The sequence below is a fragment of the Enoplosus armatus genome, chromosome 5, assembly GCF_043641665.1.
Source record: "Enoplosus armatus isolate fEnoArm2 chromosome 5, fEnoArm2.hap1, whole genome shotgun sequence".
Lineage (NCBI taxonomy): Eukaryota > Metazoa > Chordata > Actinopteri > Centrarchiformes > Enoplosidae > Enoplosus > Enoplosus armatus.
In genome coordinates this window covers 2,560,089-2,830,138 of record NC_092184.1, presented here as the reverse complement: position 1 = coordinate 2,830,138, position 270,050 = coordinate 2,560,089, and the positions used below count along the sequence as shown (strand labels likewise).

Below are 270,050 nucleotides of genomic sequence, written 5' to 3'. Positions count from 1 at the left end.
TCAGGAGTGTTTGACTACTGACAGTGTTCTGGAATCTGTCTGGATTGATAACAACACTGAAATACATACGATAAAAGTCTTTCCGACATCATATTGAAAAACAGTCTCATAAAAACACGGTATAGGAGATTAAACAGCTCCCCGTGTAGGAATCGTGCCCGTTCATTCCACGAGTTGATGTCTCTTTTAATTCATATTGGTAGGTAAAGCAGGAGACCGAAGCCCCTCAGCAAACAAACACGTTATCTTTGCCTGAAGGTCATAGAAAGACTGACGCGGCGGGACTAAAAGCACATCAGGCCTCGGAAGGGTAAGGCAGGGCAGATCAAGCCTCTCACCGCGATAAAGATTGCTTTTCAGTTTCAGAAATATTTCTCATGCCAGTGGAAGCTTTGAAGGCAGCGACAGAGAAAAGATGGCCAATGATCAATGATGCCATTATTGTGGACGCTCTGGTTTCAGTCACAGTGAACGGTCAGCAGAGACCAGCACTCAGCATCTCCGGCAGAGTTCAAAAGTGCATGTTAACTGATATGAGCTGACACAGAGGAAACCGAGAGCAAATATTAGTGTTTGAATGATGTGAAAGCTGATACTAATACTTTTGTAATAAACTTGCAGAAATTCAGCATTTTTCCTCCCAATTAATTCTGTCACGGTATCATTTTGATAATTGTGGGACACTACATGTTCATTTCACCCTCAAATTGTTGCATTTACAACCACTTTTATATATAAAATGATTCAAAACACTATAGAGGAAGAGAAATTGTGCAATTAGACAAAAAAAAGGAACTTGCAGCTGTGGTCAAGCAGGAACCTCAATCATATCACATGACTAGATATATGATATTTATTTAAATATTTAAACATATATTGATCTGTCCTAACCAAATATCTGGACAGTCAATGGACAGTTGACACCTTTAAGCCACTAAATAAGATGTTCAGTGTCATACAGTGTTGATTGCCATCATCGAGCGGTTTGATCTGATGATATGGTTTGGCCAACACTCATATTTCCCACAAGACTCATTTACAGCGGAGCAGTAACAATGCACAGCGTGGAAACGAGTGCTGGCTGCAGTCATTTGAGATGTGGGCAACACAGCAGACCATTAAACCACCGCAGAATCGGAGATTCTCCTCATTCAAGGTGGTATAACTCATCCATTGACTATAGTACTGGGCTATAGAGGTAGATAAAGGCAAATATAGCAACTGCCACAATGCACTCCCTGGAGACTTTTACTCAAGGGTCTGCTGGAGTGTGAGAACGGATGGGAGTCATGAGAAAATGGGAGGAAATGTGTGGTGTCCAACAATGCCCATCTCCTCTGGGAGGAGGTGCAAAGGTCAAGGTGTTGAGGTAAGAAATCACTCATACAACAGAAACTAGTGAACAGCACTAGCTACGTAGTTTGTAGTTGTGCCCTAAACTAAACGTGAGCGCACTGTACAATGGATACAAATGAAAAGCTAAAAAGAAAATAGCTAGAAAAAAACGTTTGCTTCGTTAAAAGGAAAAAGCTAGCCTAGACTTTTAAACACCACATTAGTTTTCCGTTTTACCCGCAGTTAAGTGATACGATTTATACATATTAAATCTCTATATAGTGCAGAGAAAAAGTATGAGCCGGAAACGGCACGTTGCACCTCAAATATGAATTTATGTGCAACCTTCAATCAAATCCAAATTGTCTTTTTTACACATTGTATATCTTAGTTTTCAAGTCAGTATCCAGTACCTCCCATATTGGCTACTTGTGTTTATTCAAAGTTACAGCTATACACAAACATGGTAACCCAACTTCGAGGGCAGGATGTTTGAGTCCATCATATCTCTTTTTCTCTCCAGATTCCTTTTGGCAGAGATATCTCAACGCAGAGCTTCTCGACACTTCTCTACATGTAAGACAAATGTGTCTTTTCTTTTCTTTTTTTCTCAGTAACTGTGTGACTAAATGACGTTCGCTGCAGCCAGAGTGAATTATTCCATTCCTGCACATTTTGCTCTGCTCATCAAAGATAAAAGCCTTAAAATCCATCAGAGGTCTCCTCAGATTCTGATTTATTTTTAAATCAGTTGCACTGCAGTTCGCACGGCCCAGGGCACGAGGGCTCTGCGGCGGGTGATTAAAACTGCCCAGAACATCATTGGTACCCATCTACCGAGCATCATATAGACTAAGACTAGACTAGACTATACTGAGAGACAATTCCCACTGGTGCCGGTGGTATCCGGTGCTGTACCACCTCACTCCAGAGAAACTGGACCACAGCCAACAACAGAGTTACAGGAAAAGCCAGGAGACCATCAAAATCACAGCAATAACAACAGATAAGACGAATGAAAGATATGCGTGGAGTCTGATGTTGGTGTATGACAGATTCGTTCTGCTTTGGCTACTCAGGGTCTTAAAATCCTTTCAGTCATCAAGTTGAAAGTTCTCCGAGTTCTTTGATCAACATCCCAATAGAATTAACATTATGTGAGCTGACGAAATTCACTTCTGAGTGCTGAAATGTGAAACATTCTGTGCTTTTACTTGCAAGTATCACCAATTTCAGCAGCTTTAGCACAGATCATATTCCCACTGATATTTTTCCCACTGGAGAAAGATTAAGTAATCTTGGCTAAATGTTATTTAACACCGAAGTGGCATCAGCGAGTTTTTCAGTGGCAAAGTAACTTTAAACCACTTTAAACTTTGGGCCTCATATCGTCCCAATGATTTCTCATGCCTTTTTGTTTTTGTGAAAGAAGCTTTTCTTTGCCCACTTGATGGGGGTTGTTCTTATCGCTAGAGCTGGACGTGACTTGACTCAGTTGCTTCTTCCTGTCTCTCATGTAAACAGGAATCGTTTAAGCTTAATCTTTTGCCAATTTACTTGTAGCATAGATTGTTTTGCTTTATATGACCCATAAGAGATGCAGAAAACATTAAAGAAATGAAATGTAACAGTCCAAGGCCAACCAACAAGCATGATTCTCCCTGATATGAGACATAAAGGCGTTGATGTGCAGTGATGGAACACTCAGATCCTTTACTCAAGTAAAAGTACCAGTACCACAATGTAAAAAAAATACTCTGCTAAATGTAGTTAAAATACAATGTGAGGCTAGTTTAAACCACTTTGTATACAGTTTGGTAGTTTAGTCTGTTACCATGTGTCGAAAAACAGCCAGATTGGATGTTTTTTGTGTATCAAGATATATGACGAACTAAATGAAAGACCAACATGCGGTGTTATAAAAGTGTTGGTCCTCCAGAAAAAATTAGAAGCCCTGTCATTCATTTGATAGAGACCACTCCGTTGACGCAGCGGGGTGCCCACTCAGAAGACAAAGTTTAACCTGCCTCAAATTTCGCAGCAACGCAGTTCAATGCCATATTTCTACCTGGAGGTTTACCTGGAGATCCCAGTGATGGTAAAAAAAAAAAAAATGATTATAAACTTTCTTGAGTCGACGTGATGAGCCTTCGAACTCGCAACACGCAATGTGTTTTCCTGTTTGGCCTTCCACCAGGACTGCGAGGCTGCAATCAACAGGCAGATCAACCTGGAGCTGCATGCCTCCTACGACTACCTGTCTATGGCATACTGCTTTGACCGGGATGACCAGGCATTGCACAACTTTGCCAAGTTCTTCCGTAGTCAGTCACATGAGGAGCGTGAGCATGCTGAGAAGCTAATGAAACTGCAAAACCAGAGGGGGGGGGGAGGATCTTCCTACAAGACTTATATCTTTCTGTCACAGTAACATGATGGTGCAGCACCAGGGTGCCAGGTTTAGCGCGGGGCAGCAGTTTCTTTGATATTGGAGGGTTTTGATGACAGCAGCTCTGAAGCTTTGAAGAAGTACCCGATGACGAAGAATTTGTTGTGTACCATATATGAATCAGATCATTTAGAAGCAGAACTGGAGCGTGTGAGTGATGAAGCTAGCTCAGACAACATGAGCTCTGAATGGGACAACATCAAGATACCATCCAAGTAGCGGTCCCAAGTAGAGAAGTTAGGACTGATCAGGGAACCTTATATAGTTCTCACAGCACTTTCCTGGAGAAGCTTGTCCTTCAGCTCTTGGCCTTGGCTGCAGAAAAGGAAAGAGATGCCACGACTTCCAAAAGATGATGGATGCTGTAAAAGAAACAGATCTATCTATCTATATCCACATCTGCAATGACCACAAGCATGTGACTGTGATTATTGATTACAAATTTGGGTTTGGTAGGTGCCTGTCTGTATCTACTTCCTGTAATAGCAAACAGATGCCATATTCCCATTACGGTTTCACTTCTTGAATTGTGAAAGTTCCTGACATACTTTGCTGGCCTTTTCTTTTGAACACTGAGGGGCAAAGTCCTAAGATTTGACTAATTTGACATGAATCAAACGGAGACCATGTAAACGAAGAAAGAAAGACCATGTATACTCTGTTTGACCAAAGCTGCATGTCTAAAGTTGTGCTTCTTTCCTTCAGAGCCCCTGAGGCTTTTCTGTCCCAATTAGCAGCAGTGCATCTGTGCTGATTAGTCAACAGCTTTTCAACCCCTGCCAGCAAAGGAAGCCAAAAAATGAGAGAAGGAGCTCTTGGCCTAGATACCCAACTATTCAAAGTCTAACAAGGTGAAGTGGCATGCATAACATACAAAGACAAAAGCAGTCTGTGTCGCCCAAGCTGTTTGCCTTCCAAGGGACCATGGAGGAAGACAAAGACGTTCAATCGGCACTATTTCCACTCTCATTCAGCCGGGAGACAAAAAACGACTGAATGTAGTACCAGGTGGGATTTGCTCTGGGACCATTACATGCTGGTATGATTTCCAGTATGAAAGACGACCAATAAATAGCACTCATGTAGAAGAACTCACTTTGCTCAAGCTTTGCCCATAAAACTGCAGAAAACAGCGATAGTTCAGTTCAGTTTTGGGGAAATACGCTAGCTTTTTTTCTGCGAGTGAGATGAGGCCGACGCCAATCTCATGTAAGTATGGAGCAAGGGTCATCAGGAGGTGATTAGCCTAGCTTAGCATGAAGGGGGAAAAAAAACAGGGTGAACAGCTAGTCTGCTGTTAAAGAATATGGCTAACAACACCTTTAAAGCTGTCTTCTTAATCCCTTGCACGAACAGAAATGTGCAATTCTAGGCAGAGTAATGTGTTGGAGCTATTTCTTTTAAACGGACTTCACTTATATAGCACTTTTCCACCTTAACGGTTCCCAAAGTGCTTTACAGATCAGGTCTTATTCACACCGACGGCGACTGAGCTGACGTGCAAGGTGCTGGCCTCCATCGGGAGCACCTTAGGGTTCAGTGTCTTGCCCGACAGTGCTAACCACTGCTCCGCCATGTCACTTTTATATCCGTCCGCCCAGCACTTCTGTGCAGCATCTTTGACCATAGTGCAGTTTGCCTGGTCGCATGATGGTGCCAAACCTGGGAAACTCAAAAACAAAAAAACAGCACTTTTACTGAATAACATTTGATATCTTTTAAGTTAAACCGTCAAACAGGAATCGAAACGCTTACGCTTGTTTCTTGGCCGGGCTCGATTTTTTTAAACTTTTAAAATATATATACAGTATATTTGGGTAAGGTTAAAACAACTGATATGCAGCAAGCAGTACTCACTGTTATTAGTTATTTCCATTTGCTCCAGTGCAAAGTTATCCCTGACAAACCAGTCACCCAATACAAATCTCATTTGGGGCTAATACTGTAACCTCTAATTGGCATGTGTTGTGAAGAAAATAATGTTTCTCTCTATGGGACCAGTTCTTGTGCGCACGCACACACACACACACACACACACACACACACACACACACACACACACACAGACCGTGAATTAGCAGGCTGTCTTGGCGGGTTAAGTGCGAGGCTTGTGAGTCTGGTCAGGTTTTATCCCACAGTAAGCTGATGGTCAGGGCTCTGTCTGTTGTTTGGGCAGATGGTGGAGTGGGGTGAAGGGGGTGGGGTGGCAACCGGAGTGTGAGACCACAGTAAAAGACATGGATGAGTGATGAATTATGACCCAGTTATTAAATCCATACATCTCATGCAGTATGTCACAGCAAAGTAATACAGTTGACAGAATTATCAGAAACACTGGCCACAAGTTTATGAATAAATGTGTGTTGGAATAAAGGGGAGAAAGTCCAGGGCACTCAACAATACTACTATCATTGTAATAAAATAACCATATTTTTTTAAAGCTAACTTTTCTTCTCCAAAAAGCAGGTTTACATGACCTTTTGAGAATCCCAAATGTTTTTTTTCTCCTCCTGATTGAAATGCCAAACAGATTCATCTTTATATTCAATTCATAGAGATAGATAAAGTGTCACAACGGTGAGAACAAAATACAAATACTTAATACTTATCAAAGTTATATGGATACAGTAATGGGAAACCTGAAGTTATTACATTCTATGTGTACGAAACAGTCCAGTATGGTCACAGCAGATAGTTTTGCAGCAGTTTACATTCAACCTTCTCGGCCAGTTCGAGAAGCCGTGCGCCCTTCATGTAGCAGAGCCAAAAGTGAGGTTTGAGATGTCGGGGCGGTGGACGGGCGTGTCGTGCATTTGCATGCCATCTCAGACCAACAATTATTGCTTGTCTTTTTTTTTTTTTTAACCATAACTTCGGTCTTATCATCTTATCCAAGTTTTTGTGGCCTATCCTTAACTGTCAATGCCAGACACCTGCTGTGACATCGCTAATTAAAATGAAAGAATAAAAAAGTTTTAAAATAAGAATCGTCTACCTCTTGAGCAAAAAGAACAGAACAAAAACAGACAAGAAATAGAGGCTGAACCACCGCAAAGCACTGTAAATCAAAACATTGCGACATAATTAGTTTATCATTCACTTTATTACAGATCACAGACCAGCAATCGTTCACCAAACAAACACGATGGCCAAGTTTAATATTTTTTGTTTTAGCCTGAAGGCTTTGTCTATCTTGTCTTTTTTAGCAATCAATCTTTATCATACATGAATAATTTGTGCCGTAATTGATTGAAAGTAAATTTTAAAAGTAAATCCACATTACAAGGGGAAGAGCCAGCAAGTCCTCATAACTAAATACTAAGAACGACTCATGTGGCTGTTCCAAAAATGGACCTTTTGCCACAGTAGGAAAAACACAGGTGGAGATGATAAAGTGAATGCTCCAGTTTCACGATCCTGGTATTGTGCACGCTTTTACTGCAATGCCAAGTTAAATGTACTGCTGTGAAAAAGTGCTGATCTGCCACCTCTATGGTTTAGGTTTGGTTAAGTTTAAGTGTTAACGCCCGTTTTTTTTTTCATGGCCACACTCAAAGGCAGGACAAGAACCACCTAATGTCAAACTACATACACGCTGTCTCTCTGATCTCCCGGATAAGGGCAAACCCTTTGGCACAATCGCCCCTCAAAGGTATTAATGGTTTTATGCTTGGGTTGTACACACAAGTAGCGATGGAAGAAGTTATGTGTTACATATGCTCACTGTTATACATTCTGACAACATTTCTGTTGTAAGCAAATAAAGGTCTTATCTGTCGTTGAATCAGAAATACTTGATTGATCCCCGGGGGGAAATTACACAAGTTACAGGTGCTCCCATTCAAAAGTAGAAATGTAGCATTCATTTAGTATGTACAATTAAAGAATACATACATTTACATTTACATATATGTACATATATGACCAAGCTGAGCCATGTTGCTACCATTCAAGCCGTGTATGGATGTGGTGTCAAAAGAGGGCGAGAGCCAGTGTCTCACAAATGAAGGGTCTGCGTGTCATCACTGGATAGTCAAATATAGACCATTCATTTCCTGGAATGGACGCCCTCACACAATTGCCGTGCACGGACTAGGGTCAGTTTCAGTCTCTTTATAGAGTTCAAGTAAGTCCACAGACAGAGCAGCCGAGGCGCTATTTGATCCTGTGCTAAACAGCATGTCAGTCGGCTTCTCTCTTGCGTTGCTTGTTAAGCTGATGTTGTAAGAAGGGCTTCTAGCCTCCTCTCACCAGTACTGGCCATCACGGTAGAAAGCACCCTAATGCGTCTTCTCATTAGCCTGTCAGCCCATGGTAGCGATACTCCTCTCACGGGCAATGACTGTGATAAGAGCGCAATTTCCTCTAATGTGTCTGTCACACATTAACCCTACATCACACAGGAGCTCTTCGTACTCCATCTTGGGCATCAAGCCTCTGTGCACTTCCAGAAAGCTTTTAAACTTCTGAAGCTGCTGGCAGTACAACAAGCATTAGGGTTTGCCCAACCCTTTGCAGATGTAGAGTATGTCCTTGTGCTACTTTAGCCAGTTTACAGCAGTTCTTTTGGGGATTGTGGTGTGGTATAAAGCTGCCTGGCTTTCAAGCTCTACCAAGTCTAAAAAGGCAACACTGTTAGAATATCAATTATAACGCGCAGTAAAATATACCACTAGTGCAGACTTTCTGTTCAGCACAATGGATTCAGCGATGGGAAGACTGAAGTTAAACTGGTGAGTTTCTAAGTCCACTTTGGTCACAGTGTTTGATTCTTGGCCAGTTCAAGAGGCCGTGTGCCCTTCATGTAGCAGGGTGAAAAGGGAGGTTTTGAGATGTTGGATGGGCGTGTCGCACATCCGACTTTCCGTCTCAGACCAACGATTATTTCTGTCTTTTTGTAACCATAACCTTGGTCTGACCATCTTATCCAAGTTTTAGTTTAGTTTTAGAGAACTCCACCGATTTAGCATTGCACTCCCGTAACATAGTAAAAAAAAAAAAAAATTATACAGCACATTCTGCAACATTACCCACAAAACCACTCAACCACCGACAGCTCAGGCAAGGAGATTCAGGTGTGTTATGCTGTAATGTAGTCTCGAGCCTCTGGTCTCATGCAGACACGAGGAGCGGGCTACAGACGTCTGGTATGAGCTCACTTCTTTCTAACTCCGCACGCCCAGATTTGTTACATTTTCAAACTTGCTGTCTTCAGACCCAACAGACTTCACGCGGCTCCCTCTGGAGCCACGAAAAGCTTTATGCAACTTTTTTTTCACATAATGCAGCAGTACTCCCAAACACCTGGAGGCACACTTTGATGTGTAAAACCGGTTTCCTTTAACCAAAATAGAAATATGCTGTAGTTTCCACGCAAGTATATTGTAAGAACAAAACACTTAAAAATGATGGCATTGAACATTCAAAATTGTCATCGCTGAACAATGCTTGGACTAGCTAAAGGATTTGGAAGTTGACGTATAGGTTTTGGAAGTCTGGATACTTGATTTGGAAGGTAAAAGACTTCCAAAATCAACATGTGGGGCTGCATTGTTGAATTTGGAACTTCCAAACTTTATAACGTGATCTCCAAGTACAATAGGTTCCCTTCCAAATCCTGCATCTACCTTCCAAATGTAAACATTGTGTCTCCAGTTCCATTGCCTAAGGTTGAACATTTGTGACTTCCAAAAGCGTTATGTAGCTTTGGCACATCTAGTTTTGGAACTTCCAAATGTAATAATTTCACTCCCAGATATAATACATTACAGACTAGATCGGAATATTGTTTTTAGAAGTACTATGTGGACACGTGTCTGCTGAAGTCTGGAGGTTTCCAGCAACTCTAAAGATAACCAGATACGAGGGTGTAGGTGTGATTTGGACACAGATTTGGCAGGGGGGGTCTGGGGGTCCTCCCCCAGAAAATGTGGGGATTTTTTGTTGCATTTCCTGGAATTCTACACGATATATTATGACTATATTTGTCTAGCTTTGGTCTTGCACATGGGATAAGTACATCAGAGGGATGTGCTCAATGAGATTACATTACAGTGCACAGGTCAGTCTGTACTGACAACCACTAAGTGATGCACCTTAACTCAAAAAGAAAAAAGGCCCTAACCCTGTTCATGCAATTAGAATGAGCCACGGGAGAAATTTAAAGCATTGAAGACAATGCTCAAATCAGAGCACCTGCTCCAGCCCTTGAGCTCATCCGGTGGGAACATGACCCTTTGTTAATCCTTTGCAGGTCCGATTTGTTTTAAACGCGGATGCAATTAATATCAAATTAGTGGTTTTAGATCATCAGAAAATCCCCAACGTCCCTACCGCTGAAGCTGCACATTGCTTTTGAGGCGTTCTGTTGACATAACTTTCTGTCTTGGTCAAGAACTTACAAGCAATATCCCGGGTCTGTCAATGGTTTGTTTTCAAAGGTATCGAGAAATGTCATATTTTGCCATTTAGTTTGAACAGCTTGTTGCTAAGGGAAGTTACGTTAATATTCTTTGAATCGGAAAATGGCCGTAGCTGTATTATAAGTATTCCAAGGATTCAAAAATGAATATGGAAGGATGAGGTTTGGGAAAATGTCTATTTCTGGGGGAATACATGGGTTTGTAATAGTACTCATCTTGTTGTGAATGTGAATGATTTGACCTAAAGTTGCCATTGGCTAAGCAGGGAGGGCTCCAGGAAGCAGGAAATTATGTTGTGATTGATGGAGATTTTTAATTCATTATCGAAGTAAAACTGAACTGTGTGATATCCTACTGTAATAATGCACACGCTGATATACGAGGGACGGCTCATCACTGCTGAGCCGATATTTACTGCTTCTCCCAGGTCACACACTTGAGTAGCACCAGCGTGAGCCTTATGGCAGAGGAGGGGGCGCGGAGGAAGGTTTTGCCTGATTAATGTCTCGCACAGAAACAATGCAAATAAAGAGGAGTAGGAGGGTGAAATGACATCAGCGAGTGCACACGATTTTAAAATATGATCTATAATGGACAGTAACTGGGCAAACACCGGACTGATGCTTCCTGTAAATGTGACTAGAGCAGCAACACGTTCACCTTCTTAAACTCTGACATTTACCTTGACAAAAGGTACCTTTTCATATCAATTATGGATCAAAGTGTGTAATGTGAGAGGTGTCGCTCATATTAACAAACCCACAGAGGATTTTTTTTTTTTTTTCCCCTCTTAATTCTACTCTTACTGCTCTTTACAGCAGGCAGCTGTTTCCAGTGAAAAAAACGCTCTGATAATTACACCGTACACCACCTGCCCAGCACCAAACAGCAGGCAGACAAGCCAAAGGACCAACAACACAGAGTATGCAATGGACAAACACTGAATAGAAGTGGGACGTCTCTTCGTCTCTTTGAACAGGTGCAATTGATGCGCGGCGGAGAGCTACGAACACCTCTGTCTCAAAGAGAAAATGTTCTGCGTAGACACACTTTTAAATAACATAATACAGTGTAATCGTTTTCTATTGATTGTTGAATCACACGATGTGTCCTTTATAAATAGAGCTTACCGCTGTCATACATGCTGATGAAGGCTTCAAGCGTGTCAGCAGACTGGACAGAAAGACAGCTCGATCAAAAAAAAAAAAAAAAAAATTAATAATAAACAATAAATGAACCAGGTCATTGGAACGTGTCATCCAACCACGTCTAAAGGCAGAAGTGACTATAGCTGTTTGGAATGGGGTAAAAGCTCTGCCTTAATAGAGAACAAAAGGGCTTGGTGGGTGGATCATGAATCACTCGCTGCACGAAGTGGCTGTGATTGATTCAGAAGTTGCAAAAATGCAGCACTCAGCCGCACCGGCGAAACAAAAAACATGCTTGTACTCAGCCCCAGCCTCTATTCTGTTGTCGCCAGGCCCAGGTGCGAGCTACATTACATTGCAGTTACATCAGGGGAGCAGCATTTAAAAGCTCACAGTGCATTCTGACTTAAACAATTGGCCATTGTGGATACAGATGTCCAGCTACCCCGCTCAGTGATCAGCCGCGTTTTGTATAGAAAGCGTCGGCATAATAGGTACATTATGGAACAGCTCACAATATCAGGAAGTTTGCGCTCACATCCTCGAACCGTGACTATGGCGGACCACCAACAAAGCAATCTCTCGGAGCCAGCACACACACACACACACACACACACACAGGCCAGTCATCGATCCGCTGTCACTTCAGAGTAATGCTGGAAGCCAGCAGGCCATATTTATGTTTACTTCTTTTGCCTGTCATTTATGACGCGCCCGCATGATTACTTATGTGTTGTTTTAAAATGCTACAGTAACGGCTAATGGCCGACGGGAGTGATGAAGCATGTTGGTGAATCGAGCCACTTCTGCACTCCATTAAACATCGCTCATCTTTTTTCCGTGTCTTGGGCCTTCCACGGAGAGGTGAGTTAATGGCCGTAATGGCCAGGGTGGAGTCTGCCGCGCCAGAATGTATGTTGCTGCTTGTTGACCCAGGCGGCAAACTCTTACAGCATTTTTTTACATTATGCAAAATGGGTGGACAGCAACTTTCCTAGAATCCTTTTGCTGCAAATAAGCTAGCAACGGGGCGAGCTGGACCTAATGCATTTATAGTTTAATTGGCCCTGACACTTTATTGTATTTCCTTCCCACTTTGCTAATGCCCTGGGGAGATCCGGTCCCGTCTGGTGCCTCATTGGCGAAACTTGAGCTCAATCAAGACGATAGACTACTCCAATAAGGACCTCCTGATTGTGCCGTGTCAGAGATTCTGCCTCCAAGTCGACTTTCTGAGTGGGGCGATGGCTTCAGAAAGTCGAACGTGTCGTCCAGACGTGCTCATTAAGTTTGACGGGGCCACCGCTAATCACGTCTTCGGGTTGAAGCTGCAGTAACTGATAGCCAGGCCGACGGAAGATAGAGCTGAGGGAGTGCTGCTTTACTGCTGCTGGGACATTATCTTCAGTAGACCTTTGATATTGCATGTCCAGACTTGCTAGACTGCTCTCTGCATAAATACCTGCAGACGACTGGATATCGCTTAAAAGCTTAACAAAAAAACAGTATAATTCAGACGCCAAATGTATCATTTATATAAATATAATAATTTTGGCCCCAAAAGAAGAAGAATTAAATGATTAAAACTTCCATTTAAGCAGTGCCCCCACAGGGTTGCATGACGAGTACTCTCTTTGATTTTGAATTTGTTTTCCAGTCCAGAAAAGTGACCCAGGATCATTATTGAACCACAAACGGTGCTTGCAATTGGGCTCTAAATATGTTTCTTTGGACCCTCTGCAGTCTGCTGGTTAGATTGAATAGGTTTAAACTAACTTAAGTATGTTCAGCCGATATTCTGTGATCTAATTCCAATAGTGCTAACCCCAGACCAACCTTCTGTTTCTATTTTGATGCTTTAAGAGTAGCTTGTGCAAAGCAACACGCCTGTTTATTCCAGCTTGTTATGGGCATTACTGTGCACTTGACACTGAAACGGGGACCTGTTCCCATTTAAATCTGCACAGATTTTGATGCTAAGCTTGCCAATTCCTTTTATTCTTATATTCTTATTTAACTGTTGCTCAGAAGTATCTTTGTCTCTTTCTGCCCTTGAACCATTGTATGGCATTTTGTTCTCCATCCACAAAACATTCCTTTTTTTGCAAACCCTTCATCCAAAATAACATATATTTGTAAAGAGCATTCAAAATGATGGAGCAGTCCTCCCAGCTATCTGCCTGTACTGAATCAAGCTTCTGTGGCAGGCGATCCCAAACTTGTACTGACCTCACGCTCCATGACATCCAAAGTGACTTCAGAATTCTTTACATATTTCAGTCAGAGTCAGAGCTGTCTTTTAATGTCTTTTCCGTGTCCTGGCATCCATCCAAAATCAGACTTGTATAATATTGTAATCAGTAAGCCGTGGTCCCGTCGTTAGGTGCCTTCCCTTTGGCTGACGTCCCTCCTGCGACCGCATGATATGTTGAAGCTAAGGGTTAATGCCATATTCTGTGAGAATGCATTCAAGGTTGAATTCATGACCCCAGGAACAGTGCTGACATGGGTAGGCGATTTAGATGTAGTGGCCACAATCGGTGTCGCACTATATAGGCCACGTGAAGTACACTGGCCCAACGAGACTTTCTCCCGTACGCAATCATTACAAAAGGAGCAGCTGTTAAACGGTGAACACATTTTCCTGAGCACCACAAAGAGCCCAAAGCGACCTCAAAATCAGACTTTCAGCTATTAGGCCCAATGAAATTTGACAAGACTTGAAGAGCTTTATCTGTAAATTACTTTTTGTGACATTCACGCACGCAGGGAGCCAGCAGGAAGTCAGTAATGCATATGTTCTATGGGCCAAAAAAAGAAAGGCAGGCGCCTGAGAAACACTGCATCTAGTTCTCCTAATACGTCGATGGTCATATGAGGTTCCGTCTGAGACTATTTTCCTCGGGCCTCAGGACACGCTTAGTTGTTCAGATGATGTTAATGTCATTACTGTAAATTCTCATCGCTAAATAAAGGCCTGGTATAAAACCATTGATACTATACTATAATACTATCATCATTCACATAATAGTTTCAGCATAATGCACATTTCCACTGCAACAATTCCACGAACACAGATTCATGCCATGCTCACCACTCTGCTGCTCCAAATTTCTTTTTTAACTATTATTTGATTATTAATGATTTTTTTTTTTTTTATCCAATCAAAGTTAAACTACCATCGGTGAGCACTTTTCCAGATTTTTCACACATAAAAAGAGAAGGAAAGGCTGGAAGACTTGAAACACACCTCTTCAGGAAATATCGTTTCACTGATGTAAGCTTAACAGCAATAAAAACAAAAACCCTCCACAGTAGAAAGAGGCTGGAAATAAAACTATGTCTGATCATCAAAGTGGTGTAAAAGCAGGTAAATTGGAGGAAGTCATGAGTTTGCACTAACAAGGGAACAGGGGGGGAATTAGGAATAATAATAATCACTCTCTAATATCAGCCTGTTCCAAATAAAGACCTGGTTCTATCTGCCACTGAGGTCAATAAAAACCACCATTGAGAATCTTTGTCACTAATGAAAATGTGCTGCCAAATGTTGTCACCATGTCATTCTCAATGAACCTTCCCCCTTAACCTCCATCCCAACCCCCAGAGCCCCAGTCCCCCCACAAACCAGCAGGATGTGGTTCCGACACAGCTCAATTATTCGCCCGTTCAACTATGACAAACCCCATACAGGACTCAACAGAGCGTGCTGGCTCATCTGGTTTTGCACTTCGTCTTAAGGCACAAACATGCTTTAAAATTAACTTTGGGGAAGCTGAAACGAGAACCAAAATACTACAAGTAGCTGGTGAAGAGTGAGTCAGATACTTACTGGCAATCTACCAGTCCATGCCAAATGTGAATTTTTTCGGTTTCCCTGCCCGACAGCAAAGCATACAAGGCTGGTGAACAAGAGGGGGCATGTTGAAATATTATGCAACGCTGTTGTGCAAACTCGTGCAAACACAGGAGCGTACCTCACTAAACTTTGCAATAAATAGTATGTGTTTCGGTGCTGAGAGCACACCGTGCCTCTGGCTGACTCTTCTGCCCACGACACACTGGAGTTTCTGTACTAATGCAGACGTTCTCAGAGCACCCGCCTGCATCCACAGGTCGCTAAGATATCTGTATTTAACCGCAGGTACTGTCAGAGCGTCAGGAGATAGGAATGAAAGAACGCGATGAGCGGTGAGGGGAGACGTTTTAGCTCTCCACTCATCTGCACTTCGACTGAACTCCTGTTGAGAAAGAGAAAGGCCGAGGGATTACAAACCATGCAGAGGCTTTGTTAACTGTCATAACTGTTCCTCGACAGGAAACAAGCGAGGCGAAAAGGCAGACAGAGAGCTGGCAAAATATGACAACGGCATGATTCAGAGCGGCGAGAGTGCAGCACAGGCCAGTGGACTCTCCACCGGCTGCAGACTCACCAACGTCTAGAGTACAGTAAACAAAGAAATTAATAAAGTGTGTAATGCTGCTGCGTGAGTCACTGCCTGTGGGTGTGCAGTGATAGTAGATGACACACGGCTTGAGGTACAAAAATAACCCCCGTACCGCCACGTATATATATTCAGACAAGCAGGGAATATTCAGGGCAGTGTTCTACTACTCTGCCTTGTGAACCTGCTCCACAATCCCAGTCAATGCAACTCTGCCCACTGAGCTACTAGCTGAGGCCAGTTGGCTTCATGCATAACATCTCTATAGGATGCTATACACGTATCAGTTTGCAGCGGGCGAAATTGGTGTGAAATTCACGGGTTTCTGACGGGAAGCTTTGAGCGTGGATTTGAGCGGCTGCTATTTTCCTGCAGCCAGAAATCCCAAAATTCAAAAAGTGGGAAGAACATCTTTTCAATCAAACAAATGTGCCCCAAATATGCATATCTTTAAAGATGTAATATTTTCTTAATGCGACCACCAGGACACATATCAGGGAAACTAATGTCAACTATCAAGATTATTGATTTGAACTTTAATCCATTCGCCACTGACCTTCTAAACGTCTAATCACGCAATAGCAGAGGAAGAAGCGGACGACGTGTCTCTGAAGTTCCAGAAATATAATATGAGTGTAATTTAGAAATAACTGTGCATTGGTTATTCTTCAGAACAAAACAACCACAGTAGTCCCACAATTGGTCTTGTATATAAATTTTATATATAATCTTAGGAATAATTATAAATGGTATGATGATGTTTTGCCGTAGATATAGAATTATATAGAAATATAAACTAGTACTTTATTGCCTCTCTGGTTGTTTCATTATCCTCAAAAAAAAAAAGGCACATGAATGAAAACTAGCCAGGTGGTTATGATGTCAATTTGAGGACAGTACATATGGCATGCACCTGAATGTGTTTGGAGTTTATTACAGGGTGACCGGGCGCCCCAGCCTGTGGCAGAACACAGTGTCCTGATTGATCTCTGCAATGTTCTGCATACGTCCTGGGTTTCACCTGTCAATCCTCCGAAAACGCAAATGTTCTTAAACGTAGCCCACACAGTCCAACCCACACACGAAACAACCGCTGGCCTCTCATAACAGAATTATGAGCTTGTAAACATGTCACTCTTACCTTGTTTTGCGCTGGTGCCCATGACAACGAGGCAGCCTGCCTACCGACAGCACTTCTCCCTGTCAGCTGGCAACCAGTGTAACATCAGTCATGCCTTAAAGGATCATTGTTTTAATGAAGAACTCCATCAAATGTACATTTTCCACTCTGTAACTGTTTAGCCACATTGTGCTTATCCATTTCGGGGAAAGATTTCTTCACCCAAAATATAATAATGGCTGGACATTGCTCAGCAAACTTGGAATTCTGGGGTATCCTTAAGATTGTGGTTACGATGCTAGTGGGCCCCGGGGGGAAAACGTAGCTGCTAGGCCCCTATTAACCTGTACTTCCACTCTAAACACACACCTGATACATAACAGAAGGTCAAAAACAAGATTTTGAAACGAGGACCCCTCTTTAAAAAGGGGCAGTTTTCTCCCGTCATGGGCTAGATTTTCTGAAGCCTGAAAACAGAAGTTTAGTTTCCTCTCAGACCTCTTGATTTACAATATACTGAAAGCTTATTGGGTATTTTTTGCCCAGTGACGCCAAAATAAATGAATACTGCCTACCCCAGCTTTAAGGTTAGAAAACAAGACCAAGAGTCTACAGCCATGCTAGCATACCACAGTGGTACTTTGAGCTAATGCTAATGTTTTAGTTATTTGCAAGTTAGCCCTCAACACAAAGTACAACTGAGGCTGGTCTGAATGTCATTAATAGGTCAAAATAACAATAATAATCAATAAGTGTGACATTCAAATTTTGATGATGATGATGATGACACTACTTGAAAAGTCAGGGGATCACCAAAGGTTTTATAATTCATTGACTAATGTCTGTGTCAAATTTCATGGCAACCCATCCAATAGTTGTAGACATATTTCACTCTGAATCAAAAATGTCAACCTGCTGGTGGCGCTAGAGGTAAAGTCAGGGATCACCAAAATCAGCAGGATTCGTCCTCTGGGGACCATGAATGTTTGTACCAAACTGCCAATCTGTCCTATTGTTTTCAAGGTCTCTTAGTCTGGACCAAAGTGGTGGACAGATCACAGGACAGGCCATTAGCATGGCTAGTACAGTTTGACCCACTTTGAGGTTATCTTATCAGGTCAGTTTTTATTGTGCTTTAGCCTGGAGCTTTCAGGGCCCCGGGAGTGCTGGGTCCCTGGGGATGTTGGCTGCTTTGCCTGGTTGATAATCCAGCCTTGAGTACATGTCTTTTAGTGGTAGTCTTGTAGTGGTAGATGTAAGAGGTGGGGGAGGTAAACTGACCATCAGGTGAACAATCCTAATATAAACCTGACAAGTTCATTCTTGTTTCGTTTCTGCTGTTTCCAAGGTCAAGAATGAACTTTGAAACTAGAAAAAAAAAACATTATAAACTAACATACTGATACTGATTTTTCATTATAATTTGTGGGACACAAATTTATATGAGCCAACAGAGGTTGTAAACTGTAGTCTGAAAATAAAAAAACACATGAAGGCAGAGTAGAGGTGGCTTTTGCTATCCTTGATTATGATGCTTTATAGAATGGAGCTGGCTGAGTTCTTCATACCCGAGTATTGTAAATACTTCTTAGTAGATATGAAATGACAGATGTATTTACAATGGTACCGTCTGACATCAGAGCAGCTAATGGAAACGTGGAAAATTCCTGCTCCAGGAAATCACGGACGTTATGCTGTTTGTCCAACAGCCTTAATCTCAGCAGATCGATGCGCTAATGAGTACAGATGACTAGCAGAGGTACCATCCGTTTACATAGCACGTAATGACTTCCAGCCATGACGGATGGTAAACAATGGTGAACCTCCAAAGCCATCAATATTCCAGGGCTGAAATACACACATGGCGCATTTTAATATGGGGATCATGTGAACTGACATTGGGCAACGTCACAGTCCTGGCTGTATTGTTTTATTGGCAGGTAATCTTGCATAAAAAAAGCAACTATGTGGTTTGAGGAACATTTTCTAACTTACCTCTACTCGTATCTAGCCATGCAGACAGTTTTGGTTTTATATGCTCAGATTTTAATACCCCGACTGCTGAGATGCCCCTGCTCCAGTACAATGAAGGTGAATGACATTTTGTTTCTGATGCTTAAAGTATCAAACAATGACATTTGAAAAACACAATGATGTTCCTCGCCAGAAGCGATGTCCCAGTTATTCAAATGCCACTTTTTGATGCTTCGAGCGCCACAAACAGAACATTGTATAGCAGTTGGTTTGGCAGGAAAATAATCGCAAAACCTTGAGTTTGATGCTCATGCCGTTCTTCATTATGTCCCATTCAAAAGGAATTTGAGACAAAACAGTTCTATATAGTCCCATGTCTTCGCTAAAGAAACAGACCTTCAGTAGAAAGTGATTCTGTCTCACATCTAAGTCAATCCAACATAGCGCTCTGAATAGAGCAGGGGTGCGGAGAGCATGACAGTACTGCACAAATAACACCAGATGTCATTTGATTGCCTGGCACTCTGATAATACCTTCACCTCCCAATAAATCGATCGCTAAATACGTCACGAGGACTTGCTTCACGACACAGCAGGCTGCGGCCGAAGTCACATTTACATCAGAGTCAAGGTGTTTGTTTTCGACAGCAGCATCTCGTCCAGAACACTAATCCATAAGGATTACTTCAAATTGTTTTTCCGTAGTTAGCCTAGCTTAGCATAAAGACATCAACAATATTGATGCTCTAATCTCTATCGTGGAAAGAAAGGGGAAAAAGTGAATTCCCCAAAAAATGCTGAACTTTTCCTGTCAGCCATCAGCAATCATGTTTCATGCTTCATACAAGACCAGAAATGGTCACGTCTGGTACCTTTATCCCTGTAAATATGCTCTTTCTGTGGTATGTCTAAGAGCTGTTGAAAATACTACAGACAGATTATGAGATGACAATGATCTTATTCATCTTCCTTAGTTGTTGTTTTTTTTTATTTGTTTACAATACAGATGTTAAGATCAGAATTAGGAAAAGGGTGAGCCTAATGCTCAATTGATTTTCAAAGCTTATATATATTTGTTTTTGTGTGTTTTTGCAAAAACGTGCCTGTACTTTCCCACTTAGCTTTATATCATCCATCTTGGTCACTATAAAGGTCATGTTTATGATTTTCTTTTTTTAGTATCTTCACTTGGCAACCTGTGAGCAAGCCTGTGGGACTTAAAGCTGGGATCATGCTTCTGTGAAGATACACAGCAACGTCTTTGCGCAGATAAGGATGTTCTGGGTAACTGTAGGTCACAGAGGCTTGCAGAGGGGCTAACATGCACACCTCCCAAAAACTTTGTACGGCCCAGTGCACCAAACAAGCCAAACGGTTGGAAGGTGGGTTTGAAATGAACACGTTAACATTTTACCAAAAATGTGTTGGTAAGTTTAAAAGAAAAAAGCCATTCGAGTGACTCCTGACAAACATTTGTGCACGTTTGCTTACATACTCTAAGAAATTAATGATTTTTTTGTTGTATACATTTTAGACAAATCAACAAGACCAACATTTGAGTTGATCATTCAAAGCCAAATATCATCCAAGAGTGATTCACTTGATATTCACACCAATGCACTCGGATCAGTAGCAATGGTAAAGAAATGCTGTATGTACGTGCTTCTGTGCTGGTAAGAGGCAATAATAGCCACATACATAATGTATCTCTGGCAGGCTTTTCTATGAAATCTGCACATAAATAAGAGCGGTCCAGACACCGGAACCACCAGAGCAGGTCCTGAGCCACATGTGCTGCTGTGAACAAGCCTCTTCGGGGGGGGGGGGGGGGGGGGGTGAAGACCCATGGGTGAGATGAAAGAGGCAGCACACATACACACACTCAACAGATGCTGCTATACACACACTGAAATGCAAGTTTACATTATCATAGAATGAAAATCGCTCCGTTGTTCGTGTTCCAAATCAATGTATTCATTTTAACTGGAAAACTAAAGCACATGGTGAACCACAAGGAGGGAAAAACGCAACAAACAGAGTCAGATGACAGCAAAGCTTTCCAATATTATGACTGAGGCAAACGTGATATCCTGGCCGGTGCTAGCATGAGACAAAACAGCTGCTCGATGATTTACAGAGTAGGGCTTCCGAGGGAAAAACTCACATGCAAAACAAAAAGAGGAGAGAAAAAAAAAAGATGTTGTTGTGACAAGTTTTGTCAACAACGTGGGCTTCAGCTTGGATGAGATTTTCCAGAAATGGGGAAATGGTTTGATAAGGTCTGAACTCAAAACATCGGCAGGCAGAGAGCGGGGGAACGTTCCAAGAGAAATTGAGACGGATAAATAAAGCACACATTACAATCACACCTTGACCCACTTAGAATTTAAAAAAAAAAAAAAAAAACCACACTATTATCATTCATTCCTGTTGGATCTTAGTCTTCACTGTCCTCAGCAGGGGGAGGGATTCCCACTCAGGGCTGAAGCCAGGACCGACTGTGGGATTGTCCACATCTACAGTAGATAGTCATCATGTCTGGACAAGCATCAGTGGGAGGCAGATAACAGAGAAACAGAGAAGAGGTCACTGTTTAAACTCAGCGTGGGGGTTGCACACACACACACACACACACACACCGACCGTGACACAGATTTCAGACTTCAGATAGACATTTAAAGCCACTACATATAAAATGTTTATGTGATCATATCATCTTCCGAGTGATTTTGGCGCTTTTGTTGGAAAAAGGAATTCATTGCTGTGAGATACTACTAGATACTACTGCTTTTATGGTTCCTTTAACTCCTTTTTGCTCAGAAAAAGAGGGTAACAGCGTCTTCTGTACAAAAAAAAAAATGTAAGTGGCAGAGAGCCACACAAAGAGTGAAAAGTATTACCGGGCAGATAGAACTTTATCTTCGGTCAACTAAAGATTTCTGGAACTAACGTCAGCATTTTAACATGAGCGAGGTGTGAAAAGACTGAAATCAAAGGAACAAAAGGATCCACGTTCGTCAGCTGATGTGCTATTAAAGATTAGCTTGAAGTTATCGTACCGTTATGTTTTTATCCTACGAGGGAAGAATTTTAAAAATACTAGAAAATGTTGTTTGTTTTTTTTATATTTGATGCATAGGTTATGAAGGCCTACTCATACAAAAACAGCTCCATAGCACTACTAGAGGTCAAAACTCCTCAGGGAACCTTTAAGTACAACTATCTGTGGGTAAATTAACCTCCTAAGACCTGGCATCCACATGCGTGGACATCACATTTTGGGTTATACCATAATACTTAATTCTGCTTATATGGAAATTCAAAAATTGTCCCCGTATGCGGAACCACATCATGTCAAAAGATGATGCTCAGTTTTTATACTTATCAGGTCCCAATAAGCCCAAATAGCAAAGAGAAATTAAGATAGAGCTTGGGTCTTAGGAGGTTAAGACTTTAGACAAACTTTGCAACATGCAAGCTGCCATTTGTAACATGAAACCATTTCCCCTTTTTACGCCGTCGGACAAGTTTCACTTATCAAAAGAAACCCCATATTTGCGACCCACGCATGAATGTATATTTTTATTTTTATTTTTTTTATTTGTGGGACTTTCTTAAAACGGGCCCCAGTGTAACATCTTTCTGACATTCGACAAAAAAAAAAAAAAAAAAAAGCAGGACAAAGACATCTCTCTATGAAAGTGTCTCTGCGTTAAACGTGTTGAAACATGCTAATCCATCCGTCTCCTTCCTTCTGAGGAGTTCCTCCCTCGGCACCTGTGTTGGCACACTTCCACAATTAGCAACGGCAAGCGGCTTCGTGGAAGATCGTCGCAATCGATTCTGAGAAAGGCTTCTGAGGGAAGCAGTTTTTGCAACCTCGTTTCTTACGCCATCGCTCTTGTTGATTACCATAGAAGAAATGCTTGCTTTCGGTATGTGCGCATGGTTTTTTTTACTTCCACGTATAATTTCATCCGAGAACCCCCTGATGTGGAGCTCATCAGGCTGAGACTGAGGCATGAACCTGAAACCTGGAAACAGCATCTTCGAATACATATTTCTTAACAAAGTTGATAAACTACATCTAAACCTAACCTCAACCTTCAGCCATGCGAGATCAGTGTGCGTTTTATCTATGCCTTCTCTCATTGAACAGCTGAGAGCTAATCGCGCTACAGTATTCTGCACTTTCTTGGTAGCACCTGACCAAATTAGTGAGTTGTAAATCAGGATAATTTCAAAAAAACTTATGTAAAGCAATCTATAATAAACTTACAATAACTTTTGCAGCCTTCCAGGCCTTTAAAGCTTAGAAATATGACAAATACGTAATGAAATGCCTGAACACACCACCTGCTTTGAATTAGCAGGAAGTATGGATTTAGGACACAGTTTGCATTTGGCCCAAGCTTGCTGCACGAGTCGTCTCCTGCAAGTTTCAGATGCTCGTGGAGATTGTAGTAAATGAAGGCAGGCTCGGTAACCTTAACACCAGGAAGTGAAGCAGTTAATGATTGCACGGCGAGGCAAACCTCCCGTCACTGCTCCGTGTCACAAAAGTAAATGACAGAACGCAAATGGAACTACTTTGGGCCGAGGCCGAAGGGAGAACCAGCGCGTTGAGACGTTAAACTCTGTTTTATTCATTTGCCATTACACATAAAGCTGGTTCCTTCACTGTCCCACACTAAAGCTCAAGTGGGTCTTCGCAGGCTGATCCAGGTTCAGTTCACCTCGGGTAGTGGCACTCCACCCCAATGGCGGCACTCTGGCTCCTTATGATGTCACTTCTGCCGGACACTTTGGGGTCGTAGACCAGTGTGAAGGCATAAATGAAGGAATTCTCTGTCATCTAAAGGAAAAGAGAACTACGGTTTAAAACTCTGGATGGACGTTACTCGAGTAAAAACATCAATGCGTTATATGAATAAACCCTCATACCACTAGTGTGCTGCCACAGCCGTGCAGCTCATATTCAAAGATCAGCACATGAGACAAGTCGTCGACCTCAGTGGCTGAGCAGCCACCGAGTGTGATTTCCTCTGGTTTTATCAGCTTGCCGAGGCCCAGCAGGTCCTGACTCGCTTCCACCTGGATCCAACTTTCCCCACATCTCACGGCAACACGGTCGGCCGCCGGGCGCCTCGGTTCAAAGTCGACAGGAGGCTCGTTCACCGGGTCCACTGGATCTTTTGGAAACTTCCAGGAGAGGGATTTGACCTCTGGCCACTTCTGCATCGCCTGGAGCCTGCCAGCTCGTGGGGCAGACTCCCTGGAGGGCCACCTCTCCGGCCCCGCCGCCGGCTCGGCCTCCGCCTCTGCACGCGTCTGCTCCTCGACCCCCCCCCAGTAAGTCGGCACTGTCATGCTGAGGAATCGAGCGTCGCTAAGCTTGACGCACGCAAGCGCCACGCCGAACACAATAAGCTGCCTGGACCCCATCATTGCCAGCAGGCAATCTTCTGTGCAGCTTTCTTAAGCACGACCAGCGAGGCAGACAAAGGAAGTGACTCCGCCCTCGGCCTCATTAGCGGAATCGCTTTCCACACATGTGGATCTCGCAGGTGCACACCCCACGCTGATGGGTCACCCTGTGACCTGTACAGTAGCTGCAGGAAACCCGACGCTCCAGTATTCATCCACAGGTGCTGAGGCTGGATGTCTAGAGAGCCAACTGAGTGGCATTCATTCATGCAAAGAATGATCTATTTAGTTAAAAACTCACAATCTCAGCTGGGGGTTGTTTTTTTTTTCCCATTTGTCTGTAACGATGATAGATACACCAAGTACGGAGGAAAATGCTGTACTTTTATTCCACAACCTTCATCTGACAGCTATAGTTACTGGCCACTTCACGGATTAAAGATTTTACTTACAAAACCTGAGATGATCTCATAAAACAGGGCTGTTTATCGATATGTCAATCATTTTCTTAACTAACCGATTAATTAATAGGAAACAGTTATGATTGATGTAATTCAATTTCGTTGCCCAGTTTTCTTGAAACGAATGGTTTCAGCTCAGCATTTGCTTTTAACGAGAGTATTTTTTACATTCTTTTATTGCTATCTGAGTGTGTTTTCCACTGCAGAATAAATCCAAGAAAAGTGTAACGTATAAAGGAGTCCACGCCTTTCCGACGAATAAGTTATCCCATTGAACTAATTCAACATCAACCTTAAAGGTACGGCTGAAAATGCATTTTATTTGCTTTACACACTGCAGTCTGTTGCCGCAGTTTCAACCAGGACGCAGCCACAAAACGCGCGCAATGCGGAGAGAGAACGCAGCTGGAAACCCAAATGTCAGACCGAAAGAACAGCTTCACTCCAGTAAAGCGTGATGACAATAATGCCAACCAATTCGGTCGCAATGTGTTTCAACAGTATTTAGTACTTTTGGTGTGAGCAGAAATCAGGGCTTTTCTGTGACTCTGTGATATGGGGTCGAGAGTGGTAAGAAATGGTACAATAACCAGTGAACTTAAGTTAGATAAGCCAACTTTAATCCTCATTATAATGATGTCCACTGATGCGTGTTGGTTCAGTGTGGATCTTGGACGTCCTCCATGCTGCTGCTGCTGTGTCTCTGCTCGCACTGTACGGAGCATAAGGCGGCTCTCTTGTTTTCTGCATTCATCTCTGCAAATGGCACTTTTGCGTAGGACGCCCGAAATAACACAGCATCTCATGTTCAGGATGTGGGGGGGGGGGTGGGTTACCATAGCAACAGTACCTAAGTAATGAAAAATGCCTGTCACTCACAGATTGCAGGATGCTGCGATTTACTGGAGGGCGAAATGTGTTACGTGAAGGTGGAAAGAGTCATTGTTTTCATACATACATCATATTGTTTTTTCACACCTAGAGTGAGTTTGTCGTTGGAGGATTGTGAACAATGCATTAAAAGTCCCCATTCAAGTCAATACATTAAGGTCAGTGGGTTTTTATACGATTGCAAAGTCATCCAAAAATCCAGTGGACACAGCAACCGCACACGTTTTCTTCTTTCTCAGTGAATATCGGCCAACTTTTTTTTTGAGGTCGACAGTCCATCAGGGGGAGGCGGCCAGAGACACGGCCCGAATCTGCCATTGCATCTGCCTAACCGCTGCATTGTGTAGCCTACATTTTACACCGCCGCCCCGGGGGGTTTGCCCGTCCCTGAATGAGCCGTTGAGCCTATTGATGAACGGAGGGCATCGGGGTCACTGGGGAAACAAGAAAGTAGAGAGCAGAAGCCATTCCATACTAAATCAGGCCCTCTCCATTTTCAACCCTATTTCATGGTAAAAAAATAAATAAATAAAAATAAAATAAACCCATTTAAAGAATGTTCAGAATGAATGATAGAGCTTGTGAGTAACTGTACATTCTGCTTTGACCAAGAAGTTGACTTCCAAACCAGCTGATGGTTGACCTGAATGTACACACACACACACACACACACACACACACACATTCCCATTATAAATGCATGCAAACATATGTTCACCTTCACACTTCATACTTGAATCAATGTCTATATTTTCACACTTTCATCTTCAAAGGCCTTCCCTTCCCAATCAAAACGATGCATTATTCACGAGATGTTGGCAGAATATGGGAAGCACTGCACCTCACATGCGGTACCTTAAAGCTGAACGCTTTGCAGGATCAAATGTGAGAGAGGGGGGAGAGAAGACAGCCACGGCACGGAGGACAAACGAGGGCAAATCTCTGCAAAAGTAAACTCTTCCAGTCCAGCAGCGACAAAGCCCTGAAAACTACAACGCAGCCTTCAGAAGGGGCCTCCTGCCGCGCATGAGTCATCTGCAAATGGAACATATCACAACAGGAGGTCAGAAAAGTTGGAGACCTGTCAAACCTGCTATTGCAGACATCAGAATAAATTCAACCAGACCACACGTTCGGATGTCTGTCGCAGCATTACACTGCAAACGTGGCAATCCAAGAAAAGCAATCCAGCCTCCTGGTGGAGCTCTTTGACATCAGTTGTGTTGCGTTCCTTCATTCCTAAATTGAGGTGATTTAAAAAGGTTTTTTTGCTCATCAAGTCTCTTGTATTTAGCTTGAAGGTCGGCTCGTGTTTTGTCGGCGGCCTGATTTTGATGTCAGTTCCAAGAAATCATGTCATGGCTTCGAGGGGGGTGGCAGTTCCGGGCGATCGGTCGGTCCGCCAGCCGCTTTGGTCCAGACTTAAATATCTCACTATGGGACGGATTACTATGAACTTTGGTTCAGACAGCCATTGTTCCCGTGAGGATGAATTGTAATAACTTTTGGTGATCCTCTGACTTTTCCATCTAGCGTCGCCGGAATTCCAATCAGCCTCGGCTGCTCTTCGTTTTAGCGCTGTTAGCGAATGTTAGCGTGCTGAACATGATAGTGAACATGGTAAGCTGTTAGCATTTAGCACAAAGCACTGCTAATTACGATTGTTTTTCCCTTGATAGGAACAAATTTCTCTGGTGAAAAATACTCTTTATACTTTACTTTATTTTTTTGCAGTGTGTGCAATGGACTTTGAATATGATATGTATTTGAATATATATGTACTGTTTTTGCTATTGTTGCTGTTATGTACCACAACTCATGGGAGCTGACAGATTGTCCTTTTGTGTGAACCTTTAGTAAACCAGGATCAGTAAACCAGGATATGTCGATATGTCGATATGTAGAAAAGGTAGATTACGTGGCTGTGCATCCTGGAAAAAAAAAAAAAAAAGAGTCTTGCACGGCTGTTGACCAGGGGTAACCCTTCAGGGCCACTGCAGTGTCTTTGTCAAATGGATATTTCAAGCAGAACACTCACAGTCTGAAGATGCTTCCAGGAACATGAGAGTGACCGCAGAGGCCAGACCTCAACACAGCAGAGAGAGAGAGAGGCGAACAAGAGGCGGTGACGGTGAGGAGCATTCAGACCCTTTACTGAAGTCAAAAATTACCAGCGCAAAATCTACTGAAAGTATCAAAGTAAAAGTACTCGCTCTGCAGTAAAATGTCCCCACTGACATCATTATTAGATGTGATGATATGATTGCTGATGCATCAGTACATAAGCAGCCTTTAATCGTCCAATGGTTCCTAACCTATAGTGTCGGCCCACTCCAAAGGGTCTCAAGCTCAATCCGAGGGTGCCAATGATTATTGGGAGAGAAAGGAAGCTAAATATCATATATATATATACTCATTTATACTTTGGAATTCTCTCTAATCATTGCTTTTTTTGTGTGTGAAAATCAGGCATCAGAAAGGTCAAATTAAATAATTTACCTTTTGGGGCCTTGAACACAGTGTAGAGAGGAAATGCCTCTTTGGTTGAACTGATAAGAGATCTGAAACGTACAACTAGACACTCAAGTCACTAGTAACTGCAAAGTAGTGGAGTAAAAAGTACAATATTTCCCTCCAAAGTGTACAGTAGGAGTAGAAGTACAAAGTAGCATAAAATGGAGCGTATTAAAGTAAAGTACAAGTACCTCAAAATGCGTACTGTAGTACAGTACTTAAGTCAATGTCCTTGGTGACATCGGACCGCTGAAGAGGTTGACAGAATGAGTGTGTGGCTGAAAAATGTACCCCACGAGTCTGCGTGAGGACCAAAAATCTCTCTGCAGCATTTTCAGCGCCCTGCTGAACCAACGGCTCCAACACCTCAGGCTGTTCCAAAAGCACTGAAATGTGGCGCAGCACTGATGGTCTGCTGCTCAGGCTATTTGTCGGCAATTGAATCAAACCTACTATATCAACCCCCTACTGATTCGTTACAGTCATTTCGTAGCGCCAGGCAGTACAAATCTTTACCGATTGGACCTTTAAAGTCATCCCCTAAACTATTGCAGATGTAGAAACTTGCAGTCCATTGTTTTCCTGCGGACCGGCGCCTCTGACTGATTTAATGTCCAGGCCAAGTCAACAATCTGACTCCACTGTAGTTATGCAACAGTTATTTAGGCCTCGGGGACTTCGGTACAACAGAAGTGAGCCTGTTAGAGCTGAAGCAGGGTGCTGAGATGGCAGCTGTTTCCTTTATGCTGGTTTACAAGCTGAAGGCCTGGATATCCACGGGCCAGTTTAAGTGATAAAGCTGTCAGTTTAGAGCTTAGCGGAGCATCTCAGGGGAACAGGGAGGGCCTGACGCTAATGGGGTGCTCGTTTTAACAGGGCTTGAATGTGCTTTGCCCAAATTACGACGGGCTAACTGGAGCACATTAGGTTTGTCATGATGTGTTACGGCTGTCACTCGGGATGCTGTGGTCTGTATAGTCGGCGGTTGAGAATTTGCCTTTTTACCATCACAAATGCATCAAAATGCTTTTCCGGAGCAAGCTCGACACGGTGTAAGTCAGTATTGATGAGAACGCTTTCATAGATCTCGCTTTATGTTTGTGGAACATGAAGTCACCACGTTGGCTCCGTTCCTCACCTTGATCTCCGTGGAGTTGGTCCCCCAAACACTCTTAGATTTTAGATTTATTTCGAAACATGTTGACTTTCTCTCATTTGAGGCAGCTTTTGGATGCTACTTGGCGATGATTGATTTTTGTTTTGTACGTGATTTGACCCGTTTTGAAGTCAACCAAGTCTTTACATTTCAGCTCCTTTAATAAAGAGTGGGTTTGATGGCTCTCTTTAAGTGGTTTTGTTTTTTTTTTAGCTCTCTGCTGCCATCTAGCAGCCACACACGGGACTGCTGTTGTTGTTTATTGGGATCCCCATTAGTTGTCCAAGTATGTATGATTCCATTATACTGTAACTGTGGAGGAGGAACTACTTGGACAGAAACACACCTGCCCAGATGTATTGCTGTTACTGTGTCTCACATACTTCATCATAAACTGTCCATTTAGGGACAGTTGCACTTGCAGCATTCATTTATTTTATAGAAACTGCAGCTTTAATGTTAAGTATTGCTTGAAGAAGAAGAAAAATAGAAGAAATACAATTGCATGATGATAATATATCAACAAATCTTTTATTCTGGAACAATACAAGCAAAATACATACACGTTTTATCTGTGGATTACTGTAAGTGTCTTTTTTTTTTTTTTTACTCATCGCTGAAGGACGACATCTGATACAAAATGGACACACAGCAAAAAAAAAAAGTTAGATCAAAGGGTTATCCTATTCTTTATCTTTGAAATATCTGAATACAAAACAGGATTCAAAGTGTGTCCAGATGGGTTCTTAACGTGGAAATGGTTGCAGCAGGCACTGTTTCTTCTTTGGACAGATTTCACAAAGGGACGTCGCTGTGTCTCTAGTTATAAAAGCCTCTCCAGTACCAGCAGGTGCAGTTGAGGCCTGCAGCTATGAGCAGGATGACCAGCAGGGTGATGAACAGGCCGAGGCCGATGATGGTGGCAACGACGGCCCAGATGAACGTCCTCTTGGACATGTCGATCAGGGGTGACTTGAGGGCCATCCGCACCCGGCGCGCCCGCCGGCGGTCCTGAGGAGGGTACCTGGCCAGGTTGACGCTCTCCATGCCCAGAGAGCGGACCAGGCACGCCCTCTGGTGGCTCAGTTGGTCAAAGGTGTGTTTACCGTGGTAGCGGCCCATACCACTCTGACCTGGAGAGGTCCCAAACAAGTCTGAAGTCAATTCTTTTCCAATTAAAAAACGTTTTGAAATGTTCAACCAGTGTGTGGCGCTTCATACTAAAGGACAGCATAGCATAAGATCTGAAACCACTTTTTTTAATATCTAAAGCTGGTCCAGTTTCCTCTGAACTACAGTCCTTATCAATGCTTTCTACGCTGGACCGCTGGACACACAGAGACATATTATCACCAACACTGCAGTTACCCTCAGCTCAACAGAGCTTTATAGTGTCTTTTAGCTTGTTGTTTTGGTTTGACGGAGCACAACTACTGTTTTGTGTCGTTTCCAGCAGCAGGCAGCTGTTTCCAGTGAAAAACTAGCCGCCCAGCACCAAACAGCAGACAGGCGCAGTGCAGCATTTAGCAGGTAAACAGCCAGATCTTTCCCTCAGGACTCGGTGGAGACCAAAAACAGAGCGAATATTAAGACTTATATTTGTCAGGCCGAAACAAACGTAGCTCCAAATGAATGCTAACGTTGCTCTGTGTCTGCTGAATCTGTGAATAAACCACCACTTGCCAACACATGTGCCAAAACAACTTGATGATCATATGCTAATGTTGTGTTTCTACACTTCCACTACATCAAAAGTTTTTCGATGTTTTTTCTGCACCCTAGTGGCCAGAAATCCATTAATGCAGCTTTAAGTGTTAAATTTCGAACCAGTTTCCATCGACTACTGTCATGGGAATAGTTAGTTAACTGAAATGGTTGCAAGATTACTTAATCTGAACAGAGCCTGTAACTCCGGTGCATCGTGGCATTTTGTTGTCATTTACTTTCATTGATTTATTTTTTTCCTCTGTCCATGGATCAATCTCGTCCACAGCCAATATCGTTTACAATTTCATCATCTTTGTCATCTTTTCCTTTCAGCCAAGCCTTCAATTTTATTATCGATTAATCTGTCAATTCTTTTCTTGATTTATTGATTAATTATAAGGCTATAAATATTTGAAAACAGCGAACAGCGTCCATCATAAGTTCCCAGAGCACAAGCTGGTATTATCCAACAGCATCATCTCCACCATTCAGGTTCTCTTGTGAACAAATTCTCAAATGTGTCCTTTAATGTCACCTTGTTTGAGTGCTAAAGGGAAAAGGCCCTAAGGCCAGCCTAACGGGCGGACCCAGCCATGCCGTGCCCCCATGATGAAGTGAACACACAGACAATGATGCACTGAGTCAGTCTTACCAACACCACCAAACGGGAGGGAGCTGAGCGTGTAGTGCATCATGACGTCGTTGACCGTCACTCCTCCACTTGAGGTCTCCTCAATCATCCTTTTCACCGCCTTCGAGAGACCCGAGGAGCAGAAACGAGAAAGGTAAAGGAGAGTTTTCCCAACACCGAAACACGTTTTAAATCTCCCCGCTAACCCGCCGTTTCCTCTCACCTTCTTGTCGGAGCAGAAGATGTAGAGGGCCAGGGGTTTCTCTCTCTCGTTGACGAAGCGGATGGCATCATCCATGTCACTCACGGCCACTATGGGCAGCAGGGGGCCGAAGATCTCCTCCTGCATCAGCCTGGAGTGAGGGGGCACGTCCTTCAGCACTGTTGGGGCTGCATGAGCAACATCAATGTTCATGAAACAGAAATGTAGATTTCAAGACGATACTTTAACTCTCACAGCCTCACCGCGTCTTCCTACCAATGTAGCGCTGCGAGGCGTCATTCTGTCCTCCCACCACAGGAGTGTAGCCCTCCATCAGACCCATGACTCTGTTGAAATGACGCTGGTTGATGATTCGGCCGTAGTCTGGTGAACATTTGGGATCAGCGCCGTAGAATTCCTGGGACGGATCAAAAAGGTCTCAGTAAAACCTCCGGGCTGTGCCGTTTCATTTACACTGAGGTGTGCCGCTCGGGCAGGTTTAAAGGACGGTACCAGCAGAGTCTGACGGATGCATTCCACCACTCGGCCCTGGATGCAGGGTTCACACAGGATGTAGTCTGGGGCGATGCACGTCTGACCGCAGTTGACAAACTTTCCCCACGTGATGCGACTGAGCACAGGTATGGAAGATCAAATTCACAGTGTTGGTCACGCTCATTTTACACGAATGTACAGTGGTTTGTATGACCTATCCTCTCGCACCACAAATGTGAACACATTTCCAACCACCATTAATCTTTTACCTTCCAAGCAGCCACTTGTTTCCTTCACATTTTACTACACTTTAAAAAGGATGACTTGCACAGATTTGAATCTTGCTTGAGATACAGTAAACCATCCCAGTGCTTTTTAGAACTGGGCACCAACATCTTGTTTTGGTCACCGAAGAATTATTGCAGATAAAATTCAGAAAACACAAACATGAATTTGGTAAAGAGGGCTGTGTGACTTAGCTTGTTTGTTTGTTTGTTTTTTGTGCAAAAAATACGGTGTTAAAACAGCTTTCTTACTAATACTAGATGTAGTCCGACAAAAATAATGGCAACAGATTCTTCGGCAGGCTTCAAGTCTCAGGTATTTTTGTCTTAGCACATTGGTATAATATAAGGTAGGAAATCAAGTCAAGTATAAGCCTTTTGACTAAAATATGCAAAAAAAACCATCAGCATGGGCCTTTAAGAGCTGCGAACCACTGATACCAAAATCCCCAATGGCTCATTCACTTCAGTATTCCATAATAACACTTCATCAGTATCACTGCTGTTCGGTTATTTTGGACTCCATGGCAACACTTCACATACACTGCGTTCAGTGGTAGTAGGTTTCATGCTAACACTTGCAGCATACACTAACAGTAAACACGACCGCAGGCATAGTAGCTGTGTTGAAGCTGCCGCCTCTTTGCCCTCTTTGGTTAAAGTGCTAAACCTCCACGGGCTCAGTCATGTACACGGTGCTGTACAGACCATGAGGCCACATTGCTGAAACCACAAGGTACGTTGCCCTGTATTCAGCTCCGTGTCTGACCCCTGATCGGTGACGCGGGATAATTTGACGGGTGGTGCGTTACCGGCAGGCAATTCTGATGTCACAGCTCTTGTCGATGTAGCAGGGGCTCTTCCCTCCCAGCTCCAGGGTCACCGGGGTGAGGTGGCGAGCCGCCGCCTCCATCACCAGTTTACCCACCGCGCTGCCCCCTGTGTAGAAGACGTGATCGAACCTGAGCCTCAGCAGCTCCTGGGTCTCTGACACCCCACCTGTCACGACTGGGTACAGATCCTGGAAATGAACAGCAAAGTTGTGCTGTATCATACTCTGTTATCAGAAAAATATACGTTAAAGTCAACTACTCTGGGTAACTAATCAAGCTATAAAGCAGTCCCTGCTGATGGAGGGAGTCCCCGGATATATCCGTGATGTACTGTACTTGTGTTGGTACAAGGCTTTGGCGTTACAGCAGCTTGGAACATTATTCCATCAACAATAGCAGCCGGTGTTCAGACCTTGTCCAGATAGCGAGGCAGCAGAGCCCGGAGGAGGAGGGACGAGTACTCGCTGAGCTCGGACGGCTTCACCACAGCTGCGTTGCCTGCGGGGAGAGAACACAGGTTCCTGTGAACGGAATGAGATCACTGGGTGACGGAGAGCGGGCGAGTGGGAGGCCGGGAATGCAGGGCTGAGTCGTTCTCTCAAACCTGTGCTGCAAAATGCAAGTTTGACTGACGTGCATATCAAACTGATATCTTTATAAGCAGGACATGACTGTTCTCTCAATATCTGACAATTATCCCTTCAATAAGGTGTTCATGTATTATATTATTTATCCAAAAAAAAGGGGTGAAAACTCTCATCGTCTCTTAATCTACGGACATACCCGTTAATATAAAGCGAGAATCGCTTCAATTGCTTAATACAGTGCCTGAATTTTCCCTGGCTTTGTAAACATGGCGGACGTCAGGCCTGTTAACATTAGATATAGGCCCAACTTAATAATAACGATAATTAACACCATGATGCAAAATTGATAAGGTAAAAGAATCATTTTTCTTTGTCTTACACCTTAACGTTACTCACGCATTTCACCTTAACCAAAAAAAAACAAAGGTTTTAACAAAGGAGTTAAAGAGATTCTATACTGTTAGACATTAATTAACCACTATTTATTCCATTTTGACGACAAAAGTCAAACTACATTTCAAAAACCTAATAATCCGTTCACCCAGACCACCCTGACGTAAATGCTTTTATAAGCATTTGCTATTTCTCTTGAAGTCTTCTGTTTGATAGCAGGAGACTATCTGGAATAGGCCTGCAGACGTCAAAAAAAACCTCTTGAACCCTGATTTTCCTCATAAACGTTCACGTTTTTGTATTGCAGAATTATTCACTAGTGCAGCTTTAAAGTTTGGAGAAAAAAAACCCCACACTGCTTAAATGGAGAAATGTTATTTGGACTCTACCATTTACTACCCCATGCCCCCAAATATGTGAAATGTGATACTATATTAGTGAAATGGTATTATTATAATATTATAATTGGTTGGTACAACTCTTTCCACCATTATAACAAAAAAAAAGCACAAAGAATTTAAGATGGTCTATTATTATATCTATTATATAGCAATTTCCAAATCAATGGAAAGCATAACAAGAGGCTGAAACTGAATTGTAATATAGGCCAAATTAACTGTTTGTTATGATGCAGTACATAACCCTCCCCCTTTTCTGACCTCCCCCCCTAATAATTGGTGTACAGTCCGTTGGTTGTGTTGCACAGGTTTACGTGTGACAACCACACCTTCACCATTTTTTATTAGTACATGGACTTTGATGACCTCACATAAATCTAATCAGCAATGACCGGGAACAGGTGTGGACGTGCAGGGCCTTCAGAATCCGTTCCTGTGGGTTCTGGCATTGTCACCAAAAAAAAAAAGACAGAAATTGAATTTGGAGAACTGTGCACAGTGGCGATGGAGGTCCACTTGACTACATCTGCTGGAGACGGGGAGGTCACCTACCAGCAGCGATGGCTCCAACCAGGGGCAGGAGGGTGAGGGCCCAAGGGTAGTTCCAGGCCCCGATGATGAGCACCACTCCCAGGGGCTCCGGCTGGACGTACACCTCATCTGATATGGTGAGGAGGTTCTTCTCAACCGGCCGCGGAGCCGCCCACTCTGCCAGTTTCTCCGTCGCCAGCTTGATCTCATTCTCGATGCCTATCAGCTCCAGGAGCGGCGTGTCGTACTGGCTCTGCGGGACACCCAGAACACTCAGCGCGTTTGCACATGCGCGACACGTTTCCATGCAGCGGCGTGCTGTGCCTCCACTCACCCTGTTGATGTCCTGTTTGAGAGCGGTGGAGATCTCGGTCTCTTTCTCCGTGATCATCCTCTGCAGGGCGTGAAGTTGCTGCAGCCTGAACTCCACGGGCCGAGTCCTGCCGCTCAGGAAGGCCTCCCTGGCCCGCTGCGCCGCCTGCCTCTCCATACAGACGGCTGGGGGACACAGAAGAGCCTGCGTGGACCTGTGGACACACACATGTAAGGACTTCTCTGTTCGGAACACGCAACGGTAGCCGCAAGCAGGAGTCGAGCCGTGCTCTTTTCAGATTTAAAGAGGAGCTGTCAAAATGTCCTGGTCTACTTTCTGCACAATCCAGCAGGGCTGGGCCAAAACCTGTTTTGGGGACAAGAACTTGACTTGGCCCGCATGAACTATAAGGGAACACAACAGCAAGTCAACCTGGTCGCTTAACAGTCTCTCGTTCAGTCATCATTATTAGTGATGCCTAATGATAACAACAACAACAACAACAACAACACATGCACATGCAAAACAAAACAACTGAAAGAGGAGCAGAAGTCACCGGATCCAGGTCTGCTCAGTGAAGGCATCTGCGAGGGAAGGTGGGCGACCGACACAGGGACAGGCACGGAGGAAACTCAACTCCTTCGCCTCGTTCTATTCTGCGCTCCCGTCGCGGGGACTGCGTGAGTGAAAAGTGTGGGCTTACCTGGGATCAGCTCAAACGCGCATCCAGCGGACTCTCCGTGAAATATTAGTCCAGTATTCCGCGGTTCAGATGTCCGACACGCTGCGGGGCGGGCTGACTGACTGACTGACTGACTGGGCGAGTCTCACTGTACACTGACACTGTTCATCGGTCAGGCTGCTCCGGGATCAGCTTACCCACTGTAAAAAGCCCCCCCCCACCCCCCCCCCCACACACACACACACACACACACACACACACACACACACACACACACACACACACATTTTCTTTCCCCTCATGGAGGTCAATGTGCCGTAATAACAGCACATGAGTCACAGCAGCCACGTCATAAATGACAGCGACCTTGGGATCTTGTTAATAATATGCCATTGTTGAGATATTCATCTTTTTCCAAACTCATAAATCACAACAAAGTCAACAATTTTCTTGGGGGGGGGGGGGGGGGGTTGATGTTTAATTGCAGAAAGTATGGATCACAATCAAATGTTATCAAGAACTGGCACAAACAAGAGCAGACATATGTTATTCACTGTGATGGATCACCATGCTTGAAGGCAGTCTTGTGAGTGCACTGATTTCCGTTGTGTGGTGAAATGAGTCGCTGCGTCACTGCCAGCCGCCAGTTCCACTGGCAGTGATGGGATGATGGAATCTACATGTTAAAATCTCCATTCCCCAGGTTCAACTAAAACATGACTAATAAGACTACATTGCTATAAAATTGATGTAAAACAATAAAAGTCAGTAGTGAAAGGTCCTTTTTTTTTTTTCCAAAGGACGTGAGTGAGTCAAAATATGTCTGCATGAATGAGAAATTATATGGACCGGTACTTGAGTCCACGTGGCTGTCCCGGGATCACCTGCAGGGGTTGGACTTCTGCCCCTCAGCCCGATCGCAGGAACCTCTGCGAGAAACATGACGAGAGGGTAAAGAGGCCGGTCCAAACTGTTGCAAGCACAGCGATAACAGATAGCTTAACTGTTCGCAGAAGCACAGCGAGTGTGGATGTCAACAAAGGTGGTGGGATGGACCACAACAAAGGGGGCCATTTAGCAGAGGCGAGCGAAGCATGCTGGGTAATTAAAAGGAGGGCAGATGAGGGGGCATTATGTGGTTAGATTTCCTGGACAACACCACACATTGTCTGCCAGAGACAAAGCCATTGTTGTATGAGGGTACAGGCCTGTAGGATTGTGGGTATGTGGTGGTGGTGGGGGGGGGGGGTCATATCTGGTTATCTTGGGAAAAATTTGTCAGTATTTAAAAGGCTGTAAACACTCGTCACACAAATACCCCACTGTTAAAACATCTCTCTTCAAAAGCAAAACACTTTTTCCCATTGCTTCATGAAGCACAACTGTTGTGTAAAACATAAATGCTTCCCGCTATTAAGGTGAATATAAACCTGTCAGTCGTTCTCCCTCCCGCCCCCTCCTGCCAGCACTGATTACTACTGCACAGAGACAGTTTGAACCTCAGGTGAGACAATGGGACAGCAGAAGTGTGAGAATGATTAACAATGAACGGAGCACTTACAGGCTAACAACATCCTGTTCTGGAAGACAAGTCATTAGTGACATCTAACGGCTGTTGGGCAACACGCGTGGCCCATGTGGCATCTAGCAGCGGGCTACGTCAGATCACCTGTCATGGCGTAAAGACGCCGAGCACACGTGCAGATAGCGTACGTTTTATGTGCTCGGGCGGAGAAAACCTGGTCCTAAAAGGTGAACGAGAAGAGCTTAAAAGTACAAGTCTGGTAATATTCTATGGTTTTCTTATTGTCAACAAATCCCATGAAAAGAGCAAAACCAACAGTGAATTGATCTACTAACAAGTATTGGGAGCGTGGATATCCATAGAGCTCCATTGATGTCCAAAAACTATTAAAAACACATCATCTTACTACTTGTCTGGAAATACACGAGTACGGTCTAGACCTGCTCTATTTGTAAAGTGTCATGAGATGACTTTTCTAGTGAAAGGCAACAGAAGTGTTACGTTACTGCCGTCGTCATTCGTCTCTGGCACTTGGGTTGATTACTAAACTCATGGCGTGAGAGAGATTTTTTAGCTTTTTCTTGGGACACCTGTGTGACCGGCTTGTTGTTCCAAAAAAATGACAATTAGTCTGCAGGCAAGCATTGACTTTCAACAAACACAGAGAATAAAGTGTCCAGTAATTAACGAAGAATTTACTTGGGATTAAATGCAGAGCTTCTTTCTAGGTAGCTCTTCTGGAAAACTATTTAGAAACCGAACGCAACTAACTGACCTCACATAAATGTCCCAGAACTTCGTCTCTAATCTCCCAATAATTAGTAACAAATTGGATACTTCTTCCCAAGAAAACATCACTGACATCAAAACGATAGCTTTTATTCCTATTAGGACCGGGTTGGTATATTGTAGTTCCTTTACCTGCACCATGAATGCTGCCAAGCCGGCCAACATGACCAGCAGTGACATGCGCTGCAGCCTGCACACGTTGACCTGCTTGAGCAGAAAGAACCGAGCCCAGCCCAGCTTTTTGGCGGTGTGGGGTGGGTACCGCATGCTGTTGACTCCCTCCATCTTCAGCTGCTTGATCAGACAGCTGCGCAGGTGGCTGAGCTGGTCAAAGCTGTGCCGGCCGTGGTAACAGCCCATACCGCTGTTCCCTGAGAGAAGAGAGGCGGGAGGATGAGTCGGCTTTACTCCTCCATATGGAAACAGATGCAGGTCAGCTCGACTGTTATACACTCACCAACTCCTCCAAAGGGCAGAGCGCTAACAGTGAAGTGCACCAGACAGTCATTAGCCAGCAGAGCTCCACTGGACGTCTCAGCGATCACCCTTTTGATCAGCTGTTTACCAGGCGGGGAGAGGCGGTCAAACAGAGCATCAAACGACATCGTAGCACTTTCCAATATTTCAACGCTAACTTGAATAACCGGAGACAAGCACGTCTGTTGGTGATGCGTTTACCTTGTTGTCGTGGGAGAAGACGTATACAACCAGGGGCTTCTCTCTCTCATTGATAAACTGGATGGCCTCGTCTACACCGCTCACCGCGATGATGGGCAGCAGAGGCCCAAAGATCTCCTCCTTCATCACTTTGGCTTCCCTCGTCACATCCTTCAACACAGTGGGGGCTGCAAGGAAAACGAGTTAGAGGACGAGTACAGGCCAAGATGTATTTACGTCGCATTACGCGCAGTGGAGAAACAACATACAGGTAGTGTAGTGTTATATGGTTGCCTGTTGTAAGTGTCCTGGCAAGAAATAGACTATTTGTGTATTCTATAAATGTTATGGATACAGCTAATTGACACTTCTCATGTGTGATGAGAGAGGAGAGGGGGTTTGGCAGGAGGGATAATGAGGTTGTTTTCACCTGCGCCTTCACCCATCAGTTTAGGTTACGAGATTCAACAACTTAAAGGATAACATATTGAATGCTTTCTTCGTCACAAGAGATAAAACCCCCCAAAATCCTGTTTCATTATTATTAGTATTACAAGATTCTGCAGACATTTAGATTTTTTTTCTGGCCGCACAACAGGGTAACCACTGGAGTATTCCTTTAAGCTTTATTGTCGCTGAGCACAGGAACTTTCGACACCATATGGGCGACCACCAACAAAATATGAAGAAAAGCCATCAGCTGAGCTAACCACCACCACCACAGGTCAGTTCAGTTTACACAACTTTAGATGATTGCAGCCCGGCGTACAGCACAAATGCTTTTTAGCGACCAGCTGCTCAAACACGCCACGTACCTATGTAGCACTGGGACTCATCACTGTCTCCACCAACAGCAACTGTGCTCCCCTCCATGAGAGCCATGACCCTCTTAAAGTGCCGCTGGTTAACAATGCGTCCGTAGTCCTCAAAGGTTTTTGGATTATCTGTGTAAAACTCCTGCAAGGGGTGGAAGAAAGGACAAATGACGGTGTTCAGGTGGCTTGGAATGTCACAATGAAAGACAACATATTGATCGCTAGAGGGAAAGCACGGAAACATTTCTCTCCTAAGGCCTGCTTTTCCTTCATGCTGTAGTGAACAATATGTATTCAGCTATGGTGCAACTGTTCAAATATGGGAAGTACACAATACAAAATAACACATTATTGTTTTATTTCGTGTAAGTAAGCAGTAATATTGTGCTCTTGATACTTTACCGCTGCGGAAAAAGTATTGGGGGAAAGAAAACTATACAAACATCACATGCAACGCCTCTATAGCACACAGCTGCTGTTCTCAAACATGTTCAAATTGTCATGTTTTACATTTTCAAATCAAGATTATTCCTAGTAAGTTACTCCTTAGTGAGGTCTTGATCTCCTGAAATTCCTCCAATGACCTCTCAGATTCCCATTTTATGGAAATCTTCATTTCAAACCAACCTTGATGCTCTTCTTGATCTCTTCTACTACTCGGCCCTGGATGGAGGGCTCACACAGGATGTAGTCTGGAGCGATGCACGTCTGGCCACAGTTGACAAACTTTCCCCATGTGATGCGACTGTGTTGTGAGAGAAAAAGAATGCCAAAACCCTCCAACCTTGAAGATACACTTTTATGTTGTAAAATCGCACACGTTTTAAAACTCAAACTGTGTTGGATTTGAGAACAATGGAGTTCATGCAAGTGATGGCAGCATTTTTTTCGCGCAACATTTCATAGTTCAGACTGACCGGCATGCGACGGTGATGTCACAGCTCTTGTCGATGTAGCAGGGGCTCTTCCCTCCCAGCTCCAGGGTCACCGGGGTGAGGTGGCGAGCCGCCGCCTCCATCACCAGTTTGCCCACTGTGCTGCTTCCTGTGTAGAAAATGTGGTCAAACCTCTGCCTCAGCAGCTCCTGGGTCTCCGACACTCCCCCTGTCACCACGGGGTACAGATCCTAGGGAGAGTGTATGCAGTCATTAATACTCCCAAAGTACAAGTACAAAGAGTTTACGTATCATATCGAACAAAGCAGGAAGCTCACTTTGTCTAGAAACTGAGGGAGAAGCTCCTCCATGACCTTGGCAGAGTGAGGGCTGACCTCAGATGGCTTTATTACTGCTGCATTGCCTGAGAGGGGAAAGAGAGACACACAGTGGCAGGATGGTGGTGACAATCCTTAACCACTTACGCGGTGAAGAAGAAAAAAAGAACTTGCCGATGAAAGGAAAAAATCCAAAACAAAATACTCCTGAACCTGTTATATATATATATGAATCCACCTAAATCTGACTTAGCTGAGCACGAATGATTTCCAACATTAGCCAGAATATTTTGAGAGTGAGACTGTGTCAAAGGGATGTTAGTGTCCATAACAAACCGATTTCTCCTATAAATATTTAGGCATCTATGAGGACGCTGCTTTATCTTGCGGGCGCACACGTAAATGATATCTGTAGCAAAGTGCAACAGCGCATTCACTTTCTTAAGAGACTGATTTTTAAAAATATTTGGAACAAACACACAGTTCCTGTTGTTATTTGTTAAATTCATAATTTATTAGACAGCGAATTTGGCTGCCTGTTTTATAACATCCACACAATATATGCACTGAATGAACTAAGACATGAAGTCGGAGCTCTCATTTAATTCCCATTTGCTCACATGCTGTATGTAAAGTGTTTCGCTGGTGTGATGATCATTGTGACTGTACAAGATGTTATTTCTTTAACCTCTTTTCCCTCACACTGCAAAATGTAATTGACCGATCTGACATCAGTCAACTCGTCACTCGTTAACAACTTAAAACTGAGTAATTCACAGTGTTTGAGCACAGGATGTACATTGACGTGATGCTGCAGCCTTTATGTTACTCTGACAGCATTCAATTCAGGCTTGCACCGTCTTGGAAGTGCTAGGGAAATGTTACAGGTCCAACCCAAAAGCTGGATTTATACTTGGGCCGTTACGACGTAGCAAAAGAGCCTACACATGAAGCCTCTGTAGCGACGCCACATGCACCTCTAATATCACCAATACTATCTGCAGATGCATATGGGTGTGTATGGGTGTATTTGGTACCAGCAGCGATAGCTCCGACCAGCGGCTGGAGGGTGACAGCCCAGGGGTAGTTCCAGGCCCCGATGATGAGCACCACTCCCAGAGGCTCCGGCTGCACGTAAACCTCATCCGATATGGTGAGGAGGTTCTTCTCTACCGGCCGCGGAGCCGCCCACTCAGCCAGTTTCTCTATAGCCAGCTTGATCTCCCCCTCCAGTCCCAGTGTCTCAAACAGCTCGGTCCCATGTTCACTCTGCAAGCACAGGGAGGGACAAAATCCAGTGATCGTCCCAACTCTGTTTGTTAATTCATGTTTACTGACCTGCTCAGCAGAAACACATGAATCACCATCACTGTAAATGTGCCGCATTTAGCCTCAAAGTCTAAACCCCACCCATCAGACATTAGAACAATTCTCCAAACGAGGAAGCAGGAAAATAACACCAAGTCCAAAGATGAGTTCCGTGTTCTGATTAATAACATCTTACTTTGATGATTTCGGTGGTGGTCATAACAGTAATTAGCAGTATGTTTCAGTTCCGTGCAGCTCTGTGCTCTATATATTTGCATTTTAATCCTATTTTGTCTTAAAAAAAAAAAAAAAATCAAAATACTCAATAGTCTTTGGTGTAAGAATGTTTGTACAATCAACTTGGGTACATGTATTTACTAATTAGAAAAATCCCCAACTAAAACTGCAGACCAGCATCACAGAATATTTGGCTGTGTTCTGTGTCCATGTGTTTTCTAATCCCATTGTTCACTGTGTTCTGACCTGTTCCCTCCCTGACTGTAAATAACTTTTCCCAATCAGCTTCAAACTCTCTTTGGCTGCTGTTCCAGATAGACTAGAGAGTAATCTAGGGCAGCCTTATACATTCCTGTCCAAGTGGCCTGCTAGTACAGTCCCCAGACCGTCCAGGGATTATGTATCCGGCTTCCTGACCCTCACCCTCGCACACAAAATCCCAACATTTTCCTGGATTCCCAGAAGAATCCTGGAAGCCTGCAAAGTTCTGACTGAACCCAACCTTGCCGAGGTCCCTTTTGACAGCATCTGCAATGTCCCCCCGTCTCTCCGAGATGAAGCGGAGCAGGCTCTTCAGCTGGTGGATCCTGTACTCCAGGGGTTTGGTTTTACCTGTCTGGAAGGATTTCCTGGCCCGTTGTGCAACCAGCTGTTCTCGGGACATCTTAAAAGGGAAAATGAACAAACCATATAAGCGCCTAATGTAACCCTTTGAACCCCTCTCTCGCTTTTTTTTTTTGGTTGATTTAACGGAACCCTAAAGTCAACTATAGTTAGGCTGGCGGCTGTAAGCTAATTCTACCACAAGTTGGCCATTTTACGAGTGCTGTAACGTTAGCTGCTGCTATAGCTAACGTTATGTCACGGATTAAAGAGCACGCTAATGTATTTATGACATTAACCACATATTGTTCAGATAATTCATCCTGCCACTAACTGTACTGTAGAGGAAATAACGATAATACTCGCTTTTGTCGACTGCAGCAAGTGGGCTTGTTTACACCAGCGTCACTATAACGCACTCCAATAACACCCAGGTTGGCTTAGCTTGGTTGCTAACGGCAGTAACAGCATAGAAAACTGTTGTCAAACAGCTAGCTATAGCAAATATACGGACAAATATAAGATATTAATAGCTATGTACACGATACCTGAAGACCGGCTATAGGGAATTAAAGTTTTACCTTTCAGAGCCACTCGCCGGTAACCAGGTTTAGTATTAATTGTTGACGCTAGTAGCTAATTGGTTATAAAGTAATAACGTCATGCGGCTAGCGACAGCCAAACGGCGTCAGGGATTGGTTTGTACGCGTGTCAATCAAGGAAATAACCAATCAACTATAGAACACAACCAGCAGAGCCCCTCCCTCCGTGAAACAACATCAACAGATGTGGCCGCAGCCTCCCGCTGAAGGGCGCAGTGGTCTGTTGTCCCAATCTTAATAACCACCAAGAGTTTAAGTGTTTATAAATGCACTCTGATAATGCTGAGAGCACACAAGTTTGATATCTAGCTGTCAGCCATTAGAACAGGATGTATAGGATGATGAAATATGCACTCATAAGTTAAAAAAAAATAATTACATTTATTATGTAAGTATGTATTGTATGTATTATGTATGCTTAATTATTTCAAGCACCTCTTTTATCAGGCACATTTTCTCTCTGTACATAAACTGTGTAAAATGGAGGAATTGACACTCACTCATGACTGGGAATGGTCAGCTGTCTGTTTTTTTTTCTATTTGTTGTGGTCATATTCAGCAGACTCATCTTCCAGAAAATCAGACGCTTGGAGAACAGATATGAAGAAGGCTATACATTAGGATCTTACTTGTTTATGGAGCCCAATATAGAATTTTTGGAAAGTCACACTTTCAAATTATTTAGAGTTTTTTTTTTTTTATTTGTTTGTGTTTTGGTCCGTCAAGCTTTAATTTTCTATCTAATGAATATGAAGCAGTTTCAAATAAGTATGTTCAATGTAGCACAATAAAACTGTACCTAACATTAATATTCAACATACTGTTGAATATATAATAATATATAACAATAAGTCATATATATATCCAGTTCGTCCAAAATCTCAACACCAGGGAAATCCACACATAACCAAGTTTGAAAAAATAAAACACAGCAAGACATCTTTATTTTTTTCCTCTTTTTAATAACAAAGACTGTATTTGTGTTCCATAAAGAACAAAGAGAGACACCCCTTAGTGAGAGACACGAGTATAACATTAACATTTCTCTTTGAAAAGAAAAAAATAAAATCGGTGCTTGGAAAGTGTTGCATTTTCAGGGGGCGTGACTGATGGCGGGGTTCTTCAAAATGCATTCGGGTCGAGCTGGAGAGGCGCAAAACAACAGGGTACATACATTCAAGATTCTAGAGGTTCTACGGGGGTAAAATGCAGACTTGGTACCCATGCTTTATCTAGAAACAGTCCATCTTCAGTTACAGTCCATGGACAAAATGGTACAGAGCAAAGATTTCAGGTGGGTTTCCATTAGCTTCATTTGTCCCTCTTCACTCTGTGTGCAGTAAAAGGCTTCGCGTGGTTCAGAGTGCTCATGACAAAGACGAGGGAAACTGAAACCCAGATATGTCTAGGGAAAAACAACAGTACATCAGAGAAACAGGCCCAGAGACCGCTGGGTGCCTGTGAATGCATTTATACACATTTTGTTTTTACACAGAAAAAGAATGTATTCACACCTGTACAGAGGAGTAGGCCTACGTCTGCTTTCACAAGAAGAAGGCACCTCCTTTTTCCATCATTAACTGTACACTACTGGCCTTAATGCACACCTGGCAAGTGCACGTGTGTGTATATTATATATATATATACACACACACACACACACACACACACACTAACACACACACACACACACACACTCATACGTACATACAGTACATACACTGTTGGGAGCACAGCAGACGACTTGAGGGGAGGCAGAGGGACTGAGTGGACGCTAGGCAGTGCAGATTGTGACGCATCAAGCATCACAACATTTTGGAAAGTGAGTACGACATCTGACAACATCGCGCTCATTTCAGAATATTTCCCACTGGACAAATAATGTGTGTCTTGATCTTGACGATGAACAGTCCTGGTAGAAAGAGTTCTCTGCAAAGATTTTGGAGCTGCCACGAGTTATATTTTATTCTTTTGGCACACCCCTGTTGTGCCAAAAATAGGTTTCCTTATCAAACCCTTGGCAGACAAGAATAAAATGTATCAAAGTCATCTATGTACATATAAAGATTTGTGCTATTTGACTGACAGGCAGGGCATCTGATGACATCATCAACACCCCCAAAACTCAAACTGTGATCTCTCACGCACGCACACGCACACACACACACACACACGCTACCCTCCCAAAAAGAGGGGAAAGGAATCATCACATGCACCACATACAAATATTTACAAGTTTGCAAACATCAAGTTTTGTTAAAAAATTAGCTACAGATACTGACAAAATAAAAAGCTGTAGTATTTTAGTAAAATGAAACTTATTGTTTAAGGTAACTTAATATGACCATTCAGTTTCACAACTAACTCCACCAGGGTTTAAAAAGGGGCGCCTGACTGGTTGTTCAACACTGCAGTGTCGACAGGAGGAGGGTCTCTGCAGGGGATCTCAAGTTCCGCTTTTCTTTTCAATGTCTGAGCCTGCACACAGAGCAGGTGTGAAAACCCTTCCCCCGCCTTCAGAACTTGTACAGATGCTCGTCTCCTCCTCTCAATCCACAATAAAGTGCTTGAGCTAACAACACAAGAAAAATAAAAAACAAAGCAACTACAAATCTACAGGTTCCTTTGCTCACGTGGCTGCCTAGTTTCGGTAACAGGAGTATGCGTTTTATGTAAAAGTCTGCATTGTTTGTGAGTTGGATCTGTTACAGTGATCGGCCGTAAGCCTTTTCCTAATTTCTTCCATTTTCCTTCCACTCCAATACTTGAGGTTTTCAAGACAGGCAGGAGACTCAAACACCTATGTTCTTCTGAACCAATAAATAAGAACGACAACAACTTAAACACAGAGTAAATAACCACTGATATCACATAGTAAGCAGGATTTTAAAAAGACAAACTGCTTCATGGGGACCTTGAGTCTCTTGAAGCCAACAACACCGTCTCATAGTCCCGTCCACCCTCTTTTTCTTCCGGTAAAAAACAAATGATATCCTTAAAGACGGACATCAGTTTTTTTTTTTAATATGTATCGATCTGATGGTTTTCCACCATTATAGCATAAGAAACAAAAATGCACTCGATAGTGCATGCATTGTGTCCACATCCGGTTTCAGCCTTTTGTCTCTGGATCCGTAGTCCTCTTTGGTTGTAAGTTTGTGCATCAGTCGCTTGTCACAGCTCAGTCCGTGATGCAGCCAGTAAAACTAACTGATGATAAATACAGGTGAAACCTATCGAATGAAAAGTGCTTGAACTGCTACAGGAGGGAACAGCGGCTTTGTGAGGATGGCAGCCAACAGTCTTAGGGCATGGTCCCTCTGTGTGTGTGTGTGTGTGTGTGTGTGTGTGTTTATGTGAGGACTGCTACTCGTACAATGTGACAGTGCAGTAGCAGAGGGCTGAGATCCTGCGGTCCACACTGGCTTTGTCTGAGGGGAAAATACACAAAACAAGAACATATTTAATAAAAGTCATTAAAGCAAACACTTATTGTTATTGAATAAACTACAGGTCTAATAGATCCAATGGGCCTCATGCCTTGTTTTGGTTTGCTCGTACGAGTGTTCCAAGTCAGATTCAGCAAACTCTCTTAACTGCAGTTATTGTAAAATCGCTTTCAGCCTGACGAATGCCACCCGTTCATGAGGTTTGATCATTAGCTGAGACCACGCCACCCCCAAAATTGCTATAAACCTGTTCTGCTCTCTTTGTGGACAAGTTTCATTCACAAAAATGTTACCTAAGAGTACAAGGACGACTTTCACACCACAGAGCTTCAAATCCTGCTGTCAGAAATCAGCAGTTAGCAGTGTCAGTAGTGGTGTTTTTAAAAAATAAAAAGGTAAATAAACCTTTTTTGTTTCATTTCTTGCATGAGGCCCATTGTGTAGGACTGTGTGTGTATGTGTGTGTGTGTGTGTGTGTTTGTACTCACACTTGACCACGTTCTCAATGTCAGTGGGGTCCTGTAGGATCTTGGACAGGCCGTCCAGCAGCATGGCAGCCTTGCTGTAGCGGTAGGCTATGTCTTCTGTCTGCTTGAACATCTCATCCAGAGCTGCTGACTGAACCTGACACACACACACACACACACACACACACACACACACACACACACACACACACACACACACACACACACACACACGCAGACACGCAGACACGCAGACACACGCAGACACACGCAGACACACAGTGTCACTAGGCTGACCAGCATAGGTCGTGGCGGCACGTTTATCAAACACGTCATTTGAAAAACTTGGTGGAAATAAGGAGAATCATAAAAAAAAAAAAAAGCCCTAGAAGATGGATTAGATGTGTATCTGAGACTCACCATCTCCACAGCATGATTGTAGATGAGCTTCTCCGCGGTGACGCTGTTGATCTCGTCGACAAAGCGCTGCTTATCAGAGAAGAAGTGGTTGAGTTTGTCAGTCAGCCGCCGGCAGAGGGAGATGCAGCTTTTGTAACGCTCGTTCAGGCTCTTCACCACTGAGAGAGGACGGGGAGAGGGATTAGTATTTTTTGCGCAACAAGTTACATGTTTCTCTCACTATTTAGTTAATAGACACAGGTAAGTTTTTACAACTACTACTACTACTACTTTCCCCCTGTTTGTCCCCCTGTTTCCAGTTTAATGCGCTGGTCACAGTTTAAGTCAAGTAATGGGAGATGGCGTCCGAGATGTCCTTACCCTGTTTGACTGCAGTGGAAGGATTGAGCTTGGCTGATTTAATCTGAGCCTTGGCCAGGTGGAGGGAGGAAGCCAGGAGCTGAGCTGCCTTCATGTAGAGCACCAACTGCTCCACCTGCCTGTAGGGGGCAGCACAACCATAGTATATGAGAGGGATGGATAAATCTTCAGCACTGCAGCAACACCTCCAACACCAAAGAGCCTCCTCAGAGTTTGTCATAAAGTCAGACTTACCCCCACTCTTTGCTGAGCTGGCTGATCTGGTCCACAACCACACTATCCTGGGGAGGGTAGAGGGAGGCGGCCGACACGCCGAGCTCCGTCCCTCCAGCGCGGACTGCCGCCATCTCCAGGACGCAGTCGGTGAATGAAAGCATCATCCGTAGGTGCATCAGGGTGTCGGTATGCTCGCGCTGTACCAGGAATGACAAAGATGAAATGTAAAACACAAAGGCAGATTAAAAGTGTATAAAAGGGATTCATGAAGTTGTCCAATTGATCAATTTTCCTGTTAAGTGACGAGAAACAGACACCAAACAGGAGACCCCTCACCTCCATGAGAGTCTCCTCAGGCAGCTCAGGGGCTTCAAATGTGATGAACCCCTCCAAGCTGGGAGGGGAGGTCCCATAGGGGACGTAACGCAGGCTGCTAGGTGCCCCATCTGCCCCGGGGACAATCTGCCCGCACCCAAATCCTCCTGGGGGAGAGGAGCCCATGGCCATGCCTGGAGGAGATCCGACGTAGACCCGGCCGCTGGTGGAGCACAGGGAGCCGGCCGAACTGTTGGAGCCCACTGAGATGAGGACGGGGAGGGGGAGAGCGGAGGATCATGAGATAAATACCACTGGCAAATACCTTCTTAACAACACCTCACAGCCTTCCTGCTTCTCACTGTTAATAGCTCAGTTCAGGTGAAGGGTGCTCACCTGAGGTGGTGCGTGGTCGTGTGCCCAGATGGCTGCAGGTAGGAGGAGTGCTGCTGTTGGGCGGTGAACCCACAGTGAAAAGGACAGTGCGGGGACTCGCTGAGCCACCCTGAGCCAGCCCACTGGGACCTGCAGGGGCTTTGGGAAGAGGAAATAGGGCTGGTTTTTTTTAAAGTTTAAATAAAGTTGCAGTTTAAATTAGGCTTCATGCTATAAAAATAAGCCAGTACACTGTATGAAATAATAGTATCACACTGACATTATGTTCATACTTTTTTATATGGAAGAATACAGACAATAAATGACTATATGACTGAAGTAAGGGAACCTCCAGCAGTGTACCCGTACCTGTGTCCATGGGTCGCTCTGTGTTCAAGCTGTCTGTGCTGCCCTGATAGGCCTGTCCACCGAGAGTGATTCTGATTGGCTGCTCAGACAGGCGACCCGTACTAACAGACCTGCAGGGAAAAGATGGATAACATCAGCACAATGTGAAGCAGCAGACAAAGTGACGTCGCACGGTAGAGGGGAAGACAGACACAGGGACTTGACATATCAATTTCACAATTCTTACAATGTCTAAATTACATTTGACTGGCTGGAAAGTGCCCTTTCCTCTAAAAACCGCCTGACATGAGTGAGATATCAAGGGTCTATTCAGAAGCGTTCAATGTTAGACCCAGAAAGGTGTTTTGCCTGCACCTGAAAAAAATGTAGCCAGTGTGAAACTGAAGTGCTCCACTGGACTACTTATCAATTGTATAGTAAATACTGTATGGTATCATGCCCATGATGTGACCTGATGGCCATCAACAGACATCGAGTCATCAGTCTAACATTAGTCAGGGTGGAGGCTGAGATGGGTGCTGAAGGAAAGTTATGGAGACTGTAGTTCTGGGCAAGAGAAGGAAGCGGACAGAGGAGGTGTTTCGTTCAGCGAGTCCTACCTGCCAAAAGTCCTGCTGGCCTCAGGGGCAGCTGGGCGTCCGATGAGGTATGGGCTGCAGTGGTGGGCACAAATGTCCCGGGCATCTGCCAACGTCTTGGTGGGCACGGGGCTGTCCGCCAGAGCCATCAAGTTACAGGACGCCTGCGTTTTAGGGATCTTAAACGGTGCCGAAATGGTCTGTATGGAAAAAAATGCATCAGGGAAACGTTAACAGCTGATATTTTGGCTGATTTGGTATTGATCGTCAATTCCTGCACTTACCTTAGTCGGGGAGCCAATGATGGTGGGCAGCGGGGACTTCTGCAGCCAGTCGGACGTGCGGGGGGAGGAACCCAGGAGCTTGGTGGGAGAGGAGCCGAGGTTGGCCGGTCGGCCGAGCTGAGGGGAATGACTGCAGGATGAGGAAGAGGAAGGCTGAACAGGATCTGATAACTGCTTGTGGAGTTTCTGCCTGGTCTGGTAGACATCAGTCAGGGTGGGGGCGCTCTGGAGCCGAGCCCCCAGGAGCTGAGAGGATGGGACAGGGGAACCTAGAGAAGGTAGACAGTTCAAGTTAATGCCCCGTATAGTATAATAAGCAACCCATATGCTACTGATTGAGAATGGTGGACAATTTATCTTTGTGCATTCTCTCTGGCAGATCAGTGGAGACACAACATGTCTTATTTGTCTCTCAGCTGTAGGCAGCCTTCAGCTCCAAACTTTGCTCTGCACAGGAGCAACAAAACAGCAGCGGGCAGTGATGCTCCTAGTGACACTTTTATGAGCTTTGCTTTATTGCACGTTTCTGCCCAACCAGCGAAAGCAAAATAGTCCTGAGACTTTACACAGAGACTCTGTCTTGGTCATAAAATCTGCTTGTTTGTGTGACTTTCCAAATAGGGGAAAAAGTTCTGTTGTCTGTCGGGCTGAACACAGTACACTGTAGCTTCCCTCTTTTAAATTGTTTTTTTAAAAAAAAGGTCACCATGACAGCAAACCTCTTGACACTGAACAGTGCAGAAGTTGCACGACGTCTGCAGTGTTAATATCGCAGCGGCGTCAGAGACTTTTAAAAAAAGACCTTGACTCACATGGTGACTCATGCACTTTGTCAGTAATAAAGTTGTGACACACAGGAGAGAATCAAAACAACACATTTTAAATGCCAATGCATATAATATTATACTGTGCAGCATTTTCTCACTGGCTTATTGGTAAAGGGTTATATTCAATTGTGTGCTGTCAGTGTTCAATGAAATTTCTTCAGCAAACTGCAATCCATTGCTAAATTCCACTCCATTTTTCTTTAGTGTTAACCGATTACCATTTGCTGTTTCAACAACCCACATTTCCCCCAGGACCATTAAAGTTGAATCTTATCTAAGTGAACGAGCTGGCGCAGTTAGATGTGGGTTAATCCAGTGACCAAGTCATGTAGAAGGCGGCTGAAGGGTTGCCGGTGAACTGACCTCCTGAGGAGCTGCGGCTGCGGGGCTCGTGGTTCTGCATGTGACAGCAGCAGTGGCCCAGCTGCTCAGGGATGGTGCCCACTGTAAACAACAAACGCTGTTATTTTCATTGCGAGCGTCTGGACGAGTCCAATTCATGTCTGGAAGGTGTTAGTAAATCGCTGATGTGCTCGAAGACATGTCTGGACGTGTCCTTACCAAGAGGCGAGGGGGAGTAGGGCCGGGAGCTGCCGGTGGAGAGACGCCTGCCTACTGTCTGAGGGACGTCTGCAGAGCTGGGGGACCCCGAGCCCACCTTGGGAAACCCCATAGGACTAGTGTTGGAGCGTCTCACTGTGCCAGACCTAGAAAACACAAACACACATCGCAAAAAACATAAAGCATGTACATAGACTATCACAAGTCCAGGTACAAGTCGTTTCAGAGCTACGAGAAAAATGCCCTGTCTTATTCAATATTGAACTTGTCCAAAGAGTAAAGTGATAAATAAATTACACAAACACCGCTCTTGGCTTAATCAAGGACTCAGTTATTCAACGACTCTCTCCCAAGTGACTTCTGTCTTCTCCCTTTGGCTCTATTCAGCCAGTTTTGCCAGCAAATACTTGTTTGGCTGCTGGGACAACCCATTACGGCTGCAAGTGCTGTACAAAACCTCAACACACTTTTGAGTGACACAGAAAAGAAGCATGTGCGGGAGCAGATTGCTCATCTCAAATCTAGCACACCAAAACATTTGGTACAATTGCAGAGAGTTGCAAAGGAGAGGACCTCATGTAATTACTGAGTTACTACATCAACATGCTAAATGCATTTCCTCCCTCATAAGCTCAAGACAATTCACCCTACTTCCCTCTTCTGATTTCCAGCCTATCTCTGCATCTGGCGTTATTTGTAAAACAAGAGGACAACTAAGTTCCATACAGCATATGAAGAAGTTCTATCTGCCACATTCGTGCTCCCTAAAGATAGAATAACAATATTAACACATGAAGATGGACTTCTGACAGGTGAAAGGGACAGTGTGTCAGAGCTCTAATCCCCCCTGAACAGACTTGACAAGACCGGACGGCTGGCGAGTGGGACAGCTGAACAAAGCACAGCAAGGGGCGGGTGGTGAAAGGGACAGTACCTGTCCTCCCGAGTCTGACTCCCACGGGTGCACAGAGAGGTCATCGAACAAGCTGCTACTCCAGAAACATTAAGCAAATCCTAATCTTCGGCGCTACAATCACCACAGCAGGAATTTAATGGCAAATGACAAAGCGAGCAAATCAGCAGGTGAACACAAGCCCACACAGAAGCCAACACAATGAAACTTTCAAATAATAAACATTAGCAATACAATACAGCAGATTAAAGCCTACAGTGCCTCTCCTGTTCTCCTTTTCAGGCAGCAGACTGTAAATAGGAACAACAGAGCTAATCTTCCTGTGAAACAAGGTGCCACCCTTCTTTCTTCCTCTGCCCTCCCATCTGCTTTGTCTTCACATAAAACCGCCAACAAACCCTCCCAGCAACAGGTTGGGAGGCCACAAAGTCAAGCAAGCACTTCGCTGATGTAACTTCAGTGAAACTTTACGGCTGATGAAATAACAGCCTGGGTTTTCATTACCTAGCCTGAAAATTCACTGCCAAAGTGCTGAGTAAAACATTAGTCACAGGTTGATGTCAACAAACAGGTGCCACTTCCAGGTGTTTCATTATCACCAATCACTAATCACTAAAAAAGGTGGAAATAATGCAGAGTTAAGGCAGAACCATCCACCACCAAGGGCACTTCATTCACCCTCAGACCCGGGAGAGGCAGCTCTTACCTGGGGGAGCTGTACAGCGTGGTGGTCGGGCTGCTGGAGAGGTTCTGCTTGATGCGCTGGTAGTTGCGGATCTGGGTGGGAACGGGGATGGGGGTGGTCTCGGCCCGTGGGGACACCATGGGGGTCTGTCCCGGGGTGGGCTGCGGCTGCCTGGAGGGGAAGAACGGTGAGACGAGGGCGGTTAGCCAGTCTGCTCGAGCCTGCTGCTGCTGCCTCCATATCTGCAGGACATCTTCAGGGGTGTCAACACCCATAATAACTTAAATCTCTGCTTATGTAACGAGTAGAACATAAAACAGGACGACTAAAATGTAGGGACTTTGTTTACTTCAGTGTGGAGGCTGGTTGAAGAACTTAAGTTTAGCCTGGCTGATCATGAGGGCAGAGTCAGTGGGTGAAAAAAAAAAGGGGGGGGGGGCCAGGCTTCCATGTAAACACAGAGGCAGCACCAATCAGCTTAAAGCTCATTCTGCTGGGGGCAGGGCTAGAGGCAGGGCCAGCCAATGGCACGTGTGAGGCTGGTCCCTGTATGTTCAGCAGACACAGCAGAGGAAGTGCAAAGGGGCACAGCTCATTTGCATTCTTTTGTTATTCCAGAGGAGACAAAATGTTCTAGAACATAAAGCCGTGGCCGAATCACCCACAGGGGGCATTTGCTTACATATGGAATGCAAAAAAAAAAAGAGGAGGAGTGGAGGAAATGGCCGTTAGAGCGCAGCACCAGTTGGTAACCAGTATTATGTAATGATGTGAAGCCTGGGAGGGTCTACAAAGGAGAGGAGAGGACACGTGAGGCAGAGACTAGCCCAGACAAAGAACCAGAGAGCAGTCGCTTTGTTGGATTCCTGCAATTCTGAGACATAAACCTGACCACGTGCTGTCCTTCTCCCCACAGTTAACACCAAGAAGACATATGATACAGTAACCCATGATGCAGGCTTTCTATTTTTCTCCAGGTTGCTAAAAGCTTTATTGATCCCAGCTGAGGCTTAATATGGAGAGGAATGTTGTACGCTGTTGTGCCCTTGTTAAAAAAAAAAAAGAAAGAGAGAAAGAGAATTTGTAGGTCAGTGAACAGCTGCTTTTTAAAAAGAGCCACGGGTGGAAAGAAGGAGAGTGACTGGATATGACAGTCAGTTGCTTCTCCACTGACCTGGTTTTTTTTACCTGGCAGACCAGGAGAGGGGGATGGTATCAAACAACTCCAGCCTCTCTCTTTTATATAATTTGTCTGTTTCTCCTCATTCATCCCCTCCTCTCCTGTTTGCTTACATTGCCTCTCTTTTCCTTCTACTGATCTCTTGCTTTCTTCACAATGATCATCTCTCATATCTCTGCAGACACCCTGCTCTTCTCCCCCAGGCCTCTGTTCCTCTCCCTCCCTCCCTCCATCCTCTTCCGCGACTCCAATCAATTTAGGACACACAGGGTGCAGAGGATAAACAGGGCTGTGATTTAGAAGCTCTTTGAGAGTGTTACTAAATCGTAAGGGGCAACTCCTGTAATGAAGAAAAAATTGGTTCCCCCTGTGTCAGTGGTTAACTCATTTATGTAAGCAGCGAAGAGTTAGTGCTATGGAGAAAGCCGTTAAAAGGACAGCAGAGGAAGGGAATAAAGCTGGCAGCATGAACGGTTAGGGGAGGATGAGGCAGAACAGCAACAAAGACAAAACAGAGTGAAAAGGGAACAGAGAGGGAAGAGGACAGTTTTGCTTGAGGCCGTTCACACATGCAAACAGGAAAGGGAGATAGAAGAAGCAGTGTCTGGCTGCAAGTTATTAACAAAGGGAGGGGGAGACAGAACAAGGACAAAGAGTGACAGACAGCAGCATGATTTCTGAAGGTTTCACACTTAAATGTTACCCTAAACTTCAATTAGGACCTATATACAGTATTGTCCACAATTTAGAAACAAAGCTATCCAGGCTACAGGGACTGCATTTATGAGTGAGGGTTCTGAAACTTAACACTGCAGAGAAATAACTGCTAGACATGAGGTCGAACAGTGTATTAACTATGTCGAGTAGTAGTAGGAGATTCTACGAACCGGATTTAAACCTGAAGAGAAAGAGGCCAGTTTATATTAAATGCTGCCATATTAAAACAGCGTGGTTGCCGTATGTGTGAGCATGTTTATGATCTCTTAATACACAGCTGAGGCACAGTAATAACAGTGACAGTTTGTTATTGCAGGCGAGCTTTGGCGAGTGTGTGACTCTATTCTTATCCCACAGCCCTCGGTGGGTCAGGTGCTTTATTTAGCACAGCACCACCTTGTTGTTTGGCTCAGCGTCTGATTCATAACTCGCTAATCATACCGATTTGGAGGCCGGGCAGAAGAACTCACTCATGACAAACGGACAGTGAGAGAGTGTGTGTGTGAGTGTGTGTGTGTGAGTGTGTGTGTGTGTGTGTGTGTGTGTGTGAAATCTGGTGTGAAGCTGAGAGGAGGGTATTTTGCTGGTGGACAGAGAGCCAGAAATAGTGACATGAAGAAACAAAGGAAGCCTCGCCAGCATTAAAAACACATGAAGAATAGACGACCTTACACACATACACGTGAACTCGAGGCAGTCTGTGAAATGCAATCTGACTCACAGCATCATGTCACACTTCCATTGCATAGTCAGCCTATTTTTTTCCCACTCTTGACTCTTGTCAACACCCAGTTCATATTCCATGAACTGCGTCTGATCAGTAGTGACGCTGGGCTACATTTTCTACAGTATCTGCAGCATTCACAGAGGCTTTACAGACACTTTAAATGCCCTTTGTAATTTTATATATGACCAAAATCAACAAGCAAAGCTGGCAACAACAGCTTTTTCTTTTTAGACTTCAGGAAGTCACTGCTCCAGGACATGAAATAGTCTGGCACATAACCTCTCATAAAACCCACAATCTTTCATTTTTACACTTTGTTTTTTGTTTGGATCAAACAAACGAGATATGATGTGGTAATTAAGTGAGCTTTAGAGGTGCTGGTAGGCAGACTTTGTTACATTTGGATAAAACCAGGCCAGCTGCTTCTCCATTTCCAGTCTTTATGCTATGCTGTCACAAAATGTCCAACCATACCTCTAATTCCATCTGCATTTTTTTGTGTATGCATTAATGCCCCCCACAGCTTTATTGCTCAGTGAATCGGAGTTCCTATAGAGCGTTCATTTCTCTTTCTAGAAATATACTTCTTTGTTTATAGCTTTTAGCATGCATTCATTAGGAGTCACGCTGATTGTCAAGAACAGTCTGTGACATGACATGTGTTTTTAAAACATTTGTATTTCTGTACAATATTGCTGCGCAGTGTTCAGTGGAGGCTTTCGGTTTCAGCTCTCTTCAAAAGACTCATCCAGGGATTTACAAAAAAAAAAAGAAAAGAATTTGGCATCAAAGTCTCTTTTAGATAGCATCGTACTCACCCTCCACACATGAGGAACTCGCTGGACGGCCGACGACCCACTCCCATTGGCTGGTCATCTGAGGAGGAGAAAGAGGAAAGGAAAAGAATGATGAAGGTGCAACAGGCTTTACTGATGTATAAATCAGCAGTAATCAGGTTATTAAAGGCCACTCAAAATGGCAGCTGACACTCCCAATGCTCTGCACTCTCTTCATTGTTGGAAGACAAGCAGTTGTGTGTGTGTGTGTGTGTGTGTGTGTGTGTGTGTGTGTGTGTTGCAGCAGGTGCAGAGCAGGAGGCTTAAGTTCACCAGGCAAGAGGGTTAAGTGTGCGTGCCTTCTGTTTGTGGGCTGTTGTCTACAATTACAGCATGAAATGGTTAGCAGCTGTCTAAGTTACTGGTTGTGGATTTGGTGACATGTGAGCATGTGAGCGTGTGTGTGTGTGTGTGAATGAATATGTGCCGTAGGTATCATTGGCAGGTAGTGAATGTGAATTCACTATATGTGTATTGTAGCCATGGTGTGAATTTCAGTATATCTGCATGCTTGCACAGAACAGATGTCCATGTGTTTTATTCTGTGTCCACAGGTCCCGCATGATTTATACTGTATGAACAGTGAGGTACATGAAAATGCAAAATGTGTGCCTTGGCCCGTGATTATCTATATATTACAATATGAGGATTAATTGGACAATTACGCCCCCCTGTTTTTGCTATCCCTCTGCATGTTTACTCTTTTTATCGAAACTAAAACTCTGAAAAGGATAACTTCTTTAGATTCTTCGTGTATGTACAGTATGTAATAAGCGAAAGCCATGTCTAGAGCTGGGCGATATAAACAACATAAACACTAACTGTGTTAGAAAAGCTCCTCGATAAGAAAATTTGAAACTTCAATGTACTGTCAATAAGTTACATTACTTGGCAAACAACCACGGAATCACTGAAACGAAACTATAAACAATCATAACGAAGTCATGTAAGAACGGACAGCCCACTTAAATAGGCACAGAGGGATTGAGTTGAGCTGAACACACCACATGCTATTGTTTTGATACCACAAGTTGATTAGTTCTATGGGACGTAAGAGCTGCATTCTCCAGAAAAGAAGTGAAGGAAGCCCCAGAGCTCATCTCCCTCCCCAAATAACGAGGTGAGTTACACCCGAGTGAATTGACAGGAGATACAGCTGCAGGTATGTGTCTGCACAGTACGTGTGTTGGCACTTACAGCTGTCAGTAGAGATGTGAGGCACCAGGACAAAGTCGTCAGTGTCACAGGACGAGTTCTTACTGCTGGTGCTTCCTGCAGACTCTTTGGACAGCTGCAGGAAGTTGGGCGGACCGAGCGGAGGGGATGACAGACCATCTTCTGCCAGGGTCTGCATGTCCGGGAGAGACTGTGTGTGTGTGTTCATAGACAGAGAGGGAGAGAGAGAGAGAGGGGGAGAGAGGGGGAGAGAGGAGAAAAAGAGGATTAAGCTGTAGTGTGCCTCCTGAATGATACAATTAAGGCTTCCAGGCAGGGCAGTGCTGACTGTCAAACTAATGTAATCACATTGTTACAGAGAACACTGACATCCTGGGAAATTGACTTGCCCTGAATTCCCACTGCTGCTGTGAGAAGAGATTGCTTTAACTAGCAGTGGACTTATTTGTAGCAGCAACAGCAGCACTTAAACTAGCAGTATGAAAGTTCCATTTGTTTTCCCTTTTTGGACAACATGTTTAACTTTTCAGGCACGCAAGCAGGTACAATCGGAGCACAGCAGGGAGGCACGGTTAATATTTCATTACCTTTTGCTACAGTGTAATCCCCTCTGAATGACGATTTATAAAGTAATATCAAACTCACAGGAGGGGAGTTGTAGCGGATGCATGGGGAGCTGCCACAGGAACTGTCAGTCACTGTGTTGGAGACGCTGGGGACCGGCACCGGACACGCTGATGGGAAATAAATACACGATTAATCACGTTTTCAAGTTGCATTATGTTGAAGTGTAGCACAGCAAGTTATCTTGCTTGGGAATGTGACCTTTGCACTTACATTTTTTAATGGCGGATGACGGTTCCAGGAAAGGATGGCTGAAAAATGCGTCTGCAGAGTGAGGGGTTTGAGACAGAGACAGAACAGATCAGTGAAGGTTTTAACAGACATCAGGACAGATCTCAAAGTATGTACAACCAAACCTGAACAATGCATTTACCATTTCATGCTTAAAGACATTACTATTACGTCACCACTCACCAAAGTCCATCCTGTCTTTCTGATTCCTCTGCAGAAGCCCAAGCAAAAGGTCGCTGAGTGGTGGTGATGTCTCCCTTGGGATGCTGGGTAACGACAGAATGGCAACATTAACACAACTTGACAACTTAAAAGCAAATCTTACAGCTTCATTGCATGTCACATCGTGCGAGATGGATCCAATAAAGTCTTGGTCGCAATCGGTGACAGACTGTACGACATCAGTTTTGAGACGTGTCAGATGATGCGATGAATACCTGTTGAACTGTAGCACTACGGTGTAAATAGAAACAGTCTACAGCCATGCTAGCGGCTCTGAGAGGCTACACCGAGCTAAATGCTAACTTCATGCTTGCATGCTCATGATGACTAACACACCGTGTTAGTTGAGCATGCTAATAGTTGATCATTAGCAGTAAACACAAGTACAGCTGAGGCATGTCATTAGTTTTAGTTTTACAGGTACTTGGTCATAAACCACAGCACTGGACAAATTAAAATTTTGATCTGATGATGGTGGTAGGTGAGAAGTCAGCGAATCGCCAAGTTAACACAGTTCATCCTGAGGGGAACATGACTCTGTGTGCCAAATTACATGACAATTCATCCAAACGTTCTTGAAATATTTCACTACAAATCAAAAACGTCCACTTGCTGGTGGCACTAGAAGTAAGACAGGGGATCAGTAAGAGACACACATCTGTGGACCACAAATGTGACATGTTTCAGTCTGGACCAAAGTGGTGGCTCGAATGACCAAAATTGCCATCCTAAGAGCCATGCCACTACCATGGCCAAAAACATGCAGAGACATGTCATCAACTGGCATCCTCCATCAGCACTGGGTTCAAAGATTTTACTAAAATGTTTCTCACAACTGTCACCTTTCACACACTGTAAATGGAGCCTTAAAACAAAAGACGAGGGGTTTTGTGGCTTACATAGGTTGTAGACTCTTGTTCTTCTCATAGAACATCCTAAGGTCTTGGGGACTGTTGGCCTGAGAATATTAATAAAGAAATTAGATGCACAGACACACACATCTACAAACACATGTGTAACCAGCTTGTTGTGCACAGTATTGACCTGGAACGGTGGCTTGCCGACCAGACACTGGTAGATGACTGTCCCTATGCTCCAGAGGTCGGCCTTGGCATCGTAGTTCTGGGACATGATGACCTCCGGGGCCTGAGGGAGTAAAGGCCACAAGTAGAGATCCACAGCGCGGACAGTTATGCAACATACTGCTGAGAAAGCTTATTTCAAAATGACTGAGCTCAGCTGCAATTCTCGACACACACACAAAACATATGCAGTAAAACACACTGACCATGTACATGGGTGACCCACATAGTGTGGCTGCCATCATATTGCTCTGGAGGTACCGTGCAAAGCCAAAGTCAGCTGCAGGACAGAAGCACGAAACAAACCAGTCAATACACATGTGTTATTATTACTAATAACATGAACCACTATTGTTAGACTGGGAACGGTAACACATGCATAAAATACTCTTGCACTCAAAGACCGTGATGGAAAACACCATCACTGTAGTCAGAAATGCACTGATTGCAATAATCCAGTTCCCAAAGTAAGATATTTGACTGTGGACAGCACAGTAGATAGTCAAGGTTACGTACACAGAAAACGTTTGGCAAATAAAATGATCTCTTCCATGCCCATATACATTGATAAGTCTACGGTATATTATAATCATGACAAAAAAATAAATAATGTGCAAGCATGTCATTAAAAAAAAAAAGTTTCGACATGAATAATAACAATAAAAGGACTTTTTCCAATTCTGTCACCTATTTTGATGCGGATGCCACTGATGTTGGACTTCTTACGACCCACATACGACAGCAGGATGTTCTGGGGTTTCAGGTCGCGGTGGATGATTCCTTTACTGTTGAGGATGCGCATGGCAGCAGCAATCTGCTGGAGGAAAACTCTCAGTGTGTCTTCTCTCAGCGTCCCCTTTGCTAAAGAAGAGATAAAGAAATGACAATAACCGAGGATTGAAAATCAAAATGGTGCCGTTTGTCAGTGCATGTTATTGATGCTGAAGCAACAACAGCTGAGAGCTCATAAATGGTTTCCCCCAGGGATGAGAGACGTGCCCTCTTAAAAGGTATTCTGCGGAGTTTTTGACCTGCAGTTGCACCATGGAGCTGGTTTTTATTAGTGGGTCCCGGTTTTGTTTGTCTCGCGCATGCACACCAGGACGCACATGGACGCGTCATGCGCATTAACAATCCAGCCAATGGTTTCACGCTATTCCAGTGATCGTCAGGTGGCAGTAATGCTCAAAAGGCAAAGAAGAAGTGTGCAAGCTAGTTAACGTGGATGTAAGCAGTGTAACATTTGAAGGAAGGATTGGCTTTGCAAATGTTTTCTGAGGAAGGAAATGTACTTGACACGTGTGTTAGACCTCAAGGATACACGCAATACGTTTTGGTGAGCAACACTGAATGTAAACATAACTTTTGTTTGCTTTCAAGGGAACTCCCCAGGGCACGTTTGAGCAAATGTGCTCATTAAGATGCTCCAATCGTTTTCCTGGACAACTGTCTTAAGGCTGGCCTATTGATCTCATTCAGGTGCTTCCTGCTTCCCTAATGAAGCACACTAATGACTAGTTTCCTGGGTCTGCGCTCACGTGATGCAGAGTCAAGATTTAAAGTACATTTTTTTTTAAAAAACGTGCATTGACTCAACACTTCATCATTTTGCACTGCAGCTGCTCCTTACATCATAAATACAGAAAGCAACCACAACTCCACAAAGAGTGCTTATCAGCCTCACTTGATTAAAGCTAATAATTAGCATATTATAGTAATAATCCTGAAGTAAATAGTGTAAATTGAGGCAGTTAAGGTCTATTCCCTGGTGGTAGTGAAATAAGTCTAATCCGATGTGAGACTAAGAGGATTCCTCTCTCATTCTCTTTCTCCCTCTCTCTATTTCTATCAAGCCATTCTGAATGCAGTGTACAGTAGGCATAGATCAAACCAGTAAGCATATCAACATCAATCTAGGATTTGGGGGTTAGCTGCTCTCTGCCCACCACAGTGGACCAACTTCCAACCTGGAAAGGTTGTGTAAGTAGTAGAATCATTCACTAATGAGATCCTCTTACATAACGTGAGATCGCCGTTACCTACGCAGTGTTCACAGCCTTGAAGTGAACACAGAAGCCCTCCACTGATGGGAACACGGTTCTAAGAACTAATGAGATCAAGATGGGCAGCCAGTTGGGTACAGGTGAGTCTCCAGAGCACTGCAACACTCACAGTAGAGCACTAAACCACCATGAACCCCCTGTGAGGTTTCATTTCACAACCGCCAGCGTTACTCAAGCAGAGTATGCAAAAGTACATTGATACTCTTATCAATGTACTTTTGCATAATGTCCCTGCTGTTCCAGTCACACAATCAGTGTTTTTATGGAACAGAGGTGTAAACACCTGTGGTTATCTAACAGAAACATTGGCAAACTGCCATTCATTTGGAGGGATTTTGAGATCCCAGAAGTCGACCTGGTTTTAACTCCGCGAAACTATTCACACCAACTGTAATAACACGTTACGAGTGTTCAGTGAGTTTTTCCACTCTCTATGGACACTCAACATCTACGTCAAATGTGGTGAGTTCACCACTCTGAGGCTCAAATGCTGTGAGAGGGTATTGGGAAAGATACCATGAAGCAGTCAGGAAAACTCTTCAGTTTAGTATCCAAAGGAGGGGACACAATTTTTATTAAATCCTAGGATTGAGCCAATTGGGAATACCTTTCACTCCCAGGATTACAAGGGATATGGATTTAATAACTCCGCCTGTTATCTACACTGCAAACACATACACATGGAACTTAAAGTACTTGAAGTAATGGGGGCCATCACTAGGAGTGAGTATGTCCTTTGTTGTTGTTGTTGTTGTTGTTGTCGTCTCACTGGTGTTAACATGCTGCGTCTCAGACTTTGTTGAAATCTACCATCTGGGGGGTTCCGAACCACGACAAACCAAACATCACTGTCCATTATATATCTTTTCATCTTAAGCCAACTTGTTGCTCTACGACCAGAAATGCTGACCTTTGTTATAAACTATCACAATGGCATAAACACTGTGCTGACTGGCTCTGAACAAGAGAAGGAACCCTTTGTTCAAAGCAGTAGTGGTTCCCACACACACACACACACACACACACATCCCCCACATAGAAAACATGAAGATATACAAACACTCACTCATAGACCCCTCACACACACACGATACAGACTTACATTATTCCACAAACTAGCCATCACACATATATAATAAATGCACAATCACATGCACACATTCCCACACCCACACTCCTAATAGCTGCAGTCACATGGCTTTTCCTCCTCTGCGGCGTTAGTAACTTTGTTTTGATGAACAATAATCTGTGTATCTGTGTGTGTGTGTGTGTGTGTGTGTGTGTGTGTTGCAGACAGATTAGTGTGATGCTTACCTTGCAGATAGTCGGCAAGATCACCTCCGTTACAGTACTGTGTGCGGGGAGACAAACAATCTCTATCAGCAACAATTAATTCGGGTTCAACATTGTCAAGCTGAGAAGCACATTTCTGGTATTACGCGCGCGTTCGTGTATGTGTGCACGAGTGTTTGGTCAAATCCGAGCCCAGATAATGGCAGGCTCGTCAATTAATCGGCTGGATGACTGTAGCGTTATCTGTGCTGACAGCCTCTGCGGGAGTGCAGTCAGTTCTCACGAGGGACAACAAGAACAGACAGATGAAGGTGGCGTGGTAGGTTAAACTGAACTGAGGGGTTACGTAAAGACAAGCAAGACTGAATAAAGGTCAAGTTCACTTCTACGACGTAGAAATCCTCAGTGTAACCCTGCTCACCCTGGTCCCAGCTTCTGAGGTGAACTTCATATACAGAGTGGTGACACATTAAAAGGAAAACGCAACATAAATCCTGTGTTAGTAAGGTGTTTTTCCACCATGAGCTTCAGTGACATGATGTCATTCGATGTTTTGATGATGGTGGTGGAGAGAGTGCCGTCTAATGCACACTCCACAGTCACCTATAGGAGTTCAATTAGGCTGAAATCTGGTGACTGCCACAGCTTATTTACATCGTTGTCAAACTCAACAAACCATTCGGTGAGCCCAGTGAGTACTACAGCATCTGCAATCTACTCAGGTTTTTCCTTTAATTTGCCACCCGTCTGTATATTCGTAACCTTTCTGCTAGTGATAGTGACACACTGCAAAGCTGTGAAAGAGCAGCCTGACACAACACACAGTTGCTAGACACCTCTAGGAGCCAGATAATTAACATCAAATGATTCTAGTCTCTACACAAACAACCCTAAAAACCACAAAACATGAACCTCCTCCCTTTGTCAATCAAACAAGCAAAACAATCCCTGTTGCTTAACTACCTGACTGTAGCCTCTTGTGATAAAGCGGCATTTAATTCTGGCTTTTGCTGATCTACGTCCAACCTCTGTGTATTAAGGCAGTGGTTGACTTAGCTTCACACTTGAATGGTAACATAATTTAAACACGGAATTTAACGGAGACCAATTCAAAGTATGCTTGAAGCTGTATGTTGGCAGAATGCTGCACTACACGTTCCAAGACAAACATCTTCCTCCCCTTCAAACATTGTTCCAACAAATTAATTGGGTTTTTTTTTACTATCCAGACGGAGTGTTCAAAGGGCACAGAATTATTTTCATTTAGATTACACCTGGCTCAGTGCACTCATCTCTTTCATCTGATACTTCCACCGATGTTTGAGTAAGACAAGCTTTTTCCTGCTAAGCAAAACATGAGGCATCAGCATTGATTTAGCCAGACTGAGAGTGCAGCGAGGGCATGACCCTCGCAATATTACTTTAACCATTTGATTGAAATTCTTTATCGAACACAGCCAACACAATGAGAGAAAGGTGTGAAGTAGATACCCTCAAATTAATGTAACCTAGTCATATGGCAGTTCATCCAAACACACCGGATTCCAAAGGATTATTAATGGAGCATACTGTAGAGCTGTCTAAACATAGACGTAGAGGGATTTAAGCAAAGGCTTTCGGGGAACAGGATTCCTAGAAAACCGAGGGGTGTATTTTCAGTGAGTAACTTGAGGTGCAGTCACGGTTTGTTTTCTACCCTGCAGCCAGCTGAGAGTGTTGCGAAACCAGCGGAGAAAGTTGGGGACGATGCCAAGGGTGAGGTTGAGAGGAAATTTATACATAATGTGAAAGAAAACAAAAGAGGGAAAGACAAGAGAGATGACTGACTGAAGAACACACGCTGGGGTAAACCATTACTCTGTAAGAATGCTTTTTAGTACTTTTTTTTTGTGGTAATGAGTACCTTCATAATAATGAAACTAATGACCTTTTAGAGTAAGCAACAAAGTAACCCTAACCCAACACGAGTGACGGCACATGAAAGGGGGGATATGAGTTCACACAGTCACGTTCCTATACTTACTTCCATGACAAGGAAAACAAAGTTGGGTGTTTCCTGGAAGAGAAGAGACACAGAGTCAGTTACAGAAGCCATTTATCCTGAAGCAGCTGTCAGCTCGACCACACAGCCATTAGGAAATGGCCACTGGAAAAATCGGCAACATCGACAATTGCAATTTTTGGCGTCCATGCTATTTCTGAGCGTTTATTTTTGTCTCATGAAATCGCTACTTGATGTTTAGGACAAAGCTGATAGTCATTAATCCCAGTCAACAGAAAACATTGCACAGACATCGAACACACTGGCAAAAGAAGAGGTGGTTTAATGCTGAAGGGATCATCGCCAAGGAGGAGTTTAAATGAGTGACTGTTACCAGCACATTAGCTTTGCAGGAAAAGTTCTTTGTTACATGTACACGTCGTTACAGTAGAAAATAGCTACTTTGATTTGGTAGCAAACTACCCAACTTTAATGTCCCTTTTAGCCAATTAGCTCCAGGTACTAATGCGTGACTAAACTCAAACATTGTACATTGCTCAAAACAGATGCTAGGTAATGCAGAGTAGTTAATATGTTTTGTTTGCTGAGTAATCTTGTGGCTTGGTAGGAATGGGAATGAATGGGAGCCAGATGAGATTGACATCAAGTTCAGCACCCATTAGCATTTCTAGCTAGCAGAACACAACAATAAAAGACAATCCAGTATTTTCCACAGCCTTAAAACCTATTCCACGTATAAACAAGTACTAGGTGAGCGTGGTCTGACCATCAGCTACAGCACTGTGCCACCACGCAAGTCGACTGACGTGTGACCCCAGGCTAATGTGCTTGTTTGTTTGGTTGTAAGTAGCTCAGTCTTTTCCAATCCTGCACAGTGTTTTCTCCAACTGGGGCAGGTGGTAGAGGGGGATGGGCCACCAGTATCCCTTCTGACTGTATGTGTGCGAGAATATGTGTGTGTGTTAGGGGGGCTAGGGGGGGATTACATAATGAGGGTGTATTCTGCAGCGCAATCTGGAGAAGAGAGGGGGATGAGAGTAAAGCGTCAGGGGAGCAGAGTCACCATGGAGCCAGAGGAGCGGGGGTAACTGATACGTCACAGTCCCATCACAAAACACACAAGACACACACACACAGACGTAGATGCTAGTGATGACTGTACATTGCCACTGAAGAACATTCTTACACAATCACACTGCCCAACGTCAGAGAAAACTGATATCAACAAATAGAGACGGGGTGCTTCTAAGAAAAGCTGCTTCCTGGAGAAACATTTATTTTATTCAGTGTGTGTTTTGGCACTTTGTGTGTTGTCGTCGCTGCCTGCTGCAGTTGCCTCAGTTTGGTTTGTTGCCTAATTGCTAAGAAGTGAGATGAATTTCAAGTGGCAGGTGGTGACAGCAGCACATAGGGCAGCCTTTGTTTGCTTGGGCTTAGAGGAAGTAGCAGCTCACAGCTATGAAAGCAGCAACAGCTCCACATGTTTACATGAACAAATGTTTTCTCGAAGGTACTGGTACACATCGGCTGCAAAAATCGGATGGACTTTGGACATTCATTCCAAGCCAGATGAGGGCTGGGCTCCAAGTCATTCTGTTCCAGCACAAAATATTCCCAAACAACAACTATGATATAAATAGCCCCTCTGTCATCATAACCTTGTCACACTCATGTAACGTTTAGAAGCTGTTTCGCAAGCAACCAAAACTGCAGGCTGTGCGGACAGATGGAAGGATCTTATTATCCTCTGATATGAAAAGTGACAACACAATACACAGGCACAGAAAAGTAGGTGGCACGCACACAAACGCAAAAATACTCCGGACTGCCAAGAGTCAGTGTGAGCCAAATCAACACTGTGTCTGGGTTGTCGTTCAGTTATTGCGTCACACTCCAACTCCAGGAGTGCAAGGTTATGTAACAACATGGGGGATGGGATATAGCCAAACTGGAGGTGGGGAATAGAGTGTGTGTGTGTGTACTGGCGAAGGGGGGGGGGGGGGGGGGGGTTAAGGATTTTTAGAGAGCCGGCATGCTTTTGTCACGCAAGCGACAAGCGTAATCCAGGGGACTTCCAGGGGACAGGGATACTGGTGACTTCTGATTAAACTGGTGTCATTCGGGAGTAAAGTCTAAGCTTTGACATAACAGCAGCACACAATGACAGATGTGTCAGTGACAGCAGCAAGAAAACACAAATCATTTGCTGAGGACAAAAGGTGAGGATTGCTTGTTGATTTTCAGTGTGGCCGAATCTTGGGTAAAGAGGGGGGGGGGGGGGGGGGCTGTTTATTATTATTTTTGCTATGATGATATGGCCACATAGAGTGCGCTCACGCACAAAACACTGTGCTGATTAATGTCATGCATGAAAAGGAATAGGACATCCCATAAAAGAACAGTTGGCTGCCAGAAGTCAGCCCATGTAATGGGACACAGCAATAATGCACCGTCACATTAAACACCAAGACAGTGAAATACAGACATTTCAAAGTCATACCTTGATCCGTATTCAAATGTATTCTAATGTTCCAAGAGTTAAATTGTGGTCCTCGAGATCATTTGCTATGCAAGAGAGACAGAGTACTGACGATCATGTGAGTGTGTCTGCACATGCTTATGTGCTGAAAAAACGTGCAACATCCTAAGCACATGTTCCATGTAGATGACTGGGTGTGTGTGTGCCAGTGCCTCAGTGAGCAGTAACAGTTTTTGTCCCAGCCAGTTAAAAGCTCTGTAAAGGAATGTGGCCAGGGAGGTTCATACTGCAGGTTTTCTAGGAAAACCCACTGAGCTCCAAAAATCCCCCCTGAACAGTATCCAACATGTACTGCCCTTCTTTTTCTTTTCAGCCAGTTATGTCAGTCCTGCCTCAATACCTTGTGTAATTAGAAAACACACACACACACACACACACAAGGCTGGGGGCCCCTCTCCAGGCTAGAACACAATGTACCTTAGTAGCAACATCAGCTTTTGTGAAGATTGGTTCACAGACCGAAACGCTTCATAAACAAACCTCCACCCCCTCTTCCTCTGTTTACCTTTATACCAACTTTCATCTGCACCAACCTCTTTATGTTTCTTTTAGAGTCAAAAGAGTCTCAGTTGGGAGACCACTCCAGTTTTCTGAGGATGACCATAAAACCAGATAAAAATGAACCTTCATGCGCATCAAAATATATTTTTTGGATTACGTTACCTACCTACACTATGACAAGTAGGCAAATTTCATCTACTTACTAGCTTTTTACAAAGCTTTCAACTGCATCTCACAGTCTTCCTCAGCAAATTGAGTTTGCTTAGTTGTCAGAGTTGACTCCATGAAAACTGAGCACACCCCATCCACTGAGAAATCCATATGATGCAGCTGAAGTGCTACTTGAGTTAAGATTTCTTTGTTAAAAAACTGTAAATACCAAATAAACCAAATAGTGAATATAACTACGTATGCAAAGTTACATTATAATCAACAGCATGTGCTGTGGGCTACTCATAATGATTTAAAGGCAAATGTTGCAGCATTTGGCAGTTGGGGTGGGTCACATTCTACCCACTTTTGATGGGTAATGATTTTTAAATGTAAAAAATCAAAACAAACATCTCCAGCTATCTCTGTTGCCAGCAAAGCTGTACAGTGCAGCATGAGTGAGAGAGAGGAGAGAGAGAGAGCCACAGGGCCCTGACATGGGACACCTTATAATTAGACCCGTCTACCTCACACTGCTGCAGCTTGCTTAACATTAACAGCTCCATGAAGGAGGACAGGGAGCCGCTCAGCTGTGTGCTTAAGACTGTCATTAAAAGGGCTCCTCCAAACTACAGCGGGAATAAGGACCTGCAATCTGTCATGGGTGCACACATACTCCCACAACCAGCCCTGCAGTCTTTTGTCAATGCACAGCTATTCTGAGAGGCAGGCAGGTAGCTGGTACTTCTTTACCCACTGAACCAGCTGGTGATTCACGCACAAGCAGACCGAGGTTTACTGCATTCACTAAAGCTGGCCATAATGTGTACATAAAGGTTTTATAAAGCAACATTTAAGACATTATGAAACCCTTCTACGGTCATATCAACCGATGAAATAACCGATTTAATGATTTCTTTTTCCATTTAACTCAGCTAAATATCACTGATTGTAAAGTTATTGATCCTACATCCACTGAAAATCTGCAGGGCTAAGAAGTCCTGAGAAAGGAGTGCGATTGTTTTCTTTTGTGCATTCAGACACAAAGAACACACGAAGTGCTGAGGTAGTACGGCAGGGTGTTAACGCATTATGCCACAATGTGATGTCGAGTGAATAAACACCTCCATTGTGAAACTAAATCAAATATACAAAAGGGACATAAGCAGTCCCACTCAGTGTTTATTCAGTGTTCAGACCAACCCAATGCAGTCAAGTCTATATGATGCTGGTATATACGAGTAGCAGCAGCAGTGGGAATAGAGGTCAGCTGTGGTCTGAGCTTGAGTGGGTTTAGAGTCAAGATTATAATTTAGGATTGGGTTTAAAGTTAAGCAATACAATAAACTAGAGCTGAAAAATGTAACTGTTGTCCCCTGGAACAGATGCTGAGAAGCATTACAGCACCTAAATCTGCTTAATATGACTTAAATATCTTTGTTATATTTTCAAATTGGCTTTGAAAATATATCAGTTTCATATACGTTTTTATTGTAATAATCCCACTGTGAAAATTCAGTGCTTGTTTGGGTTGAACTTCTCCTCATCCTGCATATTGCCATCTGTCAAATGCTTGCTTGGCATCCTGTTACAACTGATACTACAGCCACGCGAGTCTGTGTGAGCACAGTGCTGCTTTGAGGCAAACGCTAACATGAGCATGCCAACATGCTCACAATGACAATGCCAACATGCTGATGCTTAGAGGGTATAATGTTTACCATGTTCACCATCATAGTTTAGCGTGTTAGCATGCTAAATAGCATGCTAGCACAAAACACAGAGTACAGCTAAGGCTCATGGGAATGTCATTAACTTTGCAGGTATTTGGTCAAAAGGCAAAGGTAAGGAAAAGCAAGACACTGAACAAATTGACTTTTTATCAAACGCCATGATCGGGTCAAAAAGTCAGAGGATCACCAAAGTCATTCCATTACATCCTGTGGAGAACATAATTATCTGCACCAAATGTCATGCCAATCTGTCCACTAGTCCATGAGCTAGTTCACTCAAAACCACAAATGTAAAACCACATGGTGGAGCGAGAGGAAAGGTCAGGAGAACAGCAAGGTCAGTAGGATTCTTCCTCTGGGAACCATGAATGTCTGTACAACATTTCATGGCAATCCATCCAAATAGCTGTTGAGATATTTCAGCCTAGAACAAAGAGGTGCAACGACCTACCGCCAGACCAACAGACATTGCTACTATGCTAGTGTAGCTAACAATTAGTCTGATCCCAGCATTGGGATCTCCAATTTAATCTTAAAATCAGACTCAACTGCACACAGTCTTGGAATTAGCTGTGGTCAAGGCAAAGGAAATGAAATTCAAGCTGTGTGTGTCAGTACCGGCAGCCCTGAACCATATGGGAACCACTGCGTTAGCAGCATCATGCTTATCAAAAGGTCAAACGCTCTCACCATCGGCACCCTTTATGAGGCTCCTACTGCCTCAAAGATTTGCCCTTTCCCAGAAGCCATCAACTATCAGCAGGCCTATCAGTATATACCATCCGTAGTGTATACAACAGACAGGTCAGAGGGCTGAGTTTATGGGTAATTTTTATCAGATTTTAAATAGGTAACCCATATTCTGTAGGCAAAAACATCTGCAGACTTCTGGTAAATCTGGGTCATTTCAGCTAGTTTTGCAGGTGTCAGGTGTGCTACTCTTTTAAGCTTAAGCTGTTTCAAACACATCTTAACATACGTACCTTTTTCAACACAGATTCTCACTGTTTGTATCAATTGTTTAACTCTGAGTGTTTCATGCCTGTCCAAATGTTGCTAAGACAGACATAAACAGCTGATGAGGCTGGGAAGAAGAAGTGATGATAAATGGCAAGAAAACAGAAACGGTGAGCTGAATATACAAAATAAACAAGAAACGGTCATGACGGAAAAGAGGCAAAGAAAAGTGACAGCTGTCATTTGGTCTTGGTTACCACAGGGCTGCAACACACCAGACTCTATTGATGGTCACCAAGAGAGGAAATGCACACCATTACACTGGCTGCCAGACAAATACTGCAGGGGGTGAAAGAAAGAAAAGCCAGCTGGTAAGAAAAAGAGACAGTGAAACACTGTGCTTAAAGCTTTGCTACGCCAGCCCAGTGAATGTTCCAGGCAACAGAGGCAGAGGTGACAGACAGCAGACATACAGAAGCAAGAAACAAAGACAGGAAGTGCATGAAGAGACCAACTCAAACCACACAATTGACACAGTGGGCTTTTAAAGGACTGAGAATGCACCAAAACAAACACAGCAGCAGTATCTCCGTCTGGTGCCAGGACGTCAGTGATACTTCGCTTAAGGTTGGGTGACAGGCAACATACAGTATTTAAGCCTGCTATTGATTTCTACATTTCTTTTTGGGTAGTTTGTCCACTGATATAAAGTCCTTTATTTTGGTAGAGTAAATATTGTCTTCCTAAAGCATTCAAAGCATCATGCCTGAGGCAAATAATCAACGATTACCCTAATAAGTAACACCATAGTCAAATATAATACAAATATATAATACCCTGATTATAAAGACTTTTATCTGTCTTACAATCAGCCAATAGTCAGGTGTCAGAAGAGGATCAATACCACTGTCTTGTTTGTCTTTTCAACATGAAGTTACTTCCGAGCTTAGCTGAAAGACTGGAAACAGGGGGAAACACCAAGCCTGGCTTTGTCCAAAGGTAAAGGAACAGTAAGTCTCTACTGGTTGCACATAACTCCCCATTTTATACTTTCTGGGGGGGGCTTCTTGTACAGATCAAACAAACGAGACATAACTTGTTAATTAGTGAGCTGGCAGCTGGATTTTGTTATCTTTAAAAACAGAGACCCTGTTTTCAGTCTTCATGCTAAGCGAAGCTAACCAGCTGCTGGCTGTAGCTTCAGTTTGAACGGAGAGATATGACAGTGGTATCAATCTAACTCTCAGCAAGACAGTTAATTTCCCAAAAGGCCGACCCAAAGAAGTCACCTTCCAGTAGTACGACTCCATACATTTTCATTATGACTAGCACCATCTATATGCTTTCTGCTACTACCTCTACAAACGCACATGTCTATTATTCGAGTCACTCTTACTTTCTTATAAAGCTGTGTGTTTGCTAAAGAAATAATTACAGACAAACATGTTCTTTAAGGTTACGCCTTTTCTTTTTTTCAAGGAACAAAAACTGTTGATTTAGTTGAATCTAAAAAACCAAGAGCCAGTTCTTAAAATCATAATTATGCTGTATGTTTCTCATCACTGATGGGACCACCTATTCCACTGTATCCTGCCTGCTGAGTTATGACTGGGCTCCTCAGCCATCTGCCTCTGGAAGAGGTTATTACATCAGCAGCACTGATGGAGGGATGAGGAGATGGGTGGAGGAGTGGAGGGGTGGATGGACTGATCAGCAGGGTCCCTGTGGGAGGCTTACGCAAACACAGGAAGCACCACTACTATGTGGGAAGTGCTTCATGATCACTTCAACTGCTTCTGCCTCACACCCCATTTCTCCCCTTGTATCTTGTAGAATTACACTCAAATGTAAAGGCATCTTAATTTTTTATTCTAACACTTCATTTCTACTCTATTTGCTCGTTAGGACTTAAGTGACAGAAAATATTAACAGAAGTGTGAAGAGGGGAGACGTGTTAGAAGCCTCAGAACTCTCGACAGAGCCACGGCTATCTTTTAACGAGTGTGAGAAACGTAATTAAAAAGTCCATATAAATCCAATAATTGACTGTTGATTGCAGCTATTTAGAGTCCCTATTCTTTGAATAGTTTTATTTGAGGAAAAAAAGCACAAATACAAACGTCTGTCCCATCTCTGTATGCAGAAAAGTATAAACATCACTAATGCAAACCAGGACCAGTGATAAATGCTACAGATAAGTACATTTAAAGTGCAATTATCTGCCTCTAGCCAGGAGTATGTTTTTTTATCCACCGGGGTCTGAAGGCGGATGTGCCAGGAATATGTGATATGGGACTCTGATAGATGCCAAGCTCCCAGCCAGGGGACAAAGGGGATTTGAGTTGTGTTTGTGCTCATTTAACATGTGAACGTGGGCCCCTAAGATGGGCATCAACCAGCGTACTGTATATGTGACAGTGTACTCACAGTAAGGCCTTTCAGATTTAACACAATACACTCTTTCCCACTGAGTCACACTTAATAGTTTGGCCAAAAGCATTAAACGTGCTTTGTTTGGGTGGTGTAGTCTTGTAAAGCCTATTCTTAGACCGGCATGGACTTGCAGTTTCACATCCAGCTACTCTGCGCTCCCAATGTGCATAGGAACCAACCAGCTTTGATGGGTGCCTGTTTTGAGGAGCCATGCCTCAAGGTGATGGACAGATCGATTGAACCCACAGTGTGGGCCATTAGTCACATGAGCACTGTGTTATGTACTGTAAAGCCTCAATACCAGAGTTCATGGCTTATATGCAATACTGTATAATGCGATGGCCCTTTTCTCAGAAATGAAAGCCTGTTTATCTACTGGGAATGATCCGCCTCAGACTGAACGACTTTAACTGTTCTGTAGATGCCTGCAGATGAACACAAACAGATACTTGTCTACCAGTCATGCCCTTAGTTGTGCATTTCAATTTCATTGCAGCAAACCTGTTTGATCCACCAGGGATGTGCTAATGACAAATATCTTAGCTCTCAGTCCGCCCTTTGCTGGGATAACATTACACTAGCTATCGTTATCATTTCACAGACTGAGAGGACAGGCTGCTGCTCAGCCCTGAATGTCCAGAGATCCTCAAGCAAGTGATTATTGTTTTTAAAAGAGCCAAAAGACGCCAAAAGTTGACCAACTTTTTAAATATCAAAAACAGTACAATGTGGTGTTTCTATATCGTTTGCCGTGCACCGGTTGTAACGCATGTTTACCATGCTTGTACATCTTATGACTAATGTACAAATGCCTACTAACATCCCTTGATTTTAGGGGATGCACCAGGGCGCAGGGAGGTTGTATTGACGGGACCTTTTGTGGTTTAAGGAGGTCAACACTCGTGTATCCTGGCTCAAACGCTGCATTGTCAGGTTCGTACGAGAAGCTGTGCTCAGACTGACTTTGTAGAGGCTATACAGCTCAACCCTGACAATTGGACGGATGGGATTGAACCACTGCAATAGGATGACTCTGAATCAGCCAGCTGTGTCGAGGGAGACTTTACTGCCTTACTCAGCAGTGAATTAGAGGATTTACTGCTCGCCTATATTAGCCACAACAGCAACATTGATCCACTTGACAACCTCAAGAGATTTGTGGATGTAGATTCATTTGACTAGATTCAAGTTTTTCTTACACTCGCTACGTAGATACTGGAACAGACAAGGCCTCAGACATACCTGCTACTAGAACCACAGAGGAAACAGCACTCAATGGAAGATAAATACTGAAATACTACTGTATACTAAGAGTCACAGATTATCTAATTCTCCATTAAGCTTGTATCAATTTCATGAAGAAAAGATTAAAAAAAAAGAAAAAAAAGGAAACAAACTTACCTGGACATCATAAAGTGCCACAATGTTTTCATGCTGCAGCTCCTGAGTACAGAAACAGAACAGAAACAGACAGCAGCTAATGGAGTCACTTTCGCACAGATATCTGCCCTTTCTGTCAAAGGTGCAGAGTCACACAAGGACAATGTCAGATCGTTCTTTAAGTACACTGAGGAGATAAGTGAGAGGCAATTAAGCAGCATGCTTACCTTCAGGATTTTGATTTCTTTGCCAAGGAGGATCTGGGACTTGGACAGGTTCTTCTTATTAATGCTCTTGATGGCCACCTCCCAATCTGTCTTCTGTGGAACACAAGAGAGCAAGATGGAGAGGGAGAATAAATAAATTAAAAAGCATTTAAACACCAACTTAATCCCAATGTTCCTGTAAAATGTCCCCTTAACTAGCATCAAAGATACGTTTGTCCCACTATTTGATGGTGTGACACATATTCACTTTGTACATGGAATCTTCTGGAAGCACTCTTTTCAAGAGATTCAGTTTGGCATGCAACTTGTTTTGATTCAGTACGCCTTATGAACCAAATCAATACAGTATTATTACTCCAATACAGTCTAATTACAGTCTTTGGTACAGTCGGCCATCTTCTCAAGACATGGAGGCTTGTGATCAATGTAGGAGACAGTCTAATAATCTAAATTTGGGATTTGGCTCCTTTCCCCTGAAGTTTAATGTTTAATTTAATAAAAGAAATATATAAATAAATATTTAGCAGAGGTGGTCTTTGTTTTAGATGTGACAGCCCACCTCCACGATCCAACACTGGGATATAGGGCTGCAATTAATGATTATTTTCAATCAATCTGATTATTTTGTTGATGAAATAAATACATCTTTTTTCTACAAAATGACGCTTGGTTTGTCCCAAAGGTTTATTGTTATGCAAGACATTAACTATTAAAATAATTGCTGATAAATGATCTTTCAATTGTCTAATCAATGTTTGTTTCAGTTTTAGTAGGAAACCGTGAAGTTAGAAAACCACTGTAGTCAGCGAAAACTAAATCACACCATGATTGTACGCGGTCCCCTTAGTCAGCACATATCTAGTGGCTGTATTGCATTCTGGCCTATTAAGGAAAATTTGAGAAGGAAATTTGTTATCTCTGCTCCGCACACTATGGATTTCTCCCTGGCTATTGGACAAAATGAGTGACATTAAAACGGGACAGTAAAGTATATATTAATAAACGTTTTCTGCGGTCATAGTGTGATGGTGATAGTGATAATTCAGTATTTTCTTTTAGTGAACTTCCTGATGAGACAATGTTATCATATCATCTTATCATTTTACTAAATTCTGATGCCTGAGTGAATGTCTCCAAACTGAAGGTTTTGCTATACAAATCTGTTTAGCTGTAAGGCTAATTCTACATGTGATTTTGCATATAACTGCCTGCCATGATATGTATGATATATTTCCAAACTGGAAAAATATATTTTTAATTGAATTTCATTTATATAGCGCCAAATCACAACAAAAGTTATGTCATGACACTTTACATATAGAGCAGGTCTAGACTGTACTCTTTATAATATTATTAACAGAGACCCAACAGTTCCCCACCATGAGCAATATGATATACATATCAATATCATGAGTTTAACCATATTACCCAGCCCTACTGCAGTGGTACTTGAACTTTTTTTAAAACAATGTGACATTTAAACACACAATATACTGTATGTGAGTGCATGCGTGTGTGTGTGTGTGTGTGTGTGTGTGTGTGTGTGTGTGTGTGTGTGTGTGTTTCTTAAAGCCCACTGGCCTAAATTACATTGTCAGCATCACTGTCTGAGCGCTGGCTGGAAAGACAGAGGAAATTTTAGACGTCCCATTAACACCAGGTTCACTTGGGTTTCTGACAGCTAGGCCAGCCTATTGCGCTGAATGACATGCTGAATGACGAGGCACTCAGATGACAGCTAGAATGGGAGCCTACTTACACTAAAAGCTAAGGGAGAAGGAGAGGGACCTATTTTTTCCCTGGGCTGAGATAATGTTTCCAGATGAGCTCCTGGAGCAGGTATAAAAAGACTTTTGGAGATCACATGAGCTCATAGGCTCTCAGGACATGTGCTGCACACGCAAACACCCAACTGGGGACACCGAAATAAACCCAGGAGAGACTGCTTCTATGCCCTTGAGAAAACACACACGGACAGTATGGACAAACAGGAAGCTGGGGAAGGAATTCTATGAATAAAAAGGCACGCTTTCCAAAGGAATCTAGGTTAAAAGGAGATGTTCTTGTTCTGTACTCCGAGACTGCATGTGAGTGACATGAGTCTGTGTGTGTGTGTAATACACTGCCAACTGAGCTGCATCCATCCCCAGCTCAGTGACAGCCTGACCAGCCAAGTGTGACTGAGCTGCCGACACTAGAGCCATTAAAAAAAAAAGAAAAAAGAAAAGAAAAAGTGACCCCACTGGCCCATCATGCTGGAGGGTGAGGAGCAGGGGTGGGGGAGAGACGTTCTATCAAACTAAACTAATGGCTCGCCAGTGCGCCACATAATGGAGAGTTAAGCAATGCAGAGTAAGCAGTTATCCGCTGCTCAGAGTTATGATGCAAAGACAGAAGCACGCTTTCATTTTCCAGAATAATGCATGATCTCATTTATGAATCACAGCCGATTATAGAGGCGTGAGCAACAAAGAGATTAGCGTCAGCAACACTGCAACCAGACGCTGGCTAAAAGGTGTTGTGGTAGACAGTTGAAGAGAGAGACGGACAGCAGAAGACTACGACACAGAAGGAGTGTCATCATACTTTACGTCTTATGTTGATCTTTAGCCTATATGATCCTCAACAATGTTAAAATATGTAGTTTAGGGCAGAGAGCATGTGAAAGGATGGCTTTAGCTGACTGACATTTATCACACAGAGATGACACATCTGGCAAATGGAGCTGAACTTGTAATGTAATAATCTGTGTGTGGCATTACCAAAACAGATGTGAATGTATCCCAAGCTATTCTTCCATACACCAGTTGATATTTACATCTGATTTGTCTTCCCACACTTTCATTAAAACCTTTGAGGAGGGCAGGTTGAGACTTGGATTTAAGGCATATGACAAATATAAGAGATTTATTTGTCCCAACATAACACACACACACACATTCATCAAGTTCATCTGGTGTAATCAACTTTATCATCATTCTCAGAAAAAAAATCTGATATGCTGGGACAGAGACACTTGAAGAGAGAACATTAAGTTTGTTATCCTTTCCTCTCTTTTATGGAAAGAAACCATACTTTGTAACCCTAACCCTAACAAACTCAACAGTGCTAATACCTTTACTTAGCGCCTCATATTTAGTGGTGGTTGCACTCAACGTGGTTGGAGGGGAGAGTTTAACGTGTCTAATATCGACATGCTTCACAATCACAACAGCTGCTTTTCTCTGTTTTACATCATCGTAAACTGAACATCTTGTAATTGTAGTTGAACTACCTAACAAAGTCGAGAACACAATTGCTAACGCACTTAGCCGATTGCCCTGCCCTTTCTCTGATGAGCCTTAGCATCATTTCTCGATATTACAGTGTAACAGGAGCCATGTGTAACATCCAATGCAACCCATCACGTCTGTTACATGCAGGTGGCTCTAACCTTCCTGTTCCTCTGAGGTGGAAACAATCCTATAAATAGGCTAAATGGCACGCAGATGATAGGACTTAAACAGTAAATACACTGATCACATGCCAGAGCCGTTTTAAGACATCAGGGAGGCATGTGAGCAGTGGACGGATGTGCTCACACATGCACAGCTTCACAGTGGTGACCGGGTGATTGTTCGCAGGGCTACATGCAGTTCAGTTTCCAGGCTGTGGGCTAGTTATCGATTTAAAGTAAGGGATAGAAGCTGCTCTGCCCAGGCTACAGCAGGGAGTGTGGGGACGCTCTAATGTGGCTTTCATTCAGGAATTCAGCACCATCTGTTTCACACCAGTAGCAATGGGGGCAACATGATGTCATCTCCTGCATCTCTGTCACACACACACACACACACACAAACAAACCCACCATTCCTGCGTCCTTCTGTGATAGAAAACCACACCCCAGTCAAATGTAATGAGTTACATTTCGAGTGTTACCTTAATAATCGAATAGGTTTCGGTGCTTCAGCATGAATGAACCTTGTGCAGCTCTTACATAAGGGAGGCTTGTATCCTTAAAAAGGCAGAGGAAAAACACTGCACCCCATCCTCCCTCCTCCTGCCTCAGCACGTCAGCAAGTCATTCACTGCTGCCTGACTCATCTGTTTCATGAATGGACCAAATGGCATAAATACACTTATCCAACTAACATCAGGCTGATGAAATAACACTGAAATCACCTGCCACAGCATGACTGCACAGTACGTCAGACGGGATCTAGACACTAAGTCATGAAAGCGGTGCAGTATTACCACGCCAAAAAAAAAAAAGAAGGTGACATCCCACAAATCCTGCTGCAGAACTGCATTCTGCAATGCCACTGACTGACCCAGATTCTCAAATGAAGCTGCCGACTTGCCCCCTTTTTTTTTTTTTCCCTGCAAAAGAAGAGGGGAAGAAAACACTGCAGGCAAGCTATTTTATTTACCTTCCTGTGTCTTCCTTTGAACACCACAGCAAAGGCTCCATGTCCCACCAGGTCTTTTCTGCTGTACTCAAAATCTCCCACAGTCTCCATTGTGATGGGCTGATGGTCCAGCTGATGCTGGGCACTGGTGGACAACCTTGAATTTTGCTCTCCCACTCACAAAATAATCCTGGAGAAAATGATCCACTCAGTCCTGGTGATGGTGCTTCTTGCGCTGCGGATTTATTTCATGACAAGTCTCTGCTCTGATGTGCCTTATTGCATAAATAAGGGATGCAGTCAGGACATGGTGCACTTACATGCCCCGTAAGTAGGTTGGGATGTTTGTAATATCACACAGAGCAGACGGCTTAGAGCATGGCTAGCAACAATCCTGAGCTAAACTGTATCAGTGCCAGCTGTCAGTCTTTTGACCCAGTTGGATAGCCGCAATCCAGCTTTGCATTACTCCCCAAGGAGGCTGATAACACACTGCGTGTCCCCAGTCGCCTAACCTGCTCGGAGGGACAGTCTACATGATGCCAACCCTGCTGGACATGACCATGCAAAGATTGAAAGCGGCTGCAGGCAGCAAGCTATCTGTTAGCCTGACAGTGACATAACCCTGTGGCTACACCTAGCGTCATAGCTGCTGCCCATAGCAGGTCTCCGCAAACACGATAGCAATAATACGTAAATAACGTTACCTTGTTTGGTGACACTGACTAATTTCCCCTGCTTCTATCTAAAACATACACGTTGTAGCGACCTATAAAGCTAGCCGACATCGGCGAGCTAGTCCACAGTCAATGTTAGCATACAAATCTGAAGGATGCAACACAAATGTCAACACGGGACTGTTGTTTATCTGAAGGCGTCAGTCAGTCCTTGTTCTCGGTTTTCTTCGGCAAGACGTCCGAGTCCACAGGACACACTCCTCTCCTCCCGGAAAAACACTGCCGTTTCCCCCGGTGAACATGAATTTTTATCCGTGTGACACAGAAGGAACACTTCGTTGTCTCCTCCGTCGCCAAGTCTGACAGAACAGCTAACGTCTGCACGGGCAGAAGCTGTCGCCGTTCATTTAAATTGACTTCCACGTTACGCAACGGTGCGTTAACACGCTAACATGAACTGTACAGCTTTTAATCACTGTGCAGCGCTGTCACGTCACAACAGACGGCAGGTCCTCTCCTCCTGCCGTTGCCTTAAACAATACTGGAAGCCACTGTCGTGTTTCTGCTTTATAGGCTATCCTTCCGCGGACGCCAGCTTTAGGCAGTTCCTTCCGCTGAGAGGGTTAGTCCGTCTACTGAGGCTTTGAGGCTTGAAAATAGTCGGGGGTTTTTTTTATAGTATGCGCACTAACCTGACTATTTAGAGCGCATTAACAACATTATTTTTCATTTATGTGCATTTTTTGGAATTCATTCAAATTCATTTGAAGTGTGTGTGCAAAAGTGTCTTAATTAATAGGCTCCCCAGGAGTTGATGAGAGGTAAATGAGTGACATGGGTTACATATTACATGAAAGCATCTGAGAACATCTGAGTTGTATAATGTAATCATATTTACTACTGTATTATAACTTTTTTAAATATACGTTTTGCAGATATATATATATCAGTTTAAGCACACCCAGGCTGTGGTTCAATGGTGACAACATATTTTGTGAACCAGGGAAAATTCACTTTCCTGACAAAAGAGAACATGTATCATAAAAAAGAAACATGTTGTATGGGGGAAACAGGAAAGCATGCTATTGCTTACCTTAGCCTACAGTGTGCACCCTCTGGTGGTTGAAAAACATAACTACTAGTACACTTCAGTCTTCAAGCCCCCCTGACATTTTTAACAAAACCTGACCTGTGGTCCACATGACTAGCTACATAAATAAACAGGTCTGTAGACTAAGGACACCGAGGTCAGGTTAGTCTTTCTGTCTATGACTTATGGGCTTTAGGAAACATGGGGAGTTGCATTCTTCAATTAAAACCTATTATGGTTTGTATTTTACAGGCTGATTCCAGTATGTTCAGATATATACTTTGACTGACTGCTTTCAAGCCAAACAAAGAATAAGGGCTTGGTATCGATGTGGTCGTCCATAAAATATCTAACTTTGGGGAACATATCATATCAAACTAGTTGGAGAGCTTTCCTGATTCATTCATCAGGACACATCTGATCAAAGAATCAGTAAACAATACTGAGCATTAAGCACTAATCTGACAAAGCACTCAATAGCAACTTCTGATACTTGACACTCACAGACTGTATTGAGGTTTGATACCCAGTACATGAAGGGCTCAGTATGTCTCCTGCAGAATTCTTCTCCTGTACTCTTGTTCCAAAGTCTCCGAGGAACAAAGGTGAACGAGGCACTGCCTACAGGACCCACAGACTCTGGGGTGACCTAACAGAGGAGATAAAAGTTTACTGAGTTTAAGTCAAGAAGTCATGTTCACGAGCAGCTAGCTCTTTTGTACTCGTTTTTATTCTTTTTCATTTTATCATCTGATCTTCTTTTTATTACCCCCTCTCATAAGCCAGTGCTTTTGTAATTGTTTAAACCAGCAGTCTATGCAACGGACTTACGGCACACTATATCTCAGTCGTGAAAAATTGATACCGGAGTTTTATTATTTTGTGAGCACACGTTGAGACGAGACATTAGCCTGCGGATAACAGGCAGGAGACTAGATGAACTGATGAACTGGGGCTGTTGAGCTTTTACTGAAATGTAGCACATGTCAGTCTTAGCGTTAGTCAATTTATTCCACAACCTTTGTATCGGATTGTATTATATTGTGTGCAGGTGTACCAATAACTGCACCTCAGTGTATTGTACTGTATATGGAGGACAAACAACAGTGTTAAATGCAATAATAATGTGCGACAAATCAGAGTGTGAAGGCAGTTCAGGAACCCACAGCGTGTTGCAGTGGTGTGTGTAATTAATCCATCTCACTGCAGGCATTTTTTTTTTGTTGCAGCATTTGTGATAGATATCTAAGATTGGTGGCAGTGTGGGGAACCAGTGTTGTGCTGGGTGTACGTAAAAAGGGGTCCTCCACCCATTTCAAGAAAGTCTGTTATGAACTGTGGGCATAACACTTTGAAAGACATGGATGTTTGCCAGGCAGGGAGGGTCTAATTCACAAAGTTATTGCGTTATTGAAATGCAGGATCCAGTGCTCTTGGGGCATGACAATGACTCAACTTTTTAAAAGTGGAACAGTAAATTGCGGGAGTACATTTTTAATTACGCACTGCTTTCCAGTGCAGTGCAGTTTCTATACCGTTGTTATGTACAGTAGTCTGTGTGGGCACCTCCTACACCCCCTGGTGACAGCTTAACCGATATCAAACCTTCTTAGAAAGTGTAGACAACGCGCCTGCTGTGACTTCTTTTACTAAAGATGTGTTAATAGACAGTTTCAGGTCCTCGGTAATGTGTGTGTGTGTGTGTGTTCAGGAACTTGAAGCAGCTACACCGCTAATATTCACGGAGGGCGCACTGTTTTCTGAAGACAACAGTGGGGTTCTTTTTTTTTTGTGTCGCTGACATTCAGGAACAAGCTGATCTCAGAACACTTAGCCACAAGTTGTTCCCCCTCCTCCCTTTCGAGGTGACTCATCTCGGTAAGAGATCACTCACAGACTTTATAATGGTGTCTGTGCTGTGCTGTGCTTAGTTATATTGTCATGTTGAACAGAATGTACTGTTCAGTCCCACATGCAATTCACTTCAGAGACTTGTGGTAGGCCTACAATATGTTACCCGACCATCACAAACAATAACACTATAGCACTACGTATTTTCTCGTATCAGGATTGTGCCTTTTCATTCCACGTTTGTTCTCTTATTTCTATTTGTTGCTTATTTGTTGGTTTCCTTTGCTTGTTGCGTGGATTGTTCCATGCACTTCTGTATTTCCCAAATTTGTAATGCTAACCTTCTTTTCCTTTCTTTTCCTTTCTAAAAACAAACAGTCACAAAACAGCACTCACAGCTTTGAAAATGAAGTTCTGATGTAATTTTGTGCAACGTAAGCTGCGTAGAAACAAGGTAAACAATTCTAACCCCGGTTCGAGTCCATCTAGGGATGCATGTCATTTGCCCCCTCGCTCTCCTCATTTGCTGTCCCTACTGTGTTCTATCAAATAAAGTCTAAAAATAAATATATATATATATATATATATATATAAAATAAATATAAATAAATGTCACTTTAGTACTGATAAAAACACAAGACATGTTCAACAAACATGTTTACTTTTAAAGAGTAACATTAAAAGTGCTCATTCTTCCTTGTTCAACGATAGTAATTTCCCTGTAATAATAGTGTTATGCAGCGTGACTCACACAGCCTCTCACGGATGTGTATATCACATACAAATGGTACAATCAGAAATGTAGATGTCCCCAAAATCAGAGTAAATTAGATAGCTGTGGTCTGGTTATGGAGTCAGTTCTTCTTCTTGGCTTTGGCTGAGGTGTGTCCGGACTTGGAGGTGGAGTTGTATGTGGAGGACAGCAGCATGGTGAGGAGCAGAAGCACAGGCACCAGCAGGTACGGGGCATATATGGAGACCAGCAGCCAGCGCTCCTGCGGGGTCTGCGGACCAGGGTGGGGTTTCACGGGGAACTGATAGAAGAGGACGTGAGCCAGGATCGGGACCAGCGTGGTGGCCACATGTGTGGAATACACGATGGCAGGAGTCCTGATCCACTTACAACCACCTGAAATAACGAGAAACACACACTGAGTGACCAAAAGATGCACCAAGCTGCTGGAAGGAGTTCAGAATTTGTGTTATCCAGACAATGTTTCTTGAAAGGGATGTTAATTTTTCCAATGCTGTGTGGGAAGGACATCTCAACCAATACAGTCAAAACTGTCTGCATTACTAAGTGAAAACATACATAATAAAATCACACATTTAATTAGATTTCCCCACAATTGAATTGGCATTTCGTTCACCTCTTCCCACAACCGTACTCGTTTTCTTCTGTTAAAATAGCAAAAATCCAACAGGGGTCAGGTTTGAGCTAACTTCTACCCGGGATAACCCGTGCGCCGTCCAGTCTCTCCACCGCATAGAGACGACACGCCGAACACCATTAGTGAAACTGTCTGTTTAACGCGGACTGGTTTAACGGCGAAAGTAGGCTTAAAAAAAAAAAAATATGACATTTTAAGAGCTAATCTTTCAACAAGTCTCCGTTATTTCAGTAGTCTGGGTGAATGCAGCCTGTGCCGAATTCAACAATGGGTCGCACTAAACGAGAAAAAAAGGCACGGTCTGCGCCGACTGACCTTTTAGGAAAGCGTAGGCTGCAATGGGAAAGAAGGGAGTTTGAAGCAGTGCCTCGCAGAAAATGAAAGACTTGAACCACTCCGGAGGATCCAGCACCATGGGGTCTTTGAACTCCTCCGCATACCACCCCAGGAGATCTTTCAGCTGGTGGAAAGGAGAGAGAGAAAGAGAGAGAAAGAGTGCGAGTCGTCTTATTACCACAAAACGGCTGGTTGTAAACTCTGTAACTTGTTGCTGCAACTTTCTGCTTCCTCCTGGTAGCCCGCTGACACTTACCGGCTGAGGGTACACACGTCCGGGTAGCAGAGCCTGCAAGTCAATGAATAATGTGATGGGAATGTGAGAGGCGAAATAGAAGAAGAAGAAGACTTCCAACACACGGACAGCCATCATCCCTCTTACGTACGTTCAGTGCAAATGACGAGATTTGGAAACGGGAACCGAGTTCGCAGCAGTAGCGTGTCGTAGAAACGCGTGTTCCCAGGATGGATCCCATTGGCTCACATGGGGGAGATGGGGGGGCGTTCCTGAACGCACCATTCATCCCACACGGGAGAAGGCGTCGGACACGCTGCTTTAGGTGCTCCTCGAAAGTGTCGGAAATGCTCATACACACAGTTTTGCACGTAAATATTATGTCATGGGGGAAAAAAAATTTTTTTGGTGATATTTATTTAGTTAGTTATCCTGTTTTCTTCTCACTATTATCTGTGTATGCACTTGTTATACATGTTTAAATCATCTTCAACTGTCATTTCTGTTATGCTGATAAAACGTTGCTAAAAAAAGAAAAGAAAACATCTATAATGTGCTGCCAGTGTGTTCTATATGTTCTTGGTTTATTCAAGTTTTAAGGGGGGAAAAAAAGGAAATTATATAATTTGAAGATCGATACTAAAGTGTGACAAAAACCTTGAATGTGACTATGAAAGTAGGTAATGAAAAAATAGTAATAATAAATAAGACAACACAAGAGATTTATTTTAGAAAGTTCACATGTATAGAATATGTTCTACAGAAGTCCAGTGGAAAAGCAGATAATGTATACAGCACGTAAAATTAATGTTTTATCATAATGGGATGGATAAAAAAGAAAAAGAAAAAGAAAACCAAAGTTACGGTAGAAACATAGAACATGACACATTTTTCACAGTGCCAAACGAGAACATCCCTTTTACCATCCAAGTGACATCACACAACTTCCCAGATGTTTTTATTTTTGCTCTCCGTTGGGTTGGTCATGTTTCATCATCTCACAGTTGCAATATTTCAGACAGCACTTGAAAGGCTGCCCCCAAGCAGATAAACGCAGCCCGAAAAGTTGTGTATTGTTTTAAATGCAGCACAAACTGTGCAGAAAACTGCCTGATCTGATGCCTTGGTGACATTTACTTAGATGCGATTTTCTTCCAAGGTGACGCTGGACGCTCACAGACATTTAGCCTAATGATATTCGGCCTCATCTTTCACCAAAAGCTGCGGACTCTCAACATCCACATAATCCTGCAACAAAAGAGGCCAAAGGAAAAAAGCGTATAAATAACCCAAAGGACGTTTCCATAAAAACCTTCACTTGCGACTCTACTGTTTGTCCAGCTGCAGTAACAAAACTGTCACGTAACATCTAAGCAGTTCATTTGCACTCTCTGTTCCAAATGCTTGTTATCTGGTGGGTCTTTCCTTATAGAAATCCATTCAGACACAGGAAGTGATGGGTCTGACATTTAGTTGTTTGTAGGTACATTTGAATGGCCAAATAAATAACACACACACAAAAAAACGTGTCCTGCCTACAGAAGCTCATCCGCACTGTTAAATAGACATAAGTCATCTCATTAGAAACATCCCAGCGGCGAGTGTTTAAGACGGACAGACGTAGGAAAATGCTCTAAATCTTTCCTGGAATATCTGAAAATAAGGCGTATCGCATAATATGACTTTAATCCTGCAGCCTAATTTCAGACACGTACGGCCGAGAGTTTTGGCACCATTAAGGTCTCACGATGTTGGCTTTGTTCATTTTTACAAATGATAAAGGAAAGGACCTAAACCTTTTCTAAAAAAATGGTGTAGCCAGCTGTTCCTTACCGCATCGTTCTCAATGATGTTCTCCAGCACGCGGACAACGTCTGTGAATGAGGGTCTCAGAGTGTACGGCTCCTGCCAACAGTCTTGCATGATATGAAGTCTATGGGGTTTAGACATCGAAGAGGTTGATCGTGTGATACTTACCACTGAAAATGTTACAATAAGAATTTCACAGTGCTGATATAACACTACGACTGGGGTCGAAACTTACTCAGAATCAGACACCGGATTTAAGACTGAGGGATTTGGGTCGACACTGTTTTAATCGACATCTGATGCGGGCCAGTCATGAGATCCACCTCTGATATCTCCCAGACTTAACCTTTAGCTGAACCAGCACTCGCAGTTATGTTCAATTTTACAATACTGAATACTACAGAATAAATATGGTGCTCAAAAAAACTGATCAGTTAAACAAGGAGGTGTAGATTAGCAGATAATGCTTTTAGTGTACATAAACCGCACAAGAGCAGCCAAAAAAAACGCTTGTCAAATGTAGCTTTCGAAGAGTAAACGAGACAAAAATGCTATGTATAATTGTCAGTTTTCACTTACATCTCTGGTCTGCAGCCTTCGGGGTTTGTGTTCTTATGACCAATACAGATGTGGTACACCACTGCCTCTGATGCCTCCAGGTTCGGGTATGGCAGTGTGCCTGAAAATGAAATATTTGTTCAAGACAGATGCCACATATGAGAAATATTCCTGGGTGGCACAAACCTTTTGTATCCATCAAAGCAGTTATGATTTGCTACTCGAGGTCTTCAGTTGCCGGCTGTGTTAAAATGTACTATGGTGTTTTTTTGTCATCCATGTATGTCATCACCATACTGTGGCCATCATCACGATCACCAGCATCACACCAATATGCTGTATTATTTTATTTGCCCAGCTTCTCGTTTCCCCCGGGAACTAATGACATTTTATTTTAGGGAGGCAGGTTTTCATTGAATCATTTTGTGCCACATGTCATATCTGTTATTGCCTGAGCCACAAACTTACCAAATGTCTGCATCTCCCACAGCACGATGCCAAATGCCCACACGTCTCCCTTGAAGCTGTAATAGTTGTTCTTGAAGTACTCAGGTGGGTACCAGCGCAGCGGCACACGCTGCTGCATGCAGTGATGGAAAATATGACTTTATACTCAGAAATGAGAAGTATGAAAACTGATAACCAGCTCATTAAACTGAAACTCACACCACAGGCCGACAGACATAACACCAAACACTGCTGGTCTTTCTCTAAATCAAGGTCACAGCTCTCTGAAACTGGCGTTTCCTGTTGCAGAGGATGCAGATAAACCCCCCTCAATGCGCACACACACACACACACACACACACACACACACACAGAGACACACACAAACAAATAGAGAATATAGATCGAATATACTATTAACAATATAGTAGTAGAAGAGCTAATAGCAGCCTTGGTAACAGTTAATATGGGTTCAAACCAGGTTCACAAAGGTGAAATTTAGATTCTGTGGTCAGAGGGGAAAATTGACGTGTTACCCGCAGGTTAAAGACATTTTCAGTTAGCTGCGTGTAGACTCGCACTGCCTGACTGCAGCACACGGGCTTACAGACAGGCATGCCACATTTCATGACACCGGCACTTGATAGAAAACACTTCGTAAGTGTCACAAGTTCACTCACACAGTTGTACACATTAAATGTTACGCATGTGTTACGAGTTCATATGGTAAAGGCACAAGATGTGATCACAATGGCACGGAATGTGTGAAAATTACAGCCCCGTCATCTTCAGTGCATACTGATAAAGATAAAATGGTGATCTATGTTAAAGTGACACATATACATCCGCACATTTCGAAATGAAAACTATGAAAACTCAAGTTAACTTCACATTTTGTGATCTGTTAAAGTCAAATGTTCTGGTGGTGTCATGCTTAGTTATTGGGGTTGTAGGACAACTTGACAACTTGAACTTGACGACTTGTAGGTGTGTGTGTGTGTGTGTGTGTGTGTGTGTGTGTGCTGATAGTCTTACCCGTGGGTTTCTCCAGCGGCTGCTGCGGCGGCTCGTCATGCGCGTTAAGTCCCGGGCAAGGCCGAACTCCGCCACTTTCACCTCCCAGGGAAACTTATTGACCATGATGTTCCTCAGGGCCAAGTCACAGTGCACAATCTGCAGGGGAGACCACACCGACACTGCTTAACACCCACCGTGTGTGTGTGTGTGTGTGTGTGTGTGTGTGTGTGTGTGGATATGTGTTCGGTCAGTGCCGATGAATGGTAACATATTAAATAATGATGTTTGTTACCATTTTGGAGCGCAGGTGCTGCATGGCCAGAGCGATGTGGTAGGAGGCGATGGTGAGGAGGCTCTGCAGCTCAGGGTCTGCACTCAGGTGGACTCTGTTGGTCTGCAGGAAGGTCCTCAGAGTGCCGTAGTTCACATACTCCATGATAAGGATGTAAGGCTCTGGTGGCGAATCAGAACAGACAGAGAGAGAGAGAGAGAGAGAGAGAGAGGATGGGGAACAAATCCAAGGTTTCATCCACCTTCTTCCATTATCGCTGTGTAACAGGACAGCGGCTTCAAGACCGAATGTTGCTCACCCTCAGTGGTGTTCCAGTCCAGCAACTGGAGGACGTTCTTGTGGTGCACCAGTTTCCTCATGATGGAAACCTCCGTGTCCACATGCTTGGGACGGACACCTCGAGGTAAACAAGAGAGAGAAAAGGGAAAAAAAATCATCTGAATCGAGGGACGACTCAAAAGTTAAACAACTCCAATTCATCTCTTCTGAAATGTGCTTCCAGCCGAGTGGCATGTGAGTAATTTACAAAGAAAAACTTGGATATCTTGGATACTGGAACTACTTTCTACCGAGTCCTTATGAAAGGTCACTGTTTCTGGAAAGAGATGTTGCTGTTGAATTTGTTAGATATCAATTCGTAATGCTGTGGGCACCTCGTAGCCTCATTACATAAAACACCTAAAGGTCGAGCGACAAAAACATCTTCATTTATTATTTGGGCGCGCTGGCCTTCACTGGTATCAGATGAAATACAACACTGAGAGTCACCTCTGAGGTCCCATTTAGTTTCAAAGGACATGTTGTTGTATGCTCACATTTGAAAACCACAGCGGTTGGCGGAGTGGAGGAGAGGAAGGAGAGGTGGGCAGAGCGTTTTCATCTGTCATATTTTCCTTCACACATTCTTAACCGCAGCATCAACCTGCTCCACTCTCTTAATTCGTCGTGCTGCAAGCTGTAAACAAACGTTAAAAAAACGCCTTGCGTGTAGTTTGCCTGTCATTGTTAGCCCTTTTCATCAGATTATATCAATGCAACCCGGCAGCAGTCTCAGTTAATGCAGCTTAAACCTGCAATAACTGTTCTTCTGTTTTTTGTTTTTTTTTGGCCACTAGGGGCAGCAGAGACAAGCTTTGACACACAACACTGACACATTAGCACGTCTTAAAGGTCCCGTATTGCAGGAAGTGAGATGTCCATGTCTTGTTTGATTATAAAGCAGGTCTAGGTGCTGTATAAATACTGTGAAAGGACCAACATGCGGAATGAAACACAGCCCCGTATTCAGAAACTGTGCCTTTTAAACGAGCCGTCTAACAATGAGCTGAAAAATGCTAAAACGCTCCTTAGAGCTGTCGCGACACGCAGCACCTTTCACACGATTCATTGTTGATATAATAATAATAATAGCTTGCATTTATATAGCGCCTTTAATATAAGAATACGACTTATGGGAGCTATAAGAGAACCTTTGCCAAAACTGAACTTGAGTTTAAACTTGAGTTAAAACTGAACTTGAGTTTAAACTTGAGTTTAAACTAGGTACTTCCTGTGCAAAATGTGTGCGATTGCTGCATAGCACCCATCTACAAATGTTACGAAACATTTTGGTAGCGTTCAAACTGTAGAAGGAGATGCAACACTTTTTCAGGAATACCTCATTAGATATGTAAATGAATACAAACTGTACCCTTTTTGAGTTACAGGTGAGCTGTTGCAGCTACATTTTACACAGCTTGGTTGACCAATTCTTCTTCAAACTAGAATCCTATGTAGCCTTTATCTAACCTAATCTGCCTCTCACACAGCGTGTTAGCATGATTCGTGCAATGCTTGCCATTAATCTGTTCGCACCTCTCGCACCATTTACTTGGGTTAGTTTACCGATGGCCAGATAAACTGTGGTTTCCTGCCTCTGCGACTTGACTTTTACCTCAAAAACCGATTGATTATTTCTGCCTTCAGGCCAGCTCCGCCTCAGAGACGTGCACCAGAGCAGAATGTACCTTCCTTGCTGATCTTGCAGGTGAACATGTTGTGGCCTTTACACGTCCCCCTGGTCATCCTGGCCTGGTAGAAGACGCCCTCCTTCCCTGCTTTGATCAGCTGCAGCAGGTTCAGGTCTGACTTGGTAAAACGAGGACCCTGGGACAAATGCCGTGAGAGGTGACTGATCAGCATCAAAGCGGAGCAGAACAGCGACGGGTGGGGGTGAAGGGGACTGAGAGGGCATACAAACCAACACCATCCGGGTCAAAACCACGAGCTCATTTTTTGTCCGCCAGTCTAATTGTGGCTAACACTGTTCATACACACTGGTGAGATGACACAGATAAGGGGGGTCACGTGTACGTTTCCCGTTCAGTTTAGCCTATCTTGCAAATGAGATTTCCTCTGCTGTACGCGTGTCTTCAAAATCAAGCACCCCTTAAATAGGTCAAATATCTGACAGCGTGAAATATATGTGTCTGCGTCATGCGTCAGCGGTACCTGCTGCAGGCCTTTCCACAGCCTCCTGGAGGAGGACCTGACTGTGCTGCTCTGCTGCAGGGGGGTTTGGGGAGGAGGCTCCTCGTCCTCCTCCTCGTCCTCCTCCCTCACCGCCGGGACCGGCCTCACGGGCATGATGGGGGCCTCCAGCAGAGGAACAGCGCCCAGCAGCAGCTTGCTCCCCTGCAGCTCTCGAACGGTCTTGACCAAAGAACGATATCTGCGAGGAAAAAGCAGTGAACGCTGTAAAACGCACAGCAATGCACGGGGTCTGGGTCGGGGGGGGGGGGATACAAAAGAAAAGTCTGGCCTCAAGCCCAAACACATCAGGCAGTAGGTCAGCCTGTGGTGGCTTTCTGCATAAATTCACAGTGTAGGCCGACATTTTGACACGGCAGGAAACCATAGGTGTAACTAAAAACATTAATAATGGCTGCATTCCATTTGTATGTGTTTGCTCTGGGCATGGCTTATTAAGACCCTCAGTTTTCCTACGAACTGAACCAGGTAATAGGATATCTAGGAGCACTAATTCAAAGGCAGCTGCGCTTGTTGATTTAGCCTTGAACATGTTCCACTGCGTGTTTTCAGCTGATGAACCACACATTTTTTTTCACAGAAACCCTGTCCAGTGCAATTTGAACTCAAAACAAGTGACGCCGGGGACGGATCGTCCAGGAGGTTCACCCTCTCTCTTACTTTCTGAGACACACGACCCCGAGCAGCGCGAAGGCCACAATGGTGAAGGAGAGAGCCCCTATGAGGACGTAGGCAAGTGGGTCCCGGGGCCGCCCTGAAAGAGCCAACAGGACAAAAGGAGTCAGCCCCGACACGCTCTCGCAATGTGTCGGTGAACGCGGCGGGGCGGAAAGCCTTACCCGTGAAGCCCGAGGGCTCACCCGGGCACCCGCTTCCCCTGGTGGAATTGGCAGACATGTGTGTCGTCCGCTCAACAAGGACGATTCTGGTCAGAGAGCACCGCCTCAGTCTGGAAGGTGATATCGTAGCATCTGAAATAACATCAGTGATGTTAGAAAGGCTGAGCAGGAAGAGTTTAATCCCAAATCAAACATACGGGACTTTCTTTTAAATGATCATTTTTATTATTATTATTATTAATTTACATGAGGGGGGGAAAAAAACACAAAGTTTTAGAAGTTTGGCGTGAGAACAGAACTACGGCTGTTTCACCCCGTCAAACCTGAAGCCCAAAACAATAAGAACACACAGGAAGAGACCCGTCAAGCTCATGAACACACATTAAATGCTCTACTACAATGTAAGACAGCCGTACCTGTGTTTTCCAGCGGACACCGGTTTGATTAAGTCCATCCTTGAAAGCCCGCGCTGATCAGAAACCAGCTGGAGCAGTTAAGTTGAAGCCATCTGTGTGGCTCCGCGCTGTGTTCATTCTGCGCGGAGCTACCGAAGAAATGCTATGAGCCTTGAAGAACACAGCCATATGTTGTGTAAACGTCGACCCTGTGTGCGTTGCCACCAGCAGGAGCTCTCGCGGGGTGTCAACCACAACATAAGCAGAGGAAATGAGCAGTAGCAGCAGGTGGTTTGAGCTGCACGACACACTGTATCACACTAAACTGTGGTCATGTCAGCTCTCTGAGACACCCAAACTTCAATGGGCAGTGTTTGGGGACAAAATGTTTTAGAAATGACTGATCACTGGTCAGATTCTGTGGGATTTGAAGGTGTTGGGTGAAACAGAAATGTAAAATAAGGCACGTGGGGAACCCAGTTTAGGTGGTGCCGTTGGATCCAAAAACCAAAAACAACAAAGTATTGTTGAATGTGTTGAATTTCTATGAGACATTTTGAAGAGAAAAGTGTAAATGGATGTTTGTGGATGGAAGTATTCAGATCCTTTATTATTATTTTTTTTTTTTGTAAAATTAGCAGTAAACAATGTAGAAATTAAGCATTAAGTAAAAGTTAAGTGTCATCAGCAAAAAACCTTACTCACTTACAAAATATATGCACTTTTTTTACAGCTGTCAGTGTTAAACTTCTACATTTCATAACTGGATTATTATTAGTGATGCATCATAACATGTAGGAAGCATTTTAATGTTGCAGCTGGTCGAGGTGGAGCTAATTCCACCTGCTTCACATGGTTCTAATGTACTGTGCGACAGTCAATCCGTCAAATGTGTATCAAGTCAAAGCTTAATCTGTGACGGGACAGCTGTCGCATAAAATAAAGCAGAAAAAAAGTACAATATTTGTATAAATTGGTATAAAATGGAAATACTCAAGTAAAGTATAAGTACCTCAAGTCCCTAACGAACACTAAGTGGTGAACCAGCCACAGTCGGTCTCTAAGGCCCAATACTTGCTGCTTGAGGGCCTAAAATGTATCAACGCGTCAGTCAGGATTACATAAGAGGTGAAGAGGAAAAAGCCCCCTCACATGGTGCACAGGGGGGAAATATCTTTATCAGCAGCTGTGTCTACTTAGGGGAAATTGCTGCAGAGACCCTGCCTGTGGTTACCTTACTCATCTGCAGACCTACTTACTGCAGCAGCACCACGAGTAAAACTAGTTTTAACAAGACCCAGAGCGCCTCAGCAGTGCTTTGAGCTTTGGCAACATGCTCATGATGACACGCTGATGTTTGAGCAGGTATGATGGCTAGCATTTTGTTCGCTATCTTAGCTTAGCATGTTAGCATGCTAACATTTGACGGGAAGGCCGTTGGTTGCGCACGTACCTGGGGATAAAGCAACTTAACACCTTGAGGTCGCTGAGCCTTTAAAAGGAAAACAGTTACTCAGTCTGATACATGTCTCATCTTGCATCAACTACACCAAAGGTTTAGCACTTAAAAGAGAAGGCTGAGATGGTGGAGAGATGGCAAAGGTTGTCGACAGGAGTAATAATGAGAAGTACTATGCTGTAATGGCTGCGCCGTACACTCGCATGAATGGGATTTCATCTGAATTCACGGAAGTGAATTAACGCAAATTCCAATTTCCAACAGATCTGAAAAGTGCAGGCGCTTTCGGCACAAAATGTGTGCCGATCAGTGTGCGAGTAAATAGCGACAATCATAGCAGCTATTGGGAAAAAAAGCATTCAAATTTAGTAACAATTACCATCACACTACTGCAACTTCGAATTTAATGTCGTTCCAACACTAAGGTAATGGCTATGCTGTACACCTGTGTGACTATGATTACTAGTCAGCTGATAGTGAAGCTCCAGGTATGGTACAAACTGAGACTTTGACCTATTTAGTCTGGACCAAAGTGGTGAAGTCGACAGATTACACACACCATTCCCAGAGCGGCTAAACGCTAAATCTGCAGGACACAAGTCAAATAAAAACCCCTTTCAGCCTGGTGTCGTCGTTTCCTCGGCAGAATTTAATTTGTTGCTTGGGTATCTTTGTTACAGATCAACGGTATCACTCCATATACAACTACAAGTACAGTATTTTGTACAGTTCATATTCAAATACATAGTTTTCATTGGCTTATTTACAAAACACATTTTGTTTTTTTTTTATGTACATCTTTTCATGTCAGTGCAATGTCACTTTCTTCCAACGAACACGTTACAAAAACAGTCCTTTAAATTAACAACTCTGGTTCAGATCCGACAGACATGAACTTAAATAAAAAGAGGCTACAGACACTGACAGACAGCTCAGTAGTAGATTGCACTGCCTGCCGACGCTCCAAACTATTCTTCTGAGGGGGGGGGGGGGGGGGGGGGGGTTGGGGCTGAGTGGGCGGGGCTTCTGAAGAGGGGGAGGGGCGTAATATATTATCCCTGTGGTTCACAGGATCGGTGTTTGCCCAACTTCAGCGTTCAGTCCAGTTATTTTGGGCAGAAAACCTTTGCTCCTGGATTATGAAAAATTGTGCTGAAATTAACCCCAAATTGAAGTTTGTGTGTTTTTGCTACAGGTGCGGTAAGCTTAGCATCACACAAGTAGCCGTTTGAGGGAACATTCACAGCCAATAAAAAAAAAAAGTAAAAAAAAAAAAGTTGACAGCTATTGCACCTTTAAATAAAGCAAACATTACAAACTGGGTTCTCAAGAGACAAATACTCAGGAAAATGTTCCCTTTGAGCCAAGTGATGACATTTGAAACACGGACGCAAACTGGGCCTCGTCTACAGCTCGGCGCAAAGGCAAGGAGGGTGGAGGAAAGAAGAAGCTGAGCAAGCAAACATAAATAGCTAAATAGCACTCATCTGTACATTTCCATTTGTTCAACAAACGTACTCTGCAAAAGAAAATAAAGTTTCATTCAGTGACAGATATCTCTCCAAATACATCCATAATGACACCTTTTCCTCATAAATACAGCAGCTAAAAAAAAAAAAGAGATTCATCTCCTGTTACCCCAGAAGACTAAGTGGGGAACTGTTGGGAGCTGTTGAGCGTCTGCTGTCTTCACAGTGATTAGACGGAGCCCCACACATGCTGCTACACACCAGACACAAAGCTCCGCCGCTGGACTCCACACAGCCGAACACGGGTTTGTTCATTTCAACTTCAACCGTCCCGCCAAGGAGCCAAACCGTCAACACAATTCAGGATTTACACAGAATGACACGATACTCTAAATGTCGGGGGAGGGGGGGGGGGGGGGGGGGGGGGGGGGGGGCAGTGATGTACGGTCCAGACGCTGTAGCGCTCAACAGGTTCAACAGGCTTTGGTTATTGTCGAAGCATAAATGAACGGTGGACTTAAACCATCTGATATCAGTGGGTCTGTTAATGGGGACAGAGGTTTTGGTAACGCTGTGTAGCACATGTCTGACTTTTGCAGCATTTGTTGATTTGCAGATGAACATCCTTAAAAACAAACAGGAAATTACATATTAAAAATATGATGCATTATCAATTTCATATCGGAACCTTTACCCTCCGCACACCTTGGTATGTACGCTTGCCCGTTGCCAAATTACGCTAGCAATGAACTAGCATTGATTACTTGGATGTGTACCAATTGAACACCGTCTCCATTTCCCCTGTGGTTAGTACCAAATGACATAATTCGTCCTAGAAACCTTTCAGTGACTTTACAGTCGCATATAACTTCCGGGTCTATGGGAACCGTCAGGCCCAGATTAGCCCACCAGGGGGACCCGGGGCCGAAATGGGCTGCGGGCCTCTACACAATGGGTACGGCGTTTCAATTATATTTTACAAGTTCATTGATGGTAAATTAATTAAACATGCATTTATTCAGGAATATGCACCATACAAGTATAATATCAAGTGAATTACTAAAAGCGCTAAAACTAGATTTTGACACAGGGCCCCCTAATAAGACAGGACCTTAAGATTTGGTTTAAATTAAGGCTTTAACGGTGCATATTACCAAACAAATAAAGAATGAAATCAAATGAGTGTCCGGGACCCCGAGGGGATCCGCCCAGCGGCCTTCGAAGAGTGACTTAACACCCCCTGAAAAGCTGTTCTCAGCCAACTGTCAATGGTTTCACTTCTCACCCTGCAGCAGTGATGTACTGGTGTACTCCAGGACACCGTGATGTCACTGTTGGGTGTGGTTACAGGTGCAACTAAGCACACAAAACAAAGGCTTGAAAGTGTCAGCCAGAGAGGGCAGTAAACCAGCGTCACAGGAAAGCTGCAGTGGTGGATTACTCTTTAAATAATATAACGTCAGAATGACAGGTAAAATCATTTTGGAACTACAACAAAGTGATCCCCAACGTTTCCAGCGTTTTCTTATTGGGGAGCGCACGGACATTAGCATTAGAGATGAGTTGAGAATCGCAGGTTGCGAGTGAATTGCGAGCGCTGTGAAGGTAAGCCTCACCCCTCTGGGTGTAGCTTTGAGATAAATACCCATTCCTGACCTGAAGTGGCTCCTGAAAGCCTGCCTTAAGGAAAAAAACAAACAAAAAAAATCACAACAATAAAATGAATCTTTTTTTTTAAAAAACAACGCATTTGCAGAATGCAAAAAAAACAAAAAGAAAAAAACGTATGAAACATATACTGTATATTATTCTTTAAGCGTCTCTCTTTTGAAATCATGGCACCAGTCCTAAACAAAGCCAGAGTCACGCTGAAGCTTTGGGAGTTTCAGAGAGAAGTAATGGGTACACACAGGTCAACATCGCACAAATCACTGATATTTGGCAGCGGTGGGATGAAACACAGTTTTGGCAAAAATGCCTAATTTCGTATCCACACCAGGACCTGTGTGTGTGGGGTGGGGGGAGATTTTTTTTTTTTTTGGGGTTCCTGAAATGTGTGTGCCATGACTACACTGGAAGGAAGCATTTTATTCATTATTATCATTAATACTGTCACAGAGTTTTAGGGTACAGTTGGCCGACAGACTGCGTGAAGCGATGAGGTAGCATATGACTCGTGTTTTCCCTAGTGACACTATCGCTAATAAAACCTTTAGAGAACCTTGTTCACAGTATCCTATATACTAGATACCGAACATCACGTTGATGTTCAAATATGACACAAATGCAGGTTCTTTAACTCCCGGGCTCCGTTTACACTTGGCATTTAAAAACTCTTTATCTGTATCCAATTATTGGCCTCGCATTTACACCTGGAATTCATTCTGTGGTCTCGTTATTTTTCCTTTTTTCGGGTGAGACCAATCCAGGCTCGGGTCACATGACTCATAACAGGTGTAAATGTTTTTTGTTTTTTTGTTTTGTTTTTTTTTCCATTCTGACATCACAAGTGATAAATGCACGATAACAAAGTAACATCACTTCATGACTTGGCCATACTGGCATACATTCAGAGATGTGTTAGTATGCAAGTATATATTACATGTATGTTACGGTGAGGGTTGGTCACATGAAGGGGAGGAGGAGGAGGAGGAGGGCGGGGTTTTTGTTTTGTCGGGCTCAGCAAAGTGCACCAGTTTAGTGCTTTCACCAGGGCTTCACTGTTGTCTTGGCAAAACTTTGCACTAATCCATGTTTGCGATCAAGTGTAGAAAGTGCGGCGACGCATCCCCTAAAGATAGAGACCACAGTCCGACTCTCGGAGTCAGCAGCAGATTGTGAGGATTCTTCAGAATGATCTGAGCGTCTGGGGCTTCCTGCTCAAGAGCGGCAGGAGGGAGCGGAGAGCAGGTGTAGCGCTGGCTGATGGAAGACGAGGCGCCATCACTGGAGGACACAGTATTTCTTGTAGTCGGACTCAAAGTCTTCGTCCATGCTACTGGTGTCGGCCATCTTCTTGCCATCGATCTTTGGCAGGAACTGGGAGTAGTCGACTCCCTGCTGCTCGTAGAAGAGGATGTAAGCCGAGTCGGTGTCGATCTCCTCAGAGTGCACTTCCTGGAGGAAAAGCAACAGTGGTGTGATGGTTAATGTGTTGTTGCAAAAGGTGATTCAACTCCGTACAGCATTACAAGCTGATTTAAGATGTGCGGTGGCATCCGTCCACCACCAGATGCCGCCAAAGTCAAGAATTTCTAAACACTGTACATAATGGCTTTTATTTCAAATCTTTATTCCTATTTTTGAATTTTGGCAGTGGGCCTTTGACTAATGCAGCGTAGAGTGACAAGTTATTTATTTATAGCATAACACCGTTAAGATGTTTACTACATAATTAGTTGGCGGTGAAGGTAACACCATTTTGCTCCCGTATTTTTTTTTGGTTTTGGAAAGGCAATAAAAAGTCAACTCATCACATAGTATCGGTCCTATTAGAGCCCTATGCACTCCATCAAAGCCTGTTGAAAAAGCTTATCGGGCCCTGTCATGCCTAGTTACGGTTGCTAAGGTATGATTTTGACCTTGATGATCAGTGTTAGGGGGTAGGGTTCAGCAAACAGTCAGTTACTGAGTGATAGTGATAGTGATACTATCTGTTTGGCCAGGTATCTATGGCAACAATCTAAACACAGTGATGAAAGGTATGCTGTAAATGTGGAAATGGAATATGTATCCGTGTGTCTCACCTTACAGCTGCTGTCGTTGTAACAGTACCATTTCTCATTGGGGTTTTTGGCATATGTCACATAGTGGCCCCCTCCCATGATTCCTGAATGGCACTGAGGAGATGAAGCAGGAAAATATTTTAGGCTCGTTTCAAAGCAGAAAAGAGCCCGATAAAACTACTTGTGGGCGTGTGGTACTTACTGATATTGCATAGAGGTTGTAGATGGCGTCCAGACACATGTTGTCTCTGTGCTGTAGCAGCAAGTTGTCAGGGTCCATGCTCATCTCTGTGCTGCAGTCTGAGCTCAGCCCGTTGCTGTCACCGTTCACCAGGACCACATCACAGTGGCTGCTGGACGCCTCAGTACCGCACGACGACTCGGACGCGATCGCCTCTCCTGATCCAGAAAGGCCCGAGGCCACGGCCCCCGCTGTGCTCCCCTCGGTGTCTCCCTGCGGCGCACCGTCCCGGGTCTCGGCCTCAGGATTAGCAGCTCCATCCAGGTTCTCCTTGCTGTTGGAGAGGCGGTGTCTGCTGCCCAGCTGGGGCAGGCGTAGCCGGGCCGGCCTGCGGCCTCCGCTGCCGGTCTTTGGGCTGCCGGAGGGGCTGCTGGTCCGGCTGAGAGAAGGCGCTGACTTCCTGCTAGAGGCAGGGGAGGCTGTTGGGAAACCACAGGGTTAAATACACTTCCCCCCTGCAGCTGGGCCGCTCTGTCAGTGCAACAACTAAACATCAGGCTCAGATCAACATGTGGTACCTTTGGGGAGGTTACAGAAGCCAGCGGGGGCAGAGATGGAGGACAGGTTGTCTTCTCCGACCCTCAGCAGATCCTCGCTCTCACTGCGGGAGTGGAGGCAGTGCTGCTCCAGGTCTCTGGGAGCCAGGAAGGCGCTGGGGTCAAAATTCTCCCGCGGGAACTTGACAATCTTCTGGGACTTGATCCAGCGGCCGTTCACAAACTGGAAGCGCTTCAGGTGGACAATCTAAAGAAGAGGACACGCATCGCACATACTGTGTAGTAAATACTACTGACAACCTGTGAGGCCAGAGCTCAGGTCTGACACAGACTTAGAAGAGTGCCACTGACCAGAATGGGCGGCAGCCTCCAGAGGTCCAGCTTCTTGGTGGCCAGCCGATGCGTCTTGCACTTGGAGCAATAGTAGAGCTCGTCCTCGCCCAGCTCCTCCTCGCTGGTGAAGGCCTTCAGACAGCTGTCCAAGCTGATGGGCTCAGCCTGGGCCCGACGGGACTGCTCCACACTGCAGTGCTCCTCCACAATCTGCAGGGAGGCCACGATGGTGAGGACACTGAGCAGGGTGAGGATGCACTCACACTATTCCGCCTTTGGTGAAGCCAAGGGATTTGTGAAGTACGAGTTTGATTGAGAGGGGACCACCTAAAACTGTCTGAATCAGCAGGCTATGCTGATGGATTTTTCTGCTAATTGTCTGACAGATGCAGCTCCCTGGATCCGGAAGCCTTTATTGGATCTCACTCTGTAGCTGATTGAACTGAGCGTTAAGCAGCTCACTTAGACCCACAGCATTTTCTGTTTAGCAGATTTACTTCTCTCACTTGGCTTTTACCTCAGAACTTACACTATCATACAAGGACAAAGTGACAAAGTCCTAAACTTGAAAGTCTGGAAAAGACAATCAGCTTAATTGTCAGTGGGACAGCGATCCGCAGTGGAAGGCCCACTTTTACTTCTTACACATTGACAGAAAATATCTAATTATTAGGCTCAAATATTTTCCAAGAGGTTCTTTTTTTTGTCTACAATTACCATCCATCGTACAGGGGACATTCAACTAAATACTGTAAACCCTCAAAGGGCAGTAAGTGTCGGAGACGTCACAACGAGGCAAAGAAAAACTGTGACTGAAGCAAGATATCGTTTTAAGGATGTACCCACTGCCTTTTCACTTGGCTGTGTGTGTGTGTGTGTGTGTGTGTGTGTGTGTGTGTGTGTGTGTGTTTTACCCTCTCCTGGGAGGTCTGGTAGCGGAGGTGCAGGGCGGTGGGGTCCCAGTCCACAGCTATATAAGCATTTCCTACAGAGGCTCTGTCCTCTGTACACTCTATTGTACAGCCTCGACAGAACCTGAAGACAGACAGACACACACACACACACACACACACACACACACACACAGTTGCAGATGTAGTACATACAGAGGTACAGGCAACTTAAAAATGTGGAACCCATAAATTATTAACATTCCTAGTTAAAAAAAACCCCCAAAAACAAATCTAGACAATGTCTCATCACCACCAGATACATGATATATATATATATATATATATATATGTGTGTGTGTGTGTGTGTGTGTGTGTGTATGCTCTTGTGTCTTACCTGTACCAAGGACACCAGGCACATGAGTTGCCGTCCTTACCCACAACCCGTAAAGTGAACGGGTACTGGTAGCCCATGCTGTCGTCGCTGCAGTTTAAAAGAAGCAGGAAATGATGAATGGAACCCGGAGTAATTACACGAAAACGAAGTAGCTGAAACGGATCGGCTCAGGCCATTCCCAATCATCTTCACTTTATTATGTGACGCTAAGCGCGGAAGGTGGAAGAAGTACTCAGGTCTTGTACTTCAATAAGTAGAAAGACCATAGTGTAGAAATACTCTACAAGTGAAAGTGATGCATTCAAATTCATACTTTAAGTAGAAGTACAAAAGTATTGGCGTCAAAATATACTTTAAGTACCACAAGCAGAATGGTCTATTTCAAAATAATGTATGTATGATATTATTATTACTATTTCAACGACTTTTGAACTACTACTTTTGTGAATTTTCCCCCGGGGATCAATAAAGTTATCTTAATCTTAATCTATAATGTTACATCATAATTTATTTGTTGTTAGTCTGAATCTGCAAAGTAACTAGTAACTAGTTCTTAGTTGCGTTCCACCACTAAGTGATTGAATCTATTGTCTCTCTGTCAACTGTTCAATAAAGCAAAATGGAAAAAGAAGTCTGACATTTTGGGAAATGTGTGTTTCAACGTCAGATGTTAAGATCTATGTCAATTTCCTCCTCGTAAGTTCAGCACAAAGACACTAGCATAGCATAACAGGAAGCAGGGGGAAACTGCTCCTTTACATGTAGCTCTGTCAGAAGCGGGAAAAAAAAAAAAAAAATGTTAGGAGAAGACCTACCAGTCCTGGGCGTGGTTGCTGGCTTCCTGTGGGGGCAGCGGGCTGGCCAGTCGGGACACTTGGATCCAGACGGCATCGTACAGGTCCTTTCGACTGGTGTGGACAGTGCAGGGAACTATGAGCGGCATGCCAAACAGACTGGGCCGGTTCTTCTGAGATGACAGGAAGTACAGCTCCGTGCGCATCTACAGGGGGGGGCAGCAACGTGACAGTTAGAGCTCACATGACAAATCAAACAGTACTTTTAACAGCATTCATCAATTCAATTTTGCACATATTGCACTGCACAGCGCAGCACGCCGCATTTGAGTCCTCACCATCTTTCTGTGCATGGCGATGATGTATCCAATGAAGGGGCTCTCCTGCACCGGTGTGATGTGTCCGTTGGCGACCCCGTTGGCCAGGGGACTCTCTGGGCTGCAGGGCACCACGGTGCTGGGCCCACCGTTGGGGATGAGGACGGGCTTATTGCCCAGGTTCCCATTAGCAGCTGAGCCGTTGGCTACCGGGGGGATGTCTGGTGGTGAAGGGAAGGAGCGAGGAAACAGGATGACTGTGTGATTCAGACTGATCCATGATGGTGAGAGTGCAAACACAAAGTGTGAGCGAACAACGGGCTCACCTGTCAGCGTGGGTGAGCTCAGTGACGTGGGTGAACCCGGCACCGGGACCTCGAATGCACACAGGAAGCCGTTAACAGACAGACGGACCTTCTGGTTGTCCTGAGGAAAGTTCTGAACACAAAGTATTCATATTTAATATTTATTTCAGATTTGACATTTAGCAACAACAAACACGAGTGAGCAGTGAATGCGCGTACCAGTGTTCCAGACAACCAATCACAATCCCTATTGTTCTCCTTTTGTTTTGGTTATAAATTTCAATTGGTTTTGTTCTTTCAAAAGTGCGTTTGTTGCAGTGTTTGTGAAATTACAGGTCGCTAAACTTTCTGCCTTCGTCCCAATACAAAGTAGATACATGGGAGTGCCGTTGCTGCTGGAGCGAAGAACATTTGTTTTTGTTTTTTGTTGCCATTTGAGTTCCGTAGAGCGCCTACAATGCTGTCGCCTCTTGCCCTCTGCGTTAACAGGCTGCACTGTGATCAGTGGAACCGTCTCAGTTACCTTGATGTTGGAAGTGTGGACCTCAGCCAGGAGGATCTGCTCAGGCTTCAGACCGCACAGTTCGCTCAGCTGCTTCTTCAGCCCCGTGTACTTCTCATCCATATTCAACCTCAGGCCGTAGCGCACAGGCGTGGAGCCGTCCAGTTTAATGACTACAAACACACCACGGCATTACGCACGATTCAGCTTTTGTTGTTTTAAGAAACAAACAAACGAGGGAATTCATTTTCAGCCGCCTCACCAGTGATCTCCAGATGCATGGAGCTGTCCATGGGCAGCGGCAGAGACAGGAAGTTGAAAGGGTCGAAGCGGGCGCTGATGTGTCCGCAGGTCTTGCACTTCACCTGGGACTTGAGCTGACCGTGGAACAGATCAACCACGATGGAGCGGTTCCTACGCAGGTGGTTCTCCCACGCCTTTTGGAGGGGTGGAGGGGCGTGGACAGAAAAACACACACACACACACACAGTGGTGAGATCACACACCACTAATCCTGCAAAGCCCTCCCCTCAGGACATGCAGAAAGCAAACAGAACATCAATACAGCAACATTAGCAAGTTGAAGGAGAGCTTAGCTGACGGACTGACTGGTATTGACCGCTCTCTTCTCCTCATGCTATGACTCGGGTGTGACAGCTCATTAACCCTCCAACGAGGGGAGGGCTCACTTCTCTGCTGATACTGTACCATAAAGGGTTCAGAGAGGCCCGATGCTCAAGTCCCCCCCCCCCCCCCTTTGGCTTTTACACTATTTCATTCTCTGACTTGCAAACTGAATTGACATTGCTTGCTATTATATCAAAGTCTAATGGACAGCCTGTTCATTTTGAAGTGAAATGATGTCACAGGATTTAAGCGACATTTGAATCTAAATGTGATGGCGGTCGTGGGCTTATCTCATAGACTGTATATAAATATGGACGACATAACAGCTCCCTGAAAGTGAAGCCAAAATGTTGCGGCCGCCTCCTGGTGGCTGGCTGCAGAATAGGTCATAAACCCCACCCCTTCCATGTTAGCAGATGGGACATGGGCCAACCTAAAAAAAAAAGATCAAACTACACGCCAAATACATTTTTCCCAAAGATGGTCTGTCATATGCTGAAGTATTTTTTCTGATAAGTTTGTTTTTAATTAGTTATTTGATGCTACAAAAAGGGTGACTGACAGCTGAGATTGACTGTGGAGTGCTCGCGTTTGGGTCGGCAGGTGTATGGGCGGGACCTCCCACCAGCACAAGATGGCATATCCGGAATATTCTGGCTTCACATTTGTACAGTGGGAGGAAGTGGAGACGCATCGTCCATCTTTATACACAGTCTATGGGTTGCCAGCAGCTGTCAATCTAATCAGATCAAACCACACCCACACTTTCCTGATAAGGCAGATTACAGATTTTTTTGTATGTTAAACTTACTTCATAAATAATAACCAGGGTGTTCTTTTTTCAAACTTCTTTATTTAGTCATAAATATTTAAACCTGCAATAACTGATTTCTTTGGGCAACTTGGGGGCAGCAGAAACAAGGTGTGAACACAGTAAGGTCAAGTCAAGATATGGCATATGAGTGGCAGTAAAATGATGTTGTTGTATGTCATTGTTAATGTTACATTTTGCCAAATTGGCACCATTAAAAGTATGCCGAATAAGCTATTAGCAGTTCCTGTTTGCAATGTACTCATGGATGTACAGACGATGTATCATTGGATTACTTTGTTATTGAAGAAAACTTAAAAACATGATGATTCTTAGGCAGGTTCTTGAGTAATGAGGAGCATCTTTATTCCATGATTTCTGGGGTTAGGGTTAGCGTATCTAAAAATATGTGTAACATGTCCGTGTGTTCAGATTTGACTGAGTTATGACTCAAAGGAGGAGTACAAAGTTTGACGCAAATTGCAGCTCACGCCTCTCGTCTCTCCCTTCGTGCCCCACCCTCATATCTCCCTCACCGTTTGAAAAGCTCTGTCCTAGACCACTATGCCAGAGCGAGGCGTACAGTATTCATTTCACTTGTAGATAATTGTATTTGATCAGCAGCGTGATCTCTGACCTCAGAAGCCACCTCCCAGTCAGGCCGGCCATTGCTGTCCTTCAGCTCCACGTAGGGTTTCTCATGGACTCTGTTTAGATCTTCATGGAGACCGTCCAGCAGGAAGGCTAGCAGCTCCTGGGAGTCCTGCTGCTGGAAGCCATTAAAGCGCGGGGCGTACTTTGCAATTGTCCACTGGAGAAGAAGTAATGATATCAGAAACTGTTTTCTATACAAACCTTTAAACGCATTTTTTAAAAAAAAAGGCACAAAGTGCTCCTGTAGCATGAACACAAAAACAGTGACGGTGATGAGCCAGCTTACCCTGAGCTTGAGCGGAGCCAAGTTCTTCTGCGTCCCGCTCCACAGCTCCATCACCAGGTCACCGTAACACTTGGCCATGTGACCTCGCATCCCGATGGGGTTGGTTCTGTGAACGCACCAACACGGGCCGGTTCAAATCACAAGTTCAGAATAATGGCGGCAAGACTCATGCCGAAGTGATTTACGCTTTAAATGGCACCTGTTGAGCTCATAGAGGTGTCTCCCTGAGATGAAGTAGTCTGTGAGAGGCTTGGTGTTGCTCACACACTGGATACTCGAGTTCATGAAGCAGGTGTTGCCAAGGTTACTGAGGCCAGTGGCTCCTTTCTCTGTAGGAACTGGGATGGGAAAACAAGGACACACTTGTCGGACCGAAGGCAGACACTCAACATTCGATATAAATAACGCTAAATGGCATTCATAGGTGATCACAAAGGACATCTAGCATTCAGTGGCAAAAACCCGCTCTTAAATGTCTGAGAATAAGGGGACACGCAGGGATGATGGATGAACATAACGCGGTATTTCAAGGCGTCAGTGGGCGGCACATTAGCACCGTTGAGTGCTGTACTGTATCGGTAAGGTCAGAAACAGAGTTGTGACCATGTCTCTCACTCTCTCTCTCCCTTTCACTCTGGCCCGGACTACCATCACTGCAATTACTTCCCCCCCCCCCCACAATACATTTAAATCACTATATATCGTTGGAGGCTCTCATTCAATGAAGGACTGCCATTTGCCTACAATGAGTAGATCTGCGATGATTGAAAGATTTCATTTATAAGTTTGTATCTTTATTTATTTTTTTATTTTTTATAAAGCCAGGCTGCTTGGACTATAAAAACTTAAAAAAAACTAAAAAAAAAAAGAAAATCAGAATACGGACATAGTAGAATATTTAAAAATATACAGAAAAACCATCTAATACATTGCAATATCCACAGTAGTCTACTCAGAGTTTTGTACACATCACTAGTTTTACACATACTTCACTAAAAGTTCACTATTTAGGTTAACTGTACAGTTAATTGTTCTGTGCTGTTATTGGTTTTTTTTATGCACTGAATATGATGAAATATACATAAAGATATTTCCAAAGGAGTAGGCTACTTTTTCCCCTTTGTCACTGTATGTGGGTGGGGGGCGGTGGGGGTTGTCAGTGTATATACGACAGTGAAATAGGGGTCGCTTAAGAAAAAGGTTGGGGACCGCAGTAATAGAGCACAGTTAACATCAATCGCCAATGAGAGCATAATAATTAAACTACCAATCTGGCCGTGTATAAATGCACAACGCGCTCGCCTAGTGTCTTCCAGCTTACCTTTGTGTCTGTCCATCTTACTACTGTTGGCAATGAAAGACATTTCCTCAGGCCAGCTCATGTCTTTGTTCCTCACTGCAGAGGAAGAGAAAGAGATTTCTGCGATTAAAAACCCTTTCGCTTCCACTTTCATTGTTCAGAATGATCAAGTAAATATCTCGGCCGTAGCACTGTTAAAAAGAGAGAAATGTTAAAAATAAAAAAAATTCAAAAAAAGGGAGGCGTTTCATACCTTCAATAACTAGCTGCTGCTCATCCTGGATCTTTAGGCTTTCCAGTGTGTGATCTTCATCGTCCAGGAGGGTAAGGTAGTTCTGCAGGACCGAGAAAACATGCTAAAACTGGGGGCAGCTCATCCAGCTGCTTTATAACTAGTTATAAATGCACGACTCTGTTGTTCTTCATTTTAAAAGTACCATTAGTTATGTCGTATTATCCTGCTAGGGGGCCTAAAAAAAAGTAAGGCAGACCCCACCTGGCCCTAGGGTTGCTGTGTGGTACGTTGATTGAACATAGATCAGTTTAGGAATATGCATCATGGTTGCACAAAAGTGACATTTTGAAGGTCATAGAACTACATTTTGACACAAGGCCCCAAGATAGACACAAGGGCCTCAAGATGCGAGACCCCCCCCCTTCAGGCCCAGCAGCTGATATTGTGACATTATCTATTTATTTATTGCCAACAAGCTGGCCTTAAATCGTGAAGAGCGATACAGATATTTTTTGTAGAGCCACTAGCTGATTGATCTGTAACCTTCTATGAACAGTATTATGAAATATATTCATTGTGGTTGGACGCGTGCTAAACAGCATTTAGACCCTAGGCTGGATTATCAACTGAGCAAAGCAGGCGACTGTCCCAGAGCCCCTGATCCCCAGATGCCCCAAAGAGCCCAGCTTGTAAATCAGTTTTAGGTCATTTGATTGATTGCACACTTGTTTGGGAATTTGTGCCACAAAAGTACATTATCGCCTGGGTCCTACAGTGTACATTACTGTGTAATCTTGTGGTCCCGTGTCAAAATCTGTTTTTTTACATCTTAATTATCTTGGTTTCTATCGTTCACACATCAAAATAAAGTTGTGACACACAGAAATCCTGGGACCTTGTTGTAGTTGTTGTTGTGGGTGTGGCCCCTGGACCCCCGTAACATTTTAATCCGACCATGTTTAGATGCAAACTTTTCTGACGCTGTTGAACTGGCTGACCGTTACCTGATATTAGGCAAAAGCCAAATGTATAAAAGTAGTGCGACTCTTGTGACAGCTTCGTGGCCCACCTCACTGTTGTAGAGCCAGAGTCTCATGTCCTCCTCCTTGATGCGTAGTCTCTGGGACAGGTAGAGGTGGATGTCCTTGATGGTGCCCATGCGGCTGAAGCAGCCTGTGTAAGCCAACACCCTCTTCAGAGGAGCGTTGGGGGATGGCACATTACCTGCTAAAGCACACAAAGAGGACGGACATCTTCACAAACTGACCCAAAGCGCGCACAACCCGAACGCACTCGCTCCAGTTTATTCAAGCAACTGATCGATACCAACAACAGCATTCTGGTGACTGAGGATTAGTTGTAAGGAAGCAGCAAGAAAGGGCTTTTGTTTTTATTGTCAATCAGCGCAGACTTGATTGGTCAATCAACTTAGTGGATTTAGTGGACTCAGATTGGATTAAATCAAATACAAACCAATCAGCATTAGTCCTGTTAAATTAAGCTTCACGTAACTGATATGGATTTCAAAATTATTAAGAAAACTAGTGATTTTAATAACTGATTTTCAAACGTTATTTTTTTTTTCTTTTTTCTATCTACACAGCTTTGCTTTTCAATCACACCACAAAATGAACCATCCTCTACACTTGTTCGAGTGCTGAACTGTTGCCTCGGGCTGTCGGGAAGACTGTCCTGTACGGAATATGATGCACAATTAGATCCATTTTAGATTATTTGGCCACATGCCACATGAGAGGGGGTGTTCATGCCCTGCAATGACAAGCCGCTGCTCAGGCCGAGGATGAGTCATGATGGAAGCCAAACCTCCACTGGGGACTCGGGCGTGCGCTGTGGCCCTGACACCTGATATGCTGACTTGATTTGGACCAGCGCTCTCATGCTGAGTGCTGATGCCCGCCCGCCCCCCCCCAACCCGATTACAACTGTAGCGACTGTGTACATCTCCACTTTGTGCTCCGTCATCTGCTTTCTTTTTGCAGTGAGGCATTTTCAGTTTACACTTCTTATACTTAACACTGGAGTGAAATGCAGCTTTAATTACTGTGTGAGCGAGGGGATCTACATGTAGGATTTCCATTGCGAGTACACTGGACTAGACTAAACCGACTGAAGCGGAAGTGACTGTAAGCTGTGCCAGATCGGTCGTCAACCTACATAAAACGCAGTGACAGGAAAGGAAAACCTCGCCAACAGAGAAACCTCATTTACGCCTGGTATTCAAATATTCTGCCTCTCCACTTGCTAAATTGACACCAACTGACTGCCATGTAATACAGCATGTGTCACATCTATCTGCATTCAGTTGCCATGATTGCTGCGTGTCATTTTTGGTGAAGAGCTGACAGTGATTACTGACACAGCAGGTGATGTTACTGTACAGCCAGGGGCTGGATTAACTGAGAATCCTCCATCCCACACCTTTTCAAAAGCAGTGACATGTATTTCCAAAAATGTCATCTTCGTGTCTCTCAGCTGGATACAAGCAGACCGACTAATGGCTAACAGCGCTGGGGTTTTGGGGGAAAAAGCGCATGAAGGCCTAACAGACAAAAGCATTCAAACTAGCCAGCTTGAACATGGCACCGAAACAAGCATTCACAAGCTTGGGCAACTGTGCAATCACACACGAGACTGAACACCTTGACACTTTTGCTCAGACCTAAAAACCATGGGGGCTGAGAGAGCTGAACGCACCGCAACTTGAGAAAATACATCCCTCCTGACTCCAGGCATCCTGTTTCTAAGTTTGTTTGATGGCTATACTCCAGCCTCTAAGGGAGGGAACTGGGCATTGTATTATCTGGGAGAAGAGACTTCTGTCTCACCTCTGTGCGACGGGTGTCAAGTGACAAAGTGTCTCTCACTTTCTGGCTCTGCTCCCTCGCTTACTGGATTCTGAGCCCAAACTGTTTCGATTTTGGTTCTCAAAGGCCTTTAAAAGAACCATGCAACTGGAGGCTGCAGACTCACTCACTCACTTGCATGTGCATCTAAATGCTTGCACTAGAGACCAGCTGTGATAAGGGAGAGCAGTGCTGCAACACGTGGAAAAAAAACCCCCCACAGTGGAGTTCAGTAAAGGAAGGATCAGACTTTAGCCGATACAGATCCATGTATCTGGGCCGATAAAAATAAACAACCAACTTTGGTGGAATTCCTACATTAGTAAAGCTTCCTGTTCTACATCTACTCTGAAGGACAACTGACATAAAGGTGGCTATTATATGATGGCTGTCAAATGCATAAAGGCTGATATGTTTTGGTACATTTCTATAGCAGCTGTTTAACACTGACTATACAGCACCGACGCCCTGAACTTAATGGAGCCTTATAATCATACTTGAATGGCAAAGCCTGTGAAGATTGAAAAGGTTTGACTTTTAGAGTGATCAGCAGTCTTTCCCCTTCATGGGCCAATGGTTCGTTCCCCTGCTCACTCCAGAGCACTGCCAGGGCTGGATCAGTCCACTCAAGGAGGATTAAAAAGGGGGGGGGGGGATGCGGGGTAGCTCAATGAAGCATTTGTCGACGGCTTGCTCTGGTCTTGCTGCAGGCTTACGTTACCTCTTGGTGGGGGTAAATACGGCGGGAACATTCGCAGGCTGGTCATACCCATATTGACCCAGATGTTGGACTGAGGGGAGCGCGTGGCTGGCTGCTGGCGGAGGAAGAGGAGGTAGCGGGGGAAGAGCTCCAGCTCCGCCTGGCCCGTCTTGCTCTCCAGGATAACCTGCAGGGGTGGAGGGGAAAGTTTCAAGTCTCTCTCTCAAGTTGAGTTTTGTACTTTTCAAGAAGGGAAGCCACCGAGTGCGCTGATCACTTGGGACTCCTGTAGTTTAGTTCTCTTGGTCCACACCAAACAAAAAATGATACGTTATTGCCTTTTAGTTATGGCCTTTCATTGGTTTATTTGACTACGGATTGACAGGTAACGCCATTGCACTGTTTTGGTGACCTCTTCACTTTCTGCTCTACCCGGGGGAAATAGCCACACTCTCATGACAAAGTGCACGTGTTACCATGGTTACCAAATAATGCACAAAGATTGCTTAAAAGGATCACTTCCTTGACAGTTACCACAACCTGTTAGAATGACAGATTCCACCCTAGCCAATACAAACAATTCTGAGACACGACTAGACTTGTACAACTTAGTAGCCTGAAGTCAAGGCAGCGCCTCTCTCTCCATAGAAAAATAACTGACTCAACCTCTCACTATTCATACTGTGAATTGTGTTTGGACCAAGTCCAATTCAAGGGTCAAGTCTTTAAATATAAATTGCAGTCTTTCAAGTCCAAGTCCCTGAATGCCGACCAAGGATAATTCCTGTTTTTTTTGGGGGGAGATTCGGCCATCATTTCTGTCAGCTAAGCTTGTACTCAAGTTTCATTGCTGCCATGTGGGGACAACGACACATCACTACAATAAGCTGGTCTAAGCTTTCAGGTCCAGGTGACAAAGCTTTGAAACACTTTCCTTTCAACACTGTATTATTTGTGTTTTATTTACACAGCTAACACCAATGCATAGACCTTTTGTGGTTTGTGGCATTGCTGCCGTTTCTATTTTTATCTTTCAGGGATTAACCGAGTGAAAAACAAGTCAGGACTTAAAATGTGAGTCTTAATTTCATATTTTTTGCCCATCATTCCTTTCGGTAATAATGCCATTCAAATTACCAGGGTAATTACTGAGAAATGGGGGCATGGAATCAAAAAGAAAACAAGTGGCTGCTGGCTTCTATTAAACCTGTCTGATCGCCTGGACGCTTGTGCTTCTTGCCGCCCCCTTTGCCGATTTGGCTTGAAAATTCTTTAAAAATAAGACCTTACTTGTAATAAACCGGAATCATCCTTTAAGTCTGACTTGTTCAAGTCTCAAGTCTGCAGCTCTGGTGAGTATACAGTGATGATAGCGAGGTTCATTAGCTGTTGAGTGGGTGTGCTGTAGTCACTCACCGGTCGCGGCAGGCTGAGGTTGGCACCGTACCAGTGGTAGAGCGCCCGCCACACCGGCTCTGGCACCGTCTCAAAGTCTCTACCAGGCGCCAGCTGCAAGGAGCGCTTCAGCCTGCCACCCTCCATGGTTAACGTAGGGGCCTGCAGGGGCACAGCACAGACACCAGCATTTAAATACACGTACAAAAGACACTATTCTGCCTACTTGAATTACAGATAATAGACAGAGACAGTATCCTAATGCTATGCAGAGGCCGGCAGCCTGCTATCATTATGGCAAAGTGTAGAGATAAGACAAAGGAAAAAGGAAGCACCATCTGGTCCCTGAGAGCCTTTGCCAGCAGAGGAGTGCCCCCTAATTGGGAATCTCAGATAATGTCTTCTGTCACACCAAAGAGGAAGCTGGCAGAAATATTTTTCACACTGTTGGTCTTGTTTTCTGTGCTAAAGATTGACAATACTGTAAAGATGAACACACTGTGAAATTTGCATGTATTGTCTTTCAAAAAAAAAAAAGGTCGGGATCACGTGTGTCTTTTAAATCCATGGCTTTGTAGAACAGCCGTTTGCTGTGAACAGAGGGGATTGGTTCAGAAAGCAAATCCAGAGGGAGCGTATTGATACTTGAGTCGTCTCTGAGACTAAGTAGCTTCACTGTTCTCATGTGTCAAACACACGCCAAAGCAAAGCTGTGAACGTGCCGTATCATCCATGCTACACGATCACCTCCTGACTGTGGCACGTGGCTTTTTCTGACAGGTTGCCATGATCGGAACTGAAACTACAATAACTTTCCGTCCGCAAATAATGACACAAACTGCTCCAAACACAACACAGAAAGATTCTTTTTTTTTTTTTTTTTTTTTTACAGATCACAAAAGGTGTGGGCTGAAGCTACAGCTTATTACACCCACTCTCTTACAATAAATAATATATTTGGCTTTTAAAGTCACATTAACTCATGCCAAAATGCTACTATTTTTTTATTAATTTATTATTTACTTTTTTTTTTTTTAATTCAACAAACCGTGCTACACATCATAAGCTCCTCACTACAAGTGATGTTTCTTTACGTTACTCCTTTCTTTCTTAAACATGCTCATTTCTCTCAAATCACCATATAAGCTTTCTCTCATTTTAAAGCCCCATCTTGGGATATACACTGATTTGCTTTCTCCGACTGTGATGAGAAAACCTATACCGCTCTCGTGTCTGTTTGTCAAGTATAAACCTGGAGTCAGGACACGGCTAGTTTAGCTTAGCATAAAGTTTAGTTCAGCATAAAGACTGGGGGCAGGGGGGAAACATCTAGCCTGGCTCTGTCCTGAGTTAAAAACTTACCACCAACAACCCTAAAGCTGTTTTATTTAATGCATGGTACCTTGTTATTTTACCCTGTACATAAACAGAAATGTAAAAACGAAGGACTTGATGAAATGGTGCTGACGAACAGTAATATCCACATCCGCCCAGCACCTCTGTGCAGTGTCTCCAGCTACACCTGCCAGATACAGTCAGTGGGCACTAGTGTAGGTTTTGGTCTCTGTTTCAGGACGTTACGCACGTCACGTCACTGCGCAAGGCTGCAGTTCGATAAGAAATAGTTCCACTGTGGGATTACCTACATAACCACAAATTGGGGTTTTTACCGTCCTATTAATGTGTGGTTTAAACGAACTATATAGCATTTGGTAAATAATGAGGCTTTGGCAGGTGCATTTCTGAACTTTGAATAAAGTTCTGCATCCCGTCTTTAAGCTAAGCTAGACTAACCATGTGCTGACTCGAGCCCTCATCTCACTCTGAGGAATAAAGCGGATTTTCCAAAATGCTGTACTATTCCTTGAAACAATGTTTGAATACTTTCAAATAGTAATTTTTTTTTTTTACTTTATGCAGGGTTTGTACCGTTTTAAAATCCACAAGTCCATACATTTGAGACCATTTCATTCAATAAAAGACTGTATTAGTTGTTTCTTCGTCACTACTTTTGTTTACAATTCTTATAATGATTGAATTTTAATCTTATTTACAACTCTTGCATGTTTGCACCTGACCTGCTTCTTTCTGTACTGTCACACAAACTACATGTGTAATTCGACTGACTTTGTAGTGCTCATAGACAAAATAAATAGAGCAGCAATCACACACACAGTCAGTGGGCACTAGTGTAGGTTTTGGTCTCTGTTTCAGGACGTTACGCACGTCACACACACACACACACACACACACACACACACACACACACACACACACACACACACACACACACACACACACACACACACACACACACACCACACACACACACACAACACACACACACACACACAACACACAACACACACACACCCTTGCCTTCATGGGGTCGGTGTTGACCAGAGACTGGTTGTCGATGGCTCCAGGTCTTTGTGCTGCCAGCTGGGAGGGGAGGTGACCGTTGGCTCCAGAAAAACACTGATTGTTGTTGTCCGATACGTTGTGCTGACGGGCAAAACAGCTCTCGGTAGCAGAGGGAGCTACCTGGGGGCTCAGGGCTGCTGGGACAGAGAGGGACGGGAGTGAAGGGATGAGAGGGAGCAACCAGCCCACACATACAGGGAGGAAAACAAACAAACAAAATCACACAGAAACACAAACAGAAAGTGTTCAAATTGACTCTACTGTCAAGTCGGGTTGCTTTATTCAAGTGAACTACAGCGTTTTCCACCAGTTTGCACTTTGTAAAAATGCCAGTATAAATGAGCAACAACAAAATATTGTATCAAGCTTTTAAATGCATGGCAAACTAACTAAACCAGTGTGAACACTGAAAATATGTCACCAGCAGCAGTCAGAGTAATTGCCGTAATTTTGTTGTTATATGCTGTATCTTATGTATCTTGTGTTATATCTGCTGTTATGTGCAGTGCGTTGACTGACCGGCCTCTGTAGCCTCCGAGGCGCTGGACACAGCGTCAGGTGACCTCTCCTCGGTGGGGCTGACCGGGCTGAAGGTTCCCAGTCCTCCCAGTTTGTCTGGTGGGGTGGGCTCTATGGTGGCGGTGGCCATCGGAGTTCGCAGCGAGCTCAGGATGGACGGCTGCTCCACCACGATGCCCTTATGCTCCTGGACAGGAAGATAACAGCAGGGACTGCCCTGTCATCGTTGAAAGCGATATCTGAGATTAATGTGGTGTTGGCTTTCATGACAGTCAGTGCTTCTGTCCCAGTGTGATGTCAGTGTGTATCTGGTAGAAGACGCAGGGACAAACCTGCTCTGATAAACTCTTATGTATGAATTAGAGAAATCTGTGAAAGGACAAGTCTTGAAACAGGACAGGAGCATATAATAACTAAACGTCTACTACCACATTTTTTGTCTGTAAATTATTAGAATAATACAGCCTTTGTTGGCCGGACCTCTAAATCGCTAGCCACATCTGTTTTCCCAACGGACGAGATTGCCACTGCTGTACAGGTAAGTCGAAACAACGACTCTCACATCAACGTATTTCTTGGATTAACATGAAAACCGCTGGCTGCCCCGAGCAATACCTGCCACTAACCACTTCTGTGTCGACTGAAAATGACGCCACGTCAGTCATTACAGATTGGTTAGTCTGAAATAACGCACCCTCCCAAAGAGGAAATGGCTAACATGAACACAATGTCAGACTGAATAATGAAGCGAAAACTAAATGGCAATTCAGGCTAAGAAACATATATGTCTTTTAAGCAAAAGGCACAGTAGCTTTGACACAATTATAAGAGTACCAATGCACCAGATTTTTCTATATCCTTGCAATGAAGCACTTATAATAGGCACTCCTAAATTGTCCTCTACATTACATGACATTATTAAGTACAGTGCCCGTTTAAAAAGGTTTTGTAGTGTTAATATCAGTGCATTTTATTTTCCACACATTTCGTTTTCACTTCTTTAACTATACTTACGTATTTAACGTAGTCCTTCCACTGCTGCCACCACAGCATGGAGATGAGGAACCAGTTCTGACCTTGCTGCAGCCCATGTCGGCTCTCCCTCTCTAACCAGCCCCTACACACACACACACACACACACACACACACAGAAAAACCACAAAACCAATGGAAAACATTCAATAGATCCAACGGTACATTTCTGAAAGTTGTATACACTGACATGACAGATAAAGAGGACAAGTATGTACCTGATGATTTGTCCCTCCTCCTCAGGAGTACCAGGCCTGAGCCCCAGGACTATGTGGCAGACCTGAACCACGACAAATACACAAAGATACACACAAAACACATGGAAAATGAGGATGAATCAATACTGTATTTCAACACAGGTATTTGACAACACGGGTTGTAAAACTGTAGCATGTGGGTGCACTGACCTGGAAAAGCAGGTTTAAGAACTCATTGGCCAAAGCGCTCTTCACACTCCAGATCTGGTAGTCCTCCAGGGTCAGGTGACCCAGCTGGTGAGGAGTCAAAAAACACAAATGTCAGCATACTCAGATTCACTATTCTCAAAATATACACAGCTTTGAGACCTTGAAAAGGATATATACATCTGCTTTGGTTATTGTGGGTGTAAATAGCTCAGAGGTAAGACAAGAAGGCAGGCGACTACAAGGTTGCTGTAGGTGTACTGGGCAGCTCCCAGTGACAATATGTGGAAGTATATGAATGTGAAGCAGGCTGAAGCTGGAGTGTAAAAGTGGTGCTGACTTCCTCTGAATCAAGATATAAAATCAAATTACATTACGGAAGTCAAAGGATTAACTTCCTGACAGCTACAGCGATAGCGATTCTGTCACCGGGAGTTGTGTCTCACCTTGGTTGTGTCGTGCATCTTCAGGATGCCCTCTACTATGTCCGACACGCTACTGTGCAGCTCCTGTAAGGGAACAAATCATATTAGCACCAAGTAGCCAACACCAAGCACCGCTCTGCATTTTCATCGGCCAACAGGTTTAAGTAACCTGCCGTGGAAGGATAACCACAAATATATCTGATCTGGGATGAGGTCAAGCCAGCTCTCTTGGCTTTAAACTGATTGTATAGCATTTTAATAAGCACAAGATCGATGTCAATCTCACTGATAAGTCTAGCTTAGCATGAGGACTACAGGTACAAAGAGCAGAAAGGGGAAACAGCTCGCCTAGCTCTGTTCAAGGCTGGAAAACCTGCCTAACTAACAACTCCTTTTGTATCCATGTTGTGTCCCCCCTTTTTCTAACCCGTGCAGAAAAAGACAATTAATAGTTTTTAAGGAGAGTTTTGTGCTAGAAGTATTTCAGTGATGCAAGGTTCGGTACCATTGTGTCTGTGCAGAATCCAAAACCTGTGCTCACCGACCGGATCAGGGAACTTTAGCTACAGCCAGAGATGCTGCACAGAAGTTGGCATGAATAAACTGTTGTTTTGTCAAGAAATGGTTCACTATCTAACACTTAACTCCCCCCTAAAACAAAAAAACGTTACATTTCTGTTCCTGTACGGATTGGTGGTCCACCTAGCTCGATATAAAGACTACCTCTGCTAACATCAGAAGACACGAACCATGACTAGCACCACTCAACAGTTTCCTGGGGGGAGAACCGTGGCCACTTAAGTGTAAGTCTGTAGAGCAGGGCCATTTGTCCACATACAGTCCATACCTACATCGCTGTTCGTTGTGTGCGCGCGAACTTACAGGGAGTGTGTCTGTGCGATTGTCCTTCCACACCTCCAGCAAGGCCACCACCATTTCATGGAGTTCATCTCGAGACAGAACCCCATCACGGTCCACATCAAACACTTTGAAGCAAACTGGCAGGGAAAAGGGGGGGGGGGCGATGTAGTGGTGAAATACAAATATGGTTATGAAGCAGCACAGTAGCGGTTTCTACTTCCTAGAAACCCAACACCATGCTGTTTAGTCTATTAAAAGGACATCCAATATGTTTCCATTTCCGACAGTGCAAATGTAATCTCAAGCACCAATAAAACTTCTGACGATAACAATGATTGCGCACTGATGACTTGCAGCCGCCAATCAACACTTTTTTCGCTTTTCAACTTACATTTGAACTCCAGTTAACAGCTACAAAGAAGAAACAGACTGCACTTCTTCCGATAAAAAGGCTTGGTGTGATTATGTGAAGCCTCTGGGATTTATTCATGTGTAATGATTTAAAACCGCAGCACGGCTTACATTTCTGCCTTTCGGCGATGGGCCCCCTGCAGCATGCAGACAGTCCACAAGAGATCTCTTTAAAGTCGATGTGATTGTCCCGATTCTCATCGAAGGCATGAAACAAGCCTGGAAAAAAACCAAGATCAACAAACACAGATAATGTTTATACAAAGAACGAGTCTTTGAATAGGGCTGTATTCACTGGCAAGGGCTTGAATTTAAAGGCCTAAAGACCTACACGGGACCTTACCTTCACTCAGTGAGGCATGGATGGGAGGAGAGACCAGTGGGACAAAGGTTTCCAAGTCAAAGCGGCCGGTTCTGGACTGGGCTTTCAGCAGCCAGTAGCGCTTCTCCAAGTCTATAATGTCAGACTCCTCCACTGCAGGACAGGACACAGAGGAAACCAAAGTCAAAAACACAGTCAGTGCAACACTGTTAAGAGGAATCAGCTCCCTGAGTTTTGCAGAAATATCAGAACAATTCAAAGTTTTAGCTTTAGGTTTGTATTGCAATGTGTGGATGTGGCCTACTGACATTCTCTGGTGTTCATACCAACTAAGAACACGCAAAGTGGTTATTCTATACTCTCCAAGCACTAGTAACTGCAGACTGGAAGCCTACATCCCTGTGCTTTCATTCATTAAACAGAGAGGAGACACAGTCCTGCAGTCTCTTGGCAGAGCCTAAAGTTGGTCAACATCGTTTTCACTCCCAACACACTTCCTAAAGATCTTTAAGAATATCACACTGCACTTATTATGACATTATATGCCTGCACTTTACTTACTTAATACTTCCATCCTGTTATTAATGTACATCTGAGTCTGCTACTGTGTGTATACAACACTTATTGAATGTCTGTACGCCCAGGTAGAGGGACCCCCTCCTCTGTTGCTCTCCCTGGGGTCTCTCTGTTTACTCATTCAAATTGATGTACAGATTGTAAAGCCCTTTAAGAGATATCTGCGATTCTGGCTTATATCTTAAGCAATTAATGGTTCCAGCACTATATAGTCACCCATATATACAATATACTGTAAGATAAGAAGAAGAAGAAGAAGAAACTATGTAGTATGATGTAATAATGTCATGGAATAATATTTAATGTAATGCGTAAGAACCGCAACACTGTGCAATGCATAACAATAGAGAAAAGTATTAACTCCAAGTTATAATGAATAATGAATAAGGTGTTCAAGTGCAGAGCAGCAAGAAAACATGTGAGCAACTATTCATCAAAGACTGGTGGGTGGAGAGCTGTTATGGCAGTGTGGGAGTACGGAGAACAACAGTGACACCGCCCCACACTGAGATTCTCCTCATCACATAATAGCTGTAGGAAGAAAAGACCCCCTGATGCTCTCAACAGAGCACCTTAGGAGGGAACCAGCCTGTCTTCTCTGCCTGACCAGAGTGTGGTGAAGGGGGTGGAAGGTGTCGCTCATGGTAACCAGCAGCTTGGTCAGCGTTCTACTCTCTGCAGTCAATCTTCAGTCAGTCTTATCTACCAGCTTGTTTAGCCTTATGACCAAAATGACCAAAGCTTCCATTCATGTTTCTCTTTTTTTTTTTTACACAGATTTCTAAGATTTCGGCTAAATTAACTGTAAATAAGTGCAGGTTCCCATCAACTATCTTCAAGCAAATATATTCCAGAGATTGGAATTGGCTAAATTACATAATTTATGCTTTCCTCCTAAAATGGTATTTGTAATTTCTCTCATTGATTTAATGCATAAATTTGTCTCAATCCATGTGCACCCTGTGGTGTATTTAGAGCTGAGTCAATAAATCAATTAGTCACCTGACGGAAAATCAACTGTTTCGATTTCATTGTTAATCGTTTCAGTCCTTTTTCAAGCAAAAAAAAAAATGTCTCTGGTTTCAGGTTCTCAAGTGTAAGGATTTCCTTCTCTTCTTTGTCAGATATGATAGTTAACTGAATATTATGTCTGTTGACAGACAATGAATAAACTACTTAGATTAATTATCATACAATTAATTGTACAGCAGGTTACAGCGTCTCTTATGTGAGGATTTGCTAGCAAGCACTATGAAGGCTTGTGTTTTCATTTATTCTTGATATTTTAAGATATGGAAGTAAGTATGTTTATGCTGTAATTAGAGCACTTGCATGTTGTGATCTAGCGAGGCGCAGAATAAACGTGATAGTGGTCACGATACCACAGCAAACCCAAGGTGGGGTTACGTACCATTGGGTTGAGTGATATTTGGCTCAACTTGTAACGAAGTGATACGGATCAGACCAATATAGCATAAGAAGCTCTGCCAGGGTCATTGAACCAGCCTCCCTCTTTCAACATGCTAATCCACAGCTTAAGGTAATAGGATTCAGCAGCTAGCCAGCTAGCCTTTGGCATGGAGCCAAAACATATGACAAGAGTGTCAAAAAAAACAGACACCCAAATCAAATGGCAGTCAATTCCTGGCAGAAAGTGGACTGCGGCTTCCCAGTCGGGCTATCAAAACAACCTTCCTGAAAGCTTGTTTTTAGCAGCTCTTGGCCACAGTTTCCAGTCAGATGGGATGATGGTGGCTGTGGTGGTGAAGCAGCACACTGGAGGAAGGACTGTCTGAGAGGTATGTTCCTCTCTCATCCAGGTTTTGATTCCCTGTAGTCCAGAGGTAAACATCAGGACAGTTAACCTTAGCCTGACTGGGAAGCCCTCAATCACCTTTTTACTGCCACTGTTCAACTGTTTCCTGAGCTCAGACGTTTTAACTTTGACTACAAGGCTAAACAGACTAAAAGGGGGCACTGAGTACGAAATCAATGATTTAGGACGTGAAGGGGACTATATGGAGATGGCATGGAGGAAATAATACGAGACTGATAAATTATTGAGGATTATGGACTAAGGCAGGAGCGAGCACTAGAGATTCATGACTACCTTTCCATCTCAAAGGCTCAGTTGGACATTGCTAACTCAACAAAAACCAGGGAAGAACACTTCCTAAGCAATCATCATAAAACAAGCACACATTCACCCATGTGCTGTGGTCCTAAACAATAAAGCTAACGCTAAAAAGCAGACGTATCAATGAATGGTAAAGAATGACACAGTAGCTTTTTAAATACATCCATGTTTAGTCCTGGTAGACGAGACGGAAACGAAACACTTGGGTTCCATGCTCAACATTCCTCATGACGGCTGTGCTACCGTCTGACTGCTAATCTATAAAACTCATTACCCTGACTATGGATCGCCTCCTGCCCACCTCCCATCCATCTCAGGGTCGCTCCTTGCTTCTACAAACATCAGTGTAGCGCTCAACGTTAACATCGGTGTCAGTGTTTTGTTTTTTTTTGTTGTTGAATTTCAAATCTTTGTGGCAGAAGTCAAAATGTGAGTTTGGCAGTCTACTCTGCCAAATGCGAAAGGATCTTGAAAGTATTAGTGGTAAATGAGCCTAAAGACTTGCACTCCTGCCACCCTTGAGATGCAGAACACTAGCAGAACATCAGAGTCTGTTGGACTCAGGTCTGCAGGCAAACACTGCCAATATGGATTTCTTGAAAAGCACAATATGCCTCACAAGTAGGGCTGGGTATCCACTGAAATCTTTTAATACTACTGCCGATACGATATGGTGCTGATACCAAATGGAAAGTTCTCTAATGTTGTTTCAACAAAAACAATTACTCAATCTGCCATCTGATCAAAAATTGGAAAAGACAAGCGAACGGACGTCGGCAGGACATTTGATGCAAGCTTTTCGTACCTGTCGGTTTCTGGGATCTACGAGCCCATTTTGGGTGTTACCAAAAAGTGATGAGGTTTCGATATCCAGCCCTACTCACAGGTCGAACAATGAAAAATATAAATTCCTATTTATTTCTCTTGAAACCAATGACAACGACTAATCAGAGTAAGATGGCCTTTTCTATCAATGTCGATTAAAAAGGTTGAACAACCAAACAAACAAGTTCCAGGTATTACAGAACAGTTCTGGCCACAAATGACTCAATTTACTGCGTCTGTCTCTATGGCAGGTGCCTTGTCTGGCCTGATACCCACCTAGAGGTGCGACTCTCTCCGAGTGACAGCAGAGATACCATACCATCATCCAGGGAACATCCTTAGAGAGGTGCTGCCACAGCCGGCATGTACCATAGTAAACTCCCCCGTGATAACCGCCCAACAGAATCTACGTCATCCTGTCCGGAAGGCCGTTATTCCCACTGATTTCTACTCGCATAATATTGTGATAGTGATGCTAGCAAGTTAGCAGAGGATCCACTGCGCTAAGCTCTGCCATGAGTCAAGCTTTACGTTCTTGTTCTGGAAAGAGTCATGAAGCAGGAGTGTGTCAGTCACTCTCTCTCTCTCCAACACACACACACACACACAAACACACACACACAGAGACACACAGAGACACAAAGTTAAGAGGATAAACTGGGAGCAGGCAGATTAAAGGCAGTGTCCAGGTTCTCTTGACAAGACAGGTTCTTTCCAGCCCTCTGTCCTTAATTGGCAAAATAAAGCCTTGCTAAATTTACTTGGCAGGCAACTTTAAGGAACTATATCACTGTATGTTTCATTTTTTCATTCATTTTTTTTTCATTTTTCACGTACTGTCTTTAAACTGTACTATGGCACTGAAAAATTGACAAATGTCTACAACCGTCTCATGAAGACATGAATGTCGACATACAGAACGACGCAACTTCTCTTGGAACTTATAAATCTACATTTCCCACACACACACATACCACAGTCAAGCAAAAAGAGGACGACTGTGCAAGACACAATTTACCAATATCATTTCTGAATTCAAATACTGAAAACCAAAACATGTTATTGCTGGCTCTGGGTATTGTTTGAAATGTTTCTACTGGTACAGATACAATATCTGCGTACCAAGAACCGATCTGATAGCAGTATTTATGGTAACATGAGGTGGCATGGCACTAAAATGTCACTAAAAAAAATTGTCAGCAGCCCATCCTGACTGTATGTAACTGATGGGAGTTAATTAACAAATAATTAATAAATGAAATAAGGGTTTTAATGCGGATCTGTCATGTCACGGCTGATACCTAATCCGCTGAATAAGATCTGCATCAGCACTGATGCCACTTTCCGGCAAATTGGATCGGTGCATCCCACAACTGCATTTTTTCCCCCATTGTCTTTCAATGGGCATGCAAGCCCCCATAAATTAAACACAAAAGAAGTTCTCAAATGTTAAAAGTTGTCTTATCACAAGTAGCTGAGAACTTTGGCTAAATAGAATAAACTGTGGGTTGTACAGATTTTAGCGGGGATGGTGTAGAGCCACCTATCTAAAAGATAGAGGGGGTATGCAATGTAACAAAGGTCCCCGGCTAGAACTGAACCTGGGACAGTGAGGTTATATGGTATGCGCCTTAACCACTAGGCTACCAGGCACCCTGTTTTTCTTTGTTGTTTTTTGCATGTCTTTGCATGCCTATTGTACTACAGTACCAGTGTACTGTGCAACACTAATGAGCGCCATAACAGGGCAAAAATGACTTCAGAACAGCGTCAAAACAGGTTCAACTGCTGCACCTTGGTTCAACAGGCGCTTACCTCATTAGTTTACCCAAAAGTTTACCCACTAGCATTTTTTGCCCTGTTTGGAATTAGACCAGAGTCAACAGCAATTTATGTTGGTTTGTAGGAGGGAACTATGCCAGCTAACGTGCTGTATACTGACACCAAATTCAGCATTTGCACTAAGAAGGTTAATAAATAAAGGCAACATTTCTGTGTGGAATTTATACACCTGATTTTTCTGAGGTCATTTTAATAAAAGAAGCAACCTTGAAAAAAAAAAAAAAAAAAAAAAAAAAAAAAAATATATATATATATATATATATATATATATATATGTATATATATTGATCCTCAGGTTAACTTGTTGAGCAGCTGAATACCATCCAGTGCCTCTAGTCATTTCACACATCAATCATTACCATTAGGCAAGAATAACACAACACGCTCAAATACTTTATTTACTTAAAGTCAACCTTGGCAGTTAAAGCTGTCAGGTGCAGGGCTGAGTGTGATGGAGAGGATGTAGAAGGCAGCAGTGGGGGGGGAGAGAGGCCTGGCTTGGTGAGGGAGAGATGGAATCATGAAAAAGGAAAATTGAGTGAAAAGAGGCGAGTGAATGAATCAGGGTGACAAGTCGAGCCCGTCAGTCATTTCCACTGACATGGTGGGGGGGGGGGTATAAAAAAATGCAAGGACTTCATTCGAGCTTAAACAACTGTTGTGAGCCATTCGCGGTATTTCTTGCGACAACTGCACTCTACAAGGGAGGCAGAAGGGGGAGGAAGGTGTAGCAGGGGAACTATGGCAGACTGAAGCACACACTCGGACTACCGTGTATCTGCAGATCCCTGAAAAACCCCAAAAGTACGTATTTCCAAGGCCTAGCACTCGTTCTTCAAAATCAAAGTAAACAAATATCTAGAAATAAAACTAAAACCTTTAGACACTTTGGAGTTGGGTAGATATTTTAAGACTATTTTAAGAGATGTTGTTGTTTACCTGTTGTCTTCTACTTTGCTGTTAGGTCAATGGAACTCAACACTTCCTGCATAGATGTTCAGGTCTACTTTTTTCGATCAATCAGTCCTCCTGTTCGTACTGGCCATTAAAAGACCCCTTCCTAATGTTGTTTTTTCGACGGAAGTGATGGGGGACAAAATCCACAGTCCTTGTTTTGTGCAAAAAATGTATTCTAAAGTTTATCTGAAGCTAATACAGATAATAATAGACAAATCAAGTAGCTATCTTTCAAGGTAGACGTCTTTTTAGTATAAAATTCCCTGGAGCTCACGTTGAGCTACAGTGGAAGGACTTTGGAGAATAACCACTTGATTTGTCTAACTGTGACTACTGAAGCCTTATATAAGCTTCAGACAAACTTTGGATTGTATTCATGCATGGAGTGAGAAAAAAAAATGTGAACCTATCCTTTGAGCTACTTAAAAGAAAACTTTTTCTGCAATTGTGTCACATTAAAAGCTTTCCAGCGGCTCAAGGGCCATAAACCCCTCCCTTTACCTGGTAGGCTTTTAATGGGAAACATCTGCAAAAAGTTGGTTCAGAAGAAGCGATTAGAATGAATCAGTGAATGAGAATGTGACTTCTCAAAGCAAACTGGTGAGTGTGACATGATTCTGCTGTTGTACTGACAGAGTTAGTGCTGTGGGAATCTGCATTATGCTGAATTCACCATGGGAGACATTATAGTACGGGTATGCCAAGCACTTATTAGTGACTGGCCATTATCTGGCTTTCATTTACGAGTGGACATGCAATATATGCAAACTTGGTTGATTTTAGAGTGTTTTGGGGACTTACGGTGTGTGACGCCAGCCAAGGTCTGGTAGAAGGTGGGCGTGTCGCTGTCATCGGTGAGCGTGACACACACTCCTCCGGACAGAAGCCATCTGGACAAAGTGAAGGCCTCCTTGTTCTGCAGGAGCCAGTTCCTGAAGCGCTCGTAGTTCACCTTGTCACCCTGTCACAACACACAATTAGGCTAGTTAGAAATGAGGTCCGCATCGGCCTGTGACCCTATGTGTTCCTGTCTAAAGGCTCATTTACAGGAACAGGCACGATGGCGATTAATGGTGGGATGTTTACTTTACTGTGATTTTTTACTTCCCTGCGTTGAGATTTGAAAGGCACTTTTGTATTCTAATAACCAATACAATGACTTGCTGTAACGCCAAACTTTGCGCCATCTCCGTGGAGTTGGCTCCATGTGGGGAAACTCACAACAATAGCTGTCTTATGAGCATGTGACAAACACCTCTGGAATGATGACACCAAACGCCAATGAGCCGAGGAGAGGATGTGGGTGACATGCCAGTTATGAGTCTGTGGCTCACTTGGTGGTGTTATTATTACCGAGTCCGACATGAGTTAACAGAAACATTTTGACTACTTATGGTTTGTAAACGCTCCTCCATGCGGTGTTTGCTGACCTCACTGAAGCACTTCTTGAGGGAGGCCGGGATTTCTCCATCCAGGACCTGCAGAACAGCTTCTATATCTTCCCTTGCAGCATAGCCGCCCAGATCACTGGCAAACAGGCTGAAGAGGTCTGTGAGCACACACACACACACACACACACACACACAGTGTCAGAAGAGAGAGTTCAGCTTTATCACAGGAAGGCAGGCCTCTTGCACGTAGCAGCTGGAAGGACGATAGAAGCCACAATGTCAATAACGTCCTGAGGGATTAGACTGCCTGCAACACGTCAACCACAACTATCAGAATAAGAATGAGGAAGGGAGAGCGAGAGAGAGACTAAAAGAATGGCAGGGAAGAAATGTGGACATGAAAAAAAAGAAACACTTTAATACCATCATGGTTGCCCAACAATGAAATAAGTAAAGTTTGTCAGTATCTACACTTATTTTCATGTCAATTTAAAGACCAGTGAAGTCATGTCAACCATTAAACATAGGTGAGGTCCATGTTTACTCTGCTAGGTCTGAGTCAGACAAACAGAAAGAGCCCATTCAAATGAGACCCGATGACCTTAGCTATAAGTGGGAAGTTGCGGGAGTTATTTTGGGCATCTGGGGCTCTGGAAGTACAAGTCCTGCTCCTTTTGGACAAGGACAATGTGACGTGACTGACAGCCATGCAACTGTCCTGGTTGAATCACCAGTACAAAGGTTAAGGTTCTAACTGTGTTAGAAAATATCTGGTACTTTGATAAAAAACATTAGAGTAGAGAAGTAAACACAAGTCCCAAGATGCATTTGTGGCACAAAACATATCATCAAAGAGCTTAAAATTCAATTGCGCGCCATTTGTAGAACCCCAATTACGTATTCAGCTTAAATCAATTCAGTCAAATTCTGGGACAATTATGGATGAACTCAACAGTAACAGTGCACCGTTTGGTTCCCAATTGCAACACCAAAGTATTCTGAATTCAGCCATCCGCCATGATTTAAAACCATAAAGCTATGGTATCATAAAATGCTCCAGGAGACTTTTTTTTATATTGAGGATTATATTTATATTTAAAAGGGGGGAAATACCTCTTTACTAAACTAAAACAAATTACAATAAATCAAACAGTGGAACAACAGTTCCTCGACGTTTGACTTGTGAACCTAACCTCAATATACAGGCAGGGAGGTGGATGGAACAGCAGCGCACCTTGAAGTGAAGGAAATATTTTGAATCTGCCGGTGCAACTCTGGCAATTCCAGCAAGAGGATGAGAGCTTTCGTTGCACGAAATGGGATCTACTCATGCCACTACTCGAGGAATTTGATAATTAGCCTCCTTCCATATGCATCATATGGAGCTAAAAAGACTCCCTTCTGCGCGGCCTGCTTCTGGTGGGCAGAGCAACACAGAGAACACGCATGCTGTTGTAAGCCGTTTTAGAGCCATTTTTAATGCTCTTTATATGCCCTTCACGTGCCACTCAGAAGTCAGACAAAGAGCGTGGAATTACTCTGACATGAGCAAACCGGTTACTGTAACTATTTTTCACCCCGAGACATCTCAAAGATTTGACATTCAAGAGAACAACATGGAACATGACAGCGTCAACACGGATTCCCCCGTTAACTCACAAGACACAACTTACACTTGGCCTTCTCCTCATCGCGTCCTCTGGTCAGAAGCACCAGACCCACGATCAGATTGTTGAAGTGCAGCCCTTTGGACGAGCCTCCGAACGAGGTGTAGATCACCTAAAACACACAGAAACACACGGGACAACGTGAGAAGAAGAAGCACAGGCAGAAGACCACTCATTTCTTATACGTCTGACAAACAGGGAACTCTGCAAACTGCCACCAGTGAGTCTGATTAAAGCATTTTCTCTTTGCCACGTCAATGTGATTGTGTTCCACAGACAATAAAAAGGGCTGATACATCATTAACACCTGTAAAAATGTACTACAATCCAATAAAAAAAACAGCAACGCAATTAAAACAACCTCTGTGCAGACTTTTAAATGGCGTGAAGCCCATCATGAAGTAATGCGCTGACGATGTGAGGACACGTCCTATTTCTCAAACATAATTTACACTTGCACAGCCGAACAGTGGGCACGCCGGCAGATAACTTACGACAAGATCACTTTGTTTCGTTTGTGGGGTACACATGCTTGGCTTTGGTTCAAGCGTGATCTCTTTGCGTCTTCATATTCGTCCTCTCCTCCCACACACAAAGACCAGCCACGTGGCTGAAATTAGGGGTGGGATGAATCTTCATTTGGTCCTTATTTCATTTTTACTGAATTAAAAACAGCAGCAGATCAAACACTCTGTGCTCGCAGACACTATTTTCTCAGATTTCTTGTATCAGTGACAGATGTTACTGAAATGGTATCCTTTTTTTTTGTTTGTTTGTTTTAAGATTTGTTTTGGGGCATTTAAGCTGTTCAGTAGCATTCAGGGACAAAGCACACAGAGAGAGACTGAAGGGGGTGACATGTAACAAACGGACGTGAACAGGGGATATTGTTGACACTTGGTATGCATCTTCAACCACTAGCAACCAGGATTTCCCCCCCAAACATCTGGATTCTGAATACAAACCCGTAACTCAGTGGGAACAGTACATTAAGATGCAATTGCTTCAGCGGCATGGTCATAACCATCTACAAATTTAAGAGGACTTTGAGGCAGTGAAGTGTCATGTTATGTTTTGGCGCATGTTTGCCGAGCTCATCCACGGTGGCTGCTACTTACTCAGAGGACAAAGGAGGAGGTTACAGAGTAGCGTGTGCAAAACGGATGAAGTTGTCTTGGATGTATTGTGAGTCTGTAGAGAGGTGACTCTGCAGTCAGTGAGATAATGAAGTGTGTCCATGTCAGTGGGGTCACGCACAGCAGAGGAGCTTCACTTGTGGTTTAAAAAAAAAATAAATAAGGGAAGTCAAAGTGCGTCATACTATGCACTATAACTTCCCCTATCTGCAGCATTCTTATCACCTTCTGCATTCAATTACAGAAACGACTTCAAAAAATATCATGTCAATGTAGTAATAGGCAGGAATCAAAGTATCAACAAGTATAAAAGACACATATATCGATTATTATATATATTGATCTATTTATTAAAGTGTAACAGTATGTATGAAAATAAACTGCGTTAACGACGATATCCAGTTTGAACCACTGCTGAATGAATGAAGTAAACCCACAATGGCTTGATGATTCATTCAGGGACATCTTGTATTGTACGGAGCCATACTCTACTGTCAGTCGGCCTGACAGTGTGTTTACTTCCCCGGTGAGATGGCAGTGTGACATCTGTCACAATGTCAAAGTCACAAAGACACAGGAAAGTGTTGTTTTTGACTGACAATTTATATTTATATCTCGAATGTGGCTCCCGTCGATGTCGCAACATTTCAGGGCGAGAACAACGTCTCACATGCGTTATCATCTCAGCATTCTATTCATGTATACATACACGTGTTTTTAAACTGACTGCGGCATCCACACAGAAATTCGGAGGCAACCCCTTAGGACCAAGTCATGTGTTACTACTAGTCTGTTTCCACGCCCAATGCTTTGAGGACGTTTACAGTCACCGCTCATAGAGTGAAACTGAAAAGAGATCAAATCATGAAGCCATTTTAAAACATTCCATCATGTTTGCATGAAATTACGGTAAAAAAAAACAAACAAAAAAAACTACGCATGCTGCCTTCAAGTTGCAAAAAGGTCAGTAGGTATTCTTAAATGGCTCAATATACATATATATATACACACACACACATATATATACAGTGTTATTGTATATATTTTTATTTTTCATGTAAATATTGTAAATGTATATATTTTATTTTTATTCTTTATATCTATTTATGCTACTTTTCTACACTTGAATGGGAGCACATGCAACTGTGGAATTTCCCCCCAGGGATCAATAAAGTATTTCTGATTCAGAAAGGGGGTTAAGTAAAAAAAAAAAAAAGCTGGATAGTGCTGCTTTTCTATACTGACAACACAAACACTAAACCACACAGCTGCACCTGTCTAAAACCTGTTACGAAGAGTTTGCCTTCATGTAGCAGCCTCCAGAACAGCTTCACTGCTCCTTGCCATAGATCCTCCAAATGTGTGGAACTTCTACTGCAGAGAAGAAGAGCGCTCTTCCAAAAGATATTCCCTCGTTCAGTGTTTTGATGACGGTGGCGGAGAGCGCTGTCACCACACAAACACGTTGCAAAATCTTCCACAGGTGTTCAGGTTGGTTGACATCTAGTGACTGGAGGCTCGGCATGTGATTCACGTCAGGCACGGCCATCTGTTTTGGAACTGTGTCTTCATTTTTTGTATTTTGGTCTCATTGGAGGTACATCCGGGGGCCAAGCAACAACTTTGATGTATTTCGTTGTACATTTGGACCGGTGGGCTCTGGGGTGAGCCGCTCTCTCGGAAGCAGGGGGTGTGGCTTTGGCTTTGACAAGCTGACCGGATCTTTACGGGATTTCTCATAACGTTTGTAACAGAGGGATGTTATGCAATTCGTAATTAGGGTCAATGGAATCTGTGCAACTCTTGTTAGACCTGCAATTCAGAAGTTCTTACAATACAATAACCCCACCCTCCTTAACCCTAAAGTCCAGTTTGGAGAAGCTCAACGTTTAGTTTGGGGTTTGGTGAGGAAGATCTACTCGTAGACATTGTTCCTGTTTGCCAATGTATTTGTTCTTCACCATATTACATCATTTTGTAGTTGTTATTTGCAACTGATGCATCAGCAATCCAGGCAGCAACTACTTGCCACTTATGCCTTATGTTGACTTTTACATCTCACCTATAAGATCAGTTGCAACAGTTCTGTTAATGCCAACGCGCTGTCACTTCACGATCTGCTGGTGCATCAATTCAGCCAGCGACTACTTTAATCACCACGGCAATGGCGCCCTTCCTTCTGAATGTAACAGTTTGCTGCGGAGGCCTGCAGCATATTCAGTATCGTCAAACTATATGACCAAAGCGCATCCTCTGTGGTCTACCATCACCATGAACGCAAAACAAATAATCAAAAGAAGAATCAAAAGACAGGCTTGTTTTTTGTGTCACTGAGATTTCTGCACATTTAAAAAAAAAAAACGACACGTCACGCGTCCCCGACTGACTGATTAGGCTCGGGCTCCCTTTGAACTGTCAGAATGTGAGGCAGCCATGTTTCTGTTTGAGGAGACCAGCGGTAACCTTAGATCTGGACCGCTGTCGCCGCAATAATTGCTGCCATGGTGACAAAGGAGAGGAAGGAGACGGAGAGACGCTGAGAGAAAAGGGGAGAGAAGACACGTGATGTAGTGCTCAATGAATGGTAAATGGACCGCATTGATATGGCGCTTTTCTACCTTAACAGACAGATCGTCCGGCTGCTTTCTGTGTTTTGATGGGTTAACAGAAGTAACCAAGTGCTACAGTATGTGTGCAGGGATTCCCCACAGCGTATTATAGCAGACACACATACATACAGATCATTTTATATGTCTTGTAATGTGCCTGGAGGAGATCTTTAAACATATATCAATATTCAACATCCTGTTTTTGAGCATCTGTACACCAGAATATTTCAGGGTTTTGTTGAGCCATTTCATGAAAAATGGATACTCTTAAATCATCATACTGTACAGCAGTACGAGCAGTACCATGGGCCTCATTTTCCAAATGCCAAATCACTCAGCTCAAACTGGTTGGTTTGCTGAACTGAATATTTCTGCCAACTTCAATAGCCGGAGGAAGAAAATCAGCTCTCAACTGTGCAACATACCATTAACCAGTTGGGAAAAGTGGAGGCAAACAGCTCAGTCCATTCCATGTGAAGGAAACAAGAGGTATCCATGTAAATGTGTGTGTGCATGACGGAAATGTATGTCGGTATAACATATTGTCATATTGTTAGTTTTATGTTTACACTTAAGATTGATCCCTTGCTGTCCAATGTCTGGCCCCAACATGCTCTTTAAATGCATGACATTAAGGAAATAATGACGCCCTTTCATGGGACCTTTAAGTCATCTTGTGGTAAGCAGGAGCTGCACTTTCTTTTCAGGTTATTGCGGATCCACCTACAGTACCTGTGCTGCATCCCTTCCCTGGATGTATGGCATTTAATTAGGGGAGGAGGACACAGGAGAGCTCCAGGCAAAAGAATATGTTGTGACTGAGGCCAGTTATCAACTTGTCACTATACCCTCTGCTAGCTGTAATGCTGTCTGGGCCTATATTGATCCCCATGTCCCACAAATCACTCACAAAACCACCATAGTCGTCTCCAATTACTCTAAAGTTCAGGGGTACTTGCACAAAAGCCTCTCTTTTTGGACTTGATCAGATATCGTCTCTCACCTCCTCATATCTCAGGGGACACTGGATGATCTCAAAGAACTGACTCAACCCAACCTATTTCGGCAGCTACCCGCACAGCATTCACCACTACTACCACTTCAGAGTAACTACCACGCTCAATGGCACATGGCGCGTGACATTACTGTGGCTTACCTCTGCGACTTTGTGGGGAACTCCATCTCCCAGCACTTCCCTGTAGAAGCACTGCTGGGTCATGTAATAGGTGATGCCGCTGGTTCTCTTGAAGGCATCTTTCAGCCGCTTCAATTCCACATCCGTGACTAGAGAGGGAAGGACGGAAAAAGAGAAGTGATTAGGCACGTTGCGGTTGAGTTCAAATGTGTTTAAATGCTATAAACCAGATTCACTCCACCTCCATTGAACTAGGAACCGTCAGCAGCAGAGGTCTCAAAATTCCCAGCAAAGAAAGTATACGATTTTGATAAGGGAAAGAAGAATGTTTTGGTTTTTGTGCTTTGGGTGAAACGACCCAAAAATAGCGTGACAGAAGGGTATTTGTGGAAAAAGAATGTAACTGTTCTGACAAACAGCTGACACTCGGCTGACGTGTGAACAATCAAAATTAGCAGTAATGAATAATATGGACAGTCATAATATGTCAGGAATTTGAACATATTTCAAGAATTGACCATTTATAGCAAACAGTGACGCAGTTGGACGAGGCGGAGCAGGCTCTGCTCTCAGAGGGAGGAGGTCTTAAACAATCTGAGCAGCAACGAGGATTTCGTTTGAGCTCAGTTTTAACGCTGAAATCTTAGCCCGTGAGAATGAGATTGTGGCGTTGAAGGGAAATGCTGCAGCATGACGGTTCCAGCAGAGTGGTCGTGAGAAGTGTCAGGCTACAATGATCGCAGAATCGATCGCCTGCGAGCGCCGCACAATGTAGCCGGGTAGGTTCGGCTGCAGTTCCTGAGGCAGGTCAACACGTTTGTTTCATATATGTTTCGTTTAATTGGAGAGATTTTGATTGCGTTAGTCAGATTTTGCACTTGGTTGGTTGGTTGTTGGCGAATACATTCAGCCTTCAATAAGTTCATACTTGTATTATTATATTACAGATAGTTCTCATAGATTGCATACAGTCTACGATAGTTCTAGTCTAGAATATGAACATTACTTACTTAATTCACACCAGAGCTAAAAAGAAGAGTGAATATTGGACAATTGTTTGTTGTTATTTCCCCTTGACACTGGTGTTGCTAAGCTAGGCTAAACACATGTCCGAGACCTGTCCCCTGTAGAGGTCACACACAGGTCAAACCGATACCCATCTTTTGATTTTGGTTGAGACGGCCAACAAGTGGTTCACACAAAATGTTGGACTGTCCCTTTGATTCAAGACAACTATGTAAAATGTAATGTTCTGATACATTATACAGAATCAGAAATATTTTATTGATCCCTGGGGGGGGGGGGGGGGGGTATGTGCAACACCTCAGTACAATACTGCAATCAAATTGGTTAAACGCACACACACACACACACACAGACTCAAAAAGAGGTCAAGGTCTTCTCATGTGAGGACTTGTGCTAGTGCAGAGCTGTAACCATCAGCAGCATCAGCCACGTAGCACTTCATACAACACACATCCTATTGTCTTCCGCTGCTCTCTGATAAAGGCTTCCACTTCAGGTCAAAGCTATGTCACAGTGTGTGTGTGTGTGTGCGTGTGTGTGTGATACCAGGATGGAGTCCCAATGGCAACAATTACCTTGCTTGCTCTGCTGCTGCAATGAAACACATGCAGCTATATTGTCACTCCATCCAGATCAAACACCGGTGGAGCTTTCCAGATGGAGCTGCACACTGTGCAATGTGCTGTTGGCTGAACTGGACCACCACCACCACCACTCAGGGGCCGGTAGAGATGAGGAGACATTACCGCTAGCATCAACCACCAGCCTGTAACTTCATAAATCGAGACGTCCACTGGCCTAACATTCATAAAAATCCCAAATTTGGATTTTAATTAATAATTGAACCAATTCTCTAATCTAAAACATACAAAAGATTTGCTGGTTACGAACAAGTTTGGGCAAATAGTTGGTCAAAAAGACATTAATTGCTTCGTTATAGAGAGGATGAATGTAAAAAAAAAAAAAAAAGAAAGACTTGCATATCTTGGTGGGCTCATGGAGTTTTAGCCTCGTTTATCATAAGAATTGCATGTCACAGAAAATGGGGTTATTTTAGCTTCTTCTTCCCCTGGAGTGTGGCAATGTAACATATAAATCCACTCAGTGAAAAACGTCTCTGGGTACAATTTACTGCGAGGCTGAGCTCATTACCATTATTACCATTACCATAATTGACTTGTTCTTCCTCTCATAATTTCACCCAGGCAACCACAACTCTCCATCAACAATCGGGTCGCATTTAGAGCAGCAGCGACTAGTCGATTGAAAGAAAATTAACAGACAACTCTTTTGATAATCAATTAATCGTTTCAGTCATTTTTTCCAGCAAAAATGTAAAACGATCTTTGGATTTTGGACTATTGGTTGGACAAAAGAAGCAATTTGAAGACGTCACTTTGAGCATTTTCCACCATTTGTTGACATTTTATAGACTCATCGTGAAAATAATCGGCAGATTAATCGATAATGAAAGCAATCGTCAGCTGTAGCCCTCGTCACATTGCTGGTATTATGCTAGTGAAGGGGTCTGAATACTTTCTGAGTGCACAGTACATCTGGTGATAAACTCTTTTGACACTAGCCTGTAGAGGGCGGTAGAGTCCATCTGGCCTCTTGGTTCAAACTTGAAGACTACCCAGCTGGTCAAGACATGCTCACCCCCCCCCCCACACACACACACAAACACACAAACACACAGCAATGTGCAGTATGCAATCCAGGGTCTAAGCACAGAGGGTGTCGTATGCTGTGCCGACTGTAAAGCCCCTTGAGGCAAACGTGTGATTTGTGATCTTGGGCTATATGAACGACATGGACCTGACTTGTAGCATGTTGGGTGGCAACACATTAGAGCAATCAAGTTCTTCTAGCAGAAGTAATGTAATGAACTACAACTGGAACATCATACTCATACTGAGCAATCGACCTTTCAAAGCACTACCACTGCTTTTCCTTTACAGTTTACATTGACTTCTCAACAGTGTGCTTCGCACAGTTTGTACATTCAAATAAACTGTCAAAATACATATCAGATTTGAACCTGAATTACTCCAAAACTGTATTATTCTTCAACCCCAAATTGATTTTCAGCATCATCATTTTATACATTTCACACCCAGCTACAAAAATGGATGGCCATATTGCCGTAAAATCTTAAATGTGCTATAACAGCGCAAAAAAACACACACCAAACAACTCCATCCACAGACCAAACAGCCCAAACTTGCTTGTAAAACGAAGACCGTATAATTTGACTTCAAAGGCAAGGAAAGCAGCCAAAAGTAATTCTAGACTACTGAGAAAAAAAAACCCATTAAGTGTGCACAAGGAACTGGATTGTAATTCTTGCTTGACTTGAACAGAGCAAGAGAAAATAAATAACAGATAATGAATGAGTAGTGAAAGAAATGACTGCTGTTGGGGGGGGGGGGGGTGTTAACAGGTAAAATAGAATTATTTAAATTAGTTACATGTAACGCACTGGATGTGCAAAAAGGCCTGTATCTCACATAGTCCAAATGACAGCAAACTGAATGTAACCCATGTATACAACAGTCAAGACTTGATGGCAGGGTTAAACAAGGACACTTGCATTGCTCACACACACACACACACACACACACACACACACACACACACACACACACACACACACACACACACACACACACACACACACACACACACACACACACAGCTCATTTGCCCCTTCTATCTGGACCTTTTAAAAAGTATACCTTGGTTTGCCTGGTGACCCTTTTTGCTCTCCACAGTAACCATTAACCACTCGTTTCTCAATCAGAGACAGAACACAGTTTCACTTTGACTGCTGTCAGTTGGCTTTAAACAGGCAAAGCAAACGCCTTCAAAGAACGGCCTTGGCTGCATGAATCTGCTTTTTTTCCTAATACTACAAATACAGTGCTGCGTTTAAATCGGGCACATGACTCTCCAGCAGTTAGATAGATTCTCTCTCCTACAAACCCTCCATCCTTACCGTCTTTACTGCCTAGTGTACAAACAAAGTGATCTGAAGAAGCAAATGATGCAAATAAATTAAAGGAAACTGCTGTGGACAGCAACACCAGGACGCTGGTCTTTGACAGAATTGATGCAACTGGGGATTGATGAGGAATTGGTGGGTCTTCAGGGAATTAAACAGAGCTGTCAAAATGAGGGGGGATCAGCTGATAGTCAGGGTATTATTTCACCTTCTTTTGCCTCCATTTGCTGTGGGATGTTTATAAGAAAGGAGAAGCAGCGAAAGAAGTCGAATGTGTGTGCAACTACTATTCAGGCTTTTGTCCTGACAATGCAGATCAGCAAGAACTGGACTGGAGCTTTGAAACATTTCCTGAGTTATTAAGCACTTGCCACTGCAGGCCATTTGGGTACTGTAGCTGCATTAAAAAGGAACAGGTCAACATTCTTATTTCAAGGAAGCAGTAGAAAAACTGAAGAGTAAAAAATGCAAAGTTGTGGTTTTATGGGGATATGTGCCGGACTATTTCAGTGACTTCCTGGAGACAACATGACTCCAGGAAGTCATTGCACTCAGCAAGCAAAATATGCCTGAGATATAACCTGTTATTTAGTGAGCTTTAGAGGTGAGATTTTACTACCTTTGGACAGAGCCGGGCTAGCTGTTTCCCCCTGTTTCCAGTCATTATGCTCGGCTAAGCTAACCTTCTGAAGCATATTTCCCAAAATGTCAAACTATTCATTTGATAGGATCATTAAATTAACAGATGACTTTGTATTTTTGCATGTTTGTGAGCACAGGTCCACAGAGGGGTCAGTCCCGGTGGCTGACCAGCCATAAAAGCCTATTTACGGTGCAAAATATATAAAATACAATATGCAAAATAATGCATTCCCAAAGTCAAACACATCCGTTATCATGCTGCAGGGTTGTGATTTGCACCATTCCCTTTGTTTCTTTATGGACCCTTTAGAAGTCAGTAATGAAAACAGATTTCTTTCCAAAGCTCAACTCCAACATAATTCTGCTTTGGCCCCTAACGAAGACGGTTATGTGCTTATTAAACTGCATAAATAGGAAAGGGGGTATTGCTCACATGGCTACAGAGAGGAAAGTGAATTACAGCGAATGACCGTTGCGTCTGAAGATGGGAGAAAAAACAAAAAAAGAACTCATAAAAAAAAACAAATGAGAAAAGAGTCAAAGTCAGAAGAAGGTTTTTCACAAAGCAGAGGCATGCGGAACTCAGACCAGCTTGGTACTGAGGATATGTTGTTGCTATATGGAGGCAGACTTGCAATGCAGAAGAATCATAAGGACATTCACAAGAAAAGAATCAGAATGGAATAAGGTTTTGGTTTTGGTTATATAAGGCCACCACTCCTTTGTGCTCCAGGTACAGCAGCTGTCAAAAATGCCCCACTGCGCTCCATTACAACAAAGGAACCGTTTACTGATGCGCAGCGTGGAGAGTATCTGAATTTTGGAACGGCACAAATAAAAACCAGCAATCTCAATTAATGATATCCACAGATATCGTGACAGGCGTTACCGCTTTGAGTAAAGAAAAAAAAAAAGAAAAGAAATCTTGTCTATTTTTCTGCTGTGGGTTTAAGGCTGCATTTGAAGTCCAGTATTTGTTTCCTGGATATGAAGAGAGGTTGTCTAAATTCTATCCAAATGACTTTTCACTGTATGACGGTGTCAATGTAGATGGATGTCCCATTAACAAACAATTAAGGATGCGCACACAGCAAAAGGGGGCAGAAACAACCAAATTCGGGCTTCACGTATGGAGCTGGTGCTGATGTGGCTCCTACAAACTCTCAGGTTGGCAGTTTGGTCTACTGACTGCAAGGGATAAATCTGAGGGATGGGGGGGAAACTGTAAGAGCAGCACTTGCCGCTCCCCCCTCACCACCAGTGAGGCGCTGAGCAAAGCCCTTAACGTGGCCAAGAGATGAAGCTCTGGTTGCACTGGGTAGCTCCCAGGTGTTTAAGTGTGTAACTGTAAGTGAGGAGCAGGGCTTTCCTGCAAAAAAAAAAAAAAAAAAAGTATCACTCTCAATGAAACTGCTCTGGTTACATTTCTTTTAAAAAATTACCCACAGTGACACAATGGGCAACGTGTCCCAGAACAGCAGGGTGATGCTTTTATTGCTCCGAGTTGAACTCAATATATGAGCGGGCAACATAATCCCAATTGGAGTGCAGAGCTGATTAGTGTCGAAGTGCTGAATCACGGGCTTTAGCAACCCTGCAGGCAGCCAATCATACACAGAGTGCACAAAGCTCCGGCGTGAATAGAGCACCCTTGTGTGTGTCTTGTAAGGTAGGAGCTGACTGTATTCGCGAGACAAGAAGCATCAAATCTTCCGCAGAGAGTCTCTCCTTCCTCCTCTCTAATGCTACATTGTCTGCAGTAAAACCCTCATCTCTCACAGCTAGACACTTCACATCCAGACATTTGACTATTTGGCAGATTAACAGGTAATGAAAATAAGCATTAGTTGCAGCCCTAAAGCCCTCTTCACTTTAACAAAATAACCCAGACTTCTCAGCTACGTCACTGTTTTATTTCGTATTAATACGAAGAAGCCCTGCGAGACCTTAAATAACATCTACAGCATTGCACATTTCGGGGGGGGGGGCGACCATGAACAATGGCCCCGGTTCACGTCTGGCCCGGGGGCGTTCGCTGCATCTCTCTCTCTCCCTCCCTCTCTCTCTCATTTTCCATCATCTCTCTCTAATGTCTGTAATAAAGGCACAAAAACGCTCCCCGAAAAAAATATGTATAAAGACGGTATAAAAGTTTGATCATCCTGTGTGAAATAAAATGGTTAAGAAGAGGCTCTGTGCCAAACTGTTTAAATATGAGTCATCCTAGAATGCAGGTTCCCATTAACAACTGCACCCCTCACAAGAGCCATACAATGATTCTGAAAATAACGGATGAATTTCACTTTCAGAAAAGAATCTCGTTTAGCCAACTCATGCGCATTTGGTTTCCACGGAAACTCCACTACGGGCCACTAATATACCGCACATTCTAGGATTAGTATCTTATTTGATCTTAGTGAAGTGCATTAAACAAATCCGCTTGCTGACACTGCAGATTGGTTTCCGTTTTTTCGGCCAATTAATTTCCGCTCGTGAGACCTCATCAAGCTCACGTTATCTCAAACTGGTTGCTTTGTCTGATTTCAGTCCTGTTGATTGGGCGTGTGGGAAGGTTCCAGGCTTGTGGGGAGACTGCCTTTTAAACGCTGGGCATTTATCAGTGATGTACACACCTCGGATAAAACAATGACGCACAGCATGTTAGTAAATACAAGCCGATATGATATGATGGCGATGATGAGCAGGCGGACTCTAGTTTATCCACATGAAAGTCACATTGCACGCATTAATCTCGTAGCTGTGGCGGCTCGTGTGTGTGTGTCGTAAATAACCAGGGGGGTCGAGGGGCTCGTTATCTAGACTATGTGTTGCACCTTCACTCCGGTGAGCCCTGCGCTCACTCAATCTCTACGGTGACAGGGTGGTTAATGGACAGCCTGCTGACAGTTCATCCACAGCAGTCCACTGTCCACTGGAAGGAGGTGGATCGAGCAGCCAGCCAGCCAGCCAGCCAGCCAGCCAGCCAGGCAGGCAGGCAGCCTATTAACAACTCACTACTGACCTCCTCCATTTAACTTCTGTTCTGAAGTCTGTACAGACACACCAGGGCCAGCGGAGGCTGTGTTTGTGTGCATATTATTGAAATCAAACCGTTACTTTACACTTATCTTTTTCAGGTGGCTGAATGCACAATGCTTGTGATGAACACGTTACCACCTTAGCAGAAAAATCCATCTTAACATCCACTCAATGCCCAAGACGTTACAGCATTCAGCATTAGATATCTACTGTACATTCAGGTCGTGTTTGACATTGATTTGAGATGCTGTATTTTCCCTCCATCTGGCTCTGGCTGCACTGGTCACCTGCCCAGCCCGTGGGTCTCTCATCCCTTGGATTTAGCTTTCTGGTGCAGCTGGGCCACAGAAGTGGAACCAAACTCCTTCCAGCTGGAAAGACTTCCAGCTGTGTGATATAGCACGAAGTATGGGACTCTTCCCTCAAGTGACATCTGCCTCACTAAATCATTGTTTCTATGCTTTTAAGTTGTTGAGAGTATCAAAACAACAACTTCAATGACCGTCTACACCAGTGGTTCCCTTTTAGCTTTCGACCCCTTAAAGCAATGTCTACTGGCCACCCACTGTCGCTGGATCTGCTGGTTATGACATCTTCTATCAGTGTAAAGTGAATACCTTTGGGTTTTTCGACTGTTGGTCAGACAAAATATGCAATCTGACATTCTGACATTTTACAGACCAGCCTTAATAGTTTATCATCAGCATGACAAGTTAAAATTCACAACATTCAACTACAATCTCTGCTGGCTCTCATTTCCTGACTCTAGTTTCACTCAAGTCTGCAATATAGCAAGGCTACTGAAAATCCAAACAGTTAATAAAGAAAATGTCTCGTTTGTGAATTAGTGAGAAGAAGTGTTCCATTATACTACTGATCCAACTCGATGACAAAATAGTACTACCAGATAATAGCAAAACTGTTACAACTAGATGGACAAACGGGGATGGAAAACAAAGCGGTCCACATTATGGAGAACACTTTGTGTATTGTTGATGCTGTGATGCAATGGGTGTATTCTTGGACACTGGGCTGCATTAATTGCAATGGTTGCCATTCAATGCAGAGCAAACAATGGGTCCGATATCTGCAACTGCCCCAACACACTTTCCACACACACACACACACACACACACACACACACACACACACACACACACACACACACACACACACACACACACACACACACAAAGCCTGGGACCATTACATACAATAGGTATTGCCAGATACGCAGCACTGCATTTTTAACTTTTCTCTCTCTCTTATACTGTTCACACACACCTGCATTTCAAGCACACACACACATACACACACACACACACACACACACACACACACACACCACCTTACTAAATTATCATGGCAGCAGAGCGGCAACCAGCAAAGCCTCCTGCTGTGACTTAATATTTGCTGTCCTATGAAATAAGCTGGGCCTGGTCGGCCTGCTGCTACCCGGCGAGCCTGGAAACACCCCGGCAGGGAGCACCGAGGAGTCAGTAGCAGCATGCAAATACTGAACTCACGTGAGCCCAGGTGGTGAACTGTCAACAGGCAGGCCTGCAGGAAGAAACATACAGGGAGTGCTGTTCTTAAAAAGCTCATTTCACCCGTGGGCATGACACCTAACATTCATCATGAGGCTGCTGCTGATAGGGAAAGAGAAAAACAACCCAAAACAATAATATCAATATGTCTTTTTGTATATTTTATAAAAATCCTCATAATGATACTATAATCCCTTCTGTTTAGCATAGGCTTTGTCTTCTGCTGCAGGCTGTGAAGTCCAGTGGCAGTAATATCTGGGGAAAATGAATTATCAAACAACAATAACAACTGGGTGCAGTAGAGCCATTTAAAAAAGGAAGTCAAATCCCCGAAATTCTCAAACTTTCAAAATCAAACCAAAATATAATAGGCCTTTTTCACTCAAGACATTTTGACACAGCAGGTGTAAATAATAAAATGAATGATGGCTGAATTCCATTTAGCTGCTTCAATTTCAGAGTGTCAATTTTCTGCTGTCATCGCTTAGTGGGACACTTGAATCGAACGGACATATCATTAATGTTATTAGTAACACCTGTGTTTTTCCTATTAAGACAAGCCCTTTGGACTTTGTTTACTCTACTCTATTGTGTTTTTGGCTGCCTTGTGTTGCAAAGCTGGTCCCCTTTACAACAGCCATTCTTGCTAGGTGTCATAACAGACGTTATCCACAACTTACAGCAACCACAATGGAAGCTACCATGGGAGCTATTGTGAGAGCCCCGCAGCTACATGCATTGTCCGCAAGCTGATAAAAAAAAGCTACTTAGAACACGACCAATAAGATGAGGCACCTGAAAACAGAATATACCAAGTTCACACAGGTGGTCGTAGATAAGACAGCACTGAATTTATCACTTAGGAAAAATGTTTTTTTTTTGCCGCCTTACAGAGTTTATGGAACCTCGGTACGGCCCAACGTTACCATCACGACACTGTATATCTGAGGCTGTCATACCGGACATTTACAATAAGGTTTGTGGCCATTTACATCACTGGCCCTGTTCATACCTGGTATTAACATGCGTCCCGGGTGATCCGATCACAAGTGGAGGTGGTCTGGGCCGCACATGGCCACATTCTTTTAGCAGTGTGTATGCCTACTCAACTGACGTCCTCTGTGTAAGCGGACGTACATACTCATACACTCATTAAAGAGTAAAACAAGAAGAAGAAGACCCACAACGGCAGGCAAAATAGATTCTCATGGATGGAGTAAACACGCTGTCTGATGCTGCTCTGCCTCAACTCTCTGCGATTTATGGAGTTTCCCGATCGACAGATAACTTAACTTGTTGTTAAAGTAACCGCTAACTGTAGCTGCTGTTAGTTGGCTCAGTTAGCCGTGCAGCTAGTGGTCCTCTGCCCGGACCGGGAGCTCAGAGCACCCGGGGAGTGTTGGTGTTTACACCGCAAGGACAGGAGCTTTGGGCCGCCAGGAGGAGGAGGTTTAATAAAGCTCTTTGTGAACTCTTTGTGCACTGGGCAGCTGTTATTTGGGCAAATAAAAGTATTGCATCAGATTCCGTCTTGTCATAGCATGTGTAGAGGCCATTTAATAAGATTATAGATCACAATAAAGTATGCACCTATTGTGCACCTTTGCTAATACTAAAGGCTTAAGACTATATGTTACTGATTAATATCAGATGACGTCAAAGACCACAATGATTGAGTAACTTTCAGATTAAGGAGACTGTTCAACAGCCTGCATAACTGATAATTAATTGTTTAACTGAACATTAGTCATTTATCAAAAATAAACATTCCAGTCATCTAGAAATGCACATACATGTTTAATAATGCCTAATGACTTGCACCATTGAGTTTGTATCAAGTTTTTCAATATTTCAGTCAAATGTCATACACAGACATACTGTGTACATGGAGGTTGCATGTTAAACTGTATCCTAGACAGTCCTGCTTTCTATAGCCAACCTAAAAATATACTTATATATGATACAGCACCACTGTGTACCATTCACATTGCAACAATCTAAACGAGAGATCATCTTGCAATCAGATCCCACCAGCCGCGATCGCTGTCAACATGCAACAGTAATCATGCCCACATTATTACATTACAGTACTCAGTTCTCATGGGTCGGACCACATCCACATGCTAACGTGGTATTTTGCGCAAACATCTGTTAAGAACTACCATTAACGACAAATCTGGGCCAGGGGCATAAAGTGAGGGCTAATGGCCCCTTCCCTACTTCTTACCCCCCTACTTCCGGCGTCCGTACTCAGACCACCACCCATCTTCGAACTCTGCCTTCATTTTGATCTCAACCACACACAAGTAAAGTTTCGTGACGCTGTCTTGCATGGTTATGACGCTATCGCATTGACAAAATCAGTCCACAGACAGAAAGACATAAACACCTGGCAAAGTCCTCAAAACTGCTTCTCTGGTAGTTCCCGCTACAGTAGGTGTCTCCAGGACCACATTTTGCCATGATGGCACAGACTCACAAGGTGAAAACAATACCAGCCACGCGCTGTCACGGCTGGTAAAAACAGCCTGACCATGTTTCCACAGCAAACACCACACTGGAAGCTTTTATGGCAGCAGTAGACAAATCTACATCCACAAACCAGGAGCACGAGGTAAGAATGCAAAGCAGCGGTCTATCACCTAGGCTGATAAGGCCTGCTGACGTCAACCAGAAATGCAAGGCTATGCAGTTCTCAGGTGACCGTTAGTCAGTGTGTCAGAGCAGTTAGAGTGAAGACCATGGTTGTTGTGTTACTAAACTGTGTGGTGGTCGACCACAAAGGTTCAAATGGCCCGTGAAGGTGTTCCAGGGACTCCATAGGAAAATGTATCAAGTAGAACCTGATTTCAAAAAACATTTATATATACCCTTATACATCCTCCCCAGCTTTACCTATACAAACAGACATACACTTTCCAACTGGGGCCTGTCTTGCAACGAAAAGGCCAACACAGTCAGGCTGTATGTTTGAGTTATCCAGCGTCAGAAAAGACACTGGCTATCAGGGAGCTGCCCATCTACTGACCTCTTTAACCAGGATTTCTACGGACATGTTCGCGTGGAAGGCGGGGGTAACGCTGCCAGGTGTTACAACATAATGCAATGCAATAAAACTGCTCCACAATCTATGGCTTCATAATTACCATAGAGGTGAGTCAAAACCTCTGGCAAGGACAAACAGGAGTTCTGCTAACTGAATATTATCAGGCATTATCGGGATATACAGTCAGCTGCTACTTTGGAAGTATTCTTTCTCCACTGTAAATTTCCATTTAAAAAAAGGACATTACTTTAAACATTAACCTTGAAGTTACTCAACACAGAATGACACTAGCCTTCTGGATAAGTTCCCAATACCATTTTTTTCCCCTATCAATTTTGTACATTAACGGAGCCAGTGAGCCATAATCACCTGGTCAGGGCTATGACATTAAAATGTCGAGCATTTCAAGACTTTGCCATTCAATCAGGAACAAACACTGCACCAGAACTGACCCAAACTCAAAAACTGGACTTCTTTAAATTGCTGCATTTATTTAAACAAGTCTGGCACAGCGACGTAGCAACCTTTAACTCTACACTCCCGTTAACCTTGTGGGCAACCCAGCTGATTCAATATTTGGACCTCAAATGACTTTTCTCTTGAAGTTATGCACGCAGCTTTGAGCCTTTGACTACTTTTCAAATGAATTTTATCACACATGCTAATTTTGCACGCCAATGACCCCCCCAGGACAGTTTCTTTTAACACACTCTTAAGGAAAAAGGGAAGAGGACTTGCAACTCAGTTCTCCACTCTGGCGTAGTGGACAGTTGTGTCCACCTCCTGTTTTGGCTCGTTACGAGGGAAGTCTGTTAAATCTCTGCACTAATTAGCAAATGTACTCTTCTAGATTGTGGCAGAGACCTGTCAGTGCTGAAATTCCTTGTGTGCCTATACAGATTGATGAAATCCGTAAAAGTATTGAGAACCAGCGCAGCAGTATGATGATGTGATTATGCTCTATATGACTTCAAATTGGGAACAATTTCTCATCTCTTATCCATTTCAAACCTTTACTGTAATTTAATTCATCACATTCATAATGCACAAACGTATCCGGCACTGATCCAACTGTTCTTTTTAAGAATACTTATGCGCTCCGTCTAACAGTCTGAGCAGATGCAAATATTTAACCATCAAGTCATTTATTTTACAACACAAGGCTGTATAAGGAAGTGTACGCGTGTCGTCCCTTTATGCTGCACACGCACAAACACCACAGAGCAAAAACATGACAAAAAACGATTCATTTTGATGGACAATTGGGTAACCTATTTTGTGTCTATAGTGGACACAAATATCTCCAACAACAAAAAATACTAGTCATAGACATATGGAAGCAATAACACAATGTTGCAGTTAGAAACAAAGTGAACCGAGAGTGCACAATCAACTCTCAAAATTAGGCTTGAAGGAAGTCTGAATGATCCTGGGTTTACGACAGGAACACATCAAAGCCTAACCTATCCAACAGGATGCTCCCTGACCATTATCCTACTGGTGTCCTACTAGAGTGAGCTTCCATGAAAACTGACCCTATAATTGCTGCAGTCGAGCCTGCTGTGGGAATTAGGAGGGCTGCCATGTGACTGGTCAGATAAGGCTGGATGGCTGGATAATTCCACTGCCTGTGTGTGTGTGTGTGGTCACATGTGATCATCAGAGTGGGAATGGCAATCATCTCGAGGAATGTCCAACCTGCCACACATGGAGTCGATATTGAGAAGATGCCATTTAAGCGATAGAAGCCACAATACGTCAAGGTTTGTTCAAACATGGGGCTCCTGTGAGAAAATAACAGTAAAGAATCCTGGCTTTAAAATAACTTACACTTCAAGTAAAATACCATAATCATTTAGATAAATATGAATGCAGAGGACTGGTCAGTCTAACTTCCCAAGTAGGACCCTGGTAAAGATATGACACTGTCCTGGATGAATGTGTAACAGCCTCTGGTGGCCTGGAATCCAGACTGGCAAAGCTCAGCTGTTGCCAACCCAGGGAGGGAGTAAAGTGCAACAAGAACGCCATCAGGGATAACATCTCATGTGCTTCCTCATAAATGCTCACCCACATCTTACATAAGTGCACCGAGACTCAGACTATGCATCAACCACAACACAGCTTTATCCGACAGCAAAACGCTTTCATAAAAAGGCACCTGTGATTCCACAGGAGGTGAAATACATTAACTGGCGTTGCAGTATATACGGGCCAAGGAGACCCCGCTTTTGACGTTGATCAGAGAGCAATCGATGTCTCCCGCAGTGTGAGGGCTAAATTCTAAGAGACTAAATGCAGCGACAGCAACGTGAGGCACATCTGTTTGTTGTTCCGCCAAACGTCCTGACCACACAGTTAGCTAGATCATGTGTGTACAGTTAAGCAGAGGCAACCTGACAGTCCCCTAGCACAAACACTGACGATTACCGTTAGCACACATCACATGGCTAGGCTTGAAATCCGCCAGACGAAGGCAAAAACAAACAGTCTGGAGACATTTCCCTCTGGGAACTTAGCTGTAGCGACCCAGCTAACTAACTGTCTTGGCTAGAAGACAGGGTAGCATTAAGCTAGTAGCAGCAGCACAGACATTAACCTTACTCAACGTTAGCTAGCTAAGGTGATAAGGGCTAACGTCAAGCTTAGTGGTAGACTGTGGTGCCAGCCAGAAAGTTCGCACACATTCAAGGCGGTCTCCACAACTGTTTTAGCAAATACTGCTAATCCAGCCCATCCCTCGTCGTTAGCCAACACTTGCACCACAGGCAACGCTTTCGTAGCTATGGAGGGAACGTCATGCCAAGCACGGTCCAAAAATCTGTCAATTTTACGTGACCTTCCTTGTAAGCGAAGACACGAGCCTCATAAAATACCAGTCAGTACCAATCCCATATTGCTAGGAAGAATAATTCAATTCGGCATGAAAATAATCCATACAACGACGTTTAGCTACAAATTATGTAAGCTTTAATTGCTGGGAAACGCTTACTACTGCAGCCCCACGTAGTGCATTTTTGGGGGAAGGCGACTGCGGAAAATACAGGCTTAGCTATTGTTAAACTTAACGTACAATTAAAATTCGTGAGGCTTTCCTACATTTTTCTATGCCGAATTGAATATTAGATCCTTGCGGCTCCGTGGAGACTGTGTGTTACTTTTTGACAGGTGGCTGCCTTATTCAATAACCAAAGCCACTTAAACCGCTAGGTTTCAACGGGTGGTCAGGACGTCCTCCTCTTGTGTACCGGGCTAGCCTAAAAGCTGACAGTTAGCTAAGCTAGCGCAAGAGGATGATTTAGCCCATTGCTTTTCGACTTACCTCTCTTGACGGCCTCGTCATACGACAGGAATCCTATCCTCGACTCTTTGGCCCCCATGCTCCCCTCATTTCATTGCGATGTGAGGAAATAAACGTTATGAACTGAGATGATCAGAAGAGTTCTTCGCCTTATGCGTTTATTGTGAAATGGGTTCCTGGTTGTGTGTGTATGTGGTGAACGGGTGAATGTTTTCAGTGACGCCTCCATTCTGTCACATGATCTGACTCTACAGGTCAGTTGATCAGCTCCTTCAAACGCTTGTAAACACAACCGACACGACAGAAAGCTGCGTTTTATTTTGATCTCAGTCACTTCATAGTGTTTTCCATCTGTTCCTGGAATTACAAAAATGCATTTTGACTGATTATGCGCAGTCATACCAAGCTGTCAATGTGTGCAGAGTGTGTAGTGTCGGTTGCAAAGAAGTGCGAGTAGCACCATCTTGTGGTTACAACGATCGCTTACATCCACCACAGCGACCTCCAGTGGCACGTAGACGGAGAGTTAGTACGTAGTACAGCACTTTAAAGTTTTCATTATCTAATTAAATAATGTGTATTATGTATTCAGTTGCAATTTAACATATAGCATATAGCAACCAGTTCATTTCGTTTTATATGTGGTTAGTGGTGGCTCATTGCCTTTCTCAGGTTTACGGCGAGGCTTTCCGCCAAGCTGCATTGAGAAATGTACCAGTTTAAGCTTGGATTGCTCATACGCGAGGTACCCTTCTCGTAAAACCCCACTTTACACCTCTTTGGTTTTGTTTGGGGACATTCACGACTTCGGGACGTACCCAACACCCGAACGACAATTTCAATACACTTTGTTTGTGCACAATTTGTGCGGTATCTCTTCTGTTTTCTTCCACCAAAATGTACCACGCGGACAAAAATGTATGGACATTTAGTGGTCACCGGCGGACCGTTTTTAATGTTTTTAAAGCACCCCCACCCCCAAATGTCCAGATTTTAGAATGGAGTTTGGCGTGACGCTCCGTGCGTACGACAGCTTAGTCACCTTCCTACGTCACCTGTTAGAGTGTGGACAACATGAAAGAGCCGGCCGCGCGCCACAATCATTATACCGGGACAGAAGCATGAATATGTTAATGGGCATACGACGACGCTTGTTTTGATAGCAAGAGAGGTCGGCTTACACGGCAGGTTGCTTCATCTTTTTTTTTTGTTGTTGCCTTGATTAGGCTTCGCTGTATCGTTCATAACTGACCGGAGATGGGACTCGAAGTTTTCCTTTACTGGCCGAACATTGTTGGTGAGACAACACTTGGTTGAATTCTTTAAAGGAGCTCTGTTTTGTACTTGTCGTGTTGTGTTGCAGGAGCGACAACCGCGAACCCGGCTAAAATGAAATTGGCCGGTACTATATACCCACATTAGCAAGACTGCTACAATATTACAGTACTAGATAGTTAATTAAGACGAAGAGGGTCACCAAACTGTGATTTTTAGACGACGAAATATGTCACCGAGCTAATAAAAACGCATTCATTACATTTGAACTTTGACTCTTGCTAAGGGTAACGTCAGGACAAGCGCCGCATGTCTGCCACTGAATGGAAGAGTTCCCTTCACTCGGCTGTTCCAGTGAGTTCTCTGTGTGTGTTCGTCTCTTGCAGGATACTTTAGGATTGGCCTTGTGTTTGCTGCATGGGCTGCCTACGAGACACCAGCAGTCTTTGTCTCTCTTTACTCAGTCTCCGTAGCGCTTGATGGTAAAGTGCCCTGCTTGTGCTGATAGTTTTGAAATTGTGCTCGACGCTGGTTTGTGTTGGCATCAACACTTCCAGGTGTTGCATTGAACATGTCTCCAGCACAATAAACCTCATGCAGAGAAGGAGAACCGCAGGTGTAGTTGATAATAATAACAATGTCTGTCTTTCATTTACCTGTCATTAATGCCATTAATAACACCTGTGCTTTACCTGCTATGAGAAAAATGGTATACAGGTCATTTTCACAGAAGGCAATGCGCGTAGGTGTAAATAATAAAATGAATGATGGCTGGGTTCCATTTAGCATGAAAAAGGCCCATTATGCCGCTTGCAGATTATGCATTTTGCACCAATTTCAGAATGGATTATTTAAAGAAAAAAGAGCAGAAGACTATCAGTGTAGTATTTTTCACAACTAATAACATTAATCCATGAATGTAATGGAACTACTGTATGTAATTAATCAAGCTGCATCCTATCATATCATATAATAAATTGACTTCACCAAATGGGCAGCTTTTATTTTAAATTAAAGGTATTATTGGTCACATTCTGATAATGACACTGCATGAATGCACAGCTGGAATACAGGCTCTTTAAGTATTACATGTAGGTACAGTTGCATCCAGTTTAGAAAACCCAAAGATGCTTTGGCAGGAAGGAATAGTTACCAAGTGTGCAGGACATTGCGCGCTCTGTTTTCTGTGCAGGAGTGGACGGCTGGCTGGCGAGGAGGCTGGACCAGAGCTCCAGGTTTGGGGCCTGGCTAGATGTAGTGGTGGACAACCTGGGCAGAGGCATGCTGTGGAGCCTGCTGTTTGAGGTCTGATGGCTGCAGAACAGTCAACATATACAGTATACACACATTCACGCTAAGCGCTCACGTTAGGCTATGATGTTACCATATGGTTATCATGTAAGCATTGTTTTTAGATTTACATTAGCGACACACTTCCATTAGGATAGAACAACAGAAAACAGGTTTTCTGCTGCTTTAGCAAGGGCTGCTCATTATTTTGGAATGTTTTAACACCATATACAATATGATACTTGAGTATCATCAAGACAGTATTTTTTCAAGACTAACCCTAATCCTATACACACATTTCATCTAAGACTATAATACAAACTTGAAATACAAATCATATCTACCTCCAATAGACCATTTTCCAACCTAAACCATAATGTTTATATATAGCCTAGTGGTAATGGTTTTGCAGGATGAAAATCACCTTCTCAGTACATAATCTATCATAAATAAGTGCATCATATCTGCGCTTAATTCATGGTAGTGTAAGATAGACTTCATAGGACTACCAAACTTTTAGTCTCTGGAAACCAATGGCTGCCTGGAAGGTAGGGAAAAACTAAAACAAACCAAAAGAATCAGAAATATAAAACTTAATGGATAAATACAATTATGGTTGGTACCTTTTTAAAACAATGCGATATTATTTTCAGGGTTTTTAAAAATAAAAATGCTTAAATACTCCGTAAAAGCTGACCAAAAGCTGTTTTTCTCAAATACATTTTTTATTGAGCCCTTTGGTCAGTAAAAAGATAACAAGGAATCAGTTGTTTCTCAGTTAACAATTATAAAGCCAACATATGTGGTATACAGGTATCCATTTGACATCCAATCAGTATGTAAGACTGGAAACAATACATTGGAACAGTAGTAACAACAAACTAAACTGATGAGAGAAAAGGGGGGGGGGCAACAAATCCCATCACTCCAACCCACCCTGTATGTCTTTACTCACTCATTCTTTCCCATTTGTATGATACTGTGAAATACTCCAAAGATGTAAAATGTTGATAGTCTTCTAATTTGAAGCATCCGGGGCTTTGGAGACAATATCAAAAATGCCAGACCCAAAAGGTTGAACTTTAGAACACATGGAAAAACCCATGGCTTAAAGTTGCTTCTGAGAACTGGCATCACCTTTGGGAGAACGTCCAGATAGCTTTTGTGTAGCTTCACTTTAGAATAGTGGAGTCTGTGTGGTATTTAGAATTGAATTAAACAGTGTCCAGCATTGTTTGAGGTTTGTGTGTATATGCTGAATCCCTTCCTCCCACATATCATGATTTTTGAGGGTAATGATGAACGCAGTGTCAGAAAGCTGGATCTGTGTAGGAGATCATGGGTCTTTCAGCAGGATAATGACCCAAAACACACTTCATAGAAAAAGGTGTGGGAAGGTCTTAAAATCAGCATCTTGAAATTAAATCCACGTTGTAAACCATATTTAAAATGGTGTGCATTGTTCGTTTGTCTGATGTCCTGTATGTGTTGTGTTACAGTGGGGCTGGCTGGTGTCGGCATTGGAGTGGTGTGTGTTTGTGTGTAACCACAATACCAGAGGTGACCAATGGAAGAACAGCTTCGCCACCAGCCCTCGATTCATCCAAGCCATCATGGCAAACGGTAACCAGTCTGTCACCGCGAACAAGTTGGTGTTGAGATGCTGTGCAGCTCGAGACAAATCACAGACTCCGTGAGTTCATTTGAACCTTGTGTGTTTGGTGCTGTTAGGGTTTCGGACACCTCTTGGCACGTGGGTGGTGAGCGGGCTGCACTGCCTCCCACTGTGGCTGTACGGGTATCAGTGGGGTTTACTGTCCCACTGGCTGTATCTGCCTCCCTGGATCCAGGCTCAGGGCACCCTGCTGCTGGCTGCAGGCCGCCTGCTGGCTCTGTCAGTGGAGGTAGCAATAACCTGTGATAATCAGGAGCATGTTGAAGAGTATTGAATATTGTATTGAATTGCTCATATTTCACATTGCATTTGCTCATGTAAAGCTACGTCGGAGCCAAACGTCCCATCTGTTTCTCTGCAGATATGGTGTATATGGACACACATTGAATACCTCGCCATCGACGATCCGGAAGAGAAAAAGAACTGAAGGACACTCGGCAGAGTCAACTTATACTGTCTGATACTATTCTATTATTCCAACAATGGTTATCTCCAAAACTGAAAAACTCGAGGCATTGCTATGGGAGAATGTGGTCAAATGAGCCACATTTTGAACTTAAAAAATGTGTTGTGTGTGGCTGTTTTAGAGCTGTAGCAAGAATAGCATTTTTGACCTCTCCCTTACTTCATGTTCTCACTCTAGTTAAACATCTGAACTTCTCTTTTTAGACCCGTGAACACGATTGGTTTTGTGTATCTTACCCCTGTTGCTGTGTTGGAACAGACAGTGGGCACTCGGATACGTGTGAAAGGGAAGCCTCTTTGGTTTGTTGACCTGTTTAAGGGAATATGAATCTTATTTTTGTTGTTTGTTTATAGGGAACGCAGCGGCGGGGCCGTTACTCTGCAACCTAAGCAAAGACTGAAATGAACAGTTTCTGAGACTGTTTATAGGCCGGTTAGAAGTGTGAAAATGTTTCTGTTGGCGAGAGTATTTGTGATTACTGTAATTTGCTTTATGAAGTGACACCAGCAACCACAGGGAGAGGCATAGATCACACCAATATTGAATAGAAAGCCTGCATCTGCAAGGGATTTCAGTTTTGTGTAAAACAGTAGTTTAAACTCTACTGTACAGCACTAAAACTTACTCAGTGTATGTTTTACATGTGTACCTGTTTAGCCTTTATGATATCTACGATAATCCCACATGAATCGGTTCAACAATGTTTATTCACTGGAATCATACATATATGTCATCATTATTCCATTAAGCCAAAAAAATACACTTTATACCTTTTGTTCAAGTCCTTCCAAATATTCACTACATGTATTATATGAGTCTGGATAGATATGGATGTAAACTGCAACTTGACTGGTTATTCCATTATACCAGTTTTATTTTGGCAAAAGGCTAACTCTGGGTTGGAGGGAAAAAAAAACCCATTTCAACCTCTATAAAAAAAAATTCCACAAAAATGCAAAGATAAAGCATTTCTACCAAACCAGGGCTGTGTCTCAGGGGTTTATTTGCAAGACGGTCATGTGACGGCAATCATATTTAATGTCTAATGTTTTTGCTTTTGTGCAAATGCTGTGAACGCTTTGTTCCCCTGCAATAAAATGCTGAAAGACAGTTCCAGGAAGTGTGGGCTTTGTCCACCACAATACAACACAACGCAGAGTTAGAGCCACCACACATTGGGGGACGGTACCGTTGAAACAGGAATGGGCGTCCACCAACTGTTGCCACAAAGTTGGAAGAACACTATGGAAGGGGCCCAAACCATGAAAACAGTCCCGGACCATAGGTACACTTTAGTGTGTCCACATACTTTTGGCTGTACAGCGTATTGTAAACAGGTCATAACGGGGGGGTCCACCAGTGAAGGATGGAAACTAAGTGGGTTGTGATATAAAATACATTTAATATTTATTACCATCAACGGTTCTTGTATGTTTACAACACTTGTTTGGGTGTGTTTCATTTCACTGGGATGTGAATCAGTTCTTTGTGGCATAAACACAGAGGAAAATGCATGTGGAGTTTGTGATCAATGATATAAGTTTTAATGTTTTTTTTGCAGCTAACAGTGAAGCAGTAACAGGACAACAGTGAAACATCCCCTCATCACATTTGGTTGTCAATCATCTGACCACGCGGGCTGTCGGGAGAGATAACAGCTTCTATCTTTAACTTTGTCCATCTTTCTCGGATAGCCCCACGCTCCCCTTTGACCCCCAGCCCACCCCCTCCAGCACTGAAACTATGGCATTCCCTCTCAGAAATCAGTAGATCCCAATGATGTCAAGTCAAAACCTTGTCTCGTATATTTCATCAGTCAGCTGGTTTCTCAGGGTTATTGTTCAAGGGAAAAAAAAAACAACCCTAAAAACACTTCAACACTGTTTTTAACAAAAAAAAAAAAAAAAAAAAGCACGTCTGGGTTTGTTTCCTTTATCCTGCCGGCCGTACAGAGGACGTGACATCATGGCCAGATATTGACAGTTCAGCTGCAGTTGGGACAGAAGATGCTTCATGTCAAAATCATTGAAAAGGAGCCTTTTCTAGAACTTTCACAGGTGGTCCAGAGAAAAGTCCATCTCAGAAGACGCAGAAATCGCTTGCCAGTGGCTCCAAAACAGTAGCCCTAATAGAGCAGAACGCCATTCAGCAGGACATGTGACATTTTATTAAAAGCAGTCAGTGTAGCTGAAGGAAAGAACTAAATAAATCTGGGATAGACTAATCATGATATCTAACAGTGTAGGAGTGTCTAAGGGTAGGTTTTTCAATTCAATTTTTGCAATTATTCACTTTGGAAGACAAGATGATATGTATTTATCATTTGTCACAAGCCCAACTCTACTGTAATATACTGTTGTCTGCAAATTGTCCAAATCTTACTGCTTGGAAATACCGACTGCAGGTTAACATTCATTTCCACGTCTGCCCCGGAAACACGTTCTCTGTCTCCCGGAGGGAGAGGGTGCGCCCGTTAAAGTCAAAGCACCGAGACTGTAGCTGAGCGTCCTTTTAAGGGGGCTAAGGCTGGACCTCCTCAGCTAGAGCCACTCACATCACTGCTAGAGAGGGAGACGTCCGACAGCACTGAAGCAATATAGCAAGGCAAAGCTCGTTTTCTTCATTCACTTAAAACACAGCGGGGTAACTTATCAAAGGCATCACATTTTCAGTCATGTTGCAGATATCAGTGCCTAAATTTGTTGATTTTCACATTTTCCACCAGTGAGAAGGTTTCCGAGCAAAATCTCATCACTTGTTTCTCTGCAAAGCCACAAATGTCATGCTCACTTCATCCAGGACTCTTCACTCGGCGCTAATAAAGGCTCAGTTCACCCGAATCAATCTATCTCTCACTTACCTCTAATGGTATTTAGCCATGCAGATAGTTTTGATTTGATCTACCCGGGGTTCAGAGAGAACCATCTCTGACATTTCTGCCTCCATCCCGAGGAAATACTACATGGCCTCCAAAAGCTTTAGATGATATATATATATATTTATCGACCCGGGCTGGTATATTGGCAGATATATTGCGGATGTATCCGTTTTGTGGATATGTTGCCCGATAAAATCACAAGAAATGTCAGCAGAGAAATGCCAAGTAATTTAGACAAATGTTGCCATCACATAGTTTGTCCAGCAGAGAGCACTAACAAGTTGATAATACACTGTAAAGTGTCCACTGTCAGCACATATGTTGGTCCCAATTCTCGATTAACCAAACGTAAGGGCCCCACGTTGTAAAAAGAATGAATATTAGGTTGTTTTTTTTTTTTTAACTCCCAAATGCCAATATTTGTATCAGCCTTAAAAATACACTTGGTTTGGCAAATACCAAGAACCACTAAACTCGAGGTAAGTGATATATATATATATATATATATATATATATATTCTTATATATTTCTTTTTTTTGTGTAATCGGAGTGATCTGATCCTTTAAAAGTGCTGCGTGTAGACCAGACGGGTGTTTTTCCCACCGGTTCATTATGATTAAAGACCAGCACCCTCGAAAGCAAGCTAGTTCATCTCTACAGTGAAACAATTGATGTGATTTTGGACAGAAACAGTCAGCATGATAGAGGCTGATGGAAAAACATGGTCCAGTAAAAAATTTAAAAAAAAAAAGAAAAAAAAAAGAAGAAAATCTGGAACTTTGCTTTAATGGGATATCTGACGGGAAGGAGTGGAGAGGAAAGGCCAGATGCACAGGTAAACAGGCTGGCGACACATGCATGCACGCTCACACACACACACACACACACAAATATACAATATTGGTCCCCATTGTAGTGCCCTTAAGGGTATAATAGTTTATTTAGCACTTAGAAGTATGGGTCCGTCTACAGACAGATAACTGCAAGCTGGTGTAAGGCTGGTAATCATCAGTGGAGCACTTGGGCACCCAGAGTTCTATCTGTGTATACTGACACACATACACACTCATACGTGAAGCCACAACCTTAAGATTGACAAATAAAGGGAGGCTTCGAAGCCTCTGTACATGTAGCATCTTCCTCTTTTCACTCCTACCCATGTCCCTTGAAAGTTGAAATGTAATGGTGCTGAGCTGTTTCTTTAGAATTCATGGCCACTCAGTAAGAAAAGCATAAACAAAGGGCTACATAAACATACGCTTTTGCATATAAATTATTGGCATTTTAATTATTCTAGGTCAGTACTAAGCTGGAAAAAAAAAAAGAGATAAAATAAATTGAAAACAAGGCCTGTGCAGCCTGTTGTGTGTGTAACAATATACCCACTGGTTCAACACATTCCACTGTTTGTAATCTCTCCACCAAGCAGTTCATAACAGGAGGTTTCGTAGGGTCCACTTTCATTTCTTTGCAAAGAGAAAAAAACCCCCAAAACAATAAAAAACAAACAAGAAGCCTTCAACTGAAACTTAAGTGTACAATCTGCTGTATTATTTTTACTGTACAAGTGTCAAAAATATCTGACATTTTCCCCATTCTCTGATCCGCCAAGTGACGATGCCGATGGACGTGGGTTGAAACAGGTCTTTCATAGATGTGCGCGGGGTCCAGATACTGTCATGTACATAGCCCTGGAGAACATGGTTTTGATCTGTGACGAGTCTCATGGCATTCAGAGCTACACTGGTTTAAATACAAAAGCAAAAATGTTCTCCGATTCCAAACTGAAAAGAAAGGCGGCGAGCGAGACAAGAGAAGAGGAGAGGTCATTTGTCATCCTTACAGGACGTTTGAGGTTTTTTTTTTTTTTCTCTCTTCATTTTTTTTACCCCCCCCCCCCCTCAGTCGTGTGTCCTCTTTCTCTTGGAGAAATGCAACAGTCTGCTCTGTGGGGTGAAGCTGAGCCCAGCCTGGAGTTGCATCTTGGTGGTTTGTGTGGGTGTCGATGAGGTTTGATAACGGTGTCTTCTCTACTTTTTTTTATTCCATGACTAAATGTGTGTGTATGTCGGTGTGTGTGTGTGTGTGTGTGTCCTGGCAGCTGCAGTGACTATAAAGCCGACTGACTGGCCGGTGATGCTTGAATTTTCTGTGTATTACTAAATAACTGTGTGCAACTGAAGCATCACATTTGGGCTTATTGTATGTCCTCACCAGGCTAAAGCCCACGGGTCTTCCCCCCACCCCCACCCCCGCCCCTCTCTTCCCTCATAAAATCAGCCGAGACAGGGGCGGGTGGGGCCCAGGCTCTGAGCCAATAGGAAAGCTTGTACCACCTCCTGGGTCTGCTGGGGCGTAGTGTTGACGTCCTCCAGGGCATCTGCCACTGCAAACTGTCGGTCCCTCAGCCGGTTCCAGTTGGACAGTACGTTGTGGTATTCAAACACCTTCTCGTAGTTTCCCACCGAGTTGTAGAGTTTGATCAGGCCTCTGTAGTCGTACTCCAGCCCGCTGTAACCCTCTCCGAACAGCTTCTTACCTGTGAGGACGCAGGAAACACCACATGCCATGTTTGTACTCATCCTAGAGCTGCACGGATTAGTCCATTAACACATTAGTCAATCAACTGAAAACAAATCATCAACAATTTAGATAATTGATTAATTGCTTAGATCATTGTTTCAGCTGGTCAAATGTGAGAGTTTACTGCTTTTCCTTGCCTTACGTTATAGTAGATTGATGTCTTTGGACATCAATTTGGGCTCTAGAAAATAGTTTTCGGATGTTTAGGAGATCAAATTTATCAGCTGACAATCAATGATGAAAGTAATCGTTCGATGCAGCCCAACATCACTGCTTATTAATTACATGCTAATTAGCCTGCTAATGGCTAACTTAATGCCCCACCGTGGCCGATTAAGCCTTGGACAGACATTAGGCATTAGAGGCTAGTGTCAAAAAGAGAGAGAGAGGCAGATCAAATCAGTCTGACTCAGCTGCCAGCTTTGGCTCAGTTCATTTGTGGAGCAGCACCCCTGGGTGCAGACAAGAAAAACACTTTTTTTTTTTTTTTTTCTGGAATCCATGAGACACAGGAGTGACCACAGGCCTGGATTACAACGCGAGATCAGAGAGCTATGCAGCTATCCTTGGGCTTAACCTAGGGTTTCCAGTATCCAAGACGCATGCTTGCTTTTAAACAGGGTAAATCACCATGGTAACCTATGCCAGCACGGTTCAGTTTATAGGATCCGGTCAAAACATGTAACTAGCCTGCTCATTCAGGACAGGATCCTGGCGTGGACAAAGGTACAGGTACGTTTCTTTGTTAAAAACCAACAGAGACAAAGATAAAAAAGTAACATCAAGTTTGAGTGACCCATCCATCCCTTCCCTGTGTCTGACCGATAGCGATGGAGCGCAGGTAGAGCCGCTCTGCGTCTTCATACTGGTTCATGTCGTAGTTGTAGAGAGAGGCCAGGTGACCCACAGACAAAGCCACCTCGTAGTCCTCGTGGCCCAGAAGCTGCTCCTTGATCTGGATGGCTTTGATGTGCATCTCCTCTGCCTCCTGGTTAGATGGACACCCGTAAAACCAGACACAGACACACACACACACAGAAAAATAGAGACATAGGTCACACATCAATGCAGAAATATTACAGAGAGAGTTTCTTGTGCTTTTCCAATGTGCAACACATTTGGTTCCTTTTCCACATCAGACTTTTGGTCAGTGCATGTAAATGTCATCACTGGGTTCAAGTGAGGTGGTTATGGAACCTGGTTGTAATGCTTGTAGGTTTTCAACTCATTATTTCCAGAACATTTTCAATGATATAGAGCCCAATATGTTTCTCTCTATGGAGGGCTGATTTAAAATAGTGTTAGTCTCTTGTTAACTGTGAGGTATGAGTTCTGAGAATAGGGCCGAACTTTGCTTTGTGACGCACCGCTTTCAGTGTGTCACTACTGCTGCTGGGCCAAACAAGGCTAAAGAAGTTGAGCTCCCTTTGGACAAGGTCACATTACTGAAGCTCAGTTAAACTGCAAAATTCAAAGCTTTTAAGCAACCGAAAACAGTTTTGTTACAAACATGAGGTCAAACAGGGTCCTGCCTTAAGAGCCAGGTGTCTGCCCGCGATGAGCACTGACAAAAATGTATTCCAAGGTTTGTCAAATCAAGTGGGTATCTTCCAAAGTCTTCCTTTTTGTTACTATCCCTACACTGGACAACTGGAAACACAAAGAGGGAATTTTACAATGGAAGATATCCACTTTGTCCAGCTCAGACTGCTGACGTCTCACATTATCTGCAGATCAACTTCAGAATGTACTTTTACACAAAACAAGGACAGTTTTTGTCCCCCATCACTTGTACAAGTATATAAATATATTGAAAGCAAGCAGGGCGAATAATTACAGCAAGCAACACCTGTTTCAACGTTCATATGGGCACCTGACTGTTGTTTTTTTAGATAGACAATTGTGAAAAATTGTGAGCCTATCCTTTGACCAGAGGGGAGTCATTAGCCCGCTAACTCTATATGTACACCCAGCCAGGGATCATTCAGAAACTAGCTTGCAGAGCACAGATGTGTTCCCTGGCTTTCTGGTGTCATTTTACAACATTCGTTTGTTTGATTTGTCTGATATGTTCGACATTTGTTTTGAAAATGTGGCGTTAACAAAGCAGGCCATGATACTATTACTGCTTCAGCAGCAATGTATGTTATGTTGTGGCAGTGTCATCACGTTTTCTTACATTATATGTTAGATTATTATTATTTAGTATCAAATGACACAACTGGCAAAAAGCCCTGAGCTAGTTTCACTTCTTTTGTTTCATATTATCTGAATTAATACTTTGATTACATCCAGAACAATACAAATAATAATAATCCTGAGAGTTGATCTTTGCACTCATTGCTCTCACACACACACACACACACACACACACACAAAAAAAGACATGTCCATCCACCTTGAACTTCCTCATCGACTGGTAGAGTCGTCCTAGGTTGCCATAGTGTTTGGCTGTCTGGACGTTGAACTCTCCGAAGGCCTTCTTGGCCAGCTGCAATGACGAGAGGTGAAGGTCATGAGCCTCCTGCAGAAGGCGCTCTTCCGTCTCCTTATTGTGGCAGTCGATGGCTATTTCCTCCAGAATCAAAGCTGGGGGAAATGAAGGATGACGAAGCACACATGAGACGTCTGTCCAGGAATCAGACGGCACTTCACTGTTACCATCTTAACACTTTGCATAGGCGACTCGTCACTGCAACAAACCTGGGTGAACCTCTCCTCAATATGCATACCAAGATAATTAGGTGTGCTTTGGTGAAAAAAAAGTGTCTAACAAGAAGAGACCTTTTCTGTTGTTAAAGTGAACTTGAGGAATGTGGAAAAAGTATTCCCAGAAAGCAACTGCTAAAGTGTTAATTATTCAATCAAATTCAAAAATGTTTATATTATAGGACTGAACGCATAGTCAGCAATGAAACATATATCACATTATTATTATCGTAATTATGACATATGAATATATTCAATGGCTGACACATATGTCATAATAATACTCATCATCAGAGCTCATTTATAGTTGACTACGCATCTTCTAAACCTGACGTTTTAAAGCAATAACTCACTCCTTTTAGATACAGATTTGAAACCTGTGCAAATGCGTCTTCTGATTTGGGCACTTTTGAGAAACTGTAAAGACTTGAATCTGTAGAGTTAAAAAAAAGTCTGCAATTCATAACATAGAAAGGCTTAAAACAAGGATCATGGAAAACTCCAGTGCCTGCCTGATGTTCACCCCGCTGTACCCTCCACACAGCGGGCAGAAGCCCAGTGTCTCCAGGAAACGCCTTCATCTTACCTTTGACTCTCTTGGAGGAGGCCAGCAGCAGATGGTCCTCAGGCAGAATGTGAGTTATGATGTCTATGGCACGTTCTGCATGGAATCTGAGGAACAAGCACAGCAGCTGAAACAAACAAATGTCATGCAACTCGGACTTGGCAAGAAACTGGACTCTATTCAGGATAAACACTTCCAAGAAAGGCAAGTGTTTCCCTTAAAGCAAGTTGTTTTGAAGCTGTGATCGGGGTTAGAGGTAAGGGCATTACCCAGTTTTGAAACAGGCCCTTTGTATACAGGAAGGAGTGTCACTGGAAACATCTTCCACTCAGCTCCCTGCCATCAACTATCACTTTGTCTAAAATGATGATGATTTTAATGTATGAAATGGCACACAAGGCCTGCAGCCATTAAAACATAAACACCAGGACAGTGAGAGAACTGACCACCACAGTATGAGTCACAGTCTTGTGCTTCATCTACAAGGGAGCAGCATGTCTAATGTAATTATCTGGCTGGTCTAGGAATAGTCCTGAGTTTGGAAGATTTATTGTACTCACAGAGCGTTGTCAAATTTCCCCGAGCTGTACTGGTGCACGTATGAGGAGTAGGCCAGGTCTTCGTGGGCTGTGGCAACGTGGATGTTCTTCCCCCCGAACACAGACTGTCGGATGTCCAGCGCTGTCTGGAATTTGCACAGAAAGAAAGGACCTTTAATTAGACATACATAATACGCCACACTGGTTCTTAATGAAAATGAGTACATAGAAAACATGGACACGCTCTGTTGCCAATCACTCTACTTACCTGGTAAATAGCGACTGATTGGCATATGTTGTCTACATTTAATAAGTAAAATCCATAATCTAGCAGCGTGTCGGAGTACTTGGGATGCTTGTGTCCAAAATGTTCTCTGCAAAACACAAAACACTGAATCAGAATTCAATTCAGAATGATAACAAAAAAGGAGCACGGATAATGTTGGGTCCTTATAAAGACACAGCAGGTTACCTCGCTAGAAACACTGCATGTTTGATCAGCTGCTCTGCTTTTCTGAACTCTCTCTTCACAACGCAGGCCTGCAGCGGAAAGACGAGTCAAAATTTACACAATCACGCCTGCTGTTCTGTACATCCATTCTGCAAAGGCACTGTACCGACAATGATAACTCAATTAAATCTTGTAATATAGAACATAGTTAACCTTGGAGGCTTGCCGGAGGACATCAACCACTACTTTGACAGGCAGCCCTGGAGTAATTTCCTTCATAGCCTCTATACACCACCTGTATGCCTGGAAAAAGATACGAGTGCCAAACTTAATCCACGTCTGTCTGGAGTATTTCTCAGCAACTCTGCAATTGTTAAACAGACTCAAGCGTAATAATTCAAATGGTCCTTTATGGTCTACAATATATATATATATATATATATATATATATATATATATAAGAAATATAATATAATTTCCTCAGTCACTGGTGGTCAGACATACATGCATACCTCATCATAGTGGCTTTTGGCGAAGAGCAAGGCACAAAGCTCGCCATATAGCGCTGCCTTGTTGGCCTGGTGGCCATGTTTGGCTAGTTTGTCCATGTAAGACTGAGCAAGCTTGAAGGTCTCCTCCCCCAGGTGGTACTTACAGTTGCCATTACGGACATGAAGCAGCCTGTGAAGACAAAGAGTGGAGAACTTAATAACAACCTCAGGCCAAACATTTTTGAGGAGGCTTTCTGATTCAGTCATTATTTATTGTCATATTATAAACACGGCACACTGTCATATTTACAGTGCTATAAAAGCCTTAAACCTATCTGCTGGAGGGCTAGACATAAAAAAAAAATTGTTGATTATCAAAACTGTCATCCCTAACTTTTCTGTGAATGTTAAACGGCCAGTTGTCTTGGTACTTATCAATAGTAAATACAATCTGCAGAGTGGCGAACTGAAGCTGGCCCTCTGCTTATGAAGTGTACTCTCAAGGAAAACAACACCTTGGACGTGGGTGGAAAATGTCTGCAGTGTGACAATTCACTGATCTCAATTAGAGCCCCTGTATGTAGAATTTGAAATTTGCTGAGATCCACTGGGCTGGAAAAACAATAAAGGATTTGAAGAAACAGAGAGAACTAGAACAGATGCCCCCATAAAGGAGCTGCTTGATGCCACAGTTTTGAATATTAACCTGGTAAAAACTTGCCATTTACTGCAGCCTTAAAAATCAAGAAATCCTTCTCAGCCCTAACGTATGCGTTTCGTGTGGTTCTGATCTAACGCAACTACAACTCTGATCAGACTTAAAATAGCCATTTGTCAAGCCTATCAAAACTTACTCAACTCAATATACTAACTTGCAAATGTCAAATTCAAAGATTGTTGTTATTCTATCATTGACAGTCTGCATTTCGAGTCACCGGCTGTGAAATGAATTCTGTGTGTAGCTGTGTGTGTGTGTAACAGAGACAGATCATTCTTGATATTACCTCTACATTACTGAATGGGTGTAATGACATGGGACCAATATAATTCCAAACACAAAGACACTATGGAGGCCATTTTGTCAACTTTGGCAACCAGCACCTGATGCCTTTCTGTGCCAAAAAAAAGAAAAAGTCACACTGGTCAAGGGTGCACCACTGAATGGGACTAAAATGCTTTGTTTTGCTATGACTAAAACTGAAAAGACCTAAAAGATTAAGTAAACTAATTTACACATTCTACACAAAAGGGTATTTGAAAGGAATTCTTACTAAATATAACCACACAGTGAATGTCCACAGGTTTTGACACAGACCTGACACAGCATTCTACAGCCCGGAAGCAGTGGAGGACCTCACTGTGGAGCGTGCACAGCTGCAGGCACGACAGAAACACCTTCTCGGCATCGCCATACCAGCCCGCATCAGACAGGAAGCCACCTATAGAATCAAAAGACATCACATTACTCGAGCTGTCTCCAATTCCGCATCCCCTGTACTCACTGGTGGCTAAAGTATAGGGTGGTTTTCTAAAAACTTTTACCCAAATGCTCTATTCAAAAAATGTGTCAGTGCAAACTATGTGTGGGAGCAACAAAAGACAGAGAAACTCATCTTCTAAACACACTAGAAGCAAGACACACATCAAGTGCTTCATTTAGCTAATGTAGCGCTCTTCTCACTTTTCAAAAACCGTGACTGCCATGGCTAGCCAGCAAAGTTACTGCTTAACAGGCATCCAACCAAGAGGTAAAGGAAAAGTAGTGGTGGACTTTAAGATGGCTATCTAACTGGCCTTGTCTAAGACCATATGAAAAATATGAACTGTTTGGCTGACTACACGTGATATCATCCAACAGTAGTTTTGAAAATCCTCTCTAGAACCTGTGCTGAGGAAAACACGGATTGGCCAAGAGCATCTTGCTTGGATAAAACCACAGGGCTGGTAAATATCTTTCATTTCATCATCAATTACATGTGGTGATGTTGAGGTAGCAAGCCAAAGAATAGTCTACCAAAGTAAACGCTGCTGTTCTTGCTTGTGGGTGCAGCTGAGCAGCTGAGCTATGGCGTGTTTACCATAGAGGTAATGGTTATATGACACACTGGCTCGCCGTGTTACATATAATGTCTTGAGATAACGCCAACACCACCACCATCTATGAGCCCCTGATAGTAATTTAACCTCATTTATCATTTCATTTCAATGAAGATGTGTCCTAATACTTAGGCTGCATTCAGACCAAATCAGGCATTGCGGTGAAAACGCCAGTCCTCCCATTCATTTGAATGTGGGTAGTCGGTTTAGGCTGCGGCGGTGGCGGGAAAAACAAAGGCAGGGAAAAGTTGAAACAGATTCAACTTTTGGAGAATGTCAGAGCCCCAGAGCTCCCACATAACCCAGCACTAATCGCTGATTTGGTCTGGATGCAGCCTTACAGACTGCGCTGCATGATATTTTAAGAAAAGGACATCTATTCATCAACGTCTATTATACTTAATAGTGCATCCATGGTAGTAATAAATGTGGTGTAATTAGATAACATTGGCTACATAACCGCTGGCAACGATCCGGCCCATCTCTGATCCCTGAGGTATTTTTCCTATCAGCTTAAGCTATGATAACATCAGTGGGAGGAATGAATGGCCTCCACTTATTCGCTCATCGTTTCTCTGTTCCTGTTGCACACAAGAGTATCTCAGGGTGTGTGTGTGTGAAACCCTCCGCGCCCTGTCCCACCATTTACCCAGCACAAAGCCGAACTGGATGGCCTTCTCTTTGACATGGGCGTCAGACTCTGCGATGTAGGAGCAGCGGCGGCTGAAGGAGTTTGCCAGAACTGAGGCCACTTTCACACCATGGTCCATTAGGGCCTGAAAGCAGTGGTGCAGGAGGTGTCTGCAGCGGGGAGGACAAAGGAATGGACCATGTAAGTGGAAGGTGTAACTATTGGGTAATGATAAATATATTGTTTGTTACATTTAAGCCTCTACTAAACATAGATACCAGTAGTAACAACATCACAAATATTTGGCTAATCAGTGAATGACAATGCTGATGACTACTGCTATTGTATTCTCATTAAGCCTATCAATGCAGGTTACATCACACAGATAACATTCCATAAAGTACCTTCACGTAAAGGGTACTTTATTGTGCACAGGGCTTTAACTTTTACCAAGCTCTTTTATACCGGGGTTGCAACGTGTTTTCTTTCACAAAACCTCTTCCCACTCTAGTAAAGTGAAGTTTAAATGGCAACAGGGTGTGATATGGAATTTAAACTGGCTTTGTTAAACTGATGGAACTGAGGAGGAGAAGACACACTGTGACTCGACCAGCAGAGGCCCCAGCAGGAAGAGAAGGAATACAAAGCAAGCCAAGCACATCAGTCACATCAGCCACAGGAGAGGAGCACGTAATAGGTAGAAAAAACATTTCATTCAGAGTGGGTCATAACAGTAAATGGAGGGATACACTGGGCCAATTCAAACACAATTAGAAAGCCAACATGGCCAAAAGTCCATTACTGCAAAATAACTTCAATGTCTAAGAATGGATTCTGCCAAAACCTGTCATGAATATATACTAGAGGTGCAACTAACATTTATTTTCATTATTATGGAGATGATTTTCTCTATTAACCATTTTGTCTACATAATGTCAGAAAAATGAACAATGCTCATTACAATTTCTCACAGTCCAAGGTGGCATCTTTAAATAATGAATTATAATTCAAATATCAGGTCTAGGGAAAGGATCAAATCCTGACATTTGAGAAGCTGGAACCAGAAATGTTTGCCATTCTTTTAAACTATTAAAATAATTGGTAACAGTGGTTAAGTTTTGGTAAGATATGAACTATATATGTATCCACTATTCAATGGGTGCAGTTTTTCCATACACATACAGCATAAACTGCTCTGAGAACCATCTGTTTAAGGGACCACAGTCTCCAGAACCATTTCATACGACAACTGATGGGTCAATGTGGATGTTGTGAGGTGTCCGGCACAGCTCAGTCCCATTATGTTCTTACCTTTTGTCTGAAGCTCGCAGTACTTTGGCAAACACCTCCAGCTCACAGAACTCTCCTCCCAGCTGGCAGAGCCGGCCCTGCTGATAAAGCTGAGACACACACACAAATGGAGGGATATGGTGAGGACGGAAACTCACTGTGGCTACACACAGACTACAATGGTGGACATCCTGTCCTAATTTTCATCCTAGTTTCCATCATGGGCCTTTTAAATGTCTGTCATTCAGGAGTGGAAACAAAAGCGGTGCCTCTGCGGGTGAAATCTCACTTAATGTCTGAGTGATGTGAGATTACAGGAGAAATTGGTTCCTTTGGTCCAATCCACAGATGACCCTCAAGTCTGCGCACAGAGGGCACAGAGACACTACAATACCCGATATTCACCATGAGGGAACTGGAAAACATAAAACCTACTGCTGTGAGAAGCAGAGGCGAGGGTTATGGACTGTAACAGTCCAGCAGAGAGCAGAGTAGGGGCGTTTTCATATTGGGGACGATTGCTGCGTACCGTGCCTGAGTACAATTGCCCCCCCCTCTCAGCTTTCACATTGTTTCGTACCAGAGTACGCTTGATCCACACTCCATAGCAGCTGGTGGCGGTAATGTGCCATAAACCATCAAGAAGAATAAGAGTATACTTGCATCATCAACTGCGCACATTTGTTTATGTTGACACTCCAGAGTAGAGAAGAGTACTATGAGCATTGTGCCTACTATTATTGCTATTGTGGAGACAATGTCAACATCGACCCGCTCGCCTTCCATCCTACCTCCATCAGCCATGGCCGTGCAGTTCAGGGGACGAGATCGGTGTGTTAATAGTTATGGCGTCACATTATAAATAGCGGTCTACTTCCGTGTTTTGGTACAGTAGCTTTCACACCTGATGCGAACCGTACCCGAGAACACATGAACCCTATTCGAGACCACCTTTTGAAGTGGACCCAGGCATGTATACAGTGTTAATTACACTAATAAAACAACCTGTGCGCTGATCCGGGCCTGGATCGCTAGTGTGAAAACCCCCTAGGTGAGAAAACAGCTCTCCATGCCGCAAGTAGGGAGGTAGGAAGTAGAGAAGGGGCATTTGGCCATCCTAAAGCAAGTCTTTGGCCCACATGTTCTAATGTAGTAATGACTACAGAGTACTCATGGGTCAGAACATCAACATGTTGACGGGCGTCGCCGCTGGTGTGATCCCATCACAAGGTGGTCTGTTCAACTGTGGCATTAGAGATTTTCACATTAAATTACTTTTTCTTGGTAATCACACCTCTACTTCAAAAAAGGTATCCTTTACTTAAGGAAAACAGAAATAAATGAGACTCTCATTTGGTTTTATTAAATGTAGGGTCGATGGCCAGTTCAGAAGTCATTTGTTAACTTAGTTTTACCTAATTAATAACATGAAAGCCACTAATGGAAAGTCCTTTCTTGAAATTGTTTGTAAAAACTAATAACATTTTTAGACCAGGTGATTCAAATCAAATTTACTGACAAACAATGTAAATGGGTCAGCACATGTTATCAAACCTTGTTTCACTATCCTCCTCTTAACCAGGGTGGTGGATTACACGTGTGCCTGAGGACCCCGTCAGTTTGAAAAAGACTAACAAATAAGGCAAGAGGGCATAATTCTATGTAACTCTTTGTGTAGGACATGTATGGCGGTAGTGGTAGCTTCAACTCTGAACAGTGGCGACCAGAGACCAAACACGAATGGGTCAAATGTAGGTTAAAGATGCATTCAGTAGAGCTCATCAAACACAAGTTTCCTGTATGAAAGGGGTCACAGCGAAGACAGGTTACTCTACCGACCAGCACACTCAGATATAAAAGCTACCTAAGATGCCTACTTATTCTCAACAATGGGCAATTGAGTGGCATTTTAGGCTGAGTGAGAGCTCTTCATGGGCTTTACCCAGCTGGCTTTTCCAGTCTTTCAGAAAAACATCGCTGCATTTATCACAGAAAAGATAGCAAAATGGTTTACACATTAACATCACAAATCAGAAGTGAATGCATGAAAACCAGGGGTTTCACAGTAAATAGTACAATTTCATTTAACAAAGCCGCCATTTAGGACAATATCGAGAACACAAGCCCAACATTTTCAGCAATATGTAATATTATATAAAGTCTTGAATTTATGAAAAAGTGCCTCAAAACTTTTCCTTGTGATGATTTTGTGTCCATGTCCCACCTTCATGAGTGCAACAAAAGTAGGACAGTCGTGAAGACTAATCAGTCGTAATAACTGGACATGTCTGTTTCAGTGCAACATGATAGTGCAGGTGATTTACAGGAGGTGCTATCCATCTGACAGAGAATCGTAATAAATGTAGCCAGCTAGCGACGAATTGATACACCATTGATGCAAACTGTTTATTAAATTATGACTTTTCCAGGTGTTGACAAGATCACTCTTTTATCCAGTAATGAATGCATATTTAGAATTTAGTTAGAGGTTTAGTGTGGCATACAAGTACTTTAGGTTTGGTTCATTGGATTCCAATGAATCCAGGTACATGACCTACAATCACAGAAGAATTTCTCTCTCACCTTTTTAAATAAGGGTGCAGAGGAGGAAGAATGTAACGCTGCCCTCCAGCTGTCTGAGAGGTGCAATATTTGATTCAATCAATTGTTGGAAATATATTTTTTTGCTTTTGCTGTTGCCGCCAAGACCCATTGTTGATTAATAGTACATCACAGTACAGTACCAATGGCATTGATTCATAAAGATAGTTTGTTGTAACCAGTTGTTTGCTGCTGGTGGACCACATCTACAGCATCTCCACATCACAGACACTACTTGACGATGACTTCATGTCAACAAACTTGGAATGCAAAGTTTCCTTGATTACTGCAGCAGGAGTGAGCAACGTAAGGCACTGTGGTATTTTAGGACACGGAAGCTACGGTAGAGATCGAGTGGTATGAGTAGTGGAGGTAGACGTTGCAGCTTATCCAACTTAAGAACACAGTGGAATAGTGAAAGCCTGCTGTATTATCAACTGCCATTCTCACCACTGGCGTGGTGGAAACGGATCGCGAATGGAGTGCGATTTTTCAGCTTTCCAGCTTGGAAAGGTTGCAGAGTTAACAAAGATGTGTCGCACGGCATTGGTAGCAGCTGTAAGACGAACATCACCTTCAGCAACGTTTTGTAAGCTGTGTTGTTTGTTGCTGCATAGCTACATAACTAAAAGAAATGCAGTGTTTTTTTCAGTGTCATCCTGGCGCTCCCATGTGAAGGCAAGACACAACTTTCCTTGACTAGATTACATCAGTGTGCTGTGCCTTGACTAATATAAGATAATCCTTTATTAATCCCTCAGTGGGGAAATTTGCATGTGCCCCAATGTTGCTATGAAACCATCTAGTTAAACTGTATACTTCTGACATAAGGCATACCACATGTTACCATAATAAATGATGGATAATTACTCCAATATTGAATCACTTTATTTGTGTAGCATAATATTGATTAGTCCAACGCTGAAGTAAATATGTGTTTAGTTCACAGTACCAATGTAGTGCAAATACAACAGGTAAAATAAGTACAACTGAGCTAAAAAGAACAACAACAACAACAAAAAAAAGGCAGATATAAAAATAATGGCGACCCTTAGCTAGAATACAATGTGCCGTCTTGTGGTTGCGTAATCTCTATTACTGAAAAGAAAAGGGATTTTCACACTTCACATACACTTAGATTGACAGTCACTGGTGACAATGTTACTCAGGTCCTAAATCTTTGTTACACAAATTCATGACTTATTATGCTTGTGATTCATAGCGTTTTTGGACTATAATCATTTGACACAGCATTTAGGCCACCATGTGAGGAAACTCTCAGGCCAACGTCTGCCTTAGCATTAACACAATTTAACATTTTAATTTTACTGTTAAAAACTACATTGGGAGAACAATAAAATATTTGTTGCCTGCTGGTTAAGGGGGGACGTCTAAACCAACCACAGCTACCAGTGTACATCATGAATGAGCATTGATCCAGTGGGCAGATCATACATGACCTTATGTAGGCAGGCATATTTATCCTATGGTTGAAGACACAGATGCCATATCTGAAAAGCAAGCTGTATTTATGACCTCAATATTTCTAAAAAGCCAGGCAAAGATCCTGCTTATGGCTCAAGAGCAGCACTGTTTTCAGTGTGGCATTTCATTGAAAGTCGTAGGGAACAAAACGAATCGTTTCCAAAACAAGTATGTTTGCCTGTAACTGGAGGCTACTTTAAATACAGTGAGACAAACAGAACAACAACAAAGACACAAAACACTGTTCATTTGCATGACAACTCGTTCCAATTGATTTATATGAATCCGAGCCCGATGTAATTAGCTAACGTTTCAGGATCAATGCCGTGTATGGTTTCTAATTCAACAAACACTCATTATACAAATATACGTACTAGGCATATTACATTTAAGGAAAATGTAAAGCGGGGTAAGCTAGTGGTTAGTTAGCAAACCGGGAAAAAAATGTTTTTTTTGTCTACAAGAGCTAGCGTAACGTTATCGTAATTTAGCTAACGTTAGCAGCAATGTTAGCAGCTGATTACACAAGCTCGTACAGTCTGGTGGCTGTCAGATACGCCTGAGCCTCTTGGCAGGTAATTCTTACCTTATAATAGACATCGAACTGTATGTTTTCTGGGAGCGAGCGTATGTCCCTTCTTGAACGGCTGTAGTTGTCCACCACAGCCGAGATAGCGGTGTTGTACAGTGTTTCTGGGATCCATTCGAGCTCCACCGCAGCCATGTTGTTTTCCCTCTCCAAAAAAAACCCCAGCAGCTACAGCCCTCCCCAACTCTCCCTACATTCGCTACCTTGCCGCGATTAAAGTACTCCCTCCGCGAGTCCTCATAAAACATCCGCTTCAAAGCGAGGCTGCAAAATACTCGTGCTACCGCGACGGTACCGCTACAATTCTAACACCGCTGTTTAATTTCCATTTTCTCCTTCATCTCCAATTATTCGTCGACCCTACAGCAGTTCCGTGCCCCCGTCCCGACGCAGACATTCACTGGGCTCTGACGCAGTGACGTAATTGTGCGGTCGATGCAAAAAAAAAAAGACCCTTATATTCATGACGAAAAGTCATATTATGTACACTTTAGTAGGATTGAGGAGGGTGTTGTGACTTACATAGGCTACTGCTTTACGTAATGATGTCATGGCAGACCCTGTCCACCCAAAACCGCCTCTCATCGAGAAATTAACGTTATTTCTGGTTAAAACATCCTCAGTTGGCCGGTAAAACGTATAAGGAGAAAGGCATTCATACAAAATAAACACACCATGCGTTTTTTTTTTGAATCAATGTATGTGAACTTGTCCAGTTCTTAGGTTTCCTATTGGGAGTTTCTGAGTAAAACAATGGCTACATGGTTTATCTGATGTGGATACAAGCATACTCTCATTAAAGCTGAAAGTTGGTCACACTTAAGGGGATCCAAGTAATTCATTATGAGGGCTAGACCAAAATTATGATACTGATAAACTGAAAATGTATTATACTGATGCATATTGACTTTTTAATATAAAGCACGTTGACTGTGGGTTTGTATTTGCTATGTGTTATTGTTGTTATTTTGTCAATAGATAAGAAAATAAAAATCTTAAATGTAATATCATTCATATAAAACATAATATGAACCATACATACTGACTTTTTTTTATGAAATTATTCTATTTTTATTCAGAGAAAACAAAACAAACAAATCTTAAAAAATAATACAATACACAAACTGCTTTCTATCAAATCATCTTTTTTCCAAAATGTTCTCAAAGGAACAAAGACAACATTTGACAAGTACTGATTGCCATCTGACTCTTGTTTCTCTCCTGGTGAAGCTTTGCTTGGCCTTGCTTCTTGCTTGTTTTGGGGAGGTTTTGCTTTTCACTGGTCCTTGGTTGCTTTAGGTGTACCTTTACAATCATTTCCAATGAGTCGTGATGCATCTCAGTCTTATCTTATTAAAAGATTCTGGTGATCCATTTTCTAAATCTGATCTAAATTATTGTCTCTCCTTTGTTTATGACTTAAGAATAGGTGATTTTTTTTTTTACCAGGATAATATTTGTAGGTTCATTAAAAAAAAGTTTTCATCTGTGAAACAGGTGGAAATTTTTTTTTGGCAAATGGGATTATTTTCAAGATCATTTGACCTGTTTTCACAGAAAAAAACAAAGTGACTTGTTTAAAATGATCCTGGAACAACTTTTTCTGCCCAACAATTTCACAAATGAAAAAGAGTTTATAGACCTTTTTACGGAAGGAAGATTATATTGGCAAAAAACCCTATTGTTCTTAATCTTAAGCCATAAACACAGGAGAGAAAACAATTTAGATAGATAGAAAATAGATCACCAGAATTCTTTTTCTCACTTACCCACCATCAAATGAAAGCTGGAAGTTAACACTTTACTCTCATAGTCATTGTTGCATTTCAAATTATATAGTGCTGGAGTACAGGTCTGAAACAACCAAAATATGCCACTGTTTGAAATACTGCAATTCTGCATACAACAAGCATTCATTCACTCATTTTACACACATCCCTGCAGCACATTTCTCTCGGAGTCGCTGCTTCTTTTCGGGGACCAACCTCTAGGGGGCAACAGCTGCATTGGCGCTGCAACGTCCACGTGTTAGAAGAAGATCGATTTTGACGTCAACGCGTTTGAGCATGCCTACTACGCTCGAACATAAACAAAGGCAGGACGCTGCGCTACAATTAACTGTACTCTCCTGTAATTTTATGTGCTAGCAGTACCGAAAAATTGGAGAGCGACTTATTTCTGGAGCCATGGACAACGCATTATTGATGCGAGTGAGTGTGTTTACCGACCAAGGGGGCAGGAAATACATGGAAGATGTGACCGAGGTCATAGTAGAGCCCGAGCCGGGAGAAGATGAGCCGACGTTGGGTGAGCCAGAAGAGAGCAGTGGGGGAGATTGTACCGTCAGTTCTCTGGCAGGGGTCACGCATCCAGACCGGGCTGGTGAAACCGTGGGGTCCCCACGGGTTTCGGATGAATCCTGTGAAACTGTGCGAACGGAAGACCAAAGTATATCAGTGGAAACATCTTTACCGGCAGGTCAGAGCCCGCCGCGAGCTCAGCCGAGCACCGCGAGTCGTTCCCGCCGTTCCGTTGCTTTCTTCGCGGTGTTTGACGGACACGGGGGTCGCGAGGCTGCGCAGTTTGCACGAGAGTATTTGTGGGAGTTCATGAAGAAGCAGCGGGGGTTCTGGTCAGACTGTGACCGGGAGGTCTGCTCTGCTATACGCAAAGGATTTGTAGCCTGCCATCACGCTATGTGGAAAAAGCTACGTAAGTTTACCAACATCTTACTTAAGTTATGACATATAACGTAACGTTGCTGTCTGTAGGGGCCGTTTTACCCTATATGTGCCTTTTGCATGAACATCACACCAAACCTCTAATGAATTAGACTGTAGTCTGTGGCCTACACCCGTAAAGTTTCCTCTTGTTCACGGGCTGTGGCGCACTGCTAGCTCAAATGAAAGCCGAATTTCCAGAAGCTTCTATGGACTCAGTAAATCATTCTTTTGGCCATGTAAGTTGTCTAAAAGGCCAACCTAAATACATTGCACTATGTTTAGGCTTTGTTGCCTTTGTTATTTAAATACAAAATGATTTACGGGGCTAATAATTTTAGCAATCAAAGAGCTAACGAAGTTAGCAGTAGCCACCGGGTTCATTCCAAACAAAGCTTGCCACAGCGGACACAGACAGCCGGTTAACAATTCAGACGTATCTATTGTCTGTCTAGTAGTCGACCAATATCTTATTCTAATTACATAAAATGTGTGTTTTCGTATATTTCGGTATACATGTGTGTATTTCGCCATTACCCTTTCTAAAGCCTATTGAATCGTGAAGTACCGGTTTGACGGCAGTCTGCTTGGATGTCTGCCAGGATATGCCTGGGCATGTCAGCTGCTTTACAGCTGGTCACACATGGCATCGTCACAAGGTGTCTTTAAATCTCATGTCTAACTTTGATTACATTGGAAAGACTTGCTCTAGGACAGACTGCGCCCAGTACAATTTCCCCCCGGGGATCAATAAAGTATTTCTGATTCTGATTCTGATTCTGATTCAGTGAACTGACTGGTCACAGTGTTGTCGTCATGTTCAGTACATCAAAGCATCTTTTATGTACTGAGATTAGCAATAGATGAACAAGAAATCATTTTTAGGGTTAGGTTTTTTTTTTTAATCATTTTGCTGTAATGTTAAATGTGTAGCTCAGTGTACTTTAGGGGAATATGCAGTAAGCCGTTTATATGCAGTAAAGGGTTGTAGTTCAGTAAATATGTTCATTTTCTCTCTTTCATCTTCTCAGCTGAATGGCCAAAGACGCTAACAGGCCTTCCAAGCACATCGGGCACCACAGCCAGCGTGGTGGTCATCCGGGGAAACCGGATGTATGTGGCCCACGTTGGGGACTCTGCAGTCGTTTTAGGGGTCCAGGATGACCCCTCAGTCCCGTTCATCAGAGCAGTGGAAGTCACACAAGACCACAAACCTGAACTACCCAGAGAAAGGGAGCGTATTGAAGGTCTTGGAGGGAGGTAAGGCTTAACCCACAAGACACACTGCCTCTGCATTTTATTGAAACATGATATTAACTTTAATTCTCTGATGTAGTGTGCTTCCTTCATCGAAAAGAGTGTTTTTCTAGCCTGGCCAGCTTGCCATTGCTCAGTACACATAACCATAACTCTCAAAAAAAGAAAACCCTTCAGTTGGAGCTTCCTGTGAAAACTTTTTATGATTTAACTGCCATAGGGGCCCACATTGAATCAACCTTTTGATCATGGACTAAGACAGTATATTCAATTTATAAGTTAGTAAGTACACACTGTAGCAGATGGTGGAAATCCAGGGTAAATGTAAGGATATTTCTTGGACCAAGACAAAGTTTTGTAACAGCTTATTCATTCTCACGACTCAGCTCCCCCACCAGCCCCTATCTATGACAAAGAAGCAATTGTAACCAAGAAGAATCTGTTTTGCACAGTAGCAGATCAAAATGTTATCTGCCTCAAGGGCTGATGTTCTTTATACTGTCTGTGGCATGTCTACTGATAAGATGTTGGTAGTGATAGTCCACTGGGTGGCTTGACAACAACCACACTTATACTTTCATGACAGGGTAAACTCCACAGCTTTAATGGGGATTTATAGTTGTGCGGTAAGTGGGTATGACATTGCAATGGACTCTACGCTTGTAGCTATTGTAGCTGCTGCTGCATTTAATTCATTCATGTCTTTGGGAATGTCAGTATGAGGTATATTATAGTGACAAGAAGCGCTGCTTTAAAATCGTATTATTATGCTAAACACTAGGTCTGGGCAATGGAATCTAACATCAGTCATATTTGGTATACATATGTGATATGTGTATATGTGTGGACAGATGCAACGTTAATTCATCCTACTTCAACTCAACATGTCAATGTTCCCTGTGATGCTTGTCCAAGCAGACAAGCTGTAGAGTTCAAAGATATTCTTTTTTTAATAAGTCCATAAACTTTTCTTTGTAATTATATTGCAACATGTGGTCTGAGAGCAAATCCTGAGTGAATCACCTATCACGCACGTGACACTGCCTGGTTTGCAGGTGATGAAAGACCAAAAGACATAATGTGCAGCACCAACATGTCTTCAACGTCTGTTAGCGCTCCCTCAATGGGAGCATGAGAGAGATCCTTCACTGGATTTAAAGTTACCAGATGATTATCACTGGAGCCATACTAATTTCCGTAATTAGCTATGGCAGTAAAAGAAGGCTTCTTCATTTTGTTTCTGTTGCTAAGTAGTCGTGTTGTAGGAAAATCAGACATAGTGGAAACAGACATACTTCAGACATACTTCTGTCTGTTAGATACAATGCTGGAATATTTTGTTTGGATTTGGAAAGATACTATTTTCAAACTTTTATTAATTTTCCCCCCCTTTTTTAATACAGATAAAAACATTCTCTGACATAAGAAATAAATAAATAAACACATTTATTAATAAAAATAAATAAACAGACATTTACAAAAGGGGGGCATTTGCAACAAAGCAGGGTTGGTTACAGAAGAACATAGCAATGGCATTTTTGGTGGTACTCCATTATAATACCACCATCTTGTTACAGCAACCCATCTCACACCTAGGTACAGTGTAACACAAATCCATTCATTCCATCATGTAGACCGGTTTCAGTCTCTGCAACCACTGAGTTATGGTTGGTGGTTTTGCATCCTTCCAGTTCAGTGCTTTCAGTTTTATTGTGTATTTTTCTGCATATCCCTCCAGTTTCCTGCATTAAGATGCCGTGAAGGGGAACAATGTTTTTGCCTGCATTTTGTGTACTAGATGTCAATTATACACAGCATCAAACATGTCTTGGGGTGAGTCGCACCAACCAAGATTAACTTTCAAGCAAGATTAACTCACCTTAATTTAAACCCTAACCCAGTTGAATCAACACCTCTCTAAAACAATTTCTGCAAAAACTGAACATTGTAACCTTCACGAAGGCAGGATTTATTGCAGGGATGATGTATTAGACCGCATTAGTTTTAGCTCAGTGTACAACTGGCAGCAGTAATCCTTGTTGTTGCAGCCCACCCATAATGTCTAAAACTGGCATTCTGAAATTAAGGATGCTTTGCTCGAAGTAAGAGGCAGCTTCTCTCTCTCTCCTCTCTCCCCTCCTCTATCTGCTAACAGTGTGATCAAGAAATCTGGAGTGAACCGGGTCGTCTGGAAGAGGCCAAGGCTGAGTCACAACGGCCCAGTCCGCAGGAGCACTGTCATTGACCAGATACCATTCTTGGCGGTAGCCCGAGCTCTGGGTAGGAAAAGCAACCATGATAGTAATCTCAGTGAATAACAACTCACATCAAGTTTTATTTTGAAATAATTGGATCCCTTCAGCCTCCTCATGGAGAGTGCTTGTCAAGACCAGTGGTGCAAGTTTCTCTTCTTTGCAACAGGTGATCTGTGGAGCTATGACTTCTACAGCGGGGAGTTTGTGGTTTCTCCAGAGCCAGACACTAGCGTGGTGACCCTTGACCCCAGAAAACACCGCTACATCATCCTGGGCAGCGATGGTCTTTGGAACATGGTGCCACCTCAAGAGGCTATCTCTATGTGTCAGAACAACGATGAGGCAATGGTGAGTGGAGCGTTACCTCAGGAAAGACTTGTTTCTGTAAAGAGTAGGTTACTCTTCAGCTGTTATCATTTTGGATCATGATAGATGGATGGCTTCCTTTCTCACTTGCCTGGATCGTAGTCTGTTGTAGACTGAAGGGTAAATAGGAAAACATGAAAGGCTATAATGATACATGTCAGTGTAATAACAGCCTTCCATGCTGCAGGCACCATGTGGGGTATCGAGTGCCCGACAGCTGGTCAGCCATGCTCTGCTGCGGTGGCGCCAGCGCATGTTGCGAGCTGACAACACCAGCGCCATCGTAATTGCCCTGCAGGAGCCTGGGACCTCCCAAGACACCCTGCACCACGAGGAGGTGCTGCTCGACTTAGCCAAGGTGTCCCAGTGTCCTCCCACCTCCATATCCCGCGCAGACACTCCTCTCCTTCAGGTGAGGGCAGGGTGACAACAAACACACTGGAAAAAAAACACACAACACACTCTTTCAATACACTCATGGCTGACATTGTGCAGGACTTTCTTTTGCATGGTGTCATTGTCCTATGCATAGGAGTGGGTGCCGAAACCTGGTATTACACGGGCCCCAGGCTGAATTATTGAAGACTGGCCAGATATTTCACTGACGCACTGTCAAAATGTCATTACCTGTACAATTACACATGCAAAATGAGTATACCGTTGTGATATGACAAATTTGCACACACACACCTGACATGAGAGCTATAGGAAGTTAAATGTGACATTAACTTCATATTTGCATTGGTAAACAAAGGGTCCGGTATAGTAATACACCTCAGACAGCTCAGTGCAAGTTAATCATACATACTTGTATGCAGTAGTATGGGACTGCGTGTTTCTGAATTAGTTTGTGTTGTATTGTGAATATTGGTGCGTCCAAAGGTGAATTATCTACATTTATAAGTGCTGAAGTTTGTCCTCACAGTTTTTTTTAACCTGTTCTCCTGCAGCGGCCTCCAGAGGAAGACTCTCTCTCTGCCTTGTGTGAGCTCCTCCCTGCCTTGGAGCGACGGGACGGACTATCAGGAAGCAACAGCCTCTACCACATGAATCTGTCTGACCCGTTCACTCTGACTCCACTGTGTCCAAACCATAGTGCTGAGCTGCCCAGTCAGTCCAGTCCCACTGACAGGACAGTTGGCAGCAGGACACCCCACAGCAAAAGAACTATTGACGGATCATCATCACCGTCCCCAGGCCAGCCGGCTAAGAAAGCCCGGCGCAGGACTGCGGACAGGCTGCCGCTGGTCCAACACAACGCAGAGAAGAAACAGAAGGAGTCCAGTAACGTCTCCCCCGTTCTCCAGCAGCATAACAAGACCACAGTGTGTGTATGCTGAAACACACACACAGACACATAAACCTGATGCCTCCCACTATCAACCTTGTCTCCAGTGGCGTTACTGTTCCTCATGTGCGCACATTCTCACAGTTCAAACCAAGCTAGCTCTAGAGGTTGTGGAAAGACTTGTCTTCTTGCTCAGCACCAGTACAATACTAATTTGAAAACTTTCTTTGGAATAGTGCTCATTTTCACAAGACATCTTTTGGCTTCGTCTCAAAACTCCTTCCTGAAATTCTTCTGGTAACAGTTGTAAGAAATAAGTGACTACTGATGCTGGTGTAAATATTGTGCATTTTATAGTCTGGTATTGAGAAGTAAGTCACTGTTCATTTAAAACAAATATATATATTTTTTATACATTCTTTAATTGTACAATGATAAAACATTTAAATGAGCTCCACCACAGCTTTCATCTACTCCTCACTCTGTCCGTATTCCATTGTGTGCACACTTAAGCATATTAATGTATTTTTTATCCTAATCATTTTATTTAATCACTGGAAATTAATCTTGAATATAAACTGAAGGTGCTGCTACAGTCACAGACCATAAGCTACTACATTGTGTATATTGATATATAAATATATGTAATAAGTGTTGGTAGCATTTCTTTTCTTTGAGTGTATGTATTTGACATAACACATCTCTGCCCCCTGTGAGGTTTCAAATGATGGATTTTCTAAAGTTTCAATTGCACAATGCATCTTAAGGGATAGATCCACTCTTTTAATCATCTTACATTGTTGTAATTTGTAATGAAGCATTACAGTTGAGTTGTTTGGTGTCATCACTTCCCCTGAGCCTGCTCCACCCGTTCATACATCAGGCAGTGATTTACTATGTTTCCGAGAATGCCTTTAACAGTCCTCGACTGTGCTGAAGCTTTTTGGTATGTCTGTCTGGACAAAGATGGATTTCGCCCTCTGCATTTGCTGAACGTCCAGGTGGCTCTAAAACAATGACTTCATTTGGTTCTGAGGGACACACAAAACGTGATGTTTACTATCAATGTTGATGACTATTTTGTGCTGCCAGACTTTATCAGCGGTGTCGCGCTACGTTTGACCATACATGTGTGAAAACAGGAAAAGTGCTCCATCACAAGCATGATGGTCTCGACAGACAAGGGACTGTCATCACTGGTCCATCCTGCCACCTTGTTTTATCTTGTTTGCCACAAGACAACAACCGTTCTTTCTGTTTTGTTGAGGCTGATTGAGAGGTTTCTTTAGAATTCCCCTTATAGAAGCCATTGCCCCCCCCCCCATGCTGCAGCTGCAGTTGTGTTGTTACAGATGTATGCACAAGGATCATTTGTGAGTAAATACACTCTGCATGGACTTTCTAAGAGAATATTTTTGCACTATTATGGTGACCTTCATTGTCTTTTCAGAAGGGAGTTGTTTTTTTCCTTTGAAAATGATGCAGCTAAGAATGGATGACATGATTGGAGTCTGAAATGAAACGCGGCAAATGGAGGATGTTTGCGGACAACGTGTAATGATTTTAACTTGTAACAGGGGAATCCTCATTAATCTCAGTAGAGTGTGCAGAACATGGCCGTGCCCTCTTTTGCCTCTGGTTTTATTAAATGACAGTGTATGATTCAAATGAGGAATATTCACTGCGAGAGAATAATGACCATCACACAGATACGACAGACGTCTCAATGTTTGTAAAACCTTGTTACATGATGATGTATTTTCACTGTGCTAAGTGCAATTGTGCAATGGTAGCACTATGAATTGGTTAAACAATATTTACAATGTTGATTGATACCGTTGGAGGAATGATAATGTTCATGTTTGACATATTCTCTCTGCAAATACAGTCTGTTACTTGGCCCCTGTATGAGTTTTATATACTATTTTTGAGAACTCTCATGAATCCTAGTCTACTTATTTACTCTTGAATAATGATATCCCTGATTCAGATGGCTTTGCTAACGGCATAAAGTGCATGTGTACAGTGTAAATGAAAAACACGTATCTGGAAATGAACCTATTTAAATAAAAAGCTCTCTGAAGTAAAGTAATTACTGTGCTTTGCAAGTAGATGTGTCTCATTTTCAGTTGTTAAGGCCTTCAGCTCATTTGTCTTTGAATTGATAAAACTGTAAAACAAAATAGCTCACAATGGCCTCATGCTGAGGACATCACTTTAAATTTCAGTGGTTTTGTTCGAATACTCAGTCGCACTTTAAGTACAAAAATGTTAACGTTGCATTTTGATGCCATCTCATTTGACAGCCATATTGAGAAATATAATTTCCTTTATGATACACTCTTGAACAAATCATATATCTTTTCATCATTGTCCCCCTTACCATGTCCTGAGGCAAAAGATGCATTTTTCTATTGAGGTCCTTACTATATCAACATAAGACAAGCAGGAAACAGAGGTATGAATTGGACTAACCTGTGAAAACGGTAAAGGGGCCCCAAAACATCCGCAACTTCCGCTGTACTTTTGTCAAACGTCAAGTTGAGACGACGGTTGCAACCAGCAGGCCACACGCACGCATTCAAAATAAAAGCGTGGAAATTGCCTCTTGTCATAAGTATTGTTACGTACCCAGTGAAAACGTGCAGGGCGAAGACTATATTGCTTCAAGTGATTTTAGAAAGAAAATACAGCAAGCGTGCTTTTATTTCCAACACATTCCGTGATGGGTTTTTTTTTTTTTTTTTGCAATCGGGATTTTATTTTGAAAGCAATTGTAGGAAGCCATATTGTGTAATATGGCTAGCTTCCTGACAAGTGCTCAGTTGTGATTTTTGAGAGCGGGAAGAGTTATGGGGGAGAGGAGAGTAAACCTAAACAGCCCGTGTTCGCTGAAATTACTTTCTTACACTGCCTGACCAGTGTTGCCAGTTGCGCCGTGGGTCATGGACACAGTAATGGATCAAAGTAACAGTCGAAAACTTAGCGTTAGCATCAGCTCTTGCTAGGTAGTGAGGAATAGCTAACTAACAAGTGACTGTCTCTCAAGGTGTCAACTTCAGACCTCGTTTTTTTTTACGTTACACAGACAGAAAGAAGAAGCGAAAGAAGAAAGGTGAAAAATAACGTTTGTTAATCTGTTTGTAAATTCAAGTGTGTGAGTTACGTGTGGCTACATCCTCAATGGAGTACACCATTGGAGGGGTGAAGATCCACTTCCCCTGCAAGGCTTACCCTTCCCAGCTGGCCATGATGAATTCAGTGAGTAACACCTTCACCACTTGATAAACTAACCAGTACGTGGACTTGCAGAGCATGTGGGCCTATTATAATTCATAGGCAATTACTGGGTTGTCACTCAAGTAATAACGAGATAATAAGACGTTTGTTAACCTGAAATAAAGTGATGGAGTAAGGAAGTTCATGCACTAGTTATTAGATGCAGCTGTGTCAGCTTTGGGGATGTTTCAGCCATCTTGTACAGATGTATTTGTTTAAAAGGCCCATTAGTTGTCATTTTAACCATAAACAAACCAGTGAATACTTCTGTTATCCATTCGTCCTTCCTTCCATTATCTATGCCTGCTTATGCTGTGCAGGGTGGCTGGAGCCTATCCCAGCTGGTCGTGGGCGAGAGGCGGGATATGCCCCAGACAGGCCGCCGGTCTGTGCCAGAAAAACAGACAAACAACGAGTCACGCAGAACACACACACACCTACAGGGCGATTTCGAGGTTTCAGTGAAGTTCAAGTGAAGGAGTCCCGCGCAGACACAAGGAGAGCACATTAACTCCACACAGAAAAGGCCCAAGTGGCCTGTTGATGTTACAGTAGATCTAAAATCATGTATCTCTGTGTAATGGCACAGTCAAGGGTTCACAAACTGTATGAGCAGAACTACATATGAATTACTCTTCCTGATTGTTAATTGGTACATGCATGGGAAAGGTACAAATACCCTCAGTATGAAATGAAACCAAAAGCAACAGCAAATTGCGCAATGCTACATGTGGATTTTTCATTCAGCGATTGTGTTTACAGTTAATCACACTGTTTTTGTTCCAAAGAGTCAGAGTTGACTGACAGTGTAAATGTGTCTCTACCTTGTCCGCAGATCGTACGGGGGCTGAACTATGGGCAGCACTGTTTGCTGGAGAGCCCCACAGGAAGTGGAAAGAGCCTGGCCTTGCTCTGCTCGGCTCTGAGCTGGCAGAAGGCTCAGTTTGGTGAGTCTGCTCTGACCACGACCAGTGAAACAGAAAGCAAGAAGGCCTACTGGTATCTTCAAAAAAGCAGAAAAAAAAGAAAAATCTCTGCTATGAGCAGAAGTCTGTTTCACACAGGCAGTGTCACTTGGATGTTTGCACTTTCTTTTTTCAGTCATATTTTCATAGATGACTGCATATAAACTTAAGCTGGACAATATATTTTTTTTTACAATATCTATATCCCCCCCACATCAAATACAGTTTACAGGGAAACAAAAAGCCTTTAAACGCGAGGACTGGGTTTCCCTCAAATCCGCACTGTCAAAAAAGGACTTCATTAAAACCAAAACTCAGATATATAGATAAACTTGCACAGGAACTTAGCAACATGAACACCAGACAAGACCCACCCTCTCCAGAATAACTGACCCGAACACCGTCTATGCCCGTTGCAACACCCTTTACTCTGCTATTGAGTCTGAAGAGCTGCTGAGAGCTCTCCCTGTCCCAGAATCTCCACACCTTGCATCCTTCACGCAGGAGGACGTACGCGACAGCTGAGCTGCTGCAAACGAGGAAAGGCTCCAGGACCTGACGGCGTCCCGGCATGGGTCCTCTTCTCTACTCACTCTTCTTCAGAACTCCATCACTATTGGCCAGTTGCACCTCAGTAATCATGAAGTGCCTGGAAAAGCTGGTGCTGAACACCATCATGCCAGATGTCAGTATACAGCTGGACCACCATAAGCTCAGCTTTGACTCAGACACCACTGACATCCACAAACGCTGTCAGCAAAGACTGTCCGCCATCCGCAAACTCAAAGCAGTCTCTGTTGCCCCCCACGGTCTGTTACTGCATTACAAAAGCGAAGTTAAATCCATTTCTCACCATGCTGGCTGTCTCCAACGAGAACAAGCGTGTTCCGTATTACACATCCAAAATCATTGGTCACCCAGCCCCCAACCTCTCAGATCTCAACACAGCCATCACTCGCACGGCACTCACCATAGCACATGACCGTGGACACCCCCTCAACCCACTTTTCACTCTGCTCAAATCTGGCCAGATACAGGACACAGAGATGGAAAAGGGCATGTTTTAGCATGTTTGTCCCCCCTGCCATAGCTCGCTCATCACAATAACACACTGTATTCTGTAATGTCTGTGTCTATCTATTTATAGTGATGTGAGCTGATGTTGTAAATATTTTTCTTTCACACTGTGTTTTGTTTTTTTGTAAATATTTCTTCCGTGTGACCCAGCCCATGTACCCACTGAGAGTCACTTCTTGTTATGTGTGTTTCAATGTGTGATGACAGCGAAACTGCAAGAAGGAGGAAGCCCCGTGGAGGACAAGAGCCAGCCAGATAAAAACTGTGGGGACTGTAAGAAGTCAGATGTCCCCAACCCCTGTCAGTGTGTGTGCCACAGCGAAGCCAGCCGGACCACAGCTGCAACAGCAGCCAAACCTGCTACTGTGGACCTCACTTTGTCACCCTGCAAAGGGACTGCACAGCCGCCGCCGCCGCCGCCGCCTCCAGCACCTGAACATGGTAAGTTATTTTATACCTGTGCCATTGTCCTTGCATTGTCGAACTGATCTGTCTCAAATTGTGTATTCTGTCCTCAGAGCTAAGCATAGACATTGTCCTGCCACGACCTTTTTTTTACACAGATAACATTTAGCTGAGGGCTAGCCAGTACTAAGCACTACCATTTCCACACATAATTGTGCAATCCAAACATTTATATTGTATTGCGTTGCCCTTGCTGTGTTTCAGTGCCTGAGGAGCCGCAGCCCAAGAAACAGTCTCTGGCCTCTCGTCTGTCTGAGAAGTTCCAGTCTTCCTTCAGCTCTGCCTGCGAGAACGACGATAACTTCCAGCCAGATAGGAAACGCATTCGCACTGTTGAGCACAAGGTAGCCATAGATGCTTTGTATATACTGTTGTATATTTATATTGATTACATTTACTGATTATTAAAGGGTGAATATAAACATTTTTTGGCCTCGTGACATGAAAGAAAGGAATTTCAATATCTGCAGTAGTTTGTTGAGATTATTGTATTGCTGTAAGTCACTTACACTTTGTAAATGAAGAAGAAGAGAAAGGATTAACTGGTTACCTTTATTTTGACAAAATAAAGTATATTGCTGAATAGATCATTTCCTCTAAGTTCCAATATTTAACATGCTAGAGTATAGTAGCTGATAGATTCATTCCCTAATTAGCAAACTTAATTCTTTGCATTTGCATTTTATTTATGTCAGTGACAGGCCCAAGTTAAGGGGATATAAGAGTAGGGGTGCTATGCCAGAAACCCATGTAAAACATTCACAATTGTATGCAGGCAGATACGGGATAACTGTTATATAAATGTAGATATAAATAGTTTCCAAACCAAAAAATGTTCATTCAGAATACTTCCGTCACTGATTCTTAGTTTCTCTTAGGTATTGAATCAGTATGGCCCCCTCTGTCTCTTTTTCAATAGTTTTCGCACTCTTGTTAGTATACTTGTGACACTGCAAATGTCCCACTCTTATGATCTCTTCCAGTCGTGTGTATATAAAATCCTACTAATTATACCTAAAATATACCAATATAAATACACGGAGCATTCAAATTATAATGTAATATAATATAATATAATATAATATAATGCTTCTTTTACATTTCTAACATTTAAAAAAAAAAAAAATGTTTTCAATATATCAACATCAATATAGATAACCACACTCCATGAAAATTGTGCAGCTCAGTAGAGTGAAGTGTCTGCGTTTGTCCCTCAGAGCCGTAAAAGGCAGCGTCTGGAGCAGGGAGTGATATTCATAGATGATGAGCCGGAGAAGGAAAATGAGCCTTCAGGATCTCAGAGTTGGACCACAGAGCCAAACAGCCCGGCAGCTGGTTGGTCCCCTTCATGCTGCGTGAGTACACTCCAGACACAGGCTGAGTTACACCAGTACAATGGCTTTACTGATACATAGGGACAAAATTATCCTTAGAATTAACATGATTGATGGCTGAATTCCATCTAGCTGCTTCATTTCAGCACGCTGGCTCACTGTCGCACTGTCGTGGTTATTTGACTCGTCATTGCTACGCTGGTTACATTCGGAAGGCTTCCAAAGTGAGTGGGGTCTACCTTAGCAGTTTGCCAACTATGCGTTTTCTGTTATACTGGAGCAGTAACAGCAACAATAGTTGTAGTAGTCGTAGTAACAGCAGAGTTGAAATGAGGTCAACTTTTAAGACAAGAGACAGAGACACAGACACAGGTAGAGCTCATTACACAGGGATTTAAGCTTTGTTGTTACCGAATATTAAAGATGAAAAGGAGTCTGTTTCCAATGAGTAAGAACCCAGTTTGACCCAGTGTTTATCATCCATGTCTTTTTGTAGTCAGAGGGTGTAAGTCATATTTTCCATGGAGTGTAAATATTTGCCTGTGGCTATAAAAACAACCACAGTGGGAAGGTTTCTCTGAAGGCCAGCAGTTGGTAACCGTAAAAATCTCCAGGAGAGAGAAATGAAACTTCAATACTAACGCCCAGTATAGTTGACATTAAATGTCCCTCTTTCTCCCAAAAAAGGCTGAATACATATGGGCAATACCAATATTATACCAAAATATGTGGGCATGGTCCACCTGTACCGATCCACATTCCCTCCAGCAGTTCTGGGTCCCAGTTAATTTGCCTTGGAAACCAGAGTTTTTACTGTGAGAATAATCTTCACTATGAAAAATGCGAATACATCCCAATACAAAAATCCATCCATTAGCTATACCCGCCTATCCTTTAGGGTAGTGGGGGTCTGGAGCCGATCCCAGCTGACATTGGGCTAGAGGCGGGGTACACTCTAATTTTCATAATATTGTTATAATTATAACAAAATTTTGTCTCTCAAAATACTCTTTTTCAAAAAGTCTATCACAGGGCTGACACATAGAGCAACCACCGTCCACGCTCACGTTCACACCTACGGCCAATTGGACTGTCTTTGTCTTTGTTTGACTTGTCTTTGAACTGTGGGAGGACAGTGTGTGGGAGCGCCTGGACAAAACGGGGCACACGGAGCCGGCAGGTTCCAACCCACAACCTTCTTGTAGTGAGGTGACAGTGCTAACCACTGCATCACAGTGCCGCCCTTCAATACAAAAATATTAGGAACAAATCAAAAGTATTGGATAGACCTTTTCAGGGCAGACATTTTGACTTCCGTCACAGCAGGAAAAGCACAGGTGTAACTAGTTTCATTAAGGATGGTTCACTTCTGTTAAGTGTTTCAGTAAGCCTTTCCCGTGAGCCAATGTGCATAACATCAAGGCCTGGGAAATTGGACACTTTAATGAAATGTAGCCATCATTAATGTTGTCAATCACACCTGTGCTTTTCCTGCAATGACAAACAAATGTCTGTTGTGAAAAAGGCTCGCTGATACGTTTTTTTTTTTTTTACCAAGACATTTAAGTGGAACAGAGCCATCCTTATTGTTATTCGTTACAATGTGTGCTTGTCTTGCTATGAGATGTCAAAATGTCTGTTGCACCCTATCGGTGCCATAAATGGCCAACAGAAACACTCTCGGTTCACTCTCTCAGTAAACCCTCTCATGGATGATGCTGGTAGAGTAGCTTATGGCTAGTTTTGGACCCCTTATTTTATGGTTTCTCATTGTCAGCAATGGGTTCAGCATTACCATTCACTATCACCACTGGGTGGCGGTATACTCCACCACATTGACCAAGACTGTGGTTAAAGTTTCAAACATGTACAGGCTTAAAAACATTGCAGGTAATTATGTAAATACAAGGTAAATATAAGAGAAGTTTATAAGGTCACAAAGTGCTTCACAAGAGTAAAATTGTTAAAAAATAAGACCATAAAAACAGTAAAAAGAAACAAACAATAAAACATAAGCAACAAAAGACCTTAAAAACACACACAATTACTAATAACACCCAAAATTACAAACAGAATATATATGTAAACACTACACTGCATCACCATAAAAAACAACACCACAGCTGCTATAATTAGATTTTATGTTGTGATGTTTTTATTCATGTGATCATTTTCATGTCTTTTAACATGAAGCCAATTGATATGCAAATTCTTAATTAAGAGCTTTTTTTAAGACTGACCTCCCTTCCCCCCTTGTGGAAAGATTTAACACAAAATACAAAACTCAATATACAGTAAAATCCATAAGCACCATGGAGTTTGAACCAGAACAGTTTGGAATTTCAGTTTTCAGTTTCTTCAAAACATCGTCAGCCAAATCTCTGTGCCATAAAAACATATTGACATTGAAATCCTTAGCATAAGGATACTTGAACAAGGAAACCATTGTACGTTAAATAAACTGTCAGCTGAGGAATTGTAAAGTTGTAACAAATTATGAAGTTGTGGAACCACTGACATAATGGCATCTGCATCAATTTAGCATAATTCATTTTTTCTTTTTGTGGACAGATGGTAGTGGAGACACAAACTACAGCCTCCAAAACAGCTTCTCTAATGAAGTATAACCTTCATGATTATTAAGGGCGGCAACAATAAAGTTCATTATTTATTAATCTGACAAGTATTTTCTTGATTAACCGATTATTCTTTTTTTCTCTCTAAAATGTCAGAAAATATTGAAAAATTAAGGGGGCGCCTTCTTCTTGCTTTATCCGACCATCAGTCCGAAACCCAAAGACAGTTGGTTTAATGGCATATTTAACAATGAAAAGCAGCAAATCTTCACATTTGAAAAGCTGGTAATGTTTGGCTTTTCCGCTTTAGAAATGACTGAAATGATAAACCGATTATCAAAATAGCTGTTGATTTATTTTACGTTTTGGCTGTAGATTTATTGCCGGGCTGTTTTGAATATTTTGAAGGTACCTGTGTGGTTCGCGTCAGGAAACTTATCAGGAAAATTAAACATTTCTGTCACTCAAATGTTTATTCTTTGGTAGCCCAGAACATTTACGATGACTCATTTTCTGCTGTGAGGTGATAAGCTTTTGGTCTCATCATGATAAAGTAAAGCATCTTGTGCGAAGCCATTGCCGCAGTCAGACACAACCAAACTAGGTGCGTCAAGTACCACCATGTTTCTCTCCAGGTCCCAAAGACCAACAGGTTAGCCATAATCGTCAGACGTGCTCAGCCATTGAATGCTGTTGCACAGCTCACAGGAATTGTTGAGCTTTCACAACTGCGTCCTAACTTGCCACAGGTGTGTGGCTTGGATTTAGAGCCGCGGATGGTGGGAGGTGGAAAAAGAGGAGGGAAAGTGAAGTCGAAAAAGCGCGTCAGTCTCTGGTTTCCCTGCAGCTACATGACCCGGGCTCTTTTGTCCCACGAGCGCTGACTGACGGCCTGAATGGGGCCCTTTGAAGCAAGCTCCAGTTTTAATTAAGAGGGTTTGCCTCGCCTGGGCCGCTGATCTGTGAAAGCCACGGGGATAAATATTGAATGGGGTTCACCCGCTGGTTACTGCGCCCGGGGGATAAACAGGTGCTTTGGAGGGCAGATATTTGCCAGGGCCCCTACCTGCACGGTGTGGTCATATCGGTAGGAGGGGGTGTTTGGTGTCATGTCTTCCGAGGTATTGGCTATTGAAGCCCACCCTTATTGGAATGAATTCCAAGCCCTCGAAAGCCGTGGAATGAGGAGCAAATTGGCGTCCAGTGAGAGGCGCCAGTGATACCTAAGTCATCCACTGCCTGCGGCCCCTCAGTGCCCTCTGACTGGCCCCCTGGAGTGTGAGATTTCCATCTCTCAGGTGTTGGCAGGGAGTAGAGCAACAGAAGCCTACCTGTGAATATTCCGAGGTGTTCAGTAACACCACTGACCTCTGTTGTGTCAATTCAAGAAAGCTTTAGCCGCTGCATACACTTACACCTGGCTGTGTAGGTATACCAAGGAAACTTAGTATACCTGTACCAAGTAAACTTAGTATCCCTGAAGAAACTTCGTAAACCTAAAGAGACTTAGTATACCTGGTCTATACAGTGTACCTGTAAATGCTGCATCAATAGGAAAAGAGTTCCCTCGCGTTACATGTTGTTTGACAGATAAAGCGAGGGCATTCTCATTGCTAGCGGCACCCAAGGAGCAACACCAGTGGAATTGTTATGCGCTGAAAGAACCAGTATGTTCTTGTTGCGAGCAGAGCTGGCGTCCCATTTGCCCCTTTTGCCAGTTATCTACATTCCTTTCTGTGGGGTGTGCGCTCTGGGCTGTGGGGCCAGGCTTGAAACCTTGTTGTCCTGGCATCTCAGCAGGCAGCCGCGTAAAAGGATACTCTTGTGTCAGCTGTTTCCTGCTGCAGCGTTTGACAAGGGCCTCTATTCATCAGCGAGCCCTTCTACACTGCCCCAACCCACCCCCCACCCCCCCCCCCCCCCACCTGCCAATGAATAAGTAATTATTGGCCATCTTGGGGCAGGATATTTGGATGGCCCTATTTAATGTGGCAGCAGCAGGTAAGGTGATCAGGCTCAGGGCCCAGGCTGTGGAGCGTAACTGTTCCAGAGGAGAAAGGTAACTTGAACTGGTGTTGGGGCCCTGCAGCACCTCTGTTTATTTTTCACATGGACTCAGGGCTCGTTATCCCTCTTAACTCTGAGAGACGGCTCTCTAAGGGCTCTCTTTGGCCCACACTCCATCACACATTGTAATATTTGAAGGGCAAACATGCTTGGAAAATCTGAGCCGCCGGGTAACTCGAGCTACTTGTCTGTCATCTGAAGTGCTACCTTCTGATCCCCATCGTAAGTTGCGATGCGTGACAACACATACCATTCATTCTTACGCGGAATCACTCAGGTAATTTGTCGAGGATTTAGGGATAAACATGTTTGCCGAGCTTGTGAGTTATGTTTATTCAATATTAACAAAAATATGGTAATCTAAAGATAATGCCATGCAATGGACAAGGTGTGCATAACAGTGTTCACCTTTTTGGTCTGATGCCATTAGCGGTTTAACAATTGAAAGTGCCACAATATCAACAAGGATCTCAAGGCAATATCTCAAGGCTCACTCAACAGTAAAACTGCCTTTTGGGGGCATAATTTCAGGAAGTCACCACCTTTTTTTTAATCGTTATTTGAATTAAAAGACAGCGATGAGAGGACAGTCTTCTCCTTTTATCGTCTTTACATATGGTATGACTGTAGTGTAGCCAGAAACAGAGGAGAGAGGGTTCTGTGATGTGATTCGAGGCAAGAGACTTTGTCACTTTGCTGAAGAAGTAGGCCATGTGGATAGAATCCTCTTCCACCGGGTATGTAGTTTTATATTGCACAGTTAAGTTTCTGGACACCGTTTATGTATAAAATAACCAGGATTGGTGTCCGGTCCAGCAAATACAAAAATAGCTAGCTAGTCTAAATGACAAATCATGGTACTTCATCGCGTTGCTGTTTCAAATCCCGTAAATCCAATATAAATAAAGCAGACCTGATCAGTGATTTACAATATAGCCCACAATGGCCTAATATATCCAAAGATAATAAAGGTACAAACAGTATGGCAAAATCTCAAATGCTTGGCAAATGTATCTCACTGTATATATCTTTTATTTGTCTATAATTATGGGTCATCACAGTCATTTATAATTGATTCAAATGTTGACAATGACAAGACCTAGAATCTCAACCGCCACCAAATGCATATCCTTGTGACATATGGGTACCATCTATCCGCTGGTTGCCGGATGGATACGGAATTGACTTTAAAATTTGATTTTAACGTTGCTATTTAAGATTTATATAATATTCAGCAAGATCTGGCAGCTGCAAGAAGGCATTGATTACTGTCGTTTACACTAAAATAGGGCCTGTTTCTTCTTTTAACAAACAGCATAGAAAATGATTCCAGTAATGGCAACGGAAAAGTGAGAGTAAGTGAAAAGAAATGAATAAAATGCAAAAAAGACCAGCCATCTAAGGTATCTATGTATTTTCAATATTGAATTTGAACCCAGATTGTTGTATTACTGATTTTCTTGTACTTGCTTATTGTTTATATATATATATATATATATATATATATATATATATATATATATATATATATATATGCAACTACAGCTATACTGATAATGATATATTTTAGACGATACACAATCTCAAATAATAGCAAAGTTCCGATACTGGATTTTAGCCTGTGATTGGATGGTGTGTGTGAACCACGGAATGGTCAAAGAGTACACCACTTAAAAGAGCTCAACACATAAGCAGGATCGGTTTCATAAGCATTGCCGGCTACACTTCACCTGTGAGGGAGGAAAAAAGGAATCCACCACGTCACTGGAAGGTCAATTATGAAGCAGCTAGATTTTCTCAGCCACCACAATGGTGGCCTATCATCTTTCAGACTCAAAAAGGTCACCTGGTGCAGAGTGACAGGACACCTTATGTATGGATGCAAATTCTTCTCTATGTGTTTTTCAAAAGAGCATACAAGACAGTCTGTCAGGACGCCCTTTCAGGCCGTGGATAATGGTGATGACTTTGTAGCGTTGTGTATCATAATACACTGAAGAGCTAAATGTAGTTTAGCATTCACAATACCGCCAAAATAACTGACAACGGAGAGGAAGATGTTCTCGGGTTGCATGTTGCATACCTCACGTGATAACATGTGCTGCGTATGCACATGAGACGTAGCGATAAACTCCACATTTATTTGAGACTTTGATGATGCAAATCCAGAATTAACATAAAAGGAAGAGATTTAAGACAGTAATTTACTAACAGTGGCTTTATAAATAAATAAGTACCGCTGTTGGTTAGGCCTCAGAAATAGATGGCCAGCCAACCTCATCATTAATTAAACAATGCAACATGTGCACGTATGTGTTGTTGCAGCCATAGTGTGGAGTGGTGGGGTGGTCGGTATCAGATGCATGCCCATAGATTTAATGGCACAAGCACGTCAACCAGTGGAAAGTGGTCGATGACTGTGTGTCATCTCCAAAGTATTTTGGTTTGTGCAGAAAAAAAAAAAAAACTGGGTGAAAAAAGTGGAATATAGAAGGGAGGGTGTGGTGATCAATGGATACAGTCTCAGCCGATCACAATCGCTTTGAAACAGCTGTGCAAATCACAGTGAAGCATGACAACCATGACTCAACAAATGTTGTCGCTTGGATGATGCAGAGTGATACGATATGAACGAGCAGCACCGCAAATCTCCGGCCAAAGACACATTGTGGCTTTTACAGCTATGCTTATGTCCTTCCACTAATGTTTCCAGTTTTATTTTGCAACACAGTGATATGAATAATGAATCTACATAATAATAACCACCATAAGCGTTTCAACTAATTTCAAGAATAAAACATGAAACGCAGCTTTTGCCAGAAACGTCGAAAAGGAGGCTGTGATGCCAGCGAGTTACAAACCGACCAATCTGAAGAATGCAGAGGGCTTCACTTAATTTGGGGTTCATTTTGTTGCTAGGATCAACACAATAGGGGGCAGTGAGCAATGGCACTGCGTTGCAGTACGGCACAGATCAGATTTATCAACACATCTGTCTTGCTGCCTTCAGTAGTAATACTGACTGTATTATCAGCATTAACAGAACAAGATCTGAGATGTTGAAATCTAGCTTTGAACCTCCTCTCTGTATTTGTTTCTTTTTGTCTATCCAGTCCCCTGAACCCTGCTCTCGGTGCCCGTGCGCCTCGACCAAACAGGCTGTGACGGACAAAGACAAAGATGGCAAAAAGAAGATTCCCAAGATCTTCTTTGGCACCCGCACGCACAAGCAGATAACTCAGATCGCCCACGAGCTGAAGCGCACCGCTTACTCCAGCGTGCCCATGACTATTTTATCCAGCAGAGATCACACCTGCGTCAACCCGGACGTGGCGCCTCACTCCAACCGCAACGAACGCTGCAAGGACCTGCTGGATGCCAAAGACGTGAGGACAAACACTGACAAAAACACAGAGATTCACATGCACATGCAACATCACTGTTAAAATTTGCATGCAAAGAGATGGATGTCTAAGGTCAAGGTGCACACTGCAAACAATAAACCCCTTAAATCATTACTAAACTAAGGCTACACATAAAGACAAAACTGTGAAGAGTCAAATCACTGGAACCAGTATGCTTTTTTTTTTTAAAGCCCATTATTGGCCCATTACATAAGCCAAATGATTTATCAATCTAATTCTTCCATACACTAATATATTAGTCATCATGTCATTGTTTTGTTTAATTATGACAAAAGAATTCCTATCTTCACAGAAGTACACCTGTGGGCTGGATTGGTTGAAGTGAGCTCATTGCAGATATATTGGTATAGCTGTATGCAAAATATCAGAAGTACACATACATAGTTTTTCCACCAAAGACCCATTTTTTTTCAACTGTAAAATGTCCCGCTCACGACATAACTTTAGGTCAGTTCAACCCCTCCTATTTGTCTGCACCCTCTTGCCTCACAAAGAACTGTCCTAGACCTGAATTGGACTCGTTTGAACCAGGATTGACCCCCATCCAGCTGTTAAAAACGAGTCCTCATGACACACTCTTCCTCCATGCAATGAAACTTTTCTCCGGTGGTTACACTAGCTAGTGAATGACAACATAAAACAGACGCAACATTTTATTACAACGTTTTGATCCCAATTGATCCCTCCCCCATAGAGTTTTTTTTTTTTTTTTCGGTCACCCTGTAACACAAACCCAAAGGTAACTACCACTACCAGACAGAACTACTTCAACAATGTAGCCTCAGAGCAGCAATTATGTTGATACAATATCCACAATTGGTCCAGCAGGCTCTTCTTGACACACCAAAATGTCATGAACCATTGAGAGAGCTTTTCTTTAGAGACATGAGACACTTGTAACCCCCCCATACTGTCCTAAAGTTGAGGCGCCTACTGTAATGAGGACAATTACGCTGTCATTGGAGGTGTTTGCCTCCCATGGCAATTGTCTCACTTTGTCATATGAAATAGCTGGCCCAGTCATAACCCCTCACTGGAGTGGGTGTTTCTGATGCTCCGTGTCTTCATCACCTCAGGGTCTAGTCTAGTCAGCGTCAGGTTACCATGCTGTATAGACGCCCAGTGGTTCATACACACAAACACACATCTTTCACATCTTCAGTCAAAACACCTGCCCTCCGTTTGAACTGCGCTGTAAACCGTCCCGACTTCGCTAAATGTGGCTGCGTGGCCGTTAATCCCCCCCCCCAGCTCCCCTTTCACTGAGCAGTGTCAGCAAGGTGTCCAAGGTTCGCACATCATTGTGAGAAGTAGACCTTTTCATCCAGAGATCATCGTTTGTGTCTGGAGGTTACTGAGTCCACCAGTGTACAGTATTAGCGTGTGACAGTGTCACCTCAAGCTGTTAAATTCATAAAGAAAAGGGTGGGACATCTAAAGCAGACAGAGTAATTGGGGCTCGGTACGTGAGATGCTGCTTCTTTACACATCTTCTACATTCACTGTGTGAGTGTCAGGACATGTAAACCACTACTATAGCTGGGACACCTGATCACAGGCACCCTCTGAAATACTGTATGCAACCTCTGGTTAAATTGGAAACTAAAGATAAGTAAAGAAATTAACACAGTCCAGTAAATATAAGGAAATATAAGGAATTCTATTGTTACGTATTTTTTAACTGCCTGGATTAGTTGCGACAAATAAAACGTAAGATTACGTTTTGGAAGACTGTTAACAATATCAATAATCTTTTTTTTTCATGCCAAACTCACTGGGTCCAGACTCCCACATGTGAACATTTTCTGTTTGTTTTAGTCTTCTATGATAGGACAGTGAATATGTTGGTTGGACAACAACAAGAACAAGAAAACAAGACATTTGAAGGTGTCACCTTGGGCGTTGGGAAATGTAATTTTTCACTATTTCCAGAAATGTTATAGACTAACGGATTAATCGAGAAAAACAATCGACTAATCCATTATGAAAACAATCGTTAGTTGCAGCAATAACTACAACTATGCCGCCGCCACTATAGAAACTACTACTTTTACTAGCGATCATAAATTCCGTATGTAGTTTTGATCAGTTCTGTGTTAGCCTTTTTCCGCGGCAGGAACTTAACCCATAACCTTGGGCTTCCCATAGCGTGAACTCATGAACCTTGCGATGTTTCAGATGTATGTCATTTCATATGGCTACGGCGGAGCCAACTGTGTCATTTTTCTGGTCTATTTGGTAGGTGAGTGAAGTAAGCGCTTGTGGAACAGGCAGCAATGCAAGATGTGGCGCTGATGTTGTTGTTTTCCACTGAATCTAGGACACTTCTGGGGCCAGCGGGTGGCCCAAAACAGTGCCTGGCACATCATATCGTTTTGTAGTTTTCCAGTTTGCTACACTGAACATATTGTGATCCTTTTATTTTCTGTGATGTTATTCTTCTTATTAAATCTTCCTGGTCCAGCTTTTGGTCAATGGCATCATTGAGAGGCCTGAACATCTTGGTTTGTCCAACGAGTGTTCTCCATTATTCTTCTTTTTGAAAGTATTGTTGTCGATACACATGCAGTAGTGAAATGGTGGTTATTGTTGTTGTAATCGTCCTTTTTGTGGTGTGACGGCACATCTGCTGGCAACCTTTGAAAGTGCATGGAAGTTGCTTTTAGTATTGCTTCTTGAGCAGAGCCCAAATTTAGTTCTAAATCTAAATTTGGGCTCCACACCCAAAACCTGAGACAATGGCTGCATTTTGTGTTTCATTTTGTTAAGTTCCTGCTTTGAAAAGGACTATGTGATTAAACAAGCTACATGTTAGCCATCGAATCCTGATGACTTTGAGTCACTTATCAGCCCCTAACAAACATACCTTATATTGGAAGTATTTTACTTTGGTCTAACCCTATCCTTTGTGTGTATCTTCACAGGGCAGGTCATGCCGCTTCTACCATGGTGTCCAGAGGATGCGGGAACAGCACACACTACAGCGGGTCCACGGACTCCACGAAGCCTGGGACATCGAGGACCTGGTCGCGCTGGGCAAACGGCTCCGGTCATGCTCCTACTATGCTGCCCGTGAACTTATGCAGGACGCCTCCATCATCTTCTGCCCGTATAACTACCTGCTGGACCCAATGATCAGAGAGAGTGTGAGTAGAGTTTGGCAGATAAGATGAATGAATTGTAGAACAATCAGGGAAAAAAAGCAACAAGGTGAGTTCAGTTCTTAACAAAGAACCAGATGATATGTAGAGTTTTTAACCACTCCCTCTCCCCTCTTCTTCTCCCCTTGCTTTCAATCTCCGTTTTCACCAGATGGAGATCGACCTGGCAGGCCAGATCTTAGTGCTGGACGAGGCCCACAACATCGAGGACTGTGCAAGGGAGAGTGCCAGCTTTACTTTAAACCTCAACAGTCTGCTGATGTGCAGGGATGAGCTTGACGGCATGGTCAACAATAAAATCAGACGCTCCAAACACGAGCCACTCAGGGACTTCTGCTACAGCCTGATCAAGTTAGTGACTCAGTGACTTCATTTTTTCTCGCCTGCGGTTCTCATAATTTGAGTAGACATTTACTAAGGATCCCTCTTTTTGTCCGTGGTGTAGCTGGATCCAGGAGAGCCAAAGCCTCATGTCTGAACGGGGTTATGAGAGTGCCTCTAAAGTCTGGAGTGGGAAAGATATACTGCCCATCTTTCACGGCTTGGGCATCACTGCTGGAACCTTCGCCATTCTGAAGGTACACACATATGGGCGACGGGGGGAAAAAGCCACAAAGTTTGTGGAAAGTGTAGTCTAGTTTCACACCAGCACCACTGGTGTGGCTTCTCCATTATGGCCTCGTTTGTTTAAGGTAAAAGGGTGTGATATGTATATCGATTATATTTAAATATTTGTTTGTAGATGTCCTGTAATAGTCAACAGCACTGTTTTTCCACTTCCACCGTCTGTTTCTGTGTGACAGCAAAACTTGGCAGCAGTGTTGGAGAAAGAGGAGCGTGTTGGTTTGGTTAATGGTAAAGAGGATATGGTGCCGGTCCCAACCATCAGCTCAGCTACCTCCGCTGTCCTCAAAAGCCTCTTCATGGTGCTGGACTTCCTCTACAGGGACAACTCCAGGTCAGAGACAAACCAAAGCCATTGCCTAGACACAAAATCCTGAATCATGCCTGAGCCTCAGTTGAACTGTTATAGGATATGGAACTGAACGATCACTCAGCTGTTCTCCGCGTGTCCATAGGTTTGCCGAAGACTACCGGGTAGCTCTGCAGAGGAGCTACGCTTGGATGAACCAGGTCCCACCCGATGTCCCTGACGCCCAGGGCTTTTTTGTTCGGCCACGCCAAAGACAACGCCAGAGCACCCGAGTCAAGGCGGAAGTCCTGACACTCAGCTTCTGGTGCCTCAACCCCGCTGTGGTGAGAGGTTAGACTAGACGTGGCAGACCCTGCCATGTAGGCCACACTGATCTATAGTCTATAAACATAAAAAAAATGCATGACTTCTGAAATTAAGGCTGCTGGCCAAGTGCTGGTAAAGTGTGTCACCGAAATAAAAATATCTTAAAGCTATGTCTGTTTTTTCCACCTCTTCGATCTTTTGATTATGTAAATTACTCCTTGGGGGTTCATTTTCGTCTGTGTCTGCATCTCCCAGGCTTTCTCTGACTTGAGTGGCTCAGTGCACAGCATTGTGCTGACATCAGGGACCCTGTCACCCATGGGCTCCTTCTCCTCTGAGCTTGGGGTGAAATTCTCTATCCAGCTGGAGGCCAACCATGTTATCAACAAGTCCCAGGTCAGTAGGTTTGCCCATGTCACTGAGCCTCGGGGAACACTACAACTTAGGGATTTTGTGGTTGTTCTGACAAAGTGTAGAACTCAGGCATGTCAGCTAAAGGTGTATCAAACAATCGGAAACTTTGCCTCTGCATTTGCTCCACATCTGTCACCCAGCCTCTTTTGTCCAGCAGATGTCACCATCTGATTAACAATTTGATTGCAGTAAAACTCATCTGAAGGCCTGACAGATGGAGTTGTGCATATTCAGAGGTTGTACAGTCTAGATATAAAGTCACTTTATATCACTTGAGCTGACTAATGTCAAAGATGACATTAAATATGTCGGAGTTTAGGTTGCAGGTCATAACTGATGCGGTTGGACTCAAGAGGACATGAGAATCCAGACCAGCAAGCCTCGATGACTTGGACTCGGCAGTGTCGGCACTAAATTTAAAGAATTAAACAATATGTTGTTTTTAAAGGCTCATAATGATACCAGGAGATATTTGTGTTTGGGCCTTTGATAACAAAAAGTATGGGCCCACATGATAATGCCCAGATGTATTTATTATATGAAGTATACTGGTGGTGTGGTGGACATTAACTTCCCATTTCTAATGCCCTCTTTTCAGGTTTGGGTGGGCACTGTTGGCGCAGGACCACAAGGCAGAAAACTCTGTGCCACCTTCCAACATGCCGAAACGTTTGCCTTCCAGGACGAGGTGGGCGCGCTGCTGCTCCACGTCTGCCAGGTCGTGGCCAAGGGTGTGCTCTGCTTTTTGCCTTCTTACAAGGTAAATATACCACTCAAACATACTCTACTAAAACAGGAGGCCGAGCTATAAAGTCACTGGTCTGAAGGAATCAGAGTCTGATGCGTATTCATCTGTCACATGGGAGACCACACAGGATTTAAAGTAATTTAAGCAATGTTTTATTTGACACAATAAATTAATCCGTAGTCTGTGAATAGGTGGTGGCTGCAGTTTTGAATGTATGCGTGATGTTGTGAAGGCAAAGAGGAAAACCAAACCAAAAGGGTAGATGATGATGATGAGCACGATAGAGGGACAGAAGGAGGAGCCAGCCTAAATAACTGCCCACCCCTGACATGCATCTAAATGTATACTCAAAATGATTGTTTGCATTGTATTGGAGCAGTGGTGGACTGTTGCAGTTAGAACATTTCCACATTTAACCACTGGGAGGAGCTAGAGACCATACAATTGAGTCATTGCCCAATGCTTTTGTGGTTTGAAGGTATTTCTATTAACTAGTGCCACGCAAAACCAGTAGGTCGTTTTCAAAGCCGAGACTGGATTCCAATAGATCCCACTGCTAAGAAGCAGCTGTCTGTGGTGTCATATGTTACAATAGATGACGACTAATCAATAGAGGTACTTGTCAAGTACTTGTTAAATGCCGTCATCCTCGCAAAACTGTATCCTCTTTCAGTTAATGAGGGCGCTTCTGAGAGCGCACTCATAGACACTTTGTCCCCCTTTGTTTGTTATGCGTTTTTGGTCATGAATAATGAATGTCCACTGTAGCTCGGTTGTCACATTAGCTTACTAAGGGTCAAGTGGATTTCATTTATCAATGTGTGCTTGTCCACATTGCACATGTTATGTGTGACTTTGGTCAATTATCAATTTTGGTCAATGAATATATTATTTACTACCTTTTTACCCTATTTTCATTTGAATCGGGGGTTTTTTATAACGTATTTTAACGCATTCTAGAAATTCACTGGAAAAATTGTAGAGTAGAGAAATGTCTGGAAATATTTTATATTATATATGTTCCATATATTGTTTTTTTCTGCTTTTCGGTAAGCTTGCAAACCCCTCAGACCTACTTAAACCTTTTTCCAGCCATGAATCATACACAGTGCTTCTAGAAATACACCCTCTTTATCATCTTCAATTTTACAAATTTGATAAACGTTACAGCAGTGAAAAGCCTTCGTCTGCTTTTCCCAACACTCTGTGAGTGCGGGATTTTGAACTTCTGAACCGCCTCTTATGTTCTATACTCGCATCCTGCTGAAGCCCGGCATCACTGTAATACTGAGTTTTGCTGTGATAAGTCAACGTCATGTTAAGATAGCACATCATTTTCCATCCAACGGTGGAGCTTCACAGTTGTGTTTTGCCCTTGGCAAATGTTGTTTTTGCCAAGGGCATAGTTCCACCACTCGTGTTCAACTTGTATTTCAACGTGTCACATGCAGTGTTCATTGGTTTGATTTCTCTGCAGTCCTTGTTTGCCTGCTCTCCAGTTACATTCTCAAACAGGTGATGACACCGCCATCCAAACTGTGAGGGAAAGCTAAGACTCTGGGCCTTGTTGTTTTCTCATTTTACCTTCCTTTTTGTCAGCCTGTGATGCCAGCCGAGGAGCGACTATGAGCTGTGGGATGTTTTTTTATTATTGATAGCTATGTAGGAGTCTTCTATCTCTCTCTCTATGCCGATGCATAAATATTTAATCTGCAGTCAGCTCTTAAAGATGAGGATATGAGGGGATATGAAGGGCTGGGGTATTAATTGGAGCCCGTGGAGGCCTTGTTGGTGCCGCTGAGTCCCGTCTGCCCTGTGATGTGTGTGTTTTGTGTGTGTGCGGGCAACACAGAGAGGATAGGTCATCTCCAGACATCCCTGTTCAGGGTGTCTAGGTGATGGCTATCAGCCCCTCATACACAAGAGGCTCAGTGATAGACAGAGAGAGCAGTGAGGCGAACAGGCCTGCAGGGTCAAGGAGGTGTGGGCTAGGCTCTGTTCGCTGCCCTCACATGCACATGAAGTCAAAAGTACACAGCAGGACACATTGGCACTGTTTAAGTTCAGTTGTATTGCCTTAGTATGGCAGATAACTGCATTTATGTTTCTGTAACTAAGGTTGTCATTTCCCAACAGTGGCACTGATGCTGATGCACTGCAGTCAAATGAGTTCAAAGAAAACGATGAATGTTGGGCATCAGCACACAGCTCAATAAAAAAAAAAAGATACACAGACACACAAAGTATGCCTGTAATAATGGTCACACACGCACACACTTTCCCAGACGGCCTGCACCCGTGCTGTGGTTTTGCAGCACTTTAGCCTCAACAGCCCCCAAGTTAATGCCCATTAAAACCACAGCGGGCCCTGCCGTCTGGTCCTTGCCGCCAAAGGAAGGGACCAATGCTCCACTGGAGAGGGGGACTGATGGTTTGTTTAAAAAAAAAAAAAAAAAAAAAAAGAAGCAGGGTTTTGCAGAGAGGTGAAAAGATGGCGGGGAATACAAGATGCTTTTAAAGGAGATTGAGATAAGGGCCATTAGGTGATGTCGCCTCGCTGTCTGTGTGAAGACGCACCCAGCGCTGGCGCCTGGACTCTGCTGAGCGCGTGTCAAATCAAAGTCAAACCGGACTGGAGGGTGTACACCCGCCAGCACGCACTGTCCTCAGCAGCTCAGGGGCATCTGAAGCACCAATCACACAGCTCCAGAAGTACTGTTATTTCAAAGTGAGACTGTCTCTGTCTGTGTTTGGGAGCGTATTAGATTCATGGGTCAATTTGCCCAGTGTAGCATATCCCTCCTGATTCTTTTAGAGCTGGTGATGTTTTATATGCGTTTTTACAGTGGAAACTTCAGGGTTACTGCTGTTTGACTAAGCTGGAGCTTTTTTTGGGAGGCTTAGAGTTTCAGACTTAAAGAACACAGGTCAAATGTAGCCTCACTCTCCTTGTTCTGATACCTCCTTCAACCACACTAGCAATTTGTGGCTGTCAGTGTTGTTTGAAGTATAAATAAACTTCAGAGATGATACAAGAACGAATGTAGGGCTGGAACAATTTATCTGTTGCATCATCAACATCTTCATCCCAAGACGGTGTCCAAGATGATGATGTCTTTGAATTGCTTGTTTTATCAGATCAGCAGTCCAAGCCCAAGACCCAAAGACATATGTACATATGTACATACAGTATGTACATAAATAACTTAAATCATTCATCAATTTTCAAAACAGTTGGCGGTTGATATTCTGCTGATTGTCTAATTGTTTTAACACAAACCTAATTTGATAAACTGAACACTTTTAAGGTCTGTAGAGAAGCTAACTAGACACAGTGTTTGCTTAAGGGAATGTAATACTGTAATTCAAAAAAAGCATTGTTAAAGTCCAGCTTTATCCTTTAAGATTATTGGAAGGTTATCTTTGTTAAAAGTTAGTAACCACCAGTTTTTTCTAACACAATTTGTTGATGTCGTATGGCCAATTCTAACATTAACATTTCTTTATCTTTTTTTTGATTGACATTTACATTTTTACAGTTATCGAACCTCTTAACACTTTCTACACAATCGGTTGTAGAGGAGTGATTGTTTTATTTACAAATAATACTACCGTATTTTTGCACACACTGTATAAAGATATAGAGGAAATAATAAATCTGCATAATGTCAAGTCAAGTCAATTTTATTTTTTTTTTATTTCTTTTCAATTTTTTTCCCCATATATCTAGACAAGGACTATTTACATCCAAATAAGATAGGTATAAGACATGAAAATATACACATTACATACATGTATATTCCACTCAGTTTGATAAGGCCTATCAGTGACTGTCTTCTTCTCTGGCCAGCAGGCTGTGTTTTTGCAGCGTTCCGTTGTCACCACCGGTGTGGCTGGGATGTGTAGAGCAGACAACAAGGGAAGAGTGGCAGGCCAGAGGTGGCAGGTGGCTTCTTGCCACCAGTCTTGGCGTGATGGCTGCTGTGATATTTTGGGGCTGAATAATTTACACCGCAACAACACGTCTCCCCTCGCCACTGCGAAATGTGGCTCCTGGCTGCATGTTTCATTAATGCCGTCGCCTCCAAAGCCCCTCCATAATTCAGCAGGCACTAGAGGAGCTGCGATGTGTCGCCACACAGCTCACTGACACCAGGGACATTGGGAAGGAGATAGAGAGAGGCTGGATGCAGAGGAGGTGAAAGATGGGGAGATAGTACGGGGGGGGGGGGGGGGGGGGGGGGGGGGGAGTGAGTGTAAAAGTGCAAGAAAGACTACAGTTCACTGCTTCTATCTAGTTGTTTCACCACCCTGTCCCAATTGGCAGAAAGAACTGGCCCACTTTACCGTGTCACTGGCAGAGGCTGAGCATTGCACCTACCATGCCTCGCCAATAAATTATTCACTCTTTGTTGTGCCCTCTTATGTGCTAAATACTGCTCATTCCCATTTATGATGCCTGGGCATCGTAACTGTGCTCCTTTTAACATCTCTTGTTAAAGTCTAAAAGTGGTGGGCAACAAATGAATTCATTTTTAATTAAAGACTTCACTGTCTTTTGAAGACAAGTAGAATAATAGCTTATTTTTCAGAGCTGCACTGAAATCCTATAAAGCTAAGACAGCTTTAGTGTAACGTTCATTAACCTCAGGCAAGTAAAGGTAATTGTACTTTGGTACAATTTGCCTACAAAATAAAATGGCCCCAAAACCTGTATACATGTACATAAACTGTCAAAAACATGAACATTTCTAAAATACAATGGAATGTAATTTATTATTTTATAGTGCTTAACCTATCTGGCATTAACAACAGTACTTGGTTTTATGGTGGTTATCAGAGTGCTAAATTGGCAGGACTTAAATAACTGCTACCTGGTATTTTCATGTTTATTTGGTGTTTTGTCTTGAAATTATACAAAGAGGTGTGCACTTGAGCCGGTAGATTGATATTTTATAGCCCAGCCCAGTCTGCCAACTAAACACCAGGTCTCTGTCAGATGTTGTCCTTAAATTATTCATGAAGGTGCTCATGTCTGTAATTTTTTGTGTCTGTATTTCTATGTTGAGTGTCTAACGCTCACATGGCTGAAAGCCTTCGCTGAAGGTGCTGAAGATCCGTTTGACTGCGAAATAAAACGCTCTGCTTCACACCTACATCCATGCAGTTTGATTTGTCAGACCAGTCATGGTATCTACATGGCCTATATCACTCAATTAAAGTAACACATGCAAATGCAACTCACCAAAAACTAAAACTAAAATGATTATTAACACTAACCCAGATATAAATGCTTTGTATAAATTAGATAATATGTGTCCTGTATTGCATTCCACTATGTTGTGTGTAGTGTACCCAGTACTGTGCCCTTGTCCACAAAAGGTATTTATTGTAGGTCTGTTTACGATTGTGCACAGTTTTGCCCCGTTTATTAGGTACATTCCCCACCTTCACAAAATTATACTTTTTATGGAGACATATATATCGTGGCCATTCTGTGTGGTAAACCAGGGAGACCAGTGTTTCCAGAATCAAACACAGTTAAAACCAGCATTTATATGAATGGAGCGTTGTAGCTACAACTACGGCTGTAGTCTTGTGCTTTTCAAACCAATGATTTCAAGGTTTTACCAAGAATGTCTAAGAAATTAGTAGTGATTTATGTTTCTGTGAACACAAACAACATGTGGATCTGAGTGGTCAAAGCGAACGTCGTCTCTGATGCACCACTTCTATCAAACTTTGTCTTGAGTGGAAAACAACAGCCAAAGACTATTTCTAGTGCCAATGTTTCCAGCGATGAACAAGAAACTGCGTCTCCAGTGACCACAGAAGCATCAAAACTGTGGAGGAGTAGAAAGCAGGTTGGAGCTGCCTGGTTGGATGAATCAAGAATATTTTTAAGTTATAGTGAAGGAGTTTGTGTGTGCCTGTTATCCTTGAAATTCTGTTGTTGGGGACAACAGTTCTTGCTTAAGCCTCCTGGGGGAAACTGGTGAGGGATCAGACAAAGAGTAATTCAAAGGCCCCTTGAGAACTCCATCTATGATAAACAGCGACCTTGCCTGGATTAGGGAACTATGGCCCCTCCTGGAGCAAGGCCTGTGAGGGGAGCATGCTGATGAGTCTACTGGCCTGGCCTGAACTCATTGGGGGCCCGGAGAAGAAATGTGGGGCTTCTGCCCTGTGGGTCCAACACCTGCATGATTACATGAAGGGGTCTTCTGAGTTTCCAAATGTGTGGCGTTCAAGGGTGCAGGCTTTGCTGTGCTGACCCTACTCTTGGGGCGTGGAATGTCACCTCTCTGGTGGGGAAAGATGCTATAGTTATTGCGATACTAACTACATATAACTGAGCTTGCCTCTACACACAGCAGTGGCCCCTGGGACTTTTCCTGACCTTTCCTGGAGTTGGCCAGTGAGAAGTGGCATGCATGTGCTGGAATACCCATGTCTTAGTCCCTATTCCCCTCTGTGCACCTGTATGTCACAGTTAGGAAAGTTCTGACTGTTGTTTGTGCCAGTGCATTGGCAGTTTGGAGTATCTGGCCTACTTGGAGTCTCTGGTTGTGGTGCAGCCGAGGGCACCCCAGAGGACTCCATATTCTGCCGCAGGACGTCAAAGGTTATTTAGGTAATGACAGGGAAACCTGATGGGAGGCACAGCCTGCCTGATCTGAACCCCAAGTGATGCTTTGTTATTGAACATCTGTGCTAGTCATGTATTGTTCATAATGAACATCCACCAGGTAGGTCCCAAAGCACCTTAGCACAAAGAACAATTATGTAGTTGTATCATCACATCTGTGTCTTGGGTGGAGAGCCAACCCAACTGGTCAATCAGATGAACATTTTAAAAGGGAGTTTTTCCCTTGCCACTGTCGGTCTAGACCTGCTCTATATGAAAAGTGCCCTGAGATAACCTCTGTTACGATTTTGCGCTACATAAATGAAATGTCTGCAAGTCCTCCAACTCCTTTCTCTGGAGGAACTTTGCCTGCATCCATCCCAGGCAGATAGGTGACAGCAGAGATTGACATCCAGAGTGGACATCATGTTTGTGTTGGACATACTGCTGGCCACCAAGGATGCCAATGCTCTTTTGAATGAGCTATTATTCATCATACATGACTGTAAAACGATAGTCACATCTCTGAATAGCCATCAGAATAGCATTCACAAATATTCTTTGATCTTTAATAAGCCCATATTGTTAAGAGGTATTCCTTCATGACTGCATTTATCATTTATTTATGGTCCGGTCCTTACCGGAAATTGCCGTAGTTTTAAAAGGTATTTTCTGTAATTTCATGGTAAAAATACATGTGGAAATCTTTTCTGCCAATGATTAAAAATAGCAAGTACTTGTCGCACTGTCAGGTAAAGTTCTGCAGATATGATTACGTTGGCTGCCAGACACGATCCTTGATTCTATCTTCACCGATCCTGTTGCAATTTCATCAGTGAGAGCATTTTTCCTCTGTACTCGTACGCCTTGTGGAATCAGCTCCTTTCCAAGTGCAGCCTGGCAGATAATAGCTGTTTTGTTTAGTGGTAGATCTACCTAAAGTACATAACATGAATTATTCATCTCCCACTCAAGATTGCACTGGAAAACAATTGCAGGACAAACAGTTTGCTGAGTTGAAGACGCACGTAAGGGGGGGTCCTTGTTGATGTAACACTGCATATTTAGTGAATATGCCATGTTTTATTGATGCAAACGTCTTGGCCTCACTTTCTTTAGGAGGCACCAACCTGACGAAATCTTCCTCACGCATCATTTCAGCACTATGAGACAATCGCACTGGCATGCAAGAAACTATCAACGCTCTCGTGCTGTCTGCGTTTGTCGTTTTCCTCTGTATTGCACATGCGGAGCAAATTTCTCTTTAGCTTTGTGTGGTGTTTGGAGGAACACTTGAGTTGGCTGTTCATGCAGGTAAACCGAATAGATGTACTGTTAGGAACAAGATGTCAGTGACTCCACAACTTCCTCCCATCCGGGGGTGCCCCATCTGCATCTCAGGCTTTACAGGTTGTCACTATTAGCCTGTTCGAAAAAGAAGTTTTCTGCAGACTACAAGAAGAACTTCTACTTGACCCCTCTAACACATTTCCAATCCAGTGAAGTTACTCTTTGATTGTGGAGCCATGCTTATTCAAGGATATAATCTGCACTGCACAGACATGAGTGGGGCCATGCTAGGATGAGGGCTTTTAGATCAATGTGCCTCCCCGGGGAGCTCCTGACTTTTTGCACCAACAATAGTACAGAAACAGTGATTTTATTGCAGAGGAGGTTTGAACACATCAGCTTTCTGCCAAGTGCAAGTAAAGAAACGAGGTTCCAAGCTGCTTGAGGACATGGGAGCAAACATGGGTAGCTAAATGCTTCCTGTTCTTTGTTGCCAGCTTTATGTTTCAGACTTAGAAAGTGTCATAATGTGTTACAATGCCATGCCTTTGCAATTACTTACATGATGTGCAGTTTTTACTCTGTCTGAAGATGTAGACCTGCTTTCTCTACAGCTGCACTGTTTCCCTGAAAGGGCTGTTGTTTTCCTTAGGCTTAGGTAGGTTGTATTTGTCCTTGTTTAAACCCATTTCTGACTTAAGATGTGTCACAATCATAGACTGTATAAAAGAAGTGGACGTAGCCACTGTGACGTCACCCATTGGGTGAAGCCTTGAATTTGGCATTAGGGTGGAGCGATACAGTCTATGGATCAGACTGAGAACCCGAGGACACTATGCACGCCCACATGTACCGGCAACCTGACTGCACAAATACACCTGGCTCCTGGCTATGCCGTGCAAAGTCGCTGCCAACGAAGTTAGCTTGTAAATGTACTTGGAACTGAAAAAGAGCAGCTGACTCTTTAGAGTGTCTTTTAGTACAACCGAGTGCTGAAGACATTTTTGCAGACTAATGTTACAATTAACTATCATGGACTGAAAACACACTGTGAAAGGGTCAAAGTTCTAAGACGAATACACGGACAACACCCAAAACAATTTCATGGCTATTTAAATGTACACAGTGCCATAGATATGCATTGCTTGGCCTATATCCTGATTGACAGGTCGTCATTGTAGCCACATGTCAATCACCAGGTAGCCATACCCTAAAGCATACCCTGGTTTATCGTCTATTTTACTCTAAATGGGACCATAATTTACAAAATGAGCACCATGCTGTATTGAAGAAGACTTGAAACGAGCGATTGAGGAAATCAGGAAAATGTTTATTGACGTAATAAATCAAGTGAGAAGGGTCATTTTTTCAAAGACTTCTATACAATCAGATTTTTTTTTTGCAACCAGTGAACCAGTGGCCTGCTGGCCATAAAAAAAAAGAATGCAGGTTTAAGGCACTTCTACATTGGCTTTACTTTTCAGACCCAGAGTTTGGTGCTTGGTCACAATCCCCCAAAACATCGCACCAACCCATCACACCTACTGTCTTTTCAGTATACTGAATGATCACCTAAATCATATCATGGTCTGGTTAGAAGCATAACTAGTGTAATTTACAAGCTACAAGTTAAATTAATAAACCAGGATCACATCATCAAACATTCACATTTCCAATTGAACAAGGTTCTTGTTAGTCTCTGGCATCAGTAAGGCTCCATTCAGACCAAATCCAGCATTGTGGTGAAAACGCCAGTCCTCCCATTAATTTTGAATGTGGGTGGTCAGTGTAGGCTGCGGTGGTGGTAACCACGGGTGTGCCAAAAACAAAAACGCAAGTTGGAGCGGATTCAACTTTTGGAGAAACACAACCCGAAGTCGGAGCTCTAGAGCAATCGCAGCAATTGCAGCAATGCCTGATTTTGCTCTGAATGCCGCCTAAGATAGAGCTAAGCAAAACCATGAACACATAAATGCTAGCTGACCACACAGTGCATGTTGCATTGCCTGTAGGGTAATCTATAATACTATTCTATTAGTGATATCTATCTTTATCCCATCCTTGTGCCATGTTTTCTAGTGAAGACAGTAGGCAACATACCTACAATTGACTGCACTATTACTGCACTGCAAGTGAAACCCTCCAGTAGGGCCTTAGCTTATATATCGGGGGGTTTGCTTTGTGTGCAATTTATAATACGATTTAGAGTTATTTCAAACTGGGACAAAGTTGCCTCAGAAAGAGATTCATCAGGGGTTTTACACAGTTGAACTGTTGATGTCGTTTAATGTTTCATTTCTGTCTGATTGCTGGCTGCCTTGTTGACAAAAAAAAAGTTCACAGTCATGGTTTCAGAGTGTAGTTTAGTGACGTTTACAAGCTTAGCAATAGTAAGCAAACACGACTAATGGTGTCTACATAGTCAGCCATCTCACGTGCACCCGACGGAACAGACGCTCCCATTTTGATTCATCCAGCTGTCTATACAGGCTGCATAATGGCTCGCGTTTCACCAGCGTTATATGTGCATAAACGAAGATGAATGAAGATGTTTCACTGGATAAGTGTAAATGTTGACCAGAATGAAAGGTCAGTTCAGTCCAGTGGTGGACCGACTTAGACGGACTGACCTTGTCATTCATAGAGCCACGCTGTGAGCATGGCTAATAAAAACCTAGGCTTATTCTGGTCAGTCTGGTCAGCAAAATTAAGATATGCGGGGATCGTTTACCGTATCAGTGGTTCCCAACCTGGGTGTCCCGACCCCCATCAGGGCCAAAGCCAAAGCTCCATGGGGGCTTGATTTATTTATTATAAAGCCAGGCTGCTTGGACTATTAATCATAATACGGACATAGAATTGTGTTCCTAAAAATATAAGGAAAAATTGTCTGATACATCACAATATCCACAGGAAATAGGCTATTCAGAATTTTATACCAATTTCTTGTTTTACACAAACGTTCTGCAGGTATAACGTTAACTATTTAGGTTAATTATGCTGCAAAGCACATAATGAAATATACATGAAGATATTTCCCCTTTTTTGTAATTGTATGCAGGTGGGGGTCGTCAATGTATATACAATCGTAAAATAGGGGAACCACTGAACTAGCATTATCTATGAGAGCCTTCAGTAGTAGAGAACAACCCTATAGATTCTGCTCTTAGCCATATTGCAGGTTCACTGTCACAATTCTGATTCTATGTGATCAATTTCTGTGTATATTTACAACATGATACCTCCTGTGATTTGATCAGATGCTAGATAAGCTGCGTGACCGATGGACTAACACTGGTCTCTGGGAGAAGCTAGAACAACAGAAAACTGTGATCACAGAGCCCCGCGGTGGTGGCAAGGGGGATTTTGACGAACTGCTTCAGACGTACTATGATGCCATCAAATACTGTGAGGAAAGAGGTGAGACCAGTAAACAATATCACACTCACCTTTGAACCAGCCACTGGTTTTGCTGTATCACTCTGAAGCAGCTTGACCGGTGGCTTGATGCCTGCAAATTAGTACTGAAATACATTCATTTGATCTATTCTTGTGCTCACACAATGAGTCTTAAGTTCTCATTTGTACAGCCGCACCAATGCTGACATCAAACTTCTTTGTTAAAGATGGCGCACTGCTGATTGCTGTCTGTCGGGGTAAAGTGAGTGAAGGACTAGACTTCACAGACGATAACGCCAGGGCAGTGGTCACCATTGGAATTCCCTTCCCAAACATCAAAGACCTCCAGGTAAGTAGACTCACAACAGCCTGCAGATATTCTGAACAGACTCTCAGTCAGCTGCTGCAATTAATTAATATGAAGCTACATCCAGGAGACAGGAGAAAAATCAACCAACCAGCACCTCTTAAACTGACTAATTAACACACTATATGTTTTATGCATATGTCTGTTGAATCTATAGAAAAACTGAAGTGTAAAAAGGTACGTTTGTGGTTTTATGGGGGGGGGGTATTACAACAACATAGTCGTTACAAAAGTCCCCAATGCAAAAAAATGTTGGAACCTCTGGTTTAGATAATGGAGTTTAACTGGAGATTTGTTCACAGCCTTGCTGTGTCTAGCATGTAGGAATTGTCTGTAGAACGTCTGATTTAAATATTTCATCAACCGTTTGCTGTCTTGTTTACAGAAGCCCTAATTATAGTACTCTCAAAGCTATGAAAATGTGTGCACATGCAACCTACAATTGTGTTCAAATCTGGAATAGAAAATCTTATCCAAAAGAGAGATTACTTCCTGGTATAAAGGAGAGGGACCAAATTTCTGTATGCTATTAGGCAACCTATACTGTCAAAAAATGGTTGCTAGACATGGCTCTTCTCTCATTCAAGCTTGTTGCAGCAAAGCTCTGCTAGACATGACCAAATGTTAAACACTAGATCAACTACTGCACACCAATGTGGTGTAGGCCATTTGTGTTTGGTATCTTAGCCAATGGAAATCAGCAGAAGGCTCGCCACTCTCTCCGCCTCTGCTCATGTTGGCCATGGAACCTGTCACCTTTAACAATACCTCTACAAATGCATGATCAAATTGAGGGTGGAAAAGAAATCACAGCATATCCCTGTTCGTGGATTGAAGCTACTTCCTGTAGAAGTTGTGACTTGATTACCTGTGCGACGCTGGTACTACCGCTACTACTAAAACTGGTACAATGACAATATTGTCCAAGCAGTGTCTGTAAAATGTCCACTTCTTCATTTTATTGGCCAAGAGCCAACATGTTGGATACCACGAACACAAAAATATATCTCACAGACATACACACATGCACACACACGCACACACACACAAACACACACAAACACACACACACACACACACACAAACCCACACCAAATAAGAGCATCTCTTTTTGGTGATCCGTAAAAAAAAATCCCAAAGCGATGTTGCTGTGTCTGCCCCGTCCTTAGCAGATAAAGTTGACCTTTAAGTTTGACTCTCTCCCCGCCTCCCACCTCTCCTCCCCTTTACTCCTCCACAGCCTCCTGTCAGAGCACGACGAAGCTTTCACTAACCTGTTCTGTCAGTGTGGCAAGACGTGTGGGTGATTGAAGCTTCCCGGACCCCTTCACCTTAGCCAAAGCTGTCAGTTTCACCTCTGTCAGCTCTCAGGGCATTGCTTCTTTTTCTCAGATTTATTTTTTAAATTTTCTGTTTTGTACTGTTTAGGTACAAGTAGATGGTCTAAAGCATTCTGCAAAGGCCATGTTATAGTTCTTACCATGTATGGTTTGACCATAAAACAGTGGTGGCACTAGATGAAAAGTCTCATATTTTGTTAAAATAATTTAGATAACTAACAGTTACAGGGATTTACGCAGCCATGGAACACTGAAACTCTTCACTAATACTTAGTAACTAGCAAAATATTTTAGCTCCCAGTCTATTATGGATGTACACTGGGAACAATTCTTCATGTTTCACCCCAACCACCAAAATCCATAACAATTGTGACCATCTAACAGAAGCCACGTGGTTGACAATAGGAGTTTAAGCAAACACATCTTATGGAAATATCAGACCTTTAAATTAAAGACTTGATTGCGGCTGAACCTCTTATTTGGTATCATGCAAGGAGATCAACTTCATCAAATATGCTGAAGTGCTACATTTAGAAACAATAAGATATAGAGAAAGTTTTTTTGTTTGTTTGTTTGTTTAATAAGTCAAAGTGATGAGCGTTCAGTCTGCGATGGAAGATGTATTACAGTTTCTGCTGTCCTGGTGTGGATGGAGAGCTCGTTCCACCATTGTGGAGCCAGGACAACAAACAGTCCTGATTTTGTTGGTGGTGGTGGTAGCTGGGCGTAGTGAGGGAGTCGTAAGCAAGCCGGTAGCAGCAGAGCGTAGGGGACGGGATGGGGTGTATGGTCTGACCATGTCCTGGATGTAGGATGGGCCTGAGCCATTCACTGCACGGTGCTCGAGAAGGCTGTTTTGCTTTTTGTTTTTTTCGAGACTGTTAGGCGTGATGCCGCAGTTTACAGTTGTATAACATTATACAGTGTTATTTTATTCATCTGGTTGACACAATACTGGAATAAACACAGAAATAAGGCCGTAAGTACATACAAGAAGAAATATCCATCAAGACAAATAGCCCTACTCTTTTCAATATTCAGTATTCGGCGTGTGATGTTTTGTTGTAACCCTGCTGCATCAAGCTTGTAAAATAATGTGCCTGATCTGGAATAAAACAGGAGATGAGTGGATGGAGCAGCACACCAGGGGGAGGATTGAGGAAGCCAAAGCCAGTTAGGGCCAAGGTGGAGCTAACCAAGTGTGAAGAGACGGTGCATTTCTAATGACGTCTTCTGCGCTCCACATGAACCGCCTTTGTTTATTTGCTGCACGGGCTCAGCTCCTCAGAGCGCTCGCCACATCTCGTCATAATTGCGGCTGCTGTAGGATCAGGTAGGCAAGGCCGACACTTTGACTTTGTGCTGCCTTTTAAAGTCAAAACCTTTAGTTTAATCGTTTAGCACTCCATCTCCTGACTACCATTAAAATACTACATCATTTAAATAAAGAATAAAAAAGAAATTTTATATTCTATTTTCTACATTTCCAGATCAAACAGTTTGGACTGAAGGACGTGTTATGACGTTTAAACAACATATCTAACGGCTACACGACTTGTGGAAAGAATAGATTTGAAAGAAAGCTCGAGCACACAACTGGGCAAATTAGAGAGTACAAACACGGCAGACAGAACTGAAACTGAAACTAATGATTCATTTTATTTTGCCCTTCTAGTAATTTGTCATTTAATTCTTCATAATTGTGTGGAACTTCTGTTGCTGACTCGAGTCTTTGTGAATAGGGGTGACCTGTCGTGTCAGTTTTACATAAACCAATCGGTCCTGTCAAGCTACAGCTAGTAAAAATATCAGTCTTCAAGTCTTTAAAACTTTTCAGTTTTCAGTGGAGATTCTGACATGCCTCCCAAAGGCACTTTTTATTTTGGACTGTGGTGTTGGTTGTAATTATTTTGTAGAAGTGTTTATGCTATTGTGTCTTTTCCCCCGTTCAGAACTAACTAGTCTCCATTGTCTTTATTCTCATTTCTTCTTTACATCTTAATCCTCAGCGTTGCTTGTTCCTTCTTTTTCTTCCCTCTAGTTGTCATTTCCTCCTCCTGTTATCTCCTCTCACAGTGGCAGAGGCATTGTGGCCCCCAGATAAGCCCTGGGGGGCTGTAAAGGTCTTTGAGCTAACCCATTACACCACTGAGAGGATGGGGACACTGACACTAATGACTGTCAAAGCCATGCAGCTAGCCCTCGTAGCATGCCAAACTAGTAGCACAGATACTGCTGTAGCACTCTGTCAGAGAGATAATAGGCTCTTTAAGGGGTCAGACACACACACACACACACACATAAATGCATAGGCACTGGCACATGTAATAGTGTACGCACTACTGGATAGTCAATACTACTAACAGTCATTCCACTGGAGGACGAATTCAGGATTCAGTGTACACTCTTTTTGGTCACCATGTTTTCTATAATAGAGTAATGATGCATGTTTCTGTATGGTCCCATGTTGAAACACAGTGATCTATGCCGAGGTTGTTCCAAACAAGGGTTGCTGAAATAGCCGCAAAGCTGTGCTCATTCGGCTTGCTGACCTACGCTGTCGCATCATTATTGAAAAACTGCTTGTTGATTGTTTTCTTTGTTGTTGTTTTATTGCTTATTGGTTAAGCTGGAAGGTGGGCCTCGAGTTTTTAAGGATTGAAAACTGGATTGGGCTTTTTAATGCCATTAAGATAAGTTACGATGCTTTAAACGCTTCCTGCAGGCGCTGTTATTAAACAGCAGGTACGATGGCGAAAAGATTGAGTTGACTTGCATCCCCTTGACACACTGTACCTTTGTGTGGTACTGTATGCAAAGTTTTGAGAACCAACTGTGACAGATATGTGATACATGTGATAAAGTACTTGGCACTAATGCCACTAGTGCTTGATTTTGGAGCCCTGCCCCAAAAGGCCTGACGTACTACAGCTTTCACAGCTTTCACGGGAGCACCACTGCAGGGTCCCCCCTGTAGCAGCAGTGCTACTTGCGCTCCTCTACTTGTCCTCACTCATTCCCATCCTGTTTGTGACTGATGAAGCCCTTTGCTGCTTTCGCTTTTCTTCCTTCTCTAACTTGTGAAACCTCAGAAGGTAGCCTTTGTTGCTGACATGATTGATTGCTGCAAACGCACAATATGATGTATCTTTGTCATCTGTTGAGCTGAATCAGAAAAGTCCTGATGCATCTCCTCTGATCAATTCAGTGACTATGGGATCTAAACAGCGGCATCACAAATGAACAACATGGTTAGTATGATAAAGCACCTCTGCTCTTTTTCTCTGCCGGTTAATGTTGTATTTCGTAAGCGTAATCATTTATTTTGGCTGTAATTTCTGGCAAAGCAGTGCTACATTATGCTGCAGGAAAACCCTGCATTCCCTTTTTTTCCCCCCCAAAACACCACTAGTTGTATTGCTTCTTATTTCACCAGTGTTAATGTGTTAGGAGTTCCTTAAACACACTCTTACCTGCATGAATGCTTCGGATTAACACCTTCATCATATTTACACCACATGTCTCACACTGAAACGGGTTCCCTTAGCGCACACAGGCCCACATACACATGCGGGACGTGTTCTTACATTTCGCACTTCCATGCACTAGTGCTAACATGCACACGTACTCTTAGGTGCACACATGGAACCAGACATATTAATTCATTCGTTCTCTGCCGCACTCACACGGCAGCACCCCATTGCTAGGATAAGAGGTGTAAGCCCAGCTTCTCTCCATTTAAACTACTCCGGCACTTTAGATGCCTGCATGGCCAGCATTCCCAGACAGGCATAACTCGTAGACGCTACAGCCTAAGCACATAGCATGGAATTTTACTGGCCTGTTGTGTTATTGTGACAAAGATCAAAGGTTGAACTTGAAAAGTCCTCCGCAGAGAAAGCCCTGCCAAAGGTGGTATTACATTTATGTTGCGTTTTTTCCAATGGCATGTTTTACAGTGTACAGTCACGCCCTGCGTGAGTGGGTCAAACAATAAGTGGCTTTAACAAGCAATAAAAAGACACTTACAACTGATAAGGCATCTCTCTCAGTTTAATGAAGGGCTCAGCCAGCCTCTTGCTGCTGCCCTTTTTAAAGACAGCCACAAGAGCATTTTACTTCTAAGGCCGGCGAGCATGTGAAACGGGTGGATAAAGGGGATTCTGGAGGAATGTTGAAGAGTTCATGGAAATCATCAAGACGAGGGGATGATGGATGCTCCAGGCCCGCTCAAGACACTGTACATATGGGTTCATCATCAGCCACTGCGGGAAAGCTATATAATCATAAAATATAATCACCACTTGTACTGCCCTTGTCAGCACCACAGGCCAGCTTTTGAAAGACGTCTTAGTCGACATCATTTTTTGTTGACGTGTGTTCAACCCCAACAAAATGTAGATGTTTTCACACAATTCATTACTATGACTTGGAACTGTTTAAAACATTTTTTTGATACTATTGCCGATACAATACAACGTTTCAGTACTGATACCCAAACAATACCTTAGTTTGAGAGATATAAACCTCTTTTTTTTTTTAATTTACAAAACAAGCCAAAGTTCTCAAATGTTAAACGCAAATGTGGCAACATTTTGATTAAATCAGGAATTATTTGATCAAATAAGACTATTTCGGTTGGTACTGAAAAAGGGTTTGATACCAGGGCTGTAGTCAAGACCAGTTAATCAAGTCCAAGCTGTGCTGAGATCAAGTCAAGACAGGGTCCACAATGGGGGCCGAGCCAGAACTAAGACAGAGTCTAAATGGACAAGACAAAGACCAAATAAACAAAACAGCGCTCATTCAACGTTCTTCACATTGTTGTCTTCCTGTTATTCACGGTGAGATTATTATAGTTTGATCAAATCAAATACTGTGTATGCTGAGCAAACTAGACTATAGGTGAGACCGCCTGCTGAGGCCTTGACAAGTTGGAATCAGAATACCCGTAAAGAGACAAGTCACGAACGTTCAGGAGGCAGAGACAAGTCTGAGTCACAATACTCGCAAACCAAGACAGGTCAGAGTTGAAACACCCACAACAACACCCATGAATTAGTCAAAACCCCCACCAGACTCAGACAATTTTGAGTCAAAACCCCGACAAGACGAGACAACTTTGTGCCAAAACACCCACAAGACCAGCCCAAGTTCAAGTTCAAGTCAATACGCCCACCAGACTGAAACTATTCTGCAATAATCTGCACAACATTTTCTCCAGACTGAACGCCTGACTCGATTACTATAGCCCTATGCCTTAGCTATCCCTGTTCATCACCATTCAGAACTTTCCTCAACTTTCACACATAGGTCAAATCTAGAACCTCTACTTTTCTATTCATAAATATTCTAAATGAACAGTTTACTTTTTTCGACGAACATGAGAGCAACTATCAAAGTGGGATCAGCCTTGGTGTGAGCTGATCCATGAGTATGTTGGAAGGGAGTGTGATAGTCTGATGCCCTTGTGAGAGTGCGTACACACACACACACACACACACACACAGACACTGTCTTCAAGACGAGCCACTCAGCTGTCAGCTTAGCCTTATGTGGCAGATGAGGCGCTTAGCAATCTCAGTGACAGGCACAAGATGTCCCCGACTGCCAGGGGCGTGCACACTGAAGCTGACGCGCACACACACACACACACACACACACACAGCCTGCGTAAAATGTAGCTCAAACAGATGCGCTCAGCTGCGAATCATGCCTAGTGGTCAAATATATGTTTTTAGGGATGAACAGGTAGCTGTAGAGGACAAGGCCAAAGCAAGCGAGTGATCTCTTGACATTTTAACTAATCCCTTCTAGCTTGTGGTTTCTTGCACATTCGCGAGATTTGCTAGCAGCCAGAATTGGCTTTTTCACATATGCAACCTGTCATGTTCGATTGGACGACGACATGGTACAGACCGGGGATGTGATGGCTCGAACGCTGAAACGGACTGTGATTGGATTTAGATGACACCGCCGGCTTGAGGCTACTTGGCCTTTCTGTGCAAGCTGTGGGTTTAGAAGTAGATTCTTTAACTGCTCTGGTGTCTCATACGTTGGCAAACATCTCACCATGAAGCCAGCAGCGTTAATGAGACGTCACTGTGACATGGCTGTGTGAGTTGACTCCCATTGACAGCCTGCACTGCTATTGTATTTTCACAGATAAAAGCTGTGATTCTAAATCTCCTGACAAGCATAGGCCTACATCGTACATACTATAACATGCTTTTAGTGTCGGTGTTCGGGTTTTGCTCGTGGTGGCAGGTGTTGCTCAGTTGTTTGCTTGTTCCTTAGGTGAGGCGTTATTAGTCATAGTCCAACTTTGGGGCGACATTTAGGATTTCCTGTGACTCTGCTTGTTTGTTTATATACACAAGCCCAGACGGGCCACAGTGGCATTGCGTGATGCACATGAGGGAACAGGCTGTACCTGCCACGGCCCCGTGTTTGGTGGCTCAGGGCGAACACACGGTACCTGTCAAAAGCAGTTAAAGCCCCGTTCAGCGGCCTGCCCCGCATGTTATCCCGTCAGACGCCAGCTGAACTTTTCACTTGTCAATTCTGAAAGGTTAGCGCTAAAATCAGCAGCAACAGATGCAAATGGATGGATGCTTTCCTGGCATTTTTGTGCAGGGATGCTTCATGTCACCTAGACCACGTTGTCTGCCCCCCCCCTCCTACCTCCACTCTACTTTGCCATGGCCTCTCTTTAGCCCCTCTGCTCCCCTTTCAGAACACATCTGTCTGCGAGGGCGGATAATATCCAACCCCTCCAGGTCCAGTATAGTATTTGTTTGGGGTTTAGTTTGCCCTAGATCCATCGCCCACTTAGTTTTCTCCTTCATATCCAGGATGAATTCAATTAATTATCCATCATTAGATATGCATGCTGCCACGGTTATTGTTTTCAAGAACAGCTTTTTAGTTCAGTCTTTTTAAACTGTTTTTAATGTATTTTTTGATAGCATACAATAGAGACACAGACTGGAGTTAAGGAGGGGCGTAACATACAGCAGAGGTTTCCCGGACCGAATCTAACCACGGACCCTTTTCGGGGTATCTATAACTATGACTACATATTTGGTCATGTTTTCTTGGGATCAATTCCTGAATTAAGTTGCCGAAATAGCCTTTTAACTGCCGTTGTCATCATCTCTTCTTTTAACCAGTTTAGTCCAGAACCAGATGAGCAACAAGAAAACAGATTTCAACATTTTTGTTGATCAGACACTCATGTTTATCTTTGTAATCTTCACCAAAGCCATTGATATAAACCTTTACTATCTGTCTTTTCCAGTGTATTCTCATTTTTATTCTTCACTGTTACTTCCAAACACTTCCAATTTCTAACTTTGCGAACACACACACACACACACACACACACACACACACACACACGCAAGTCCATTGAAATGAAAACATGTGGCATAGCTCCTCATCAATATATTATGTCAGTTTTATTCTCTAAATGTTTTTAATTATCTTGGCTTCATCACTTTGTAGTGTCCGCTGTTCTTAAAAGATCATGGCGATGTTGTGATGTGTGCCTAGTGTTTATGGTGGCTTATAAATCACATGACCATTTTATGGACTAAAGGAACCAGAAACAGCCTCAGACACCACCCTGAGGAGTGCATGATAACTGAAACATTTGGTGTATAAAGCACGAGTACTGGAAGTTTGATGGACATGCATCCACAGGACACTGAATCATCTTTTTACATACTGGCCTGTGGTTTCAGGTGGAACTGAAGATGAAGTACAATGACCAGCACTGCAAGTCCAGAGGTCTTCTCCCAGGCAATCGCTGGTACGAGATTCAGGCCTACAGAGCTCTAAACCAGGCCCTGGGAAGGTAAATCTGTCCTCTACAGCCGGAGTGTTATGGAAGATGTATTTTTATGCTGCGTGTCTTTTATACTTAAACCTCCAAACTTCATTTTACAGGTGCATCCGCCACAAGAATGACTGGGGTGCCCTTATTCTAGTAGATGACCGCTACAGGAATAATCCCAACAAGTACATCACAGGTGCTCAATAATGTTCACTGCAGCAGCAGCATGGCCGACTTCATCATGTCAAACTGCACAGCCTCTCAGTTTGAACACTAGGTGGCAATAGCTATCCACTGTTTTGTTCTACCAAGATCTTTGGCAGTGTTTGTCTCTGATGTGTGTGTGTGTGTGTGTGTGTGTGTGTGTGTGTCTGTGTCTGTGTCTGTGTCTGTGTGTGTGTCTGTGTAAACTCAGGTCTGTCTAAATGGGTCCGCCAGCTCGTTCAGCATCATGACACCTTCGGAAACGCCATGCAGTCTCTGGTAGCATTCTCTCAGGTGCAACAGAAGGTGGAGGCGGCCCCTGCAAACAGCCAGACCCTCAGCTCTACTGTCTTATCTACAAACAGTCAGTCGCCGGTAACTGTGGAGGGACAGGGTCTGCCCAAGGCCTCAGAACCACAGTCACCCCACTCATGTGTCAAACTGCCTGAACCCGAGCAGGCCACAAGCCCCTCGACCTTCTCTCTTTTTTCTCACACACAATTGAAAACTGGACAAAAGGAAAAAGCAGGTGAGCTAAATTGAAGTACTGAAAGACGTTTTGGTGCCGCAAGGTTGATATATCTCCCAGGTCTTATCCAAGGCCACACAAAACAGCATTTTTATACTTCCTACCCACTCTGTTAAGGCCTTTTTGATTATGTTACTCTTGAATTGGTGATGAGAGGTTTAAATCTGCAGTATTAGAATGGTTTTACATTTATGGAGAAATAATTGATAATAACTGGAATCTCTTTTTACCTTGTGTGCTTATATACCCTCATGGTTTTTGTAAAAAATAAAATAAAATAAACGAAATGTCCATGAAAAGGCCAAAACCACGGTATTGGTACCTGGGTGCCTGTACCAATACCAAAACAAAACCTATATATCTTCATTTAACCTAAATAAAATACAGTCTAAAATTGGCAAACAAAACCCATTAAAAAAAAAAAAAACCAAGAAAACCAACATTTTATTACTCTGACTTTGACTTCCCTATCCTGTCTGTGGCTCTCAGCCCTAAGCCCATTTGTTCTACTGAAAATGTAGACCCTGAAGCCTTGGTCTCACATTATATTGTATTGTAACGGCTCAATAATTCTCTTAAACAGCTGGGCACTGTAGTTTTTAACAAACATTCTGACAGGAGTAAATAGTGCATTTGTTGGGGACTATTTTCTGCAGTGGATTAATACACATTTGGTGCTCAAGTGAGTATTTCTGGCGGCAGGATGTGTATATGAGGGATTGAGTCAAAATAAACTACAGTGTGTGTGTGTGTGTTCATGGTAATGAAGGAACATGTCACCCAGTGCAACAGTGTCGCTCATCGTTGTGTTTTTATTAGTTTTTGGGCAACAATGGAGCTCTATGGCACAGAGGAAGAAGTTATTTACAGACAGTACTTTTTAATTTAAAAAAAATTGCTAATTCTTGGTGTTTTCACGGGATTTGACAATCAGAACAATGTAGAATATCACCAGCCTCTTTAAGAATGTATGTGGTATAATTTGGGGTAACATTCAAAAATGTAACTTAATCTCAGAAATGCCTTTTTTTTTTTTTTTTTTACTTTAAATTAAGCTGTGTGAGAAGCCAGGGAACCAAAAGTGTCCATTAAGGAGGGGAAAAATACTGCTTTAATATGTCAATTCTAGTATCTGCTTTCATTCTATTGAATTCATAGTAGTGATGTGACAGAGATGTCCCTGTTACTCCAAAGTGGGTAATGCTATGATTGAAGTAGATCAAGATTTTAGCCAATAGAATTACACTGCTTCCAATGTCTAGGACCTAGTCTCCTCTTCTTTTTTTCATAAATTACGACATTTTAAGCTTTAAGCTGCGCTGTTTTTAAAAGACAGCAATCAAAAGGTGCATTTTTGTGCTCAAGCTTGTATGAGCATGACATCACCGCAAAAAGAATATGTTGAGGTGACATGTTTGCACATCGCCTTGGCGAGCACCCATTGTCTTTGGGGGTCATGACAAGGTTGAGCTGTTTGCCCAGTTGAATTTCCGTGTGGTGGATAGGGGTGGCAGCAGAGCAGTAGCACACCCCCTTATGCGTTGGATGTTGGGGGTGGGGGCCGTGGGATCAGTTGAGTGGCTTGCCTCATTACTGTAAGGTCTTTTGCGTGCCTGAGTGGCGCTGGAGCGAGCTGATGAGCAGATGTTGGACTGTTGCTTTTAATTAAATCCCCTTGACCTTTGTTTGGGTTATATTGAGCGTAAGCCCACATTTATATCTTTCTTCATAGAATAGCCGCGGCAGCCATGGCACTCTGCTTCTTTGTGACTCGTAACGTGTTTGCTCTGTTGTCTCTGTCAGAGTTCAGTTATATGCCAGTATTAGGTTAATAAATCTCCTCTGTACACTGATTTTGAACGTTTTGTTTTCTTGATGCAGAACCGTTGAAGAGCATGCACAGTCCCCCAGCAGAGCCCCTCTCGCATCAAAGAAGAACAGGGCAGCCTCTGTACCACATTTTCGCCTCCAGCCCCATCAGCACCTGCTTCAAGAAGGCAATCTTTAAAGAAAAAGCGGCCAGTAATTCCAGCCAGCACTTGGAAACATCGAATCATCCTGAGCACAAGGAGAAACAGCTGATCTCCTCTCCACCAAAGCAGACTGAGGCGGCTTTTCTTAAACAAGGGGCTGGTGACAGCTCCAATGAAATCAATGTGGCACCCAACAATCTGGCTCTGAAGCCTTCCACAGTAACAACACCCCCCAGCTGTGAAAGTGAACCACCCCCTGCAGACAAGCCAGATGAAGATGAAGAGGACGAAGACCAGACTGTCTTCTTTACCCCAGAGCTCTTCGAGGGCGAAAGCAACGAAGGCAGCCCACAAAAAGAGACAGAGTCCCCTCCCAGGATGGTTTCAGGGCCAGAGATCCTTGCCCTGCTGTCAGAAGAATGCTGTGGCTCCGAGCAGGCCTCTGCTTTTGACGGACAGAGTGCTGTTTCAATCAGTAAGGACAGCACAGAGCTGTCACAGGGACAGAAGCAAGGTGAGGAGGAGGAGGAGGAGCAGGTGGATAACCAGAGCAGGCAGGCAGGCAGTAGGTTTCGCAGGCTGTCCAGGTCCAGGCAGAAGGCTCCCTCCCCCTCCACTCCAACAGGTAACTAACAACCTGGGAACATGAAATAAAGCAATGTAAGAAAAGCAGAATGTCTTATATGCCAATAAAGTGCAAATAACGTGTTCAATGCACATTATTGGGGACCAAATATCAGCAGTAGATGGATATTGAAACAGATTACAGTGCAATGTAAAATACCATATTCAGTTCATACCATTGCTGCATCATTTCTATATTTCACCATTGGTGTTACACTACATTACAACTAGCCCACACACTCTTACCATGCGCACAGCAGATGATGAGGCTTCAGCCGTCTCAGATCGGCTTGTTATCTAGTGTGACAGAACATCTTATTAAGACCATTAAGGCCTGTTCTCAGTTAAAAAAAAACATCTAACCAACAGTATCGCAATTGCAGCGCTGATTTAATGTGCATTTTTAACAAATCATTAAAATACAAAACCACCGCATGATTTGTTTTCTGTAGAAGTAGGCAATCATTCACCTCTCTTTTAATGATGTGCCTGTGGGTTATGGGTGAGGACCATGGGTGCTTTAGCCACGCCTGATTTAACCTAAAGAAGAGACCTTTATTTTTTCCATTTCAATTCCAAATTATGTAATTATGTGCCGTTAACTTAAATGGTATTAGTGTGTGGGGATGCATTTGTTGTACATTCAGTGCAAGCATCTATATGAATTCTGTTAAGTAAAATAAAATTAAATGCTGTGTCATTGATATTTGTTTCAATTCCTTTTTCATTCCGTGTTTTTTTTTTCTCTTCTTCAACCACATTGACATGTTTCTAAATGGCCCAATTTCAGTGGTGGAAGTAAAGGTATAGAAGTATGAGCAACAAAATCCACTTAAATATCAAAAATACTACTGTTATAGGATCATTTTTATTGATGCTGCTGCTGGTGGATCATTTTTTACATACTTTATATACTGTTGAGTAGTTTCATCTGTAACAATGCATCATATTTTCTGCATGAACTGATTACTCTGAATAGTACCCAGTAAATGCATCTGTCAAATAAATGTAGTGCAGTAAACAATACAATATTTCCCCTTCAGATGTCATAGAATAAAAGTACAAGTAGCCTAAAATGGGAAATACTCAAGTAAAGTACAAGTAGCTCAAAACTGTACAGTACTTTCCTTAGACTTGGCTGCGCAATAAAGATAAAATATTTTTGGATATTTAAGTGTAACTTTTGATAGTCTAAATATGTTTCTAATATTTTGTCCATTATTTATATTAGTGGGGGTAGACTGAAATAAAACCAACACCTCCCTAAAACAGTTTCAACCAAAACTAAACATTCTAACCTTCACTGAGGTATGGTTTACTTGCAGGACTGTTGTATAAAACTAGTTTAAGATGGGTAGACCTAATAAACTGGAGTGTATATCTTCACATAAAAAGTACTACCACTGCTACAGTATTGTAGTAATATTGTTAAAATGTGCACACCATTTAAACGTCTCGCATATAATTAATCTAAATACATAAAACTAAGCCAGTGCTATTCTCACCAGTTACAGTGTAGTTTCCATATTTGTTGTCCTTAGTTGTTAATTCACTATTGTATAATATAGCAGACATTTACTTAACCTCTTCTTTTGTGCTTTTTTTTTGGGGGGGGGGGGTGAAAAACAGTGATTATTTGTGACCTATGTATGTGCAATACAGTATGCATGTGTAATGAGCTGTTCAGTGGCTATATTTGATTGTTTGAGTCTGAGGAGCTGAGCTCATTTAATCAAGCCAATGCTAAATGCAGAATCATCAAACAGGCTAAGTTGAAGGGAGACCGAAAAATGAGATTAAACATGATTACGCTGACGTGATTTGTCTCATTACGACACAAACTTCACCAATGTGTGATTTGCACAGACGAGCAGAGTAGACAAGTGTTCCATTAAAGCCTTTCTTTGCTCATCAGCTGCCTCCCCAAGACCCTTGTATATGTAATCGTGCATGACCACTCGTTAACATCATCAAAACACAGAACGTGGAGAGGCCAGCGAATGTGTGTTAAAAGCACTTAATAGGGAGCCCACATTACTGAAAGACTCAGTAATGGCTGCGAATGACTGTATTTTTTCCCATTAGACTAATTCCGCTTTTTCCCCAACCCCAAATCATTAAAGCTGCACTAACAACATTTCTTTTCTCTCTCTCCCCCCCCCCCCCCCCCCCCCCTTTTTTTAAACAACATTTATATTTCAAAATACACCGGGCTTAGTCAAAATCACAACGTGGAAATGCAAGAGAAAAAGTGCCTCATCCACATTAATTGAAATCCCACAGATTTGTGCTGTTTGCCCAAATTAAATTCTGCCATCGGGGAAGGTTAACACTCTGTCTACATAAAACGACTAATCAAAAGTTTAGAGTGAAACGCTAACTTTACCCTCTTTCACAACTATGTCAGACAAGTGCTTTGGCTGAATTTGCAATTGTAGCCCGGCCGCATTGGTAAACTAGAACAGTGATTCCCAATATGTCTACACCAGCGCATACTTCTGCAGCTGCCTGGAGGAACGTGGACAGATTGTGTTCTGGCTTCAGCAAATGTGAAAAAAAATTAAAATAAAAGTGATGATTTTATCAGAAAACCCCCCAAAACAAATGGGTTTACAAATTTGTGTGACATGCTCCCACTAACCTGAGTCTGCTGTAACACCTGACCGCCCATCCCTTACATTTGCAAGTATGTAAGTATAGTTAGAAGGCAGGCAGAGAAAGTTAAATGAATAACTAAAAGTGATCCAGCATCTGCCTCTCCAAGTAGTATAAATGCAAACTTGACCAAAACTGACTGGAAAAAAATGAAAGAGACCTACCCTAAACATCTGTAATTCCAGGATTACTATGTCTTGTATGAAATATTATCCTCTGTCAGATAATCAATAGTGTTTGATACCGTCCAATTAAAAAAAAAAAAAAACATTCAAAAAGAAAACATTTGGAACATGACGGGTGGTGTCGACACAGGGGTTCTTGAGCTCTTCTTATTAGGGCTATGGGGCTATGTCAGATAAGAGCTAGCAAGAGTTTGCTATTTGAAGTGTAATGACGGTACATCATGTTTTCTGGGTAAGGCCTTATTCAGACCGACATTAACAGTGTGGAAAAAAAAAATAAGCCTGCCCCATCCCTCATTTGGATGGTTTTAGTCTGAAAGCCCAGTCATTTATTTCAATAAGAAAAAAAAAAAATGCAGGGTGGTCCATGCGTCATACGGCAGCACACTGGCACTGCTTTACCCAATCAGATGCGTGCAAGTGCACATCCTGGTAGTTTACTTCGTAACGTGTAAAAAGGTAATTCCACTGCTTATCGTAAGATCTTGGAGATGAGGATAAAGTCATTGCTTTTCAGGGTTGTAACAACCTGTTTTATAGTGTTACAAATGGCTGCGTAGTTGAATTTCAAAGTCCACTCTTGATCTTGGAAACAGCAGTTGACAAAACAATCTCAGCTCAAAGACCATGAGTAGCTGTCCTGGAGCTTTTGATCATATCGCATGATCCTCATCAACAGATGGAATTGACCAGTTGTCACGGAACTGTAGATTTTTACATTTCCATTTTTCTTTGAGAACTTCTCGTCCAGCCTTACTGGATCGTATGATATTGTCTCATTGGTACCTGAAAGTGACCCTCACCACCGGTTATTCTGATCACCTGATTACGCTAGCTCAGGAAAACATGCCAAGGGTATCTATTTCCTAACAATGTGACTTGATGTTGACAGGTGGATGCTATGAGGTCAGGAGTGTAGGGAGAGTCGGTCCTCAGCAGATTGAGACCAGGAACAGCCAGAGGAGGACAGACGAGGCCAGAGCAGATCATGAGGTGATCCCGGGTTTGAAGAGCAGACAGTCCAGAGTATACAGCTCAAAGAATGACGAGTATTCTTGTCAGGTACATCTTTTGCCAGAGGTTCAGGAGGATAGCTGGATTACCTGCCAACAGACAGAACAAATCTTGAAACTATGTGTAGGTGACAGGGTGACTGAGTCAAGAAAGTCCTTAGAAGTTCTTAGAAAAGTGCCTACCACACTTAGTTCCACAGGGACTGAGTTTGACATTGTGGCCACCAATCAAGAAAACATGGGGGGTCTACAAGAAGCTGGAGCAGCAGTGGATGGTCCAGGAAGTCAGCACTCCAGCGGAAAAGGTAAACTCCTCAACATATAGAACTTCAAATCATAGCTTATACAGTCTGAACAGTCAGTGCATGTATATGCCAATGCTGGTTAGCACGCTGCTCTGTAAAAGGTCATTACAAAGAACAGTGAATTTGCTACAGTTAGTAACTGACAAGTGAAACACATTGTGCAGGGCAGATAAGAACTCAACAACAGAATCACATCTTGGTTCAAAGTGTTGAATCCAGCCTCTCAGGGGAGTCGCACTGTTGATAACCTCTATATATTTGGGCCCATCTTTCAGTCTGAATACCGCCCACAAGTTGAAGCAGTAGTGTCAAGCATCTAAGTGGTCAGGCAGCAACATTCAGTGCTGCAGACCTTCAACCCGATAGTTAGTAAAGTGCTGCCTTGGGTCAAAATTCAGGTAAAGCTCCCCGGGTTCTTGGAAAAGTAGTCGAAAACGCTGAAGTGTGAATCCAGCTGAAGTCACTGCAGTTCTGTTTGTTTTTTCAAGGGCAGCTCAGCAAGATGTTTTGACTTGATGATACCAGCACGTGACATGATGTGATGATTTCCAGATTCTTGGGTAACATGTACAAATGGAGACTGCTGCATACGTTTTATGGTGTTCTGATGCTCGGAAGGAATTTGTTGAGAGTTTAAAAAACCTAGAATCTCCCCCTAGAGGTGTGGGGTTTGACAGGACTAGGTGCTTTCCTAGCTGATTTCAATTTGATTATTTCAATAGTTTACTATTACTTTAGCTACTGGAGTGCAACATCCACATGCATGACAGCCAAAATACAGCTGTCAGCTAATTAAACCAAGAACCAAGTCAAGAGATTGACTAAAATAACCTAAACTCACAGTAGACTGTGTACTGATTCCTGCACGTCTTTTAGCCCAGACTGCATTTGTTAATAGTGAGCAGTGAAGCTGATGTGAGTGCTTGCATGATTCACCGTTCAAAAAAGTCCTTATTTATCTTCTACTGGCCCTTTATACACCCCCTCAGTCCCCCCCCCCCCTGTCTGAAACAAGCCGTTTCGGACAAACTGAACAACCTCCAACAACTTGGAAGAGCAGCCCTGACTGAGCGGGTGGATGAGTGCAACCCAGTACTTGGTGGGTGGTGCTGTGCATGGAGCAGATGACCTGCTGGGGGGCGTGGCTGAGGGCGGCGACTGTACAGTTGTGACATCACATCATCAGTCACTTAAAGGCACAGTTTCTGAATGCAGGCTGCGTGCATCTCAGTGTTTTTCACAGTATTTACTGTATATAGCACCTAGACCTGCTTTATAATCAATAAAGACTCTCACTTTGTGCAATATGGGACCTTCGATAAATTCAGTTATTTTTGTTATTTTTTTTAATCCATGTTTGTATGTATGAATTTATTACAGATTAGAGTGCGTCAAAAAATGTACTGTATATACCTAGTATGACATTTACTTCACAAGGCAAGTCTCTGCTTAGGTTCATACTGTAACATGTAGAAATATTGCCTTAAATGTTGCTCAACACTTTTGACAATATATCAAAAGTATATATGTATATATATATATATGTATATATTTATCACTCATTGGTGTTGTCGCTCGCTGTGCTGCAGCCACTTTATGTAAACTGAAATTTTTTTCCCAGCTATAAAAGTGCAGAGATCTTGCAAGCAGAAACGCAGGAGATTCAACAAGACTTCTCCAAACAGAAAGGTAAATGTCAAGGGCCAAGTTAACATGTTTCTTCTTGTTCTTTTTTTCCAGTAAATCACGTCGAACGGACACACTATTTCTAACTATCGCTGTTCATCTTTACTGTGCTTGTCTTTCAATAAATAGTGCAATATTTGTAATTCTATTAATTCAAATAATAACTTTCAAGCGTAAGGGCACAAAATGCATTACAGGATAAATAAAAGCAATAAATGTTGACACAGAGCAGTGCTGGCAGTACACCTGCCATTTCACCTGCCAAAGTTTGGATATAAGAAGAACGTTTGAAATATTGAAACAACAAAAAAGCTTGAGACAAATGTTTTGGTTCCTCTTACAGAGAGTCAAAGACCAGAAGCCGTGCTCTTTGGGACTCTACTGCTCTGTGTGTGAAAAGGAACTATTTCCTGTGGCACATGGTAATTTCTAGGAAATCCCTGTCATGTTTCAGTTTAGTTAACACGGCTAAATAGTGTGAGTCAAAGTGAATGTGTCTCATTTTGGCGTTGATTTAATTTCTCACCGTTGTGACATCGTTTTCAGGTGTTTTACGGCGTGCTGTCTGTGAATTCGAGCATCTAGCTTTTCTGAGAAAAGACAAATGCAGTCTCGCAGCAACGACCGGCCGCTGCCAGTGTGCACCACGTCAGCTGTCGATGTCAGACGGCTCACTGCTGGTGGTCCAAAGTCTCGCATCGCTGAAGGCCCTAAGGACCGCTCTGCAACCCTACCGTGGTGGCAGTTTAACTGGTGGGTTTGACGGCAGGTTTGGTCAGACAAGAACAGCATTAACCTCCTAAGACCCAAGCTCTATCTTAATTTCTCTTTGCTATCTTGGCTTATTGGGACCTGATAAGTATAAAAACTAAGCATCATCTGTTGACATGATGTGGTTCCGCATACGGGGACAATTTTGAATTTCCATATAAGCAGAATTAAGTATTATGGTATAACCCAAAATGTGATGTCCACACATGTGGATGCCAGGTCTTAGGAGGTTAAAGAAGTGACTGCAGCAAATCTTGTAACACAAGAAAAGTTACAAAGCAATACATGTTACAGGCTTTCCATGGGATCAACGGAGCATTCAACGTTAAAACTAGCTGGAGTTTAATGCTTTCCCACTGCTTCTCACTCATGCAGCATATAACGCCATCTGGAACCCCGAGGAGGGCTCTGTTACCAGATTTCTGCAGTGCAAAGGCTGCTTGTCTCGAAGCCCCGATCTGTCCGCAGCTTTGATTGCCGCTGAGATCCAGTACCCTCGAGACATGTCTCAAGATCAGGTAAACTGAATAAATGTGAAAATGTATATGTGCTTATTACAGCGTCATTTAGATATTCGGATTTGACCACGATCTCTCAAGTTATTATCACTCCTTTATGCTATCGCACTATCTTGCGAAAACATGTGTGTGATTCCCGAAAATCACTTGGGTAATCTTAAAGTTTATGCGCTGCTTGTGTTTCGTTGTGTTGTCTGTGGTCATTATCTTGTGTTCTAGCAGGCAGCCACTAGGGGACAGATAGGCTAACCATGTGTGAGTGAGTTATGCATGATACATTTAAAGAATGGCTGAGTGTGTGTGTGTGTGTGAGTAAATTGCTTTCTTATTGGGTTTATTAGATGTTTCAAATCCAAAAAGTAAAAATTAAAAAAAAATATCACACTCTTCAAATATTGTAGCTGTTTATATTTTAATCAGCCATTTGGCCATTGTATTTTAGCTTTAATTTGGGAGGCAACAAAATACTTCCCACGGCTTGTCTTGTAAACAGCACTGCTCACCACAAAGGTGAAAATGGTCCCTAATGCTTTGTATATCTCCGGATGTGTGTGTGTGTGTGTGGCACTTTAATAATACAAGTACATTGGGATATTTACAAAACAGGGAAGCTGGAAGCAGGAACTTCTTTTTTTTAAGATCCTTGTCAGAGGAAAGTGGTTGCACTCAGTGGCTCCTGCTGTAAGTGCAAATGATGTTTATTCCTGACAACATCACACCAAGCTGTGTTGAAAAAGACCACAGTGATACATCACAGAATTACATCACAAGTTTCATTTTTACTTACAGTTTTTTGACTCTCTTGCCCACGCATGTGAGCTCTCTCCCGTCTGGCTTGCTGCAACCCTTAAATCACAGTCATAAATATTCAGATGTTAATTGCGTAGATTAAAATTCCCATCCCTCATGGAACCATCTGTTCATTGTCAAACCCACGTTCAGCCCTGGCTGGGAGAAGGGTTGCAAAGACAAATGGCATACGTTAACCCAATCGCCTGCAAACACGCTGGTATGTGAACATATTTGGTCGGGAGGCTGATTTGTGCGAGATCTCCGAGCAGGCAGAGGGACGGAGGTGGTGGGAGTCTGCAACCCAATATACTGGAAAATCTTTTCCGTGGCCGCTCTCCAGAAGGAGTGAACTGGTTGGCATGTCCAGGTTGCGTGAAAGTAATTGTCGGTGCTGCCCGAAGTCCACTGTGAGCAAATGTCTGCGGCAGTTGAGCCCAAACGGAGGTTAACCCACGGAAAGCTACTGTGAGGAGAAAGAACAAGGTCATTAGCAAATGCATAAGCAGGATGCTGCTCGGAGAGGCGGGGATATCAGCAGGAGTTGTTTAGCTGTCACAGTAATGTAGTATATTTCAGTCTGTTGAGAAGAGCCATGGAGAGCCGCATCCGTGGAAATATTGATTGATGAAGGCTTCTTGATCTGTTATTTCTTCCACTTTAGTATTGATCTGATCCGCGTTTATGGCAGCAGTAGGTATATATATATATATGTGTGTTTCTCAAGTCACTTGAGCAACTTTGCATGTGGCACCAGCTCTGGCATCCCAGAGGCAGCTGAGGCCCCTGTGATGTTTGCACATTGTACTGTTGCAGAGCTACTCGACCATGTGCCACAGAGGGCCGGGGCGTACGCATACACAAACCTTCATACGCTGGCTCTCCACGGCACACGGCTGAACACCCCCGGCTGAGGGTTTACACAGGACAGTGCGATAACCACACAAACTCAATCAGCTGCAGCCATGTTGGGTCATAGATTTATCCACTCCAAAAAACACACCTTTAAAAAGTCATCAAATCCCTAATTCAGGTTTTCAGGACTTTTTTTTTTTTTTTTTTTTTTTTTTAAAGATGAAGCTTATTTACGAACTTCATATTTTTCCCTACTGTCAACAAATCCCATTAACAGACCAACACGGGCCATCACTTATTTAGTCCATCTCTCAATAGTTCCATACCCTGGTTCCCATTGGTTCCTACTGAAGACAAACATCTTTAAAAAGATCTCTCACAAATAGGTAGTTTGATTTTTTTAAAAAGGGCTCAGTAATTTCCTAAAACTGCTGGTCACTGTAGTTTTTAGCAAATAGTGTGTGTGTGTGTGTGTGTGTGTGTGTGTGTGTGTGTGTGTGACAAAGGAGCATGTCACCCAGTGCAACGCTGTGGTTCATTAATGTGTTTCTAATCGTGTCTAATAATAAGATATATCATGCTTTGGATACAGACACAATCATTTTTAGTAGGATACATTCATTATTGGTTTTGCTCTTTTCATGGGATATGTTGACAATAAGAAAACAAACAAAAATAAATCACCAGACTTGTCCTTTTAAAAGAAGAAAAGGTCTGCCAGTGAGGGTAGACAATTCAACTTACTCTTACTTAGTTGTTGTTTGCGCTATTTCTGAGGAGCTTTTGGAAATTTGCTGTTGCTGTGAAGGTAAAGGCAAAACACGGCCCGACCCAGTGCAGAAGTGATAAGAGATGCTGGGCAACTAGCCACAGCGAGACTCGCATTTGAATGTGTTGCAAACTTGGTGAAATTCTGTCTACACAACAGTGTTGTAATAGCAATGTCCTCTATGATCCATGTGGACAAAAAAATTAAAAGATGACTCAAGTCCAGCCAGTTATAGCAGCACACTGCTCAGATATCCTGCACTTTTTAATCAGAGTGCGTCTAACAAAGTGACTCCACTGTTTCCTTTTTGTTTTGTCACTTGTACCTCTTAACTTCCACAAAGCGGACACATGCTGCACCAGGAGGCACATTTCAATCAATAACCTGCCCCTCCATAATCTGATTTGCAGTGGTAACAGAAGAGAACCACAGCACAAAGTATCACAGCTTCCAGGAATGCCTTAGCTGGTTTTTACGGCCTCATTGATCTGTAAATCCTTAAGCTGCTTTTTTTTTTTCCTATGATTTGGTTTACAGGCAGGTGATGCCTCTGCTGCGTTGTATCCATTACAGGCATGTGGCCGTGTTTCAGTCCTTTTGAAAATGGTATTAACGTTTTTGATTGATTGATATTTTTTTTTAATCAGTTTTCTTTTGAGGGGGTTTTCTGAACCAAAACCAAAAAATTGATTGCATTTTCAAAATAGTGTGAATCTGTGCTTATATATAGAAATATAATATAAATGTATATAGAAGCTATAAATAGAAGGGGGGAAAAAAACGTATCTTGGAGGATGTGTATCTAGATTTTTATCCTGTCAAGGTTACAGATTGAATGTATTATGTGTCAGCTCACACTGTCGGTAGTATGGGAGAGGTTGCTGCTGTTGTATGTTTACTGTTTTTTTTTTGTTATTTTGGAGCAAAACATATTCACCTTTAGTACTTTTTATGTTATAAAATACATTGCATTATTGTGCAGTCCTTTTGTTCCAGCAGATCTTTCTTGAGATTATCACTGTGACCTGTCAGATTAAAAAAGATTAACCCTGACTGACCGATGAATTCAGGGTTAACTGTAACTTTCCAAACTCTGTGGTACGTTCAAATCGAAAGAGTTATCTCGTCATCTCAGTCCAATCTTTTAAATTTTTGGATGAACAAAAAAAACCAACACATTTCCACATGTTCCATTTTATAAACCAGTGCAACACAAAAATTTTTCATAATCAAAATTACATAAATGTACCAAGATGCTAAAAGAAGCAAATACAGGATTGTAGATTATAGATATAAATGTAATTTTTGTGGAAGTTAATCTACGTTTTTGTCACATTTTAGTCAAATTAATCAAGTGGCCCTTTTTTTTTTTTTAAATTGATAATTGGGATCTAAAACACATAACACATTGGTTTTAGGATTGAGGGATTATAGAGCGGATGCTGTCATATGTCACACTGTGACAGTTAGTCAAACTGTTGACTCGGGGAAAAGCATCTGTCACAAAAATAAATATTCCCGATTTAAACTTGAAGTGATGATTTAAGAAAACAGATGTCAAATCAGGGGGAAAAAAGTATAATTTATAGGCTATCAAAGTGCTCAAATTTAGTGACATGAAGTCGCAAGAAAGTATTTTTACATTGGGACTACTAAGTGGTGTGGCGTGGCATGCTCTTTTTCTAAGTCATCATTAGCCACTTATGCCAGGTCAAGCATCTCAAACACATCAGTAAATACTTGCTGTCCTCCTCCTTTTTTGCACTGACAATAAATGTGCAAAACAGTTGCCGTGCGCTAAGTGCAGGTCTTGTGGCACACGGCGGAATCTTCTGTCACGTTCTCCTTTGTCTTGTGTTGCAATTTCAGATTTCTGTACACACTCCCGTCTGACATCATGTTTAGGTAATAGACTTGTTTGTGAAGTAGCCTTAACATTTTGGCCATCTGGATCACAGTGTGAATCTAACTAAGCCCACCGGCCGAACGTACGTCTCTGCCCCCCTCTGCCGCGAGGGGTTTAAGACACACTTTGGTCCACCCTTCACTGTTTTTTTTTTTTTTTTTTTTTTTTCGGACGCTCGCTTGATGCGCTCGCATGAAGCATTTCAAGTTCCTGCTGTTCAGCTGTGAATTTGACAGACACCATATTGCACATAAAGCTTTGGAGTCTGTCTGGGTGCAATTGCCAGACACCCAAACTCCAGTCTGCATGCGGCCAGTGAACAGACTCCAACACTCTTGGCGTGGGGCATGACACACTTACAACTTTACTGGCATCATGGACTACTGTCATTTTGACCTGTTAATCTCAATCTGCCATTGTTGTCATAAACTCCCCCCTCCCCGTCATTTATCACTTTGTCATCTGTGCCAAAACATGTCACTCCCCATAACTCTAACATTTCCCTTCAAATCTGCCGACATAATCATATATAGCTGCTGCGGCAGGCATTACATGCAATAATTGTTCATTTTCAGATAATGGCAGGGCACGCAGACACCATGTGTGTTTTAATGTGCTTTGTTATAGCTCCGATGAGATTGGAGGCTCGCGAGCGCTGACATGACCTTTAATAAAAGGCAATCTTCATGCCCCAGTGGATATTAAAGGTGATTATCTTCATCTGAGTGATTTATTTGTAGCACAAAGTGAATTGTGTTCCGTAGTTCCATTTGAACAGAAAATACAGAATTCATCCTGTCATGTAAAATTGTATTTATCAGATGTTTTGAATCAGATGGCTTATGTTTGAACTTGAGATGTATCACACAGACACAAACAATTACTTATTTCCGTAAAAAGGGTGCATTAAGGGTTGTGTAACCATGTAAGCCATGGCTGATACACAGTGCCTTCTATACAAAACACATTCATACACATGCATACTATCAGGCTACCTGTTACGCTACACCTCGACAAAAGTCGAAATTGTGCTGTCCTAAATTTCAGAATGTTTTGCGCGTGAAGACAGTCTTGGTTTGGGAGCTGTGGATGACATAGGATAGTAAAAAGCCGGTGATACATGTGATGATATATAGCATCATGATAGGCGTAGATAACTGTTTGTTTAGGATCATAATCAATAATCTCCAGTAAGTACATTTGTTATACAGGAGTAATGAATAATTTATGTTTAATTCCTGCATTCTGGTGACTTTTTAATGCATGTAAATAACCAGAATTGTCTTTAAAAAAAATAAAGAGGTGAACACAAGTCACAAGTACAAGTCCCCCCCCCCCCCCACCCAATCCCCACTCCTAACTCACTACTCTCTGAATCTGATTCAGCCGGGGACAGTTAAAAATGTTACTGCAGAGAATACAGTTTCTTTGTCCATGAGTTTTCGTGGCGGTTTTCGCTCACTCTTCTCAAGCGGGCTTACTGATCTGTTGTTTGAGGCCCAGTACTGGAGTGAGACCTGAACAACTGAGACCAATGTCATCCTTGACTGTTTGTCGCTTTTTAAAAGAAGGCCCTTTCCTTCTCCCAAACAGGAAAATAAGTATGTAAAGTGGATGATATTGCACTGAAAGTGCAAATAAATACATAAAAGTACATAAATACAAATGCATAAAACATATGAATATGAAAGTATAATATAATGTGTGTATATATACATATATATATATATATGTATATATATAAATTGTGTCTAATACACTACCTCCTTCCCTCTAAAGTGCCTCGGTTGCTAGCTAACATATATATGTCGTTTTTGTTTTTTTAGGTTTTCTTGTGGCGTGTATATAACATTATATAATATATTTAACATCGATTTTTTTATTTTTATTTTTTTTGTCTCGGCTAAATATCCATCTTTTGTGCCGAATAACATCCGATGCATACAAACAAAAGCAGATGCTGTGTGGAGGTTTGTAAAGAGATCAGAAAAAAAAACGTTTCTAAATACAAACGTTTATATCGTTTGCTTCCCAAAAAGAAAACAGATCCATGACCTTTGTGTTTTATGAAAGAATTTTCTGCATTCACATATGGAAATAATCAGCTTTGGCCACTGTGTTGCATTAGGGGAATAGCTAATGAAATTGATTTCTTTAAGCGTATGTAGCCTGATAAGGATTGCTTGACCGGATCATCTGGTAGTAGAGGGTCTTTAGCAATCTGTCTGCTGGAGCAGCTGTTAGAACTTGGCTTGAGTCATAGGTTTGGAGCTCCTTGGATAATAAACCCAGATTTGTTTCAGAGGGTCAGTGGTATTAGACACCTAATCTGCCTATGTGGTTTTATAAGTTGACTAATCTTGATATAGACATCCGTTGTTTGGGCTCATCTTACTGTGCTTACACCATAAGCTGGTTAATGCTATAAGTGTGATTGTGGCAACCATTTGTCAGCTGAAAGCCTGATGCCTTTTTAGTTGTGCATATTGTGGTAAGGTCTCAGCAGGAGAGCATTAAGTACTGGCAATTAGCCATTTATGGAATCTTACCCCGTTTATGGCCGAACACTGACGGAGATAAGAAACTCTGATCCATTAAACTACTTAACTGCTTTGTGTGGTATCATGTTGAAGTTTTTTTTTTTTTACTCGTCTAGTTGTAGATCATTTTGCACATTCATGTGTTCGTCCATATTGTAAAGTCGTGTGTGTGTGTGTGTGTTTTCATTTAAGAGAGCATGCTCTCAAGTATGAATCGACATTGGTTTCAACTGATGTGATTTGCTAATACAAAGCAGGTAGGTAGGAGTGGGAAATAATTATCCTGCTCAATTTTGTTTCTTCCCTTATTGATTTCTGAGAAGCTATGTCATCCTTTTTTTTTTTCAATCAATACAGTTGAACTTCTTTTATTGGGGGTGTAATAAGATGTGTCACTGCCACACAAACCAGTCGATAGCATCGATTGATCTGCTCCAGACCAAAGTAAGAGTTCAATTAGGATAAGAGCATTAATTTAGACCCTATTATAACGTGTCACTTTTCATGCTTGTTCTGACTCTGTAGCCATGCTACCGTCATGGCACTAGAAATGTGGCGGTCAGTCCACCACTTCAACTGAAATACCTAAACAACTATTGGATGAATTGTCTGGAAACAGATACTCATGGTCCTCAAAGAATGAATCCGACTTACTTTGATACCCTGATTTCAGGTCAAAATCTTAATTTGTAGGTACCTTTGACATAATTTGACATAAACCAAAGCAATGACATTCCCATCAGCCTCAGCTTTGTGTTTTGTGCTAATTAGCACATGTCGCACACTAACATGTATAGCTAAGATGATACAAACATTACACCTGCTCATCATCAGCACGGTAGTATCGTGGGCACATTTGCATGCCGATGTTAGCATTTGGCTCGAAGCGCCACTGTGCCAAAGAACAGCCTCACAGTGCCACTAATACGGCTGAAGACTCTTGTTTGTCTCCGACAAGTCCTCCAGATGAATCCATGAAATGTGCCATTTATCGTTGCCTCCAAACAACGACACACACTGCAAGGTGGTAGGAGATGGGAGAGGAACAGTGGTCTACTGTGTCACAGTTACGCGATTTGGCGACCTATCCTTTCACCCCGAATGAAACCAGAAGAAACCAAAAATGAAACTGAACTGTCTCACATTGAGGGCGGATAAGTGGTGGAGCTCATTGAAAACACTACAGGCTTTTCCGCTAGTCATTAGATCGTACATTACCAGGTGCCTGAAGGTCTAGCTCGACTGTGAAGATAGACTGTCAACAGTTCTAACAGGTAGAATATACGCTCAAGCTTTCATCCTAGGCTTAGTGGGGATCCAGACCCGAAAACAGCCCGGTGTTCAAACGACGCAGGGTGCTGTATTGGTGTGGGGGGGGGGGGGGGGGCAATGATATGTGCCAAGGGCGAAATCCTCACTCAGACTTCGGGGGGACCAAACAGAGTGAGTGAGGGAGTGGATGCAAATCATTACCATAATAACTGGAAACATATCAGCAACTGAATACCACAGTTTTACATTTCATCACTACTGAATACTTAATGTTGAAATTTAAATACCACAACATTTGCCTCCATAGTTTATTAGCAGCACTTCCAAATGATGTTGAGGAATGATTTAAAATCCTGTGGTGGTGGTGGTGGTGGTGTCAAGTCCCCCGCATGGTGTGTGACATGCTTCTAACTTTAATGTATTAGCACGTGTAATTTTTAGTGTCACGGATAGTTTAATAGGTTATTGTTTTGATTCGTTTCCTCAAGGTTACTCGCTAACTGGCCTCTGTTTCTGCTACACTGTCCCTGCCATCCTTAAGCGTTTTAGTTAGTTTCCTTAATCGTAGTTCATTTGCCTTAAGCATGGCTAGACCTGACCTAACCTCCGAACCAATACCATACTTGTCTTTCTACATGATATTGTAGAAATGAATAAATGTCAAAACAATGCAAAGTTTTTACAGAATCATCCAATATGAATGTTCTGTCTGGCAGTAGGGTTGCATTAGATTTGTAAAAAAAAAAAAACCCGAATAAAAGAAATGTCTGGAGCACAGTCGTGATCCCAGGGTGGAGTTCTTGCAGTCTGTTGCCGCTCACACCGGGCAGATGTGGGGAAACTCCCTCAGATACGCTTAAGCACTCCTACATTTGGGAATCCATCTGCAAATATTTCAGCAGATCAAACATGTTACTTCTCACTCAACTCCCGCTAAATGCTTCGCTTTTCTCTCCTCGACATGATGGATTGCCTTTCTTTTGACAGTAAGTGCAGGTGAAAGGTGAGGTATTAGAAGCTGTCAGAGGGTTAAGGTTGGAGTTTAGAACTTCCAGATATGCAAGGTAATGTGTTGAGAAATGGGAGGAGTGAAAGCCGTTGGTGGTCCAGACCCTGTGTAAATATTGTAAGTGTTGGGACGTTGCTTCGAGAGGTTCACTAATGAATGCAGAGCAGCACAGAAAGGACAGAGCGTCGGCCCTCTGTGGTCGCATTTCTTACAACTTTTTTTTATATCCTCCCAGTTCCAATTATCTCACACCTATTCTCACCACACACAATCATTCAAAGCACTGAGGAAAATCCCAACAGAGTAATGACGGGAAAGTTCTTTGTTCTGGCCTCTTAGTGGAATCCGTAAGTGCTGACAGACAAGACTATTTAAGAACAGGAGCTCTTAAAATCAAACAGGACACACTCAGTGTTTAACTCCGTGGCAACATAGCAGAGAGCCTGCCCTGACTCATCACACTTTCAAAGCTCGCTGGCACACCTCGTCGTGGGAATGACACTTCTCAACCCATCTCTGTTTGAACAGGTTGATTCCACTTTCTCTGTGCTCTGCGCTGGGGCATTCAGCGGCGTTTTTTTTTTTTTTTCGGGTTTATAATGGAGCGCTGGCTGAATGCACGAGCTCAGACTTCAAAAAGGGTCAAAAAAAGTGTTGAATACGAGTCCTAAGTGAATGAATGAATGCGCCTACCCCCCTCCGTTTGAAGTATGAATTAATCCGGTTCCATTGTTGGTGATCTGGCAGGTTGACGCAGAGGTGTGGACAGACAGGCATCAATACAACTTGCTGCTGAGCTCTATGAATTGCCCCATCGATGTTTTCTATCCCGTATTTATATTTGGGTGGCTTGCTTAGCACTGTCAACGCGGTTAGATTAAACCGTCCATTTCAATTCGTCATCTTTGCGGCCTCATTTTTACGCGAATACGTCTGAATAACTCAAACCATTGCATCCCTCTAGGTTTAACTCCTCACATGTGACGTGTATTTTGTTTTTAATTGAACACATATAAATGCACGTACATTCAATTAAAGAGTTTGCCACAATTAGTTGCTTAATTGATTAGTGGATGAATCTGCAACGATTTTGATTAACCCGTTTAAGTCAGTTCTCAAACATTAGCTGGTTCCAGCTCCTCCAATGTAGTCTAAATTGTAAATCAGTTCAAAAAACAAATCAATGATCAATAATGAAAATAATCATTGCTGCCATTCCTCATATAACTTGTGCTACAACCACAAGCTTGTGAGGAACTCATAAATGATGATATGTGTAGCTCGGGTCTGACTCCATGTATTTGCTTCCCAGTGCGTCAATGTGCCTTGTATCACCTGATAGCTCACTGTGATCTCCCATGTATTATGACAGGGGTGCGCCTCCCTAACCAATCAGTAAAGATATGAACTTTTTGTTTGACACATTTTTCAATGATTCACTTGCTGAGATAGTGAGTATTCAATTTTTTTTTAAGCCCAACACATCTTGAAGGACTACCAACCCGCTCGAATTGAATTCACAGGATAAACTGGGTTTATTACATCTGGGATCTTATATTCATAGTTTTGATCCAACGTTTCATTTGTAATAATAACACCGTATTCACTGTAGTGCGTGAGTGTGGTCCGACCCATGAGCACTGATGTAGTAATGACTGCTGAGTACTCATGCTGGTGTGCTGGCTGGTGTGATCCCACGAGATCCTCACCATCACTAGGTAGTCTCTAGTTTTACCATAGCTTCTTTTTCCACAAAAATTGAGTTCTTGTAAATTTTAGGCCAAATATTTATGCTACTTTTGTTCACCGCAGATATTGTACTATCATAACCCTTTTTCAGAAACCCTCATCAGTCTAACTCCATCACATATATTCGTGCTATACGACATACGAGATGATGATGATGATGCAGGTGTCCTCTAGAGACTCTCCCAGTACTAGCAGTCTAATAGGAATTCAGTCACGCATCAGTGTCCACCGCTCACCCCCCTGTTCGTGTCAGAAAACAAAGGCCACGGGCGTCCCCGCTGTACACAGCTACTGGGGCAACCAGACAACACCTCTAAAGCAAACATGCTTACCCGCTCTTTATAACAGCAGCATAATACTCAGCCTTTGTCCCTTCCAATCCTCCACCCTGATCCTCCTGCTCCATAACAGGTGCCGCTTGAAGTCGCTTTTCTGATTCATTGTTTCTTCAATTCCAAAAGCCCATCTCTTTTTATTTGCCCTCCTAGCTGACTTTGTAGGTGACTTTCTCTGAATGCACTCAACAGACCTACAGCCTTTTCTTTTGTGCGGTGAAAGCATGGCTTAGCGAGTGTGCATTTGCGCTGCTACTTTTGTGACAGGACACAGGTTCTTCCTGTGAGAAGTGACACTGGTCTCTGCCCTGTTTTGCTGAGTCGGGGTCAGTAATAAGACGTGATTTGAATGTTGAGCATGAAAGTGAAATCTTGAACTTGGAAATGGTAGTTTGACAAAAAGAAACCTTAACTCCAGAGCCACTTACTAGCTTTTTCCAGAGCTTTCAACCAAATCTAACAGGTTGTGGAGACTGGCCATCACGTCTGAGAAACCTCCCAGACACTGGTGAAGATGTGTATGGAGTTGTTTTTTCTGCACCAGGCAGCAGGCATAATATTCTGCTCTAAAAAATCCACTGTACGCTAACAGCACCAACACCAAATGGCAGACAGACAAAGTTAGCAACTAGCTGGTGAACTAAAGAGCCAGATATTTCCCTCAGGAGTTGGTGCGGACCAAAAGGAGAGTGAATATCGGCCAGAAACACGACTTTTTCCCTTCTCCGTGCACCTTAGATGTAGGCGAAGTTGTGCGAAATCCCTACTCTGCTCCTGTTGTTCTGTGCAGCATAATTCTTTTGTTTATCTCACAGTCGTTGAGATGGGAGAAGGAAATGATTGCAGCTTTTAGGAGTTGTAAAATCCTGTCGTATGGCATAAATACAAACCGCAGTGCAGTGTATTATTCAAACTGGAGTAATTCACTCCATGACATGCACACATCAACGCAACCCACTGTGTTTTAATTAATTCATTTCGATGTAAACGCTGCCGTCACATTCAACCCACCAATCTGTTGACTTGGTATAGTGTTGTTGTTTTCAGCCCATGGCTGTTCTTTGTAATTAATGATCTAACCTAGACATTGTTCTCAGAAGTTACTGTAAATACCATTGCATTTTGGTAGCGAATCATTGCCTCTATGATGCACAGTATGGGGGGCTCCATTTACAAAGCATTGTGAGGCAAAGGCGTAAATCCCTCTGTAAATATTTTTTACTTTTTCAATTTGATTAAATGTGCTGTGGTTTGTGAGCACCATTCGTGAAACGGAGAGACCGAGTCAGAGCTGCGGTGATGAGAGTTAGCGGCCATCTTTGACGGCTTTTCCTATTAAAGCTCCAGCGTCGGGTTCAACAGAAATGTCAGCTCACAGTTAGACTCGCAGATGTGCAAACGCAATGCCATTGAAGTCACAAGCGAAAGTAATATAGTTGAGGTCAGAGTAAATGAGAGATCTTTCCAAAAACGCAGAATTCAGTTGGAATTAGTAACCATTGTTAAGATCACAATTAGGGTTGCCTTGCACGGCCTCTTAATCTGTTGACGCTCACCCGTTGGCGATGAGGTATAATTGATATTGACAGGTACATGGTGGAAATAAGCTGGTTGGTCAACGTACACTCAGCACGAGTTAAGTGGCTTTAAGTGTTCATCATTTGACCCTTCGCTGCCCCCATTGACCAGGAGCGTGGGGTCATGGGTGACAGGATGTATAGTGCATCATATAACCCTCATTAGATCTCTGTAACGGTCCTCAGGACCTGTTGTATAATCCCAGTGGCGGCCTCAAACTCCCTCTATCCGAAAGGCCATTTTGTTTAGACTTTCGAGGGTTGCACAATACTAAACTGGACAGTTGAGTTGACCTTGTAATGACTTTGGTCCTTAGTTTACTACACATGTATGAATATTCACTAAATCATGTCAATGGAATTTCCTTGACACTTTGAAACGTTTTGAACTTAAAAATGAGCAGAAGCAGAAGTTTTGCCTGTATTTTTTTTTTTACAGTGGACAGTATAGAGTGACAGGAAATGAGGGGAGAGAGAGAGAGAGAGAGGCTGAATGACATGCAACAAAGGTCTCCTGCCAGAATGAAACCGAAGACGTTGCTTTTTATAGTATATAGTATGCAACTTAACCACCAGGCTCCCATGACGCCTCGTCGGTAAGATTCTGATTTGAATTTTGGTGTAGTGGGATTTGCGACTAATTGTGGGGCAGATCGTTAAACCTACAAAACAGGGATGCACCACTGTCCATTTCCTGTTTCTGCAAGTCAACAGGTTTCTTTTAACCATGCCCACTGTTGTTCCGTAACCTTAACCACGTAGTTATTATCGTAACCATGATGACAAAGTGCCTCTAACCTTAACTAAGTACTTGTTTTAACCCAAAACATGATCTTTCGCTAAGTTTTGTGTTCGTGCCTAAACCTAGCAAAGGATTTGTAACAGTTTTAGAAGTCATAGACAAATGATGTCGTCCTGCCGATGGGGATGTCAGGCCAGAAGACACTTCTGTGAGTCCGTCTTGGGGGGCGGTTAAAAAACATTTTTGTCGTTTCATTTCGAGGGACTCGTTGATCCCAGCACACTCTGGGCCAGAGGCGAGGTACACCCTGCACAGGCCCCCAGTCTTTTCACACAGATACAGATACATACTCTTAATGTTGTTAGGTTTCATTTTTTTTTAGTTTTTCAAACAGACCAGTCAAAGAAACCCAACTGCATCAACACATTATGCAGCAGAGGCTAGCCTGAGCTAGCCCAGAAACGTGTCTCTCTATAAACTGTATGGCTCTTTAATTCCCACATGACCAAAGTGGTCAGTGAACTAATAGATTTGACTGACATTGCCATCCTAGCCAGGAGAAAGGTTTTACTTAACATGGACGACCACTTCCCATCCTCTCCTGTCTTGTCATGTCAGAATGAAATGTTCTGACAGGTGGGTTTTGCATTGAATTGAGTATTTGCCCACTTGAAAATCAGATTTGATTGAATGATAACGCCATTATGCTGAAGCTGAAACTCAACTTGTGCCAAATACCTGCATCATTCTGTCGTATAAACGCTGCCACTCATGAATGTGATTACAATATGAAAGTGCTCACGTTGCCCAATATGTACCCTAACATGAACTTCCAAGCGTTCCATTTTTATTTTCACTCACACTGTTTTTGTGTTATGCTGTTGTGTTTTTTTTAAAGGCATTGTGTGCTCAAACCCTGGGAGGCAGAATGAAAAAGATGGAGAGCAGCAAATAAAAGAAAACATGTCAGTAGCTGCCATGTTGATCCCCGTGCGCCAGAAAAGCCATACATCAGTCAGTCATGTAGGTGGTAGAGGTGCAGCAGCAAATAACTTACCAGAGCCAAAGCCATAGGATCATGAGAGTGCAAACATGATTATTGACAGAAACACAAAAGGAGGTTTAAGGCAGTCTCATCCCAGCTGTGTGAAACTTCAGCCAAACACGGCCATGTGCAAAAAAAAGGGGTGGGCAGGTGACACTGTCGGAGAACATGAGCATCCTCCCCCGCACCTGACTTGTGTGCGGTTTCCTTTAGTCTCTCTCGCTTCTTGTGGTTCTCAATCATGACCCAGTTTTGGGAGGAGGGGGGGGGGGTGGACAAAGCCCCTTGCACCCCTGTTGTGCTTACAATAGCTATCTCCAATTAATAGGGCAGCCAGTGCATCTGTGTATTCTGATCATGGGGCAACCTAATTATCTTTTTTTCTGTGACACGAAGGTGTTGAAGTCTTTAAGCCTTATTGCCCTTGACACACTGCCCTGCAGTCCCATTTGTCATACTCATTGTGGACAGAGTGGGGCACTGTTCCCCTACTTTTCCTGTGATTAAGCAGTGAGTAGTATTCTAACCTCCAAAGGCTTACCCTTGGGCTTTGTTGCTAGGTTTTACCGTGATGTCTATTGTGTCCGCAGCAATAAAGAGACATCTGTTTCTTAAGCTAATTCTGCTCATTTCCTATCCCAACAAAGCTCTCTAAAGTGAATGGCTTACCTAGAGACAACAAGGCACCGCCATCGTTCAGTTCGCCTTGTCACTTTTGTTTTGCCAATCTGTCCTAACAGATTTACTGTTACTGAAATTAAGTGCATGAAAGAATGTTGAAAGAAGTTAATGAGACGGTCAAGGGTCCCAGGATGGAGACACCATTTAAGATTACACAAGCGGAGCAATTTCTGGGCCTAAACCAACACTGGTATCCCTGGGGATGAACCATTAACAACACCAGTTAACAGGAAAAGATCGCTCACTGTGCAGTTGATCTATAGAGCAGAGCCCCTGCGGAGCCTGGGGTTGTTCTGAAACCATTTACTATTATGGAACCGCTTTAGCCTACCGCATAAACATGTGGAGATAGATCGTAGCCAGACTAGTGTGTCTTGCACACGGTGCCACCGGGCGAGGAGAAGCCATGAGGAGTTTATTTTGAAAAAAATGGCAACAGAGATGACATCGGCAGAGTGCCTCTCTAAGATTTGTTGTCAGCTTTGATTTTCAGTATCTTGCCACTGATGATTTACAGTCACGCACAGTTTGACTATTTTATTCTCTTTGACAGTGAACTTTCTCTGCACCGACTCAGCAGCTTCAGTGTAGTAACTGAAACTGTTTTAGACGGGCACTGATTCAGATTTATGGTCATGCTGGAGGCTGGATCATTACATTGTCAGTATATCCCGGCTACTGTACCTTGACTACTTATTCGGTCCGTGTGACACGACGGGTGTAAAATGGCGTTACGGGCCGGGGCGTGTCGCACTTTAAGGCTTCAGTATGCTTAATAGAGACTGCATGGACACACACTTGTGGCCAATTAGGAGCAGGTATAAGCACTTTTAACTTTAGACGTGGTTGTAGGACGTTGATGTTGCACTGAGATCAGTGCGATATTCTGTAGCTCTGGTTATTCTTTGTTTGTGTAGCTTCCGCATGCCGTACTGAAAAGCTTTTGTATACTAATCAAAACCAAGCCTATTTGATTTTCTACTTATCAGGTGTAAAAACTCTCTGTTTTGACGAACCTACCGCCTGTGACTCAAAAAACCTGACGGGCAGTGTCTCTAAGGGTGTGATCTCCCGAAGCGCACAAACCAAACACGGAGGTTCTCCAAAATAAACACATCATGTCATCTGAACAAAAAACATCCCCGCACACTCTCACCTAGTGAGCGCACACTTTGACACCAACGGCAGCGAGACAGACACATGCAGAAGGGACAAGAATAAGCTGCAAACAAGGGAGTGGAGCTTAAACCTGAGGCAGCAGGGCCTGTGGGTGTCGGGGAGAGCTCTACCTCTCACCCTTTGAATTGTGTTTGTGCACACATGTGTTTGCTTGCCTGTCTGTGTGTGTGTGTGTGTGTGTTTGCACATAGGTATGGATGAAAGTGTAATGTTTGCTCTCTTAGCCTGCTTGACAGCTGTGTCTCAGCTAAAGCCCTATCGAGTTTTGGCCTTTCAGCTGCGCTGCAGTGCTAATGGAAAAATAAGCTTTGGAGCGAGAGGCAATCTGAGAGAGCTCATTAATTTACAGTCCGGCCTTTGTGTTCATTGACTTTGAGAAATGGACTGTCATATATCACCGTCCTAATGATTCTTCCTCCACCCAGTCAATACTTACCTCGTATAAACGCAACAAAGGTTATTGAATACTCGGACAGAGACAATCGTTCGCCTGCTTGATCGTGGCGGAGTTTTTATAAAGTTCAGCCATCATTCATTTAAACGCATCTGCATTTTGCACTTCAGCCTCTGGTGGTGTTGCCTGCGGCGGCGCATACTGCAAACGACAAAATACTGCCCTTTAGAATGACACGTAGAAGTGTTTTCTGATGAGACGCCCCTATCTTTGCCTTCCAAATCCAACTGTGCTTTATAGTCTTCGTCCTCACTACATTTAAGAGGGAAAGTAAAAAGCTACAATTGGTATATGAAATTGAATACATTGTGTTGCAGTACACTAAACTACCTAACAGTACATGAAGTAGTTAAATTGAGCTCCATCTAAACCAGTTACAACAACATTAAAAGACTGTTAATGCATCAGTAATGATAATCCAATAATGTAACACAGGGAGGGGCCATTCGGTCTGCATAGTGAGTACTTTTTGATACTTTAAATTCTTTACATTGTGCTATTATTGTTTTTTACTTCAGTAATGCATCTGAATATTTCTTCCACCGCTAGTGGCTATCCGGCTTGTTAGCTCCAGACCCAGCCAGATAGAATCTGTGTGGGTGCACAGAGCGGCCTGCACCTCAGGGAACCTCCACTCAAAGTGCTGTTTAACCCCTCCTTCTCCCCCCCCCCCCCCCCCCCCCGCCACTGTCTCGGTCTTCCTCTCTCTCTCTCTCTCTCACATGCAGTGTAGCGTACATGCTCCCGCTGCAGCAGACACACTGTCTTGTTAATTTCCTGATTGTGTAAATATGCCAGGAAGTTGTTTGTGCTATCAGAAATTTTGCTCGTCATTGTTTGGGCTGTGTGTGTTTGTGCGAGATGAGTGCCAGTGATAGCAAACCGTGGCTCCATGCTTGTGCTATCTCAGCCATAATAGATAACAGTTCTTACACTCTGACTTCTTCACCCTTTCATCGCCCAACTCCGTGTTTTGAATGATTGAGACGTGTGGTGTGAGGAAAAGCTAGAAGTTAAAGCGGTTAAAATTGGATACATCCTCGCTTCCATTATGCATGAACCTCAGGAGGTGCGCTTGCAGGGTGAGCGGATGTTTTTCGAAGGCAGAAAGAGGACAGAGATCCTATCCAGCCCATCAACTGTAATTGCGCTTGTTTAGAATTCATTTGATGGCCTGTAGGGAGAAAGCAACGGAAGGGGAGGTGTCATCCTCTCACATCAGACATGAGGCTCTGGGGCCAAGGAGGAGAGGAGGTGCAAATTAGTTTAGGTCACAACGAAAAGGGACTGCAAGATGGACGTGATAAGTCCCACTGCCGTTGCCCACCCTTCCTGGCCTCGGTGATGATAATCACTCAGCTTGTTTTGCCTTCACTACGTCATGATGGAAGCCAAGGGCTACATGACAAGGCTCTAAACAAACGCTTGAGATGATAAAGGACAGACGGCTGCTTCACCGAAGTGAGGCGAGTCCTGCTCTAAAAAGGCTGCTACACTGGAGAAACTTGTTGCTTTTCCTGTATGACCCTACATTCTTTCTTCCTAACTTTTCTGGCGATCACGCAACGCTCAAATAAACCTCCTTATCTGCGCTGCACAGAGATGCTACCCACTTTGTTTAGTGACAGAAACATAACCTCTGTCTAGGTATATTCCAGTGTAAATACAAGACCACGATTTGCTAGTCAAAAGTAACAACAATCCAACAATCACGCTCACTTTGCGCAGAGTAAGTAAGAACGCAATTGCCGATGCACATGGTCTGCATGTATAGTCTGCGCATTAATGAAATTTGCTGCATGCGGACGCACAGACCCTCACGGACATGACGAAATTTACACCACGTGGAGCATCGTGAACCCTTGAGGCCACTTTGCACTATGCAGAAGGCATAAATTGGGTTTGAGACGGGAGATGAGTAGCGTCCAATGAGAGGACAGCAAGAAACTGGGGGAGGATGGAGGCAGCAGCAACTCCAAAACACATCTGTCCCTTGTCAGGCTCCATTACTATAAAGCTGGAAGTGAACAAACCAGAAGTCGCACCGCACAACTGCTCACATTCTTTTGTTAAATATCGCGATCGTTTGCTCTAGTTCCAGAATGATCTTGTAATCGGGACACCTCACCTAGGATCACTTAGGGGGTTCGGGCCCCCCCCCCCCCGCGTCACAGTGACAACAGTCTGGAACAAAACTTGTCTTGAAGTCTGAGCAGTAAAGATACTCAGGGTTATTTTGAGAGCCCCGTAGTCTGCAGTTGGCTTCCGTGACATCTGTTAATCATCCCCTCTGAACCAACACAACTGGAGGTCACTCCCCCCTACATGACGAAAACAAGCCTGATGCATGTTAGCATATGTTCTGTAAATGTTCCCTGCCAATAGTTGCTGTCAGAATCCTTCCTGGACCTGTTTTGGAACACATTATGGAGTTTTCAATCCAGCGTAATGGGATCACCCTTTAAATACCCTTTCAAACAGCTAGACTAACAGGATGTGCGACCTGTTCTTCAGCCATCTCCCCGATCAACCTGGCTGCGCTGCGTTAAGTAGACACCTGATTTGATGGTCGGGCTTTGTCAGATCGTCACAGCCTAAGCCCCGAGGGGATGAGCCACAAATCACCTGCTAAGACTCTTTGGAGTCAGAGCTGAGGACCTAAATCCCCAAGTTTACCTTTCTTACCTGTGCTTAGTCCTCTTACTGTACGCTCTCTTCGCAGGACACAGGGTTGTGTCCTGGAAAGGCCAGCTGGTAATCCAACACCTGCTCTGAGGGCACCTGGTGCGTTGCAATGGGAAAGGCCTGGTTTTTTTTGTTTTTTTTTACACCCCAGTTGCTTAGCCTCAGAGACGAGGTTTTGTCGTATTCATGAACAAATGTATGCAAATCACGATGTATCATAAGTAAGCAAGCGCAATTATCATTAATTACAGGCTTAAATGACATGGCTCAGCTTGAAGTTATTGGCACCTTGAAGGGGCAAGATAATCTTTGGATTCTTTAGACTACCTTCTGAAGGATTTTATTTGAACGACATTGTTGGAAATGAGTTTTTACCGGCACCGTTGGAGAGTTTCCTCTATCCTTTCATAATGCATATTTTGTGAATGACTCTTTGAATCCGCCATTTTATTAAATTCCCACAACCTCTCTAGAAACGTTCATCCCTAATGCAAACAGCCATAGTGTTGATATGTCTTCAATTGGAAAAATATATGAGCATTCAAGCCAATCAGTGGTTTACATTTCACTGAATGGTATAGTATACCGTAAATCCAAAATTTCAGTGACTGGAGTTACTGGAAATATAAATGCTACTGTCTGTGAGCTTAGGATATATTTCCCCTCAAGTCACCCGGTCAACCTGTAGGGCCTATGGGTCTGATCTGAAGCCTGAAATATGTATGTGGAGGGGAAGAACCGATAAGGAGCTTCGGTGTAGCCGATGAATGAATGAACATGACATTATTTTGAATTATTGTTATTTCTGAGTTTCATCAAAATGTTTTCCTTCGACTGAGCAGTCAGGCGACAACTACAGGTGGCAAATGGAATCAGAAAGACAATCAAAACTGGGAATGTATTTACATTTTATTTGTCTGTGCTGTACGTAACATTGTTATGCATCTGGCCTACGAGAGCAGAGGAAACGGGACCAATCGTGATCTTGTTTTGTCTGATCCCATCATGAGCTCTGCCTGCATAGAGCGTGCAGAATCAGGAACTTAGTTGTCTTATGCCTCTCACCCAGCCTTTCTTTAGGTACTTAATCACCTTCAGGGGGATAGTTCCTCCTTTGGCTAACCTGCCTGTCTGCAGCGTGTGATCCCCGGTAAACCGTACTTATCAAACTAAATACTTGATCCGGACCAGGCCAGCAGCTAAAGATGAAGCTTTTAAGGAGCCAGCTCAGAGCATCGCGATTACAGACCTAATAGAAGACAAACATCTTAGGAGGATATATGTGACCACTCTGCCCTGTGAATCCCACCTTTACTTGGCCCAGCTGGATTATTGCCTAACTGACTCTTCTTAAGGTGTTTGCTCTGCCAGGGCAGCCTCAGTTCAGTGTCCCAATATACAATAGTGTGAGTATGACAATGAAGTCATGCAGCTTTTCATTAGTGTGATGATGACTTATTTATAATATGTTAGTAGAACGCAGCATTTATTTTTCGCAAATTACAAACACAAAGTTCATGAGACAAAAAGAAGTAGAGAAGAGATTCAATTTTAAACATCCCACATAAGATTCAAAGGAGATTTAGATTCCTACAAATAAGTAAAAGGTTTCATAAAGTTCCATCTTTTTTCGTACCACTATCGGCACCGCAAACCAAATTCCTGTTTTGCAATTCCTTAATTTCATTGGGTTGGTGTCACAAATCCCAGTCAGTATCTCAGCAAATAAAACCAAAAATATCTGCATGGACAGACATGGAAAACAGTACTAAACTAATAACATAAAATACTTTTTTTTTGTTGTCATTTTTGTGAGTCAACTGACCCTTTAACGTGATCTGCAAGCATTGCATGTTGCTGTTTTTTTTCTATAACTTGAGGGGACTATGTCCAATATCACATGAATGCATTTAGCAAAGCATTTTATTAGTAGTCTGTAGTCTACCCCATTTCATAACAAATGTATTGCTCATGTTCATCAAACCAACTGTTTACTAATCGGATTATGCTTGATAAATATAAATACTGTGACATATTGACATCCCGAGGCAAACGCAAACGCTCCACCTCAGAGGCTGAAATTCATCCCTATTTGGTGTGACACATTTCAGCCAGTAGAGGGTATCGGTACTCCAAGAGGAGATCCTCCTACTCCCAAGCCTTGTTGTCTCATTGCATACCATTAACTTGCAGTTCCACATTTGTACAGTGTGTGTGTGGGTGCACTGATGTCATACCACCTTCCCAGAAGAACAGCAGGAGCCACTGTCACACTTGCTGGTGCTTGGTCTTGGTATGTAACTGTGTTGACATGTGTTCGGCAAGTTAAGAGATCCATCTCCTACTTGTGGATAAACATGAACACAAGAGCTTTAAAAAAAAAATTAAAAAAAAAGCATAATACCTTTCAGGATGAGTAAATCTGTTGAGGTCGGGGGCAAGAGGGGCATGTACTTTGAAAGGACCCACTAAGCCGCGATGAATCTGGTTGGGGTGGGGGCCTTTGTGTCACGGTGCTTGCCTAGAAGGCCAGACATCAAATAGGCTCCTGCCAGAAGTGAAAGAGGGCTGAGCAGGTTAAAGGAAATAATCAGGGATCCAGAGGGTTGATGGCGAGGCAGACGTGTTAATCGAGAAACTTTTTCTCTCTCACCCTCATGGCCGGTTGTCAGCCTTGATCACAATTGGAGTGTATTTTGTTTTGGTTTTTTTTAAGTTTTCCATCATTAGCATGTAGCATGTTAGCTCCCATGCTTCACCTTGTTGTTTGTAATTAAGACCAGAAAGGAGAGTGGAAGGAAGCAGAATCCAGTAGTTGGCCTAGTTTAAGTCTCCCTGGCTGTATTCAGAGTCCGACTGGCCGACAACAGCTAAATAGCTCTGGAGCTCGCGTTACATGTGCTATATGTGTGTCTTAGACATCAAAAGAAATACAACATTTTGTTTAGCCAAGTTACAGCAATAACGGTTCCGAGTTTTACAAGGAATAAATGAATGCCTTATTTTCAGTTGCACGTCGGCTATTCAAGTCCTCGTTTCAGTCTGCAAAGTAGACCAATCTGTTATTCGTTAATAGCAGGGCTTAACTTTACAAGGTACATGATGCAGATAGCAACAAATGGAGGTTTGTGGCCAGGAAGAAGAAATTACAATTACCATCTACTTCGGAACCAAAAGGCATCTTATAGTAGATGCACATGTAGGAGAACAGGGATTATTGTTATTATTATTGAATGAAGTCAAATTCGTAGTCAGTTGTAAGGCCAAATACAATCATTCAATCTTACTTTTAGTAGTTTTATCTTATTACACTATGGTACAAGAAGAAAGGCTCAACAATAATATTTTGACATTTACCCTTTTATTACTCCTTCACCTCCAAAGGTGACGTTGATTGCAGTATAAAAGTAATAGCCTATAACATGCCAAACTGTAAATAACAATCCATTAACAATGTTTCCTCAAGTACATAAAAAGAGCAGCCAAAGAGAAAACACAGCCAGATAGGGAGGTCAGGAGGCAAAAAAAAGCTGTTTAACTTAATCTAGTTCAATTTTAAGTGTTGAACGGTTGCATAAGTGGAAACAACAGTTGCAGGTTACAGCGAGGATAATGACCCCGAGTTAACATGGCGGTGGGTCAGTAATTACAAACCTGCTTGCTTTGCAGCCAAACCTTGTTCAAAGCCACAGAGCTGTAATGCAGTGGGGATTCCAGTTTCCAAAGATCCCAAACATGTAATGTTAGTATTACGTATAAATGTGTATTTGATTGAATAGCCCTAAACAATGTCTTGAGTCTCGGGATTTGAATACTTCACTCAGTGTAAAGCTCGTGTGTCTTCAGTGAAGAGGTGGAGCAAGCTGATACTGAATGAACACACCGTCAGACAAAGCGGAATAAAATGATTTTAACAACCTCAAAGCTACTTAGTGGGAAACAAACGGGGAAGTTTGAATGTTAAGGGGTTTAAACCACAATGAATACACAAAGCTAGCTACCATCAAACTACACTACTTCAACAGGAGACGCTAAACAAAATGCTGTTTGACTTATTTATTAAAGTAGGGTAACCCTCACCCATTGCGGTGTGCATATTAACGTGAATACAAAGCACTGATGAGGAATCAGTTAGCGTCAGTAGAAACACATAGCAATTCCACACAAACAGTGAGTGTGTGGTGCACTGAACGTGTACCTGTGTTTTGTGCTGCTTTCCCTGGTGCTGAAGCAGCACATTTCCAGTGCATGGGCCAGTAGCTCGCATAATTACTCCGCAAGTAGGTCGGGGTCAAAGGTGCCGCTTACATCGCTAGCGTAACCAGCGGAGGCACCGAAATGAATTGAACTGACTCATCAGTGCGACGGGTATGATTGTGGCAGCCTACAAGTATTACGTCGTGGTAGCATGTTGGCTGCAGTCAGAGTCGCAGATTGCCCAAATGACAGCGCAAAGCCTGAGAGCAGGGTGTAAATGCACATCGCCGTCAAAACTTTAAAGGAATAGTTCAACATTTTGGGAAATACACACTTTTAAACTTATTATTATCTGTTGGCCATAAAGGGAATATGCCTAATCCCCAAAACAACAAACTATAGAGTCAAGTAATGATAAGATGACAGATATAAAGACATAATTACAAACTTAATATAAATGTACGTTTTTTGGGGGGGGGGAATGTACTTTTCTGGGAAAAGAGTCTTTAACTTAATTGTGTTGCCGAACTCTCTGAAATCAAACCTCCTCCTTCCTCCCAGAACTCCGAAACGCTTATTTAGCTTTGTATCTTGTTAGTTAGACAGCTAAAAATTGTCATGTGTTTCTTGGCCGACAACCACTACGCCCACGAAACTGCACATTTGTAAGCTTCCTGCTTCTTGAACCACTGTCTTGTTTTCTATTTCGTCACGCTAAATACATACGACAGGACGCGTAAATAAGGGCTCGGCTAGCAGCTTCCACCTGCTTCCTAAGTGTACATTCAGGGCCAAGGAACAGTTCCCGCATGGTCCTGAAGGCTGATGAATTGCAAACAATGCACAAAAGGACAGATGTGAGAAGTAGAGGTCTGGACCTGATCCAAAACAGAAAACCCACACCAACCTGACCTGCTTCAATCCTTTGTCAAAAAAAAAAAAGGAAAGGAACCCGAGGACAGTCGGACCTAGCCCAGTAGTCGTAGCAGACCCAAGGATCACGTCAGAAAAACACATTTCTTTCATTTGTGTTTAAATGGCACAAGAAATGATCAGAGCTGACAGCGACTCTGCTTGGATCAACTCGGGCCTTAGATGTATTGACACAAAGACCAGTTGTTAAGTGTTAAGACACTCAAATATGATGTGTTTATATAAATAAGTATAATTCATAACAACACTCAGTTGCTCAAGCGGTCACCCTGAGGGTTTCGTCAAACTTACAAAGATGTCTCTGTAGAGAGCCGGTGAATTCTCCTCGCCCTAAGGCCTTAATTACATTGGTTGCACTTGTTTTTATTAATATAACCCTAGGCAATAACTTCAAATGTGGGATAGCTGTTGAATGGGCTTCACAATACACAGCGCTTCACGTGCTTTTTCCTCACTGCTGAAGCTTCTGGCAAGGCCCTACGCTGAAGGATGATGCTTATTAATTAATGTCTTTCCAGAAAATCCTCAATTTTATTACTCACATGACACTGGAAAAAAAGAAAATCCATGACAGACAAGACTCACAATTGAATAATGTTGACGGGTAAAAAGAAACATCTGAATGTAAACGGAGTGAAATGCAATCACGGGTCACGAGGAGAAATTTTGGATTTCACAAGCACTTTTATTCAACTTTTGAGAACATTTTTCCTCCAAACTCCTGATAATTTATGGCCCTGCTTGGAGGAGGCAGAGCTCCTTTGGCTCTCTTCGCTTTGCAATCTGCAAAGTTTCATTGTGTTTCACCGCAATAGTGTACAGTATCTGCATGCCTCACTTTGGTGTGGATTTTGATAGCAGTTTCTGTTTTGTTTCATATTAAAGTTGCCTCCAAAGACAACACTTTGTGCTGTATGTTTGTCTGTCTCTGCTCTGCTGACATTGCACATCACTTCCAAAGAACGTTGAGTTTTTCCAATGTGAAATGTTTTTGTCCGATGTAAAAAAAAAAAAAGTAAATAATCTGCGCCTTTTTCCTCTCTAAATGTCTAATCCAGGAACTTATTGTAATGATTATTAGTTTTTACAGATGCTTTTATCCAAAGCCATTTTGGAATGCAGGGATCCTGTTTTATACAGCAGATTTAGCTTCGGTTTATACTGCTGCCAACCAGCTGTATGTTTGATCAAGGGACACAAACACAGTTTAATGTCCCTCCACCAGTGCTTTGAACCCACAGCGTGCCCTTTTGGCCCAGTCCTCAAGCCTCCCACTCTTCTGAGCAGTGCCCACTGTTAGTAATCCATCTGTGAGTGTTGTGTTCTTGCGGCCTCCTGTACACAATGAATCACTTTTATGAAGGAGTAAAAGAAAGAAGACTTTAAACACCTTAGCATGTTCATTATCCTTTCCTTCGGCTAATGCACAATGTCACCCTGTACTGGTGGCACATGGATGGTAATCTGATGGAGAGCCGAACGAGAAAACCCCCAGACTCTCCTCGTCCTTTCCATGGCAGATCTTTCTGCATGTGGATCAAATCAGAATTATCCACTAATTGACTATTTACTGGGCTCGAGAAAAGCCCTAATGGACTTGATATTAAATCCCCCTCAGATATTTAAAGTGTCTTTTTGGAGTGGCCTGCCGAAGAACCGGGCTTTTTCTTTTTTACAAGACGGCCAAGTTAAGCCCGTCAGTGTTTCGGAATGGGCCAGCCAAGCCCAGGCGGCTGTTAGATGGGATTATGGGACGACAGTAGGCAAGGGCAGTGCGACGCAGGGGAGAGGGGAATGGCCAGATCTCCCTTCAATGACTTCCAGATGGCCCACAGGCCCAGGTTCTCTCACTGGAGATACATACTCAGCTTGGTTAACTTGTGCTCCATAAGGGGCTTAAACTGGGCTTCTTTATAATGAGATTGACTGGGGTTTTATGTGGAAAAGTTAGATAACATAAATTTCAATACGCCTGCCCTTTAATGCACTATTAAAGCTTTGACTAAAAAACTTGGACCGTTAAACTGAAGTCGGGGATCTTTGGTGCAAACGTATGTTACTCTCCTTTTAGTGTCAAGAGTACTTGAACTTTTGCTATCGTTTTGGTACAACATTTCAGTAAAAGTACCCACAACCATTTCATATAAAAGGAACAGTTAGATACATTTTAATACCTATATATAATTTATGTTTATTGGGAAAGTATCGTAATTTGTTTTGTGGTTTTTACAGATATGGTTGGCCCCAGCAGCAGTCCAGTTCTGTCCTCTCATCCACATTAAAAGCTGAAGCTGAAACAGCACCAGAGTGAGGAGATCACTAAAGGCAGTACATTTATTTTTGCCTTTATATAAATCCTTAGTTTTTGGTGCTATGTGTAAATCTGTGTCCTGTGTTGTCAGTAATGTTTAAATAAATGGCATCCCAAGAAAAACCATATGTGCCCCTTAACATTATTTCACAATTTTGCATACGACACAGAGTTATTAATGTTATATTATCACGAATTGCATGTATTGTCATTTTGATGAATACAGAATGCCTAGCTTAACCAGCCACACCCAACCCTGTATCTTAGAATTTGTGGTTATATACTACTAATACAGTTCTGGTCAACAATATTGGCACCCTTGGATTTTTTTTTGTATAACTTTTTCACAATTTCTTCAGAAACAAATGGAAATGTACCAACTACGTATCATCAGAACATTTTAATATGATGTCTTAAATGTATTCAACAAAACACATTCCTTTTCAACTTGCACGTAGTGATTTCAGAGAGGAAATATGAAATATGACCTGGACAACAATGACAGCCTCCAAACATTTCTTATAGCCATCTACAGTGTAAACTTCTTGCATCAGTCTGCCATTTGTTCAAGCGCTTGAACGTTTGCAGGATTCCTTTTCCCAATGGCAGATTTCAGATTTCCAATTGGATTGAGATCAGGACTCATTACAGTCCATTTTGTTTTCCCCTTTTCGACCATTCTTTTGTGCTTTTGGATGTGTGATTTGGGTTTTATCGCGCTGGAGGAGCCATGATCTTTGACCGAAAACCTAGTTTTCTTACACTGGGTAGCACATTTTGCACTAAAATGCCTTGGAAATCCTCTGATTTCATGATTCCTTTAACATGATGTAGGCCTCCAGTACCAGACATTATGGATCCTCCACAATGTTTAACTGTAGGTACGGTGTTCTTTTCCTTATAAGCTTCATTTGGTTCTGTATTGCCAAAGAGCTCTATTTTGGTTTCATCTGTCCACAGAACATTTGCCCAGAATCAATGTGGTTTGTATAGGTACGTTTTGGCAAAGATCAGTCGTGCCTTTTTATGTCTTTCTTACAGCAGCCTGTTTCCCCTTAGGCCTTCGCCCATAACACCCGTCTTGGTTTAGGACGCAGCTTATGGTATGGTTGTAACAAAGAGCTGAAGGCTGACCTGGAGCAATCTGGAGTGATGGTATGTTTTACGCGTCCTGGGAAGTTTTTGACAGTTCCATGAGCAGCAAACTTCTTAATAAAGTTGCACACTGTTGAAACTGGGGTGCCAGGATCTTTGAAGACAAGTCCTTGTAACCTTTAGAATTCCTGTCTTTGGTGAGATTAGCACTTGTGATGCTCCCTTGTCTTCACCATTGTGAAGTCAGGAATAAAATGGCATTTAAGCATTAGAGCCATCATTCATTGGTTAATTCAAGTCATGTGAGCACTGGCAATATATCACAGGTGAGTCTAATTGAGTTCATTTTTCAAAATGATTTGAATTCCTCAAAAATGTGCCAGTACTCCTTTTGTTTTTATACTTTTTCCTCCCATTGCTTTTTAAAATGTTTCTTGTTTTATCCTTTTCTGTTCTGTGTCAAGTTAAAGTTTCACCACACACAATATTTCATATTGTACATGATGTACTTAAAATCCACGTTGACAAGAACTGTGTGCAACAGCAAATAGTTTCTGAGGGAAATGTAATGTGAAAATTTAGTGGGGTATGTTTTATCAATATTCTAAAGCAAAACCACAATCCTTAATTAACCAAAAGTTATGTACTTTTTACATCCACCAGCCACCCTGGCCATCATCTTCCTGTGTCTTGCCTGTGGTACAAGAACGTAGCACTTCTTTCACTGGGAAAAAACGTTGCGAGTGAACATAATCCAGGCAGCAATTACATTTCCCTCAAACGTATTAGTAGTATATGAACATAATTTCTAGGTCGCAGGGTTTCCATACCAGTGGTTTTGCATGTTTTATCCCATTTACTGCAAACCACATACTGTGTATTACAGCTAACCGTTTAGTGAAACATGCTGGTGTGTTTTAGATTTTTGGACGTATTCATTCCAAGCAGCTACTCGTTTCCATCCGTTTCTGTACGATATCTATTCTCTAAAAAGTTTGAAAGTAACTGCGATGGATTTGCACACCTCAAAAAAGTTTCAAAAGGCAGCCAATTGATTTTCATGCCACATTGAAATTAATGGAAGCCAACGGCTGCCAGGAACAGTAGGAAAAATATATCTGAACATCAGAAACTCCACAGCATTCAAAGGAAGTTAGTAGTCTGGGAAATTTGTGGTTAGAATTTGCAAAAACACTGGTATGGCCCTTAAAAAAAATCACGCTAAAGAGTAACTCACTATTATCAGGCAAGTTATAGCATTTCAAGATAGCCTGCTGATGATTTGTTGATTTGAGTGGTAGCTCAAAGAGCCTCCTTTCATGTGAAATGCATCAACAGCTGAGAAAGAGATAGAGAAAGAGGTGCTGACACGAACCAGGACCTAGCCATCAGCATAACTCATGATCTAATGAGAGCTCTCTGTGAGAGAAAGCAGTGCCCTGTATGCTGATGTACTTATCCTGCTGTTTCTACATTCTTTTCAACACATTTGTTTTACCTTGAGTTCTGATTGCAGATCTGTTGGACAGTTACTGTTACTCAAGTGGATACTCTTGGACAGCACCATACAGTGGCCAAGTGTTGGTCTTTACATTTGATGAATTGTGTGTTGTACGCTGAATCCAGTTCAGTAATGGAGAAGTTGTTTCAGTAAGAATTCTACAAACTCTTGACCATGGCCTCTGAAACGCAGCAATGTTTGAAGACACATTCAAGTTCAGTGGAAACTACGTCACCATAGATCCTCAAAAGTACTGCGCTGGCAAAGTTACAGAAATGTTGATTAATGTTGTCCTTATAGAAAAATAAATACATTTTAGCATTCATTTTACAAGTTTATGTGGGAGAGAGACGTTGCATTTAAACGCAGGTGTAGGTCCTAACAAAGCTTTTTCAAAGTTCGTAACGTCTGAATCTCAATTCAACTTACCTAGCAGAACTTATTTGGTTTAATGTCCAGTTCAAATCTGGAGGTGTTTTGGTATTACAATGTTTTTACTGGTGTGTTTATTCGGTATGAAATCTTTGCTATTTTTGTTGAAGGTATGTGCTGTATTTTTGCAAGTAAACAATCTTGCCATGCAGCTGGTTGTGACACTCTCGTACATCAATAAAAACACAAGACAAGAATGTCCATTTTGGATGATTCTGAAAAACCACAAATTACATCCAATGCCAGCATTTTTCCAAATTCTTGCTTTCTACAATATCTGCTCGAGGCAACTGCAGTATGTTAGGGAAATATCAGGGTTACGCTTAATTAAAAGGTTTAGGGTAAGTAGAAGATCATGGCTTGTTGTGAACGGACACGACTCCGGTCTCCATGCTCATCCAATATGAACGTAACTCCTAGGGATACTGGGCTGTGAAAACTGCATAATCTGAGCTACAGCTTGCTCCTACTGTAATGAAAGATTTTTGAACAGCTCACACATGATGTAACAATAATAAAAACCACCGAAGTACGGCTTTAATTTGAAAATGCTCAAATATGCAAAGCCTCAAGGACCAAAATTGCTCATTTAAAAAAAAAAATACAATTTAAAGTGAATTTAATGAAGTTTAGTTGTAAAATGTTGGTCTTTGATGAAATATAGCAAACAATTAGAGGCATGAACAATTTTATTTATCAGGTGTGCAAAAATGTCAGTATATTCAAAAATGTTATGTTGAATTTAACAACATGAAATAAAGGGAAAATGCACAAATGAATGAGGGATCACTATCATATCCTACAAATAATCTTCCCTTGTCAATGCAAGTGAGAGCCTTTTTTCCTTCAGCCTGCTCAGGCTGTTTTGTATTTGGAGTCTTGCAAGGACTTTTTCCAAGTAAGTCATTTGGGAGTGGGATTTGTGTGCAGCTCTCTTTTCCGGTACTCACCACGGCTTAACAGCAGTTCTTTAAGCTCCCATCTGGTTCTGCCTGAGAGTTCTTTGCTGTCCTGTTTCACTTGAATATTGTTTGGAGTCGTGAGTTTGGAGCCAAGCTTTAACGACCAACCACAGTAGTATGGCTTACTCTTACACTCACAACATGATGTTTCCTTCTGAAGAGTGCTAGTATCACGCAGCTAGTATAGACCTGTAGAAAGTATTTGGAAGGGGAAGACCCATACACCAGCTACCCTCACGATGGGTGTTTTTATTTGGTGCACCTTTCACTTTCATCGTTGGAAAAGACCGTCATACATGGCCAGCTAATTTAGTGTCTTTTCACACACTATTCTTAGCGTATGCACAGTGAATTTACATTTCTCTGTTATATTCTGATATGATCAGTCTCACTTTGCAGTGGACTGCACATTTACCTTATACGGCAAGTTGTCTCATGGTGTCTCAAGGTTGGCGATATAGTATATTTCTCAACAAGTCAAATGCCATGAAAGGACCCAAACCACCAATGTATTGATCCGTCACATCAATCAGCCACCCCGTTGCACAGGTTGACATGTTCCTTTATTACAACGAACACAGCCACTGTAATTTACTTTGAGTACATACACTGTCCTGCTGCCGGAAATACGCGACAGTATTGTATTAATGTAGAATACATACAGCGGTGGTATTTGGCGTTGAGGCTCTGACCTCGTCACTCCCCACAATGAAGCACCAAGCTCTGCATTGCAGGCAGTGGGGAATGACAATGTAAAAAAAAACAAAAAAACGACCCACCCCTAGGAGAACATAGACTCAAAGCCTACAGGTGGATGCTGGGGTGGAGGTGGGCCTTTTGAAATGCTATACGAACAGCAGCTCAAAATAGTCCCCAACAAATAAACTGTTTACTCCTGTTCCAGTAACTTTTTGCCCGAAAACTACAGTGCCCAGCTCTTTTAGGAAATTACCGAGATTGTTTTGATAATGAAACTTTATATTTGTGACCAGATTTAAAGATTTGCATCTTCAATGGGAACCAATGAGTGATATAGACAGGGTAGGGAAGTCAGAAGATATTGAGAGATGAACTAACACACTGTTGGTTTTAGTTTTTTCTTCTTGGATTTGTGGACAACAACAATAATACAGAATGACGGCAGCCTTATTCTTTAAACGTGCTCTATGTAGGTGGAGCTCTGCAAGAAATGATGAAAATGCTCGGTTTTCCCGGGGAGGCCAAGTATTTTACATATCTAGCCTCTAATTGTTTTCAAGAGCAAGCACTTGTTGATTTTACCTTATCTATGTTGTTGTGTGAAAAATGATCCTCATTGTTACTTCAGGTTAGGTAGCTAACACTACTTTGATAGTTGTTGTTAGCAAGTTACCGGCAGACTTTGTGTCGCGTTAACACTTCTTGTGCTCTTGAACTTGCACTTTACATTAGAAAACCATCCAATCTGATCACAGGCTAGTGCATATGCTACACATCTGCATAAGTAAATACGAGGTCAGCTACTGTTCACCACCTACAGTGTTGTATGTAATAGTGATTAAGTGAGAATTCATGGACGTAAATGGCTTTCGAGTGCAATTTGGCAATGATGGCTTCATTATCAGTGCTTGGCATCAGCAGCCCACAGTGGGGTTTTGAACCTTGATTAATTTCAGACTTGTGCATCGGACAAACTGGTTCCTCCAGTGGTCCACATTAGCTGTCAGTCCATTGAGTCCCTGCGCTACTCAGGCCCACTTGGTACTGGTAGGATGGATCATTGCTTGGCATCAGCAGCCCACAGTGGGGTTTTGAACCTTGATTGATTTCAGACGTGTACACTGGACAAAACTGGTTTCTCCAGTGGTCCACATTAGCTGTCAGTCCAGTGAGTCCCAGCACTACTCAGGCCCACCTGGTACTGGTAGGATGGATCCCGGATGGATATAGTGCCTTGTGTGGGATAGGCTGAGAAATCTCTGTGAGGCCGGAGCGGTGACCCTGGCTTCTTGTGGTACAAAGGTGGATGGCCTGACCTATCTCTGGATCCCAGGACAGCTGGAGAGCAGGATGAAGAGGATGATGAAGGAGGTATGACGGGCAGACCTCGCTGGACCGTTGCTGAGTTGTAGACCCCCAAGTCCCCCTGTGGTCGTGACGCCATGGATGATGTGGGGTGCGGTACAACAGGCGTGACCGTGGTAGCGTTGGTGAAGTGAGCAGTGAAGGGCTGGTACGGGACACCCTCCATGCTATAGCGAGGGTAGGGCGGCATTGTAGCCCACATGTTGCAATTTATTGAAGAGGAGTTGGTCAGGTCGTCTGTGTCCCCTGCCCCAGATCCAGACTCTGTTTCCATACTACCATACATACAGGCTTCTCTAGAGGTGATTGCCTCAGTGCAGTACGGATGAGACAGTAAGGATGACTCATAAGAGGGAGCTGAACGAAAAAAATGCTCCTCTGAGACTGCAGACGATGTCTCCCGATATGGCCGCTTACATCCAAGCTCCAGGTGTCGAGCGTTATCTGCAAAGTGATATGGTTAACGGCATTGTTCTTTTTAAACCAGAGAGTACTTAATGGGCACATTGGATTCTGTACAATGGCTAAGAACATACCTCTGTGTTTGAAGCAGTGGTACAGAAGGCTGGGATCTCTGCTCTGAGGGAAGTGATTCACGATAGGATCTTGGGGGTCTGAGTTAGACAAAGGAACCCCGGTCTCATACTGATAAGAGGACAGGACTTGAGGGTGCCCCGTGAGAACTCCTGCTCCAAGTTTCCCTGCCAGGTGACTATGCGAGGTGATGAGCCTCTGGCGAACCATGTTCTTGGAAATCACTGGATATTCTTTCCTATACATCAGTACCAGCAACAGAAGAGAAAAGGAATCAGTTTGCCATTCCGACAATTCCACTTAACACTCAAGGAGGTGAGCTAGATTTTTATATTTAAAAAAGAAAAAAATTACTAGAGACTTCCAGTGTGCTAAATGAGTCTACATACCCCTGTAGTCTTGAAACGCGCAGATCTCCTTCTTCACTACCTCGGAATCCTTTGGCAAATGGATTGTTTTCTATCTTCAGCTGAGTGATCTGGGGAAATCATATTTCATTTAAGACTTTTTTTCTGTTTGGTGTATACCAAACCATAGCAGTTAAAGAAAGCAATTCAAGGAACGCTGGCACATTTCAACCCTAGATTCTTGTGCTGTGGTGGACGGGAACCCCTGCACCACCCGTGCACCGCACACTTTAGTAGGTAAACTTCATCAATCTAAACCTAGAAACACTTACTACCCTTTAAACGCTCCAACTTAGTTAACCATGATTTACCTTCGGACAGAAAAATAAGGGTTAAGTGAGTATAAAAGTTGCTGTACCTTGTGGTTTTGATAAGATGTTACAGAGATGAAGGCTGTCTCATGAAAGACGTGAGTACAGTAAGCAGTGTTCTTGGATCCAAAGGCGTTGTTTTCATCTGCTTTGACTATGTGTAGTCTGGGCTGGTACTTGTGCATAGAGTTCAGGATGATCTAGGGAGGGGAAGAGAAGGCAACATGTTTCAATCACTATTGTGTGGTACCTGGGTGCTGCTGTCAATATGTCAGATGCATAAATTATTTCCCTTTTCCAATCATTTGTTTTTCACCACTAGCTTGCAAAGAAAATGACAATGTTAACTGGCTTGCAGGGTAAAAATATATAAAATTACACAGTTGACGTTTTACAGTCCCTGGTTACCCAATGTGCTGACGATAACAGAAGATCCACTAAACAGCAATGGTATGCTCTGGCAGGTCTGGACTCTCTGCATTATATTGTTGTCCAATCAACGTTGTTTCCATTCAGAAACATAAGCTCTTTGTTTCTAATTAGCCCCTTGTCCATAGGTAGTGAATCACTGAATTAGATTACACTGAGACTCTGGTATGATTTGGGTCCGAGGTCCGATTAATGGCCTAGAACATAATTCAAAAGCAGCTCATGATACGTGCTTTTTTTTTACATAGTGTAAAAAGTCATGAAAAATGCTTGAAAAATGAACTGCACAATAACTGTTGCATAAAGTATGACCGCAACAACAACAGCACGTTCTCGAGGGACTCTTTTCTCAGAAGTGTCACTCAGTGGAAAACACAGCTGCTGCTAGTAAAATTCAAAACGGGTATAGGTTAAGCTTGCCCATTACCTATGGTTAGCTAATGAGCCAGCAGTGACAATGGACAGCATTATTGTCAATGCTTGCTAACTACCGCAGCGCTACTTATATTAGTTTCAGCTGTGTCTCCAGTGCCGTGGGGGGTCTGAGAAGGGCAAGAGAAGCACGAGACAACATCTTTTCCCAACTGACCATAACTGTATCCTGATTTCTTATACTGTGCAGTATGTACTGTATACTAATTTTCATACTGCAGTTTTTTTTTTGTACAAGAAATCAATGTACTTTTTCATTTGTACGAACAGGAAATGATACAAGACGTATATGCCAACAGACGCCCATCAACATGTTTCATCTCCGTCCAGACTTTTTTTCCCAGCTGTGAGTAGCTCCTCCATTTCCTTTGTGCATTGAGTTGTGTTAATATAGTGCCCAGTAACAGTCCACTCAAAAATCCAATATATTTGTATTTAGTATTCAGTGTTAACTTGTCGTAGCAGGTAAAGCAAAGGTGAAATTTATAACATTCATTGAGGCTCAGTTCCATTTGAGTGTCCCAGTAAGCCTACCAGAGTAAGTGTGCGTGCATAGTAACAGGGCCCTGGAACTTAAATAGAAACGGACATCATCTTTAATGCTATTAATTGCTCCTGTGCTTCTCCTGATGTGACAAAAACAATCAGTTTCATAGTACACGCAAATTAAGAATACACTGAGCATACACAAAGATTGCATCTTTGTAAATCATTCTACTTTTTCTTTGTAACATTCAATTTCCTGCCAGAACAACATTTAACTGCGCATCACAGAACCGTAACTCAACAACAGAAGCCAATAATGATGTTCACTCAGTGTGAAAATCACACTTACATTTTCCAACCCACGTGACGTTAAAGTGGCATCAACTGAAAACACTGCAAACTGGGAGGGGTGATTCCCTCACGCAAAGTCTGCGTCATTGCCGACTCACAAGCATGCATGAAGGCGCTTGCTGATGTCACAGTTGGGACAACACACAGAATTGTCTCTGTCTGTGAGGGTGAACATTGCGACTGGTCTGTGTCTTTTCACAGTGCATGGTGGAAATTTTATCGGGGACATGCGAGAAAATGTCTGACTCCCTGGCCAGTCCACCACCCCCTGAACTCGGCACCAGTCTGAGACACCTAAGGTCATGCCATGAGATCAAACTATTTGTAATGAGTGTCTTTATGCCTTTCTTTGATATTATTGTTAGCCAAGTAGTTAGCCCGATAAGGTGAATTGTCTATTTTAACACTGTTAGCTAACATGCGTAGTATACCATGCCTGTTTCCATCCATTCCCTGCTGAATTCCTCAT

At 42.9% G+C, this 270,050-nt stretch overlaps 9 protein-coding genes across 14 annotated transcripts in view; 2 read left to right on the top strand and 7 right to left on the bottom strand.

Annotated features, from left to right (window-relative positions):
* Window positions 1-29,870: 29,870 nt before the first annotated feature.
* On the bottom strand, window positions 29,871-36,481 carry LOC139284942 (aldehyde dehydrogenase, dimeric NADP-preferring-like). Of its 2 annotated transcripts, XM_070905326.1 has the most exons (10): window positions 36,420-36,481; window positions 35,738-35,930; window positions 35,425-35,656; window positions 33,907-33,992; window positions 33,474-33,682; window positions 32,396-32,513; window positions 32,159-32,300; window positions 31,904-32,070; window positions 31,702-31,801; window positions 29,871-30,475 (listed from the first exon to the last, which is right to left on the bottom strand). In XM_070905326.1, exons 2-10 carry the CDS (start codon window positions 35,891-35,893, stop codon window positions 30,162-30,164), a joined length of 1,524 nt encoding a protein of 507 aa, XP_070761427.1. In that variant the 5' UTR covers window positions 35,894-35,930; window positions 36,420-36,481; the 3' UTR covers window positions 29,871-30,161. The 2 variants fall into 2 exon arrangements, with proteins under 2 accessions (XP_070761427.1, XP_070761428.1); XM_070905327.1 differs by lacking the exon at window positions 36,420-36,481 and having other exon boundaries at window positions 35,738-35,954.
* A 385-nt stretch (window positions 36,482-36,866) lies between these two features.
* LOC139284933 (aldehyde dehydrogenase family 3 member A2-like) lies at window positions 36,867-44,145 on the bottom strand. 2 transcript variants are annotated; one of them, XM_070905306.1, is made up of 11 exons: window positions 44,127-44,145; window positions 43,445-43,606; window positions 42,435-42,666; window positions 41,398-41,483; window positions 41,102-41,310; window positions 40,812-40,929; window positions 40,185-40,326; window positions 39,391-39,557; window positions 39,170-39,269; window positions 38,845-39,083; window positions 36,867-37,327 (listed from the first exon to the last, which is right to left on the bottom strand). In XM_070905306.1, exons 2-11 carry the CDS (start codon window positions 43,604-43,606, stop codon window positions 37,307-37,309), a joined length of 1,476 nt encoding a protein of 491 aa, XP_070761407.1. In that variant the 5' UTR covers window positions 44,127-44,145; the 3' UTR covers window positions 36,867-37,306. The 2 variants fall into 2 exon arrangements, with proteins under 2 accessions (XP_070761407.1, XP_070761409.1); XM_070905308.1 differs by having other exon boundaries at window positions 38,975-39,083.
* Window positions 44,146-46,977: 2,832 nt separating this feature from the next.
* ulk2 (unc-51 like autophagy activating kinase 2) lies at window positions 46,978-80,570 on the bottom strand. The gene is made up of 27 exons (XM_070905372.1): window positions 80,449-80,570; window positions 76,040-76,132; window positions 75,834-75,875; window positions 66,141-66,173; window positions 64,139-64,175; window positions 61,449-61,622; window positions 60,968-61,041; window positions 60,724-60,825; window positions 60,579-60,637; window positions 59,641-59,723; window positions 59,440-59,490; window positions 59,248-59,336; window positions 58,624-58,792; window positions 57,409-57,466; window positions 53,988-54,137; window positions 52,369-52,514; window positions 52,171-52,251; window positions 50,981-51,249; window positions 50,718-50,896; window positions 50,119-50,228; window positions 49,771-49,908; window positions 49,396-49,637; window positions 49,078-49,256; window positions 48,844-48,962; window positions 48,484-48,641; window positions 48,085-48,220; window positions 46,978-47,578 (listed from the first exon to the last, which is right to left on the bottom strand). The coding sequence occupies exons 1-27, from the start codon at window positions 80,536-80,538 to the stop codon at window positions 47,514-47,516; spliced, it is 3,126 nt and encodes a 1,041-aa protein (XP_070761473.1). The 5' UTR covers window positions 80,539-80,570; the 3' UTR covers window positions 46,978-47,513.
* Window positions 80,571-84,709: 4,139 nt separating this feature from the next.
* tmem97 (transmembrane protein 97) lies at window positions 84,710-89,930 on the bottom strand. 4 transcript variants are annotated; one of them, XM_070906288.1, is made up of 7 exons: window positions 89,857-89,930; window positions 88,843-88,954; window positions 88,396-88,495; window positions 87,841-87,940; window positions 86,029-86,061; window positions 85,752-85,896; window positions 84,710-85,174 (listed from the first exon to the last, which is right to left on the bottom strand). In XM_070906288.1, the coding sequence occupies exons 1-7, from the start codon at window positions 89,893-89,895 to the stop codon at window positions 84,900-84,902; spliced, it is 804 nt and encodes a 267-aa protein (XP_070762389.1). In that variant the 5' UTR covers window positions 89,896-89,930; the 3' UTR covers window positions 84,710-84,899. The 4 variants fall into 4 exon arrangements, with proteins under 4 accessions (XP_070762389.1, XP_070762390.1, XP_070762391.1 ...); XM_070906289.1 differs by having other exon boundaries at window positions 88,843-88,951; window positions 89,857-89,905; XM_070906291.1 differs by lacking the exons at window positions 84,710-85,174; window positions 85,752-85,896; window positions 86,029-86,061 and adding an exon at window positions 86,785-87,255.
* Window positions 89,931-99,601: 9,671 nt separating this feature from the next.
* usp32 (ubiquitin specific peptidase 32) lies at window positions 99,602-150,133 on the bottom strand. Its single transcript, XM_070905931.1, has 34 exons — window positions 149,994-150,133; window positions 134,389-134,516; window positions 129,494-129,599; window positions 127,860-127,978; window positions 127,231-127,390; window positions 120,114-120,245; window positions 119,882-119,989; window positions 119,381-119,496; window positions 118,520-118,582; window positions 118,077-118,160; window positions 117,888-117,949; window positions 117,652-117,754; window positions 116,638-116,854; window positions 116,074-116,255; window positions 113,716-113,856; window positions 112,321-112,486; window positions 109,805-109,962; window positions 108,754-108,835; window positions 108,522-108,596; window positions 107,400-107,538; window positions 107,201-107,306; window positions 106,898-107,071; window positions 105,085-105,259; window positions 104,844-104,995; window positions 104,342-104,453; window positions 104,037-104,236; window positions 103,720-103,904; window positions 102,905-102,991; window positions 102,532-102,652; window positions 101,636-101,827; window positions 101,306-101,531; window positions 100,749-101,206; window positions 100,568-100,660; window positions 99,602-99,938 (listed from the first exon to the last, which is right to left on the bottom strand). Exons 1-34 carry the CDS (start codon window positions 150,049-150,051, stop codon window positions 99,765-99,767), a joined length of 4,854 nt encoding a protein of 1,617 aa, XP_070762032.1. The 5' UTR covers window positions 150,052-150,133; the 3' UTR covers window positions 99,602-99,764.
* A 9,279-nt stretch (window positions 150,134-159,412) lies between these two features.
* Window positions 159,413-173,738, bottom strand: appbp2 (amyloid beta precursor protein (cytoplasmic tail) binding protein 2). Its single transcript, XM_070905803.1, has 13 exons — window positions 173,586-173,738; window positions 168,935-169,023; window positions 167,642-167,793; window positions 166,211-166,334; window positions 164,917-165,085; window positions 164,618-164,707; window positions 164,426-164,493; window positions 164,222-164,327; window positions 163,975-164,099; window positions 163,436-163,521; window positions 162,539-162,729; window positions 160,963-161,128; window positions 159,413-160,096 (listed from the first exon to the last, which is right to left on the bottom strand). Exons 1-13 carry the CDS (start codon window positions 173,721-173,723, stop codon window positions 159,834-159,836), a joined length of 1,767 nt encoding a protein of 588 aa, XP_070761904.1. The 5' UTR covers window positions 173,724-173,738; the 3' UTR covers window positions 159,413-159,833.
* Window positions 173,739-175,774: 2,036 nt separating this feature from the next.
* On the top strand, window positions 175,775-181,611 carry ppm1da (protein phosphatase, Mg2+/Mn2+ dependent, 1Da). Its single transcript, XM_070906457.1, has 6 exons — window positions 175,775-176,300; window positions 177,340-177,568; window positions 179,721-179,845; window positions 179,987-180,168; window positions 180,374-180,598; window positions 181,137-181,611. The coding sequence occupies exons 1-6, from the start codon at window positions 175,775-175,777 to the stop codon at window positions 181,524-181,526; spliced, it is 1,677 nt and encodes a 558-aa protein (XP_070762558.1). The 3' UTR covers window positions 181,527-181,611.
* Window positions 181,612-184,648: 3,037 nt separating this feature from the next.
* On the top strand, window positions 184,649-233,798 carry brip1 (BRCA1 interacting helicase 1). The gene is made up of 25 exons (XM_070905932.1): window positions 184,649-184,735; window positions 185,589-185,700; window positions 187,003-187,236; window positions 187,465-187,604; window positions 188,478-188,615; window positions 196,351-196,623; window positions 199,587-199,808; window positions 199,975-200,174; window positions 200,269-200,401; window positions 200,627-200,781; window positions 200,903-201,080; window positions 201,319-201,459; window positions 202,076-202,237; window positions 213,404-213,563; window positions 213,770-213,891; window positions 222,995-223,107; window positions 223,200-223,282; window positions 223,502-223,819; window positions 225,701-226,417; window positions 230,149-230,574; window positions 232,196-232,263; window positions 232,604-232,682; window positions 232,807-233,013; window positions 233,407-233,549; window positions 233,769-233,798. Exons 1-25 carry the CDS (start codon window positions 184,658-184,660, stop codon window positions 233,796-233,798), a joined length of 4,632 nt encoding a protein of 1,543 aa, XP_070762033.1. The 5' UTR covers window positions 184,649-184,657.
* Window positions 233,799-266,419: 32,621 nt separating this feature from the next.
* Window positions 266,420-270,050, bottom strand: part of tbx4 (T-box transcription factor 4) — a 16,039-nt gene continuing 12,408 nt past the window's right edge. Inside the window, exons 5-8 of the mRNA XM_070906148.1 lie at window positions 267,931-268,083; window positions 267,555-267,643; window positions 267,168-267,403; window positions 266,420-267,075 (exon numbers count right to left, since the gene is read on the bottom strand). Of these exons, the coding sequence (XP_070762249.1) occupies window positions 266,420-267,075; window positions 267,168-267,403; window positions 267,555-267,643; window positions 267,931-268,083 (1,134 nt within the window). The remainder of the gene's footprint in view (window positions 267,076-267,167; window positions 267,404-267,554; window positions 267,644-267,930; window positions 268,084-270,050) is intronic.

What these genes read in the sequence shown, in the direction of transcription:
- LOC139284942 (XM_070905326.1), bottom strand. Translation starts at nt 35,893, where the DNA reads ATGGAGAGGCAGGCGGCGCAGCGGGCCAGGGAGGCCTTCCTGAGCGGC. An exon ending in TGCCTCGCTATCTGGACAAG is followed by an intron (nt 33,683 to 33,906) that starts GTCTGAACACCG and finishes GTTCATTTCCAG; the next exon opens with GATCTGTACCCAGTCGTGAC. An exon ending in GACATCAGAATTGCCTGCCG is followed by an intron (nt 32,514 to 33,473) that starts GTAACGCACCAC and finishes ACCTGTGCTCAG; the next exon opens with TCGCATCACGTGGGGAAAGT.
- LOC139284933 (XM_070905306.1), bottom strand. Translation starts at nt 43,606, where the DNA reads ATGTCCCGAGAACAGCTGGTTGCACAACGGGCCAGGAAATCCTTCCAG. An exon ending in GGTCGGAGCTATCGCTGCTG is followed by an intron (nt 41,484 to 42,434) that starts GTACCAAATACA and finishes TTCCCCTCTCAG; the next exon opens with GCAATGCAGCAGTAATAAAG. An exon ending in TCCCTCAGTTTCTAGACAAA is followed by an intron (nt 41,311 to 41,397) that starts GTGAGCTTCCTG and finishes CACTCTCCCTAG; the next exon opens with GATCTGTACCCCGTGGTGAC.
- ulk2 (XM_070905372.1), bottom strand. Translation starts at nt 80,538, where the DNA reads ATGGAGACTGTGGGAGATTTTGAGTACAGCAGAAAAGACCTGGTGGGA. An exon ending in AGAGCGACCCATGGACACAG is followed by an intron (nt 49,909 to 50,118) that starts GTACGGGTACAC and finishes CTCTTCCCAAAG; the next exon opens with CCCCTGCAGGTCCCAGTGGG. An exon ending in TTCCACTGCAGTCAAACAGG is followed by an intron (nt 48,642 to 48,843) that starts GTAAGGACATCT and finishes GTCCTCTCTCAG; the next exon opens with TGGTGAAGAGCCTGAACGAG.
- tmem97 (XM_070906288.1), bottom strand. Translation starts at nt 89,895, where the DNA reads ATGACGAGCCGCCGCAGCAGCCGCTGGAGAAACCCACGG. An exon ending in ACATCATTGAGAACGATGCG is followed by an intron (nt 86,062 to 87,840) that starts GTAAGGAACAGC and finishes ATTGACTTGCAG; the next exon opens with GCTCTGCTACCCGGACGTGT. An exon ending in GACGTGTGTACCCTCAGCCG is followed by an intron (nt 85,897 to 86,028) that starts GTAAGTGTCAGC and finishes CCTTTCCACCAG; the next exon opens with CTGAAAGATCTCCTGGGGTG.
- usp32 (XM_070905931.1), bottom strand. Translation starts at nt 150,051, where the DNA reads ATGGGGGCCAAAGAGTCGAGGATAGGATTCCTGTCGTATGACGAGGCC. An exon ending in ACTGGGAGGTGGCTTCTGAG is followed by an intron (nt 105,260 to 106,897) that starts GTCAGAGATCAC and finishes CCCCTCCAAAAG; the next exon opens with GCGTGGGAGAACCACCTGCG. An exon ending in GCCTGGTGTCCTTGGTACAG is followed by an intron (nt 102,653 to 102,904) that starts GTAAGACACAAG and finishes GTCTGTCTTCAG; the next exon opens with GTTCTGTCGAGGCTGTACAA.
- appbp2 (XM_070905803.1), bottom strand. Translation starts at nt 173,723, where the DNA reads ATGGCTGCGGTGGAGCTCGAATGGATCCCAGAAACACTGTACAACACC. An exon ending in CCAGTTCGGCTTTGTGCTGG is followed by an intron (nt 166,335 to 167,641) that starts GTAAATGGTGGG and finishes TTGATTCTATAG; the next exon opens with GTGGCTTCCTGTCTGATGCG. An exon ending in GGGAAATTTGACAACGCTCT is followed by an intron (nt 163,522 to 163,974) that starts GTGAGTACAATA and finishes CTTGTTCCTCAG; the next exon opens with ATTCCATGCAGAACGTGCCA.
- ppm1da (XM_070906457.1), top strand. Translation starts at nt 175,775, where the DNA reads ATGGACAACGCATTATTGATGCGAGTGAGTGTGTTTACCGACCAAGGG. An exon ending in CGCTATGTGGAAAAAGCTAC is followed by an intron (nt 176,301 to 177,339) that starts GTAAGTTTACCA and finishes TCATCTTCTCAG; the next exon opens with CTGAATGGCCAAAGACGCTA. An exon ending in CAGACACTCCTCTCCTTCAG is followed by an intron (nt 180,599 to 181,136) that starts GTGAGGGCAGGG and finishes GTTCTCCTGCAG; the next exon opens with CGGCCTCCAGAGGAAGACTC.
- brip1 (XM_070905932.1), top strand. Translation starts at nt 184,658, where the DNA reads ATGGAGTACACCATTGGAGGGGTGAAGATCCACTTCCCCTGCAAGGCT. An exon ending in ACTATTTCCTGTGGCACATG is followed by an intron (nt 232,683 to 232,806) that starts GTAATTTCTAGG and finishes CATCGTTTTCAG; the next exon opens with GTGTTTTACGGCGTGCTGTC. An exon ending in CCGTGGTGGCAGTTTAACTG is followed by an intron (nt 233,014 to 233,406) that starts GTGGGTTTGACG and finishes TCACTCATGCAG; the next exon opens with CATATAACGCCATCTGGAAC.